General features: G+C 48.0%; 5 protein-coding genes, 1 long non-coding RNA gene, 1 other non-coding gene and 1 pseudogene across 15 annotated transcripts in view; 3 read left to right on the top strand and 5 right to left on the bottom strand.

Annotated features, from left to right (window-relative positions):
- FAM241B (family with sequence similarity 241 member B) overlaps positions 1 to 1,356 on the bottom strand; it is a 3,192-nt gene extending 1,836 nt beyond the window's left edge. Inside the window, exon 1 of one of the 2 annotated variants that reach the window (XM_025284660.2) lies at positions 1,331 to 1,356. The gene's annotated coding sequence lies outside the window, so the exon portion shown is untranslated. The other variant, XM_006055836.3, reaches the window with a different exon arrangement.
- Positions 1,357 to 36,848: 35,492 nt separating this feature from the next.
- On the top strand, positions 36,849 to 38,676 carry NEUROG3 (neurogenin 3). Its single transcript, XM_006055835.3, has 2 exons — positions 36,849 to 37,040; positions 37,190 to 38,676. The coding sequence occupies exon 2, from the start codon at positions 37,191 to 37,193 to the stop codon at positions 37,836 to 37,838; it is 648 nt and encodes a 215-aa protein (XP_006055897.1). The 5' UTR covers positions 36,849 to 37,040; position 37,190; the 3' UTR covers positions 37,839 to 38,676.
- A 25,754-nt stretch (positions 38,677 to 64,430) lies between these two features.
- On the top strand, positions 64,431 to 65,091 carry LOC102390401 (annotated as a pseudogene).
- Positions 65,092 to 87,691: 22,600 nt separating this feature from the next.
- Positions 87,692 to 142,289, bottom strand: TSPAN15 (tetraspanin 15). 7 transcript variants are annotated; one of them, XM_025284655.3, is made up of 9 exons: positions 142,055 to 142,205; positions 130,448 to 130,656; positions 110,479 to 110,664; positions 109,141 to 109,215; positions 99,033 to 99,128; positions 96,489 to 96,605; positions 91,926 to 91,973; positions 88,745 to 88,861; positions 87,692 to 88,521 (listed from the first exon to the last, which is right to left on the bottom strand). In XM_025284655.3, exons 2-9 carry the CDS (start codon positions 130,493 to 130,495, stop codon positions 88,372 to 88,374), a joined length of 837 nt encoding a protein of 278 aa, XP_025140440.1. In that variant the 5' UTR covers positions 130,496 to 130,656; positions 142,055 to 142,205; the 3' UTR covers positions 87,692 to 88,371. The 7 variants fall into 7 exon arrangements, with proteins under 7 accessions (XP_025140440.1, XP_025140441.1, XP_025140439.1 ...); XM_025284656.3 differs by having other exon boundaries at positions 130,448 to 130,645; positions 142,055 to 142,201; XM_025284654.3 differs by lacking the exon at positions 130,448 to 130,656 and having other exon boundaries at positions 142,055 to 142,287.
- A 4,877-nt stretch (positions 142,290 to 147,166) lies between these two features.
- LOC112584687 lies at positions 147,167 to 154,730 on the bottom strand. Its single transcript, XR_003109059.3, has 3 exons — positions 154,381 to 154,730; positions 153,911 to 154,060; positions 147,167 to 147,362 (listed from the first exon to the last, which is right to left on the bottom strand). It is a non-coding gene; the product is annotated as an uncharacterized LOC112584687 (long non-coding RNA).
- A 9,336-nt stretch (positions 154,731 to 164,066) lies between these two features.
- On the top strand, positions 164,067 to 175,664 carry TACR2 (tachykinin receptor 2). Its single transcript, XM_025284648.3, has 5 exons — positions 164,067 to 164,906; positions 166,780 to 166,974; positions 170,830 to 170,983; positions 171,611 to 171,807; positions 174,819 to 175,664. Exons 1-5 carry the CDS (start codon positions 164,515 to 164,517, stop codon positions 175,033 to 175,035), a joined length of 1,155 nt encoding a protein of 384 aa, XP_025140433.1. The 5' UTR covers positions 164,067 to 164,514; the 3' UTR covers positions 175,036 to 175,664.
- A 1,550-nt stretch (positions 175,665 to 177,214) lies between these two features.
- HK1 (hexokinase 1) lies at positions 177,215 to 247,949 on the bottom strand. 2 transcript variants are annotated; one of them, XM_006060317.4, is made up of 18 exons: positions 247,692 to 247,942; positions 229,357 to 229,519; positions 217,155 to 217,303; positions 211,083 to 211,202; positions 209,015 to 209,110; positions 208,324 to 208,423; positions 208,027 to 208,210; positions 201,559 to 201,714; positions 198,620 to 198,853; positions 195,554 to 195,858; positions 194,498 to 194,646; positions 194,084 to 194,203; positions 192,315 to 192,410; positions 190,410 to 190,509; positions 185,303 to 185,486; positions 183,078 to 183,233; positions 179,665 to 179,898; positions 177,215 to 178,100 (listed from the first exon to the last, which is right to left on the bottom strand). In XM_006060317.4, exons 1-18 carry the CDS (start codon positions 247,752 to 247,754, stop codon positions 177,956 to 177,958), a joined length of 2,754 nt encoding a protein of 917 aa, XP_006060379.1. In that variant the 5' UTR covers positions 247,755 to 247,942; the 3' UTR covers positions 177,215 to 177,955. The 2 variants fall into 2 exon arrangements, with proteins under 2 accessions (XP_006060379.1, XP_044798135.1); XM_044942200.2 differs by lacking the exons at positions 177,215 to 178,100; positions 179,665 to 179,898 and adding an exon at positions 181,204 to 182,822 and having other exon boundaries at positions 247,692 to 247,949.
- Positions 205,302 to 205,374, bottom strand: TRNAE-UUC. Its single transcript has one exon. It is a non-coding gene; the product is annotated as a tRNA-Glu (tRNA).
- Positions 247,950 to 288,358: the final 40,409 nt, after the last annotated feature.

Here is a 288,358-nt window from a genome sequence, read left to right as displayed (position 1 = left end):
CCCAGTTGCTGCAGGAAAAAAAAAAAAAAAAGATCCTTGGAAAAGGAAGTTTTATTATTAATTACCACTGCCAGCAACAAAGGAGACGACAACCCTTGCTCATCAAGTCCACCAAGGCTCATCTCACTCACACCTCCTAACAGTCTTCTAGGGCTGCTACAGCTAGAGACCCAGAGGGGCTTACCTCACTCACCTAGGACCACCCATTCATGGGCAGCAGAGAAAGAGCATGAAACCAAGAACTCCGGCCCAAGGTCCCTCTCTGTTACTAAGTGTGGAGTTCAGTGTCTCCATTTCCCTTCTGTTCAACAATGGTCCAGTGTGCTGTTCCTTCGGGGAGATGCTAGGGACTCAGGCCTTCTGCCCGCAGGAGACAGGGCCCACTTCAGAGCTGCTTTCCTGCAAAGGGCTTACCCTCAGCTGCCCCTCACCTCTCAGGTAACACCAGGAGGGCGGGGCCAGCCTTCCCGAAATACAGGACGGGGGGTGCTGCTGCGGATCTGGGAGGGGAAGGGAGAAAAGGAGGGGGGAGGGCCCCAAGGGAGTCCATGGCTGGAGGTGGGGGTCCTTCCACGCTTCTCCCCTAATCTGGGTCAAGGCCATTATTTTTCAGAATATGAGCCACAGTTTTCGTCTAAATTTTCAAAAGCACTCGTGACACACACGCCAAAAGGGGTTAAGAGCCCTTTTCCCTTGCCCAAGGCATGGACAGGCGGATCCCCTTTTCGAAGCCTGCTGGCCCTTGCAAATAACCAAGAGGGTCCAAGGTCCTCCGCAGTCCCTTTGCGCCTTGCCATCCCGCCCCGCTGGGTGGGCTGAGGGTGCGGTGGGCCCTTCCAGCACTAAGGGAGGTGGGGGTGGGGAACGAGGATCGCAGGGCGCGCTGCCGGGGTGGGAGGGGCCGCTGCCCGGGCCGCCGAGCCCGACTCCGAGACCAGGCCCAGGGGAAGGGAGGAGTGCACCCTCGCTCCCCCGCGCCCAGGGTCTCGGACACTCACCTACGGGCGCGGCTCCCGGGCCTCGGTGGCGTCCACTCCCCGCGGCTCCCAGACCGCTTCCTCCCACCTGACCTCACAGGAAGCGCGCGCCGCAGCCGCACTGCCCCGCAGGTGGCGCGGCAGCTCCCTCTGTAGGCCTCTGGGGAAACTGCAGCTGCCGGGACCCAGGCGGCGCAAGAAGAGGGAGGAGGGAGGCACACCCGGCAGAAGTGGAACTGAAAGAGGACCCGGTGCACCTCAGGGCTGGGAGAGAGGGAGTGCGGAGGAAGAAAGAAAGCAAAGAGAAGGGAGAAGAGGAGGAGGAAAAACTAGGATGTGGGGGAGCCTCTGACCTGGGTGGCACAGGCTCAGCCCGCCGTTTTGAGTTGCTGAGCCTTTAAGTAGGACCCACCCCTTTAAGTAGGACCCACCCCTGCCCTCAAGGAAGTCCAACCCCACTTCCAGTGTGGAACTTCTGGAAGTGAAACGCAAAGGAGAAAGTGAAGTGAAAGTCGCTTAGTCGTGTCCGACTCTTTGCGATCCCATGGACTATATGCTCCATGGAATTCTCCAGACCAGAATACGGGAGGGGGTAGCCTTTCCCTTTTCCAGGGGATCTTCCCAACCCAGGGATCGTACCCAGGTCTTCCGTATTACGGGTGGATTCTTTACCAGCTGAGGCACAAAGGAAGCCTAAGAATATTGGAGTGGGTAGCCTAACCCGTCTACAGCAGATCTTCCCAATCCAGGAATCAAACCGGGGTCTCTTGAATTGCAGGCTGATTCTTTACCAACTGAGCTATCAGGGAAGCCCTGACAAAGGAAAAAAGAGAAGATATATCTATCTGAATGCAGAGCTCCAAAGAATAGCAAGGAGAAATAAGAAAGCCTTCCTCAGTGATCAATGCAAAAAAAATAGAGGAAAACAATAGAATAGGAAAGATTAGAGATCTCTTCAAGAAAATTAGAGATACCAAGGGAACATTTCATATAAAGATGGGCACCATAAAGGACCGAAATGGTATGGACCTAACAGAAGCAGAAGATATTAAGAAGAGGTGGCAAGAATACACAGAAGAACTGTACAAAAAAGATCATCATGACCCAGATAACCACGATGGTGTGATCACTCACCTAGAGCCAGACATCCTGGAGTGTGAAGTCAAGTGGGCCTTAGGAAGCATCACTACGGACAAAGCTAGTGGAGGTGATGGAATTCCAGCTGAGCTATTTCAAATCCTAACAGATGGTGCTGTTAAAGTGCTGTACCCAATATGCCAGCAAATTTGGAAAACTCAGCAGTGGTCACAAGACTGGAAAAGGTCAGTTTTCATTCCAATCCCAAAGAAGGGCAATGCCAATGAATGTTTAAACTACCACAAAATTGCACTCATCTCACATGCTAGCAAAGTAATGCTCAAAATTCTTCAATAGTACATGAACCGAGAACTTCCAGATGTTCAAGCTGGATTTAGAAAAGGCAGAGGAATCAGAGATGAAATTGCCAATATCCGATGGAAGCAAAAGAATTCCAGAAAAACGTCTACTTCTGCTTCATTGACTATGCTAAACCCTTTGGCTGTGGATCATAACAAATTGTGGAAAATTCATAAAGAGTGGGAATACCAGATCACCTTACCTGCCTCCTGAGAAATCTGTATGCAGGTCAAGAAGCAACAGTTAGAACTGGACATGGAATAACAGACTGGTTCAAAATTGGGAAAGGAGTACGACAAGGCTGTACATTGTCACTTTGCTTATTTTACTTATATGCAGATGGACTAGATGAAGCACAAGCTGGAATCAAGATTGCTGGGAGAAATATCAATAACCTCAGATATGCAGATGACACCACCCTTATGGTAGAAAGCAAAGAGGAAGTAAAGAGCCTCTTGATGAAGGTGAAAGAGGAGAGTGAAAAGGCTGGCTTAAAACTCAACATTTAAAAAAACTGAGATCATGGCATCTGGTCCCATCAGTTCATGGCAAGTAGATGGGTAAACAGTGACAGACTTTATTTTCTGGGGCTCCAAAATCACTGCAGATGGTGACTATAACCATGAAATTAAAAGATGCTTGCTTCTTGGAAGAAAAACTATGACAAACCTAGACAGAATATTAAAAAGCAGAGACATCACTTTGCTGACAAAGGCTCATCTAGTCAAAGCTATGGTTTTTCCAGTAGTCATGTATGTCCATACATGACTTGGTCATGATCCAACAAGAGTTGGACCATAAAGAAAGCTGAGCACTGAAAAATTAATGCTTTTGAACTCTGGTGTTGGAGAAGACTCTTCAGAGTCACTTGGACAGCAAGAAGGTCAAACCAGTCAATCCTAAAAGAAATCAACCCTGAATATTTATTGGAAAGACTGATGCTGAAGCTGAAGCTCCAATACTGGCCACCTGATGTGAAGAACTGACTCATTAGAAAAGACCCTGATGCTGAGAAAATTGAAGGCAGGAGGAGAAGGGGACGACAGAGGATGAGATAGTTGGATGACATCACGGACTCGATGGACATGAGTTTGAGCAGGCTCCGGAAGTTGGTAATGAACAGGGAAGCCTGCTGTGCTGCAATCCCAGGGGTCACAAAGGGTCGGACATGACTGAGCAACTGAACTGAACGGCCCTGCCCTCAAGGAACTCCAACCCCACTTCCAGCGTGGAACTTCCCAGTGGGGAAGACGAGGCATGAAACGCAGGACAAGTGCAACTAACCGTAATGTGAAGGAAGAAGGCAGGCTTCTAGAGGAGGTGGTCTTTGTACAGGAACCAGAACGGTAGATAGGAGCTTACTTGTCAGGCAAATAGGGAAGGGAACCTGGCAAAAAAGTGAACGACCAACCTCTGCCTCTTTCCCAATGTTTTCAATCCCTGCCCAGCCTAAGCGTCTCCCGGTGGACCTGTTCACCAGTGGGAGGCAGTGAACTCTGCAGTCCACAAGGTGAGTCAGACTCTGGCAAGTTACTGAACTGCTCAGTTGCCTTGTCTGCACAATGGGGCTAATCAGAGCAGTTGCCTTCAGTATTGCTGTGAAGATTAAGAAGGGTTTAATTAAGGTTAGTTAAGAAGATTAAGAATTGAGAGTCTCTGGCACATGGCAAGTGTTGATAACCATTTGTTGTGATTATCAATCAGTAGATGTTTCTGGGAGCAGATGTATATAGTGTTAGTCATTCAGTCTTCTCCGACTCTTTGTGAACCCCATGAACTGTAGCCCTCCAGGTTCCTCTGTCCATGGAGTTCTCCAGGCAAGAATACTGGAGTGGGTTGCCATTTCTGGGAGCAGATATATATAAGGACATAGATGCTCATTGGCCCCTAGGTGGAGTAAGAGAAAGAAGATTGAGACTTAGACCTTGCTTCAAGGGCTCATTGTCTGTCAATATGGTTTAATTATTTGATTATGAAAACTTATCACGGGACTTCCTGGTAGTCCAGTGCTTAAGATTTCACCTTCCAATGCAGGAGGTGAGGGTTCGATCCCTGGGCAGGTAGCTAGGATCCCACATGCCTCATGGCTAAAACACCAAACATAAAACAGAAGCAATATTGTAACAAATTCAATAAAGACTTTAAAAATCTGTAAGAAAAAAGAAAACAATAAAAAATGTTGAGCAGGCCCCCCAATATCTGTATAGTATTTTTGTATTATTTATTTGTTTATAAGTTATACATGTGTGCTATGAGAGCAGATTGGTATTATTGATAAAACGTGGATGCTAGAGCCAACCTGGATTGGAATTTGGCACAGCTGCTTTCTGATGGTGTGATGGGCCAGTTACTCAACCTTTCTGGCCTCAGTTCCTTCGTCTGTAAAATGCATATAGAAGCAGTAGCCATTTCATCAAGCTTTTGTGAAGCACTCAGCGCTTGGTGTAAAGTGCTTGGGTGAGAGCCTGGCCTCAGTAAGTTCTCAGTAGTCACTGTCATCTCTACTGCTCCACTACATTAAGTCAATTGTAAAGCACGTGCATTAGAAGAGAATGATATTTCAAATAAAGACAAACTGAAATCCTAATACTTTCTTCCTACACTTGGTGCAGGTCGATATAGCACATACATGGAAGGGGTGACCCAAGGCAAGGTGCCTGATTGTCAGAGGTGGTCTGTGGATCTCAAAACTGTCTGTACATTGGACTTATCTGGGGTGTTTAAAAACAATCCCGATGCCTGAGTGCCACCCCAGAGATGACAATGCCATTGATATGGGATAGAACCTGGACATGAAGAGGTTTTTTTTGCGGGGGGGGGGTGATGCTGCACTGCATGGCATGTGGGATTTTAGTTCCCTGAACAGGGATCAAGCCTGTGCCCCCTGCAGTGGAAGTGCAGAGTCTTAAGCACTGGGCCACCAGGGAAGTCCTTAAGAGGTTTTAAGAAACAAATTTCAGCTGATTCTAGGGAACAACCAGGGCAGGGACCACTACCTTTCATAAGTAGAGCTCCATAAGTGAGGTGACTGAGGTCACTGAGGTGACTCAGTGGTGAAGAATCTGCCTACCAAAGCAGGAGCCTCGGGAGATGTGGGTTCGATCCTTGGGTCGGGAAAATCCCCTGGAAGAGGAAATGGTAACCCACTCCAATATTCTTGCCTGGACAATCCCATAGATAGTGGAGCCTGGTGGGCTACAGTCCTTGGGGGTCACAAAAGAGTCAGACACGACTGAGTGACCACGCAGACACACTTAACCCAGAAGCCCCAAGAAGGGAGAAACCTCTGTGGGCTGGGGGGAAACAGGAAATAAGAGATGGTTCTAGGAAGGCTTGAGCTGGTACAACAGCTGCCAAGGAGATAGAGTCCAGCTGGAGATAATGGTGAGAGCCCAGAGGAGGAAGTCCCCTCAGCGAGGGGAGCTCTAGAACAGCTTTAGAAGGCAGTCGTGTTTGACTGCACTTGGAAAAGCCCTGTTGTTACCAATGTAAATAGCTTCAGGACTGTGAGTCACTTTTCCTACCTCTCCACTTCCTTCGGGTGTCTCCTGTGCTTGGGAACCTGCAGTGATTCCATATTATCTGCTCCGGTGAGAACCAACTCATTGACAGGCTCCAATAACACTCCAAATCTGGCCCCAGTACACTCTTATCAAACCTCTCCCTCAGCTCCGCCTGCCCAGTCTCTTCACTCTCCCTGATGTACATCACCCCAAGTCATGCTTTGCTTGGGCCTATCTGTCCAAATGCCCTCCCCGCCTAATCTAAATCCCACCCCCATCCCCCAATTTTAATGCCAGCGATACAAACATCAGTTCCAATTGTTCCACGGGATAATACTAATCTCTAAGTGTGCAGAGTCCCTACCCCTTTCAAATACTTTTCCAGAGACCACATCATCTTTTTTGATTATGAAATAGGAAAAGTATATGTTATCATTCCCCTTTTGCTGATTTAAAAAAAAAAAACAACTGAGACTCAGATTCTAGATGACCAACCCAAGGTCAGTGGCAGAGCCAGGGTTCAAATGAACAGATTCTCCCAGCTCTGGACCCACCTACCAACAAACAGCCTCCCCCTGCTCTGTCCCATCTCTGCTTCCCTTTTACTTTGTGCTCCCGCATCGGATGCTGTTAGCACAAGACTGGCCCCAGGTCGTGGCTTACTCCCAGCAGGTGCCCGGTAAAAGTGTGCTCTTGGCTTGTCTGGTCTTTGCAAAGTTACTATTACACACTGAAGTTTGACAAGCACTACTTTAGACCAGAGGCTTTTCAAACTCTTTATACATTTTATATCACAACGTAGTAGCCACACACACACACACATACACACATGCGTGAGAAACAGAAGTTTCAAAAACAGTAGTGTATTGCTGATTCTGTTTGTGACACCAGTTGTCTTACTGTTCACACTGTTTGCTGAACCCAGGGTAGGCAAGGTGCAAGCTAAGAGGTTAGAAGAAGATACCAGGAACCACAGGGACTGCATACATGTTTATTCTCTCCTGGCTGGCATGGCGGCCATAACACAGCCTCTCTCCTGGCTGACGCAGCAGCCATAACATAACCTCATACAACATAAGCATGATGCCGCTCAGCTGTAGCGCTGATGCAGCAGCAGCCAGGGCTTTCATGGTAAGCTCATACAGTCATACCGCACAAAGTAGCCACTGACCAACCAAGTGAGTACCTGGTGAAGTGCACTTGCAGTGCTGTGACTGATCTCAGCTGTTACATAATCATGCAAAGTCATTGTTTACAAAACAGGGGACAAGAGGGCGTGAGAGTGTGGGGCAAGAGAGCCTGACTGGTGCCATCTTGGTAATTTCCCCACAAGCAATATCCTTGCTATATGAGCTGCTGCTCCTCCTGCTGCTGCTAAGTCACTTCAGTCGGGTCTGACTCTGTGCGACCCCATAGACAGCAGCCCACTAGGCTCCTCTGTCCCTGGGATTCTCCAGGCAAGAACACTGGAGTGGGTTGCCATTTCCTTCTCCAATGCGTGAAAGTGAAAAATGAAAGTGAAGTCGCTCAGTCGTGCCCGACTCTTAGCGACCTCATGGACTGCAGCCTATCAGGCTCCTCCGTCCATGGGATTTTCCAGGCAAGAGTACTGGAGTGGGTTGCTGTTGCCTTCTCCGATATGAGCTACACAGCCACATGTTCTATTCTGTAGGAAAGAAAATACTAATCAAGACCTCACTTGATTTCTCTATCCACTAATACAATGGTTCTCAAACCTCCTTGCATATTAGAATCATCAAAGGGAACTTTCATAAACTGTGGGTGCCCAAACCAATTGAATCAGAACCTCTAGGAGGTAAAGCCTAGGCATCTCCATTCTAGGTGACTGAACAGGCACTTAAGGTTGTGGACGCCGGGGTGTTGTTTTTAAAACACTGTGGTAGATGCTCCTTTGTCAGATGGCTACCCCTAAACTTAAAGCCTCTTCAGATACAAAGCAGCAAATTCCACTTTGCTATGGCTCAGCGGATAAAGAATCCACCTGCAATGCACAGGAGATGTGGGTTCAATCCCTGGGTCAAGAAGATCCCCTGGAGAAGGAAATGCAACCTGCTTCAGTATTCTTGCCTGTAAAACCCCATGGACAGAGGAGCCTGGTGGGCTACCGTCCAAAGGGTCACAAAGAGTCGGACACGACTAAGCACGCAGGCACAGCAACAAAGATAAACTTCTTTCATAGCTCAAGCCCCAGATAGAAACATTGGCCAGGGTACATCATCATAATTACAGTCACTTGCCTCCTTTGAATATCCAAATGCCAACAATAAAGACCAACACGGAGTCCCCAGTACAGTACCAGTCCTCAAGGAGACCCTCTGGCTACTTGGTGACAAGTTGATTTCATTGGGCCCCTTCCAGCCTCGAAGTGCTGAAGATTCCTTCTGGCAGGGATGAAAACACACTCCAGGAGTGTGTGTGCCTTTCTGGCCTAAAGGGCCTCAGTTAACACCATACGTCTTGTGTGTGTGTTCAATCATTGGGTCATGTTCAACTCTTTGCAACCCCACAGACTGTAGACCGCTAAGCTCCTCCGTCCATGGAATTTTCCAGGGAATAATACTGGAGCAGGTTGCCTTTTCCTAGTCTAAAGGATCTTCCTGACCCAGGGATCAAACCCATATCTCCTGCGTCTCCTGCATTGGCAGGCAGATTCTTCACCACTGGGCCACCTGGGAAGCCCCATACATCTTACAGAGTGTTTAATCTACAAGTATGGAATCCCATATTACACTGCATTAGACCAAGAGGTTCTATTTTTACAGCAAAACGGGTGCAGATCATGCTCATGACCATGGAACCCACTGGTTATATTACTTATGTCACCAGAAGGAAACTACTGGCCGGACTGAAAATTACAACAGCGCACTGAAGGCGCAGCCAAGCGCCAGCTCAGAGGCGGCTCTCTGCAAAGAGGCGCCATTCTCAGAGGTGCATTCTGTACCTTGAATCAAAGACCTTTACAAGCTGCTGTTTCTCCAGTTAGAAATGCATTAAGAAGCCAAGGAACAGAAGCAGCAGTAACTGATGCCAGAAAACACAGCAAGAGTCCTGTTAAACCGAGAGTGCAACCTGAGTACTTCGGGTTCTTGTGTCTGGAGACTTGCAGGCATGAGTCACTCTCTGGGCAGGAGTAACTGGTCCTGGTCACCAGGGGGAGGTAGGACTGCTCTTACAAAATGGGGACAGAGGACCATGTATGACACCTAGGTGATCCACTTGGATGCCTCTGGGTTCTCCTTTTCCCCAGTGTAATGGTTAAGGGCCCTAGAGAAGGAAATGGCAACCCACTCCAGTATTCTTGCCTGGGAAATCCCATGGACAGAGGATCCTGGCGGGCTACAGTTCATGGATTTGCAAAAAAGTCAAACACGACTGAGCAACTAAACAACAATAATGGCTAAGGACAGGCGCAGCAAGTCTGTCCTGAAAAGAGCATATGGCCAGAAGCCCAGAGCCCTCAGGAACAAGGGTCTGGGTCATAACACCAGGTGAATCACTGAAATTGCCGGAGGTGCTAGCTGAGGGGCAGTGGAGTGGCCATTTGCAGCCACAACAACAGTGGCTAAGGTTTGTCCCACTAGAGTTTCTCAGGAAGGCCCACCAGAACACTGAGAAGGGAGATCTGAGCGGCACAAGGGTCAGACTGTGGGACACAGGAGGATTGCCGGCCAGACCCCCTCCAAGAAGGACTTTGCCCAATTCCTGGGGGAAGCATCAGGGCAGGCTTCAGTCGCTTCATAGATTGCTTCACTACAGAGACACATCACCCAAGGCCAAGTCCTTCCAGAGGCTGCCCACATTCAATGACTGATGGAGGTAGGAGATATCCACGAGCCATTTCAGCTCCATAGTTCCTCTTGAGGTTGACTGAGGCTTTCAGGTAGTTTTGGAGAAACTGATCCATTTTGTCAAAATTGTCACATTTGTTTATAGAGTTCTTTGTGGTGTTTCCTTATTATCTTTTTAGTGTCTGCAGGCTCAGCAGACACTAAAAAACTAATTTTTCCTTCCTGATACTGGTAATTGTGTCATCCCTCTTTTTTCCATTTCATTCTTGCTTGGAGATCTGACAATTTTATTGTTCTAGTCAAATAACAAATTTGAAATTTATTGATTTTCTCTATTGTCCTTGTTTCCAATCTCATTGATTTCTGCTCTTTATTGTTTCCTTCCTTCTGCTTGCTTTGGGTTTGTTTTGCTCTTCTCTTTCTAAGCTCTTGAGGTAGAAGCTTAGATTATTTGTTTTAGATTTTCCCAATTTTCTACAGTAAACATTTACTGCTATCAATCTTCCTGTAAGCACTTTTTAGCTGTGTACCCCAAATTTTGATATGTTGTGTTTTGATCCGTGGATTATTTGAAATAGTGTTATTTAGTCTTTAGGTATTTGGAAATATCCCTGTTATTGCTCTGTTGTTCATTTCATATTTAATTCCACTGTGGTCAGAGAGCATACACTGATGAGTTCAGTTTTTTAGATTTTTTTTGAGGTTTGTCTTGTGGTCCAAAGAAACTCTTTTTTTTTTTTTTTTTCCCCACCACTGTGGTTAGAAGTTGGCAGCAAGGGAAAGCGGAGGGAAGGATGAGAAACAAGTGGGGAGTTGTGTCATTATAAAATATAGTCCCCCCCCAAAACTAGGGTGTCTGGGTGAAACTTGGTCTGCTTCAAGCCAAGAAGAATCAGATCAAAAGTGCTTTGAGCTAAACAGGAAAAGAATTTGCAGAAGAACAGATCCATGTATATGCACAACTGAATTACTTTGCTGTAGATCTGAATCTAACACATTGTTAATAAACTATAATATAAATGAAAAGGTGTTTTGTTTTTTTTTTCAAGTGGCTTGGCAAGGCCAGAACTGTGAGGGATAGAGAAAGAAGGCAGGCCCAGGGGGTGGGGTTGTTGTTGTTGTTGTTGTTTAGTCGCTAAGTCATGTCGAACTCTTTGTGACCCCATGGACTGAAGAACGCCAGGCTTCCCTGTCCTTCTCTGTCTCCATGAGTTGGCTCAAACTCATGTCCATTGAGTTGGTGATGAATGAAAACCATCTCATTCAACCATCTCAACCTCTCTTGCCCGCTTCTCCTCCAGAGGGTGGGCTGGGAATTGCTATTTGGCAATTGGGGTGAAGGGACTGTACTCCCCCTGCTGGGAACCCTCCAGCCCTTCTGGTCTGGCAGGAAGGGGCAGACTGCAACTCCCTGGGGCTGCCAAATGATCTAGGCAGGGGCTGGAGGGGGCTGACAAAGGCTCACCCTCCAGAGAGCTGATGGTGCTGCCCGCGCCCCTGCCCCGCAACCTGTCTGTCAGAGAAGCTATCTTGGTGAATGTTCCACAGGTGATTGAACAGAATGTGTACTCTGCGGCTTCTAGGTGAAACATTCCACAAATCTCAATCATACTACATATGTTGACTGATGGTGTTTTTGAACCCTTGTATATGCTTGCTAATTTCCTGTCTAGCTGCTCTATCAATTATTGAGAGGGGTATTGAAGTTTCTAAATATAATTGTGGATTTGTCTACTTCTCCTCTCAGTTCTCGGTTTTGTCTCATATATTTAGGAGCTCTGTTATTTGGTGCATATGTGTCTAGGTTTGTTGTATCTTATTAGTAGATTGATTGTTTTAACATATATAATGTCCTTGTCTGTCTCTGGTAATTTTTCTTTCCCTGAAGTCTATTTAACCCTGCTTTCTTTTCTTTAATATTTACATGGTACCTCCTTTCCCATAATTTTACTTTCAACTTGCCTATATTTCTATATTTTATTATTGATGGCATGTTTTTTAATCCACTTTGCCAATATGCCTTATATTTGGGGTATTTAGACCATTTACTTTTAATGTAATTATTGATATGTTAGATCTTGAGTCTGTTTTCATTTTCTTTCTGTTCTGTTTTCATATATCTGTTTTTGTTTTCCTGGCTTCCTGTGGGCTACTTAACATTTTTTAGAATTCCATTTTCATTTTTCTATAGTATTTTTAGCATATCTGTTTACATAACTTATTTGGTGGTTACTCTAAGAATTATGGGCATCCCTTGTGACTCAGAGGTAAAGAATCCCCCTGCAATGCAGGAGATGCAGACTTGCAGGAGATGTAGGTTCAAGCCTTGGGTCAGGAAGATACCGTAGAGAAGGAAATGGCAACCCACTCCAGAATTCTTGCCTGGGAAATCCATATAACGTATCACAGTCTTCTAGTGACATCATTTTACTAGTTTGAGTGACGTCTGTAAGAACTTACTTTCTTTTACATCCATTTACCCTCTCAATTATAATGTAATTGTCTTAAATATTTACTGACCATATATATATAGAACCACATCAGACAGTGTTATTTTAGTTTCAAAGGGTCAAACATAATTTAGAAAAATTAAGAGGAGAAGGAAAGCTTGATTTATTTACCCATCTTTTTGCTTACCATGTTATACGCATTTCGTGCTGGGGAGTTAGAGAAACAGTGATCAAGAGTGAAATGAAGGGCTGACATCAAGACCCACAGCAGCACAAGTGTGAGGAGACCTTCAGGTTTCACCTGCATAAAACTGATCAAAGCCCGCATGAAATGGTACTGAAGCAATAGCTTGAGAAAGAAGCTGAATGAAGAGAATTTGCAAAGGTACAGAAAAGATACTTACACACCCAGAAGGAAAATAAAGGAGGGCTGTGCAACCCAGAAGAAAGCTGCTCACTCAGGGTAAGTGATCATTAATACTTCTCCAATTTGACAGACTACCCTGACTCACAACTCCTCAGGCTGCCTGAGTTGGTTCCTGCAGTGCTGCTAAGCCTTTCCAGGTCATGGACTACAGCACTGTAGACCTTCCTTTAAAACAAAATAAACCATGCTAGAAGAAAAAAAAAGACAATACTGGACAAAATAAGCCAGAAACAAAATGAATCTTACTGTATGGTTTCAATTATATAAAGATCAAAAGAAGGTAAAAGTGAATTCTATTGTTTAGGGATGCATACTTGGATGATAAAAGTACCAAAAAAAAAAGGAGGGGGGGGAAGAAATCATTACAAAAACTTATTGGTAGGCTCTAGAGGAGAGGGAGGCATTGCACCTGGCAGGGCAGGATATAAGGAGCTGGCAATGTTCAATTTCTTGACCTGATTGATGGTTTCATGAAGGTTCACTTTATAATAATTGTTAAACTGCAAAGAGAAAAGGAAGGGGCAGAAGTAAGGAAGGAGTCAGTTTATCCAGGTCATGGTCAAATGGATCTATTCTTTCATCAGAGGCAGCTTAAGTATGGATTAAGTGTATGGCCTCTGGTGTCAGTGGACTTAGATTTGAATTCTCTGGTTTTGCTACCTACTTGGTGTGTGACCTTGTGCAATTTGCCTACCTTCTCTGTGCCTCAACTATACCATCTGTAAAAATAAGGATAATAATATTACCTAATGTGAAGATTAATAGCTCTCAAGCATGCAGTAAACTGGGCATGAACTTTGTTAAATAAGCAAAAAGTTGTACATTCATTCAACATCAAAATTCTTCATGGACCTCTGCTGTGTTGGGCCCTTGAATAAGCCTTCACAGGCTCATGATCTTGGTTGGGCCCAAGAACTGGAGCTCTACCTTAGAGTCCCTGAGGCCACCTCCCACTAGAATCCAGATCAGATTGCTGGTCTGGGCCAGGCTGAGCCCGAGAGTTAGCCAGGGAGTCCCAGGTTGGGACAGCCCTTCAGGGACAAGAAGCCAGGCAGGCTCTCACTGGCCTCCAGCTTCCACAGCTGGGCTGGGCATGGGGGCTTCTGGTGCCAGAACCAGCAACCTCTTTTACTCCAGGGCTCAGAAGAGTGTAGAGAGGTCAGACTGTGAGAAAAGACGAGCAGAGTGAGTAGAGGAGCCAGGAGGGTCATGGATGCCTTTCATCCCTTCCACAGACGGAGCAGCAGAAACAGAAGTGTGGGGGTGGGGTGAGCAAAAAAGAACCAAAAGCAGAGAATGAGGCCAGCCCAGCCAAGCGCTTTTTGTGGGGTCTTAATTAAGCCCCATTGTTCCTTTCAGGGTGTAACATATGTTCAGGGCCTGCCTGAGGTTTGGGATTGAAATTTCAATGGTACTGGGCCCTATGGCCTTCTGTGGAGGGAAGCCAGGATAGGATGGGTGGGGGGAATTGAGGGGGACCATCTCCAAGCTCTGCAAGAACTGAGAGTATCTCCCAGAGTCATCTTCCACCATTTCCAGAGCAGGAAATAAAACAACCAGAAGGGGTGGCAGAGCCCCCACCCCAGTGTGGGGAAATGCCCACGGGGTAAGAAAGCTTTGTCACTCGAGTGGGCTGTGACCCTCTGTGGGACTCAGTTTCCCAATATGTGCCATCAGGTGAGGCTGTCTAGGACAGGAAAAGGTCACCAGTATCTGCCACTGCCACAAGCAGGACCTGCCCCCCCATCCTCCCCAACCTCTCATCCCCCAACCCACCCCATCCCAGCAGCCAGACAGCCCAAGGGTGAAGGACTGAGCTCAAGGTCAGACTCCCATCTGACCACTCATTCTGCTGCTCGCCAACTGGGTCACCTTGCGCAAGTGCCTTAAACTCTCTGAATCTCCTTTTTCATCTGTAAAATGGGGATAACTCCCATCTTCTATGTTTGCAATGCGAATTAGTGAGGATGAACCTTGTCAGGCCCTTAACATGTAGTGCCTTGTGCACACTTACTCTTATCTGCAAACCCTCATCACTACATGTGACCTTCCTCTCCTGTAGTCCTGACACAAGCCTGGGAGCACACTCAGAGGAGAGTGATGAAATAATAAAAAAGACAAAGACATTGCCGAAGATGTAGAAGAGGTCTGTGAAGAATTTTTAAGAGACTTTAAGCATGCTAAGCATTTCATCTACATTCTGGCATGTCAAGCCAAGTTAAGAGACCTCAGGAAAACCATGTTGAGTTTGACATCTGTTCCTTGGAGTTTGAAGGATGCAGGAACTGTTGTCCAACTCACATCTGAACAGTCTAAAGAAATAAGTCGTGCTGCAACTGCCCTGGGATAGCTGAGGGGAGGAAAGCAGAAAGTGGATAGGCAAAGCCTCCATGAGTTCCTCCGGGTCATATGTGGAACCTGAAGAAGGAAGCCAGGCTGAGTCACCTTGAGAATGTGAAGGACTAGGTGACTCCCCAGAAAGCAAGGAGCAGAGCAGGGGTCTTATACAGAAATAGCAAATGGAGACAATGCTTGTGCCAAGGGACTGGAGGTGAGAAACTGAGTGAGAGAGACGGTCTCAGGAGCCCTGGAAGCTACTTCTAAAGTGTGATGATCTGCATTTGGAAAGAGCCACAGCCACGGAGCAGTGACAGTTATAGCAGTCAAGCAAGAACTTTCCTGATTCTTCTCACTCTGGGGTAGAAACCAGCAGCTAGGGAGATGGCAGGAGAAGAAAGAGAAGACAGAAGTTGATCCCATCTCCCAAAAGCACACTTGTCCCCCTGCAGGGCTCCCAATATGCTGTAGGTCCAAGATGACGGAGGAGACAAGCCTTAAATAAAGCTGGAGTTTTTATAATACACTGGACTAGACACTGTAAGATTTGGGAAAAGATGCTGTTCATTACCTGTTAGTGACAGGAGAAGCCCTGAGAACAGCCACAGACTTCACCCAAGAGCAATGAAGAATAAGATGGGAAAGCCAGTTTAAAAGGGCTGGGGTGAAACAATATATATAGCCACTTTCTTTTTGAATCCTAACAAGTCGGAAAGTAAAAGTGAAAGTCACTCAGTCGTGTCCGACTCTTTGTGACCCCAAGGATTATACAGTCCATGGAATTCTTCAGGCCAGAATACTGAAGTGGGTAGCTGTTGCCTTCTCCAGGGGATCTTCCCAACCCAAGGATCAAACCCAGGTCTCCTGCATTGCAGGTGGATCTTTACCATCTGAGCCACCTGGGAAGCCCCCTAACAAGTCTAGCTCATTCAAAATCCAGTTGCAGATACACACCTATGGAATGATAATTGCCAAGCAAGGTACAGAACAATGTAGAATGGTGTCTTTTATCTAAGAAAAGAGAAAATAGAAACACAAACATGTAAGTAAATGAAATAAATTTCCTTATATATTTAACAGTGGAAGGATAAACAAAAAACTAATAAAAATGCTTTCCAATAAGAGGAAGGAGACAAGATTGAAAATTAGATTTTGCTGAAAGTAAAACCCAACTGTGTTGGCACCCTGATCTCAGATTTCCAGTCTGCAGAACTCTGAGAAATCAATGCTTGTTCATCAAGCCATCTCATCTCTGGTGTGTTAGTTATAAAAGACAAAACTGACTAAGACAGTTGCGTAACTTAAAATTACTAAATTACCGTTGATGAAGCTCAGTATTTTATTGCAATAATGAGTTTTCACTTTCAGGTTAATATATGATGATGATTTAATGTTCTGTGTCTATGAGCCCTCTTTTATCTTTTAGGCAATTGATCACACTGGGAGAGTTACTGTTTGTCACACATCATAATCACGTTGATGTAACTTAAGGCTTAAGATCACCAAGTATGGGACCTCCCTGGTGGTCCAGTGGTTAAGAATCCACCTTCCAATGCAGAGGACGTGGTTCGATCCCTGATCAGGAAACTAAGACCCCACATGCAGTGGTAACTCAGCCCTCACACCACAACTAGAGAGCCCTCCTGCTGCAACTAGAGAAGCCTGTGTGTCCCACAGAGAGCCTGCACACCACAGTGAGGATCCAGGGCAGCAAAAAAAAAATATTTTTAATAAAAAAAAAATTTAATCACCAGGTTAAAGTTACTACACACATATTCTTTGCTTCTAACTCTTTATACCATGAGTCCATATTCCTGTCCTTCTCCAGAGTCTGACATAAATTGTCTTCAGGACTTTCTTAGAGTCCTGGATTGTGACTTTCAACCGTACCCTGGACATTTTGGCTATTTTGCCTATAAACCATCTTTGAGAGTTCACCTGTTGCTTTACCTGCCCGGCATGTGTTCTCCCATCTTTTGATATCAGCAAGCCAGTTCTTTCTGAAGGAATGGGCCCTTCTTCACTGTTGGTACATTTAATTCAGGTAGAGCTAATCCCACTCCCAGCTCCAAAGGTGATCATATGGACCAGATCTAGCCCAACCATGTATTCTATCCTGCCAGCTATGAGTCCACACTGATATAAACAAATGATTGAATAAATAAACGAATAGCAAGAGAAGACAAATTTCCAATACAGAAGAACTCCAAGTCATATGTAAATATTCACTCCTCCAGAAATGGGAGGTTATTTCTCCCTGTCATAAGTGTGGACTGCACTTAGTGACTTGCTTCCAGAAAACATGGTATGCAAAGAAAAAAAAGTAACTACAATGGAGAAATCTAACAAACACTATCTCACCCAAATAATCATGATTAATACTTTTAATGATAAACCATGCTGCTAATAAGCGTGCACTCTTGCTGTGATGCAATAAAAATGGAGATAGAAGCAGAAAAAGTCAGGGCAATTAGTCAATCTAAAACACAGAGGGAAAACATATTGAAAAAAATTAAACAAAATCTCAGAAACCTGCAAGATAATAACAAGTCACCTAACATGCATATAAGTAAAGTCCCAGAGGAAAAGAGTAAACTTGAGACATAAAAAATCATTTGAGGAAATAGCAACCCAAGATTTCCCAAATCTGATGAACAATATTGAATTTCAGATTGAAGAAGCTCAGCAAACTGCAAGTAGGGTAAATATGAAGAAAAACACATGTAGGCACATCATAGTCAAACAAAGTGAAAACCAAAGATAAAGTGAAAAATCCTAAAAGCAATTAGAGAAGACACATTATGTATAGAAAGTCAATGCTATGAATGTCATGTAACTTTCCACCAGAGAAAAAGACACCAAAAGACAATAAAATGACATCTTAGAATGATGAACCAGAAAGATAAAATGTCAATTGTGGAATTCCCCAGAGGTCCAGTGGTTAGCACTCCATGCTTCCACTTCAAGGGGCACAGTTTCATCCCTGGTTGGTGAACTAAGATCCTGCAAGCCAAGTGTCAAGGAAAAAAGCAGTCAACCAAAAATTCTATAGCCACCAAAAACATCCTTCTAGCTAAGAGTGAAATAAAGACATTATCAGTTCAGTAGCTCAGTTGTGTCCGACTCTTTACAACTCCATGAACCGCAGCACGCCAGGCCTCCCTGTCCATCACCAACTCCTGGAGTCCACCCAAATCCATGTCCATTGAGTTGGTGATGCCATCCAACCATTTCATCCTCTGTCATCCCCTTCTCCTCCTGCCCTCAGTCTTTCCCAGCATCAGGGTCTTTTCCAATGAGTCAGCTCTTCGCATGAGCTTCAACATCAGTTTCAGCTTCAACATCAGTCCTACCAATGAACACCCAGGACTGATCTCCTTTAGGATGGACTGGTTGGATCTCTTTGCAGTCTAAGGGACTCTCAAGAGTCTTCTCCGACACCACAGTTCAAAACATCAATTCTTTGGTGTCAGCTTTCTTTTTAGTCCAACTCTCACATCCATACATGACCATTGGAAAAACCATAGCCTTGACTAGACGGACATTTGTTGGCAAAGTAATGTCTCTGCTTTTCAATATGCTGTCTAGGTTGGTCATAACTTTCCTTCCAAGAGGTAAGTGTCTTTTAATTTCATGGCTACAGTCACCATCTGCAGTGATTTTTGGAGCCCCCCAAAATAAAGTCAGCCACTGTTTCCACTGTTTCCCCATCTATTTCCCATGAAGTGATGGGACCAGATGCCATGATCTTTGTTTTCTGAATGTTGAGCTTTAAGCCAACTTTTTCACTCTTCTTTTTACTTTCATCAAGAGGCTCTTTAGTTCATTTTCCGCCATAAGGGTGGTGTCATCTGCATATCTGGGGTTATTGATATTTCTCCTGGCAATCTTGATTCCAGCTTGTGCTTCCTCCAGCGTTTCTCATGATGTCCTCTGCATATAAGTTAAATAAGCAGAGTGACAATATACAGCCTTGACGTTATCAGATAAATCAAATCAGAGATAATATGTCTCCAGTGACCTGGGCTGTAAGAAATGCTAAAAGGAGTTTCTTCAAACTGAAGGGAAATGATACCTAATGATAACTCAGCTCTATAGGAAGAAGTGAAGAGAAACAAAAATGATAAACAATAAAAAGCTATGCTAGTACTTCCTTGGTGGCACAGTGAATAAGAATCCACCTGCTGATGCAGGGGATATGGCTTTGATTCTTGGTCCAGGAAGGTTCCACATGCTGTGGAGCAACTGAGCCCATGTGCCACAACTACAGACGCTGCTCTCTAGAGCCCATGAGCTGCAGCTACTGAAAGAGAAAAAATAGTCTGTTCTTTGAAGAGAGTAATAAAGTTCATAAATCCCTAGCTAGACTCATCCAGAAGAAAGAGAAAGAACAAAGTACCAATATCAGGAATGAAGTGGGTGGAATCATTAGACATCCTACAGACTTTAAAAGAATAATGAGGAAATATTGTGAATACATTTTAAGAATAAAATATCAATCTTAAACTCTTTTGTAAAATAGAAAAGGAAGGAGAACTTCTGTATCGTTCGGGGTCCAATCAGGAGACAGAAACCACATGGTAATTCAAACGGTAAATTGAAGTTTAATATAAAACGCGGTAACAAGAAGCAGAGGGATAAGGAGAAATTGTCTAGTAAGACTGAATGAGGACCCTAGAGAATACAGGAATAGCGAACATAATGAGTAGCCACTATTCCTTAGGGGCTGAGCTCTGGCTATCATAAAGATCCCCCTCCCTGGGCTGAGATCCAGACTTCATTGAAGAGGCTATGGCATGGCTCATTGGATGGTGGAGGGGTTGCTAAGGTGCCTGAGGTGCCATGCGACTTGATGGGAACCTGCCTTCTGGGATGCAGAAGCATGTCATCCACAGCAAGGCGCTATGCTTTGGAACTTGCTACAGAGTTGCTGGGAGGGGCCTCACCAGTAGCACTCCACCGCCAAGCCACCTGAAGAGGTACCCAGGAAGGCTGCTGGCTGCCATGTGCCGCAGGAACAGGGAGGTGGAGGAGCCACCATGCTGATGCACCTAAGCACTGGGGGCTCAAGCTGCAGGAAGAAGAAAATATGCTTTACTCCTCCGGCGTCACTCTAGCATTCTCTACTGACAACATGCTGACTGAGGAGAAATATCCACATGACCATCTCCTTGATCACAGCGCAGGCAAACAAGAATGGATTTGGAGTTGAAAAGCCATAATTTCATAACTGGCACAGTCTGCCAATTCATTTTTGTGTGGCCAGGAAAGCTCTGATAACAATACTGAAAAAATCTACACAAGAAAATTATAGACCGATGCCCTTCCTGAACATACGGGTTAAAGTCCTTAACAAAACATTAGCAAATCAATTACAGTGTATAAAAAGGATAACACATCATGACCAAATAAATTTTGTCTCAGTATTGCAAGGCTGGTTTCACATTTTTAAAAATCACCACATTAAAGAATAAAAGAAAGTATACAATCATCTTGATGGATGCACAAAAAGCATTTGACAAAGTCCAACAGTCATTCATGATTTAAACTTTAAGTGAACTAGAAATAAAAGAGACCTTCCTCAACCTGATAGAGGCCATTGACAAAAACCTACCAAATAGCATCATGCATAGTGGTGAAAGACTAGAGCCATGGAAGAGAAGTTAAAAAAATTTTAATTGGTATATTTGCCACTGGAGATGCTGCCTTAGATAGATAGGAAAGGTAAGAAACAGTCTAGTTTCTCTTCTTCCCACTCATTAATCTCCCACTAGTGTCTCCAATTGGCTGATCCCAGACAGAAATCAGTTCTGCTGAGAGTCCAGGAAACAGAACCCATAGGAGCCAGGGAATGACAAAGGGGATTACTGGGAAAGAAGGGACAATTTCAGAGATGTTGCCACCTGCTGGGAAATCACCAAATCTCATGGCAGAAGAGGCTGAGCTCGGCCCTGCGCGGCTAGGGCCACCCGCGTTAGTCGTATCCTTCTATCTTGGCTCACCTCCTGCTGCTAATATGGATCTCTTCCTCCTCACACAGCCGCCTGTTGAGTCACTAAGTGTACCCAAGTCTGATACACTTGGCAACCTAGCCCCACCTCACCCCATACCCTCTCCACCCTGCCTGACACTGAGGTCACCCAATCAGTCACTGTACCATGTGAGTCTGTCTGAACTCTGGGTCAGCCAGGCTCATCTGGATTTTCTGGCCAAGTCCTGTAATAACCCCTGTGTTGCCAGTAGAACTTATGATTTGAGCTGTCTTCCCAGCCTGGAGACAAATCATCTCCGGCCTCTCTGCACTCTCACCGCACTCTGTTCACACTCTATTAGGGCCCTGACCATTCCCTCTGATAAAGGACTTTTGCACTGGTAACACTATGGTGACTTGCCTTTGGAGGTACTCCTCCTTCCCATTCTGAATCCATTTGATTCAGATGAACTGGACCCCTCATTTCCCCTCCCCACCCTCATACCCAGAATTCCAGGGATAAAGCAGGGCCCTGGGCTAAGCCAGTCAGCATTTCATTCCTCTTGTTCCAGTCAGAGCTAATGAGACTCATAGTACTAATTTGAGTTGTGAAGGAAGCAGATATATTTGGCAAGACGTATCCTGGGGCACGCTTGTGGCTTAGCTGGTAAAGAATCTGCCTGCAATGCGGGAGACCTGGGTTTGATCCCTGGGTTGGGAAGATACCCTGGAGAAGGGAAAAGCTACCCACTCCAGTATTCTTGCCTGAAGAATTCCATGAACTGTATAGTCCATGGGGTTGCAAAGAGTCAGACACGACTAAGCGACTTTCACTTCACTTCACTTGGAAGGAATGATGCTAAAGCTGAAACTCCAGTACTTTGGCCACCTCATGCGAAGAGTTCACTCATTGGAAAAGACTCTGATGCTGGGAGGGATTGGGGGCAGGAGGAGAAGGGGACGACAGAGGATGAGATGGCTGGATGGCATCACTGATTTGATGGACGTGAGTCTGAGTGAACTCCGGGAGTTGGTGATGGACAGGGAGGCCTGGCGTGCTGCGATTCATGGGGTCGCAAAGAGTCAGACACGACTGAGCGACTGAACTGAACTGAACTCACTTCACTTTTATCCTGGGGCGGTTAAGAATGCTTCTTTATAGGCTTATCCTGACAGTCCCTAAAGCATATCTTTGACTCACCCATTAATCTGACCATTTTCCCTATGACTTGCCCACAAATAGGAGAGGACCTCCAGAGGCCAAGCAGGGCAAGCCTGTGGGGTGTAGGACTATTTCTCCTGACACCCTACTCCCTCTCCAGTAATGCCAGGCCTGGGGAGAGCTTGAGATGGCAGCTAACTGGCAGCTCTCAAATCATCCTTGCCTACAGGGCAGGTCAATTGTGTTTCTATTTCTCAGCTTCTTCTATTTTCTGCTCTGCTGTGCTAGAATCGACTATGCAAGCTGCATACCTGCTTTACCTGCCAGCTTCTTGAAGGTTTGACCACAGGGAACACTAGAGGGAGATGGGGAGACAAAAAAAAGGTGAAAATTCCCTATTTGCTGGAGTTTCCTATCAGCATTGCCCCAGGAATGGCCCTGACAATAGAAACTGATTCTAGGTGATAAATTTCCAGCTTCCTCTGGCAATCTCAGCATCCCTGTGGTGTGATAAACCCCATGTTGCCAGCAGAGCTTATTATTTGAGTTGCCTTCCCAGCCTGGAGACGAATCATCTCTGGCTTCTCTGTGTTACTCTTGTCACACTCTCACTACTCTTCCTTAGCTTATCAGTATCAGCACAAGCCAACACCCTGCCTCAGAGCCCTGGCTTCATGGAACCTCTGCTCTAAACTTGTATATTCTAACCCACAGTCCTAGAGGCAGTACCTGCTTCCTGTAGTTATTACTCTGTGTTCTTGGTGCAACTTTTTTGCTTTTTTCCTTTCAGGTAATTTTTGCTTCCAACATGCACTTGATCAATTTCCTATATTAAATTTCCTCAGTTGAGGTACCTAGTATACAGTTTCTCTAACAGGACCTTGACAGATTCATCTGGTAGAAGAGTAGTCAACAAACTTTTTTGTAAAGGGCCAGTTAGTAAATATTTTAGGTGCTGTGGGCCATAAAATCTCTGTTGTGACTACTGAACTCTGCTGTTGTATAACCTAAAATCAATGAGCATAGCTATGCTTCAACAAAACTTTATTTAGAAAAACAGGGGGCTAACTGCAGTTTGCTAGCCCTTGTGTCAAACCAAGAGTTCAATCAGGAAGCAAATTCTTAAACAATCTACATCATGTAGATGGTTCCGGATGATGGGATTCAGTCTCTAACTTTGGTCAAGTCATAGTCTGCTCTTGAACTTTGGGGTCATTTATAAGATGAGGTGGTTGAGCTATTAAAAGATTATCCTTATGATCCCTTCTAACTCTAGAAGTTCAGTGGTTCTGTTACTATCTCCTAAACACTAAATCTGCAAAGCAATGTCTCTAGTCAGCTTCCCCAGGAAGCAGGCTCTGAGATGGAGATTACCATGCGGGGAGTCTGCATGAGAGTTCCCTTAGAACCAATGCCTGTGGAGGGGAAATAAAGAAAACAAGGTGTGAAAGAGGGTGACATTGGGCTGTGATATGTTCTTAACAAAGGTCTCATTCCAGCCAACAAAGCTCTGAAGCTGGGATGGTCCTTAAGGTTTTCCCAAGTTGGGGTAGGTAATGGGGATGGCTGTCTATACCCTACTCTGACCAGTCATCAGATGCAGGCTGCTGCAAGACAGGAACATGACGTTAGCTACGGCAACTCTGTTAACCTGGGGCAGTCTTTGAAGAGGGCTGACAGACAAAGGCACTCCTAGTATCGAGAAGAGTGAGCTCGTTGCTGAAGAGGGATCTGGATGAAGCTCCAGTGTAGCATTCACTACAGCCCACGCCCTCATGCTGCTCAGATCTCAGATTAATTTCTTTGTATAAATTCTGAGTGCAACTTCTCTAGAATGACATAAAGTTTTTATTTACTAGGGGAAAACTCAGAAAATGAAGGCTATGTATCTGATCTGGGGTTGCTATGTATCTGATTCCAGGCAACAACTGATAGAACTTTGTAACAAAAATGCTGTCAAAACAATAACTGTGATGTATCTGACCCCAGGCTACAGCTGATAGCACATAATCTCCCACCTTTCTATCCATTCTAGATTTCCTTCTGCCATAGACAGCATCTCTGCTGGGCTCAGTGGTTTACCTGATGGCACAACTTGCCCCTCATCCCTGAGAGGTCTGAGCCCTTATTACCATGCCCCACTTGGGCCATGGCTGCTACACTTGTCCATCTACCTCCAAGATTCGTCCAAGTGTATCATCCAGATAGACTCCCTGCCTCCACTTTCAATAACAGTCTACATCATTCTGGGGGTTGAAATAAATTACTTCTGCCAAAATGATGACTCATCTTCCTGCTTCAAGGAACTTGATATGCCAAGGCTGCAAACTAAATTTGTAGTTCCACGCACTCATGTTCTATCTCCTATTGGAGTACTGTCCCTTTGTGTTCATAGGGTCTGCATACTCAACATGATGAGGCCAGAAAGCTAAACTCCCCAAGAGCCATGAGTGTGACAGAAAGTGGGGCTACTCCTGCTTCTCCTTTCTCAACTCCTGGACTCATGTTTCTGCCCTACTGAGTACACAGCACCGTATAGTGTTGATTTAGAATGTAGACTAATGTAGACTATGTCTGCCAGAGAAGACATACAGATGGCCAACCTACACATGAAAAGATGCGCAGCATCACTCAGTTCAGTTCAGTCGCTCAGTCATGTCCAGCTCTTTGTGATCCCATGGACTGCAGCACACCAGTCTTCCCCATCCATCACCAACTCCTGGAGCTTGCTCAAACTCGACATCACTAATAATCAGGGAAATGCAAATCAAAACCACAGAGAGATATCACCCCACTTCTGTCAGAATGGCTATCATCAAAAAGACAACAAACAGCAAATGTTGGTGAGGATATGAAGGAAAGGAAACCCTCATGCCCTGTTGGTACAGATGGTAAATTGGTGCAACCATTATGGAAACCAGTAGAGAGGTTCTTCAAAAAATAAAAAATCAAACTGACACATCATCCAGCAATTTCACTTTTGGGTATTTATCCGAATAAAACAAAACCACTAATTCAATAAAACAAATGCACACCAGTATTGACTGTAGCATTATTTATAATAGCCAAGATATGGAAGCAACCTAAATGTCTGCTAATAGATGAAAGGATCAAGAAGATATAAATACAGATGTAGATATATACACATACATACACAATGAAATATTATTAGGCCATAAAAAATGAAAATTTTCAATTTGTGACAGTGTGGATGGATAGAGGTTATTATGCTAAGTGAAATAAGTCAGACAGAAAGATAAGTATCTCACTTATATGTGGAACCTAAAATAATTAAGGTTCATAGACACAGACAATAAATGAGTGGTTTCCAGAGGCAAGGGGGATATAAAGGGTTGAAATAGGTAGAGCGGATTAAGAGGTTAAAACCTCCAGGTATAAAATAAATAAGCCACAGGAATGTCATATACAACATAAGGAATATGGTCAGTAATACTGTAATAATTTTGTATAGAGACAGATGGTTACTAGACTTACTGTGGTAATCACTTCATAATATATGCAAATGTCAAATCACTGTGTAGTATACCTGAAACTAACATAATGTACATCAACTATATTTCAACAAGCAAACAAAACTGTATACTATGTTCTGGAGGATGGTATTCTACCCTTGATGACTCAGTGGTGCCTTCAGGAGCCCATTCCAATACTCTGTTAAGCCAGCAGCTTCTCAAAGGTGCCACACGTGAAATAACCAGTGGATGCCATGATCCTGTGTCCAATCGCTCACCTTCTTTTCTATGACATAAGCCCCTCGATCCTACACAAAGAAACGCGGGTATCCTAAAACAGGAGATTTATGTTGGAGCTGGAATGCCAGGAAAGACCTCTGGAAAAGTAGAAAGAACCTTTTCTCCTAAGACATGGCTCTGAAAATACTGCATATTTTAATATTTCAGAACATCACCCTTTGCCTTCTCTTAGTCTTTTTCGCTTGTCCTTTGTCTCCAGACTTTCTCTCATGTCCTCATGGCATTTCCCAGGGTGTGAAATATGGACCATCAAAGACTGGCTCAGGACCCAGGAGCTAGCACCCAGTAACCTTCAATAAAGCATTGCCCTTGCTATGAGCTGGGCACTACTCTACATGCTAGACATCTATTATCTCATTTAAAACAGCCTTGGATGTGAGCACTATGATTGCATCCAGTTTTAGATAAAATAATCAAAGTCAGAGAAATTAAGTAACTAGTCCAACATTACAAAGAGATTCAGACCCATCCATAGCACGGATTCAAACCTACCTAGCTTCAGAGTCTACTTCAGAGTCTATTCTTGATCGCTCTCAATATCTCCTCTTCATAGATAAGTGAGCAGTCTACAGAGAGCTGTCTTCAGTTCCACAGAGCTGGAGTTAGAACCTGGAGCCCAGGACTCCTCCCCAGCCTTGGTTCCCGTACCTTTGCCTGCAGTGACCTCATCAAATGCTTATAAGTTAGTCATCTGTGGCCTCAGCCCAACTCTGGCTTTGTATCAATAGCACCTGGAGGACTTGCTAAATGTTCAGACTTCTGGGCTACCAGAGGGCCTGATTTGGTGTAGTAGGCACAGAAAGGTTCTGTAATTCCTAATCTAGGTGCCTGCTGTCTCCCCACTGGACTCTGAGCTCTGGAGACAAGACTGGATTTATTCCTAGTGCTGACCACAGTGTTTGGCCCACTTTAGATTTCAGTGTGTATAGGCTAAATGACTTAAAGACCATCATTTTGTTTCACCAGAACTTTATTCAAGCTCTTTATTCACACAAAGAGATTTTGTGACTTGCCCCAAATTTCTCAGCAACTTTCAGACAGCTAATTTTTAATGTTTGGGGAATTGGGCCAAGTCTCCTTGGTGACCTGATGAAACTCTAAATCTGCCCAGAAGGATGCGTGCATACACAGAACATTGCCTACCAACTTCTGGGTTTCACGATCCTTGGGAGCCCCTAGCCTGGGGGAATGGACACCACATTAAGGATCTCTGCTGCTGCTACTGCTGCTAAGTCACTTCAGTCGTGTCTGACTCTGTGCGACCCCATAGATGGCAGCCCACCAGGCTCCCCCGTCCCTGGGATTCGCCAGGCAAGAACACTGGAGTGGGTTTCCATTTCCTTCTCCAATTCATGAAAGTGAAAAGTGAAAGTGAAGTTGCTCAGTTGTGTCCGACTCTTAGCGACCCCATGGACTACAGCCCACCAGGCTCCTCCGTCCATGGGATCTTACAGGTGAGAGTACTGAAGTGGGTTGCCTACTGCAGCCCAAAGAGGAAAAGTTTGTCCTTTCCAAAAACTAAGTGTGATAAAGACTGTTGTTAATAGATTTCCAACTTACAACTAGGCATACAGTCAAACAGATTTCAGACAACATTTCCCAACCTCCCTTGCAGCTACACAGAGGCTTGGGATTAAGCACTAGCTGATCGAAACTGAAACAGAAGTAATATGCACAACTTCTAGGTTGGGTCTTTAAACGGAACATGTGTCTCCCCTTCTCTGCTTCCATCACCTCCACAGCCTTGGCTCCACCACCTGTATCATAGTTTACAACAGCAGTATGAGTCTGATCAGCCTCTTCCACTCCTTCCATATTCTGTCAACCTTTGGCTGCTGCCCAGATGTCTAGGTCTCACATAATGTTCACCTGTCTGAGCCCCTCAAGCTGGTCTCTATTGGAGACCTACCATTTACAACATCCCTGCTAAATTCTCAACATGACACAGCCCCTGTCTTCAGGGAGCTCATCCTCTATTTCAGGAGACACAGGACAAGGACCTCCATACACCAGGCAAAGAAGGACGGGTCCCAAATGAGAACAACACAGAGCAAGGAGGGCTCTGGGACTTGATCATGGAATAGTGGAAAGTGACTTGGGTTCTGATGTGCCCACACTTGCAGTGTGACCTTGGACAAGACACATTTCCTTTCTGAGCTTCAGTTCCCAATCATGTGCCAACTTAGTGCTGGGGACCACATACTAGTGAAGGTCTTTTTCAGCCTAACCCTCTGGTTCTTGATATTTCTCACAACACCTAGCACATCATGGGTTTGTGCTGTAATTCTTCAGGATGGGTCTGTTATTACTTCCAATTCACTCAGGTTAAGAACTATAGTAATAAATTCCACCCATGATCTTGAAAGGCTCCTGTGGCAAGTGACTCCCCAAGTGTGTTCTACAAAACTGAACATCACAGTGGTGAAGCCATGGGGATGGACAGGGTCTCCTGGGGTCACCCAGTCCATTCCCCTGCCTCTAAGCAGACTGCATAATCATTCTAGCCCAGAGAAAGGGAGGTCTTTACAGAGAGGATTCTACTTCATCTGAAGAGCATTCTCACTTTGTTTATCTACTAGGGAAGACATAGCCTAAACCTAACCTAACCTAGGTCATAAATAACCTAAATCCCTGTTTGTTTTTTCACTTCAAACTACTTTTCCTAAGTCTAACCTCAGTGACTGTGGGGAACAGCTGGCCACTAACCTCCCATAATGGCCTTTCATAACATTTATGGGACAAAGGTAAGTGAAGTCGCTCAGTCGTGTCCGACTCTTTACAACCCCATGGACTGTAGCCTATCAGGCTCCTCCTATCCCCTCCATGGGATTTTCCAGGCAAGAGTGCTGGAGTGGATTGCCATTTCCTTCTCCAGGGGATCTTCCCGACCCAGGAATTGAACCTGGGTCTCCCGCATTGCAGGCAGACGCTTTACTGTCTGAGCCACCAGGGAAGGTTATGCCTAATTGACTGGGGCCATCTTGGTGTCTGGGCAATTGCACTGACAGGAATTTGATTTGAAGTTTCCTGTGTAGACTTGAAGCTCTGCATAGGAGTTTCCCTTCTATACTTACATCTGCAAAGTGTACCCACCTACCAAAGAGGGTCACATGCCAGGGACCACCAAGCCCACTATGGTTTCTGCTGGACAAGAGTGAATGCACAAACCACCAGCTCATTGATCAGCCTGCACCCCCTTCCTTGATAGTTGTTCTGCAAAAGCCTTACTGGGGAGGGGGGGGGAGGTTAAAACCAGCTCATAAGTGGGGTCCACAGTGTAAGAGAGAGCCGGGATGGATGAGATACAGCCTTGGGGTCAGAAGACCTAGATTCTTATTCAGAGTCCACAGTACAAACGGGGTACCCTTGGGTGAGTCACATCAGCTCTCTAAAGCCTCAATTTCTTCCTACAGAGATTGGGACTAAGATCTCTGACCATGTGGCCTCACTGGTATGCTGAGCAATAATAATGGGTAATAAAGTGCCCATCAAATGTAAACCTGTGTCATAACTGTTGATGATACTGCTATACACGTTGCTTAACACAGCAGGCTTCAAAGTGGTTTGCCTGAATAGGGGAGCATGAGGAGAATCACATATTAGAACGTCTAGATATATGTATTTTTATTTCTTGGATGCAAATTTCTTTGAAGGTATGTTTAACAACATACATATTACATTGTATTCATAAAGACTGAGCACACACTATGTGCTAATGTTGATCACTTTACATGAATCCAATCATTTAAGCCCAATGACCTTGGTACTTTCTTATTATGCCCATTTCATAGGTGTGGAAATGAAGGTGGCTCCCGGAGGCCGAGTCAACTCACCAAAGCTACACAGCTACTAGGTGCAGAAATCCAAAATGGAATACAGCATGTCTGGCTCAAATCACATTTTCTTTTCCACTGCTTATACTGTCTAGTACAGAAAGACAGCTATCATTTATAATAAATTATATTGGCATATGCTTTATATTGTACATAATATGTGAAGAATTATAAGTAGCTAACATATTTTGAAGTGTGTGCCTAAAATAATTTTTTGATAGTGCCATGTTATAAAAAAAAACACACACACAATTGGGGCCCATCTGCTTTATGATCTAAACAAGGGGGAATATGAAGCTTATTGCCTTCTCAGCAGGGCTGAGGCTGCAGTCAGGCTAAGTGAGGTGCCTTGGGCACACAAATTAAGAAGGCCTGCCCTCTCAAGATCCTGCAAGCCTGGTCCCACCTCCACAGTGCTGCTGGGGAGGAAGGGAGGCTCCTGGAAGCCACAGGAAGACAAAGACAAGAGAGAAGGGAAAGCTTGCCTTCTTTATTGTTCCCAAGCCCTTCCACTCCTGTGTCCCCAATCCCCTGGCTGAGACCTGCCTACCTCCAAAGGGCTCCATGGGGTGGCAGAATGAAGTCCCTAGAGTCTGAGCAGTGGGCAGGGGCCAGGAGGGTGACTAAATGAAGGATCCCTGCCAGCTGGCTGGAGGGGACATGGGGAAGAGGAGTTCCAGACTCTATGACCTTGAGCTTCAGGAGCAAAACAGGGACAAGAAAAATCCCTTCCTGGCACCCCAACAGGTTGAGTGAGAAAGTAATCTGTTGCCTTCAAGGTTCTATATGAACACAAATGTTATTAAGGACTTTGTGGAAAACTGCACTGTATTACATTCTGTTGCTTCTCCATGGAGTTAATCTAAAATTAATCCTTGACCCTCCCCACCTTCTACCCTATCCCTTTACCAGGCTGCCTTCCCGACCTGACATCTGAAGAAGGGGTGAGTATCTCATCTATGGTGACCTAAAGAAGTGATGTGCCCTCATCCGCACCTCAGCAGTTCTGACACCCTAAGATTCCCACTCCTTAGACAGAATCCCCATAGGGTTGGGGTGGGTGGGTAGGGGAACAGAGAGACCAGCAGGCAGAGGGCTCCCCTGCCAGTGCAAGCCCTGGCTTCTATGAAGGGGACTTCTACCAAAGGAGACTACCCCCTGCCGTGGGCCAGGGAATATCAGAAATGTCAGAACCACATACAGTCCCCCCCCCCAAAAAAAAAGCACAGAAAATAAAGACAATTTGGGAAAGACTGAGGCAGGTGATCACTATCTTTCAAAATGAGCAGAGTTCATCCAAGCTCACAGTGGGGGTGGGTTGTTGCTGTTCAGTCCCTAAGTCATGTCCAGCTCTTTGCGACCCCATGAACTCAGCATGCCAGGCTTCCCTGTCCTTCACTATCTCCCAGAGTTTGCTCAAACTCATGTCTGTTGAGTCCATGAGGGTGGGAGGAGAATGTTTTTCTCCAAAAACAGGCCTGGAGAGGTTAAGGGGCTTAAGAGCCATACACCCCCCCCCACCCAGCTTCCCAGTTCCATCTTGGCATTGGAAGAAATGAAGGTCTGAAAGCCTGGTATCATCAGGTATGCCTGAGTGTCCTGAGACACCCAAAGACTGCCTGTGCCCTGAAAATTGAAAGATGGAAGAACAGAAGAGAGCTCCCACACCCCTTGGTGCCTGTCTTTCCCCACAACTTTTGGGGAAAGACTTATCCACCCAGAAATTCAGATCCAGGAACCAGTGTGGGTGTGGAGGCAGGAGAGATGCACTCTTTCTGGCTTTCCTTCACTCACAGCCCAAGGCCCCCCTGCTATCCAAGACGTCTAAATTTTGCAAAACTTAAAAATTACAAAGTATTTCCTCCACAACTTCTTCCTTTAATAGAGGGAAAACTGCAGTCCGAGTGAAATAATTCGCTCAGGGTGGCACAGGGCTATTGGCAGAGACAAGCCCCCTCCCCCAACCCAGTGCTCCTCTCATCTTGCTCTGAGAGCGCGCCCCCCACGGAGAAGAGGAGCCGGCAGGCAAGGGTGCCCAACCGACTCCTCCAGTCTTAGTGCGCCTCAGGTGGATGTTCACTCCCTGGAATCCGGGGAGGACGGCGGCGTCTGCCCCACTCAGGAGTTTAGAAACCCAGACGTCATGCGAGGGCCAGAGGTCCAGCCCTCAGGGCTTCTCCCAAGGGCAGCCTTTGCGTCTGAGCTCTGCTTCCAACCTTGCACTCTCCTAGTGCCGTGCCTCGCAGTGCGTCACCGCGCCAAAGGGCTAGCGAGAAATTAGAAGTGCCTGGAGGTGGCCTCACGGCCCCCCGGCGGTTCCCGTTTCTTCCTTTCTGGGGAGGGAAAATCACACAGCCCTGTTTGTTTCCCCAGCCGAGGCGGGCGCAGAGCCTGGCATATGGACACGTCGCGCTCCGCATCTGTGTCATCCGTCGCGTTTTCTGTGGATGGCTGCGTGTGTATGTGTGTGTGTGTGTGTGTGTGGCCCAGGCGCTGGAAACAAATGTGCATCTGTTAAAATTGACAATAAAGTCCTACAGCTGAGCTGCCAAGATTGGGACGGGGGTGGGGGCGGAAGGCAAAGAGGGTGGGTGAGAGCTGGAGTCTCAAAAGGCTATGCCAGAGCGCCTGGCCCAGGTATTATGTCGGGACAAGGTAAGGGGAGCAGCTGCTCCTTCTCTCGGGGTGTGTATGGGAGCGAGGGTGCATGCGTCCCTGTGAAGAGTACACACCGATCTGCTCAACATATGTTGCCACAAATCACAGTATCTCTCCCTCCTCCCACCCCCCACTCCCTCCTGACCGAGGGCAAAACAGAGAGGCGCTGAGAAGAGGCGCCGCTTCAACAGGTGTCTTGGTGCGCAATGCACCTTTTCACGCATTCACTGTCTCTGTCGGCGGCGGAGATAATATAGACACTTTGTTTCCAAGCCCTGCTTGCGAGCTACGGATGCCTGGCGGGGGAGGCGGCCCTAGGCAGGGAGGGGGATCTGCACATAAAGACCTCGGATGCTCCTGAGGTCCCAGCCCTCTCTTCTCTTTGTTTGAGGACTCCCTGGGCCGGAGTTCCCTCGTGCGCCCTGGGGGGTGGCATATGGCGCCCTCTCACCTACCCAAGAAAAAGAACTGGCTCGCCATTCAAGAGCGCACGAGGTCCCAGAGCTGGGGAGGGGGAATCTCTGGGGGAATAGCTTCTCTCCCAACGCGAAGGAGTCCTCCTCCTTATCTTTCCCCACCCCACCTCCGCCATCCTCTCAGCTGGTGCAGCAGCCGTTGGGTGGGGAGCAGCGCGCAGAGCTGCACCAGCCTGCGGAAGCGCCCCAGCTCCCGGCAGATGAAATATGGGGCTGGTGAGCCCCTGGAGACCATATGCTTTCAATAAAAGAAGACAAATAGGACCGAGATAGGCCTTGCAGCCAACCTGTTATAAATGGGTGGCAATTGGGCCAATGTACACGGGGGAAGGCCCGGGGGGAGGCCTGCTCCGTGCCAAATCCATGTGTCAGCTTCTGGGACAGGTGCGCCCAGGGGCCAGGGGCCAGGTCTCCCCCCTCTGGGTTTATCACGGCAAAGGTAATATTGTGCTAACTATGAGTAAACAGTCATTGTGAAAACGAGGGAGAGTTTATCAGAGGCAAACTAGTTGGGGGGTGGCTTAACAATAAAGTTGCCAGCCTTGGGAGCAGGTGACGGCTGGCTGCGGGACTCCCGCAGTAGATGTTTTCCAAAGCACTCCACTTTACAATCTCTTGTAATTATTTATTAAACGAAATCTATTTATTATTATTTTAGCAAACACTGGAGACAGGTGGGGCTTTCTTTTCGTCGTCTCCTTTTGTTTGAAGGGCTGTTTGAAGTGGCCAGTCTCGGCCTGGGCAGCCCGCTCGCCAGATTTTTGTCTTCCCCTCTTTCAGCGTCGAGGCGAAGGCGAGAGAAAGAAGCCCCCCTCCTCTGGCAAGTCATTAGCTATTCAGCCTCTTGTGGCCCCCTTCCCTTCCTCTCGTTTCTCAAAGCGCCCCCCAGGCACTGCTAAAATTCCCCCCGCCGACAGGAAGGCGGCAGGGCGGACCGCTGCCTTCCTTCTTTTCCATTCTGCCCGCGGTGTCCAGGCGTCAGGCTGTCGCCTCGTTCCTGGACCGCCTCAGCATGCAGGGGGGCTTAGGTCTCAGAGAGTCGAGGGGCGCGGGGTTCCCAAAGGTCTTAGAGGCGGTGGTCCGCCGGGGGCTTCAGGAACAAGCTCTGCTGCCGGCTGGAAGAGTCCTTGCACAAATAGCGCCAGCGCGCACTGAGGTGTCACAGCCTGCGCCTCCGCCGCCAAAAGGACAGGAATTAACTTTGGAGAGGGGCCTGTGCGTCCGCTCCCGCTGAAAGGGAGGACGTGGATCCTTGATCTCTAATCCCCCAGGACTCCTCGACCTCAGGCCCCGCCCTCTTGACCAGTAGAAGAGCAGCAGAGAGTTCTCCGCACGGAAATCACTGACCTCGGCCGCTGCGCGCAGCTCCTCGCCCTGACTGTTTTGCGCAAAGCGAAAGTGGTGGCAGTCCGCAAGCCGTGGAGAGCCCTGGCCCGGAGTGGTGCTGGGGAAGCTAGATAAGAATTCTCAGCGGGTGCCAGAATTCTCTCCCTGTCAAGAAAGGATCCAAATAACCCCCAAATCTTCCAAGCGGAAAGCTTGCCCCGCGGCCCTCATCACTATCCATGAGCCGCTTGAGGCAAGACTGAGCTAAGGTGAGACCTGCCTTGGGTTATCATCTGAGAGCCTCTGCGGGATGAGAGCCCTAGTAGTGGGCTACTTTCAGGCCTCCAGCGACCCATAGGGGTGTTCTGATCCCTTATGGCCAGAGCACACTCCTCGGAGCCAGGCTGGGTCCCCTAGCCCCAGGGAAGCACACTTTGGGTTTCCTCTCTCAGTTCCTAATTTGCAGGATAGAAATCAAGCAAGGCAGGCATAGAGGGTGAGAAAGTAGAGAGCTAGAACATGACTGGACACTGGCTCCCACTGGCACTGGGAGATGGGGCCACTGTCCTTATCTACTCTGACCATGTCATTCCTTCTATCTTTGACATTTTGGGATGTCTAGTTCTGCCTTGGAAAAGTATCTATTTTCCCCCCAATCAAAGAGAGGCAACAAAGAGGTGCAAGGGAAAATCTAGGATTAGGAGTCTTAGGACCTGCGTTCTATGTATGTGATTCTGCTAGAACTTGCTGTGTGATCTTGAGTAAGTCACTTCCCCTTTCTGGGCCTTGACTTTCCATCTGTAAAATGGGCTTCAGTTTCTCGTTCTTATAATTAGAAGACAAATCTGGAGCAAATTGTGACCCAAGGGAGGAGCAGCAGCAAAATGTGAAACTCGGGAGTCTCCAAAGGGTCCCTTTGTTGGTCTGGAGCCTGGCCCCGAGCTTCAGTTCGCAGGCATCAAGCAAAGGCGCCTCTGCCAACAGCCCCCCACCTGAGATCCTGAGGACAGCACCTTCATCTCCACACAGTCCTGGAGCTCCCTCTCCCTGGCTCCCAATCACATCCACCCTCTCTCTGCCTCAGAAGTAATTCCGCCCTCCAAGCAGAGTGAGCAAGTGAGGAGAGGCTGGCTGTCACTAGGGTAGATATGCAGACTCACCTCATTCCCTCAGTTTCCCTGCAGGATCCTACCTCCTCTACCAGCTTTGGAGGCTCAGCTCAGGGTATCTGGACCTGCTAGAAAGTAATGCCTTCTGGGCCTGCAGAGACTGAATCCAGACACCAGTTTTCCCAGCTTCTTAGGAGCAGTGTGGAGGCCCTGCTGGTGGGGGGGGGGCGGGGGGGCGGGGAGCGGGGTGTAGGATTGGCAGCGGATGGCTGAGGGCTCTGGGCCTGCAATGGGCAGATCATTAAAGGTCAGAGAGAGGCTGGGTTAGCTTGAGGGCGTCCTCCCCCAGGCCATACTTACCTTGAAGCAGAAGACCACAGAGTGTCCAAGGCAGGGGACAAAATGGATGAGTAGGGAAAGAAAGGAGGGATGATGTGTTCAAGCTCACTTTGGAAAGCTTTCCAGATGGCACTAACCAGAGCGGTGAAGAGTCCCTGCCCTGTGCTCACTGCCTGACCTCTGACAAGGGGACAGGACCAGCTAGTGCAGACAGCCCCCGCCCATCTGTGATTGGACAGGAGGACTAAGAGAGAAAGAGTTGATCTGCTTCTGCAAGCACCGGCACTCCGGGGGCATTTAAAAGACACAGGGGCTTGCTGTGAACTCCTGGCCATCTCCTGACCTATTCTCATCTGAGCTCTCCCTTTACATGCCCCATTGGATCCCTAGAGTACTGTCTGAAATTGTTTGTGGCGGAATGCCTCCTAGAGGTCCCACCATAGACATTCGCTGCCTCTGGGGCATGAAGATAATGTCTTAGATTTCTGAATGGTGAGGGGATACGGGGAGAGGTTCTAAGCACCTACATCTAAGGAGTGTGGGCAGTGTCATCTCAAAGCCTGAGGGACGGCACTCAGCATCCCCAGAAGGTGAAGGTCTCTAAGCGTCAGGGAGGTAGGCAGGATCTCTCTCTGTGGTTGCCCCCGCCCCTCCCAAAATGGAGTGTCAGTGAAACACCCCCTCTGAGTATTTGCTAACCTGACCCAAAGTGGAGGAGAGGAGAATGGCACTAGGAATAGTGGACACTCCTTTAAACTGATAGTATTCCTGGCTCCTTGTCCTTGCAGAGTGATTTGGAGCAAGCTGCCTCCTTTCTGAACCTCAGTTTCCCCTTGTATAACTCACGGGACGGACCCACCCTACTGACTTCCCAAAGCCCCCTTCAGGATACCAAGAAAAGGTCTGGACAGATGTCAAGGAAAACCAGAATAGGAGCAAAGCGATTTGAGGCTGCCAGACGCGAGCTAGACAAGACCCTTCTGACTGGGCGAGGCTCTTTGAGGAACCGAGAGTTGCTGGGACAGAGCCCGCGGGGAGAGAGCAAACAGAGCGGCGTTCCCCTCCCCCGACCCCAGCCCTTTGTTCGGAATCCAGCTGTGCCCCTTGAAGGGCGGAGCGGGCTCGCGTGGCGCGGCCCCCTGGCCCGGAAGCTGATTGGACGGCGGCGCGGGCAGCAGCGGGGCAGGCACGCTCCTGTCCCAGGGCGCAGCAGATAAAGCGTGCCCAGGGGCACACGACTTTCGGCTCAGAAAATCCGCAGGGTCTCGCAGCTGCGCCAAGAGAGAGCAAGAGAAGCCCAGGACCCTCCTTTACACGTATCTTCTCTGGGGCCAGAGAAACTTTCGAGCGGCGGAGCCTGCTTCTCGACTGAACTTGCAGACGGAAAAGCCAGTTCAGCTCACCGTTGCTCTCACTGCCCACCACTCTCTACCCCTTTGCGCCCTACAACAAGGTAACACCTGGAGCCACAGAGCCATGGGAGGAGGGGAAAGCGGGTCCTCTGGCCGGCAGGAGGTGGCTTTCTCTCGCATTTTCTCCCACCTGGCCCCAGGATTGGGAGTGACCGACCCACTCTTACCCTTACCTCTTACCCCGCCGCAGGATGGCGCCTCATCCCTCGTGTGCGCCCCCTGTCCAAGTGACCCACGAGACGGAGCAGCGCTTCCCGGGAGCCTCGGACGACGAAGTGACCTGCGTCGCATCCACTCCACCCAGCCCCACTCGCGTGCTGGAGAACTTCACCGAGACGGAAGGGGGCGCCTGCCGAGGGGCCTCGAGGAAGCTCCGGGCGCGGCGCGGGGGGCGCAGTCGCCCCAAGACTGAGTTGGCTCTGAGCAAGCAGCGACGGAGCCGGCGCAAGAAGGCCAACGACCGCGAGCGCAATCGGATGCATAACCTCAACTCTGCGCTGGACGCGCTGCGCGGCGTCTTGCCCACCTTTCCGGACGACGCGAAGCTCACCAAGATCGAGACGCTGCGCTTCGCCCACAATTATATCTGGGCGCTGACGCAGACGCTGCGCATAGCGGACCACAGCCTCTATGGGCTGGAGCCGCTGGCGCCGCCCTGCGAGGAGCTGGCCAGCCCAGACGGCGGTTCCCCGGGAGACTGGGGCTCCCTCTATTCCCCGGTCTCCCAGGCGGGAAGCCTGAGCCCCGCCGCCTCGCTGGAGGACCGACCTGGGCTGCAGGCGCCTGTTTCCCCGGCCTGCCTGCACCCTGGCGCTCTGGCCTTTTCAGACTTTCTATGAAGGGGCCTGTCCGCCCCTGGGCAGTGGGTCCTGGGAGAAAGGGCAGGGGCGGAGGCTGTCGGAGATGCGCGGCGGCGGCTCTCAAACCTACTTGTTCCTCCTGCCTCAGGCTCACTGACCCCTGAGGGCCAGAGTGGCAGGCCGGGTTCAATGCCTTGGTCTTCTGCGCCACACCCTCTGCTGCTGCCCGCGCCAGTGGGCACGGCATGCTCCGCGCATTTTAAGCCCTCTCCCCGTGGCCACCCCAAAATCTCCTGCAAAAAAACATGAGCGTGGTAGCACTACACAGCAGGAGACACCAACTGTCTCCCCGCCCCTACCCTCACTGATGTCTGTCTGCCGGTCTCTTACCACTCCTCCCCCAATACTACTTCATCCAATATTTGGTCTCTCAGAGCTCGCTCTTGTTCCCCAGGTTGTGTTCTTCAAAATTGCCTCTGACCTCCTCTAGTCCCTGTCAAGTCCCGGGGGTTTGGGCCTCTCTACTCTGCCTTAATCCATGAAGGCGATGCTCTGTCTTCTCCTCGTGCACTTTTCCCAGAGCCATTGCCCTCGCAGGGGCAGGAGGCAAGGCGACCAACTGGGGCAGCGCCTCTACCACCACCCTGCAAACTGGAGCGCCCTTGTCTTAAAAAAAAAAAAAAAAAAAATCAGCTTGTAAATGATGTAATGTCTCTTGAAATGAATTGTTGTCTGGTAAATTATATGGCCTCTCCCCTGTTTTATGTTTGTATTTATTGATGAGATTTCACAGTGGGAAAAGTCTTTATTTTGTACATAAGATTATTTAGGGACTGGTGAATGAGATTTTGAACCAATAAAAAACGATTCTCAAGAAGCCTGAGTAAGGTCACTTGATTGTGTGGAGGGGAGGGCCCAGCCCCTGTGACTGGGGTTGGGGGAGCAGGCCCTGTCTAAGGAGAGGGAGGAGATACTTTCTGGGGGTCTAGGGCCCCTGCTGAGGCCTGACCCGAGAAACTATGGTTGCTAGGCTGAAGGCCAGGCAGATTGCAAGTCAGCTATACACACTTGGAAAGGAAGAACTGGAAGACTTAAAAATCATTGGCTCAGCCTCCTCATTTTATTTATGGAGCAGTGACTTGTCTAATTCCAAAAAGTGGTTTAGGAGTAAGATAAGCCTGCAACTAGGGCTACTCACATGGTGCTGGCCCTTTCTGTTATGCCACTAGCTTGGATTTGGAGTAACTGTTGCATTTAGGGAAGGGAGGGAATAATAACCCTGCAACCCTGCAACAGGGTCAGAAACACTGGTAGGCTGAGCATCCTAGGAATTGTCCCTGAGTGCTTAGAGACCAAGAATAATGTCAGAGCTCATTTTACATTTCTGGTGCTGGGGATGAGACCTTGTGACTTGTGATCCCCAGTGGCACGGAGCAGAGAAGGTGGAGGGTCTGGCTGTAGTTTCTGACACCTCCCAACAACCAGTAGCTTTGTTTGAACAATTTCTTATTCTTTTCAGGAACGTATTCAAAGTTTCCAGCCACGTGTTCTCTACTACTTCCAAGGTAGAGTAGGGCGGATGCACAGCGACGCTGAAAGTCCCCAGAGCACTGCTGGAGCAGCTCTATATTAGCTTCCAAGATGTTCCAGGACTCCAGGAAGCAGGTTTAAGTTCCAAGAACCCACAGACGGTAGGCACCCTACCCTATGAATTGAACCGCAGAGGCCTCCTTGGATTGGCCCATGGTGCCCAGGGAAGAAGCAGGCCAACACCAATGGGGTGCACATGTCAGAGGCAGGGACCAGGAGTCATAGAGTAGGTTGCTCTATGTTGTTAGAGCACAGTGTTAGAGCACAAAGGTGGTGGCTTTGCAAGGGTTAATGTCTTTTGCATCTATCTCTTATGCACCGCACCCGTTACCCAATGCTTCAAATTGAACTTTTCCTCTCTCCTCTATTCCTAGGTCCCTAAAGATAGCTTGAAGGAGATATGTCTTAGTTATCAGGGGCTGGATTGGGGGGCGGGAAGGGGGGCACTGCAAACAAATGAACAAAGGTGTAGTTTCATTTCATGGCTTTAATCTGGGAGGAGAAGATTAATGGGTTATTGATGACTTCTGCAGCAGCCAATTTTCCACCTGCGGCACCGCCCAGGGCAGGTGTCAGCAGCTCCAAGTTGCACAGACCAAGGCAGGGTCTGCCGCTTACTGGGCACTAAGAGGGGGCAGTGGGGTTGGGGGAGAGATGGGCAGACATAAAAATCAGGAAGGTCCATCTCTGTCCTCCTGGGACAATAGCAAGTATACAGACAAAATCACTCAAGGGTGAAAAAATGTTGGAGCTAAGTGGAGGTAGGAGTCACAGGAAGGACAGTGGGACTGTTCTCTGTGGCTGGATTAGGAAGCTTGCCAGAGAACACTGTATATTGGGCCAGGACTAAACATTTGGAGAGGAGGTCCTCAAGCAGGAAGATCCTTCTTCCTGTGAAAGGCTGTGGGGAGCAGTGTTCAAATAGGCAGGGGATTCTTTTGGTGCGAACAACTTTCAGAAGCAGAAAATATTAACCCTGTGTTCTGGGTGGAGGCACCCACTGCCCAGCCCCTCTCCTGCTTGTGCGGGTGCTCATTAAGAAGCTATTAGTCACTCACAATCTAGAATGGTGGGATGGGGAAGGAGATGGGAGGGAGATTCAGGAGGGAGGGGACATGGGTGTACCTATGGCTGATTCTTGTTGATGTCTGACAGAAAACCACAAATTCTGTAAAGCAATTATCCTTCAGTTAAATAAATTAAGTGGGAAATAAATAAGAAGCTATTAGTTACCTAATGCACATAGACTGGTCCTCCAACCTACAAAATTTTTAAAAAGTACTGTTTAACCAACTTGGATGGTCACCTTGGGTAGGGGCAGATTTGAACCCCCAGAGCTGTCAGCTGAACTCTCCAAGTCAGGAGGAGGTGGTTTAGGGCTCCTTCCCAAGGATGAGCTCCATCACAGTCAAAGAAATCATCTTGAGGTGGGAGACTTCACCCTTTTTCCAAAGAGCCCCACATCAAGAAGGGTTTAGGAAACATTTCTGGGTGGCACACACAAGCCCAGCATCATTACCACCACACCCTCACCCATCCCCAGGCATTTTGCATTCACCAGCTTTTAAAATCAGTCAGGCTGCTCTGGATCTCAGCTAGAAGCCCCCTACCACTATGCCTCAGCCACAGTGAATGTGGAGCCTCCTGTGGTCTGAGGTCGTTTCCTGCGTCCCAGCTCCCTCAAACCCAGACAGGGTCCCAAGTGTGGGCAGGAAAGATGCTCTGGTTGAAAGAGTCTTCCCCCCACTCCTGCCGTTCTGCCTTTGTCTGAGCCCTGGCTTCCAGAAAAACAGCACATGAATCTTGCAGCCACCCCACCCCACCCCATCCCCACACACAAGCAGGTAGATTTATGGTGCCCTGCCTCCAACCCACCCCATCCCCAAGCCGGCAGTAGCTGGAGGACAAAGCCTCCCAGGGCCATTGGAATGCTAATGTCTGGGAGCCTGGCTGCTGGGCTGGCACAAAGGCAAGTGAGGCCAAGGGAGCACACGACCCCACAGGCAAACTCTGCTCCACCTCTCATCCACGGGCCACTCTGCCCAGCCGTGTGACCTTGAACGGGTCTCTGAGCCTCAGCTGATACACATGAGAAGCTGGAGAGAGTCTCTAACACCCTTTCACTGGGTTTCTGGGAACCTAAAAGAAGGCTGTGCTTGCAAAAGATGGAGTTATAGGCCCCTGCGACCAAAAGCAGTGGGAAAGAGATATGTGGTCCAGTGGAACAGTGAAGAAGGGGGAGGGTTGGCTGAGAATGCGCTGCAGAATAAACACTGAGTATACTATAATTACATTTTACATATATGTTAATTAGTATTCTCTGTTGTGTTTCTTTGCCCGCTCCTCCCCTTTTACATATCTGTGGCCAGCGATCTAGAAGGGGGTGGGGCAGGGTAGGGACACTCACTAACCTTGCCTGCTTGCCCCACCTTTAGAAGGCCAAGAGCACAGGTAGTGGGAGGTTTGGGGACTGGACACTCATCTCAGGGCCCCTCCTACAGTTGGTGAGGTGGGCGAGGCAGGATGGTGACACCCATGGAAATAGAGAGCCAAAATCTTGGAAGTAGGTGACTTGCCCAAAGCCCTGAGTCACTGATGGAGTTATTGGAGCAAACCAAAAGCATGACCTTGGCTCTAGGCTTAGTTTAGAGCCATCTCCTCTGTGCCAACACAACCTATAGTAAGTTGGTGCTCTGGCTTGAACTGGGTCCTCTGTGTCTTGTAAGATCAAGAGCCTCCCTTATGCTTTGACTACCCACTGGAACGCTAGTGAGATTCACGGGCTGCTGTGTATCCCTCTGTTTCTGGGATCCTAGGACCAAAGCGGTCAGAGAGAGAGAGCATCTGCAAGGCTAACTTGGTCAGGTCTGAGGTCCGGAAAAAAAAAAAAAAAAGGCGGCATGCCCCTGACCATGGTGCTGAAATGACTGCTTTGGTTCAGAGCGAGAGGCACTCCTAGGAACATGGCCATTCTTCATAAGGAAAACCACCTATCTACTGCCTCTGCCCCTGTTTCCAGGCCCGAGTCCCTAGGGAATCCCTGTGGACATATAGACCCAGAAAGCTGTTGGCTTCCTTGATGTGGTGGGGAAAGTGTGGACTCTGTTGCTACTAACTCACTGTGTGACCCCAGAAAAGCCCTTTTCTTAGCTAGTCCAAAACATTCTCCTTTATAAATGATGGAGTTAGAGTTGAGCTGCCGGATGAGGAGGTCTAAGAGGTCTGAAGTGGAACAACATTGGAAGTTTAGGATGCAGCAGCCCTAATTGAGAAAACTGGCTTGGAACTTTGCACTTAAATAGTTTTTTAAGACAATCTAGGTTAAGCAATATAAAGAGCCATTGTTTGCCTTTGATTGACAGGTGGAAAGGGGGCATTTTCTACATTTATTCTTTTTAATTTTGTGCTTTCCTTATATAATAGCTTATATTTTGGTTATTTGATGGCCTAGATAATTTCAGAAAAAATGAATTAAATTTTTAGGGTGGGTGAGTTTGGCATAAGATCTGAAGTTTTCAGCTATGAAAACAGGAAAATATATATGTATATATATAACATTTTAACTTGACTGTGGAAGATGGTTGCATGTTTCTAATTTGTAAGTGCTTCTATCTTTGTGATAAGATGCTTTAATGTATTTCTTAAATATATATATATATAATATATATATAAACTGGTCTCATTCTTTGGGTTAAAATGAAGTTTTAGTTATTCCAAGAACAAAGGCACAAGGAAGTCCTCCAAACACACACACTAATGGCAGAGTAGTTAAGAATAATTCAGATCACACAGACACTAGTTCAAAGCCTGGTATTGCCACTAACTGGTGGTTTTCAATTATATCCCTTTGCCTCCCTAAGGCCCATTGTCCTCACCTGCAGATTTGGGACAATAAATAGTAACCATTTAATTGGGTTGATTAAATGTGCTTGCTTTTAGTGCATATTAAGCTGCCATAAATGGTTATAATAATAATTATTATTATTATAATCATCTTCATTTGTCTCAAATTCTTCTCATTCTCCCAAGGGTTTTTTTTTTTTTTTTTTTTTTTTTTGGTGTGGGGAGGGGGGTGAGGGTAGGGAGGTTGCTTTTGTATGAATTTGAGTTTTTTCTGCATTCCTGTGCAGTGCAAGTTGGCATAAAGGCCAAGGGCCACCCACCCCTTCCTTGTGACCCTCCCCAGATGTGATCTACCCTTCCTGTGCTCCAAGATTATATATCCAGACATTACTTGGGCACCCCAAATGAGACATGTCCAAAATAGAATTACTCTCCTCTAACTTCAAACTAATGTTGCCTCTTGTTCCTGATCTCACTAACTAGCATCATCCAGTCATACATACTTGAAATCTAGGGTTGGTTTTGGGCTTCCCTGGTGGCTCAGACAGTAAAGAATCCTCTTGCAATGTGGGAGGCCTGGGTTCGATCCCTAGGTTGGGAAGATCCCCTGGAGGGCATGGCAACCCACTTGAGTATTCTTGCCTGGAGAATCCTCAAGGACACAATATCCTGGCAGGCTACAGTCCATGGGGTCACAAAGAGTCAGACACGACTGAGTGACTAAGCACAGGGTTGGTCTTGACCCTTCTCTCTTTCTACCCACAACCAATTAATCCTTAAATCCTACTGACTTGTCCTTCCCACTATAATATTCCCTGATAGAGTAAGCCAAGGTGCTATGACAGACTCACCAATAATTCATTCTGAGGTGGGCATTCCATGTGGGTGGATAGCTCTGCTCTGTGACATCATTCAGGGACCTACATTCCTCCCATCTTCTTCCTCCCTCAGCTGCTGGGCCCTTGCCATCCATGGTTGAGGCTTATTGCCATGGATTTGAGGCAGTGGGAATAGGAAATAAGTCATGGGGAACCTCACTCACAGTCTTAAAGGTTAGACTCAGAGGTATAATAGCATGTTTCATCTATGCTCATATTCCTCTAGGAATACATGATCATATTCCCTCAAGTTAACTGGACTAGGGGCTATGTGCCAGGAAGAAGTAAAGAAAGGGTGAGTGAGCAGTCTCCAGCAACAGTCTCCAGGACTGTTGTCAGGATTAAGTTGGATTATATATGCTATTATTTCATCATTGTGAATCACTTAAGCTTACGACTACAGTCCTGCTGCAACAGCCTCTTTTTCACAATGCCTTGTTTGCCTTGGCATTTACCCTCCAGGAATACTGACCTGCTTGAAGTCTTCCCCTCACACACAGTCAGAACCCCTCCCACCCTTTTTCCCACCGTGCTGTCTCTGCCCAAACCCTCATTCCCCTCTTCCCAAATTTCCAGTGTGGATATCACCTTTTTCCAGAATCTTTCTCTGAACTATTTCTCCCTCATTGCTCCTGCTCCCATAATATCCTGTGCATATGAACATCCTTGAACTTTCCACGTAGCATTTGTAATTATCTGTTCACTCATTTGTGCCCTCCTGACAAAAGGAAGTATCCTTCATGTCTCCAATGAGTACTTATTCTAACCATATGCCACATGTTTTTAGAATGAATTATTGAGTCAATAGGGCTTCCCTGGTGACTCACACAATAAAGAATCTGCCTGCAATGCAGGAGACCCGGGTTTGATCACTGGGTAGGGAAGAACCCTGGAGAAGAGAATGGCTACCCACTCCAGTATTCTTTTTTTAAAAAAATTATATTTATTTATTGAAAATAAATTTATCAGTTTATTGACTGATGATTGCTTTACAATATTGGTTTGATTTCTGCCATATAACAACATGAGTTAGCCATAGGTGTACAAATGTCCTCTTCCTCTTGAACCTCTCTCCCATCTCCCACCTTTTCCCACCCCTCTAGGTTGTTAAAGAGCCCCAGTTTGAGATCCCTGAGTCATACAGCAAATTTCCGTTGGCTATCTATTTTACATATGGTAGTGTATATGCTTCCATGCAGGAGCCTGGTGGGCTACAATCCATGGGGTCAAAAAGAGTCAGACATGACTGAGCAGTGAATATTTTCACTTTCACTTTCAACGAGTCAGTAAATTGACTGACTGAATGGAAGTTATTTCAATTATTTGTTTAGAAATTTCATTCCTTCTTCTGACTGGCTGCTATATAAAGGTCAATGAATATTTATTGAACAAGTGAATGAATAAATTAATTAGTTATATAGAGACCTGTTACCTCTCCTCCCTCATACCCTCCTCAGCACCAAAATAACCTGTCTTTGGCTGCCTATGGGTTCATTTCAGAAGATGCCACATGTGATTTGGTGAAACTGGGTTATCACAAAAGAATCGTTGATTTGGTGATCACCAGCAAATATTCCAATAGTCAGGTGTGAGTGATCTCTCCTGAGATAGTCCATTAGATCATGGGCCTGACATCTATCTCAATTCCAGCACTTCCTAATTCCATCAGTTGAGAAAGTTACTTAGCTTCTCTAAGCCACCATATATAAAAATGTCTCTATGTATAAAAATGCAGAAAATCACATCTGCCTCACAGAGTTTTATGAGGATTCAGATGAGATGGCAGGTATGTCCATACACTTCATGAGCCTGCCTGCAATTTGAAGCAGACCTCATTATAATACCCATCTTATCTCTATCTTATTCCTAGAGAAGACTAACTAAGAAGGCATGGACCAGGACTGAATTCCCATTAATCAGGGAGAAGTTATATGACTTGCCCATACCTTGTTAGTTATGGAGAGAAACTTACACCCCTGCTATTCTAACATCATCACCAGCTATACTACCTCTGTTGGACTAGTTATCTATTATTGCTGCATAACAAATTACCCAAAACTCTACTACTTAAAACAAGAAACATTTATTATGTGGGTCTTCTGTAGGTAAGAAATCCAGGTATACCTTAGACAGGTGACTCTGGCTCAAAGTGTCCCATGAGGCTGCAGTCAGGGTGTCAGCCAAGAATGTGGTCTTACCTGATGGCTTTGCTGGGGCCAGATCCACATCCAAGCTCACTCATGTGACTGTTAGCAGGACTTAATTCATCAAGAGCCATTGGACTGAGGGCCACAGTTCTTCAGTGACTTTGGACTAAAAGCCTTCCTCAGCTCCTTGCCACATGGCCCTCTCCATAGGTCAGCTCATAACATGGAAACTGGCTTCCTTCACTGCAAACAAACAAGAGGTAGGGGGACACTCAAGACAGAAGGCATGGTCTTTTGTAAGCTAATCTTTTTGTAATCTAATCTCATTCCTTGGAAGAAAATCTATGACAAACCTAGATGGCCTATTACAGAGCTGAGATATCACTTTACTGACAAAGGTCCATATTGTCAAAGCTGTGTTTTTTCCAGTAGTCGTGTACGGATGTGAGAGTTGGACCACAAAGAATGCTGAGCACCTAATAGCTGATGTTTTTGAACCGTGGCGCTGAAGGAGACTCTTGAGAGTCCCTTGGACATCGAGGAGATCAAATCAGTCAATCCTAAAGGAAATCAATCATGAATACTCATTAGAAGGACTGATACTAAAACTGAAGCTCCAATACTTTGGCCACCTGATGAGAAGAACTAACTCATTGGAAAAGACCCTGATTCTGGGAAAGATTGAAGGCAGGAGGAGAAGGGGGCAACAGAGGGTGAGATGGTTGGATGGCATCACCAACTCAGCAGACATGAGTTTGAGCAAGCTCCAGGAGATGGTGAAGGACCGGGAAGCCTGGAGTGCTGCAGTTCATGGGGTCACAAAGATACGGACATGACTTACTGATTGAACAACAAAAACAACAGTCTCACAAGTGACATCTCATCACCTCTGCCACATTCTATCCACTGCTGCTGCTGCTAAGTCGCTTCAGTCGTGTCCAACTCTGTGCGACCCCAGAGACAGCAGCCCAATAGGCTCCCCTGTCTCTGGGATTCTCCAGGCAAGAACACTGGAGTGGGTTGACATTTCCTTCTCCAGTGCATGAAAGTGAAAAGTGAAAGTGAAGTCGCTCAGTTGTGTCCAACTCCTAGCGACCCCATGGACTACAGCCTACCAGGCTCCTCCGTCCATGGGATTTTCCAGGCGAGAGTACTGGAGTGGGGTGCCATTGCCTTCTCCGATTCTATTCACTAGAAATGACTAAATCCAGCCAACAGCTAAGGGGAGGGCACTGCACAAGGGCATGGATATCAGGAGGCAGGGATCACAGGGGTCCCTCTTAGGGGGTGCCCATCACAGAGGCAGTAGCAGAATCTTTGCTGCCTGCCCTCCACACCCCAGAGATAGGCAAACAGATGACAAGTGTGCATGCACACACTCACAGATATACACCTCCCTAGGACCAGATAGATCAGAATTCAGAAGAAAGCCTAGGTGATTTGATTCCAGGGGTTAAAGCAGATGCCTCTGTGTCCCCTAGTGCTGGGCCTGTTTCCAAGAAGGGCCGAGGAGGGGCACCACCAAGTGAGCACTGGAGCAACCCCAGCTGATCTCTGCCATTCATTTATGCTTTCACAGGCCTCCCCACCCCCACTCCCAGAGGCAGAGATTTAGGATGTCTGGAGCCTGGACACCGTACCCACTGAAGGGAAATTTACTGCCTCTAGAGAACCAGGGCCTGACTTGAGGTCTTGAATGCATCTTTTTCCCCTTTGCCTCTGCTTTATTAGGTTAATCATTGCTTGAATTGGTTGCCATGGTTTGGGCAAACCCATGGTGACTCTATAATGAAGCCTGAAAGACTTGGACCCCATTTATCATCCTCAGTGTTTGGGAGGCCCAGAGCCTCATTTGCTTCCCCCAGGGTCTGAGTACCACCCTTCTGCTTGGGGCCCCTATGCTCCTTTTGAACGAGGAATGAACAGGTGGCGACTTGGAAGAGAAGAGGAGACCCGCACAGGTGGAGTGAACAGTGTACTGCCCATTCCCCACCACACACACACACGCACACGCACGCACCCACACACACACATTTTATTTTCCACTCCAGGATTCCTGACACAGACCAAACACAAAGGCATCTCTTCCGTAATTTTTCTTTCTTGAAAGTGAGAGGCAAAGAATGATATTCAGTTAGAAGGGGTCCATGGCTGTCCTTAAATGGGGGGGGGGGGTTTGTCTCAGCAGATCCGGTTTCACACCCCTTAATCCATGGGCATAAATTGAGCATAACTGCAGTCCTGCAATGAGTTGGAAATAGATGGGACAAGGCCAGTGGGAAAATAGAGGCATACAGAAGTTTAGCAACATGTTCAAGGTCATCCAGTGATGGTAAAGGCAAGGTAGAACCCAGGACCAGTGAAATGTATTATGAAGAAATTACAAATAGAAGTGTATAATGAATTCTATGTCTCCATCACCCAAATTCAACAGTCATTGACTCAAAAACAGCTGTATTTCACTCACATAACTATTCACTTCACTCAGCACTACTTCTGTGGCTTATTTTGAAGCAAACCTGAGACATCATACAATTTCAACATAAATCCTTCCCCAGTGTTAGATTTTGTTTGTTTTCTATTCAGTGTAAATGTAATAACAGAGTGTAGCAGCTGAGAGCTGCTCTGAAGGCAGATCCTCTAGGTTCAAATCCCACATCTGCTCTTACCCAGCTGTGTGACCTTCAGCCAGTAACCTAATGTCTCTGAGCCTCAGTTCCCTCAACTATAAAAGGATGCAATGACACCTCAGAGGGTAACTGTCAGGATTAAATGAAATTATGCAAGCGCTCAGCATCTGTGCCAGGTGCAGTGCAGATGGAGGCTTTTATTTTGCTTCCATATTTGCCACCACTGCGCCATCAGCAATGGCTCTAGTCTGGCAGGAAGTCAGCTCTTGGCTTCCAACATCCAGCCTCTTGATGCTGTCTCCTGGCCTAGAGGCAAGAGGCTTGTCACTACCACTCTCTGCCTGGCACCAGACTCTGAGAACACAGACCTCAGCAGTGAGCTTGGTATCAGTGCTGACAGCCTCCAGTCTCTGCCACTCGCAACCCTGTTCGGCTCTGCACCACGGACCCCTGGACCAGCAAGACCAGGCACCATCCCCCTTCTCTTCTTGTAACTTTAGGCTTTCTGACCTCTTGGCAGCTGGTCCCAATTATGAGCAGGTTATCAATACACCTACCTTAAAGTTGCATGTATATGTGTGTGCATGCATGTGCCCATGCCTCTGTGTGTGTGTGCACGTGTGTCTGAGTGTGTGATGTCCCTATGTGCGAACCAGCATGTTCTCATGCTTCTGTGCACTCAGCCTGTGAGAGAGACTCCACTAGGAGATTAAAACCTGACCTCTTACATTTGTGGTGGATGGACAGAGACCAGATTAAAACTGGTCAAATAAAGGCATGAAGTCATGAGCATGGTACTGAGACCTCCTGGAGACGGTAGGGAGAAACTAAGGTTGACCAAACACATTAGATTGAGAACAGAAGAGAGAGGCAGGCGGGGGCTCCATGGAAGCTGCAGGAAGGGAAAGGGACGCAGCCTATCTAGTTTCACTGAATAGAGGAGGCCTGAGTCCTAATAATGGCCTCTCAGGTCAGGAATATCCCCTGGAGTAGGAAATGGCGCTCCACTCCAGTATTCTTGGCTGGAAAATCCCATGGGCAAATGAGCCTGATGGGCTACAGTCCATGGGATTGCAAAGAATCAGACACAGCTGAGCACAATATAGGATATCCTGATAGCTGATCCGAGAAAGGTTATTTCAGGATATCAACCACTCCCCCAGCATCAAAGCTCCAAAGGGTTCTCTTGGGCTGAAAGGGCTCGCTCAAATTTCCCCTTTCCTGGGTGAGTGAGTGAAAGTCACTCAGTCGTGTCCTACTTTCTGCAACCCCATGGACTATACAGTCCATGGAATTCTCCAGGCCACAATACTGGAGTGGGTAGCCTTTCCCTTCTCCAGGGGATCTTCCCAACTCAGGGATTGAACCCAGGTCTCCTGCATTGCAGGCGGATTCTTTACCAGCTGAGCCACAAGAGAAACCCAAGAATACTGAAGTGGGTAGCCTAATCCCTTCTCCAGCGGATCTTCCCGACCCAGGAATCGAACTAGGGTCTCCTGCATTGCAGGCAGATTCTTTACCAACTGAACTATCAGGAAGCCCTATCCCCTTTTCTGGATAGCAATAAATTTTTATTGAGCATTTACTATATCTAAGTACAGTTCTAATGCTTTCTGTTAACTAATCTATGAGATCAGATTTATCATTCCATTTTACAAATGATGAACTTGAGGCTGAGAGCAATTAACATGTTACATATTACCCAGTGAGAGGTGGAGCTGGATTGAACCCAAGCTCTTTTGCCCTGGAGACAGCAGTCCTAACCACCGCTACACTGCACCACTGCAATGCTCTATTTTTCCTCTTTTTAAGTTTTGGTTTTGGACATTTTCAAATATGCACAAAAATAGAACAGAATCCTGTGTCCTCATGCCCTGTCACTCAGCTCCCAGAGCCATCAAGTCACGATCAACTTTGTTCCATCTGTTCACCCTGCTCCCATCCACCCCAACTCTGCATACACACTTCTATTTTTATTTGAGTGAAATCTTTTAAAATACATCCCAGATATCTACCATCCCACTTGTAAGGACTTCCGTGTCCAGGTCTAATAATAGAACATTAAAAAAACACTAAGTCAGTTTTTATACTTAATAAAATTAACAGTTCTGTGATATGATCTAATATGGCCTGGTGGCTCAGTGGTAAAGAATCCTCCTGCCAATGCAAGAGATGTGGGTTCAATCCCTGGGTCAGAAAGATCCCTTGGAGAAGGAAATTGCAATCTACTCCAGTATTCTTACCTAGGAAATCCCATGGACACAGGAGCCTGGCAGGCTACAGTCCATGGGGTATAAAGAGCTGGACACAGCTTAGTGGCTAAACGATGACAACATGATCTAATATGCAGTCATATTCAAATGCTTCCAATCATCTTTTTAGACAAAGAACCTCCATCTTAGAATCTCCTCTCTCCCTGCTGAGCAGGTCAGCTGGGCAGTCAGCTGCAGGCCAGGACCAAGGCCATGACCAAGACTGGGTCAGCCCTGACTCCACACCTTAGTGGGACTGGCTTTGGACAAAACAGTTCCCTCCCTTACCTACCTGTCTCACCCCAAAGTGTGGTGACCAATCATGCTGGTTTGCCTAGGACTTTGCCAGTCTCAGAACTGCAAGTCTTGTCCCCACCAAACCCCAATGGTCGGTTCACCCCACAAGGAGCCTGAAACTCCATGTCCTCCCAGCCCTCCCTCTCCCTCCTAGCTCCAGTGTGGTGTCACCCACCGAGAGCAGGGGGAGCCTGCCACTGAATTTCAAGAGCCCTCGAAATAACTAATTTACCAAAACCTTTGAGGGGGCCCAGGCGTGCCTGGGTCCAGGAAGAAGAAGGCCCAAAGCCCCCAGCAGCCAGCAGAGAATCAGCATCTTTTCACACCCAGGGGGCCAAATTCAGCAGTCTCCTCCCTCTGTCTTTTTCTCCTCTCCAGATCTAATGACAATCCAAAGAGTTCCTGATAGGGTTTTAAAAGATGCTCTTCATTCACCGTCCACCAAGCATGAAAATCTAGCTCGTTTGTCTCCATTCTTCACCCTAAAGGCCTGGCCGGCTTCAGGCCTGCAGCCTCAAACTTGTCACTCACTTTTCACTTTCTTTTGTTGGATTCGCCTTTATTTCATTCTTCTGTCTCCTCTGGGCACCCTCCTCACCCCCTCCTCACTTCATCCCTGTCCTTCCCCTCCGCCCTCCCCCAGCAGTCCCCAGTTCCTCTGTCCACACACAAAAAGCAACAGATCAGTCTGGGAATTTCTTCACAGTCCCCGTGTCCCCTGCCCCCACCCCAGCCTCTTCTCATTGCTTCTAAAGAGTGGGAGGAAAAAGTCAGCAGCAGCTAAAAAAGGACTCAGGTCCAGGAACAGAACTGCCTATTGCTCTGACTGGAAATGGCCTCAGGGAGCCTTGAGACGGGATGTTGGCTTCACAGCTGCGGAAACCGAAGCCCTGAAAGGGGAAGAGACTGGCTCAAGGTCACAGGCAGAGTTAGTGGCAGATCAGGGTCCAGGGCTGTGTGTTCCAGCTTCGCAGCCTAGACTCACCATGCAGAATTAAGGCTACCCCTCCATGTCAAAGGTACTGAGTTTACTTTTCTTTTATGACTCAGCTTTCTGAGGAGGAGAGGGTCATAGCTCAAAGGCAGGCGCCATGTCCAGTTCATCCCAGTGTCCCTTGGATGCTTAGTGCATGGTAGGCATTCAGTGATGATGCTTTTAATGAAACTGACCTAAAGGAATGCAGGAGCCAGGCTGCTCCCTACTCTCTGGACCTCTTTATCAGTCACCTTTTGGGCTGCAGTTTTTTTGCCAGGCCCAGGATGTTCCCTGGACCCAGGGTGCTTCCTGGACCCGGGGAGAGGAGAGAGTACATAAGAAGGAGTTCTGTGTTTAGCAGTCAGACCCCCTTCCAGCCATTTCCCCTTCCAAGAACGATCAACACTGGGGGAAAGGAGAGGGGTATACCCGCCCTTCTCCGGGGGCAGGACGAATAGGTCAGAATCATCAGAGCCTCAGACAGGGAGAGAGGTAGAATGGGTATCACACCAGGGCAGCATGCAGCAGGAGGGAGAAAAGAGGAGGGGGAGGGGACAGAGAAGCAGGCGGGCTGACAGGGGCTCTGGCTCCACCAGCCCTCCGTGTGCTGCGTGCATGCCAGGCCCTGGGCGAGTTGTGGGAAGAGACAGCCACACGGCCTCAGGGGGAGGGCCTGGTCAGGTCACAGGCACACCCCCAGTGCAAGGCTTCTCTTCTCTGACCTGGTCACACCTCTTCCTCAAGGTTCCACCCCAGTGAATGGCACCACCATGAGCGCCCACCTCCCACACTAGAAACCTGCGTGCCCAGCCTCCCCCCGGCCCTGTGGATTTGCCTCAGCAATGTCCATGAAGCCGCCCTGGCTCTCCATCAGCTCTGGACTGCACTGTGCAGCCACACAGAGGCCCCTGCCTGCAGCCCGCCTGTCCCCTCTCCCTCTGGTCCAGCCCACAGGCCGCAGCCTCGTCTTCTCGCTGTAGCTCCTGTCATCCTCCCGGCACAGGAGAGGCCAGCTGCCCACCTCTCTTCTGTAGTGTCAACAGCATGACTTAGGAGTCGGGCTCCCTGGCTTGCATGATAGACCTGCCACCTACAGCGTGGTGACCATAGGCAACCTCTTTAAGCCTTGATGTCATTTGTGAAATAGAAATAATTGTAATTCTTCTCTCATAGGATCTATAGTAGAATACAATATCCAACAAGTCTACACTATATACAATATAATAATATACAAAAGTAGGAGCCTGTATGAGACCATCAGTGAAGGTTAGCTATGGCGACTGTCATGATTACTGTCTTTTGGTATTTTAAAAAATTTATCATGTTCATATATTACATCAATTATTTTTAAAATTGACCCATCCTTTCTTGCTGACGGAATTATCAAATGCCTGAAAATGGTCAAACTTCTTGGCCTTGTTATTCCGCCTACAGGAATCATCAGAAACTGCATAAAAATGTATCACCAAAGTATTTATAATACCATCTTTTAGAATGGCAAAAAGATATAAATGTTCAACCATAGAGAACAAATCATATAATTATATATTAGACATTATGTTTTAAATATTAGATTATTAGATATGTATCTAAAAGTTGAATACAAAAGAAATGTTCATACAGGACAGATTAGATTATTGTATATTCTAATATATATAGGGCTTCCCAGGTGGCACAGTAGAATCCACCTATCAATGCAGTAGATGTAGGAGATGTGGGTTTGATCCCTGGGTCAGGAATATCCCCTGGAGGAGAAAATAGCAACCCCCTCCAGTATTAATGCCTGAAAAATCTCTTGGAAGAGGAGCCTGGTGGGCTACAGTCTATAGGGTCACAAAGAGTCAGACACTGCTGAGCGACTGAGCATGCCCACATACACAATATATATTGGATTGTTATATATATTCAAAGGGGTAACTATACCCCACTGAAAATTATGTTGTAAAATAATGCTTCTTAAAAGGGGAAATATTCATAATATATTGCTAAGTGGGAAAAACTGGAGTTTAAGCAAGATTCCAGGCAAGGCAACTTGCAAATTTCTCTACTACAAAATATCTAGAAACCTTTGGCCCAGGGAGTCAGTTATCCAAGCTGAGAAGGATTATATGCAAAAGAAGAATAAGTGGCATCCAAGGGAGGAGCCTTTCCTCTTGAGTGTGTGAGCTTTGAGTCTTGGACTTGGTGCCGTCAGGGTAATGCCAGAGGGGATGGGGAGCAGGGAGGCCTCATCCAGCGGGGTGGGGCAAAGGCCTCATGGCACCAGCTGGGGGCTCTCAGAGGTACAGGCATTGGGATGAACACAGACTTGACACTGTGGTGAGGTGGTCCAAGCCCTGCTGGGGAGGAGTCCCACGAGGCTACCTGGAGGTGGTAGAGCTTTGAAGGAGGGAAGAACCTCAGGACAAAGAGGCAATGACAGACAGTGAAATGAGCATGGATGTGAGCCCAGTCACCTGGTTCAAATACCAGCTCAGTCACTCTTAACAGCTGGTAGATGTCCTTCCATGTATGTGTGTGTATATATATATATAAATATATTACATGGGGAAAATGATGTTCGACTTTTGTCATACTATGCTCACTTCACTTAATATAGTACAAATATCTTTTGATCTAAGTAAAATATAGATCTACCTTGTTATTTGAATTGTTATGTTAATTGCTTCCATTTTCTCATCTATGAAAAAGCTAGTATCTGACTTGCTATGTTCTCGGGCTTAGAGGAGTTTTAAATGAGAAAACTTGTGGGGCCACAGGTGTGCACTGGGGGAGGTGTCTGTGTGTGGGTCATGGCCATCTGCAGATTGGACTTCATTAGCCGTCCTGTCTAGGGGATGAAAGCTCCAAGGAACAGCAAGGGCGAGGGAAGGTAGGGCAATGGTGGCAGGACAGAACGGCCTTCCTGAGCCCCCATCCATCAGCGCTGACAAACCTGGCCCCCTGTGAGGGCTCCAGGCTCAGCTGCTGAGCAACGGCAGGTATGGAGCAGGAGCCCCTCCCTGGGCCCTTGGCACCCTCCTCTTAGGTCAACAGACTGAGTGGGCTCTGTCGGCCGGGTTGGGACAAGGAAGATTAATGGGGCAGGTGCGGGCTGGGGCGGGACAATCACCTGGCTACAGGGTGCCTCCTGGAGCCCGACCCAGGCCAAGAACCAAACCTGATGTCACTCAGCCTGGCTCAGACTTGATGCAGCATAGCTGGCTCAGCTACGGTGCCCCTGCTGCCTACCCTGTCCCCAGTTCCACCTGGCCTCACCTGGCCTTATTCAGTCTCTAATGGGAGAAGCCTCAGAGAGGCTCCTGGCACCCAACCTGTGACACTCAGCTTTAAAATAAATGTTTCTCCTGTTTCTTCAATCTCCCAAGTAACTCACTGAAGAAAAGTGTGGATTAGTGAAACATTATAAATCACCCATTAATCTCACCACCAAGAGATAACTCTGTTAACATTTGGTAGATATTATACCTGTCTTTATCCACACACAGACACCACACACACACACACACACACATATGTATATGAAGAGAGATCACTCTATACTTCTTTTCTTATGATCTTCTTTTTATACTTAATACATCATTGGCTCAGTGGTAAAGAATCTGCCTATGCAGGAGACAGACGCAGGAGATTCAGGTTTGATCCCTGGGTTGGAAAGATTCCCCAGAGGAGGAAATGGCAACCCACTCCAATATTCTTGATGGGAAATCTCATAGACAGAGGAGCCTGGTGGGCTACAGTCTGTTGGGAGTCACAAAGAGTCGGGCATGACTTAGCAACTGAGCTTGACCACATTATGAACATCTTTTGGTCTTAATGAAATATAGATCTATCTCATCATTTTGGGCTTTCCCTAGCTCAGCTGGTAAAGAATCTGCCTACATTGCAGGAGATCCCGGTTCAATTCCTGGGTTGGGAAGATCCCCTGGAAAAGGGATAGGCTACCCACTACAGTATTCGTGGGCTTCCTTGGTGGCTCAGATGGTAAAGAATCTGCCTGCAATGCTGGAGACCTGGGTTCTATCCCTGGCTTGGGAAGATCCCCTGGAGGAGGGCATGGCAACCCACTTCAGTATTCTTTCCTGGAGGATTCCCATGGACAGAGGAGCCTGGTGGGCTACAGTCCATGGGGTTGAAAAGAGTTGGACCCAACTGAGTGACTAAGCACAGCATACATCTCATCATTTTAATTACTACATATATTCCAAGTATTCAGGCATAGTATCATAATTTTTAAAGTGTTTTTTGATGTAAACCACTTTTAAAACCTTTAGTGAATTTGTTACAATATTTTTTCTGTTTTCTGTTTTGTTTTATTGGCCAAGAGGCATGTAGGATTTTAGCTCCCCGACCAGGGATCAATGTGCACCCCCTACAGCAGAAGCGGAAGTCTTAACCACTGTACCACCAGGGAAGTCCCGAGCATAATAATATATTTAACGTCAGCTTCCTTACTGGACATTTAAGTTCTGTCCAAATTTTGTCCTTTATAAATAACACCAAGATGAACATTTTAATACATACATCTTTTCATTATTTCTTTAGGAAAATGTCCTAGAAGTAGAACTTATAGGTCAAAGCATGTGTATTTTTAAAGGCTTTTGATACATACTGCTAAAGGGTTAGACTTGTGTTTATTGGAGCCTGTGGCCTGTCCATCCCACACTTGGGTGAGGGAGAGAGGTCGGATGGGGGTGCCCTGTGGACAGAGGTTGGAAATAAGGCCGACCTAGCGTGGACTCCACCCTCCAGGGGGCTGTCATCCGGGCTTCCACCCGGGAAAGAAGCTATTGAGTAGGCAGATAAGGGGCCCCATGGGCTTGGGAGGTGAGCCCTGGGAGCAGCATAGAAGTAAGAGTAGAGAGGAGAAAATCTTCAGGGGAGATGAAGTCAGAGAAGGCTTCTCAGAGGGGGTGACATTTCTCCCAGCCTTGAAAGGGGAGAAGGATGTGTTTATTCAGCAGGAGTATTCACCAGGTAGGGGAAAGGAGAAGTACAGCACATTTCTGGGGGAGGTGAGAGATGGAGGCAGCCAGAGCCTGCCCTCAGCTGTAGCCACAATCCCCCACCATGTTATTTGACTCTTCGGGAGGGCAGAGCCTTGCCCCATGGCCAGACCTGTTGTGACAGCCAAGGTCGCCTCCCACACTTAGCTTTGTCACCTTGAGCAACTCACTGAATTACTCTGCCTCTCAGTTTTCCCATCTGCAAATGGGGACGACAGTCATATCACTCTCACACAATAGCTGTGGGGACTGAGTGAGAGGCAGGGGCAGGTCTTTGTAAGTTGTGGCTAGTCTAAGAGATTAATTTTTTAATTAAAAAATTATTGGAGTAGAGTTGATTTACAATGTTGTGTCAGTTTCTGCTGTACAGCAAAGTGAATCAGTGATACATAAACATATATCTACTGTTTCTGAGATTTTTTTCCCCATACAGGTCCCTACAGAGGATTGAGTAGCGTTCCTTGTGCTATACAGTAGGTGCCTATTATCTATTTTATACATAGTAGTGTGTATATGTTAAAGAGATTAATTTTTTAAATAGAGGTTGCTTTCTAGTTTTCTGTCCTGAAAGTTCTGGTTTCTAGGCTATTCAGTCTGCCTATATGACACAGAGGGGGCTTCCCCCATGGCTCAGTGGTAAAGAATCCTCCTGTAATGCAGGAGCTGCAGGAGACACGGGTTCAATCCTTGGATTAAGAAGATCCCCTGGGGAAGGGCATGGCAACCCATGCCAGTATTCTTGCCTGGAGAATCCCATGGACAGAGGAGCCTGGCAGGCAACAGTCCATACGGTCGCAAAGAGTCGGACACAACTGAAGCGAGTTAGCATGCACACACACATATGACACAGAGACTCAACAGATTAACTGAGAACTCCCAGGAGCAGCTCCCTGAGGCTCAAAGAAGGGAAAGAAAACGGACAATAATTGAGAGCCTATTAACTGCCGCTGCTACTGCACGTTCACACTCCTATCATTTATTGTATCTATACAGAATCCCTGAGATGTAGAGTTATTGGATATTATTTGACCCAAGTGACAGGTGAAGAAACTGAGGCTCGGAGTATTCAGTAACTGACTTTGGTGGGCACGGCTGGTGGGCAGCCAGGATTCAACTACAGGTCTGTCTGACCTTCCCAGAGCCCTTATTCCCTCCCTGGGCCAGGATGTCACCAGAGCTGAGATTACTTTTCAGCATCACTTATTAATAGGATAGGAGCCCTTTGGATTATAAGCAGGGTATACAGGACCAGGGAGTGTGGGGTCTGGGGCTGTGGAGATAGAAGGCAGGGACTCCCATAGGCTCTCCACCCCTCCTAACACCACCACTAGTCTCCTCTGCATGGGGCAGCCAGCTGGTGACCCGACCTTGTGTCTCTGACAATGATTTAACCACGCTGGTGGGGGTTGGGAGCAATCTGTAAAGCTGTCAATGGGGGAAGGGCTTTAACTCCAGCCTCTTGGCTCAGCCACTGGTTGGGGGTGGGAGCAAGAGGACCTAAGGAGAGCCCAGGCACCTCTGACCGCACTTGTGTTTCCTGCATGGGTGTCCACTGTAGAACACCAGGACCCACAGAGCCCATAAAGTTCTGTGTCTTCCCCACTCTAAGTTCAGGTTCCAGGAATGTAACATCGGGCAGTTCTGAAATACTCAATCGTCTCTTCTGTCCCATCTGGGCAGAGTCAAACTGGCCACAGAATATCGTAGAAATCACCCTGGTCTGGGAATTCAGAGACCAGGGTTCACATCACAGCTTCCCCACCATCTCTGCAGAGGCCCCAGGATAAATGCTGCCAGGCCGGCAGGCTGCAACGTGATGGAGATGGCCAAGTGGGGACTGCAGCCTCCTGGAGAGGCCATGCACCCCTAAAAGAGCCAACTGCCACTGAAGTCCAGCTTGTGATTATCATGCAACAACAAAGACCTTTTCAAGAAAAACTAGAAATTCAAACTTTTATGTGAAGTCTTCCCAATGTCAGCAACTGCCTAGGAACAAAAAAATCAAATGAAAAAGAGAATGAGAAAAAAAAGAATGGAACACAGAAAAAGTCTACATGTAGCCTAGGCTGGAGTTTGTCATTTAAACGCAGACACCATAAAGACCAGAGGGGCCACTATTAGATACTCTCTGCTCCATGCTCAGTCATGTCTAACTCTCTGTGGCCCCATGTGACCCACCAGGCTCCTCTGTCCATGGAATATACTGGCAAGAATACTGGAGTGGGTTGCCATTTCCTCCTCCAGGGGATCTTCCCAACCCAAGGATCAGACTCCTGTCTCCTGTGATTCCTCCATTGGCAGGCAGGTTCTTTACCACTGAGTCACTTGGGAAGCCCAGATACTGTCTAGCATAACCCTTTTTGTTTCAGATGGGGAAACTCAGGCCAGACTGGGGAGAGAGGCATAACCTGGTTAAGGTCATAGGGTGAGTTAGTGGCCCTGCTAGGCAAGAAATCCAGGTCTTCGGCTCCCAGTCTGTGCTGCCGTCATAACTGGCCTGGCTAGGAGGACCTGGGGAGGTGTTGGAGACTCTGAGCAGGAAGTGAGGGGAATAAAACGGAGATGCTCCCTCCCTGTAGGCTCACTGAGGCCCCTCCAGTCCTCTGTGAGTCCCGGAGTCCAGCACCAGGGGGCTCCTCGTCACCTTTTCCACTGCCGCTCCCTCCCTGTTCCATGCCAACCACACGAGGCAGGTGCGGAACAGATGGAGCACCCTTGATCTGTCAGGGAGCTGACTGATAAACCGCTATCTGTGGTGTATAGCAGAGGAGTATCTCAATAAATACTGATTTCTAAACCAATTAAGGGGCTTCCCTGGTGGTGGTAGTAGTAAAGAATCCACCTGGAATGCAGGGGCCGCAGGAGACTTGGGTTTGATCCCTGGGCTGGGAAGATCCCCTGGAGGGGGGCATGGCAACCCACTCCAGTGTTCTTGCTAGAAGAATCACATGGACAGAGGAGCCTGGGGTTAAGGTCCATAGGATCCTAAAGAGTTGGACATGACTGAAGCAACTTAGCACATACAAACCAATTAAAAAATTAGACAGGAAAAACAGATGGAGACCAAATATCACATTTACTTCACATGAAGCAAATCCTGAAGAACAAGGCTCATGGCTACAGGTAAGTGGGCATCCTCGCAGAAACCTAGAACTAGTCAGACTCACCGACAAAGTCACAGACAAGCGTGCACCGTCACCAGCCTCCCCTACACACTGGGGCACAGCAGAAACATGTGTTCCTGGCAGGCAGTTTGTCCCCAGAGTAAAGGGCTGGGCCACACAAGTCTGACTCACAATCAGGTAACCCACTTGCCATTTCCTGGAGCAGAATGAGGGAAAGAGGGACTTCCCTGGTGATCCAGTAGTTAAAGGTCTGTCTGCCAATGCAGGGGATATGGGTTGGATCCCCAGGGAAGATTCCCCGTGCCTTGGGGCAATTAAGCCCTCGAGCCACAACTATCGAAGCTCACTTGCCTAGAGCCCATGCTCTGCAAAAAGAGAAGTCCATGCACCGCAGCTAAAGAGTAGCCCTCACTCACTGCAACTAGAAAAAGCCTGAGTAGCAATGAAAACCCAGAACCGTCAAAATTAATTAATTAATTAAAAAGAATTAGGGAGAGAGAGAGAAGAGAGGCCAGCTGTATTATGCTGATGGGGCTCCCCACACACAGAAAGAAACATCAAGATTCCATTGTGTCTCTGTTTTGAAAGTGAAGTCACTCAGTCCCATCTGACTCTTTGTGACCCCATGGACTGTAGCCTACCAGGCTCCTCAGTCCATGGAATTTTCCAGGCAAGAGTACTGGAGTGGGTTGCCATTTCCTTGTCCAGGGGATCTTTCCGACCCAGGGATTGAACCCGGGTCTCCCGCATTGCAGGCAGATGCTTTACCGTCTGAGCCACCAGGGAAGCTGGTCTCTGTTTTGGGCTTAGTTCTATTCTTGTTATTCTCCCAGTGTTTGCTCTGCGGTTTGTTTTCACACATCACAGTCTGCCATCAAATTATAGTATATTGTTTCATGTATAAGAACCTTAGAGCAGAACACTTCCATTCTGCACGCCATTGTTGTCATGCATTTTCTACATGTATTATGAACCTCCAAATGTTGCAGTTTTACTTTTACTTTATACAGTCAAGTATCTTTTTTACCAGTCAACTATCTTTTTAAAAAATACTTTCTATTTACTCAAATGTTTATCATTTCTTGCTCTCTTCATTCCTTTGTGTAGATCCAAGTTTCTACCTGGTATCATTTTCCTTCTCCTGAACAATTTCCTATAACCTTTCTTACATAGGTCTACTGACAACAAATTCTATCCCCTTTCATTTGTATGAAAAACAAACAAACAAACAACAATCTTCATTTTGAAAACTGCTTTCCCTGGAAAGAGAATTCTAGAATAGGGCTTTTTCTATTCCTTTCAGCACTTCAAAGATGTTGTTGAATTCTCTTCTGATCTGCCTAGTTTCTAACGAGAAGTCTGTGTTCAGTTCAGTTCAGTTCAGTTCAGTTCATTTCAGTCACTTAATCCTGTCCGACTCTTTGCAACCCCATGAATTGCAGCATGCCAGGCCTCCCTGTCCATCACCAACTCCCAGAGTTCACTCAAACTCACGTCCATTGAGTCGGTGATGCCTGTTACCTTTGTTCCTGGGTACATAATGTCTTTTTAAAATTTCTCTGACTGATTTCAAAATTTTGCCTGTATTGCTGGTTTCAGCAATTTGATTATAATGTTCCTTGGTGTTTATCTTACTTGGGGTTCATTGAGCTTCTTTGGTCTGTGTATTTACAGTTTATCAAATTTGAAAAGATTTTGCCTGTTATTTCTTCAGATGTTTTTGCTGTTTCTACTTCTCTCCTTCTGGAACTACAGTTTCACATGTGTCAGATTATGTGATATTGTCCCATAGGTCACTGAGACTCGATTTTTTCCTCAATGTTTTTCTCTCTTTGCTTCATTTTGAACAGTTTCTTAAGCTATGTCTTCAAGTATATAAATCTTCTCTTCTGCAGTGTCTAAATAATTGTTCATTCTGTCCAGTGAAATTTTCATTTCAAATATTTTTCATTTCTAGGAATTCATTTGGGTACTATTTACCTTTATCCTTTATCCTTATGTTCATGTTTTCCTCTAAATCATTTAAACATAATAAGTACGTTTGCATGATTTTAGTATCCTTAAATACTAACTCCATCATCTCTGTCATTTCTCAATACATTTCCATTGATTTATTTTTCTTCCAGTTATGGGTAAAATTTTTCTGCATCTTTGCATTTCTATTCGTTTTTGATTGAATGCTGCACAATGTAAGTTTGCTTTTGAGTACTGGATTTTGTTGTAATCCCTTAAAGAGGATTGCACTCCACTCTGGCATGCCATTAAAAGACCAGGATGAACTTTTAGAAGCTTGTTTTTAAAGGTAAGACTAGAGTAGCTTTTCTTCTAGAGGTAGTTTAGTCCTACTATGAAATATGACCCTTCTGGCATCTGTCATTAAATATGTAAGATGCCTCATATATTCAACAATGCTGTGAATACTGTGCAGATTTTGGGGCTTTCTCTACAAAGATCCCTCCTCTCCATTCCTCTGCCCTGAAAATCCTGGCCACCTCAACTTCCTGAACTCTAGTCTCTGTCTCATCAATTCACAAGACCATCAGTCTCTGTTTAGTTTCCTTGTCTGTACACCACAGATCAAAATCACCTCCTGGCATAAGCCAGGTGCTTATGGGGCTCATCTCATTCGTTTCCCTTCTTTCAAGGATCATAATCCAGCGATATCTGTTGTCTATTGTCTAAAAACTGTTGTATCATATGTTTTATCCAGTGTTCTAGGTAAGTCTGTCTCTGTTACTCCCTCATGGCTGGAAGAAACCTAGAAATAAATATTAGGAGTGAGGAAATATTCTACCATTAACAGTTACTGTATAAGAATGAGCAAGAATGAGGACCTGGATCATTTTAGGCTCATACCTGGGCTAAGGAATGTTCTATTTGATTATCTAGCTACCAGGCTGTGTGGTACAAGGGAGAGAATCGTAGAGCAGGGATCTCATTCTGCCCCCTCACTATCTGTAGCAGCATTTAAAATCTTTATCTGTCCCACATCCTTTCCCTCCTTCTCCTGGTCACAGTACCCACCTTCCTTTGGAGAATTCCATGTGGTTCTGCTTGGGCTGCAATCATGCAGTTGCCCAGCTCTGCAGGAGACAGTGATGGGGATGTGATCCCTGCCCAGCCACTCAGACCTCTGTATCCCTCTACCTTGGTTACTTATTCAGGGATGAGGACCTGACCCAAGTTGGACCAATCACACCCATCTTTAAGATATTTATATGGATGCTAGGAGTAAAAAGCTTTTTCTAGAGGCATCACTGTCTGAATAGTGGTAAGCCTTCAGTTTTCGTCAGCCACATCCCACTCCTCTCCCCATTCTTAGAGTAAAGAAGATTAGGGAAGAAGGCCTGAGGAGAGGAGCAGAGGGAGTCCTCGAAACGTGAGTGAGGTCTCTGCAGTCCCAGAGGCCGGCTCCACCTCTGCACTTTCTGTCTATATGAACCAGTCAATTCCCTTTTTTACTGGTTTGAGTGGGTTTTCTGTCACTTTCAACAACAATGACAAAATCTGCATATTTACCTTCAATTTCTAGGTATTGGTCCAGGTGTCCTCAAAGTGCACTGCATACACTTCAAGGAGGCATAGGATGATCCATCAGAGAGTGGGAAGGAAGCGTAAGATCTCCTAATTATGAGCAGGCATTTTTCCAGTGCGAAGACCTATATCTGCATGGCAGAATAGCATGTGCAATGGCATGAAGGCTAGATTCCATACTCCATGAAGCCAAGACCAGGATCTGCTTCATCCTTATCTTCCCCCACCGTGAGCTCATGGTCTGACTCATAGCTGACATCAAATAAATGGTTGCTGGTCTTACTACACTAACTATACAGGAGTTCATACAGCATGGTTCTGGGTTCCCCACAACTCAAAGAGCAACTTTCACAATGTCTGGAGCCCTACATGGCATGAGCCTTAAATTCCAAATGAAACAGAACCTTCAGAGGGAAGAGTGATGGCATGTACATCACAATCCTGGAAAGGACCTGGGAGAAGCTTCTGCTGGTGGCTCATGCCATTGTTGCCATGGAAACTGAGGGCTGACTTCAGTGTCACACTCCCCGGGGATACCGGCCACCAGGCTGTACTGAAGTTTGCTGCTGCCACTGGGGCCACTCCGATTGCTGGCTGCTTCACTCCTGGAACCTTCACTATTCAGAACCAGGCAGCTTTCTGGGAGCTGTCTTTCACAGCTGGTTATTGGTTATTGATCCCTAGGCTGACTGCCAGCCTCTCACAGAGGCATCTTATAGTCACCTGCCCACTGTTACCCCATGTAATGAAGACACTCCCCTGTGCCATGAGGACACTGCCATCACGGGCACCAGCAAGGGAGCTCCCCCAGAGGGTCTGACGTGGTGGATACAGGCCCAGGAAGTTCTGCAGATGCCCGGCACCATCTGCATGCCCATGGGAGGCTGTGCACAATCTCTTACTTCCGCAGAGGTCCTGAACAGATGGGAGAGGAAGAGCAGACTGTGTTACAAGGAGGAATTTCAGGGTGAATGGACTGCTCCAGCTCCTGGACTTACTGCTGTGTGTGCTTAGTCACTCAGTCATGTCCAACTCTTTGTGACCCCATGGACTGCAGCCCGCCAGGCTCCTGTGTCCATGGGGTTTCTCCAGGCAAGAATACTAGAGTGGGTTGCCATGCCTTCCTCCGGAGGATCTTCCCAACCCAGGGATTGAACCCAGGCCTCCCACATTGCTGGTGGATTCTTTACTATTTGAGCCACCGGGGTAGCCCATTCTGAAGTCGCAGGTGGGTCTGAAGGCACAGGGCCCTGCCATGCCTATTCAGTTCCCAATGGAAGATAGAGCCCTCAGCCTGTAGCTCAAAATGGGTTTACAGCTCCCACTGCTCAGGCCACTGAATGGATAGGAACAACCACTGAGTGGTCTTAAGCTATACTTTCCCAGCCTCTTAAAGAGAAAATAAAACTAAGATTGATTAAAAATAACAGTTTCTAAAATAAACAAATATTTGTTGGATAAACAAATGAATAGGGAAAAGACGGGAGTGTATAAATATGTGCTTATAGAAGGATTAGGATACACAGGCAAGCAAATTCAGAAGAGTGATAATATGCATCATGGTGAGGCAGGGGCCCAGGAATCCCTTACCTGGGATTTTTCTATGCTAAAGAAAAAGGAGATTTCTATGATAAGGGATTCTCTTTGCTAGAGAAAGACTGAGCAGTGCCACTTGTTCCAAGTCTTCTTCAGTAGTCAGTATGAGATGCTAGAGACCTAGGGAGTGAGGAAAGTGCTGACACAAGAGGAATTTAAGAGGTAGAACTACCTTGGTCACTGAGCAGGATGACAATGGGGTGTGGGAGAGGTTCTGGTCACAAAGGAGGGTGAGAGGTATCAAGAGAGAAGTGAATCAATGAGGACCCAGGAACTTCCACTTTGGGAGCCTGGGACAGAAGATTTCATGGTGAGAAGAAAGTTTGGAGGAAACACGAGTTCAGTTGTGGGTCTCTTGTGTTTTTGAGTTGAGATGTCCAGGTGGATGTATCTTATAGGCTGTAGGATTTATCAGTGATGGAAATAAATTTGGGAGTCCTCAGGAGAGAGATAAGATCAAAACAATAAGACTGGTTATAGATGAGAAGGTTAAGGAATGAACTCCAGGTACAGCCAGAGGATGGGACAAACCCTGCAAAATTACAGTACTACAGTCATCTAGGGAACCTGTATTTTCTAAATATAAACACACACACATCCATACCCACACACACACCCACACACAAAACCCTGGCAGCAGAGACCTAGGCTGGACTCATTGGAAGATACACACAGAATGCTCAGAGTAGGGAAAGATTAGGGAGAGAGTGGAGTCCTGAAAGCAAATAAGTCTGAATATAAAAAGAAAGGGCTTTCAACACAGTCAAATGCCACTGGAGGTGAAAAATAGGGACTAGAAATGGGTATATGGCAAGGAAATACAGAGCGAACTCTTCTATTTTCTAAATGGTGTTCTTAAGTCAGCCACCAGCCTCAACACCTCCTAGAGTATTGAAATGCCTGACACCATACAGAATAACCGATTAGGAAGTGCTTTATCAGTTGTGATTACTGTCTTCCCTCTCTAAGCTTCTTTAACTACTTCAGCCTGTGCAGATCACCCCCTTCTTGAGCCTCCCACTCTGCCTCCCTCCCCAAGTATCTCATTGACTGGAGAATCCTCTGAAGACGTGACTCAGGCTTGCGTTCCCTTGCTAGCCTCCTCTCCTGCAGCATCCTGAAAGCAGGGCTGGCCAAAGGAGCAGGAGGGAGCAGGAAGCCCCCAAAGCCCACAGGGGTCCCTGCCTGGTCAGTGGTGAGTGGTGGGGCTTAATCTTAGCCGGTCCCCTAGTGAGCACTTTCTCAGTTTGCTTTAATTTCTCCAGGGTTTGGGGTGGCTGTGAGAGTGAGGGATGGGAGTTGGTGCTGTCCCACCCTTGGGCCCAAGCTCCCCTGGGACCAAAGCTCCCCTAAAAGCCTCCATTTGACAGAAGAAACAGATGATGTCCCCGGTGTGGAAAGGGCACTGGCAGAGGGGTCTCTATAATCCCAAGTACTGCTCCCTTCCAACCAGAGCTCCCAGGTCCCTGAGCCTCAGAAAGCTAATTTCCAGGCGTCTGGCCTGGAGAGTTCAATTCACTAGGGTAGGGAGAGTGGGGCCAGAAAGGAGCCATAAAGGGGCAAGCTGTGTGGCCTCGAGGCAGGACAGCCTTTCAAGGCTGATTTGCTCTGGCTAGCCTGGAGGAAGCAAATGATAATTTCCTTCCAAAGGGGGTCTGCGGCCCTTCCTGCCAAGTCCAAAGAGGAAAGCAGGAGACTGAACTTTCTTGTTGCCTTGGGACCACCATCATCTTCCCCCTCTCTTAGGCCGCTCACACTTTCAGGGACCCCAGTTGCCACCCCACAAAGCACAGAAAGCAGGTCTGTCCAGTAGTACAGTAGATCTCCACTTTGCCCCTAATCCCCACTAAGCAGTTGGGCAACCAAGGTTAAGGGCAACCAGACTGATGTTGCCATGCCTGCCACTCCAGGGCCAGGGCTGGAAGGGCCTAGAGGAGAGGTGTTCCTTTTCAGTTCTCTTAATCCTCCTGGGTTAGACCTGGGAGAAATCAGTATCTGTTGCAAACACTTGCTAACACCCCACCCCTTTCTACTCCCACCCCACCCACTCCTCGATTATCTCAGCTTCCAGCCCCAAAGCTCTCAGTCACCCCAATACCTAGTTGAGGTTTAAAACATTGGTTATTGAATCATATTTCATTTTAGAATTATCTTCTACTTTTCCTATTTGCATTTAGGATAGACATTTTTCTTTTTAAATCTAAACTTAATACACTCTAAATAAATTTTAAGATAAAAGATTAATAGTTTAGCAGGATGTGGCAATGTGTCCATGAATTCCTGATGATTCAAGTCTGGGAAATCCCGGTCTGAGAGGGGTTCAGAGAAGCTAGGGCTTGCCTTGGGGGAGTTGCACCACCCATGTGTCTCCAAGGAAAGAGGTCTGTCTGCCCAGAGCCTCCAGGGACCTGGAGATTCCCTGGCAGACCCTCTGGCCTAATGGAATGAATTAAAACCCCCAGTTCCACCTGTCCAGCCATCAAGCCTATCTCCCATGCCCCCTAGGACTTTGTTTCTCCTGGCTTGGGTGGGAGCCTATACACACACACACACACACACACACACACACACACACCCTCTCCCTTTCCTTCCCCTCCCTTTTTCTCTAAGCTGTGAGGCCCCTTGGGAGCTCCTTTGTAAGGTAATTGGATTTCTCCCCTTGTTAGTTCGCAATGAAAATGTCATCTATTCTGGGCCACCTCCAGGGAGGGGCACGCTCCCTTTCAGCGAGCTGGCCCAGAGCTGTGAAGCTATTCAGGACTCCCAGCCTCCAGCAGGCAGCTGCGGTTCCCTGACAATGCACTCCTTCGCCTCTGCCCCACCAGTGCGCCCAGCTCGGAAGTGGCCTTGACAGGGCCAGGGCTAGGGGGCTGGATTCTAAGGCTCCAAGATCACCACCACCCATCCCACAAGTAGGCACTGGTGGAATGTGACTTTAAGAGTACTCCCCATATTTTAAGGTGGTGGAGGGAAGTTCTCATAATACAAGTTCTAAGGCTCTAGGGCCCTTATTAAAGCAGACCCTAGGTTGGGAAGACCCCCTGGAGGAGGAAATGGCAACCCACTCCAGTATTCTTGACTGGAGAATCACATAGACAGAGGACCCTGGCAGGCTATGGTCCACGGGGTCACAAAGAGTTGGACATGACTGAGCGACTAAGCAAGCAGGAGAAGCAGACTGAGAGAGACTGCGAAGGGCAGATGCTGCCACACAAGGATGGACACATTGACCTTCCCTAGGAGATCACTGTAAGTGGTAGACTCAATCAACCGGAAGCCATGGTGGAGACTCGGAGCTACCCAACCTCGGCTGGAACCACGGACAAGCACAAACTGCTTATCCTCAGAGTTCTCTAGCTAGAAAGATGAGATGGGGGGGAAATGGATCACAATGTACTCAGACATCTGGCTGAGTACTTCTGGAGGACCATGAGGGCAAAGTGAAAAAAATGCTGGATGCTGTTATTCACTCCCTTCACTGGGAATCTCTCCTTTTTCCTTTTTCTTCTGCTTTCTCAGGCTAGTTGGCCTCAAGCTTCTCACCGTGGCTCATTTCTCTTTCTCTCTCACTTGCACACTCCTCCTGGCGGGTTCATCTATTGCTGAGGCTTTAACTCTCAGGCTGACCATTGCCTCCAGAAGTGGAGCTCCTTTCCTGCCAGCTGCCCGTGGAGCCTCTCTAGTGGCATCATCTGCATCACCATAAAGATGATGATGATTTTCATGACTGAGCGCCTCCTGTGGGCCCCGCTGTCCTGGCCCTCTGCATGGGCACTTGCCCTCCACAGAATCCCCCACTCCTGTGACTGAGGTACTGTCACTTCCCCCGGGGCGGAGACGAGTTACAGGACCTGCCCAAGGTCACCACAGCCGGTAAGTGAGGGAGTCGGGATTCACACCCAGGCAGTCTGTCTGCACAGTCTGTGGCCACAACCACACTCCAGCTTCGAAACAGACCTTCTGCTCCTCTGTTAGCCCTTTGCCTATCAGAAGGGCTACTACTCACCCTCTCAGAAAAGCCGGGGTCATGGGAGTCATCCTCAGCCCCCACCTCCTCTCCTGCCCACATCCAGCCATCACCAACCCTGTCGAGCCCCTCGTCAGACTCTTTCCAGTCCATTCTTGTTACGGACTGAATGTTCGTGATGATAGTGAAGGACAGGGAGGCCTGGTGTGCTATAGTCCATGGGGTTGAAAAGAGTCAGACACGACTTACCGACTGAACGACAGCAACAAGCAAGTCCAGTGATTTTCTTATAGCAGGTTTGGATATAGTTCATTCTGGGTTGATACCCTCAGAAATGCAGTGTGCTCTTTTCTTCACACATAGCTTCTAATCTTTATTTCAAGAAAGTTTTCTTAAGTAATAATGTTAAGTATTCTGTACTCTTGTTTTGGTTTTCTTCTTCAGGGATATGTTGGATCTTCTTTTTCCATTTTGATATCTGTCACTTTTGTTTCTCTTAACACATGTCTATTGTGTTTATTCACTATGCTCCTTCTGTTTTAGTCTTAATTTATGAAGTGATGTTTTTCCTTTTGTTTCTAATTCTCTCCTGGAGGTCTGCCATCACATTTCAGATTTTTCTAATACTAATTTAAGTTAATCTTTCATGTTTTATATCAATTTCTTAATGCATTTTTTTTAACCACTCTGAGATAACAGGCTATAGTTGTATACTTCTTGGTGTAGGCTTGTCTTTCTGCCATGCTTTTGTTGAGGTAGCAACAGTATTCTGATCCTGTTCTCTTTTTTTCTTTCTTATAATATATTCGAGCAAGATTTGACCTCAATATTTTTATTGTTTATTTCTATGTAAACTTAGTTTTCCTGAACCTTATGAAGAAGGCATGGTTCAGAATGTTTTTTATTACTACATAAATCTCTATTCTGTTGTTTTTATATAGTGTTAAAAATACAGTGTGTTGATTACTGAGAGATTTCCCAGTTCTGTCTCCCTTGCCCCATTTTTACTTGGATCAAGTCTTTACTTCATCTATATTGTTCCTGTCCTGAACAATTTTTATTCCACTCCAAGCCTTTAATGATAGTCTTTGCATTCCTGTGTTAGAGTTGTTATTAGGGATCACTATTTATCAATAGCAGGAATTTATCAGTACTATTTTTGGCTGTTATTGATCAAATTGTGTGATCTTTGTCTTTTAAATTATTCTTCACTTAATGATAAATTTCCTAATTTTAAATTTTGTATACTCAGAATTCTTGCATCTATATTCTTAAGTGCAATTGGTCTCTAGTTATTTGGTTCATATTCATCAAGTTTTGTTATTAAGATCATGCTTGCCTATAAAGTGGATTGGAGGAACTTTCAGTCTTATAAAAAAACCTAGAATAATCTGAGTAACAATGGTTCAGTGTTTAAAAATTTAGTTAGAACTCAACATTTCTTCCACCTGGCCTACACTAGACCGAATTTCTCAGACTCTCTTACTGTTAGGGTTCAGTTCAGTTCAGTTCAGTCACTCAGTCGTGTCCGACTCTTTGCGACCCCATGAACCGCAGCACGCCAGGCCTCCCTGTCCATCACCAACTCCTGGAGTTCACTCAAACTCATGTCCATCGAGTCGGTGATGCCATCCAGCCATCTCATCCTCTGTCATCCCCTTCTCCTCCTGCCCTCAATCTTTCCCAGCATCAGGGTCTTTTCAAATGAGTCAGCTCTTCGTATCAGGTGGCCAAAGTATTGGAGTTTCAGCTTCAGCATCATTCCTTCCAATGAACACCAGGACTGATCTCCCTTCAGATGGACTGGTTGGATCTCCTTGCAGTCCAAGGGACTTTCAAGAGTCTTCTCCAATACCACAGTTCAAAAACATCAATTCTTCAGTGCTCAGCTTTCTTCACAGTCCAATTCTCACATCCATACATGACCACTGGAAAAACCATAGCCTTGACTAGACGGACCTTTGTTGGCAAAGTAATGTCTCTGCTTTTTAACATGCTGTCTAGGTTGGTCATAACTTTCCTTCCAAAGAGTAAGTGTCTTTTAATTTCATGGCTGCAATCATCATCTGCAGTGATTTTGTAGCCCAAAAAAAATAAAGTCTGACACTGTTTCCACTGTTTCCCCATCTATTTCCCATGAAGTGATGGGACCAGATGCCATGATCTTTGTTTTCTGAATGTTGAGCTTTAAGCCAACTTTTTCATTCTCCTCTTTCACTTTCATCAAGAGGCTCTTTAGTTCTTCTTCACTTTCTGCCATAAGGGTGGTATCATCTGCATATCTGAGGTTATTGGTATTTCTCCTGACAATCTTGATTCCAGTTTGTGCTTCTTCCAGCCCAGCGTTTCTCATGTTGTACTCTGCATATAAGTTAAATAAGCAGGTGACAATATACAGCCTTGACGTACTCCTTTTCCTATTTGGAACCAGTCTGTTGTTCCATGTCCAGTTCTAACTGTTGCTTCCTGACCTGCATACAGGTTTCTCAAGAGGCAGGTCAGGTGGTCTGGTATTCCCATCTCTTTCAGAATTTTCCACAGTTTTTGTGATCCACACAGTCAAAGACTTTGGCATAGTCAATAAAGCAGAAATAGATGCTTTTCTGGAACTCTCTTGCTTTTTCGATGATCCAGCAGATGTTGGCAGTTTGATCTCTGGTTCCTCTGCCTTTTCTAAAACCAGCTTGAAAATCTGGAAGTTCACGGTTCACATATTGCTGAAGCCTGGCTTGGAGAATTTTGAGCATTACTTTACTAGCTTGTGAGATGAGTGCAATTGTGCGGTAGTTTGAGCATTCTTTGGCATTGCCTTTCCTTGGGATTGGAATGAAAACTGACCTTTTCCAGACCTGTGGCCACTGCTGAGTTTTCCAAATTTGCTGGCATATTGAGGGCAGCACTTTCACAGCATCATCTTCCAGGATTTGAACTAGCTCAACTGGAATTCCATCACCTCCACTAGCTTTGTTCATAGTGATGCTTCCTAAGGCCCACTTGACTTCACACTCCAGGATGTCTGGCTCTAGGTGAGTGATCACACCATCATGATCATCTGGGTCATGAAGATTTTTTTGTACAGTTCTTCTGTGTATTCTTGCCACCTCTTCTTAATATCTTCTGCTTCTGTTAGGTCCATACCACTTCTGTCCTTTATTGAGCCCATCTTTGCATGAAATGTTCCCTTGGTATCTCTAATTTTCTTGAAGAGATCTCTAGTCTTTCCCATTCTATTGTTTTCCTCTATTTCTTTGCATTGATCACTGAGGAAGGCTTTCTTATCTCTTCTTGCTATTCTTTGGAACTCTGCATTCAGATGCTTATATCCTTCCTTTTCTCCTTTCCTTTTCGCTTCCCTTCTCTCCACAGCTATTTGTAAGGCCTCCTCAGACAGCCATTTTGCTTTTTTTGCATTTCTTTTTCTTGGGGATGGTCTTGATCCCTGTCTCCTGTACAATGTCACGAACCTCCATCCATAGTTCATCAGGCACTCTATCAGATCTAGTCCCTTAAATCTATTTCTCACTTCCACTGTATAGTTATAAGGGATTTGATTTAGGTCATACCCAAATGGTCTCATGGTTTTCTCCACTTTCTTCAATTTCAGTCTGAATTTGGCAATAAGGAGTTCATGATCCGAGCCACAGTCAGCTCCCAGTCTTGTTTTTGCTGACTGTATAGAGCTTCGCCATCTTTGGCTGCAAAGAACATAATCAATCTGATTTTAGTGTCAACCATCTGGTGATGTCCATGTGTAGAGTCTTCTCTTGTGTTGTTGGAAGAGGGTGTTTGCTATGACCAGTGCGTTCTCTTGGCAGAACTTTTAGGGTACCAAGAGACTAAATTTGTGCTAATGGAATGGGGCAAAAGCAGACCCCTTCCATTTCTGGGGCAGAAAACCCTCCAATTTTCCATCCTCCTTGCACTGTCTTTTGCAATGATCCCAGTAGCTATCCATTAAAGATGGCAGAGACACAGTATAGAAGAAACAGGGATTCCTGAATTACCATTGGGAAACAGCCAAACAACCAGGAACACCTGGTCTCTATGTGAGTAAAAGACAAACTTCTGCTGTGTTAAGCCCCTAAGATTAAAGGAGGGAAGTTGAGCTAGTAATGCCTTCTTAATACTAAAATCAACATTAAATCATCTAGACCTGATGCACTTGTAAGTCATAGTTTTTTTTAACAGTTTTATTGAGATCTAATTCATTAGCATATGAGTCATCCATTTAAAGTACGTGATTCAGTGGGTTTTAGTATATTTACAGACCTGCAGCCATGATCACAGTCACTTTAAAACATTTTGACACCTCAGAAAGAAACCCTGTACCCTTCAGCTATCACCCCAACTCAAGTACCACTACCCCTAATCCTAGGCAACCCCTTAACTACTTTCTGTCTCTGTAGATCTTCCTATTCTAGGCATTCCAAATTAATCAAACCACATAATTGTATGATCTTCTGGGACTGGCTTCTTTCATCTAACATAATGTTTTAAAAGTTTATCCATGTTGTAGCATGTATCAGAATTTATTACTCAATGGCACCCCACTCCAGTACTCTTGCCTGGAAAATCCCATGGACGGAAGAGCCTGGTAGGCTGCAGTCCATGGGGTCACTAAGAGTCGGACGCTTACCGAGCGACCTCACTTTCACTTTTCAGTTTCATGCATTGGAGAAGGAAGTGGCAACCCACTCCAGTGTTCTTGCCTGGAGAATCCCAGGGACAGGGGAGCCTGGTGGGCTGTTGTCTATGGGGTCACACAGAGTCAGACACGACTGAAGTGACTTAGCAGCAGTAGCAGCAGCATGGCTAAATAGCATTCTATTATATGGATATAATATGTTTTATCTATTCATCTATCAATGGACATTTGGGTTATTTCTACCTGTTGGCTTATGAACAATGCAGCCATAAAAATTTTCATATACAAGTTTTTGTGTTTCATTTCTAGGAGTAGAATTACTGGGTCATATGGTAACTCTGGGTTTCCCAGGTGGCACTAGTGGTAAAGAATCCGCCTGTCAATGCAGGAGATGAAAGAGACATGGGTTCAGTCCCTGGCTGGGAAGATCCCTGGAGAAGGAAATGGCAATCCACTCCAGTATTCTTACCTGGGAAATCCCATGGCCAGAGGAGCCTGGTGGGCTACAGTCCTTGGGGTCACAAAGAGTGGGATACAACTGAAGCGACTCAGCACACAAACACACAGCAGTGAATAAGAGTTCCGATTTCTCCATATCCTCACCAGCATTCGTTTTTAGTATTATCTGACTTTTTGATTCTAGCCATCCTAGCGGGTGTGAAGGTGGCCTCTCATTGCATTTTGATTCGTATTTCCCTGATGACTAATGACATTGAGCATCTTTTCATATGTTTGCTGGCTATTTACGTATCATCCTTGGAGAAATGTCTGTTCAGAATCTGCCGTTTTTAAATTGTGTTATTTGTTTTTTATTACTGAGTTGTACTAAGTCATAGACTTTCTGTAGTTCTTGTTGTTTAGTTGCTAAGTCATGTCTGACTCTGCGACTCCATGGACTGCAGCGCTTCAGGCTCCCCATCCTTCACTACCTCCTGGAGTTTGTTCAGATCCAGGTCCATTGAGTTGGTGATGTTATCTAACCATCTTATCCTCTGCCACCCCCTTCTTCTTTTGTCTTAAATCTTTTCCAGCATCAGAGTCTTTTCCAGTGAGTCAGCTCTTTGCATCAGGTGGCCAAAGTACTGAAACTTCAGTTTCAGCATTAGTCCTTCCAATGAATAACCAGGACTGATTTCCTTTAGGAATGACTGGTTTGATATCCTTGTAGTCCGAGGCACTCACAAGAGTCTTCTCCAGCACCACAATTCGAAAGCATCAATTCTTCAGTGCTAAGCCTTCTTTATGGTCCAACTCTTACAACCATACATGAGTACTGCAAAAACCATACTTTTGGCTATACAGACCTCTGTCAGCAAAGTGATGTCTCTGTTTTTTAATACACTGTCTAGGTTTGTCATAGCTTTCCTTCCAAGGAGAGTCTTTTAATTTCATAGACTTTTAATATGTAGACTTATAATCACACTTTAATCTTGCATATTGTTATGGATCTAGCCAAGTTTTCTTTTCTTTTTGAATGAGTATTGGTAATTTATACTCTTCTGAAAATGCATTCGTTTCTCTTGTTCTTTAAATGTATTGCTATTCAATTCATTTCAGTCACTCAGTCATGTCTGACTCTTTGTGACCCCATGGACTGCAGCACGCCAGGCTTCCCTGTCCATCACCAACTCCCGAAGCTTACTCAGACTCATGTCCATAGAGTCGGTGATGCCATCCAACTATCTCATTCTCTGTCCTGCCTTCAATCTTTCCCAGCATCAGGGTCTTTTCCAATGAGTCAGTTCTTCACATCAGGTGGCCAAAGTATTGGAGTTTCAGCTTCAGCATCAGTCCTTCCAATGAATATTCAGGACTGATTTCCTTTGGGACGAACTGGCTGGATCTCCTTGCAGTCCAAGGGACTCTCAAGAGTCTTCTGCAATACCACAGGCTCAAAAGCATCAATTCTTTGGTGCTCAGCTTTCTTTATGATCCAACTCTCACATCCATACATGACTACTGGAAAAACCATAGCTTTGACTAGATGGATCTTTGTTGGCAAAGTAATGTCTCTGCTTTTTAACATGCTGTCTAGGTTGGTCATAACTTTTCTTCCAAGGAGCAAGTATCTTTTAATTTCATGGCTGCAGTCACCATCTGCAGTGATTTTGGAGCCCTAAAAGATAAAGTCTGTGACTGTTTCCATTGTTTCCCCATCTATTTGCCATGAAGTGATGGGACCAGATGCCATGATCTTCGTTTTCTGAATGTTGAGTTTTAAGCCAACTTTTTCACTCTTCTCTTTCACTTTCATCAAGAGGCTCTTTAGTTCTTCTTCACTTTCTGCCATGAGTGTGTTGTCATCTGCATATCTGAGATTATTGATATTTCTCCCGGCAATCTTAATTCCAGCTTGTGCTTCATCCAGTCCAGCATTTCTCATGATGTACTCCACATATAAGTTAAATAAACAGAGTGACAATATACAGCCTTGACATACTCCTTTCCCAATTTGGAACCAGTCTGTTATTCCATGTCCAGTTCTAACTGTTGCTTCTTGACCTGTATACAGGTTTCTTAGGAGGTAGGAGGTGGTCCAGTATTCCCATCTAAGAATTTTCCACAGTTTGTTGTGATCCACACAGTCAAAGACTTTGGCAGAGTCAATAAAGCAGAAGTAGATATTTTTCTGGAACTCTCTCGCTACAGTTGCATATCATATTCATTTATAATTCTTTTCATCTCTTTTCATATTTGTGGTTGTATCATATCTCTTGTTCTTAATGTTATAGATTTCAATTTCTTCTCATCTAGTCTCCCAATCTTAATCAGGTTTGTCAGAGGTTAACTCTTTTATAAAAGTTAAAATAGATTTTTGTTAATATTTTTATATTTTTTTCTATGTATTTATTTCAACTTTTTACTTTTAAAAAATTCTGTATGCTGTCCTTTCTATTTTATTTCGCTTATTGTTCTCTATCTTAATTCAACAGTAAGTGAACCAAGAACTTCCAGATGTTCAAGCTGGATTTAGAAAAGACAGAGGAACCAGAGATCAAATTGCCAACAATATATATTTTCTCTTGCGAAGAGTCTTAAATGTATCTGGTAAGTCTTATATAATTTGTTCCCCTTGTATTATTAATTTTAAATTTCCAGATTGATTTACCCTTTGTGGGGTTAGTTTTAAAGTATTTATTATTTTTTTAAATTAGTTACACTCTTTTTAAAGTAATCTTCTCACCATTCAGCTATCATTCCAATGAATTAAGGTAAGTGAATATGGCCTAAAGAAACCTCTACTTTTTGAAATTTATTAAGGTTGTTTTTTGATAAAGTGAACAATAAACTTTTGTTAGTGTTTAATATAGTTTTATATAAGACAAAATAATGTGAGATGCATATATACGTACATATAAGATGCATTTACACATATAAGATACATCTATATATGATCTTATAATTATTCAAATCCTCCATTCCTTTGCCTTTTTTTGTTTACTGAATTGTCATATTCGAAAAGCTTTCATTTTAGATCACCCACATGATTGTGAGGGGTTGGTTTTTTTTTTTAGTTCTTTATTTTTTAAGTTTTGTTTGTAATTTTAGATGTCTTTGCTGCTGTGTAATTTGGCAAAAGTTTATGACTATTTTATGTTCTCCATAAGAAAGAATTTTTTCTTCTAGAAATGGGTATCGGACTTGATCTATTGACACAATACAACTAAATCTCCTCATACTAAACCATCAAGTAAAGTCACCCTGATTTTGTTAATTTGTGGATAACCTTTATTTTCTGCTTATATTCTTAGAGATTTTTATTTATGTCTTATACTTAAAACATCCACCAGGCTGTGGATTTCTTTCTTAAATTTTTGCCTAGTACAGAGTAAATTCTGAGTTTACCCATCAGTCTTGTGATTTTTCTTTTGAAAAGTTAAAAAGTACTGAAAAGTGACCCCACGTAGCCTGTACAATCTTGAAAAAGAACAGTGCTGAAGGACTCACATTTCTTGGCTTCAAAGCTTACTACAAAGCTACCATAATCAAAGCAGCGTAGCACTAGCAGAAGAACAGATGTACCAACCAAGCAAATAAAGTAGAGAACCTGGGAAAAGCCCTGTCATATATGGTCAATAGAGTTTCCATAAGGATGCAAGACTATTCAGTAAGGAAAGGACAATCTTTTCAACAGTATACTTTGGGAAAAGTGGATATCCACATGGAAAAGAATATCCTCCACACCAGACACAAAAATGAACTCAAAATAGTTTAAACACCTAAATATAAAACATGACATCGTAAAACTCCTAGAAGAGAACACAGGCAAACCATTCTCAGATATAATTCTTAGCAGTATCTTCTTAGATCAGTCTCCCAAGGCAAAAGAAATAAAAGCAAAAATAAACAAATGGGACCTAATCAAACTTAAAAGCTTTTGCACAGCTTAGTAAGCCAGCAACAAAAAGAAAAGACAACCTATAGAATGGCAGAAAGTATTTGCAAATGATGCAACCAAGAAGGGATCAATATCCAAAATATATGAACAACTTATACAACTCAAGCTCAAAAAAAACACAAACAATCCAATCAAAAATGGGTAGAAGATATAAACAGACATTTCTTCAAAGATATACAAATAGTCAACAAGCACATGAAAAGATGCTCAACGTTGACATTGAAGAAAGTGTTAATCACTCTGTCGTGTCCGACTCTCTGTGACCCCATGGACTGTAGCCCGCCAGGCTGCTCTTTCCATGGAATTCTCCAGGCAAGAATACTGGAGTGGGTTGCCATACCCTTCTCCAGGGGATCTTCTGGACCCAGGGATCGAACCCACGTCTCTTACATTGGCAGGCGGATTCTTTATACTCTGAGCCACCAGGGAAGTCCAGATCAAGTATACTTCAACTAAAAAAAAAAGACATACCAGAAAAATACAGACAGCTACTGAGAATAACATAAATTTTCATCTATGGATATAACAAATGGACAAATACTCACATTTGAACATTTTTCTTTCCAGCTTTAAAGAAAATAAATAAGCTGTACAGAAAAGGTTGAATTCTATTTGGTCCCCACCCCATTTCCTTTGCCTCTTACAGAGTCTCATGATTTTGACCTATCTCCACCCATTCCTCATTTTTATACTTTTACTTATGTAGATAGCCATAAGAAATCTATCATTTTTAAATCAATGCAATGACATTGTATTCTATGTGTCATTATGCAGCTAACTTTTCCATTCAACACTGCATTCTTCAGCTCTAATGCATAGAGCTTGGGTTCCTTCCTTTAAAGCTGTAAAGGAGTCCACTGCAAGGACCCACCACCCACTAGGAATTCACTCCCTTTCGGTGAACACTCGAGTGGTTTCCCACTTTTTACAAACAGCACTTCATGGACATCCTTGTCACCATTCCTAGGGCACCTACATGAGCGTCTAGGGCTCACCCATTCTCGTCCCTGAAACCAGGGTCTGGGAGCCTTCTCTCTTTATCCAGAGAGCTCATAAATATTATCACATTATAAGCACTGGGGAAAGTGAAAGAAGTGCCAGAACTGCACAGCTTTACCTTTATTGTGTCCTTTTCTTTTTTCAATCAAGAGTTTATTTCTTTTAAGATTTATTGCCTGTTTCCCGTAGTGTGTGCATGTGTGTGTGGTGCAAGGAAGTGGGGCAGGCACACAACGCCTGCCCTCGGTAAGGCTTTCGTGGTCCTCATCCCTGTGCGTTTTCACAATGCTCTGTCCTTACCCTTTTCTGCTCCATCCCGGGAATGCCTCTCCACCTGACCCTTTCGACCTCTCATCTGATTTCGTGGTCCTCATCCCTGTGCGTTTTCACAGTGCTCTGTCCTTACCCTTTTCCTGTGCATCCTGGGAATGCCTCTCCACCTGACCCTTTCGACCTCTCACCTGATTTCATGGTCCTCATCCCTGTGTGTTTTCACAATGCTCTGTCCTTACCCTTTCCTGTGCATCCTGGGAATGCCTCTCCACCTGACCCTTTCGACCTCTCATCTAATTTTTGCACCTTCAGGTCCACTATTTATTGCATCCAGTGCAAACTGTAACTCAGCTCCTGTATTTTTTGTTTTCCAGACCTCTTCCCGTGAACTGTCTTATTTAATAGCAGCTGTATTCTCTTGTACCTTATATAGAGCCTGAAGTCCAAATATTCTAATTTTGCCAGTAAAATCCATGGCTGAGGAAGGTTATACTCTTGAGTCACATATTCACTTAACATATTATTGAGCAGAATCTGTGTGGGTCTTATGAGGTGCTAGAGCTACAGTTATAAGATGTAAGCCCCGCCTTCTCGTCCTCCTTTCCTTTTGGCTGTATATTTTTTCATAGGCTCACATTTTTCTCCTGCGGACTGCTCCTCTAATGAAGAGTTCTTTCTATGGGCCTTTTGTTGGATTCATGGATTGTCCCAGCTCCCACCTAGGACCCCCAGACCCAGGCAGAATCTTCCTCACAGATCTACGGTGGAAGATGTGGGCTTATGTGGTACCCAGCCAAGCTCTGGCCAATATTCTCCATGGGCTGTTTCCCCTTCTGGGTGTGAGACCCAGTTCCAGTTCTCCAGGCAACATGGTACAGGAGCCTGTAGGTGGCTCTTCTTAATGGAATTGGTTTCTGAGACCCACCTTGGCTGCCAGCAGGGTCCAAATGATTTTGAAGAAATCTCCAATGCTAAAGGCTCCCCAGCATTACCCATCAGCATGGCCTTGGACAGCTAAGGCCAAATCATAAAAACCCCATCCAGGAGGCCAAGCCCCACCAGCTCTTGGCTAATGGTATCTCAGTCTGGGTCCTTGCTAGAAGTTGCTACAAAATCTGCCTCAAGCACAGGCTTAGTTTCTTAAATTTATGCAGACATATTTCTATTTGCACGAGGGTTTTGACTGAATATTGGAAGGGGGACGGGAAGCCATAGCATGTTCACTTTGATGGATAGAGGAAAGGATACAGGGGCAGGGAGCGGGAGGAGGTGGCAAGCCATGACCAGTGACAGGTGGCATGAAAGGTCATCCTTACCTCTGGCATAGCCACCTCCTGAGCCACCACACCTGAAAACCTTTAGATGCTCCTCCAGGGAGGAGGAGAGAGAAGCCCTGAGAGGGACAAAGATGTGACCAGCCCAACAGCCTGTACAACAATGCAATGCACCAAGCCTGGCCCTCTGGGGTTCACAAGTCGGGGGTGGTGTCCACTGAGTCCGAGGGGCCCTGCCGAGCACATGTGCCCCATGCCGCAGGTCATTTACGATCCCTTGGCCAACACCTGCTCTCTGAGAAGCAACCACGCACCAGACACCTTAATCTAAGCACTGGGCAGACAGCAGTGCATGATGCGGGCAAAACCCCGCCTGTCAGAGACTGGTAACAGAGACTGCTGCTGCTGCCAAGTCGCTTCAGTTGTGTCCGACTCTGTGCAACCCCATGGACTGCAGCCTACCAGGCTTCTCCGTCCATGGGATTCTCCAGGCAAGAACACTGGAGTGGGTTGCCATTTCCTTCTCCAATGCCTGAAAGTGGAAAGTGAAAGTGAAGTCACTCAGTCGTGTCTGACTCTTAGGGACCCCATGGACTGCAGCCTACCAGGCTCCTCCATCCATGGGATTTTCCGGACAACAGTACTGGAGTGGGGTGCCATTGAGACTGGTAACAGCAAAACAAATCAGGTAAACAGATAAAACATGCGCCGGCCACAGTTAAGACTGTGTGCCTGCTCAGGGCCAGGGGCAAGGGCTGGGGGCAGGGTTAGCTGCGGAGCCCTCGCAGAGCAGCAACTTGGCATGCGTGGCCTCCCCTTCACCTGGGCAGGAGCAATTACCATCCTTGCACAGACAGAAACTGCCCTCCAGAGTCCTGCTGCCTCCCGGCCTCTCTCTGGCATATAGGTGCCCGCCAGCCTCCCAGGGCCTTACCTGAGGCCCTTCTGCAGCCGCCTAAAGGCCAAGGCCTCCCTCTGGTGGTCACACCATGCTGGGGGCCCGAGGCTGTGCTGGTGGAGTGGACTTCACCTGGGGTCCCGGTTGAGGTGGACGAGGAGTCAGCACTGGACCAACAGGCGATCCTGAGAGGATGCAGGCAGAGTGCTTCAAATCCTGGTTCTTCCCTCTATTACCACTGACTGACTCAGCCCCAGTTTCCTCACCTGCAAAACGGGACTAAAGAGCCTGCCTCCCTGCTGCAGCGACTAAAAAGGACGAAGCCTAGAGTGTGCTCAGCACGGTGTACACCCCGCCCATAGGCGCACACACACACGTGTCCAAACGACCGTCAGTAATAGAAACCTCTTGTTAGTATCCAGCCTCCGTTTCTCAGTTAACGATTATTTACTGAGAGTCCCTTGGGCAGCAAGGAGATCAAACCAGTCAATCCTAAAGCAAATCAACTCTGAATATTCATTGGAAGATTGATGCTGAAGCTTCAATACTTGGGCCACCTGATGCACAGAGCCAACTCACTGGAAAAGACCCTGATGCTGGGAAAGATTGAGGGCAGGAGGAGAAGGGGAAGGCAGAGGATGAGATGGTTGGATGGCATCACCGACTCAACGGACGTTGAGTTTGAGCAAGCTCCAGGAGACAGTGAAGGACTGGGAAGCCTGGAGTGATGCAGTCCATGGGGTCGCAGAGTCGGAGACGACTGAGCGACTGAACAACAACTATACGCAGATACCAGTATTTTAGACTCGCTCACCTTTTAGCCCGCTCCTTGAGGTAGGGACTGAAGGGCACACTCCAGCAACCGCCACAGCGCCGGCGCGGCTGTCGGGGGTGTAGAGCGAGAGCAGTGGAGTTTGCGTGCTGGGCTCCAATAGGCGGGCCTGCAGCGCCACCTAGTGGCAACATGCGGCCTGCCGGGAGACGTGCTTTCTGCCTTCCTAGGCTCTCAAGATTGCAAATCAGTCTCTCACCAAGGGCTCTGACTGTGGGAAATCAGGACCTGGGCACCAGAGCCATCAACCCCTTATTACTGCGCAGGTCCCAGGCCCCAGGGGGGTGGTAGGCAGGGCAGGGGCATGGAAGGAGCCAGGTTGTGGGGTTCCTGGTGAAGCCACTTGCTATACAATTTACTAGCCTGGCCTCAGTTTTCTCCATCTGCAAAATAGGTAACCATAAAAATAAGTCTTTCCACACACATGGCATCCGGTACCATAACTTCATAGCAAATAGATGGAGAAACAATGGAAACAGTCACAGACTTTATTTTCTTGGGCTCCAAAATCACGGCAGATGGTGACTGCAGCCATGAAATTAAAAGAGGCTTGCTCCTTGGAAGAAAAGCTATGACCAACCGCGACGGCATATTAAAAAAAACAGAGATGCTACTTTGCCAACAAAGGTCCGTCTAGTTGAAGTTATGGTTTTTCCAGTGGTCATGTATGGATGTGAGAGTCAGACTGTAAAGAAAGCTGAGCACCAAAGAACTGATGCTTTTGAACTGTGGTGTTGGAGAAGACTCTTGAGAGTCCCTTGGACTGCAAGGAGATCTAACCGTTCATCCTAAAGGAAATCAGTCCTGAATATTCATTGGAAGGACTGATGCTGAAGCTGAAACTCCAATACTTTGGCCACCTGATGTGAAGAACTGACTCATTGGAAAATACCCTGATGCTGGGAAAGATTGAGGGCAGGAGGAGAAAGGGGACAACAAAGGATGAGATAGTTGGATGGCATCACCGACTCTATGGACATGAGTTTGAGCAAGCTTTGGGAGTTGATGGACAGGGAAGCCTGGCATGTTGCAGTCATGGGGTCACAAAGAGTCGGACACGACTGAGTGAATGAACTGAACTGAACACACAGAATTGAAGTGAGACACTAAGAAAATGGGGAGAGGGAATATGGAAGAGTTGACAGCTGGATCTTTCTGGTGAGATGATAGGCAAAACCATGTGAGTTAAGAACGAACTGGCTAAGTCCAGGGACCTGCTGCTGGCAGCAAGGTTCAGGGATGCGGCCAGAATGGTAGGTACGATTTCCAATGCCAGGCTCACACATGTTTTCAAATCCTGGCAGTACCACTTACTAGATGGGGGACCCTAGACATGTTCCTCAACCCTTCTTATCCCAATCCCCCTTTCCATAGCATGGTTATTATACACTATTATTACAGGTGAAGAGATGAGCACAGAGCTGGTGAATAACAAACATGAAAAAGAGGCAGTTGTTGCTTAACTGACACTCTGCTTGGAGAGAAGTCACCCAAAGAAGGAGTCATCCTCTCAAAAATGGGGGGTTGGGGGAAGGGAGGATAAATTGGGAGGTAAGGCAATGGCACCCCACTCCAGTACTTTTGCCTGGAAAATCCCACGGACGGAGGAGCCTGGTAGGCTGCAGTCCATGGGGTCGCTAGAGTCGGACACGACTGAGCGACTTCACTTTCACTTTTCACTTTCATGCATTGGAGAAGGAAATGGCAACCCACTCCAGTGTTCTTGCCTGGAGAATCCCAGGGACGGGGGAGTCTGGTGGACTGCCGTCTATGGGGTCGCACAGAGTCGGACACGACTGAAGCGACTTAGCAGCAGCAGCAGCAACATACACACACTACTACATATAAAACATTTAATCAACAAGGATCTATTGTATAGCACAGGAAACTCTACCCAATAATTTTTGTAATAACCTGTAAGGGGAAAGAATCTGAAAAGCAATATGTTTATATTATACTATATTATCAGTTATATATGTGTAACTGTGCTGTATACCTGAAACTAACACAATATTGTAAACCAACTATGCTTTTATTTATATATATGTATGTGTATATATATATATAGAGAGAGAGAGACAAAAAAGGAAATGCAAAATAAGACCACAATGATTTACCATCACACACCCATTAGAATGACCAAAATTTAAAAGACTGGCCATACCAAATACTGGCAAGGAGGTAGAGGAACTTGGACTCTACACTGTGGTGGGGATATAAAATCAAGCAATCACTTTGGAAAATATTTTGGCAGTTTCCTATAAACCTACACATACACTTAGCATATGATCTAGCTATTCCCCTCTGAGATATTTACCCAAGGGAAATGAAAGTGTATATGAAGACAGGCACATGAGTGGTTATAGCAGCTTTTATTTGTATTAAGAACAGCCAAAAACTGGAAACAATACCAATGTCTATCTGTAGATGGATGGATAAGCTGTGGCATATCCACACAATGGAATACTACTCAGCAATATAAAGGAATGGACTACTGATTTATGCCATGAAATGGATAAAGCTCCAAATAATTATGCGGAGCAAAAATAAATGCAGACAAAAAGAAAAGTCTATGCTGTATGAATCCATTATATAAAATTTTAGAAAATACAAAATAGTGTATAAAGACAGAAAGTTGATCCGAGGTCGCCTGGAGATGGGACAGGGGGTGGTGAGGAGGAAAGCATCACCAATGGGAAAGAGGAGATTTTTCAGCATGATAGGTTTGTTCATTATCTTGATTGTGGTGATGGTGTCATTAGTGATATATTTGTCGCTTGAAATATGTGTGGTTTATTTTAGGTTGAATATACCTCAATACACTGTTAAAAATAAGTTTGGAGAATACTGTATTTGCAGTTTTTATACAAACCCAATCTTCCTTAATGCATTTTACTGTTTTTTCTTATAAATATATTACAACAAAAAAAGTCCAAAATCAAAACCTACAAATCTCCCCGTTTCACGGATATTGCAGGCTGCATTAAGATTGTCATTTTGTCTGTGTGCCATGGTGAGGGAAAAGGACTCATTCTGAAGGTCATTCTTCCATCCTTGTGTGATGAGAGGTCAGGATGATGTAACTGCTTTGGAAGCACAAAGGGTGCAAATCAGGGGCACCCCAACCACAGGACTAAAAAAGTCCTCTCTGTGGCATCTGTTTGCTTTTTGGAGATATGAGTGGCTGAGGTTTGGAAGAAAAAGAAGAGCTAAGTGTCCACAGCAGCTCAGCCACCTGTGGGCACCAATCTGCGATCCCTGATCCACAGAAGCAACAGTGGGAGCTGGGGGTGTTGGTGAGCAGTGGTGAAAAGAGGGAGGTCAAGGTAAACAGAAGCTTACAAGTACCAGGGCAACATGACTTTGGATAAGCAGACTCTGTGCTTTCCCAGCCTCCTCAATGCCTCTGCCATCTTGCTGTCCCCAAGGCAGCTGCCACCCACTCTGAGCACAGAGAGAAACCTCGGAGAGCAGCCATGAGGCCAACCAGCCACAGAGTCTGACCTGGTCTTGTGTGCACTGGTCACAGTGGGGACCAGGCAGAGACTCCAGCAGCAGCTGCCGTCACCACCCGCTGGAGACAGCTGGAGTAGCAGATATCACTGGTTCCTCACGCTTAGTACCATGTGTCCACACGAGGCAAAGGAGGCAGTGGGACAGAGGGGCTGAGTGCAAGGGAGATTCCACCCGGGCTTACGTCATAGCTTTGACACTTACCAGCGTGTGCCTTGGGCAAGATACTTAACCACAACATGCCTCAGTTTCTCCATCAATAAAATGGAGATAACAGGAATTACCACATACAGCAGTGAGGGTGAAAGGAGTTGATATCTGTATTTAGACAAGTTTCTGAGACAGAGTGTGCTCACTGATGTGCTTGCTAGTATTCTATCCTTTTAAAAAATAGCCCTCTTCTGCCCTTTCCCACGTCAGACAATGCAGGCTTGTACACATGGCCACTATGTAAATGCTGGGTGTGATGGGCAGTTCCCTTAACATTCTTAAACTGATTTCTTCAGGTCTGGGGCTCATGCTGTTTATTTCTATTGCTCTGGCTACCAAGAACCTCAGAGCAAATCTAGAACCCAGGTCTTGGGGCAGGAAGGCTTGGGAGGGCTGATCATGCAGGTCCTGCCGTCTCCAGCAGGGGGCGACGAGCACCCACCACCCTTTGCTAATGGTGAGCAATGTCCAGCCCCACCCCAGGCCCTGGGAACAATGGGCTGTTTACAGCCGGAGAATCATTCTAGTTCTATAGCCCAATGGCCACAGGCGGATTTGTGGGCACTGCTCCCTCCTGGACTCCTCACTTTCCTAGTTCCAATCTGTTCCACTTCCTGGAAGTGGAGACTCATGCCGTGGTAGCTTGGCCTCAGTTTCCCAGTCTGTAAAACAGGTTGTCATCACTGCCTCTTTCCCTGAGGTCCCACAGTGAATTCTTAGCAGGAATGACAGGCAGGATAGGCTCCATGCCCTGCCCACAAACACAGCTGGGAAAAGCCATTTCCTGAAGCAGCAACACCAAAGGATGGGGGAGGTGTTTCCAAGCAGGGAGCAGGCGGCCTCAGTGATCTTCCCTCCTCCCAGCCTCAGTGTCTTGTACTGTCCCAAAACTTGGCTCCAGGATGGCCCCCCTTCAATCTTTGCACCAATGAGGGACTTCCAAGCCCAACCTGAGGTTTTCTTCACCCTCCCTTGACCCAAACAGCACAAATGAAACACCAGAAAAAAAAAAAAAAAAAAAAATCACATCTTTATTGTCTGATTAATGAACTGGCTTGGAGAGGGAAGAATGTAAGGGGGCAGGGAACATCCAGCTTTGATTAGTCGGAAAGTCCTATTAACAGTGTACAAAATGAATGTTACAAAAATCATGTAAAAAAAACAGGTCAGCAAAGCAGCAGCCCTGGGGAGGGCTCAAGGCACCTGGGAGGCTGAGAAACAGGCCCACCCTGGCCTCAGGAGTGAGGCCGAAGGACAGGGGGCCGGGGACTGCACCCCTCCCCTCCTTCAGCACGGGGCACGTGTGTCTCCTCGCTCCCCGATTACAAGTCAGTACAAAACTGCCTTCAAGGGCCCAAACCCCAAGGCCAAGGCACTACCAGAAATGAAGTGGGCCTGAAGCCAGCACTGAGCTCCCCCTTCCCAGCGGCCGGAGCCTGGAGAAGGGGCGCCCGGTTCCCCATGCCCAGCGGGCTAGGCAGACACAGAGTCCCGCAGCTGGGGAGTGGCTCTGCCTCCCGACACGCAGTAGTCCGGGAGCCCTGAGCGAACACAGCCGGGGCTTTGATCAGTGCTGAGTATGGAGAGAGGAGCCACAGGCCTGTCCAGCCCCCCATCTGCCTCCCGACGCGGCCTCAGCAGAGCTGTCCTGTCATGGTCCTTCTGGAGCCGATGCTCAGGCCACGGCCCTAAATGGGGTAACACATGCAGCACCCCGTTCCTGCCGCCTCCACGCCGGCCTTGGTGCCGGGCCCCAGGAGCCCGTCGGTGACAGAGTGCTCCGTGATGATGTCCTCCACCCGGGTGATGTACAGGAATGTTAGCAGCACTCCCAGGAACTGAGGAGAAGGGGCGTGGTGGGTGTCACTCACTATCTGGGCCATTCGCCCTGTCTTTCCAGCCCCCCAGCCCACGCCGTCCGAGCCCAGCGTACCCGAGCCCTCTTCACCCTAGTTTTGTCCCTCCTCTGCACTCTGTAATCACCAAGCCACACATCATCGTGGCCCACAGCCTGCCCACCCCACCCCCGCACCCCTCCCTGGTGGAGGGGGACCAGCCCACCTGGGGGAGCAGGATGCCCAGCAGGACGCCCGCCATGATGGTGTAGTTGTCCGTGAACCAGATGAGCACGGCGTTGGTGCAGCCCCGCACGTAGATGACGTTCTGCACGCTCAGGCGCTGCGGGGAGGAGCCTCGCTGAGCACGTGCCTGGCAGCCCCAGTCCCAACTCTGCCACTCATCCCAGGCCCAGGCGAGTCCCTCAGTCTCTCTGGGTTTCTCATATGCAACCTGAGAAGGTGACTCTAAACCACAGGGTCTCAACAGAAAGTGAAAGTCGCTCAGTCGTGTCTGACTCTTTGCGACCCCCTGGACTGCCAAGCTCCTGTCCATGGGATTCTCCAGGCCACAATACTGGAGTGGGTAGCCGTCCCCTTATCCAAGGGATCTTCCCAACCCAGGGATCGAACCCAGGTCTCCCGCATTGCGGGCGAATTCTTTACCAGCTGAGCTACCGGGGAAGCCTTTCAACAGGCAGTACTGTTCCCTAGAGAGCCTGCTGACATTGTGGTGGAACTCAAGCTTGTCACAGAGATAGGGGTGGGGGCTGAAGGACTACAGAGCTCAGGGCAATCCTTCTGGAGGGACAGCCACCCAGACTACCTGCCTCTTGGATGTCCCCCGGGCATCTGGATGGGTGACAACCCATCCATAATCATCTGAGCCCAAAGCCTAATTCCAGGGACATAAAAACCAGTGTTTTCTGCTTGGCTTTACTATACATTGAATTCTACAGAAATAGAAATAGGTAAACTAAGGGATAATTAACCTCAGATATGCAGATGACACCACCCTTATGGCAGAAAGTGAAGAGGAACTAAAAAGCCTCTTGATGAAAGTGAAAGTGGAGAGTGAAAAAGTTGGCTTAAAGCTCAACATTCAGAAAACGAAGATCATGGCATCCGGTCCCATCACTTCATGGGAAATAGACGGGGAAACAGTGGAAACAGTGTCAGACTTTATTTTTCTGGGCTCCAAAATCACTACAGATGGTGACTGCAGCCATGAAATTAAAAGACACTTACTCCTTGGAAGGAAAGTTATGACCAATCTAGATAGCATATTCAAAAGCAGAGACATTACTTTGCCAACAAAGGTTCGTCTAGTCAAGGCTATGGTTTTTCCTGTGGTCAGGTATGGATGTGAGAGTTGGACTGTGAAGAAGGCTGAGCGCCGAAGAATTGATGCTTTTGAACTGTGGTGTTGGAGAAGACTCTTGAGAGTCCCTTGGACTGCAAGGAGATCCAACCAGTCCATTCTGAAGGAGATCAGCCCTGGGATTTCTTTGGAGGGAATAATGCTAAAGCTGAAACTCCAGTACTTTGGCCACCTCAGGCGAAGAGTTGACTCATTGGAAAAGACTCTGATGCTGGGAGGGATTGGGGGCAGGAGGAGAAGGGGACGACAGAGGATGAGATGGCTGGATGGCATCACTGACTTGATGGACATGAGTCTGAGTGAACTCTGGGAGTTGGTGATGGACAGGGAGGCCTGGCGTGCTGCAATTCATGGGGTCACAAAGAGTCAGACACGACTGAGCGACTGATCTGATCTGATCTGATCTGAAGGGATAATTATATTCGATTTTGTTTGAACTTTATCCAAGAATTGTTCACCATTTTAAAAACCATGTCCATGGCAAAAAATATGCCCATGCTATGCAAGTTGCCCACACAACACCCCTCCTAGGCAACAGATGGCCCTGGCAGTGCAAACAGCTGATCAACTTTGCTGTCTTCTGATGTTTCTATCTAGCACCTAAGCATGTACATGTTGAAATACAGTATATGGTTATAAATCATTTTATGTTATTTCTCCCTTTATCTCAAATCAGGGGCTTCCCTCATAGCTCAGTTGGTAAAGAATCCACCTGCAATGCAGGAGACCCCAGGTCCATTCCTGGGTTGGGAAGATTCACTGGAGAAGGGATAGGCTACCCACTCCAGTATTCTTGGGCTTCCCTTGTGGCTCAGGCAGTAAAGAATCTGCCCGCAATGTGGGAGACCTGGGTTCGATCCCTGGGTTGGGAAGATCCCCTGGAGAAGGAAAGGCTACCCACTTCGGTATTCTGGCCTGGAGAATTTCATGTGCTGTATAATGCATGGGGTCTCAAAGAGTCGGACATGACTGAGCTACTTTCAGTTATCTCAAATCATTATGCCACTTGTTTTAGAATTAGGTGTATAGGTAGGTAGGTTATAATATCTGTGAGTGTCATTTTGGAATAACAAAAAACAATAGGGCATTGTGTATGCTAAGTCACTTCAGTGGTGCCTGACTCTGTGATCCCATGGACTACAGCTTGCCAGGCTCCTCTGTCCATGGGATTCTCCAGGCAAGAATACTGGAGTGGGTTGCCATGCCCTCCTCCAGGGGATCTTCCGGACTCAGGGATCAAATTCGCATCTCTTACATCTCCTGAATTGGCAGGCGAGTTATTTACCATTAGTGCCACCTGGGAAGCCCAAATAGGGCATCACCAAATGTTTATTATAAAAACTAGCCGTTGGGTCCCTGTTTGGAGAACTACTGCTGGTCTGTGGTTCAGCATCTTAGATGTTTGCCAGAGTCACCCACTGGCCCCACCCCAAGAGTGCACGTTTCTAAAAAGCTCCTTGGGGCTGCTAGTCTGGGGATCTCAGTTTGAGAACCACTGCTCAGAGGCCCTCTCAAGTCATCATTATTTTTAGCTCCCTTCTCAGCACAACCCCATCTTCTCTCCAAGTCCAGGAGAAATGCCCAGGAAGCTGACCCAGGAGGTACCAGCCAAAGACTCTCTTCCCCCAGGGACTCCTGGGTCCCAGACTGAGAGAGCCAGTGTCTATCTGCAAACTGGCAGCTCCAAGGGCAGAGGCGGGCTGGTGAATGCAGCTGGGCATGGGGACACACTGGGGGCCCTGACAAGGGCATGGTGGCCTCACACATTAGTTGCTCAGTCAACTCTGGCAGCCAGCTTCTCTCAACCTGGAGGGGGGGGGGGAATTCTTGGCTCCCCAAGTCCTTCTGTGTCTAGATAGGGGCAAAAAACACGGGCAGTCCCTGGCTCCTGTTCACAGCCAGGAATATTGGGAGATCTCAACAGCCAGGAGCCTCACTCCTGGAAGCCCCTCCGATCACCCTGGGGATGGAACAGGAAGAGCAGCCTGGAACAGGGAACAGGGAAAAGAGATTTCAAAGACATTACCTCCTTGTCGATAGTTTTGTAGCCACACATGGTGTTGACAACTTCTGTCTGAAATAGAAATGTGTATTAGCTAACACTTACATGGTGATTACTGCAGAAGACACTTATTCCGCACCCCGCACCCCAACTCCCCCATTTTACAGATGAAAAAACTGAGGCATAGAGAGTTGCACTAGCCAGTATGAATGGAGCTGAGATTCCCATCCCAGCTGCCTGGTTCAAGTCTGCATCTTAACCTTCTGGATCCAAGAAATGCCCAGGGAGAAAAGGTGGGAAGACCAGTTCTGTGGCTCTTGGGTGGGAGAACCACCGCTCCACCAGTGGCAGCCTAGGAGCCCAGAGGAAAGGGCACAGCCCCAGGCTCTGCTGTTGTAGCTGCCAGAGCCTCACTTTGCTGAGATGGTCATGTGCTGAGGTCAGGACTGGGCTGCTCCCAGTCTGTTGGCTCTTGTGAAAGAAAATCCCAGACCACAGCCAGGCCCCTGGCCAGCTGGGGTTTACCTGAGGGCAAGGCCAGGCCTCTGACCACACTGCCCGGCCCCTGCAGACCGCTACCCGCCAGTAGGGCTGCTCAACCTTCTGCCCGGGAAGACAGCTGCCTTCAGGAGCTTCCAGCTGCTGACTAATCTGGGCACGGTGGAAGTTGTGGTTGGCCCTGGGCTCATCAAATCTCTGCCCAGCTAACCTAGGTCACAGGGCTGACAGGGGCACTTGCCATCACAGCCTGAGCCCTTGTGGAGTCTCCTCTGCTGCTTTCTGGAAGGTGAGAGAGAGCTCGATGTCCTACCCGTCCACATCTAAGTGACAGCTGCTGTGGGATCAGGGGCCACAGGTGCCAGCAGTGATGTAGGAGGGCAGAGTGGCCAGTGTGGGCTCTGGCATCACATTGCCCAGTCCAGGCCCTGCTCTGCCACTTAGGAGCTCTGTGACCAACTTTAGGTGTGGCGCTGAGGGACAGGCACATGGAGGCACTCAATAAGGATTTGTTGAATGAATGAATGCATAGGTTCCCTGGACTCGTCAATAAAGCAATCATAATCTCTGAATGTACCCCATGGGGCTGTTTTGAATATAAAGTGAGATATATACATAAAATGATTGTCCAAGGGCAGGGCACACTGGCTGGACTGAGCTTGAACACAATCCCAGACCCTGGAAGTCAAGGAGGGCTGCTACTCTTTCTAAAAGCACGAGTTGAACCTCATGTCATCTGCTGCTGCTGCTAAGTCGCTTCAGTCGTGTCCGAGTCTGTGTGACCCCATGGACGGCAGCCCACCAGGCTCCCCCATCCCTGGGATTCTCCAGGCAAGAACACTGGAGTGGGTTGCCATTTCCTTCTCCAGTGCATGGAAGTGAAAAGTGAAAGTGAAGTCACTCAGTCGTGTCTGACTCTTAGCAACCCCATGGACTGCAGCCCACCAGGCTCCTCGGTCCATGGGATTTTCCAGGCAAGAATACTGGAGTGGGGTGCCATTGCCTTCTCCGCAGATGTCATCTAGATCAGTCTAAATGTCAAGGCTTGATGTGTGGACAAAATAACCTCCTTCAGTCTAGACTGTCCCCCAGGAACCCTCAGACCCCAAAACACCCAGGATCCACCTCACTTCAGTCAGCATCAGTGGCCCCTCCAGGCCATAAATATGACCCCAGTGGAGAAGCTCCAGCCTGGGTAGTAGATGTATGAGGGCATGATGGGAGCAGGTGCTTCCTGCCTAATTTGTTCACTCATTAAATCATTACTGAACAGACAAAGCATCAATTATGTACCATTCTCTGTTCTAAGTGTTGGGAATTCAGAAGAACAAAGTAAGATCCTTGCCTTCATGGAACTGTTATTCTAGGAAGGGAGATAGGCGATGAACATAATAAATAAGAAAACTGTATGATACGTAAGACGGTGACAAGAGTAACTTTACTCATCATTGTGCTGCTTCCAGACCTGGAGGCAGAACCACAGCTCCTGCCCTTGGGGAACGGACATGCTATTGCAGAGGCCTCCCTTACACCTGGAGCCAAAAAACTCTTCGCTAGGCCCCAGAGGTGGAGGGGAACTGATGTAGGTATCTAGGCAAGCATTATTCTGGGCATTTTAAACATTAAAATCAGTAGGCTGAGTAAAGCAGATTGCTCTCCCTAATGTGGGTAGGGCTCATCCAATCAGTCGAAGGCCTAAATACAACAAAAAGGCTACCCTTCCCCCAAGTAAGGAAGAATTCTTCCTGTCTGATTTCAAACCTGAACTGAAACATCAGCTCTTCATGGGCCTTGAGGCTGCCAGCCTCAAAGAGGAACTACATCATCAGCTCTCCTGGTTCTTAGGCCTGTGGACTCACGCTGGAAGTAAACCATTTGCTCTCCTGGGGCTCTTGCTTGCCAACTCACTCTGCAGATCTTGGGACTTGCCTGTCTTCATAATTCTGTGATTCAATTTCTTATAATAAATCTCTTTACACACACACACACACACACCCTATTGATTCTGTTTTCTGCTAAACAAGCCAGCAAGTCCCTTCCTGGATGAAACACTAAACTCACGTAATGCCTGCCGAATGTGGAGGTATGAAGGCCTGCCCATCTCACCCCACTATGGGACAACTCTGCAGGATCACCCCAGGACATTCCCATGGATTCGGCTGAGGCGCCCACTGAGACTGCATCAGTGCTCAACCTCTCCCTCTGCCCAGCTCAGCTGCTATCCCCTCCCTTACAGGTGTCAATCCTGAGCACACCTCCTCCTAAGCTTCCTGCTCACTAACCAGCATCTCAGGGCCCGCTTTCCAGACAGCCTTGGCTGAGACACTGGGATCACTGCACTAGCCCCTAACCGGACTGCCCAGGTCATCTCTGCCACCACAGCAGACAGGGTGGTGCTGGTAAAGCCTAAGGAAGATCTGCTACTCATCCACTAAAGCCCTGTCACTTGACTTCTTGACACTCAAGGGAACCAAAGTCCTGATTGTGACCTGCAGGGTCATGACCCATGACCTCTGACTTCATCTACAACTACCCTCCCCCAAGCTCACTCTGCTCCAGCCACACTGGAGCTGGTCTCTGTGCTGTTTCTTAAATTCACAAGGGCAGGTCCCACCTCAGAGCCTTTGCACTTGCCCTTCTCTCCGCCAGGAATTCCCATCCCCAGAGAGCATGGCTTACTCCCTCACTTCTTTCAGGGTTTTACTGAGAACCAACCTTCTGAGTATCTAAAATGCAATCCTCCATGCCCCTGTTTTATTTTTCTCCTTAGAATTTATCATCTCTTAACATATTATCTCTTTTACTTATTTTGCTTATTAGTTTTCTCCACTAGAAAGAATGTCAGCTCCATGCGGGCAGAGAGTTCTCTGTGTGTTTCCTGTATCCTTAGAACATAGAACTGCGTCTGGCTGGTCCTCAGTAAATACCTGTTGAATGAATGAATGAATGAACGAATGCACGTTGGGCTTTCACATCTCAACTTGGACATTCAGGTGCCACTGCCTTGGATGATGAAGTTCAGAGTCATCCCCGCCCCCTCCACAGGCCTCTCTGAAAACCCTGGGCTCCTCCTCAGCACTCCCCCTCCACAAACAGCTACCCTAAAATGGCAGCTCCAACTTCCAAACAAACCTTCCCTCCTGGCCCAGCCTTTTTAGGGCTCATGCACTTGGCACTGCCTCCCTGAGTCATGGGTGAGGCCCCCACCCCCACCAGCAGCTGCCCAGTTTACAGAATCCAGCAGTGGGCACAGAATGTGGAGACATCAGAAGAGAAATTTTCCATGACTCTTCAAGGCATGAGTAATTGCAAAACTCCCTGCCTCGTTCCAATCCAGAAACCAGGCAGCTTTTGGACACATTAGTCAAACACAGGATTGACCAGACCTCTCATTTATTGGCAGTGACGGCACAGGGCAGCCTCCCAAGTGGCCAAGGAGGCAACAGAGCTGAGAGGATCCCATTGGGGAGAGGCGGAGGCTGGCATTTACATCACCAGGCCGCTTCCAAGCACCTCGTTGCTGATGATTGCCAGGACGTCAAGCCCAGAGTCCACCAGCAACGTTCAAAGTGCAGGCCCTGCCCTGGCCCCCAGCTATGGCTGCCAGCCGGCCACCCTGCTAAGCCCCTCGGCCTGGACTCTCTCCCACTCTTCGCCTGGCGTGCACAGTAGTCCAGGGCACGGCTCTGACAACAGCTGCCCGAATTTCATCCTAGCTCTATCAACCTTGAGCCAAGAACCTCACCTTTTGGTGCCTCAGTTTTCTCATCTGTATAGTGGGTAAAATAACCATACCTACCTCACAGGGTTGTTGAAAGGACTTAACGAGTTAAAACAACTAAAGAACCCAGAGCAGGCCACCACGTGGTAAGTGCTCAATAGATATCAACAGCCGTTGCTAATAAGACAAGTCTTCCCCATCCTCTACCCCCAGATTCACCCCATTCAGTAGCCCTTGAGGCTCAGGAAGCCTCACCTCGGCAAGGACCACCACCTCCTGCCTACCCCTCCTATCCAGCCCCACCGCCCCTGTCCTGAAAGGTGAGAGAAGCGTTTGACCAGCCAGGAGGCCCCCGGAGCAGTGGATACCGTGTTTCTGAAGCAGCAGGTGTAGGGCACCCCACAGGCCAGGGGTCCAGGGGCACTGCAGTCGTGGTACTGGTTTTTGCTCCAATCTCGGTAGTCTTCCCCGCCACAGCACTTAAACTGAAGGAGGAAGCAAGTGGGGAAGAGAGCTGCCGACACCACCAAGGCCCCCAGGCAGACAGCAGGGAGGGGCCCAGCCAGGGGACGACGTGATTTATGATGCGGGTCACACAGGTAGGGGGCATTATGGGGAGCATGTGAGGCATCGTTACAGGTCAGAGCTCAACAAAAGCAGAATACTGGCCCAGGAGGTAGTGAGCACCCCGTCACTGGGGAGGCATGCAAGCCGAGGCTGGGTAGCCTTTGGGTGGGATAGTGGGTGGTGACTAAACACTGGAGAAAAAGCGCTGCCTTGCCAACCGGACTCCATCTTCACATCCGCAGTGCAGATGCTCCACCCCAGGACCTGGCCTTTAAAGTCCCAGAGACTAGGATTCCAGGGGAGCCCCACAATGGGGCCCCTGAACCTCACTCACCCAGCTCTTGCTCCACCCTTAGCAAAGGGGCACACACACACACCCTGGCCGGGGCTCAGGACTGAAGTGATGGCACAGCTGGCGTCCTTTTCCCCTTGGCTGAGCTCTGCCCTGATGTCCCCCTGTACAGATGCCAATGCCTGGGGGAAGCAGTTACTTCACTGGGCCGCTGCTGTGTGCTGGGCATTGCTCTGTGTGCGCGAAAACCAAGGGGGAGGGAAAGCGCCACAGCCCTGAGGGAGATGGAGAGGACCACCATGTGAAAAAGGTGTGAGGCAGTGCTGGGTACCAGGGATACGGCAAACAGGGCAAGGAGGCAGGAGGTCAGGAAAGGCCTGAGGAGATCTCATTTAATCGGAAATATGAACAACAGAAAAAAAACAGTCAAGACAAGCCAAGGCCTCGCACGGAGATGAGTTAGTTGTATTGATATTTCAGCAGCAGGCGTAACTGGAGCAGAGTGAGCAAGAGTAGAGGGGCTGAGGTCAGACCATGAAAGCTGTGTCAGCCAGAATAAGCAGGGAACGGGGATAGTATCCTTAGTGACAGGAAGTTCCTGGAGGGTTTAGCCAGGGGAATGATATGGTCAGAGGTTCTAGCAGAAACAAAGAAGATGCCCTTCCAGAGTCTCCATAGAGCCTTTCAGGCCATCAGTCTATGGGTCCAGGAAGTGCCTCTGTGGGGTTCAATGCAAAGAGTATTTATTTTGCCAACTGACAGGCCAGCATTCAAATCGTCATACCACCACTCCATGCTCTGTGACTCTGGGCAAGTCAATCAGCCTCTCTGGGCCTCAGAGGTCAACTGTAAAGCAGGAAGAGCAATGCCAGCTTTGCACAGCTGAGCTGAGAAGTACAAAGAAAAGCCAAGCATGAAGCACTCAGCATAGGACCTGGCCCCTAGCAGGTGCCCTGTGAGCATGAGTCATCCCACCATTCCACCCTGGGAGAAATGAAATTCGCAAGCCAGCTGAAGGTTGGTTCCAATAAAAACATCTTGCCCCACCCGATGGCCAGAGCTGGCAGGCGCATCCCTGGCAGAGAAGGGCCTCCCAGAGGCTGCACCTGTTATGACTACAGAGAAGGCCTGAGCCAAGGGAGTGGCCACTATGGATGGCCCCGGGTGCAGGGAGATGTTGGTCCCCCACTGAGGGCTATCACGGGGATCAGGTCAGCTGACGCCCCCAAGGTCATGTCCCAAGAAGCGCTGCCTCTACTCATTCTCACCTAGCAGGACAGGCAGACAATGATCACCCCAGCTGACACTGCTTTAGTCTCACCACATGCCTGGCCCTGCTCTAACCACCTCTGAAATAAATCCAGGCAAATCTCACAGTGACACTAAGTAGAAGGGACCATCAGTATCCCGCTGGGGCAGATGTGGAACCTGAGGCTCAGGACTAAATGAGATTGGTGTGTAGAAGCCCCCGAGGGCAGCAGCAGGCACTGCTATTACTGTTTCACCCACAGACTTGGGTGGACCGTGGGAAGGAGGGATGACCATCATCACTTTCAAAGGAGTGCCGTCAGAGAAAAGGAGAAGACTTGCTCTGTTTCCCGTGCAGGGGTAAATGGAACCGGGGAAAAGCTCTCTCCCCACCAGGGCTGTCCTTGATTTGGCAAGGGAGGGATCTCCCCGTCCCTGAATGGTCTCGGCAGAGGGAACTTTGAATTGGGTGGCTTGGAGGTCACTCCTACCACTGAAGAGAGGCACCGAGACTCTGCCACGTGGTTTGTAGCTCCCTCTGACCTTTCTCTTTTTTTTTTTCAGAAGGGGAGGGTTTGTGTAACTGGAAAGGAACAGGCAGGGCAAGTATATGCTGGGCCAGGCACGCCCTGGCATCCCCACCCTTGGCGGCTGTCCATGGCCCACCCTCAGCTCCCAACTTGGCCAGCCACCTGACCCCTCACCCCCACCCGCTTGAGCAGGGTCCCAAGTTGGGGGTGGGTGGTGGGGAGGGCAGAGCAAAGGACGTGGGAGGCAAATCTCTGACCCCAAGCTCCTGACTCACCTCCTTCTGAACAAAATCCATGATGTTTTTGAAGTCCAGATCGTCATAGTAGTTCTCGATTCCTCTGCGAATATTGTCATTCAGAAAGTCGATGGTCTATGTAGACAGAGAAATTATAAAGGAGGAAGAGCACATGACCCCAGGGTCAAACCCAAGATTTCCCAGAAGTCAGGATTGAACCAGAGTCCACCTGCCCAGGCAGCCTCCCCCGACGACCTGCACAGAGCACCTCCGTTCCCACCCACGACCTCCCTGCACCAGCACCCTCTCCATGTCCCCAGTGCCCATCAGAGGCAGGAATGGTGCATCCCATTCCTTTACAGATCAGGCAACCCAGGCCCCAAGAGGGTGAGGCCCTGCCTGGGGGACACTGTTTTGAAGGAGCCAGGCCAGGGCTGGGGCTTGGCTGCCCAGGTGCTCCTTCTACTGTAGCTAAAGACAGGCCTGCACTGGAACCTTCCCTTTGCCCTCCAGCCCCCTCTCTACTCTTCTTTCCTATATAAGCTCTTCTTTTACAGATGAAGAGGCCCAGGGAGGGAGATTGACTCTTCCCAGGTCACCAAGCAGGTGTCGGCTTTGGTTAGGGGCCCAGCCAGGATTGGAAACCAGGTGTCCTGACTTCCCTCGGGCCTCTCTCTGTCGCTGCAGTGCTCTGGCCCAGACTACAGGGCCCACCTCCCTCTCGGACTGGGACAATCCCCACTGGGAAGGGTGCTGGCAGGCCACCCTCTCCCAGTCACGCTGGGCCTTCGGGATCAACAGCCCGGCTGTTGTGTCGAGATCCAGGAGCACAAAAGGCCCCACAGCGGGAAGGGACGGGGCGGGAGTGTGGGCAGCCCAGCTCCACACTCACAGTGACAATCGGGGCTTTCAGAGCAGGGAGGCCAGTGGATCATCAGAGATTGTGCTGGCACAAAGGGCTCATTCTCAGCTCTGGAGCCAGACGATTCCCGGGGGAGGCGCCCTCAGGGTTCTTGGGGACAAGAGGGTCCTGAGTTCCAGGCCCCACCCTAGGACTGCAGGCCCCACCCTACTCCTCCACTCTCAGCTCCCCACTTGTGAATCAGTCATACAAGCCTGTCTTTAAGACACCTTCCAGTGCCAAAGATCAAAGACTAAGGTGCAAGGGGCTGTCACGCCTCATAGTCAAGGACAGTCTTTGCACCCACACCTGCCTCAGGAATATCAATTAACTTCTGGACCTCCAGTGGTTCAGATGGTAAAGGATATGCCTGCAATCCAGGAAATCTGGGTTTGAACCCTGGATCAAGAAGATCCGCTGGAGAAGGGAATGGAAACTCACTCCAGTATTCTTGACTGGAGAATTCCATGGACAGAGGAGCCTGGCCGGCTACAGTCCACAGGCTTCCAAATAGTTGGACCCGACTGAGTGACTGACACTTTTCCTCCCCTACAGGGTGGGAGTGGGGATCCTCTGCCTCAGAAGAATTTGAGACTCAAACAAACTAGAGCAATGAAAGCGCTTAGCACGATGCCAGACACATAGCATTATTATGTATTATTATGATAGATTTTTCTCTTTTTCCAGGAGGTAGTACCACTTCATACCCATCATGTCATCAGTGGAAAATGGCTAATCCCAAAAGAAATCAAGACCCTAAGTCTTGTCCAAGAGCCACTCCTGGATCTGGGACCCCTCCTAAACTCCCTGCAGCCCCAAGAGGTAATGTGACTTGTCTAAGGTCACCCCGTGATCACTGGCAGAGAGATGCTGGAATCAAGAGTCAAAATCGCATCCTGATATACTTTAAGAAGCCAAGAACCCAAGGTTGAGTTCAGGGCCATCTCCCCAAACTATCTCCAGTATCAGGAAGAGAGAAACAAGGATGTGATAGCCACCTCCTTCCTGACATTCACACACTGCTCAAAGCCACGGTGACAAAGCAGACTGGCTCAAGGAAACCAGTCTCCATGGTCAGAAGGAAAACCCTCTGTTGATGATAATCACCGCTCAGGAGCAGACATGGGAGTTGAGGAGGATCATGTCAGCCTCGGGAGGCACCAGGCCAGACCTCTTCCTCTGTAACAGGCCGTCCGCCCTGCCCAGGTATGGCTCTGGATCCTGGGGCAGGGGCTCAGGGGAAGAGCTGTTTGCTGGCCATCCTACCTGGGCAGAGCAGGGACCTGCCTGGTTCTCAGGTCCACCCTTCCCAGAGGTCCCCAGGTCGTGCAGCCTTTCCAGTCTTGGGTGCCTGTTCCCTGGGGTGATGATGAAGGGAAAGGCCAGCCAGCTGGGGCATAGTTGGGGGTGTCTAAGAAACAGGACACCAGGCTGGATCAGTCTGTCACCCAGGGAATGAGCTCACAGGATTACATGGCATGCTGTAAGGGGCTCTTGGCAGGGGGTGATGTCCAAAGTCAGGGATATGTCAAGGGCCACACTCATGGCAGGTGAGGTGGCTTCCCTTCAGTCTCAAGGCACTGCAGGCCGTCCTGGCCCTCCTATCCCAGCCCACTGGCCACCTCACAGTCCCTCTGCTGGGTCACCCCTCAGCCATCCCACGGGGTCACATGCGGTTAGGGGCCAGGGTGGGATGAGGGCAGGAGGCCCAGGGCAGGGAAGAAGATCAAGCAGCAGAGCAGATGCCCAGCAGCTCCACGGGGAAAAGCTCTCCCCTGCTCTCTGGTGAGCAGCCCTGACCTCTCTCCCCAAACCGTCTCAGTCTCTGGGTATTTTCCAAAGGCGCGGACTCCGAAAGAGGCCTTCTTTGTGCAAATCAGGCCTTCCATCTGGTTAGCTGAGCTGGACCCTGCGGGGGAGGGAGGCCCCACTGGAGGCCTCTCTGGACGGACAGGAAGAACAGATGGTCCCAGACTCCACGGGCGGCAGCTGCCCCCGTTCCCACCAGGGAGCTCTGTGGCTTGTGCTGGCTCTTACACATGCGTGCTGCCCTTGGCACCATGTCTGTGCGTGTGTGTGGATGTGTCCACACCAGGGAGACGTGTAGAATGTTTGGGTGGTTCCTGCAGGGGTGGGGGTTGTATGGTTCATTAATTAACTATAATCAACAGTAAAGTGTGCTGCTATGTTCTACAATGTTCTGAGGGACTGGGGGAGCCACTCAGAGGACGTGTCCTGTGGGAGCTCGGCAGGGAAAAGCAAATTCTAGCTTCCTCTGCTGTCTCAGAGGCCAACGCACCCAGGGCCACCCCCACCCGGCTCTAAACCAGGTCATGCAGTGGGGCAGCTCCAGTGAGGACCTGAAAACCACCTTTCATGAATGGCTGGCGTGGCCTCAGAGGCATGTGGCCCGGGCTAAATAAAACAAAGCGTAAGCGGTCATCAAAACCATGGGATTTTCACAGCACATTGTTCAAGCTACCAGACTCGAGCCACAGAGCACTGCCCTTTCTAGGTCTGTCTTTCAATCTAGTTTTAAAGATACCCGAAGCCTCTGCATCACTCCCCTCAGTGGAGGCACTAGGAGAGTTTGTTGATGAACAAGGAGGCTAGATCAGGGGTGGCGGATTTTTTTCTCAAAGCCACGGAAATGTTCTAAAATCAACAGGTCATGTATGAATGAACACTTCAAATGAGTGAACTGAATGGTGTTCATGCTCAGTCACTCAGTCGTGTCCAACTCTTGGCGACACCATGGACTGTAGCTCACCAGGCTCCTCTGTCCGTGGGATTCTCCAGGGAAGAATACTGGAGTGGGTTGTCATTTCCTCCCCCAGGGGATCTTTCTAACCGAGGGATCGAACCCTCATCTCTTGGGTCTCCCGCATTGGCAGGTGCATTCTTTACCACTAGGGCCACCTGGGAAACCTGAATTGTACGGTATGTGAATTACGCATCAATAAAGCCTTTTATAAGCCTGAAGAACAAATAAATAAGGCTTTGGAGGGTGGAGGGGAATGGGTGGCAGCTCCCCAGGATGGGAGTCTGAGGAGCAGAAAAGGAGGAGGGGAAGAGCCAGCAGCTGGAGCCTCCCACCAGGCCTCTGGGGACGGAGCTGCCTAGTTTCCTGCATGCTGCCAGCCGGGCTCCATCGATTCACGTCAGCTTCTGGGGCCCACTCTGGGAAGGCCCAGTAGCCGGCAGCTCAGCCGGAACCCTCGCCAGCTCAGCTCTCACAACGCAGAGGCGGGTGCTCAGGCTCGGACTTCCTTCCTCCCTGAGTGCCTGGGCTAAGCCAGCATCTCTGGGCTCCCCTCAGCATCCCCCAGAAGGTAAAGACTCATCCTTGCTGCCTCCAGACCCCAGCCTCTGCTCCAGCCCTGAGATGGGCCCCATCAGACAACCAAGGGTTGAGAGGAACCCAAGGAGTGAGAAAGAAAGAGGTGTGAACACTGCAAGGTTCTCAGGAATATCTGCCAGTCCCTTCCTCAGACCTGGCTGGACTGTGTGTTAACCCCTCAGTTGTGTCCGACTCTTTGCAACCCCATGAACTCCTCTGTCCATGGGGTTTTCCAGGCAAGAATACTCGAGTGGGTTGCCATTTCCTTTTCCAGGAGATCTTCCCAACTCAGGGATCATACCCAGGTCTTCTTCATGGCAAGCAGATGCTTCACCACGAGCCACCACGAGCAGATGAGCCACCAGGGAAGCCTATCACACCTGGCTGGAAGTCGCAGGATTAATCCCCATGGTGGGGGAGGGTAATGCTTTGGTTTCCCAGGTGTTTGGAGCCCAGCTCTCCCTTCCAAACGGCTGTCCACAGTGGGATGCACCAGCTGCAGGAGTCCATCCACATTAGTGTAGAACTTTCTCTACTTGCTCCAGGGGGGAAGGATACATATGCTCAGGTGCTCAGACAAGCAGGCCATGCTGTCCCCTTTCTCCCTGCTCCAACCTCACGGTCACGCCGAGAGCCAGCTGGTGACAGTGCCAAGATAAACAGGTTGGGTGCTGCCCACTGTTCCTTGGCTGATGTTGGGTGTGACCACGGCACCATCCAATCAAGGCCAGAAAAGAGGTCACTCCTCCACTTGTCCAGGAGGTAGAGGGAAGGAGGCCAGGGACGGGTACAGACATACCAGCCACAGCCCAGTGTCTTCTGGGTGTCCCTGCTCAGCCCTGCCTCGCTGGGAACACATGGGCAGGAGCTACCCACCTCCAACACCCCCAATATTCCTTCAGGGAGGCTCAGAGCAAGCTGGGGTGATGTCAGGTCAAGAACAAGAGACCTGGGGATTTCCGTGGCTATGCAGTGCTTAAGACTCCATGCTTCCCTGATGCGGGTTCAATCCCTAGTCAGGGAAGTAAGATCCAGGCAAGAATACTGGAGTGGGTTGCCATTTCCTCCTCTAGGGGATCTTCCCAACCCAGGGATCGAACCCAAGCCTCCTGCACTGCAGGCAGATTCTTTACCGTCTGAGCCACAGAGAAGCCCAAAGTGAAAGTGTTAGTCGCTCAGTTGTGTCTGACTCTTTGTGACCCCATGGACTGTAGCCTGCCAGGCTCCACCATCCATGGAATTATCCTGCCAAGAATATTGGAGTGGGTAGCCATTCCTTTCTCCAGGATCTTCCTGGGTCTCCTGTATTGCAGGCAGATTCTTTACCAACTGAGCCACCAGGCAAGCCCTGCGTGGCCAAAACATAAATTAATTAAAAAAAATAAAGAGCAGTGAGACCCAGACACCTGTGGAAGTCATCCAGGTTCTCCACCCACTGCTGGGTTCAGGGTGCTGCACTTCTGCTTTTAATGCCCGGATCCTTGGGGCCACCAGCTCTGCACCAAGTTCCCCATCACACAGCCACTCCACCCTATGTAAGCAGAGGAGCTGCTTCAATCCAACTCCTGGGTCATGCCTAGCAGCAGAAACTGTGCCCAGGGTCAGCAACTGATAGAGAGTTTCTGCCTCACACCCGGGAGTTGTTTATCTTTCGCCGCCTGGAGGTGACCATGGTTGTGCCTTCCTGAGAGCCCTGTGTGAAGTCATCAGCCTGATGATTTGTCCTCATCTGTCACCACCAGTGGATTCTTAGAGTTAAGAGGTAGCCTGGGGGGCTGGAGACTGAACTTGTTACATTGTGACTCAGAGAAATCTGTCTTCTCCTCTTGGGGAAGAAGAACTAGAATTGGGAATTCACCCGGAACCCGACCTTGACTGTGCCTCACCTCTTTCCCCACCATCAATGGCCAGGCTCCTCCTTCCCTATCCTCGCCATTGGCCCATTTCTTGTTTTACGAAATCACATGGCATTACTGTTGGCAGGGACATTATTTTTCTTTATATGGTATTTTTCTTCTTGATTATAAAAAATGAAAAAGAAAATTTGGGAGCTAGGGAAAAAAAATATAAAGGAGGAAATAAAAATCACCCTAGTCCCATCTCTCAGGGAAAATATGAGTTAATATGTTAATATTTCTATGTCCTTCCAGATCTTTCCAGGCCTATTTTTTTTTTCATTGTAGAGATCTTACTGCACTTACAGGGCTTTTTTTTTTTTTTTCTTTCTTTCTTTCTCTCTTTTTCTTTCTTTTAGGCCGTGCTGTGCAGTATGTGGGATCTTAGTTCTTCAACCAGGGATTGAACCCATGTCCCCTGCATTGGGAGCACAGAGTCTTAACCATTGGACTGCCAGGGAAGTCCCTACACTTACAGTTTTGTATCTCATTTTTAAGTTTTTGAATTATATATCACTGTCATATGAGAGCACAGCCCATCATAAGCCTCCAAAGAGCTGAGAGCCCTGACGATGAGGGTCCTTCCTGGACTGACATAGTCCCAGGGGGGACACAGCACCCAAGGGGAAGGAACACACTTCAGCCTGTGGTGCCCTCCATGTCTGGGGATAATGTAAGCTCTCAGCCCTGACCTCAAGCCCATGGCATCCTCAGCTGTGAGGACTAAAGGTCCCTGGAGGTTTCACCTTTACTTAGCTCCTCCCTGGAAAGGAGTGGTGTCACGGCCCCTGTTGAGCTACAGGCAAGGAAAATAAGTCATCAATCTTTGTGAAAGCACCCTGTAAACGAGAACCGCTATTCATTTAGGAGATTGTTTAGTAAACCACTGATGCTGCTGACCGTGGCCTGGACTTGGGCTCTAGTTAGTAAAGCACTAACTCATAACTCTGGAAAGTTGTGGGCAGCCAGGAGCCCTGCTGGCTGCACAGAAAGGCATCCCCATGGGCAAATGGAATAAACATCTCTCTCTCCTCAAGGCTGCTGAAAAATGAACCAGTACCCTGGATCTGCCAGCCCAGAGCAGATGGTCTGAAGAGCAGACAAGAGGAAAAGGGAGGAACAAGTAGCAAAACTGAATTGGGAAGACAACCAATGGGTCAGGGCAATCTATAGATTCAGCACAATCCCCCTGTAAAATTCAGATGGCATCTTTCAGAGATACAGAAAAAAAATGCTCAAATTCATATGGAATCACAACAAACCCTACTAGCCAAAGCAATCTTGAATAAGAAGAGTCAAGATGAAGGTATCACATTTCATGATTTCAATATTACAAAGTTATGGTTACCAAAACAGTATGGTTCTGACATATAAATAGACACATAGATCAGTGGAACAGAAAAGGGAGTCTGGAAATAAACCCAACATATATGGTCAACTAATTCCCAACAAAGATGCCAACTCTCTTTAATAAATAGTGTTGAGAAAACTGGAAATCCACATGCTAAAGAATGAAATTGGATCCTTATATCATAGACAAAAACCAACTCAAAATGAGTTAAAGACTTAAATGTGGCAGAAGACCTCAAGTAGTAGAACTAACTCCTAAAGGAAATAAAGGAAAAAACTCCTTGACTTTGGTCTTGGCGATGATTTCTTGGATCTGACATCAAATATATAGGCAATGTTGCCTATAGCAAAAAAAAAAAAAAATAAGTGGGACTATGTTAAACTAAAGCATTTCTGCTAAAAAGTAAACTATGTAAAAAGTAAAAAGGTAAGCTATGAATTGGGAGAAAATAATTGTAAACAATATATCTGAAAAGGGGTTAATACCCAAAATATATATGGAACCCCTACAGTTGCAAAATAGCAAAAAAAAAAAAAAAAAAATACAGTTGACCTTTGAACAATGCAGGGATTGGGATGCCAACCCCCAATACAGTTGAGAATCTGTATACTGCTATCTCTGCCTCTAAACAAAGGAACTGATAAATAACTCACTGAAGGGCAGGAAGCTAAAGCAGTTCAAGTAGAATCAGGACTCAAACCCTAGTCCTTTTGACTCCACATATTGTGATCTCTAACTGAACATAAACTTTTCTCACACTTAGTTGATTTAAAGTTCTGTAAACTGAACATAACATTTCTCACACTTAGTTGATTTAAAGATCTGTAAAATGAAAATACAGGTACTATATTTATTGAAAAATATCTGTGTGTAAGTGGATATACACTGCTCAAATCCATGTTGTTCAGCTGTAATTTGATTAAAAAATGGGTAGAGGACCTGAATAGTTTTTCAAAGAAGACATACAAATGACCAACAGATATATGAAAAAATGCTCAACATCTCTAAACATCAGGGAAACGCAAACTAAGGCCACAGTGAGATATAATCTCACTCCTGTTAGAATGTCTATTATCAAAAAACAGGAGATAAATGTGGGTGAGGCGAAAAGGGCACCTTTGTGCACTGTTGCTGGGAGTGTAAAATTGGTACAATCACTATGGAAAACTGTATGATGCTTTCTCAAAAAATTAAAAATAGAACTACCATATGTGGTACAATCCCACTCGTGGGAAATGAAATTACTATCTCAAAGAGTCATCTGCCATGAAAAGAGCTCTCACGTTCATCACAACATTACTCACAATTGCCAAGATATGGAAACAACCTGTCTGTTTGCCAGATGAATGGATCAAGATGTGAGATAGATACAGATTTTCCATTGTTTGTGTATACAGGATGTATATATATAATGGAATATTATTCAGCCATAAAAAATAAGGAAAACCTGCCACTTAGAACAACATGGGTGAATCTTGAGGGTATTATGCTAAGAGAAATAAGTCAGAGAGAGAGAGACAAACACTTCCTATATGGGGCCACTTATATTTGAAATCTAAAAAAGAGTCAAACTCACAGAACCAGAGAGTAGAAAAGTGGTTGTCATGGGACAGGAGGTGGGGTAAACAGGAAGATGTTGGTCAATGGTATAAATTTTCAGTTACAAGATGAATAAGTTCTGAGGATCTAATGAACAGTATGGTGACTATAGTTAATAATACAGTATTATATATTTGCAATTTGCTTAGAGAATAGATCTTAAAGATTAAGATCTTACCCCCTCCCCCAAAGTTAACTATTCAAGGTGATGGATGTATTATTACCTTGATTATGGCAATCCTTTCACAATGCATGCATATATCAAATCATCACATTGTAGAGTTTAAACATAATTTTATTTGTCAATTATTCCTCAGTAAAGCTGGGGCAGAGGAGGAAAAAAGAAATGAAAAGAAATTGGAAAGCATCCCTGAGCTGCCTCCCTCATGCTATGTACTCTTAGGAGGGCTTCTTAACCTCTCTATGCCTCAGTGACTCCATCAATATGATGGGAATCCCTCCTCCCCTCTCCTGGGACTCATGAAACAGGAAGAAGACCCTTGGATTCCAAGGCTAAGACGTGCCTGTGGTTAAGGCTCACACACAGCGAGTTTCCCTACTGTCCACTCTCCATCAGCAGCAAGTAAAATGTGAATCAGATCACATCGCTTCCCAGAAAAAAACTCTCCACAGGCTCCCACTGCCTTTTAAAAAAATTCCAAGGCCTTACATGATCTGCCCTGGCCAGTCCTTCCAGCTTCACCTTCTACCCACTTCCCATCCCTCACCTTCAGCCAAGCAGCCTCCACACTGTGCACAAACCCACCAAGCTCCCTTCTGCCTCAGAGGTTCCCTCTGCCTGGACCCCTGTTCCCCTGAGCCTCAGCAGGTTGGCTCCTTTTCATCAGCATCCTCCCCACCTCCACCCCAGGCGCTCTGCCATCAGCCTGTTTTGTTCTCTTGTTTTCTGGTCTACCTGTTCAGTGCCTGTCTCCCCAGCCCAATAGACACAGGAGGGATTATCCGGCCCACTCTCCGCTGCACTCCCAGTTTGCAACCCAGAGCGCACATAGAGCGGGTGCCCAGCATACACGGGACTGATAAATGTGCCAGAGGCCCACCTGGTTCCGGAAGATCAAGGCCACCACGCCACCAATGAGCTCAATTATGAGGCAAATCCCAAGGATGTACATGAACTGAAAAACAAAGTTCAGTGAGTCACCGAGAGTGGAAGGGGAAGTGCCATCTGCTCCAAGGTCAAGCACAGTAAGAAAAATCATCTTGTCAGAGCTCTTAAGGGCTCCTGGGCTTTCACCCCTTCCCCCTGTGAGGACACAGGATGTGGACAGACATTCCCGGGAAAGCCCGGCGCTGGAGCCTGTGATCAGGAAGAGTGACTCAGCTGTCCCAGCCAGACTGTTACTGAGGTTTGTCCCAGAAGCCCTCAGTGGGGTCTGGGTGAAAGAACACAATCCCCTCCCCCAACCCCACACCTTGAGCAGCCGCTGGTCCTCCTCTGGCTGACCCAGAGGGGACAGGCCTGTCTTGACAGGCAGGTTAGAGCAGCATTTCCAGCTCTGCCAGCAAAGGCCCTGTAAAGTGACTTCCCAGACCCCAAGGGCAGATGAGGGGATGTCTCAGGCTGAGTATATACACCACTCTTTAGCACAGAAACAAGCATTGTCCAAACTAGTGTCAACAACTTCCAGCCTCAGGGAGCATCACTGAGACCACACTCATAGGGGCTTTTAGGGGCTTCCCGGGTGAGGGGAACAATGAGGTCAAACATACATGTGGGTGCAGAGTAAATAGATCTCCTATCCGGCACCCCCTGTGTTGAGAAGCCATCCCTCACCCCACAGTAAGGGGGCAAGGAGGCTGACCCCACCCCTGACCCCAGGGCAGGCACTTGGCCAAGCAGTCCCATCAAAGTCCTAGGATCTTGGCCAGAGTTACCAGGAAAGACTCCCCAGGACCCTGAGCTACAAGGACTGTTGGCCTAAGGCTGCTGGTGACCATCGCAAATTGAATCTGAGGACAGCACCTGGCATCCATCTGGGAGGCGGCAAGAGAGACAACCCAAGGGCATCAGCTAAACCCCTAGACCTAGGGTGGGCTTGCTGGTTACATGAGCTAATGACTCACCACCAACAACTTTTCTTGGTTTTGCTTGCTCTCATCTGAGAGTACCTTCTCCCACTTCCAACAGTCCAGACTAACATGGGGTTTAAGAACAGTCTTTGAATCAGCCTTTCTAAGCAGAAGTGGAGGAGGCTGAGCCCTCTTGGGCCAAGATGGACAGGCTGACCCATGAAACCCTACAGTCAAGCTGGTTTGAGGCAAGGACTGATTAACTGGGCTGCCCGAGGGCAGCCTCGGGTGGTCTCCCAGCTCTCCCAAGGACTCCAAGGATCACACCCCCTGCCTCACCAGTTGATGGATGCCTGGGGCTGACTCACCGCTTGGAGGAGACACAGGTTGTCGCGGAGGGAAGCCAGGACGCCGATGAAGGACACGATGAACATGACGACCCCCAGGAGGATGAGGATGATGGCTGGGGCCAGAAAGGCGCTTTCCAGGGTTTTGTATTTCTGCCTCTCGACCTCTGCATAGATCCCCACAGACAGGACCAGGCCCCCGATCAGCTGCAGCAAGAAAACAAGGAGTGAGAGAGGAGAAGGACTGCAGTTGCTTGATTCTCCTACAAAGGATTCAAGGGAGGGTTCTGGCACCTGCCGTTGGAGGGGTCACCCCAGGTCACCGGATGTGCGGCCACCTGTTATGAGCTGAACTGTGTTCCCAAAATTCACAAGCTGAAGTCCTAACCCCCAGAACCTCAGATTGGGACTGTACTCGGAAACTGAGGCTTAAAAGAGGTAATGAAGTTAAAATGAGGTCTTACAACTCGGGTTGAATCCGCTATGAATGTTGTCCTTCTAAGAGGAGATTAGGACACGGACACACCGAGAGAAGACCACGTGAAGACGCATAGAGAAGACAGGCATTGGCAAAGCCAGAGAGAGGGGCTCAGAGAAAACCAACTCTGTCCACACCTTCATCTTGGACATCCAGCCTCCAGAACTGAGAGGAAATAAACCTCTGTTGCTTAAGCCGCCCAGTCTGTGGTACTCTATCATGGCAGCCCTAGTAAATTAACACAGACCCTATTTGGAAATGCTGCTTTGGTGGGAAGTACTGGTGAGTCAGGGGAAATTCCACTGGCTAGAGGATCAGAGAACCTGGGCCGCAGTCCCAGCTCTGCCACTTGCTAACCCTGGGCTTTGGACAAGCATTGGACCACACGAGTCTGTGTTCTCATCTGAAAAATGGGTATGAAGACTATCATTTCTGCCCTGTTCACCCAAGGGTTTTTGCAAGGCTTTAGTGAGATAAGGACAGTGGAAACACTACGAGCCTGACAGCATGGGGCCCTGGGGTGTGTATTACACAAGCAGAACACCGAAGGAAATTTCAGACCTGCTCAGGGGGACGGGCATTGCACTCAGCACCATACACGCGGGATTTATCTTCAGAATGATCATCAGGAAAACTGAAAGTTGGAGCAGGAGGGATTTTGAAGAGATTTTTAAGTCAAATTCCTCCTCATCAATTCTCCTAACAGTGGAAATGTGACCACTGTAACTCCCCATCAGGAAAAATGAGGCAAAAAAGTTCTTGGAGGACCCCTTCCTGCTTTCAGCCGGAAAAGTCTCATACTAAATCTTCAGGGAGCCCTATCGGCGGATGTCACCCCAAACTCTCAGACATGTCTGGGACTGCATTGCCCCATCGCCCTGAGATTCACAATAGTGTTCTAACTGGCCCCCTTCAGCCTGTTCTTTCTACCAGAGTGACCAAGCAAGATCTAATCAGGACAAGCTGGTTCCCTGTGCCCTGAGAGTAAAAGCCACAACCCTAATCACAGTCCAGACAGCCTGTCTGAGCTCACTTCTCACTGCCCCCACTTCCTCGCTCTGCTTTACCTGCACCGGGCCCCTCACTGCCGGCCAAACACACGGAGTCTGCCAGCTCAGGGCCTTTGCACAGGCTGTTCCCACTGCCTGGAATGCTCTTTCTCCTGATCTCCAAACGGCACTATGGCTCCCTCCCTCACCTCCTTCTCATCTTTGCTCACTTCTCACCTGCTCAGTGAGGCCTTTGGGGTCCTCTTGTTTAAACACAGAAAATTCTCTCCCTGAAACTCTCAATCCCAATTTCCTGATTTATTTTTCCTTTGCACTGACAAGTATTAAACATTCTACATTTTTTGTTTTCTTTTTTAACTGTTTGTCTTCCCCACAAGAACATAAGCTCCATGCTAGGAGGAATTTTTCAACTGTTTAAGGCATCCCCAGCACCAGAACAGCCCTGACATTCAGGAAGCACAACAGGCATTTATAATCAATGTCTGTTGGACAGATGCAAGCCAGGCTTTCCAATAGATCCCCGCTTGGGTTTGAGTCCAATGCTGTCTACCCAGCATTCTGTCTGTCCAGTGATTCTGGCATTCCAGGCCACACATTCCCAAGAGCAGATACATTGGACCTCTCCACAGAGCAGGAGGCAGTGTGGGAGAGGAGTCAGAAGCCATGGTGCTGTCAGTGAAGGTCTAAGTAAAGGAAATGAGGGATAATACAGACAAGACATAGACAAGATATGCCATGAGCACAGCTACCCTAGAGTCAACATCCGGAACACCAAGGAGGTGGTGGCTCCTCCAGTTACTCCTGGTCTACCTCCACCTTAAAATGGCTATTATACAATGTGCCCTCAGAGTAGATCTCCTCAACGGCCTTCTAAAGAGCACCAAGACCGTTCTGGGTAAAGGGAAGTGCCGGCTTCCCCTAAACTCTGCAAGTGGCAAGGATGCCAAAAGTCAAACAGACCAAGCTTATTTGGAAACATCGGGTAACAGAGGGTTACCGGGAAGCCATCTCCTCCAGTCCAGGGCTCTGCTGTATGTCACTGCTAAGTGCCATTCCCCTTAGTTTGAAAGGATAATCTGGGATTACTGATACCTACTCCCCAGGTCTAAAAGGAATGCCTTCCCAGCACACACAGGCCAAGAGGTGCTAAAGGCATTGACGAACTTGGCCGTGAACTGCTTATTAACAAGTTGGCCATGTCGGGAAAACCATGAGTGAAATGATGTCATCCAAATCACTCAGTTGGGTAAATTTTTAAATTTAAATTTAAAAAGTTAGGACACACACACACACACACAAGGCCCTCTATAGGAAAATGAGGACCACAAGATATAAAATCTACTTTTGATAAAAAAATATTAACCAAAGTTATTTGATCAGTTCATGCTCCAAAACCCAGGACATGGTGAAATCATTGTTCAAGGCCAGCCTAAGCCCTGCGGGTCCTCTGAGAACAAGGGCAAGCAGTTTTAGAGAGCCAAATCCTCCCCTTCCTTATTAGCACACTTACAAGGAATTACTCAACTCTAACCCTGAACCAGACACAGAACCCAGAGATCCTTCAGCCCTAGAGCCAGGGTTGATGGTTAAAGAAGAACCCCACATGATCAGAGCCCCGGCAGGGCATGCAATCAAAATGCAAGGACACAGTGTGCTTCGGGCAACAGAAGTGGTGTTTCATCCTCTATCTTGGTGAAAACTGTAATTTGCATGTTGTCACTGAACCAACAAGATAACACCTTAATATTTTCAGGATTGATCCCACATACTTTCGAGACTTCTGTGTTTCAGGTTTTTTGTTTGTTTGTTTAGATATAAAAGCTCTTCTTGGGCAGGATGGACATCTAACCACCATCCTAGGCTGCCCCCCCCTTCCCATCTGATGCTATGCTTCTGGGTTCAGGTACCCTGCTTTGGAAACCATCCCCAAAACACCAAGCTGTTGTAGGCCTGCATTCTGAGCAGAATTGACCCCAGCCCTCTTTGTAAAGGCAGTCAGTGGCTTCTTCTATTTTTATAAGCTCCCCAGAGCCCCGGGACCCACTCCAGAACAGCCTTCCTGGCAGGAAACAAAACTTTCTTTGGTCTGATCTCCCTCCTGTTACAAAAGATCACATTTTCCTTGCGAGTCAGCCTTGCAACATTTCCAGACCACTAAAGCCATAGAAAGCTACCGCAGCAAATGCAGACCCAAACCTCTGGACTCCTGCACCACTGTGTACTGAGCCATCACAGGCTCATCTCTCCGGTCCAGCCAGGGGTGCTGCCACCTCAGTCCTTCCAGAAGCCACCGGGTAGCCCCTGAGGTGGCGCCACACACAGCACAAGCAGATCTAGGCTCCTTCTTCAAGGGTTCCAGGAGCAGCAGGCATGGGGAGAGGCTGACATACCCTTCCCAGGAACTTCATGATTTCCAAATGATATTTACATCTCCGAGAACATCAGTTTATGTTTCCCTGTGAGTATAAAATTAACTGTCAATGCCAGTGTGCAATCCCACCCCCTTTTCTCTGCTAATTATAGTCTCTCTTTGGGCACCCAGCCACTCAGCTCCAGCACAGGAAGCAAATGGCCCATTTGTCAAGCAGGACAGCTTCAGCTAAACTTGGCTGGGGGTGAGGGGCACATGGCCATGCCCATTTGGGGCCAGAGAAGGAAAGAACATGCTGCTGGCAGTCCATGGGCCAGGCTAAGAGCCCCAGATTTTGCCACAAGCCACGTGGCATCTTCAAAAGGCTGCATGGGAGCCTGTTGCCCACTGTGAACAAGGCCTGAAGTCCCCTCTGAGCCCTGCAGCCTGGGAACCGTCTTCCTCCTCTGCAAGCTGAGGCCCAGCTTTACGCTGCTGCTGGCAAGCACGTGAGGCCTTCCAGCACCTGCACTGCCTCCTCCTTCAGGAAGCATCTGGTTCCGGCTGGCTCACCCCCAGCCGGGGCAGGTCTGCACTCAGAGGGGACACACAAGGCCTATCTTTACCCCCCAAGGCACATGCCAGGCACCTATTGTGTCCCAGACCCTGAGGGTCACAAGGGGTCACAAGACTATACATGGGCTAAGTCTGGAGGAAGACAGGTTGAGAGTCTTGAAATGATCTCTATGGCCTGATGGATGGGATTCAGGGATCTCTGAACTGGGGATGGAGAAAAGAGTCAACCTTTACTATCATTATCCTTCAACTGAAATGTTCCTGGCACACACAAAAAGAGGAAGAACCTCAGATCTAGGGGAAGCATGCTGAATCTCTCCCATGGGGAAGACTCTGGGAATTTGAACAAAACTGAGGGGGCGAAAGGAAATGTCAGAAAATCAGGATGAGCTTCCTGGAGGAGCCAGTGTTTTCTTGAAGCCTCCAATAACTGCTCCACATTGGAGCCACCTAAGGGGCACGCAAAGGCTGCAAGGCTCTATATGGCCCAAACAAAGCAGTTTTCTGAGGTTTGAGCTTAAAAGAATAAACTCCAAGGCCTGAGAGAGATTTTAAATAAGGTGGGGCTACAGGGCCCCTGCATCCAGCCAGGAAGCCCTGGACCTCATACCCACCAGCCCTTTGGTCCCAGACTGATCCTGCCTGGCCCAGGGCCGAGCCCACCCTGCAGGAGTGTGCTCCTGCTCAGCACACTCTACCAGCGTCTCTCCTGCACAGACTGGGGCTGGATGGAGGTGAGATAGGAGATGGGAGTTGGCATTCTGGGCCTTCATTCATTAGTTCAGTGGCTTTGGCCATGTCACTTTGCCTCTCTGAGCCTCACTTTTCACTTGTAAAATAGTAATGCCCGCTGCCATGTACAGAGTGATTACGCGGCACCAGCATCCTGCAAAGTGCCATACCAGCATCTCCCTGACTGTCACACACGCTGGCACGTCTAAGAAACAGCTAATTGCATTTAAAGACCAGACTCAGTGAGGTTAAGTGACACAGAGCTTATAAGAGGTGGAGTCAGGACGCACAGCCAAAACTTGTCTGCCTGCCACTAAATCTACCAGACGGGCCTTTCACTTTGATCTGGGAGAGAATGGGTCCCAAATGTCTCTGCAAAATACAAAGGTGCCGGTAGCAGAGCAGTGCTCCCAACAGAATCTTCTATGATGATGGTAACATCCAGTGTGGTTAGTCACTAGCCATATGGATCTACCAAGCTCTTGAAACATGGCTTGTGTGCCCGGAAAGCTGAATTTTTCATTTTGTTGTTATTGTTTAGTTGCTAAATCATGTCCAGCTCTTTTGTGACCCCACGGACTATAGCCTCCCAGGCTCCTCCGTTCATGAGATTTTTCAGGCAAGAATACTGGAGTGGATTGCCATTTCCTTCTCCAGGAGATCTTCCCAACCCCGGGACTGAACCTGTGTCTCCTGCATTGGCAGGCAGATTCTTTACCACTGAGTCACCAGGGAAGCCCAGATTTTTCATTTTACTTCATTTAAGACAGTTTAGATGTGACAGGGGTAGCTGGTGGTCACTGTGCCGGACAGCACAGCTCCAGAGCAGTTCTCCTTGGATGCTGCCCCTTACCATTCCTGCCTTGCTCCTTTCTGATGTAGAGACCATCCTTATCTAAGAGTCATGTGCCCTAATCACCCTACCACTAGGAAGTTTATATTCACTGACTTGCATCCAAGAGAAAGCAATCTCTTATCTCACTTTCCCCAAGAAAGCTCAGCTCCTGCCACCCCACTTCTCTTGCCACTACGAAAAGCAGGACAGACCAGATCCAGAGCTCCCAACCCAAACTGATCTAGGGCTCATTCTGTCTCCCAGGAGGGTGCCAGACCCACCTCCAGAATGACAGGGCAGTATTCTAAGCTCTGGGGCCCTGGACGTGGTGCCATTGACTGGGCCCCAGCGCTAAATTCAGGCAGTCTGTGCGGGAGGAACAGGGCTCCTCTCAAGCCCAAGGCAAAGCCAGCCCTGGAGGAAGCAGCAGCAGACTACTCCTGCCAGCAGAAGAGCCGGCCCCTGGTCTTTGTCACCGATACTCTGCTGTCAACTCTGCCTTGACCCTGAACTTCTTCTTAAAACACAAAACAAAACAAAAAAAACCTTGACATCCATGCAGAGAACTTGCTTAACTGCAACCCTTGGTCCATGACATTTTCTGACAATCTGCTTTTGTTTAGAATGTAACAGGTACCACTTATTAACTAGTCCTCCTGTCCCCATGGATCTGCTACAACTCTGCTGTCTTACACTGAGGTTCTACACATGCCTAGGTCTCTTTCTGGCTCCCAGTCTCTCCCATCAGTCAGTCTGTCTCTAAACAAACCTCCCTTCCATAGTGACTACAGTTTTATAATATCACTGTGGCATCTGCAAGCCCACGCCCCTCCTTCCTGCCTTCTTCTGAAGCGTCCTGGATATTCTTAGACCTTGACTCTTGTGTATGTATTTTAGAATCATCTTATCAACTTCCTTGAAAAAAATCTCCTGAGGTTTGACTGGAATCACATTGAATCTATAGATTCCTTCGGAGAAAATCGACACCTTTACCAGGTTTTCCTGCCCATAGCATGGTTTATTCCTTCTTTATTTATATCATCTTTATTATGACCTCTCTAACAACAGTGGTCTCCACTGCCCTCAAGCTTTCCCATAGCTGTCTAGACAGATTCGGGGAGAAACTTCCTGAAGTATTTCCCAGGCCTGCCTCTCCAGTTCGGCCCGGGGTGGGAAACATGGCCTTCTCTCTAAGAAGCAAAGTGGACATAACACCCTGCTTTGCTACCCTCTTATCACCAACAGTTACAAACACTCCATCCTGCATGATAAATTAGGAGTCTGGGATTAACATATACACATTTGTGCATGTGTGCACGTGCTGAGTTACTTCAGTCATGTCCAGCTCTTTGCAACTCTATGGATCACAGCCCACCAGGCTCCTCTGTCCATGGGATTCTCCAGGCACTGGAGAATCTGGACACTGGAGTGGGCTGCCATGCCCTCCTCTAGGGGACCTTCCTGACCCAGGAATTGAACCTGTGTCTCTCACGTCTCCTGCATTGGCAGGAGGGTTCTTTACCAGAAGCGTCTGTGGGAAGCCTGCATATACACATTACTATATGAAAAATAATCAACATGGACTCACTATAGCACAGGGAACTCTACTCAATATTCTTAAATAACTTATAATGGAAAAGAATCTGAAAAAGAATGAATATCACTGAATCACTTTGCTGTACACCTGAAACTAACACAACACTGTAAATCAACTATACTCTGATATAAAATAAAAATTAAAAAGATAAAAGACCCACACACATATCTGTTCTCTGTATTGTGAAGTTTTTTTTTGAGGTCTGCCTTGTCACTTTCTCTCTCTAAATGATCTTCCACATTCCTATAATAATAATAAAAAAAAAGACTAATAATAAAAAAGACTAATAATAATAAAAAACAAGCACACAGCACATTCCAGGCTGTGAAAGAGCTATGCTGGGAGGTTTGCAAGCCCCAACTACTCAACCCAGCAGGAGCAGAGTGGAATGTCTAATCACAAACAAATGAAGCACTGGAGGTTAAGATCTGATGGAGGCTGGACTCTGAGAAGCGTTCAGGGGCAGGCAGACGGGGAATGGTATAACAAACAGCTGGGGAAAATATTCTGAAACAAGAGGCCTGGCAGTGTCTTCCTCCTGGGAAATGAGAGCAGGTCCATTGGAGCTGAGCCTGCACAGGAGTTTGACTTCACACTACTGGACGTTCCACCAACACAGGAACCAGCCGCCAGATCTACCGGAGGAATGAATCTGAGAAACGCTATTGCGTTAGATGCCTATAAACCCAAAGAAGAAGCTAATGATCCCGCTCCAGAGTACTCTGAGGCTTCAGGATAAAATGACTTACAGTCCTGAAAACTCACATTAAAAAGAGAATCGAGGTGCTCAGAAAGATAGGTGTCTTATGTTATCAAGACCTGAGGCAGGTAAACCTAATTCATTATGGTGAATAAGAGCAGATTTCCCAGAGGAACCTCCATTTAAAAATAATACTAACAAGATGACTTATCTGGTTAATCTGAAAACAGAAACAGCCAAGGGGCAAAGGAGAGCCAAGAACACATCACCTCTACCCAACATACACTTCTCCCTGGTTTTTCTTTTCCCTGTCCTCTCTGGATCCCCCTCCTCTCTACTGTCCACAGGTCAGCACCAGGAAAGTCAGACCCACCTCCCGGCGCTGTATTACCATGGCACCTGGGTGATAATCTCCCCAGGTCTCAGCCCAGGTACAGTGCCTCCTGCTGGGGTACACTCAGGAGTACATTCTGTGCCAAACCACTGCTGGTCCCCATTCCTTTGTCCTCTGTCCCACATGGCTCAGGCTCCTCGCTCATAGCGGCAGGCCGCTGGCAGGAGTGACTAAGATGGCCCAAGTCTCCCGTTTACTCAGACATTTTAAAAGCAGCCACAGGCTCACAGAAGTGACAAGTGGACTTTGTCCTCAACAATGGCCTCCAGTTCAGGTCCCAGAATCTACACCTGCCCACCAGGAACTGGGCCAGGAATTCCCCATTCTTCCCTGAGACAGCACAGGATTTACCCCTGGGGACCCAAAGGTCCCCCACTTCAAAGGCTTATGACTCCAAAGAGGTCAAAGGGAAAAAGAGGCAGCATCATACATTACAAGGAGCGCTGAGGGTTGGGGGAGGGTGATGAGAGGGGAGGCCTGAACTTTAATCCCAATTCTGTCACTAATTCCCATGTGACCTTGGGCAAGCCCCTTCCCCTCTCTGGGCCTCAATTTCCCTGCTCAAAAAGGGAGGTGTTTGGCCACAAGCCCTAGGATCCCTTCATTGCTCCAGGAAACCCATGCCCAGACAGCCCTCGCAAGAACCCCAGCCATCAGCAGACCATGGTGGTCCAAAGTCTTTTCTGCTACTGAGTCCTTCTCCATGGGTCCGCCCTTGCTTTCCCACCTGGCCAGGAGATGCCACACTTCTGCATGAGTAGGTCCTACAGGGAACAGAGATATCCTTCCCACTCCAGCCTGATCAAGGCGTACGACTCCGGCACTGCCTCCCACAGCAGCCACGGAAAGGAGACCAGCTGTTTTTGGAAATAACAGAAATGAGAGGGGCTAACACCTGTCCTCCAAAGTTCAGCTCAAAGACTCCTCCCCTGGGAAGCCTTCCTGGATCACTCCAGCCATAGAGATCTCTCTCCACTTATGATCACCTATGAAATCACCAATGGGAAGCCCTCATTGTACTGTTATTTCCAGTACTAACTATGCCCATTGAACAAATTATTCCAGCTATTTACTACCTACTGCATACAGGGCATGGTAGCAGGACCCAGCAACACACCTAGCACACCATCTTTGACTTCAACAACCTCACAGTCTGCATATATAATGCAAATGCATTAGTCCCAGAAGTCCACAGGAAGTTTAGCTTAGCTCCCAGACCATGTTATCCCCACAGAAGCCATATGAAAAGTGATTAGAGCTCAAGCCAGTTCACAATGGCCCAATGAACCACAGTGCCCCTGAAACAAGATACCATGCAAAAGTTCCCAGCACCCAGTAGGTGCTCAGTAAATGTTACTTCTGAGTGAAGATGAAGCACTGTTCTCACCCTGACATTTCAAGACTCAAATCAGATGCCAGAAACCATGCCCCCTTTAGAGGCACTTTTGTCCAAGGGTAAATCAGAAGAAAGGGAGCCCCAATTCTGAATTCCAAGGCATCACTCACTGATTCAATACATATTTTAGAAAGTGCCTAGTATGTACCAGGCACTGGACATTAAAAGGTAAGATCTAGTTTCTGCCCTCAAGAAGCTCAGTCTGGTAAGACATAGCTGTATACCAACAAATGCAACAGAAATGGGGAACACTGAGGGAGAGGTAACTGAGTGTGCAGAAGAGCTAGATAGGAGGAGACACTAAATCACGGGCAATACCAGTGAGATCAAGGAAGGTCTCCTGGGAGAGGTGAGTGTGAACTGAGTTCCATTTGATGAATGTAATGGACAAGCAAGAATTTCTGAAATGGATAAGGAATTTTAGATGCCCATGAAGGTGCCACGAGGAAAGCAGGTCAGCATAGTTAGAACCGAGAAGAGGCAGACAGGAGATGGAGGAAGAGCTCAGGAGTCAGACCACCATGGCAAAGTCTCTCAGCCTAAACCAAAAAGTTCATTCATTTCTTTGATCTCTCTTTACTGACAGGTTGTGTAGGCCAGTGATTCTCTAAGTTTTTGGTCTCAGGATTCATTTTTACTCTTAAAAACTTCTGAGGACCCTAGAGTTTCTGTTTTGGGGGATTATATCTATCGATCATTTACTATATAAGAAATTAAAAGACCTATTTTAAATATTTATTAACTAATTTAGAAATAACTGTAATAGATTTACATGTTAACATAAATAGCATATTTTTTGTTAAAAATTTTCCCAAAAAATTGCAAGAGGAAGGGTGGCATGCGCTTTACATTTTTGCAAATGTAAATATCTGGCTGATGAGAAGAGCTGGAAGATTCTTGAAGCTGCTCCTCACTCAATTTGCTGCCACATCACCATCATATGTCCTTGAAATTCCCCTGGGCAATCCTGACAGGATGACAGCAGGAAAGCAAATAGCATCCTAGTATTACCACGAAAATAATTTTGACTTCACAGATCCCCTGAAAAGGCTCCACCCACAAAGGATTCCTGGAGCACACTTTGGGAGCAGCTGTTAAGAACAGGGTGTGGAGGGCTTCCCTGGTGGTCCAGTGGTTAAGACTTCATCTTCCAATGCAGGGGGTGTGAGGGTGTGGGCTTGAGCCCTGGTTGAGGAGCTAAGATCCCATATGCCTCTTGGCCAAAAAAACCAAAACATAAGACAGAAGCAATACTGTAACAAATTTAATTAAGACTTTAAAAATGCTCCACATCAAGAAAAAAAAAAGGAGTGGAGTGCAGGATGGGGACTTGGGCCAGCTAGCAGTTAACCAACCAAACACAAAAGTCTCAGCTATGGGGGAGCTCATGTTCCAGTTGGGGAGAAATAAATAAATAAAAAAGTATATGGTATGTCTTGGTTATGAGGGCTATGAAGACAGAAACAGGAAAGGAGGCCAGGAAGGCTGATGGAGGGGGCTGGCATTTTCAATACCACAGCCAGGGGGAGTGATATTGGAGTGAAGACGTGAAGGGGTAGGGGGCTCTCTACCATCCACACGGATACACAGGTGAACATCCAGGCAGCTACCAAGACCTTGGAATGTGCCCATGTGTTCAGAGAATAGCTGCTTCAGCCCGATCGTGGGGACAGCGGAGGGGAGGAGGTGAGAGGGCAGGGGTGTGGGCTGCAGAGCAGGCGGAACCTTTGAAGCTATTGAGAGGACTCTGACTTTTGCTCTGAGTGGGCGAGAGGCACTCCAAGTTTGCAGAGGAGTGATCTGATCTGACTTTGATTTTTAAATGAGTTACTCTGAAACTGCTGTGCTGAGAACTGGGGGATGGAGATATGGAATCGGAATGGTCAGGAATCTACTGCGGCAACCTAGATGCTAGGTGATGGTGGCCTGGACCAGGACGGGCATGTGCAGGTAGCAAGGAGCAGGCAGACTGGACATATTCTGAAGGAAGATCACTGACATAATTTAAGCAGGGAGTCCCATGCTCAGATTTGCTTTCAAAAGTTATTTGGTAGACAGAATATTCACACAGCCTCAGGTGTCACCCACAGCTTAGGCATTCGTTATCACGGGGAAATGCATGCTTGCAATGGAGAGAGCTGGGGGTCCAGCCTGGCATGGAGAGCAGCTGAGTGGCCGAGCATCACACCTCCTATACCTCCCACACACTCTGTGCAGAACTCATACGGGAAATTTATATTGTTGTTTTTCAGTCACTAAGTCACGTTTGACTCTTTGTGACCCCAGGGATTGCAGCACACCAGGCTTCCCTGTCCTTCACTATCTCCCGAAGTTTCCTCAAACTCATGTCCATTGAGTCAGTGATGCCATCCAACCATCTCATTTTCTGTTCCTCCTTTCCCCTCCTGCCCTTAATCTTTCCCAGCATCAGGGTCTTTTCCAATGAGTCAGCTCTTCACATCAAGTGGCCAAAGTATTGGAGCTTCAGCTTCAGCATCAGTCCTTCCAAAGAGTATTCAGGGTTGATTTCCTTTAGGATTGACTGGTTTGATCTCCTTGCTACCCAGGGGACTCTCAAGAGTCTTCTCCAGCACCACAGTTCGAAATGTATGGCCTGAACCTAATTACCAGATCATAAAGTAAATCCAGAATGCTGATGTTCTACAGAACAAGGGCCTGGAGGCTTCAAAGGAATCAAAAGCAGTGAAGAGAGTCTAGGTTAGGGGAGATGAAAGAGACACATCACAGCCAAAACATGTGGACCTAGATTGGGTAAAATATTCACTACAAAAGACATTTGGTGAACAAGGAGGGAAATCTGGATATGGACGGCATAGATGGTCTATCTAATGGTAATTTGTTTTCAGATGGACAATGGCAGCATGTGGAAAAATGCCCCTTTTGGAAAGCTGCTTGCTGGGGTATGTAAAGCTGTGGTCACAAAAGCTGCAGTCAAAAAAAAAAAAACAACAACAAAAAAACAAGTATTGAGAGAGAAGGGGGAAGAAAGATAGGGAGAGAGAGATTAAAACAAGATGCTAATAATAACATACAGGTATTCTTTGAATTCCTCTTTCAAATTTTCTATGGGTTTCAATTTTTTTTTTCAAAGTTCATTTCCCTGTCACGGCTAATTAGATACTATTGATTTAGTGCTTTCCATCTTACACAGAGGGTTCTCCCACTCCACCCCAACCAGACCCCAAGCAGCCAAGCCACGGAACAAAGAGGCTCCACCCCACACATCCATACACGCTGGTTATCTGCAAACAGAGCATCTATGGGGTGTCCCTGCAGACTGCAGGCAGCCAGACCCGGGTCTCACAGCTCTTCAGAACACCGCCCCACAGCACCTGGCACAGGACCCAGCACGTGCCACTGTTGACTGGGGCGGGGGTGAAGGGATGGGACTCAGGGAGTCCGGTGTCTAGGCTCCAGCCACTGAGCAGTTCTCCTTCCAACAGGAAGAGGCAGGAAGAGGGCTCGTGCAGGCAGAGCTGGCAGATCCACATGGATATCCAGGCCTAGCAAGCCTCTCCCTCTCCACTTTCTTTCTTTTAAAAAAAATATTTATTTATTTGGCTGTACTGGGTCTTAGTTGTGGCACTCAGGATCGTCGATCTTCATTGCGTCGAGCAGGATCTTTAGGTGTGGCATTCAAACTCAATTGCAGCATGTGGGATCGAGTTTCCTGACCAGGGATTGAACCCAGGCTCCCTGCTTTGGGAACTCGGAGTCTTAGCTACCAGATCACCAGGGAGGCCCCTCCTTCTCCACTTTCTGAATTTCCCTAAGCCAGGCCCTAGTAGTTCTTGGTGGATTAGGCAAATGTGGGCAAGTAGCACATGATCATCTTCCCTGGGACTCCAGAATCTATATCATTCAGGGCCTCAGAGATCACCTCTTGTGTTTCAGATGCACTGGGACCTTTTTTGTCAAAATGAGATCCAATGTAATGCTAGATCCTGATTATTTTTTCTAATGCACTGTGAGAAACATCTTAAGGACAACTAGCGAAGTTTTCACATGGACTTGTTTTTTTATTAGGCATGATGATGGTGTTGTGGCCATATCCAAGGACATTTTTTTTAAAGGAGATGCATCCTGGATATCTGGGGTGAACTGTCTGCCACTTATTCTGACATTGCCACATGTGTAAAATCATTGATTCTGGCTAGTGGTCATGCAAGATAGATGGAGAAACAGTGGAAACCGTGTCAGACTTTGTTTTTTTGGGCTCCAAAATCATTGCAGATGGTGACTGCAGCCATGAAATTAAAAGACACTTACTCCTTGGAAGGAAAGTTATGACCAACCTAAATAGCATATTCATAAGCAGAGACATTACTTTGCCAACAAAGGTCCGTCTAGTCAAGGCTATGGTTTTTCCTGTGGTCATGTATGGATGTGAGAGTTGGACTGTGAAGAAAGCTGAGCTTTGAAGAATTGATGCTTTTGAACTGTGGTGTTGGAGAAGACTCTTGAGAGTCCCTTGGACTGCAAGGAGATCCAACCAGTCCATTCTGAAGGAGATCAGCCCTGGGATTTCTTTGGAAGGAATGATGCTAAAGCTGAAACTCCAGTACTTTGGCCACTTCATGCGAAGAGTTGACTCATTGGAAAAGACTCTGATGTTGGGAGGGATTGGCGGCAGGAGGAGAAGGGGATAACAGAGGATGAGATGGCTGGATGGCATCACTGACTCAATGGATATGAGTCTGGGTGAACTCTGGGGGTTGGTGATGGACAGGGAGGCCTGGAGTGCTGCAAGTCATGGGGTTGCAAAGTGTCAGACACGACTGAGCGACTGAACTGACTGAACTGAGTGGGCATATATCGGAGAAGGCAATGGCAACCCACTTCAGTACTCTTGCCTGGAAAGTCCCATGGATGGAGGAGCCTGGTGGGCTGCAGTCCATGGGGTTGGGAAGAGTCGGACACGACCGAGTGACTTCCCTTTCACTTTTCACTTTCCTGCATTGGAGAAGGAAATGGCAACCCACTCCAGTGTTCTTGCCTGGAGAATCCCAGCGACAGGGGAGCCTGGTGGGCTGCCGTCTATGGGGTCACACAGAGTCAGACACGACTGAAGAGACTTAGCAGCAGCAGCAGTTGGGCATATATGGCTTCCGTGTACCTCAGCTGGTAAAGAATCTGCCTGCAATGCAGAAGATCTGCGTTCAATCCCTGGGTCAGGAAGATCCCCTGGAGAAGGAAATGGCAACCTACTCCAGTATTCTTGCCTGGAGAATCTCACGGACAGAGGAGCCTGGCAGGTTGGTCCACGGGACCCCAAAGAGTCAGACACGACTGAGTGACTAAGCATAGCACAGCAAAGCAGGCATATGGGTATTCACTATCATTCTTTCACCTTTTTTATGTTTAAAAAATTTTTTTACAATAAAAATATTGAAGCGGCAAGCAAGGTCCAAGTTCCATTTCTTCTAAGAGAAGATCTGTTCACAGTCTGAGTCTCCCTTTGGCCTGGGAGGTCTCAGTGGCCACAGCCAGGGGCTGGCTCTACGAGGGCTCAGGGCCCGCAGCCTCCTCTGGCCTGGAATTAATGCCCTCACCAGATGTTCCACTAACTGCCAACCAGGACTAAATACTGGCTGTGATGGGAACCTGCCTATTACCCATCCAGCAAGAACACAGGAAAACAGCACCCGGGGCTGTGGGACATGCTCCTCCCTATGCTTGGGGGAAAAGCCTGGAGGAAGGGACAGAGAGGGTCCCTCGTCACCTTCCATTGCATCCTTCTCTGCTTTAAGGAAGTTAGGAACAGAGAAGATGCACATGGGAAACCAACAATACGAGGTCAGCCGGTGCCAGCCATGGGAGGAGGTAAAGGCCATGTGAACTGCGCTCCCTGAGGCTGGGCTGGTGGGACTGGCAAAGAGCATGTGCCAGCTGAGCCCACTTAGGAGCTGTGTGACCTTGGATAGACCACTTTCCTCTTGGAGAGTCAGCTGACTCTGCTGCTAAATAGGAATGATGTGTGTGTATGCACACGCTGTCACGTCTGACTCTTTGTGACCCCATGGACTGTAGCCCCCAGGCTCCTCTGTCCATGGGGATTCTTCAGACAAGAATACCGGAGTGCACTGCCAAGCCCTCCTCCAGGAGATCTTCCCAACCCAGGGATCAAACCCAGGTCTCCCGCATTACAGGTGGATTCTTTACCGTTTGAGCCACCAGGGAAGCCCAGGAATACTGGAATGGGTAGCTTATACAGGGGAACTTCCCCACCCAGGAATTGAACCAGGGTCTCCTGCCTTGCAGGCAGATTCTTTACCAGCTGAGCTACTAGGGAAGCCCTCTTTACCACTAGTGCCGCTCCAAAAGGAATGATAATACCTGTCTAATGGTCACTCAAAGGACTCAGCGAGAAGCGGAAGTTCCTTTGTCAAGTGCTGTAACACATAATGAGAATCCCCATTCTTTCTTTAAGGTTCAGCAGATACAAAGACTAGTAAGTGCCTACACCTGATTGGGAAATGCCACAATTTTTCTTTAAATTGACTGACTTTTCTTACTAAGATAAATACGGTCCTGACCTAACCTAATCTACATCTATGAAATCATAAATCTGAGGTACTAATTATTTTCTTTAATACACATTACACCTAATACACACGTATTAAATTTTAAAATGTCCCTCCAAGAAGCACCTAAAATCACTGTGGACCACCAGCACTAAGGAGATGGTGCTGTTCCAGTCCCCTTCTCTTATTTGGCAGATGGCATCTGAGGCCCAAAGAGAAGCAGTCACTCCCACAAGGTCACACAGCACATTAGCCTTCGGTCAGCAGCTGTGACCCAGGCCTCCAGACTCCCAAAGCCAGTGCTCTCTCCATGGCAAGCTGCCTTTTCTCATTGGGAACAAAGAGTTCTCACACCCTGGCACATCCTCTCCTAAAAGAAAAATTTTTTAAAACCTGTTTCTGAAGGACAGTGATGTTTCTGAAGTCTCCATTTCTCCCTTCCTGTAGCTCCAGAGAGCCTACAGCCTGAAGGGGACTGGCCCAGGTGCCCTGGGCCACTTCAGGGCTGCCCCTGCCCTTTCCACAGAGTGGGGCAGTCAACCCATCTCCCTGAGGAGCCCAGGGTCCCTCCCCAGAAAGTCAGCCCCCACTCCAGTGCCCTTTCTCCTCTAGCAGCACCTTCGGGAGAATCTGACAGCCCCTGTATGCCTGCATGCACGTGTGCAAGCTAAGTTGTTTCAGTTGTGTCTGACTCTGTGCGACCCTATGGACTGTAGCCCACCAGGCTTCTCTGTCCATGGCATTCTCCAGGCAAGAATACTGGAATGGATTGCCATGCCTCCTCCGGAGGATCTTCCCGACCCAGGGATCGAACCCACGTCTCTTACACTGGCAGGCAGGTTCTTTACTACTAGTGCCACTTGGGAAGCCCCCAAGTACCTCCTGTATGTCTAGGAAATGTTAAATGAGTGACTAAAGGATAGAACCAAAGAACAAACAACTCATCCCCAAACAGCCCACCTCCCTTAAAAGTGTTCTCCTCCTAAGGACAAATACCTGGGACAGGAAGGCATCGAGAAGTTTGCCAGAAGAGAGAGAGTAAGGCTTTGCATTTACTTGCAAGTTCCCTAACCTCTCTGAGCCTCTCTTTACCTCACTGTAGAATGGGGCAATAACCCTAAAACTGCTCTTAGGGTTGCTGGAGGATTAAAGGAAAGAATGTCTAGGAATCAATAGTCTAGCACATAGGAAGGGCTCATTCATTGTTAGCTTTTAAAAGACAAGAGTCTTCCCTGGCAATCCAGGGGTTAAGACTCCTCACTTCCACTGCAGGGGACACAGCTTCAATCCCTGGTCAGGGAACTTAAGATCCCACATGCCCAGTTAAAAGGTAAATTAATACTAGAAATGTAATTTGCTGCTAAGTCACTTCAGTCGTGTCCGACTCTGTGTGACCCCATAGACGGCAGCCCACGAGGCTCCCCCGTCCCTGGGATTCTCCAGGCAAGAACACTGGAGTGGGTTGCCATTTCCTTCTCCAATGCATGAAAGTGAAAAGTGAAAGGGAAGTTGCTCAGTCATGTCTGACTCTTTGCAACCCCATGGACTGCAGCCTAACAGGCTCCTCTGTTCATGGGATTTTCCAGGCAAGAGTACTGGAGTGGGTGGCCACTGCCTTCTCCAAGAAATGTAATTTAGTATATGATAAATATAATTAACACTACTGTATGTCATACGTGAAACTTTTTAAAGAGTAAGTCCTAAGCATTCTCATCACGAGGAAACATTTTTCTTTTTTATTTCTTTAATTTTATATCTATTGATATATAAGATGATGGTAACTAAAGTTACTGTGATAATCATTTCATGATTTAATTCAAACCACTATCAAATCATTATGTACACCTTAAACATATACAGTCCTGTTTGTCAATCATATCTCAATAAAGCTGGAATAAAAATTAAAAAGACAAAAGAGGAGGAAGCACAAGGCACAACAAGATTAGACAGAGGGCAGACAAGGGGGGTTTTCTAATTGCAAAGGGAAAGCTTAATTCTAAGTAAGGTGAGCACCAAAGGAGACTGCAGTGGAAAAGGAAGACAAAAACAGGGCCACTCCTGTCTCAGGACTGTGGGACCCTGAACAACTCCTGTCCTCCTCTTCTTTCTGCTCTGATGCTAAGCCTACCTCCTCTCCAGGATGGAAAGAGTCAAGTGGCTGCTTCCGCCCAGAACCCAAGTCTCCACTGCTGACTAAGCCTCCCCAAAAGCCTCCCCATCAGCAGGAGCCTCCTGGGAGCTGCTGGCCGGCTCCACCCCAATCACAGAACGTCTGCCGCTGTCCTGTGCACACTGCTAGGACGCAGTGAGTGCCAGCCTCTCAAGGGACAGGGACACGACTCGATCATCTGTCCCCCCACCCAGCATAGGGTCAGGCAAATAGAGCTCCCTCGTCAAAGGCTGAAGAGAACCAGGTCAGAGGCATGTACAGAGTTCCCGCTGCCTGAGTTCTTTCTAGCTCTGCAGAGAAGGCCAGTCTGTGGCAGGTCACACATCAGGCCTCTGCAGCAGGTGCAGCAGCAGGCCCGTTTACAGGGGAGGACACCAATAATGCCAGCGAGAGAGGAAGTCACTGGGGTGAAATCACTAAGCAGTTCCCATTGTCCCCTCTGAATGGAGGTATTCGAACCAGAGGCACTTTCTGTGTGGTCTGGTCTCAGTTCCCTCTGCTCCGGAAGGAAGATGTTGCTACACCAGATGCTCTCCATGGCCCTTCGAAGTTCGCCCAACTGGAACTCCACCACATCCTAAACGCCCCAAGGGATGGGTGACACTCCTGTTCTGAGAGGTTGTACGGGAACAGCAGGTGTTTCACAGCCCCACTCGGCAAGCAACTTAGATTTAACTATTTTCAGAATCAGAAGCCCTTCCTGAGAGCTAACTTGTACTCCCTTCCCATGCTTTAACCTCTTTCTATCAGGCTTTCCTCGCAGAGGAAAAACCCTTGAGAAATCAGTTGTAGAGCACAGCCTTCGATCTGCGTGGGCAGAGGCTGGAAAGGGGCGGGGCCTGCGTGGAGCCGGGCCGCTTGAGGGGCGGGGCTTCGTGAGGAGCGGGGGCCCAGGGGGGTGGGGCTATGGGCCTTCCACCTGGCCAGCCAGGCTCCTCCCCCCGCCCCACCCCTTCTCCGCATTCAGCACCTGCAGAAGGGAAAGGAATTTTCAAGCCCTTACTCAACTGGACCCCTCCCTAGCCAGACAACCCTGCGAAGCAGAAAGGGCTTGCACTGGTTCTCTGGGCTGCCACAGCAAATTACCACAAAGGGCTTAGAACAACAGAAACGCATTCTCTCAAAATTCTGGAGGCCAGAAGCCCGAAACCAAGGTGCGGCAGGGCCATGCCTCCTCCAGAGGGTCCAGGGGAATATCCTCTCTCACCTCTTCCAGCTTCTGTGGGTGACTCCAGGCATTCCTTGGCCTCTGCATTCACACGGCTTTCCCTTCGGCGTGTCTGTCTTCTCTTCTGCCTCAAAGCTCCCTCTGCCTTTCTCTTACAAGGATGCTTGTCATTTCAGTTTAAGCCACGTTCAGTCAATCCAGGGTGACTTCATCACAAGATTCTGAGCCCAATTATATCTGCAAAGATCCTTTTCCCAAATAAGGCCACATTCACAAGTTCTGCGACATGAACATATCTTTTATGTTGTTGTTGGGGGTAGGGGGGAGGGAACCATTCAACCCACTACAGAGCTCATGGTCAGAGTCAGAAGTCAAGTCCTCATCCTTCCACTAACTGGGCCATTACAGTGACCCCAAGCAGGTTCATCACAGCCATCTGAAACTCTGCTTCCCCTCCTTGCCACACCTCCCCTGTAGGGTCATTACTTTAGGTCACTGATACTCAGCAGATCACAGTCAGCCTTCCAACACAATGCCGACAGATCAGCTGTTCTCAAACTGGAAACATAATTGAAGGGGAGAAATGATCACAGTTCACCCTCTAAGTGCATGAATCCCTGACTCAAGAAACTTCAAGTCTGGTTCTATAGAAACATCTTCAAGTTACAAAGTTAACTACAGAGAAGCATTGCCTTTAAAGTAGATAAAGGGATGTTGTAAAGATAACAAAAGGAAAACAGAATTCTAGAACTATGAATACCCACCCACAACCAGATACATCTAGATCCCCAGAGAAGCCCAGCCTCCACACAGTCACCCACATGCCAAGGCTGGTGGTCTCTACAAACCTCCACCAGCCCCAACTGGGTGCTGCCAACACCCCCCACCCCGACAACTTGTCCATGCCTGCCTAGCATGCTCCCTCCACTTCCAGGACAGCTCCCTCCCAGTGAGCTTCCCCCAAACAGGCACACCGACTTCCCCAGCCCACAGACACTGTCCAGATGGTCAGCGAGGTTGGGAAAATGTTCAGCAAGTCAGTCAGGATTCAGCTAGTGAGAAAGTCAGCTTGGAAACCAGGCCACTCCACCAGAATCCCCTCACAGACACTACCATGAGCTGCAGATTTTACTCCAGCGGCTCCTTAGAATTGTCTGGGGAAGTTTAAAAATTATAGGTGCCTGGGCCCCAACCCAGACCCATGGAATCAGCTGTGAAGATGGATCTTAGACACATGTACTTGTGAAATCCGCGAGATGGAGGCCTCACAGATCCAATGGCCTAAAAGGTCCTGTTTTTTGACCTCAGGAAGTGACCCAGTCTCTAAATTCGTGCCAGCCTCGGAAGCCAGCACCCCACTCCACTCCAGCCAGGTACTTGGTCCCGGTCTGTGATGGGGCAGGCTGGAGGCTGCCCTCTGCCCACCACCAAGCACAATGCGCCCTTCTCTGGGCCCAGTGCCCACCTCTCAGTGGATGCACAGGAACTGACCGCAGCCCCCTGCACTGAACCCAATACAGCCCATCTTCTGGTAGGGATGGCAAACAGCACAGGGAGCCCTGTGATTTGTCCAAGGCCACCCGCCACATCTGGGAGGGGCTTTCCCACAGGAAGGGGAGGGCTCTGAGAATGACCAGGCCAAGGCTGTCCTCCTTCTACCCTCTGGGCAAATATTTACTTCCCTGCAGACTAGGATGCAAATATCTCCATTAGTGAGAAAGTCTCCTTTGGAAAGAATTAAACAAAACACAACAGGTACAATTTTCACAGTGAAACAGCTCTGGTCTCAGGGTTGGAGGCAAACAGTGGGTTGTGTCAGTCATGTCTCCCTCCCTAGGCCTCAGTCCCCTCAGCTGTAAAAGGGGAAGAGTGTCCAGCTTACAGGGTTGTTCTGAGAACCCAGAGAAGTGAAGTGCAAGTTCAGTGATCTAAGTGCAAAGTGTAGGCTCCTCCCACCCTCCAGCCTCTCTGCCAACACCCAGTAAGCTGCCACCTAGCTCCCACCCAGTGATGCCACTTCTCCCAGCATCCACGCTGATGCTTATTACACAAGACACCCTGCTAAGAGCTCTGGAGGCATTGCCCACCCAAGCCTGGTTCTGTTCAAGGTACAAGGGTTACCTCATTTCCACAGACAAGAAACTGAGGCACAGAGTTGCTCGTGACTTGTCCACAGTCACTCAGTCATTCAGACCTGCTCCCCACCCATCAAACAAGAAGCGCACATTCTCCTAACGAGTTGCCTAGAGCTGGGCCTCCAGGCCTAGTTCCCCCAGGGGGTGTTTCTGACCTCAACAACCAGGCCCAAGAAGCATCCAATTCTGCAGTGACCCACCCTCCCCTCCTGAAACTCATCTCCACTCCTTTCAGCCTGGCCTCTGCACCCCTCCAGCCCAGATCCCACCTCCTGGAAGTCTCCCCAGGGCTCCTCTGCCGTCACAGCCAGACAGTAAGGCAGAAAACCACACACCATCTCCAGCTGGCCACTGCTGCCTGATTTCAGTTTCCATCTCCCTCGTGGGCTGACCTCTTCATCTTCTCTTCTAATCTGCTCCTTGGTCTCTCCTCCTCTTGGCCTAGGCAAGAAGGCCCAGCCTGGAGCTGAACAGTGCCCCTGTTGACATCATCTGTCTGACATTCTCTGGCAAGGGCAGACCCTGCCTCTAGGCTCCCAGAAGTGCTTCTCCCATCCCCTCTTCTCCCATCTGGGTGTTCTCAGCACCTTCTAGTTAGGCTAGACTCACATGCTCAGCATATGGTGCAGAGCCTCTACTGGTACACCATTAAAGCCAGGGTAGGAAGGACCCAGCTCCTAGAAGAAGCCACACGTTCTCCCAAGGGGTCAGACTTTTCTACCCAAGGGCAAAGCCACAGCCATCTGCTCTAAGCAGGCAGAGCATCCCCAGCAGAAAGTAACCTCCACTGATAAGACAAGTTCCAGAATTATCACATCTAATGTCCCAGTTCCCTTGAGCTCTGTAAGGCTCCCCAGGTAAGTCTCCATCCCTCCGTGGACCAGGCCTATAGTGAGCTGGGAGCTTCCGCATCTCTCATCTTGCAGGATCCTCCCCACAGTATCCATAGATGAGTCATCTAGCAGGCTCAGGAGTCCGCTCTTTACCCAGAGTCACAGCAGAACCAGCACTTGATCCATGTCTCCAGATGGTACTGCCATGAAGTCCTGACAATGAAACCTCCCCCCTAGGTCACTCAGACCCCAGACTCCTCATATGACCAGACTCCCACCAGTCTCTCCTCCCATAATTTGGTCCTCTCAGGCTTCCTCATATGCTGCAACCATACTTGCCTACCTCAGGGCCTGTGCACTTACTGTCCTCTCCATCTGAGATATTCTCTGCAGGCCTTTGTGTGGCTGGCTCCTTCTCAGTCTTTGCATGCGTGTTCAGTTGCTCAGTCGTGTCCGATTCTTTGCGACCCTATGGACTGTAGCCCGCCAGGCTCCTCCGTTCATGGGATTTTCCAGGTAAGAATACTGGAGTGGGCTGCCATTTTTTCCTGCAGGGGATCTTCCCAACTCATGGATCAAACCCATGTCTTCTGCATCTCCAGCACTGGCAGGCTGATTCTTTACCACTGAACCACCTGGGAAGCCTCTCAGTCTTTGAGCCCCTCATAAAGTCTTTCCTTGACCACTCCATTTAAAGCAGGAAATTTCACCTTTCCCCACTTCCTCCCTAATTTGCTCCTTAACACCTATCACAGCTATGTGTATTTAGTGGTCTGTCTTCCAGACAAGTCTGTCTTGTTCACGGTTGTTTCCTGGTTAACTATCACTGTGCCTGGTATACACAGTAGGCATTAAATAACTATTTTGTTGACTGAATAAGCACACAAATGGTCCCCACCCTGGAGGGAATGGTGTGTCAAGACTGGACTCTCCTGCCTTCCATGAAGATGTCGATTTCAACCCACTCACATCCAGAGGTGCTCTCTGGGAAAGGTCTGTCTTTTCAATCCCCCATGCCCAGGCTTACCCAGAAGACATCTTTCCCCTGTATTTGGAGCCAGCTGCTCCAGAAATTTCATTATCAGTCCCTAGTCTGGTTGACTCTGAGTCCTACCCCAGGTCGGCATTGTGAGCCACCCAGAGAGAAGAGGCACTGGGCAGGGGGAAGGAGAAGGGCAGGCTGTTACTCCTGCTTCTCAAGAACAACCAACCGAAGGTAGCAGTGAGGTCCCAACCCAGTCCTGCAGCATAAACAACCCCTCTCTTACAGGAAAAGGTGGGTTTACCCACAGAAGCACAAAGAAACTTTCTTGGGGCTGAACTTGCTCATCTGGAAAATGAGGGCATTAGAAAATTCTCCAAACTCCTTCAGGGGCTGCCTTCTGGATTCTCTGAATTGTAAAGGTCCTGTGGCCCGGCTAGGGGAGGGGAGGGACCTCCCTGGGCCTGAGGCCTGAGCCCAGCCCCAGGCCATCTCTGGGCCCATGAGGCACGGTGACCACCTTCACTATGAAGGCTGCCTCACTTTCTGCTTAAGTTTCACTATTTTCTCTTTGAAATGCTTGCCTAGAACAAAAAGGAAATAGAACTTCCCAATCAAACACAGTAAAAAAAAAATATATATATATATATATCTACATGTATGTATAAGGAAGGGGCTTCCCAAGTGGTGTTAGTGGTAAAGAACCTGACTGCCAATGCAGGAGATATAAGAGACGGGGGTTCGATCCCTGGGTTGGGAAGATCCCCTGGAGGAGGGCATGGCAACCCACTCCACTATTCTTGCCTGGAGAATCCCATGGACGGAGGAGTCTGGCAGGCTACAGTCCATGGGGTTGCAAAGAGTCAGACACAACTGAAGTCACTTAGCACGCACGCCCAAATGTGTAATGAGATGTCCAAATGAGTATTTACCCCAATAATGGTTCTTTTGGTGATAGAATCGAAAGTGACTTTTATTTTCATCTCTGTGCTTACCTGAATTGCTTGGAATTCTTTTTCAACTATGTGCCACATATTATTTTTGCACAAACAAAGCTCTTTTTAAAACTTAAAAATTCCTGCTGTGCTCAAGAGGGAGGCCAGGTACCTAGCTCCTTCCAGAAATGCTGTTGTCCACTCATACCTGGAACCCTGACAAGTGGAGGGACCATCGGGGGATGGGGAAGGGGGATACCATTGCTGGTAAAGGTCACGGTGACCCCATGAAGAAACTGAAGTCGGGGGCTAAGTCCTGGTCTGGGTCTGTCATTAACTTGCTGTGGGGTTTCCAATCTTTGCTTCTCCTCTCCAGGTCTGTTTCCTTCTCAGTAAAATGAAAAGTTCACACTAGAGGTGGCTTCAAGGGCCCTTCTAATTCTCAGTCTATGGCTCTTGAGCACCAAGAAGAATAGAAAGGAAGGCAGGGAAAGAATGGCTAACTCTTAAGTAGCTGGTGTAGTGTTTATCATGTGGCAGGCATTGCTTTAAGCCCTTCCGATAATTAATCCATTTAAGGGTCTCAGGACTCTCAGGTAGGTTCTGGTATCACCCGTTTTTCAGATAAGATGACTGAGGCAGATGGAAGTTAATGCCTATGTCACTCAACCTGTAAGTGTCAGAGTCCAGATTTGAACCCAGATAGCTTGGTACAGAGTCCACACTCTTAACCATTAAACTTTGGGTAACAAGAACTATGGTAATGAGGCCCATCCTTGAAGGGACAAGAAAGACTTAATATTGCCTCCGGCATTTATAACCTCCACCACCTATCCACATCCACTTCCTTCCCGATTATCGACACCGCTCAGCCCTGACACCCTTACCCAACCGAAAACCCTACCTCATGTAAGGGGATAGGCTTGGTGCTTTTTGGACAGCCAGTGTCTCCATGATCAGTCCAGCCCACTTTGCAAATTCAAAGCATCAGCAAACTTGACCACCGCTGGCTACACACCCAGTTTGGCCTCTGATCCGGGCGCCCATATCTCCAATCTCTGCTTCCAAGGTACAGGTCGGGACTCAGCCATCCCATGCAACAAGCCTTTCCTGAGCACCTACTGTGTACCCGGCCCTGAGACCCGTATCTGGAAGAGGATATGAAAGAGCTACTCCCCTGACCTCCAGGAGCCCACAGTCCAGCGAGGAAAAAGTCATGTAAACGGATCTCTAGGATACCCTGTGGTCGGTGCTATAATTAGAGGCGTGTCCCCAGTGGGCTGAGGGCACATGTGTCAGAATGATTCACCCGTGCAGTGGGAAGAGGAGGCTCCAAGAGGCTGTGGATGAGCTCACTTCTCACTGAACTGGAAACGAGGACACCTGCAGGCTAGTGCCAGCTGTGCCGAGTGACCTCGAGACATGCCCTGTCTGAGCCCCGGGGTCACCCTCTAAAACAATGAAAGGGCCCCCAGGCGTGGCAACAGAGATCTCGTAAGTGGTTCAAGGTCATGGTCATATTGACTCACAGATTAAGAGAAGTTTTCATTGCTCATTTCCCTTCTGATCCTTCCAATCTCGTCAAGGAGCAAATCTCGGCTTCGGTGTCAGTTTGTCTTTACACTTCTCAAAACATCTGCCAACCTGCCTTTGGGACAACCCAGCCAAGCCTCAGGTTCGCAGCCTCCAGCATACACAGTATCTAGCTAGGATTTAATACAGTTATTTTGTTCCCTGCACTGTATTTACTGCCACTGTTACCAGCTATTTTCGATGAGGAATTTTGGTTCCCAGTTGTGTGTGTGTGTGCTCAGTCGTATCTGACTCTTGTGACCCCATGGATTGTAGCCCGTCAGGTTCCTCCTTCCATTGACTTTTCCAGGCAAGAATACTGGGGTGGGTTGCCATGTAGACCGCCAAGGGATCTTCCTGACTCAGGGCTCAAACCCAAGTCTCTTGTTTCTCCCTCATTGGCAGGCGGATTTTTTACCACTGCACCATTTAGGAAGCCTTCCCCGTTGGAAGTGGTGATATAAAGCCTCCTTTTAAAAATAAATTTAAGGTTAGGGAATTCCCTGGCAGTCCAGTGGTTAGAACTCCACGCTTTCACTGCCAAGGGCACGAGTTCAGTCCGTGGTTGGGGTACTAAGATCCTGCAAGTCACACGGGAAATAAATTTAAGTTTAAAAAGTGAATCAGTTTAAAGTAATAGAATATTACACATAAATAATTTATAATACTTATAGCTTCTAGTATGGCTGTTTTAACAACATTAATCAAAAGTTTTAATGCACGTACAAAAACAGGCAAAGCTGTTCTGTGTTATTAGACATCCCAATAGTGATTACTACTGGTGAGGGGTGGTAGCAACTGGCAGTGGACACACGGTGGGTTTCTGGTTCTGCTGACAGTTCTGTTGGTTGACCTGGGGGCTGATTATACAGTGATGTTCGCTTTGTAAAAATTCACTAAGTTGTATACACTTAAGATGAGTGCACTCCCATATGCATATTATGTATTCATATAGCCTTTAACCCAGCAATTCCACTTCTAGAAATCACCCTGCAGACATACACACACATGTGCAAAATGACACATTCAAAGATGCACTATTTGCAGTAATTAAAGATTGGTCCTTAATCTTTAGTCCTGAGTCCCCAAGCTGGAGACTGATGAAATATATTTTGGCATAGCCTACAGTGAATTCTGGGCTTCCCAGACAGCCCAGATTCTTTAGTGGTAAAGAATCTGTCTGCCAATGCAGGAGACAAAAGAGATGTGGGTTTGATCCCTGGGTCGGGAAGATACCCTGGAGGAGGGCATGGCAGCCCACTCCAGTATTCATGCCTGGAGAATCCCATGGACAGAGGAGCCTGGCGGTCTACAGTCCATGGGGTCACAAAGAGTTGGACACAAACTGAAGTGACTTAGCATGCACCCACAGTAAATTCTACACAGCCATCAAATAGAATGAGGCAGCCCCATCAGAGCTCCACAATTCACACAGATTTAAATTTAAGTGAAAAGGTAAGGACAGAACTGTGTATAGTATGCTACTTTGTGTGTGTGTGTTCAGTCATGTCTGACTCTGCAACCCCAAGGACTGTAGCCCGCCAGGCTCCTCTGTCCATGGGATTTCCCAGGTAAGAACACTGGAGCGGGTTGCCATTTCCTTCTCCTCGGGATCTTCCTGCCCCAGGTATTGAACCCATGTCTATCAAGTCTCCTGCATTGGCAGTCAGGTTCTTTACCACTAGTGCCACCTGGAAAGCCCAGAATGCTATTTTATGCAAGGGGAAAAAAAGAGTATATAACATATCCATATGTTTGTGCCTAGGATAGTATCTCAGAAAAGAATCACAAGAAACTCCTAACAGAGACTTCCCTGGCAGTCCAGTGGTTAAGATGCTACGCTTCCAATAAAGGGGGCATGGTCTGATCTCTGGTTGGGGAACTAAGATCCCACATGCCACAGGGCAAGGCCAAAAAAAAAAGGAAGACTAAAGAAACTCACAAAAGTTATGGACAGGGCATACCAGAGAGGGAATGGAGGAAGGCTTATAACTGATGATTACTCTTTCATACATTTAAATTTTGTACAATGTCCTTGCATTTCCTATTTGATAATAAGTTTTAACGCATAAAGTCCTACGGAAGGTGCATAGCTATGGTAAAACTTTTAGGTCCTTAGATACTGAGATGAAAATGTTAGCTCCTTGAGCTTACAAAGCAAGTAACCCTTGGCCCCACTGCTCCTCCCAAGGGATGGCACTGAGCTAATAAGCTTTCCTGTAATGGTTTCCAAATAACAACAAACCCAGTCTAAGACAAATCACTTAAACTGGGCCTCCACCCTGAAGTCAAATTCTGGCACCTGAAGTTGCCCTGGCAGGTGGCTGGGTTCTTGGCATGCATAAGGAGATTATTAAGCACTAATACCTCCAGAGATGGGAAGTTAAAGATTTTTAAAGTCAGTCTCAGGTGGCTGAAAAGGGAGGATTCTGAGTTCTGAGTCCCATCCTGCTCCAGAAGAGACAGAGCAAGGGCCACAGAGTGGTCTTTTCTTAAGACTGCAGGGACAGTGGCAAGCAGGGTCTTGAAAATTCAAGTTTCGTTTTAACTGTGTGACTCTTTTTTATAGCACTTGCTTTGTCCACATGTCACCTTCTCCCCACATGGCTAACCTAAAAACAATCCAGTGAGGTGTGGGGCAGGATATCACTTATCCATTTTGTAGATGGAAAAATGGAGATGCAAAGAAATTAGGAGACAAAGCTATGGTCTTTTCACTAGTCACGTATGGATGTGAGAGTTGGACCATAAAGAAGGCTGAGTGCCAAAGAATTGATGCTTTCGAATTGTGGTATTGGAAAAGACTTGAGAGTCTCTTGGACATCAAGGAGATCAAACCTGTCAATCTTAAGGGAAATCAACCTTGACTATTCTTTGGAAGGACTGATACTGAAGCTGAAGCTCCAATACTTTGGTCACCTGATGCAAACAGCCAACTTATTGGAAGACCTTGATGGTGGGAAAGATTGAAGGCAAAAGGAGAAGAGGGCAGCAGAGGATGAGACAGTTGCATGGCATCACTGATTCAATGGACATGAACTTGAGTGAACTCCAGGAGATGGTGAGGGGCAGGGAGGCCTGGCATGCTGCGGTCCATGGGGTCAAAAAGAGTCGGACACAATTTAGCGACTGACAATGACAACGTTGAGAGAAGCGGTGAAGCCAAAAAAGTAACCCCACCTTCTGGCTCCTGGTCTTCTCCTGTTTCCCCATCTTCCCACCCATCAACTTTAGCCTTCTCCCTGCCAACTCTGACCTACAGGGAAGGAGCTTCTGAGGCCAGACAAAGAAGGAGCAGGCAAAAAAATCCCAGAATCAGAATCAAGGGGCCTATGAGACCATCTAGCCTGGCAGTTTTTAACACTTATTATACACTTACTTGGGGAGGTTAAATAAGTTTAAATAAATATGTATGCCAGGGCCCAGGCATCTAGAGTGTTTTTAAAATTCTGAGTTGATTCTGGTGTAACTTTGAGAGAGAATCACTGAGTGACAGCTCAGATCATCCCCATCCCACTTTCACATAAAACCGTCTGCCCCTGGGACTTCCCTGGTGGTCTAGTGGCTAAGACTCCACACTCCCAATGCAGGGGGCCCAGGTTTGATCCCTGATTGAGGAACTATATCCCACATGCTGCAACTAACAGTTGGCAACTAAAGTTCCTGCGTGCCACAACTAAGACCTGGCACAGCCAAAATACAAAATAATAAATATTAAAAAACGAAACAAAACACTTCTGCCTCCCTGGACCATCCATCAGTGAGTCTGTGCTACATCCTCCAGCCCCCATACATACTGCTCATCACTCTTGCTCATTACATAGAGTCAGAGAACTGAACTGGGAGCTGGGTGAGTCAATTCACAGCTCTGAGGCCCCAAACAGGGAAGTGACTTGCCCAAGATCTCCCATTGAGTCAGTAACAGAACAAATCGAGAATCTGGATCTGGACACCAGGTAAGGTCACATCCATAGAGAGGTCACAAGGAAAACCTGATGGCAGATCTAGCAGTTCCCGCCAGAAGAAAAGACTCAATGAAGGTTGAGAAGGAGACCAGAGTGTGCATTGCATGTGTTTGCAGGGGATGGGTGTCAGGTACCTGGGCAAGTCTGCCCTGTGGCATGTTGGGGGCAGGGGAACTATTCTAGAGTGGCAGGGCTGGCACTGGCCTGTAGAAAGAAGTCCTCATTTCTATGAGGGGGCCCAGCCCAGTCTGAAATCTCCATAGCGAAACCCAGTCTATTGGGTCAGCTTACCAGGAGGGCCAGCTCCCCTGTCCATAATAATAACAATGGCTGAGACTTTCTGAGCTCTTTGCTGGTCCCTGTACTAAGCAATGGACTTGACCTGTTTCAGTTAATCCCCACAACAATTCTGAAAGTTGAGTATCATCTCTGTTTCTATTGGCAGATGAGGAAACCATGGCCTCAGGAGATGAAGTAACTTCCCCACTATCACTCAGCTGGAAAGTGGTAGTGGCAGGATTCGAAGCTGGTTCATGTCCAACCACAACCATCCTGTCCCCCAACAGGAGAGAAGAGAAGGCAAAGTGCAGGGGCTTTTTAAAGTTCTGAGCACCTAAAAGCAGCTGGAGATCTCCTCGGACACTTCTGGTGGAATCCGCCTGACCACACCTCCCACAAAGCTTCCTCCTTCCACCCTAGAGGAAACCGCGGCGCAACGGGGAGGCATCCTCGGGGACGTCGGCAGGTATCTAGTGGGACAGGATAAGGAGTCCAGGTCTCCCAACCCCAGACCACAAAGCCTGACCACTGCTCCACAGAATGATGGGGAGGCGAACTCAGTAACACCCGGCAGGCGGGGCGGGAGCGGCCAACGTGCTAACCACAGCCTACCGCACCAGCGCAGGCTGGTGGACTCTAGAACCAAACTGCTGGTCAGGTGCACACAGGTGAGCCACGCGGAGCTCCTTAGTCGTAGTCCTTACCAACGAGCTCTAAGGACCCCCACTCGGCGGCTGAAATTCAGGCTAAGCTCGAGCAGCCAGAATTTCCTGGTTCCCAAGGAAAGTGGGACGAGAATCCAGTTGTGCGCTTCTGCCCCCTCCCTGGAGCAGACAAATCTGCACCCAGCCCAACCCGCATTCCCCCACCCCCGGAGCATCGTGTGGGTGAACAAGGGAGTGCGTTCTCCCCCTCCCATCCCGGGGCCCGACTGGGGTCACTCACCCAGAACACCGTGGAGTAGATGACGAGCGAGAACTTGAGCCAGAGGTAGGAGAAGCGCGCGCAGTAGCGCACCTGCTCCGAGTCCCCGCGGGGCATCCTGGGGGGCTCCCGGGCTGGGTCCCTCGCTGCCCGCAGCCCCACCTGCGGCTACCGGACCGGCTACCGGACCGGCTCCCGGCCCCGCCACCGGCGCTCGCTCAGGGACTGACACCGGCGAGCCGCAATCACAGCTCCGGCCCGGGACCAGCCAGCCCCAGTGACCAATGGGCGCTCGGGGAGGGGGCGGGCCTGGGGCGGGGCGGAGGCCCTGGACCCAGAGGAGGCCAAGGCAGGGGCGGGGGCGAGGGTTGTGCGAACCAGGTCGCCGGCAAATCTGGAAGCGCCGGTGCTCAGGCGCGTTGGGGGGAGTGGGAGAGAGTGTGCAGAGCGTAGCTACAGAGAGCTAGTGTGCTTCATTCGGGGCACACAGAATGCTCGCTTTCTACTGCGGTCAAGAGGGAAGACCATGGGGAAAGAGCAGGAATTTATGCCTTAAAGCGTTAAAAAATGTGCAATTAAGTGTGCAAGGCACGAATGGAATAAGGAAATGGAGTTGTTCAGTCTAAGCGAGGCGGGAGGTTCGCATCTGGGAAGGCGCCGCAGACCAGGGTGGGGCAGAGGGCCCTCATGGAAGGCCCCACAGTTCCTTTTGTAACAGTGGGAGGCTTTCTCCCAAGCCTCCGATCCTCTCCTTCACTGGGACTAGGTGAGGTAGCAACCCTGCCCCCATGGCCTCCTCCTCCGAGAAGCCCTCACCCACTAGCCCCAACTCAGGGACCTCAGCCCTTGCACACAGCCCAGGTCTGACCCAGCCTCTTTCCGCCCAGCCTTTCCTCTGTCTGGGGTCAAAGTCTGTCTTCCTGGCTGTGAGTCTGTCTCCCACGGCCCCTGCTTGACTCACTGCTGTTTTCCTTTCCCCGCAGGCCTAGCTCAGCTGGGGACTTGGGAACCACGCAATCCATGTTTGTGGCATTCAGGAATTAAATATGTGAGTTCAAGGCAGGACTGGGTGGGGTCCCTGGTGGCGACTTCGGGAATGGCACTCTTGTCCCATTCCCGGGATCTGAATTCCCAAGCCTGCCAGAGACAGATAGAGACAGGCCACCCAGCCCCCAGAGTTCTGCCGGTTTTACTGTAGAAGGAAGCAAATAAGGGCTGGGTTGGGAGGGAAGCAATGCCATGCCCAGGGGTTGAAAGGAAGCCAGTTTCCTGGTACAAGGGAGCAAACCCTGCAAGGTTGGGTAGAGACATGGAACCAGGGACTGCTGAGGGTCACCTTCAAATGAATAACCTGGGACTTCAAAGGCATCCTACCTCAAGATTAGAAGTTGTCATTTCTGTTCTTTGAATGGTTTCACTCACTGGTGTCCGACTCTTTGAGACCCCATGGACTATACAGTCCATGAAATTCTCCAGGCCAGAATACCGGAGTGGGTAGCCTTTCCCTTTTCCAGGGGATCTTCCCAACCCAGGGATCAAACCCAGGTCTCCCACATTGTAAGTGGATTATTTACCAGCTGAGCCACAAGGGAAGTCCAAGAACACTGGAATAGGTAGCCTATCCCTTCTCCAGTGGATCTTCCCAACCCAGGAATGGAACCGGGATCTCCTGTATTGCAGGCAGATTCTTTATCAACTGAGCTATCAGAGAAGCCCTTATTCTGTCCTTCAAGGAGGAAAAAACTAACTCTTACCCCTCTTTATGGGACTAATTTTCCTCACCAGCCCTCACCTTACACCCACTCTTTGAGGTGCTCCATCCCCAGGAGGGCTGATTCAGCTCCATGCCCTTGGAGGGGTTGTTTGTCTCCTTCTCCCTGGGGTTAGCCTTCTAGCCTCCTTCCCTACTGGGATTTTCTTTCAGTTGTCCCTGTCTTAGTCCTGGCCTTCTAGCTAGCTGCACTCGCTCCTCTACAAATCTTCCCTAATAACATGCACACATTTGAGCGGCTCCTCTCAGCTCTCCCTGAGCCCCTGTACAATGACACTGGGGTGACGAGGCTGAGACACCCCTGCAGAGGAAGCCTGGAGCTCTTTGGGGCTAGCACAGCCTTTCCCCAGTTCCTGAGCAAGTTTGTTGTCCCTCCCTATCCCCGACCTGATCACAAGTGCTATGGACTACTCCTCAGTCACCCTGGCAAACACTGAAATCTCAGAAGCAGTGACAACGTATTTTCAGCGTCTCCTTTAAAAAAAAAAATATTTTCATGTATTTGGCTGCACTGGGTGACTGCAGCATGTGGGATCTTTAATCTTCATCATGGCATGCAGGATGTTTAGCTGTGGCATGTGAACTCTTGGTTGCAGCATGTGGGATCTCGTTCCTGACCAGGGATTGAACCTAGGCCCTGTGCATTGAGAGCTTAAAATCGTAGCCACTGGACCACCAGGGAAGTGCCAGTTTTTCTCTCCTTTTGCCAGAAACTCTTGGCTTGCGGGTCAGCAGGTCTGATGCCAAGCCGGGTTTAGTCATGAACTTTGTTAGAATATGTGGCGTAAATCATATTCCCTAATATCTTACAGAAACAAAAGCTGAATGAAATTTTTGGCCAACCCAATATGACATACAGGCGTGAGTGTGACCCCGGCTGCAGTTTAGAACCACGTGGTGAGCTTTCAGTGTTTCCTGATTTCCAAGCCCCACCCCAGTCCATTCAAGTCAGCATCTCCACCAACAGGGACCTGCGTATCAGGTATCAGTATTGTTGTAAAGGTCCCAGGTAATTTCTAAAGAGCAGGCATTGCCAGTCTAGAGGTAGTCATGAGGGTGAGGTGGTCAGTCAGAATTTTATCAGAAAGGTCACATTCCTGAGGACACTCAGCTATCCAGTGGTATGCAGGTCAAAGTTAAATAACTTGCTCTCTGGTAGGGGGTGGCGAGGGGGACTCTGTTGCCTAGTGTAAATACGCCCACTGGGTGTGGCACAGTCACACCCAGTCAGCTCAACACAGCCCCACAGCTTTCCTTATCTCAATACTGATTAGCATAGAGAGTGCCATAATGAATGCATCAGTGAAACTCATGGCTTATTAATTAGCACAACAGGTGTTAGAAATGAGCTATCCTTTGATGAACTTACTGCCAGCTTACCTCACAGATATTTCAGGTTGAGGGTTCCAATATTGCAATAAAGTGAGTGACATAAATTTCTGTTTCTCAGTGCATATAAAAGATAGGTTTATACCATTGTCTATTAAGAGTGCAGTAGCATTTTGTCTAAAAATGCAATGTCTATGCCTAATTTAAAAATACTTTATTGCTAAAGAATGCTAATCATCACCTGAACCTTCATCAAGTTGTAATCTTTTTGCAAGAGTAACATCACAGATCACTGATCACCATAACAAAAATTACCAAATGTGACAGAGACGTGTAGTGAGCAAATGCTGTTGGACTTGACACAGGGCTTCCACCAACCAATTTGTAAAAAAACGCGGTATCTTCCAAATGCAATAAAGTGAAGTGCGACAAAACAAGGTGTGCCTGTCACATTCAAGATGTATGCTGCTGCTGCTGCTGCTGCTAAGTCACTTCAGTCGTGTCCGTCTCTGTGCGACCCCATAGACGGCAGCCCACCAGGCTCCCCTGTCCCCGGGATTCTCCAGGCAAGAACACTGGAGTGGGCTGCCATTTCCTTCTCCAAGATGTATGGGTTGGCTAAAATGACTGAGGGCACTACTCATTCTTTCTTCAGAGTAAAAAAATCTTACTTAAGGGTAATGCACTGGGCTAAACCCTTGAGGCATCCCAAATCCTGAGGGATTCTGGTTGCCTAATGTGACCATCTAGCTAACTGAATCCTGCCTGTAGAATACTGTATTTTTTTTTAAGAGATTGAATCTTTTTTTACATTTTAAATTTTATTTATTTAGGCTGTACTGGGTCTTCATTGTGGCATGCCGGCTGTTTGTCGAAGTACTCAGGCTTCTCTTACGTGTGCTACGAGTGCCTAGTTGCAGCATGTGGGATCTAGTTCCCTGACCAGGGATCGAACCCAGGCCCCCTGCATTGGGAGCATGGAGTCTTAGCCACTGGACCACCAGAGAAGTCCCTGTTGTATCTGTCTTGAGTGGACCCTTCATGCAAGGTGACAGAACACCTAAAAGTACAGGGAACTGGGGCTTCACTGACTTCACATAACAGATTGTATGAACTGGTTTTGTGGCTCCTTGCTAGTAAATGCTTGATGTATGCTTACATGGGTAGCAGGATTTGTTCTGATACCTAATTCATGATAACCTGGCAGGGAGATTGTAGGGGGAAATAACTAACCTCACCTTTAGTGGCTACTGCTGCTGCTAAGTCACTTCAGTTGTGTCTGACTCTGTGCAACCCCATAGACGGCAGCCCACCAGGCTCCCCCGTCCCTGGGATTCTCCAGGCAAGAACACTGGAGTGGGTTGCCATTCCCTTCTCCAGTGCATGAAAGTGAAAAGTGAAAGTGAAGTCTCTCAGTCATGTCCGAATCTTTGCGACCCCATGGACTGCAGCCCACCAGGCTCCTCCATCCATGGGATTTTCCAGGCGAGAGTACTGGAGTGGCTACTACTGCCTATGAAAAAGAAACCTACTGATTATGCACAACCAACCCGGCTTGCATAAGTTGGCATCCATTCCTCTGTTTCCTGCTCTGTGAAACCATCAGTTTGGACTGTTTCTCTTCTAGTTCTAACAATCTTAGCTATAGTCCTCACAGACAAATCAGTCAGCAAATAAACACTGAGCTTCTCCTGTGACTCAAGCCCTGCTCAGGGCTCTGGGGATACAGCTGTAAACAAGATAGACAACAGTGTCTATTCTCTTCTATTGAGGCATTGGAGGGGTGGGGGGTGGGGTGGGGTGGGGATATGCAACATGTATGACCACTAATACAAGACAAAGATAATTTCAGGTACTGACAAGCGCTGAAGATGCAGGAGAAGACCTTCTGAGTGGAAGAAGCAACAGGTACAAAGGCCATGAGAGAAACTGCAGCTTTGAGAGCTTGTGGTCCATGTGGCTTGTGCAAGGACCTCAGAATATAATAGAATGGGGAGAGATCAGAGGCGTGGGGAAAAGCCGGACAACTTTTGTAAACAGTTTAGATTTATTTTTGTAAACAGTTTAGATTTATTTAGTGAGGGCCATGGGTACTGTGTTAAGCACGGACGTGATCCTGAATCTGCTTTAAGCTTTAGAAGGTTGTAGCTGGGACTTTCCTGGCAGTCCGGTGGTTAAAACTCCGAGTTTCCATTGCAGGGGGCACAGGTTTGATCCTTGGTCAGGGAACTAGGATCCCACATGCCACACAACCAAAAAAAAAAACAGAAGACAGTTTCAGCATGGAGGACAGACAGGAGGGGGCCAGGGCTGGGGGTGAGGAAGGCTGGTTAGGAAGCCTTTGCACTGGGTCAGTGTGAAGGGCTGTGGATTAGCGGTGCACACCAGGAATGGTGACAGGTAGCTGCGCTGGGGATGTATCTTGGGGACAAGCCACCAGGGTTTACTGACAGATGGGGTGTGGAATGTGAGGAAGAGAGAAATCAAGATACTCCGAAGTGTTTTTGCTTTGAGCAACCAGGTAAAGTTTGCTCCCATTTACAAACGTGAGGGATGTTATGAAAAATGCTGCTGGGGGGAAAGTGGGTCAAAAATCAATTACTTTGGCCATTTAATTTTTTGAGATACTTTTTCAAAACCCAGGTAGAGTTGTCCAGGGAACTCAGAAGTGAGGTTTAAGTTAGATAATATAAGTTTGAGCGTCATCAGATCAATTTAAATCATTCCTCCAGTTCTTCCCCTAAAGAATTGCATGTTTGAGTCTACTTATTTCTTCTGGAGGAGGGACTTTTGCTGTCCTTCAGGTTTTTCTTGACTCTTTTGGGGGCCATCTCATGGCTCAGAATTTAGGCCACTTTTCCTTCCCATGCCATCTTAGCTCTCAAAGATCTCCATTTATTCCCGACCAGTTATTTATTAAGCATCAGGCCCTGAGCTGCGGGCTTTCACATAACTACCTCTTAATTTCTCACCACCCATGGAATTTGATTTGATGAATCCCACTTTATGGATGAAGGATGAAGGAAACTGAGGTTCAAAGAAGTAAACTGATTTTTCTCCAGTGGGAAGTCCAAATGCTCTGTGAGCCGGCAAATGATATGCTTTCTACGAATGCAGATGTGGCCCAGCTGTGCTAGAGTAAAATGAGCTAACTATGTGGCTTAAAAAGCAGCTAGAAATAATACACCATAGCTCAGATATTGACTTCAATACTGATTAGAGTTGCAACTTTATGTAGCATTATTGTGCATTACTGCAAGATAGTAGTTCTGTGAGATAAGTGTTTTGTCAAAAAGGATCTATCAGATAAGTCTGGGAAATGCTGAAGGACTGTTTCAAAGCCTTTACCATGAGAACAGATATTGTTTCTCTCCAGGAAGAAAGAGGGGGATGCGGCTTTTCTCAACTATATTTGACTGTACACCTCTATCTTCCCCCAGACACCAGCTGTTAACATCTCAAACACTAGTATCTGTGAGTGGTTTGTGGGACTTTTAAAACTGGGACAGTCCCAAGAAACCATAACAGTCCACCTGGGACTGGAGGGGTTTGGGTGCTAAAACTAGGAAGGACCAGTGCAAAAGCAGGACAACTGGTCATCATTTTTTTCCATCCTTTCTATCATCTCACAGATGTTCAGAAGGGTGTAGCCAGTGCAAGAGAGCTTCAGACTGTGCCCCCCAAAGTCAGAGAAAGAGGAAGGGGACACTCAGGGGACAGGACCAGTGTCTTCAGGTTCTGGAGGCTGTCATGAGAGGAAAGGGAATAGTTCATTCTAAGGGATCCCTTGGGATAGGGGCCAAGGAGACACGCTGAGGGTGAGTCAAGCTCCCTGAAGCAGCACAGCTTTGAGAAAAACACTGTGATTCAGGATTAGGGGGTTGGGGTGGGGGCAGGGTTACATGCCAGCCCTACCACACGCCAATCCACTCTGAATGAGGCACTGGGAACCTGAGTTACCCTCTTGGGACACCAGTGCCATCTGTGAAATGGGACCCTTCAAGGTAACCAAATGAAATTATTGAGCGTTGTACTTAGAACAAAGCTGGTCCTAAAGAACTGAGTCAGATCTGCTCACAGCTGGCCCAGTCCACTGGGGACCAGTAGACAGCGGGGTGGGACCAAGCTCACAGACCTTCCCTTCCCTCACAGCCTGGGTGCTGACCCTGTGCCTGGCCTTGACCCTCCCAGGGCATTTATCCTCTGGCTGGTTTTCTCCTTCAAACTTTTTGGAGCCACCTGCCAGCACTGGGAGGCAGGCTGACTCCGTGTTTGTGTGCCTGATTACCAATGAGAAAAGAGGGCGGTTAGGACATCAACCCCATCCCCACCGACCTCAAAGGAAATTAAGCAGTAAATCAAGTCTGACAGTCATGATTCAGGGAGTGGCCAAGCTGGGAGGATCTTCAGATATCATTCGGCCCAGCCCTCTCATAAATGAACAGAGGAACTCAACCTAAAAGAAGCCAGCATCCTGCTCACGGTTGTCTATTTACATCTAATGCCCTTTTCTCTATGTGTTATGTTGCACAATAAAAGAAAAATGTTTTTTGAAAAGAAAACAGTTTTTAAATACTCATATCCCCTATGATTAGTGAAGTCAAGTGTATTTTTACATGTTGATCAGTCATTCGTAGTTTTACAAATTTTCTGATTTTATCTTCTGTATATTTTTTCTTTGGCTGTGCTGTGAAGCATGTGGGACCTCAGTCCCCATACCAGGGATCCAACCCATGCCTCCTGCAATGGGAGCACAGAGTCTTGATCACTGGACCACCAGGGAAGTCCCCTTTTCCCCTTTGTACATTTTAAAATTAGCTAATAGATTCCTTTAAGTAGGCAATGCCAAGGGCTGACAGACTGGGGAAATGCCTTTCCCTAGTGGAGAGGCCCTTCTGGAGAAGACTCCTGGCTGGCCTCTCAGACAGAGGAAAGGTCTCGGAGCCGGCCACCTGCAGGGGTTGACCTCACTGGGGCCCGGCCGGGAATTCTGGGAAAGCAGCCTGGGTACACTGGTGCTGGGCCAGGTCTGTGTGACTCACTGGGAGTGGCGGGCACCCGGGCATCAGGGCTGCAGCAGTGGTTCCACCTGTCATGCGGAAGAGCAGGGCAGCTGCTTCTGGAAGACTGGGTGCTGCTGCGGGAGGGGAGCCTCAGAGTAAGTGGCTGGGCCCCCAGTGCAGTCAGAAGGTACGACGATTGGGCCTTGGGGAACACAGAACTGGGGTCTGGACCTGATCCTGTAGCTATTGAGGAAGGGATGTAAGGCTTTTACTCGCAGAAAACGTTCATGGTCCTGCTGATCTATGTCAGGAAGGTTTACAAGCCACAGCATCCTGCCCTGTGCTGGTTGCTAGGGGACCCCCAGCAAGGGTAGACCAAAGGGGAGACCACCCAGTTTAGAGCTGACAAAGTGCTTTCACCCACATATTAGAGCCCTTACCGCTCCTAGATTTACTTGGCTATCACCCTCCTTCCTCATGGTTGTTGGCACCATGAAGCAAGGACCATCTCATCTGAGGGCCTGGTGGGGTGTTGGGCGCACATAGCTGCTCATTAAACACGGGAGCCACAGATTGGCTGTCCCTGGCCACGCAAGCCGGCTCTGCCTGCAGCTTCATTCAGACTGCAGGTTCCAGCCTCCCTTGGGGCTTCCACCAGAAACCTAGTCCCACAGACATTTGATGTAAAACTTGTCCGGGGAGGAGCCAGTTCGCTTCTCCCAGACTTGCCAACTCCTAAGGCCTACATCCCTGTAGGCCGTTTCAACTTCCTCCTTCCTGTTTGTTGAGCAGTTTGCACCAGCCACTGCTGCTACTGTCTCTTACATTCCCAAGTCCCTCTCTGTCCGGCTCAGAGAAAATAAAAGGCTTTCCATTAGCAAAACGCCATTTTATGTTACAAACATGTGTTAACTGAGGGATTTTTTTCTTTTCCATGGGTCATCAGGATAGCCTTGGGTGCGAAACTAGACAAGGAGGATAATTCTTGCTTTATTTTCGAGGAGTGTGTGCCCAAAGGCACACAGCCCTAGAGGCTCCTCGCAGGCTAGGGCTGGTTTCCGCCTCCTGCTCAGCTGCCTCAATCATCCCCCCAAACACTGGAGCAAAGCGGGCTCCCTCTCTGCCCCCAGCAAATGACCCCAAACCTTCACAAGAACTGCAGAGAAAGCAGGCTAGTCTGACTTCTGGAGGGTCAAGTGGGGGCTGGGGAAAGAACTCCGAGAATTTAGGCTGCTAAATACTAGTTAGTTCAGTATGTCATAGGAAACCTGTGTTTAAAATCAGCTGGGGCGGAGGGAGTCATGGAATTCTTCTAGTAAAGGATCTAATCCTCTTCTACTTTTATTTTCATGTGAAGCCAAAACAACTGCCCCTAGAACATCCTCCAATTCAACACCGCTTATAATTTTTTTTTTTTTTTTTTTGCCACACCTGGTGGCTTGTGGGATCTTAGTTCCCCAACCAGGGACTGAACTCCAAGTGTGGCAGCGAAAGCACCGAGCCCTAACCACTGGACTGCCGGGGAATTCCCCTGCTTAAACCACTTTTTATAACGTGATGCAGAACTGTTAGGGGAAGCACACTGATTGAAACCGCCCACCCTGGCCAGGTACCATAGTAACCATTTGCATGAGTTGTTTTATGACAGGCTCAGATGGTAAAGCGTCTGTCTATAATGCGGGAGACCCGGGTTCGATCCCTGGGTTGGGAAGATCCCTGGAGAAGGAAATGGCAATCTGCTCCAGTACTATTGCCTGGAAAATCCCATGGACAGAGGAGCAGGAGATCCTGATAAGGAATACGGAACTAATAAGCCACCACCAACCGGAAGAGTTCGGGAAAGGTCTAAAGGAGACACTGCGTGTCCGTCCACTTCCCAGAATCCCTCTCGCTAACATCCATCTTGGCTGAGTGATGTGTGCGCCACCAGGAAAGACTCTGAATTAGAATGATTGGCCAAAGACCACCAGGAAACTAATCCCATCATCATTAAACCTGAGACTGCGAGCCACGCGGCAGAGCAGTTCTCCTGGGTTCCCTTACCTTACTGCTCTCCACCTGGGTGCCCTTTCCCAATAAAGGCTCTTGCTTTGTCAGCACATGTGTCTCCTCAGACAATTCATTTCCAAGTGTTAGACAAGAGCCCAGTTTTGGGCCCTGGAAGGGGTCTGTCTTCTTGCAACAGAACTGTATTTTATGTTACAGTCCAGTGTACAAAACACACAACTCAGCAAAAGCTGCAGGAAACAAAGTCACCTTTGCCACAGGATGCATCCCTGTACTTCCTATGGTCTCCCTTTAAACACTAGTCATCACCCACTGTTTGAAATCACTAATTCAAACTGCTGACCAAATGCCTCCAGAGAAGCCCTACCAGGCCTGTTCCAGCAAACAGGTAAGTTACACCTGGATTTATTATAACATTTGTTTATACAGAGACTGCTGCTGCTGCTGCTGCTAAGTCGCTTCAATCGTGTCCGACTCTGTGTGTGTGTCGGCACATAGACGGCAGCCCAGCAGGCTCCCCCGTCCCTGGGATTCTCCAGGCAAGAACACTGGAGTGAGCTGCCATTCCCTTCTCCAGTGCATGAAAGTGAAAAGTGAAAGGGAAGTCGCTCAGTCGTGTCCGACTCTTCGCGACCCCATGAACTGCAGCCTACCAGGCTCCTCCGTCCATGGAATTTTCCAGGCAAGAGACTACCCAGGTATTAAACAAAAGCAAAACCCTTACAAACTTGGCTCAAGTGAATCCTGAGATTGCCTTGATTGAGCACTGAGTGCATATCCCCTCCCCCTGCCTGCCACTCACTCTCTGGGTGACATAACCAGGAAGCCAGGAAAGAGCATCTAAGGCCACAGGGAGCCCCTACATCTCCAAGGACAAGAGAAGGTCTGTGGCCCCACCCTCCGGAGCCATAGCTCAAGGACCAGTGTTGCGAAAAAAGGCACAGCTCCTTTTGGCACCAGGTAGAAAGGAACTCCTGGTTCCCAGAGATGAACCCCCCCCCCAACAGTGGAACCCGAACGCTTCTCAGGGAGGGGGCTGCTTCTGCCTTCCAGCTGTGTGTGGTCCTGGGGGGCCTGCTCCACCCAGCTGACCACCATGGACCAGAGGGGAACTGCACTGGAGGACTGGTGGATCCCAGGTGGCCAGTGAACATCTGAGGATGCCTCGGGTTGACAGCGGTGAAGGAATGACTGTTTGCCAGACCCTTGTTTAGCCAAAGGCCCAGGAGAGCAGAAAGGGCTGTGTCTTCCACCACTTATTGGCTTGGCCCCCCTCTGGACATGTCAACAGCCTGACCCCTAGGGGGACCAAGGGGGAAAAAATATGAGCAAGGAAAGAAAAATCACACTCGCTTAAAAGGACTCAGTAACAAAGGGAGGAAGCCCTAGGTGAACGTGTAAATTAGAACTAGCAAGACAGACAGAAGAGGACTTCAAAGAAAGAAAAAGGGGTCATGGAAAGATGTAGCTGGAGCACACACAAAAAGATTCCTGCAAACTAAAAAGTATGACTTTCAAATATAACAATCCAATAGAGACAGTTCATGCTGCAAATTGAGTCAGTGGTCTGAAAGACAAAGAGAAGTATCTCAGAATTCAGAGGAAAAGCACAAAGAGGTGGATTAGAAGAAAAAGATAAGAGATGTGGAGGCCAGGTCCAGGACAAAATGTGGTAGATGCTGCTGCTGACTAACTCAACCCTGTTCCCAACCTCCTCCCTACTCTGACTTCACTGTGGAGGCTGGACATGTGAAATATACTTATTACCAGCTTCCCTTGCTTGAGACTGTTCTGGTTCATGGGCCATAGACATCCAGAAAGATTCTTTGTCTTTTCTGATGTAATTAGTGTCGCATTTTTTTCTCCTTTCTTCCTACGTTGAATGCAAACATGATGCCTGGAGCTACAGCAGCCATCCTGTAACCATAAGAAAGAGGCCAAGAGAATTGAGGAGATACCAGTCGAAACCCTGATGCTATTGAATAACAGAACCCAAGTCAACAGCTGCCTACCCAGAGCCCTGTGAAAATAAGGAAATAAGCCCTGAGGAAAATAAGCACCTATTATTCAAGTCATTCTTTACTCAATTATTCTGCTACATTCTTACATAATATGAGAAGAAATAGAGAAAATTTCCCTGTGAAGAAAAACTTGTTTTCAAACTGAAAAGGCTCACTGAGTACCATATTTAAAAACCAATACCCTTATACACCTGATATAAATTTGTCAATTTATACCTGAATTCCACAGAAAAAAAGGAGAAAAAGCTACAGTCTTATAGCAGAGACAGCAGCTTCCTTAAAGGAGGAACAAACTTCAAACAAACATTAGAGTTTTCATTTTTAGCTCTTGAATCTGGACACCAGAGAAGCAATGTCAACAGATAATCGACAGGAAAAAACAAATCAGTTTTAAATACAGGGTATTTTCCCCAGTCTCAAGTTCCCTGGGTAAGTATTAGCCACAACTTGGGAATTTCAAATAGAAAACAGATAAAAACTGGCTTGAAGAGTTCAAAGAACAGACATCTTTATATCTATGTGCTCAGTCACTCAGTAGCGTCCCACTCTTTGGGACCCCATGGACTGTAGCCCACCAGGCTCTTCTGTCCATGGACTTTTTCAGGCAAGAATACTAGAGTGGGTTGCCATTTCCTACTCCAGGATGTCTTCCCGACCCAGGGATCAAACCCGTGTGTCTCTTACATCTCCTGCATTGGCAGGTGGATTCTTTACCACTGCACCACTTAGGAAGCCCCCTTTATGTCTATATCCACATTTAAAGAGAAAATCCTTTTCTTCATGCTTCAAACACTGTAAACAGATAAATGGCAAAAATAAAAATCTGGGCAACATCCAAAATCATAAGGTTAATAAAACTTGCTTCTTGTTGTGAGGATTAGTTGCATGCATGTATCCACTCAGTGGGGAAGGAGGTGGTGGTGAGTGGGGGAAGGCGGGGGAAAGACAGACATTTGAAAAAGCAATAACAACACGGTGTGGTAAGTGTCAACATCAGGAAGGAGCAGTTGCTTCGATCTGTGTGTTCAGGAAGGCTTCCAGGAGGCAGCAATGTTAAAGAGAGGCCTGCCAGATTAAGTGGACATTGCCCCAGTGAAAGGACGTGTAAGAGGGTCTCAGAACAAGGGGAGAGTGGTTCCCAAACTTGACTGCAAACTGGAACCACCTAGGGATCTCTAAAAAGTACTGATGCCTGGCTCCCACCCCCATACCCTCCGTGCTGTGCTAAGTCGCTCAGTTGTGTCCGACTCTTTGCAACCCCATGGACTGCAGCCCACCCCGCACCTCCATCCATGGGGATTCTCCAGGCAAGAGTACTGGAGTATTCTGGGTTGCCATGCCCTCCTCCAGGGGATCTTCCCAACCCAGGAATCCAACCCAGGTCTCCCGCATTGCGGGCAGATTCTTTACTGTCTGAACCACCAGGGAAACCCAGGAATACTGGAGTGGGTAGCCCAGCCCTTCTCCAGGGGATCTTCCCGACCCAGGAATTGAACTGGGGTCTCCTGCATTGTAGGCAGATTCTTTACCAGCTGAGCTACCAGGGAGGCACCCATGCCCTCTGCCTCCTGCCTTAACTCATCTGAGCTGTGATGTGGCAGCAAGCATTTTCAAAGCTCCCCAGGTGGTTCTAATGAGCAGCAAAGTTTGGGAACCACGGGCTTACACCAAGCTTGAGGCCAGAGCCTGTGGCTCTCTGTAGATGGAACAAGGAATTGGAGGCAGAGGACAAACAGTGGGAATGGAGAGAAGTGGATGGGTTAAAATTTAGGATGTAGAGTGGACAGGAGTGAGTGATACTGGGGAGGGAGCAAGTGTAGAAGCTGCTGTCTGTGATGTCCAGGCTTCAGGCTTGGGTGACTGGGGGCATGTGGTCCATTTTCTGAGATGCAGAACACAGCAGGAGAAAGTGGGTGAGCACAGGAAGATCTCCTGATTAGAGGTGATGCATGCTTATTACAAAGAGGTTTGGCTTAAAAAATCTTAGCCCTGGCCGTGGTTATCATCATTACCATCTTCCTCATCATGAGTCTGAGAGGCTGCTTGAAGCCCTTGTGCTCACAAGGATTAAAGTAATGATGTCGCCCTCTGGTGTCACTATCTGTGTATTACGAGCACTCAGGCATCAGTGACACATGCAGGAGATGGACCCAGGATCCAGGCCCAGGTAGAACAGGGGCTGGAGGTGAGCGATCAGAGATGATCTCTTTTAGTGCTCAGGCTACAATCTCCCAGGGCGCCCCATGCTTGGCCCAACTTGAATAAGGTCTCCTTTGGATAAGCCGCTGTCCCTGCAAAGTGCTCACCTCATGGAAGGAGCCTTGAGCAGAGGAAAGACTACTGAATGGGGAGTTTGCTGATGGGAGCTGCAGGCACAGCTCTGCCAGTACTGGCTGTCCGACCTGCAGTGAGCACTTTACCTGGGCATCAGTGTCCTTATCATGACGAGGTGCTCCTGGAGGACTAACAGTGTATCTGTGTTGATGACGACAACAGGGGACAAGACTGACCTTCTCTGCCTCCAGGGAAGAGACAAGTGGCAGTTCTCATGTTCTCCAGAAAGGCTGCCACATGCCCGTGAGGAGTAGAGAGCAAGTCTCCAGGCAGGCTTCTGGAAGGAGGTAGCATTCCATCCGGGCCCTAAAGTGTCTGTGGCCAGACACCCCTCCCTTGGGACATTCAGGAGAAACTTGTCATCTTAGAGAAGGCCTGTGGTCGGAGAAGAAAGGTTATGGGCTCTGGAGTCAGACAGACCAGGCTTGACTGATGGTTCCCCCAGCTGCATGACCTTGGGCAAGTTCTTTAACCTTTCTGAGCATATAATCTCATGTATAAAACTGGGATATAATGAAATGACAACAGCAAACTCTTATTTAGCCCTGTGCACCTGGTACCATTCTAAGCACTTTTCATGTATTAACTAATTCAATCCTCACAACAATCCTACGAGATAACTAGCCCCATTTGACAAACAAGGAGGAGGAGGCACAAAGAGGTTATTTCGCTGGTTCAGTCCCCAGGCACATGGGCACGCGGTTGGTGGACAGTTACTGCTGTGACCACACAGATGATAGTCAGCGGATTTTACTGGAACAGGTAAGCTTGTTGGCAGAGCTCAGTCTCCTGGGAAGGTCAGTGTCTAGGAAAGAATTTCAAGAGACAGAAAGTGACATTCTCCAGCAAGCATTAAGCACAGTGCATGATCCTTTTATTTGTGACCACATCATGATACCCTGTAGTCCCTGGGACTTCCTGAATGGAAGGACCGTTTGGCTATGGAAAGGGATGGGCTCTTAGAACTGGCCTCAGTGAGCCCCACAGTACCAAAACCCTGCTGGGTCTTAAAAAAGGAAAACACTTCCTCTCCCATGTAGCTAAGGGTGGTCATGTGACCTTGTTCTGGTCACACGATATAAGGGACATCTGCTGGGAGGGTCCTGAAAAAAGATTTCCCTCCCTAACAAAGGAGAAGTACCTGGAAGGGGAATTCTTTTCCTTCCTGCTCCCTTCCTGGAATAGGATTGCTGTATGTAAGAAACTGCTACTTGGAACTGTTGCAGCCATCTAACAGCCAAGAGGCAAAGGTCAAGAAAAAAAAAATTCCTAAAGAACTTTGAAACCGTTGCACTGTTTAGCATGGAATCACTGACCTCCAGACTTCTGGTTATGTGAGAAAATAAGCCCCCGTTTGTTTAAGTCACTATTGCTTATAGCAAAAAGTTTTCTACTATTACACCCAAGCTGTTTCAATATATTCATTCGTTTGCCCAGTCATTCATTCATTTAACCAACAAATAGCATCTGGCGTACAGTGTGTCAATCATAATGGAGGGAAAGGAGGATATGACTATAATCAAGACAGGATTCCTGGCCTCATGAATTTCTGAGCATGGGTCAGGGTATTAACAAGAAGGAAAGCACAGAAATCTACTGGAGTATAGAACAAAGATAGTCAACCTGTGCAATCATCAAGGAAATGCTTCAAGGATAGTGTATCATGAAGGGTTCAGTGCTGTAACAGAGCCTAACATGCAAGGCCTGAAATAAGAGAGAAGTTTGTTTTGCTTTGTTTTTCTTTTTCATGCAACAACCCTGGGTTTTTCCAGCCATAACACAGGGCTGCCCTCTCTGGATTCAAAATGTCAGCTCCCGTTGTTACCATTTCCCACCCAGTAGGAAAAGGGGAGTGGAAGTGGAAAGCAGTCAACTCCTTCTCTAAACATGAGACCTTCAGAATGGCCATCATCAAAAAGTCTACAGATAACAAATACTGGAGAGAGTATGGAGAAAAGGGAACCCTCCTAAACCGCTGGTGGGAATGTAAATGAGTGCAGTCACTAGGGATGATAGTATAGAGATTCTATTTAGAAAACTAAAAATTGAACTACCATATTATCTAGCAATCCTACTCCTGGGCATATATCCAGACAAAACTATAATTCAAAAAGATACACGAACTCCTATGTTCATAGCAGCACTATTCACAATATCCAAGACATGGAAACAGCCTAAATGTCCATCAACAAATGAATGGATAAAGACGTTGTACAATATACAATAGAATACTACTCAGCCATAAAAAAGAATGAAATGCCATTTGCAGCAATACGGATGGACCTAGAAATGATCATACTAAGTGAAGTAAGGCAGACAGACAAATACCATATGACACCACTTATAAGTAGAACCTAAAATACAACACAGATGAACCTATATATGAAACAGAAATAGAATCAGGGACATAGAGAATAGACCAGTGGTTGCCAAGGCAGAGACGGGTGAGAGAGGGTTGGATTGGGAGTTTGGGATTAGCAGATGCAAACTTGTATATATAGAATGGATAAATGACAGAAGTCTTACTGTACAGCACAGGGAATTAAATTCAATATCCTGTGATAAACCGTAATATAAAAATATGAAAAAGAACGTTCATATATGTATAATGAGTCACTTTGCAGACAGCAGTAATTAGCACAACATTGTAATTCAACTATATCTCAATAAAAAATAAATTAAAAAAAAAAGATGAGGACTTACCTGGTGGTGCTATGGATAGGAATCTGCCTGCTAGTGCAGGGGACACAGGTTCAATCACTGGTCCGGGAAGATTCCACATGCGTGGAGTAACTAAGCCCATGAGTCACAACCACTGAGCCTGTGGGCCACAATTGTTGAAGCTCTGCAACAAGAGAAGCCACGGCAGCGAGAAGCCCACATACCACAACTAGAGTGGCCTCCACTCGCCATAACTAGAGAAAGCCTGTATGCAGCAATGAAGGCCCAGGACACCCAAAAATAAATTAATTAAATTTTTTAAAAAGCGAGCTGTTTGTTTAAAAAAAAAAAAGCAGATGAGACTTTGAAGTTGTCTGTATACACATATAAATCGCTTCTGCCACATCCTGTTGGCCAGACCTTAATCATGTGACCACATCTGGCTTGGAAGGGAGGCTTGGAAATACAGTCCATTAGCTGGGAAGCCAGGTGACAATAGGTAACAACAGGGAAGCTTTCATTGCTAAAAGAAGCAAGGGGAAAGTGGTCCTGAGAAAGGATCGGCAGTAAAGGAATGAGGCTATTTTTCTCAACCCAGAGAGCAATGGGGATTAAGCAGGAAGTGCATGGTCAGCTTTGTGTTTTTAAGAGATCACTGTGGCAGAGGATGGAGTGGAGGGGGACCGATAATACAGGGGGTGGTAAGTTCTCTCTGCTCTTCCAGGATTTGGCTCTCCATCTCGGCTGGAAGCTTCATGAAGGTAGAGACATGACGCTTTCTCCTAACTCCGGGATGATTGCAGGGAGTCTCTCAACTCCCAGTCCAGTTGAGAGACCCCCTGCAGGGCCCAGGACTCAGGCCTTTCAGCAGAAACCCTGACCCTCTGTCCCCTCCCTTTCCTCACTCATTCCCCTCTTCCTCCCCACAGCACAATTGCCAGCACCAGGGCAGACACCAAGTCCCCTCTGTCTGCAACACCCAGGCTGCCTCTGCTATGACCCCAGGCATCGAACTAGCAACCCCCTCCTAGGCAAGCCTCGCCCACTTCCTCCTCGGCCTGCCATAGATGGGCAGATTTTGCAGAAGCCTGATGTTGGGAAATGAACCCGTTTGGTGTTAAGAGCTTCTGAGCTCTGTGTACACCAGCACCACAGCAGATGTAAACACTCACGGCCTCTCTTCTCTGGCTAGATAAACTTCAGGCTTTTAGGGGGAGGCACCGCCCCATCACACTCACAGTGTTTAAAAAAGGTGTCAGCTGCAGCGCGTGCTTTTGGCAGACTGCAACTCTCCCTCTCCCAGCTGAAGTCCCAGATTCTGGGCCACTGATGCTCAGGCCAAGGGGGTGGGGGGCCCAGAGTTCATCTTCTAAAGGGGCCAGCTTGGGACCCTCTGGTTTGTGGACAAGGCGGGGCAAACTGTGAGGAATAAATCCTGAGATGCCGTGGAAACACTCAGCATCCTCCATAAGCTCTGCCTGACCTACACAGACATGTTTTTTTAGTTTAAGCTTTAGATTCTGTGAAAATAAGAATGCCACTCCCATCACCCCTGACTGGGTGATGTTCTAAACTTTATTCATTATTTGTTATTCATGTAGTCATCTGAGATTTATTGAGCACCTACTGTATGCCAATGTGCCAGGTTTTACACTGCCCTGCCCGCTCTAAGTCCCCTAAAATCCCATCACTGCCAATCCCATTAGTTAAAGGTTTTCACATCTATCTATCTATCTGTCAAGTTTCTATCTCTCTATTAGATATGTATCTACCTATTATAGACAGATGCTTCCTGGTGGCTCAGATGGTAAAGAATCTGCCTGCAACGTGGGAGATTCGGGTTCGATCCCTGAGTTGGGAAAATCCCCTGGAGAAGGAATGGGAACTCACGCCAGTATTCTTACCTGGAAAATTCCATGGACAGAGGAGCCTGGGGGGCTACAGTCCACGGGGTCGCAAAGAGTCAGACACAACTGAGCCACTAAGCTGCAGCATTATAGATATATAGATAAATAGATGATATTTGCAATATATACAATTTACCATCCCTCACCCCTGAGTCATGTTAAATTTGATTCATCATTTTCATTCAGTCCGCATTTAGAGGGTTCCTGTGATATGCTCTCTGCTCTCCTGGAGAAAAGACATAAACTAGACACAGCCCAGGCCCTGAGGAGCTCCCCACCTGTGTGACAAGGAGGTGACCAAGAAGTGGCTTCATGAGAGCGGAGGCAGGCAAGCCAGTGCAGACTGTACAGGATGGGGGAAGCCATCAGGAAGCGGCCCCCTTCACAGGCCAGAGGACTCAGGGGCTCCCCCTCTCTTCTCCAAATGAGGAACTAGATCAGGGCTCCTGTGTCTTTGAATTTCATGGACCAGTAAAATATAAAAACACCTAATTGAGGGAACCGTACAGCTCATCAGCATGGTATTCCACTGTGTAAGAAACGTAAAAGGAAAAGAAAAACCAGGGAGGCAACTACCATCTGCCATCACCATTATTTCATGCAAGAAAGGATATTTTAACCCCCAAAGCAAGAAGGGCATAGTTTCGGAATGAAGGCTGATTTTTCAAATGGGATTCATTCACCCAAATAAACGGCTCACTGTGCTGTCCTCGTCCTCGTTCTGCCCAGCCCAGGTGAACTTCGTGGTGACCAGATGACCTGCCGCCGCATGTGACCCACTGAAGCCGTGACCAGGTGGTCCAAGCCCAGCCAGAGACATGGTTGGGCGACTGCCAAAGGCATCTCTGGGACACTGTGGAGGGGCACCTGGGCCACAGCGCTTCCTGGAACCCTTTTCTTTCTCCCATCCCTTACCCCTGCAGCAGCTCCCACTGTCTCCTCCAAACTCCCTGAAATACAATTCCTCTCCCATTCTAGTCTTCAGGACTCCAGCTTGAAAACTACAATAACACAAACCATGAGGGTAACTCTAAGGGGTCCTTCTAGCGCAGAGTGATCCGACCTGGGGCTGTCCAAGGCCACTGTCTCACCATCACTGCTCAGCCACCCTCTTTGCCCTCACCTGCTTCTCTCCCCTCCCTTCCCCAGGGGTTGATCCCATGTGCTCCTTAATAAACATCCTGCACTCTAAAGTCGGAACCAGAGTAGCCTCCCAGGGGTACCCAACCTGCACTGCTGCTCAGCCCATCCAAACAGACTGATGGGCAGCATTCTCCTCCACTTCCTGGAGTCTGGATGTGTGCAGCGGAGCTAAAGGAATTTGGAATGTTTTCCTGTCTTGAGAAAGACCGGCTTTCATGGCCATTGTTTAGTGATGGACTCCGCAGGCCAGCTCTGTGCGCCCCTCTGTCCAGGGTGGCCCCCACCCTCTCCTTCTACGAGGCCACCAGTACATAGTTGGAAAGCTACAAGAGCACATGATTTAAGGGGGAAATAAAACTCTTAGATTTAACAGCTCCGAAACATAATCCTCACGTAAACACTGGAGGTGGTGGGATGCTGGCAGGGAGGAGAAACGGGTACTGTTTGGGGCTTCTCTGATGGGTGACACATGCTTCGGTGTCTTATCCTTGCACTCTGCTTGTACCTGAAACTCCTTCTGACAGCCTGGAGGAGGAGGCAGAACCGCCAACAGAGTAGGTTGCCCCAGCTGACATCCTTATTTCTACACATTCTGCCTCCAAAACCCTGGTCAGCGGCGCATAAGACAAACAAGCCCCGAACTGGAGTGTCTGCGGCTCTCCCGCCAAAAGACATCAGAGGCAGAGGTCGTTCAGCAAAAGGCAGTTGTCCAAACAGAGGCTGGTGGACCAATCCAGACAGGGAACAGGCCCCTCTCTGCCCCATGGCCTGGCCAGGGTGGGAACCATTGTGTCCTAAGCTGACTCTGGGAGGGCAGGAGGCCCAGAGTCCTACAGTATACACACCCACGAGAAGAGTAGGGGTCCCCGGAAGCTGGCTGGAGTCCAAGGAGACAGCATATCCTTAGCACAGCAGGGCTGCCAGTGCTGGTGACTGAGAACCCTCCAAGCGTTAAGGAGGGACATGCCCTGCCCTTCTGAGGCTGCTGGGTCTTGATGGTCTACACCCCCATGGGTGTGCACAGCATGCGTTTACACATGCCAGTCACATACGCATTCAGTCACTCAGACACAGCAGCCTCAGGCAGTGCCCAAGAGTGGAGTCTGCGGGCCGCCCCTCGGGGTTTTCTGGAGCTCACAGGAGAGGCGGTGAGCCCTGTCCTTGTCCTAAGACAGTGGTTCTCAAAGTGAGGTCCCTGGGCCAGCAGCATTAACATCACCCGAGAACGTGTTGGATATGCTTTGTGTTCCATCTTGGTCAGAGAGCCCTGAGCAGGCCCGGGGGCCTCCCACAGGGCTGCGACTCCTTGTCACGCCTTCTATGTGTCAGCTCCTGTGCTAATCAGACTTAACACACACTATCTCATTTAAAACTCACCAATACACTGTGAGATGCATGCTGTATCGTTCCTATTTTTTTCAGATGGGGAAACTGAAGTTCGGAAAGGTTTAGGAGTCCTTGCCTGGAGTCCCCGAGGCTCCCAAGCCCATGCCCCTAGTCACATTCTAGATGTAACTCCGGCCCTGCTGAATGTAAACACCCTACTGAGGACTGTGCCCTCCATGCCAGGCCCCACCCCTGCCACCCCCTCAACTTTCCCTGGGTCTCTCCCTGCCTCAGCAGTCAGTCCTAAATCTTTCCTCAAGAGATGAAGCCTGGCCATCCACGCAGGAGGTGGGACGAAGGGCGGAGGCAAAGCCCCAGCTCGTGAGAAGACAGCACCTCTGCCAAGGCCCTCGTCGCCCCGCACCACACGGCCCCGCCCGGAGAGCAGCAGGACGGCCTCCCCGCCTGCACCCCAGCGCCTGGAGAGACAGCCTGCTGCACAGCTGACCTGCGGGATCCAAACAGCCGCTTTGCGCACGTCTGATCCCTAATGTCTCCTGAACCACGTTAGGAGGGACCTGGGTTCGAGTTTATCACCAACTTACTACATGACCTGGGCTGGTCCCCACTTGGAATCTGTTTTTCCATTTCTGCAGTGAAGACGCAGGCTGATGATTTAGAAGGATGCTTCTTACTCTGAGACCACGTCTTGGATTCTAGATATCCACGTGACGTTGGAGCAGGCTGTCCAGGACATGGGAATCTGAAGTGCCTAGGGCTCTGGACCCGGCTGTCTGCTCAGCCTAATTCATCTCTGTTTGAGACTTGGGAGTGACCCCCAGGCTCCCTGGACGCGCCTGGCTTGGCACCTACTCCTCCTGCTCCCTGCACTCAGAGAGGATTTGTGTGCTCCCACAGGGCACCAGGGCCTGGAGGGAGCCAGGGAGCCTTACCCCTTGTGCCAGACTCAGAGGCGGCCATGGGGGCCTGTGTCGTGATGACCGATATCAACATCTCGTCTGGCCTTGACAGCAACACCACGGGCATCACAGCCTTCTCCATGCCCGGCTGGCAGCTGGCACTGTGGACCGCAGCCTACCTGGCCCTGGTGCTGGTGGCTGTGATGGGCAATGCCACAGTCATCTGGATCATTCTGGCCCATCAGAGGATGCGCACGGTGACCAACTACTTCATCGTCAACCTGGCCCTGGCCGACCTCTGCATGGCTGCCTTCAACGCTGCCTTCAACTTCGTCTATGCCAGCCACAACATCTGGTACTTTGGCCGTGCCTTCTGCTACTTCCAGAACCTCTTCCCCATCACAGCCATGTTCGTCAGTATCTACTCCATGACTGCCATTGCTGCTGACAGGCAAGAAGGGGCAGCGGGGTAGTGGGGCAGTTATGGGGAGCCGGTTCACTGTGTTGGTTTCAGACAGGCTGATAACACACCCATAGTCACACAGCAAGTTAAGTCTAGAACCCAGGGAATTAATTGCCTCCCAACCTGTTCATGATCCTAAACTATGCATCTGGAATAGTTTCACAGAGGACTGTGGAACTGAGACGAGAAAGGATAAGGTTAGACACGAGAAAGAACTTTGCCCTAGATGGGTGTTCAAGGCTATAGGGGAAGAACAACAGTGTTTTAGGGACCTTCTGGAGTGTTCTCCTCTGGAGTTGATTTTTGTTTTGGTTTCTTTATTTTACAAGGAAATTGCTTATATTGTTTCCTATTCCTAGATAGATTATTTGAGGGGAAAATTAAACACTGCATGCAGTTACCACATAATTACGATGGAGCCAGTTACCTCCCAGGTGCTGTATCTCTGGGGCTGCAGACTGAGCCTCTGCAGGGGATGGGGGACAGGAGGGTAGAAGAGGGATCAGTCAGCAGATCTGAAAGTCACCTAAGACTTTCATTCACTCAATAAGTATCTGAGGCACTGTTTCAGGCACTGGGAAATATATAGCAGTGGGAAAAGTGTGGTCTCATGGAACTTCCACCTTAAAGCTCAGGTGGGGGGTGGGTAGTATGGACTGTAGAGGGCAGGGTGGAGCCAGGAGTCCAGACAGGCAGGAGGTGGTTGACTAGGTAACTCAGGGGAGGGAAGACGGTGGCTCAGGTCAGGATGGTAATAATGGAGACGCGTCCATTCATTTCTTCATTCATTCTTAGTCATAGGAAGAAATTCCCCCCCATGCCCACTATGTACAGACACTGTTCTGCACATTCAGGTAAAAACAGATAAAGATGCTTGCCCTGGTGAAAACTTAAATAGAAACACAAGACTAAATAAATTATACATTGTATTTTGAGGTCATGAGGGCTATGGGAAAATATTAGGAAGGGGATAGGGGATTCGATGGAGAAGGCAATGGCACCCCACTCCAGTACTCGTGCCTGGAAAATCCCATGGACAGAGGAGCCTAGTAGGCTGCAGTCCATGGGGTCGCTAGGAGTCGGACACGACTGAGCGACTTCACTTTCACTTTTCCCTTTCATGCATTGGAAAAGGAAATGGCAACCCACTCCAGTGTTCTTGCCTGGAGAATCCCAGGGACGGGGGAGCCTGGTGGGCTGCCGTCTATGGGGTCGCACAGAGTCGGACACGACTGAAGCGACTTAGCAGCAGCAGCAGGGGATTCGAAGCTCTAGGGTTTGTGTTTTGGGGTGGGGCAGGTATTATATCAGATATCATGTCAGGATCAGCGAAAGGGTGGGCTTTGAGCTTTGTCTTATTGTCCTGGCCATGTCTCAAGATTCAGATTAATCCCAGTGAGGAAGGCTCGGGGGGTCATCTAGGACCAAGGTCATTTCTGCATATGTAGAGCACTTCCTTCACTGCTCAGAGAGCTGGTAGGCAGCTGCTTTGGGCTTTGTGCAGAAGAACTTCGGGCTCTGTTAAAGTTTCTGAACAGAAGAGAGGCTGTGCTGCTGAGGAACTCGGCAGGGCGGAGCTGCAGGACAATGCCCCAGATGGACTTCTGGTGTGGCCACACTGCCCTCTTGTGGCCTTCTGAGAGCATGTCCACGCTCAGAAGGAGGCAATGAGGTAGACCAGAGGTTTAGGGCACTAGTGTGCCATGTGTCTACAAGACAGTCACCAGCCCGGCAGCTCTCTGCAGGTCACCAGCAGGGTGTGGGGAATAGGACTGGAGAGTGTGGGCCTGGAGTGGGAAGAGGAGGTGCAGACTGGTCTGAAGGGCGTGCACCCACCGCTCACACCACCCTCTGCTCACAGGTACATGGCCATCGTCCACCCCTTCCAGCCCCGGCTCTCAGCTCCTGGCACCAGGGCGGTCATTGCTGGCATCTGGCTGGTGGCCCTGGCCCTCGCCTTCCCCCAGTGCTTCTACTCCACCATCACCATGGATGAGGGCGCCACCAAGTGCGTGGTGGCCTGGCCTGAAGACAGCGGTGGCAAGATGCTCCTTTTGTAAGGCCTGGGGGTAGGGGAACATGGTGTGTGTGCACATGTCTGTGTGTGCGTGCACGCACGTTCATGGTGTACACATGTGCAGTGTGTAAGTGTGAGTGCATAGGTATCTGAGTGAACTGGGGATAATGTGAGCACAGGATCAACTAAAAGTGACACTTAGCACTCAGTAAATGTCAGGTCTAGTCTAAGCACTTTACATACATGAACTCATTTAATTCTCATAACAGTATGAGTATGTATTATTATTATTTCCATTTCTCAGATGAGGAAACCAAAGCACTAAAAAAACTAAGGGCCTAGGACCACACAGCTATTAGGTGGTAAATCAAGGATTTAAATTCAGGCAATCCTGCTTCAGAGTCCAATCTCGTCAACACTCTTGCTTAAATAAGGGGGGTATCAGGGTACTGAGGCAGAAAGAAAGGGCAGATGATGGAGTCTGGGATGTTTTCAGGAGGAGCCTGGAGATAGCCTTGAAATGTGGCAGGCACCATGGGCTAGGGGATAGGGGCAGAAAGCAGAGCTCAGACGCGGTGCAGCTGCTGTGTGACCCTGGATAAGTCCTTTTCTTTTCTGGGCCTCAGTTTGCCTAGTTCTCACGTGGCTCTGTCTTCCCCAAGAACCTTGGAAATTCAAAATCGAGGATAAAGAATCGGTTGAGGTTCTGGGGGCAGTATTCGGGTTGGAATCCTGCTCTGTCCCCTGCTGGCTCAAGGATCCTTTGAGTCACTTAACCTCTCTGAGCCTTTGGCTCTTTCTCTCTCAAAGGAGATTCGCAAGAGAACCTTGCTCAGGGGTTGTTGTGAGGCACTGCAGCAGAACCTGTGCCCAGTACGTGGTCGTTTAAACGGGAGCAAACGAAAACAAACCCGTCAGACTTAGTCCAAGAAAAGCCTGGCTGCCGCAAGTATAAGGCTGTACACGCTCTGAGCCCAGAGCCGCCAGATCTCCGGCGACAATTCAGGCCCCTCCCCGCCCCGTCTCCCAACGCCGGCCCCTACCTCTCCTCCAGTCCCTAGCACTGGCCAGAAGGCGCCATTCCTCTGAGAAGCCTGTTCCTGGGGACTGCTGTGTTTCGAGGTCAGGCCCTGCCATGGGTTTTTGCCCTCACCCTGTACCCTCACGTTCTCAGGATTCAATGCTTCGTCGGCGATGTCCATGTAGGCACTCGCCCCTCTTCCTGGCTCAGGGAAGGGATGGGAGCGGAACATTTCGAGACTGGCCACTGGGGGGCGATGTTTTTCCACCTTCAGTTCAGTTCAATTCAGTCGCTCGGTCGTGTCCGACTCTGCGACCCCATGAATCGCAGCAGGCCAGGCCTCCCTGTCCATCACCAACTCCCGGAGTTCACTCAAACTCACTTCCCATCGAGTCCGTGATGCCATCCAGCCATCTCATCCTCTGTCGTCCCCTTCTCCTCCTGCCCCCAATCCCTCCCAGCATCAGGGTCTTTTCCAATGAGTCAACTCTTCACACGAGGTGGCCAAAGTATTGGAGTTTCAGTTTTAGCATCAGTCCTTCCATTGAACACGCAGGCTGATTTCCTTTAGGATGGACTGGTTGGACCTCCTTGCAGTCCAAGGGACTCTCAAGAGTCTTCTCCAACACCACAGTTCAAAAGCATCAATTCTTCGGTGCTCAGCTTTCTTCACAGTCCAACTCTCACATCCATACATGACCACTGGAAAAACCATAGCCTTGACTAGACAGACCTTTTTCCACCTTAACATGGAGCTTTTCTCCTGGAGGCACGGAGTGGTGAGAACTCAAGGTACCAACCACCAGTTTTCTGGGGTCAGTGATTTGTGACCCTGATTCAGACGACAGCAGAAAGCAAGAGGGCAGAGGTGGGCTAGGAGGGTGTACTTTGGTGATACTTCGAATTCTGAGAGGATTTGGGCGAAAGCTTGGTTTCTTGTGTGTGAGAATTTATTATTCATTCTTGGGTTAGGGAGCTTCTGAGATTTAGACTGGGGGCTCCATCCTTAGAGGCTCACATTCTGTGTGTATGGATCTGATAAAATGACAGATGCCCTCTCCAAGAAAATGCACATACACTTTCAAAATCAAAATGCAAAAAAAAAAAAAAAAAAAAAGGCAGTCCCAGGTGTGAGAGAAGCCATTCCTGATAATGGCAGGCCCTAGAAGATGGTCCCCAAAGCTCCTTGGCTCTCCCTTCCGTTGGGAACTTAGCCCAGAGTGAATCCCCATCCTGCACCGGCCCAAAAAAGAATGAGGCAACAAAGGGGCATCACTCATACTCGGGAAGCATGGTGGAGATGATCTCCATGTTTTACAAACGGGGAAACTGAGACTGAAGGAGAGGTCTGATTGCCCAAGGTCATGCTTTAAATTAGAGGCTGGACAAGAACCCAGGTCTTCTGACTCCTCAGGGCTCATTCTCAGTGAAAGGGAAATCATTTAGGTGTTAAGTCTGTAGAGCTGTTTCACATGACACAGACTTCCTGTGCCTCTCTGAGCCTCGGTTCCTCGATCTGGACACTGAGACAGATGGCTCAGCTGATCCTCAAGGTCCATCTGTGACCTCACAATCAAAGGTGACAGGGCCTGGCACTCACTGCTCCTCCTCTCCTTACCTGCTCCACAGGAAGATAGATGGGGATCAGGGTGTCTAGGAGGTGCCAGACATTTTGTAATTAGAAAGTTGAATTCTAAACTCAGGTTTTAGGGAAGGCATTTAGGGAAGAACCCATCTGCTCTCCTCCCTCCAGGTGGCAGCACCTCTTGAAAGGGGCCCAGAAAGGCTGGCACGTGTGGAGGAAAGTGGTTTGGGAACACCTCAGTTTTCCTAGAAGGTCACATGACAGGGCCAGGGGTCTCGGGTCCATTCACCAAATGCTCCCACCTGGGTCTTGCTGGAGCGTGACTGCAGCATCACTCAGAAACCAGAAGGGGCAACAGGCATGTCCTTTACCCCAAAGGAAATAAAAGGACCTCAACACAGCCCCGGGTGTCCTCCATGGGGACCGGATGAACACCGTCAGTGGTGTTCCAGGCCACTTGCTCACAGCAGAAAGTGTGTCTCCTGATGTGAGCCGTGTTCCCAACAATGCTCATGGTCGGGAAGAGCTGATCCGATAGCTTGAACCGTGTGGCCCGTCTTCACTGCCCCATTCCCTAGTAGGGATGCTGGTGCAGAATAGGAATGTATCAACTCCAGGAAATCTATTTAGACAGACAGATGCAGATATAGACGATATACATAATCTAATACCTGTGTATATACACACATATAATGCATGATTCTGGAAGAAAATATTCCAAATCGTTAATAGTGGTGGGCGTGGGATATGTAATTTTACTTCCTCTTTTGTGCTTAATGGGGCTTCCCTGATAGCTCAGCTGGTGAAGAATCTGCCTGCAATGCAGGAGACCCCAGTTCAATTCCTGAGTAGGGAAGATCCCCTGGAGAAGGGAAAGGCTACCCACTCCAGTATTCTGGCCTAGAGAAATCCATGGACTGTATAGTCCATGAGGTTGCAAAGAGTCGGACACGACTGAGCCACTTTTACTCGTGCTTAATGTCATTATAAATTTTAAACAAATGTATTGGTTAACTTTTTCATTCCTATTTATTTCCTCGTTTGATAACTTGTCTGCCACTTGGAAGGACTCAGAGCTTACACTGGTGTCCCTTTTGCGGCAGGGGAAGCCCTCACTGGGCACATATGCTAGTCGCTTTGCCTTTAAAAAAGAAAAAAAAAAAATTAAACCAAGGTCTTGGGAGGTGGCCCCGGGGTGGCCTGCCAGGAAAACTCAGGGGCACCGCAAGGTCCTGGGGACTGAGCTCTGGCAGTCGCCAGGTGCCCAGGCCCTTGACTCTCCCTCCAGGTACCACCTCGTAGTGATCGCCCTCATTTACTTCCTGCCTCTTGTGGTGATGTTCGTCGCCTACAGTGTCATCGGACTCACGCTCTGGAGACGCTCTGTCCCGGGGCACCAGGCTCATGGTGCCAACTTGCGCCACCTGCAGGCCAAGAAGAAGGTGAACTCCGGGGGTGGAGGGGGCGGGGTGAGGGCGGGGCCGGAAGTTTGGCCCCGCCTCGGCATCGGCCATTCTGGGCCCACCCCGGAAAGGGCGTCGCGGAGTATAGACTCTGCATGTACCTTGCGTTTGTCCCAAGTCTCTGGCCAGAGCCTTCATTCCTGCTTCCCCAGGCCGGCCGACTTGCCTTTGGTCTTTGGGTTGTGACAGACACAGATTGCAGTGAGTGGGGGTCTTGCGGACCCATAGCTGGCAGGGTCTCTCCTAAGGATGGGGTTAGGAGCGAGAGCTCATCCACTCTCCAGGGAGGGGAGCTGCTTTGCTCAAAGAAGGATCCAAGACGCTTTTTAGAGAAGGTGGCATTGAACTGGGCTTTGAGGAGTGAGGACTAAGAAGGAAAGACAGCAGTGTGAGCCTAGAGACCAGCCTGAGCAAAAGCTGGGTAGAGGGCCCAGTAGTGCCTGGGTAGCAGGTGTTCTGGGGGACTGAGGCTGTGGACACAGAGGGGACCTGATTATTAAGGGCTTCTCAGGCTGGCATGAGGGGTGCCCCACCCTCACCCTCAGGAAGACTGGTGGGTCTTGGGGCATCCGGGCTGAGGAGTGACCGGAGTGTCTCCTGGACCAGTTTGTGAAGACCATGGTGCTGGTGGTGGTGACGTTTGCCATCTGCTGGCTGCCCTACCACCTCTACTTCATCCTGGGCACCTTCCAGGAGGACATCTACTGCCACAAGTTCATCCAGCAGGTCTACCTGGCACTCTTCTGGCTAGCCATGAGCTCCACCATGTACAATCCCATCATCTACTGCTGCCTCAACCACAGGTGAGCCCTCATCCCAGCCCCTCTCCTCAGCCTGGCTCCATCTGGACCCCTCTGCACAGCTTCACCACCCCCATGGGATTGCCATCCTCACAGGGATCCCCCAGCATAATCCTCGCTGTCGTCTGGGCCTCGCTTGAGCCCCACCCCCTCCCCAAAGCTCTGCCCAATGCCCAGCCCACAGCTTTCATGACCACTTGCTCCTGCTCTTTCTTCTGGGGGCTGCACCTGGGACAAGAAGAAGAGAGAAGGGAGGGACAGAGAGATGGAGGGAGGGGCAGAGAGGCAGAAGGACAGCCGAGAGGGAGGAAGGAAGGAGCCAGGTAAAGGAGGGAGGGACTTGGCTACTTCCCTAGTGGTCCAGTGGTTAAGACTTTGCCTGCCAATGCAGGGTGTGTGGGTTTGATCCCTGGTTGGGGAGCTAAGATCACACGTGCCTGTGGGCCAAAAAAACCAAAACATAAAGAAGCAATATTGTAAGAAATTCAATAAAGACAAAAAACCAAGGAGGGAGGTACTGATGTTTTTAAGAGCCTTCTACATTGAGGAGGCACTGAGGACTGTCTGTGGGCGAGGACAGTGCCAGCTGCAGCGAATGAAGCACTCAGCCTGAGGCCTGGGGCCGAGGCTGGAGGGGAAACGGGTTGCTCCCTGGAAGATCACAGGAGGGGCTTTCAGGGGCGCTAGGAAATGACCTTGGCAGAGACTGCCAGGGAGGAAGGAGCCCAATTCTCACTCCCTGCTGCTCTCATACCTCTAGAGAAGTGGAGTCTCACTGAGGGGCTGGCATTTGCTCTGGAGCACGTGCACAAGTGGGAGATGCTGGGCCAGGCAGGAGCCCCAGTGCCCGATTCTTTACCATCTGAGCCACCAGGGCTACCCATGTAATGGGATGGAGGTGTTATCCCCATTTTACAGATAAAGAAACTGAGTCTCAGAAAGGAAGACTCTCCTAAACTCATACAACAAGAATTCCATGTGTTTCCAAGGTCTGTAATCTCATCCCCACATCACACATTTTTCTCTCATGCAGTTGTAGAAGTGAGGACTTAGAGACAGGGACTGTCACATCAGGGAGGGCCCCCAGCCTTCTGTGTCTATGCCCTGGTACCCAATGACACAGTCCGTGGGAGTCAACACCCCGCGGCTCTATGAGTTCCTGAAACAACCTCTGATCGTTCAGTATTTGAAGACACCAGCTCTGCAGTAGGACTGTTCCTCCTAGTGCAATCGTCTTTTCTCCAGAAAATAATCTCCAGTGGCTTTGTGTGCCAGCACTGCTCCAGGCCCTTTGGGATACGCTGCTGAACAAAAACAGTGATCCCTTTCCTCAGGGACCTGACCTTCTTGGGGAGCAGGTGGAGATAGACAATAAGCAAACCTATGAGTGGACTCCGGGAGTTGCTGATGGACAGGGAGGCCTGGCGTGCTGCGATTCGTGGGGTCGCAAAGAGTCGGACACGACTGAGCGACTGAACTGAACTGAATGAGTCAATGAGCCACAGTGTGTATTAGGTGATAAATCCTATAGAAAAAAAGAAGAACTGGGTAAGGGAGGACAGGAAGTAATGGGGGAAGTAATGGGCATAAAGGTTGCAATTTTACAGGATGGTCAGGGTAGGCCTTACGGAGGGGCCTTTTGAGCACATTTGAGGACTGAGTGGGCCCTGGTAGCTGTCTGGATAAGAGTTCCAGGCAAAGGGAACACCCAAGGCAAGGGGGAGAAGCAGGGAGAGGATTAGGCAGTTGCAGTAATCCCACCAGGCAAGAGATGGTGGGTTTAGATGCATGAGAAGTGGTCAGAATCTGGAGATTGCTAAGGTAGAGTCAACAGAATTTGATGGAGAGGAAGTCAAGGATGACTCCAGGTTCTTGGGTGGTCAGTTATCAGGAGCTGAGATGAGGACGACTATCAGGGACATGGTGGGAAGAGGATAGGGAGCTCAGGTTGGGACATGCTGAGTGTAGGTATAAGGGACAGTGGCCATGAAGCTCCCATAATAAAGGCATTTATTGGGCTGTACCGTGGAATCTCTAGAGCTACAGGGGGAGGAACCAACGTCAGGTCCGCGCTTCTGCAACACAGAAGCTTGCATCTCCTGGGAACAGACCACTCAGTTGTCTGCCTCTCTGCACCACACAGGGCCTCATTTATTTCTGCTCCTGACAGGACAGTGTCTACCTTCTGCCAGCTCTGTCTCACTTTTTCCACTCACTCTCCTTCCTCTGATCTCTCATTTACATGGGGACCCTCTGTGCTGCCACGGGGAAAGCTCACTTATTTTTTAAGCAAATGTCCCCAAACTTAGTCGTTCCATGTGCATATTTCCTTTCAAAGCAGTCCCCTTGGAGAGCATCCTTATTCCAGCCAACATTGCCAAAGCCCCAATTTCTTAAGATTCCTCTTTGCATACTCCTTTAGAAGCCAGTTAACAAATCAAACAAGAAAATCTGTTGTGTTATAATTGTACTTGGTTTGTTTTTGTTTGTTTGTAACAAATGGTCTTGTCCAGCTTAATCACCCACTTCAAACTTGGACTTGGCTCCAGATTACTTCTGGCTGTTTCCAAAACTCCAACCCACTAAAGAACGTGTCTCTGAGCTCTTTTTTAAAAATTCTTTATTTTTGGCTGCCCTGGGTCTTTCGCTGCGCACCGGCTTTTCTCTAGGTGCGGTGCGCAGGCATCTCATTTCAGCAGCTTCTCTTGTTGTGGAGCACAGGCTCTAGGGCACTCAGGATTCAGTAGTTGTGGTCATGGGCTTAGCTGCATGAACGTGTGAGGTCTTAGTTCCTGGACCAGGGATCGAATCCTCATCCCCTGCATCAGCAGGAGGATTCTCAACCACTGGACCACCAGGGAAGTCCTCCAGAGACCCTGAGCTCTTATGAGTGAATTTCCGAAGCAACTTTACTCTGGAGGGGAGATCGGCTCCTGGAGGTGGGGCAGCCACAGGGCAGTTCCCATAACTGTTGGCCTCACTCCATTTCTCAAGATGACCCCTCCAACCCTCAGGTTTCGCTCTGGATTCCGGCTTGCTTTCCGTTGCTGTCCGTGGGTCACGCCAACCGAGGAGGACAAGATGGAGCTGACCTACACTCCATCCCTCTCCACGAGGGTCAACAGGTGTCACACTAAAGAGATCTTTTTCATGTTTGGGGATGTGGCCCCCTCTGAGGCTGTCAACGGGCAGGCTGAAAGCCCCCAGGCTGGAATGTCTACTGAACCCTAGAGCCTAGTGCCTGGCTGCAGGGAGAGGCTCTGCACCCTTGAGAAGTAGCCAGTCGAAAGGACCACATCTGAAAGTTTGGCCCGTGCCTCACCCTTCAGTACATCAATGGAAAGACGAGATGGGGCCAGGAACTCTGCAGTGGGTACTGCCTCTCCCAGCTAGCCCCTCAGACAGTGCTTCGGGGGATCCAGTAATTCAAAGACAGGGTGAGCTAACACTTATCTAATCCAGGAGTTGTGAGGTCGAATGCCTTCCTGGGGCATACAACATAGAGTAAATTGAACCCAGTATAAAAGAAAAATTGTAGATATATTGATAAAAGATAACTGACTTCGTGTCGGGGCAATAGGGAATGGTGGGGACTGTGGTGAACTGGAGGGCATAGGAATCCAAGGGGGACAGTAGCTGATCAGCTCTGGGCAAATGCTGCCATGTGACTGATCCTCTACATCTTTTAAGAGAAGCCAGAAATCCAAATTTGTGAAACTTCCAGAATTGTTAAATTTGGCTCACATTTTTATAAATGTTGTGCGAACCAAACAAAACACACCCGTGGGCAGTACTCAACCATGACACTGATTTATTATCAGGATAAAGACACAAGGAAAGAAGCTGCTTAATTTTGCAAAGCCCCTAACCTGTGAGCCAATCCAGGGCTTCTCTGCTTTAGCATCTAAGAAGCCAGATCCACCCCAGGGGAGATGGTGGTTAAGGGTCAAAAGAAGCCTCAGCTGGGTGGTCTCAAGACAATGACCTTCACATTGTCTTCCTCTTTCAGTTGCAAAACTACTTTGCAGGGAGGCTGAGGATGATGGGAGAGATGCCTATAAATCAGCAAGTCCAATACATGTTAAGTGCTTCATAGACAGTGTGTGTGCTCAGTCACTATGTCATGTCCAACTCTTTGTGACCCCACGGACTCTAGCCCACCAGGCTCCTGTCCATGGGATTCTCCAGGCAAGAATACTGGAGTGGGTTGCCATGTCTTCCTCCAGGGGATCTTCCCGACCCAGGGATCAAACCTGTGTCTCCTGCATTGACACGCAGATTCTTTACCACTGAGTCACCTGGGAAGCCCTCCTAAACAGCAGCCGTGACTTCCATTACTGCCATGGCAGCCGTCTGACACGAATGCCTCTGCGCGTCAGCAACACAGCCGTCACCCTTACTTCCGCTCAAGAGGCTGGCAGGCAGAGAACGCCAACCGCCCCATCCCCTAGAGAGCTCCAGGCCCAGCAGGGTCCACACTCACCCTGCTTGCTGACTCACCTTTCCTGCCTCGGGCCCTTCCAGAAGAACCACATAATGCTGTAAATGCACACCTAGAGATTAATGTTACCTGTGTTCTCCACAAAAATCACTGTGCCGTAGGCGCTGGCAGTGCCAATAAAGGGACCCTGGTCTCACAAAACCAAGTGAACATGCAGTCAGTCCTGGGGAAGACCTTGCAGAGGTGTGGCATGGCACTGCAATCACAGGGCACCAGAATGTGGACTGACGTGGGGTCCACTGGCCAGCTTGGGGGGAGGAATCCAAAATGGCAGCCACAGAGTGGAACAGTACCCTCGAGGCTGAGGTGGGGCAGGGATGGAAGGGTTGGACAAGGGCCAGTTTCCCATAGAAGGGGTTAATTTTCAATGGGGCGGGGGTGTGGGGTGGGGGTGGGGAGAGCACCACAACCCTGCTACCCAGGGCTGCTGCAAGGCTTCATCTACTTGGGCAGGGGGTCTCTTCATCTGTTGGCCTGGAGTTGGCGGACAGGATGATGAAGGCAGGACCTGCTCGGGAACAGTGGGAGCAGCGGGGGCCAGTGTTGCCCCGTCCTCTCGGGAAACCCAAACAGCCCCTGAAAGCCAAGCTTCTACTTTGTTCCAACTATGGGTGAGGAAGGCAGGCTACTGGAAGACAGAAGCCTTTACCTTCTGAAAAGGGTCAAGGTGGGGGCGCAGGAATCCCCCCCCAAGGCAGGTCCCTGGGTCTGCAGCAGGGAGCCTGGAGGGCAGGTGCTAGAAGACACGGGGAGAGCATCCTTAGCCAAAAGAAGGCTGAAGGCTGAAGAACACAGCCTTCATTTCAAACTGTCCCCGACCCAGAAGGCCACAAAACCCCCTAGGGTTTGGTTTTTGCCACATCCCCCAATATCCTCCCCACTCCCCAGTCATTAATCATCACTCGGGTCTTTGAATTGGTACAAAGTTTACTAGGTCATACAACATGGCTCACAAAAGCGATGGGTAATTCCAATGAGCGTACTGTTTCTTGATTGGTTCCTTTTACCCGAATGGAGACAAGACACTTGCCCGCAGGACTGCCCACCTCCCCTCCCCAAGACAGACAGAAGGCAAGACTGTCACACTGTGGCTATGACCAGTTCCACGGACACATAATTCAGTGGCATTGCCATGCCCAGCTGGGACACCAGCCAGCAGCAGGTGTGGGGCCGGGAGGAAGTGGCGGCCACTGTACCCATGGGAGGAGAAGTCCCGGCAGTGTCTGCTGGTGATAATACATTGCACATGGGGGATGGGTCCCCAGGGACGGGCAGCGGAGGCCCTTAAGGCCTGTCAGATAGTGTGACTTTTCATCTTGGGCCAATAAATAACTGTTGGACGAATGCATAAATTAGAAACGGACGCCACTAAACTTCACACGTGGGGAACGTACGACCGGGTTGAAATCAAATCATGCAGAGTGGTAGGGCAGGTGAGGAGGGACCTGGAGGGCAGGGAGATTATCAACAGCACACACTCTATTTTGTACCCTACGTTACGCGCCGTTAGTGGGCTTCTGGTTTCCTCCCTGTGGTGGTGCAGGCGGGCTCTGGTGCCGGCGTCTCCCAGCACAGCTCGCTGGGCAAAATAAGGGGTCACTGCTTGAAGAGAGAAGTGCTGGAAGGGCAGCAGGCTGGGGGTCAGGACTCTTAGCTGCTCATTTCTTGCCGGAGCCGAACGCCCACCGCTGTGATGAGGGCGGCTCCCTTGCCGCTGCCGTCTTCAGATAAGAGGAAGGACACATTACACTTTGGTGACAGTTCCTTCACGGTTTGGTGCATGATTCTGGAGAAGCTGAAAAGGACGAAAAATAGAGATGGGTTGGTAGAGGAATAGGAGAGATGCCGGACCCACCTGAAGATGCTGAAGCAGCCAAAGGGAAGGAGGGAAGCGAGGGAAGTGAGAGGGGTGGGGCTTCTCTGAAGCAGCAGAGACTTATTGAGAATGGCTGGGAGGAAAGCAGGTTTACTGCCAACCTAATTACAATTTGCAGCAGGGAGACACGACGGAGAATCCCAAACGAGCTCCTCTGGACAGCTCCTGAGGGCAACAGCATGAGTAACACACCCAGACAGCTCCCGTCCTCAGAGCCTGAGGATCTGAGAGGACCGAAATCCAAGAAGGGGGTGTCGAGACCTGGGTGTGGACCACTGAGGCGCGCCAGGCTGGGTCAGGTGTTCAGCTCAGCAGGCTTCATGGAAATAAACATCACCCATCCTTAGCTTGCAGCCCTCTGAGACCCCAGTCCATCAGCACCTGAAGCTGAGAGGGAGCCTTCCTTTCCACCCCCAAGTGAAGCATAATCTCTAAATGAGAAGCAACTCTGGATTCTTGCATTTTGTGCTGCAAATGAGATAGGGCCAGGCTGAGAATGCTCAGGGCAGCGGGGCTCCTAGAGGTAATACTGCTTGCCCTCTGCTGAGTATCTCCTAGGTGTCCCACACTTGATATACATAATGTCCAGTCTGCCAATGGTTATTATCCCGCAAAGAAGAGGAGACTTGACAGAGATGAAGGAATTGAGCACAGCTTCTAAAGGGTGCTGTCAGGATTAAATCCAAGCCTGTCCACGTTGGGCTCCAAAGACTGGCTCTAAACACAGTGACACGGAGGACAGTGACAAAGGTGAAGAAACAGGTGGGGATGGAGCCAGACAGCCTGTTCCATCCCAAGCCATGGCCGTGAGGTAAGCAGGCACTGTCCACGCTGAGTTGGGTATGCCTGCTTTAAAGTAGGGTGACATTATGGCTGGTTTACTGGGGAATGGTCCCATTGTAATTATTAGTAGCCCTCTCTCGACTGGCCAAAGTACCTCTGTTTCGACAATAATAAGCTTGCTCCATTTGTAAGAGCCCAGCTTTGAGACATGCGGCGGGTTAAAGAGCAGATGGGCCCACCCATTCTCCTCCAGCATGGGATGTGGGACACCGGACCCAAAGGAGGTTGATCCCGCCCGCCTCCGTGCTCCAAAGCCCAGGGCCACGATTGCTCCTGCCTTCCAAGGCTCGTGACAGACTGATGTAGCAGAACAAGACAGTGGGTCCTCTCCCTTTCTTTCACTCCCTCTCCTGGCTTCTAAAAAACAGCTTTCCTGCTCCCCGCCCAGGATACAAGGGGCCCGGGAGGAGCAGCAAGCAGGAAATGTCAGGACCACGGGGTGAACTGGCCAAGTGAAGCCACTTCTCCGCCCTGCGCCCGCTTCCTCGTGCCAAACAAGCCCCGCCCCGACCGCACAGCCTGCAGGCCGGCTGTGTTCCTGGTGAGGAATTTTACTGGAGGGCGGGAAATCACATCCTGGTGCCCCGGAACCAAAAGGGGCCTCGCCCACGCGCCCACCCCCAATGGAAGCCCCACTCACTGCGGATGAAGCTTGTAGAGCGTCCCGTCCACGCCCACAGTCACGTTTAGGCGGTCCAGCCCCCTGTTTTCGCGGATCTTATCCACCACAGCAGCCATGCCTGCGCCACACAGCTGCGCCGCCCTCTTGGACACCACCCCACACACGGTCTTCACGAGGATACTGTCGTCGCACGTGCTGTTCAGGCCCAGCTGCTGGAGGATGGCCCGGACCTGCAGCAGCGCTAATCGGTCACTGTGGGGGACGAAAGTCAGGAGGCCGGATGAAAAGGAACCCGCTGGAGAGCAGCAGGGGCCAGCCCGAAAAAACTGAGCTTATCCACGAAAAGGGTTGTGGGGTTTTCTCTTCCCTTCAAAGTAATATTTTTTTTAAATGACCCTCCAAGTATTACAAGTTAAGTTGTAGAAAAACTGGCAACTCTAGAAAAATTAAAATCGGAAAATTAAAACTCGACAGCCCCAACACTGGGGAAAATACTATTAAGGTTTAAATGTATTTCCTTCCAATCTGTTTTTCTGGAATATCATTAAACTGCATTTGTTCTGTATATAAATAGGCTTGTCATTTATTTATGTTTAAATTTTTATTTTTACTGGAGTATAGTTGATAAATGGGCTTCCCTTGTGGCTCAGCTGGTAAAGAATCCACCCACAATGCAGGAAACCTGGGTTCAATCCCTGGATTGGGAAGATCCCCTGGTGAAGGGAAAGGCTACCCACTCCAGCATTCTGGCCTGGAGAATTCCATGGACTGGACAGCCCATGGGGTCACAAAAGGTCAGACATGATGAGTGACTTTCACTTTCACATAGTTGATTAATAATATTGTGGGCTTGCCCTTTATATATGGTTTTCTTTCTTGCTCTTTTCTTACTCCATATATCTGAAGGAGTTCCTACCTCCTTATCCAAGACCAGGATTGAAAAAGGCTGCCATAGTAGTCCATTCTGGGAATGACCATAATTTATTTAGAGAAATTTAACTTGAAATTTTTTGCTACTATAAAATAACACTCTGATGACATTCCTGTTTATAAGTCTTTGTGTGCAACTCAGATTTTTCCTTTAGGATACATTTCTGCGTCAAAGGGCTTTTGACCCAGAAGGCAAGTGCCTTTCTGAAAGTTGACTCTTGGTCTCCTGGGATATTTGTCTCCTCATGAAATTGAAAGAGTTGACAATGAAACAGTGACGATGACAACAGTGACAAGAGCCCTGAGCCTTTTCTGAGGACTCGCTATGTGACAGGTGTTTACATACATCACGTCATCCCTCTTCCTAACAGCCAACTGAGCCACATCTGACTGTTCCCATTTTAAAGATGTGGCAACTGAGGCTGGAGGAGACTGAGTAACTCACCCAGAGCTCACAGCCAGGGACGTAGAGCAGGTCTCAGGACCAGAACTACCAAAGCTCTCAACCACCATGCCATGCTCTGTATCTTGTCATATAGAATGCAGATGTTTTCTTTCTTTGGTTTGCTGTTTTGTCTTTTAAGCTTAATGACTGATATTGTTTTTAACTTACAGAAACCATGCGGCTAAAATTTGCAATTTTCTCTTTATTATTTCTCCCTATGATATGACACTTGAAAAGACCTTCCCCAGCACTTCACACCCATCAGGATGGCTCTTATTAAAAGAAAAATAAAAACAGAAAATAAATAGTGTTGGCGAGGATATAAAGTTTGAGCCCTTGTATATACTATTGGTGGGATGTAAAATGGTACAGCCTCTGTGGAAGAGTATAGCAGTTCCTCCAAGTAAATAAAATAATTATGTGATCCATCAATTCCACTTCCATACCCAAAAGAATCAAAAGCCAGGATGTGATCATGTATTTGCACACTCATGTTCATAGCAGCATTATGCACAACAGCCAAAAAGTGGAAGCAACCCAAGTGTCCATGGATGGATGAATGGATAAGCAAAATGTGGTGTACACCATACAAGGAATTACTCATATTCAGCCTTAAAAAAGGAAATTCTGACACATGCTACAACATGGACAAAACTTAATGATACTATGCTAAGTGCAGTAAGCCAGATGTGAAAGGACAGAGGCTGTATGATTCCACTTACATGAAGTCACTAGAGAAGTCAAAGTCATAGACACAGAAGGCAGAACAGTGGTTGCCAGGGGCTGGGGGAAGGGGGATATGGAGAGTTAGTATTTAATGGGTACGGAATTTCAGTTTGGGAAGATGAAAAAGTTCTGGAGAGGGATGGTGCAGATGGTCGAACAACAAAGGGAATGTATTTAATGCTGCTGAACTGTCTACTTCCAAAATGGTCACAATGATAAAGTTAACACTGTGTATCTACCACAATAAAAAGGGCTTCCCTTGTGGCTCAGCTGGTAAAGAATCTGCCTGCAATGCAGGAGACCTGGGTTTGATCCCTGGGTTGGGAAGATCCCCTGGAGAAGGGAACAGCTACCCACTCCAGTATTCTGGCCTGGAGAATGCCATGGATGGATGGAAGTCGTAAAGAAGTCCATGGGGTCACAAAGAGTCAGACTCGACCGAGCAACTTTCACTTCACCATGATAAAAAAGTATTAACAAGAAATAGTCACTGATATTTTCTTCTCCTTCTTTTCTGGCTGCTATTTTCCACACTTGGCTCATGGGTGAACTGAGAATGAAGAGAGAAGGAAGTAGGAATCTTGGTATCATGGCCCCTCCCTCCCCTGAGACTGTGAAATGCCACCACTCTGGGTGCTCAAGACCTCCAAGGTCAGGGCCTCGGGGCTGCTGTCTACAGCAGCGAGCACTTTACTGCATGGGTTCTGGTGGGCAATGAGTTTCACTTGCAGGTTACAGACCCAGGCTCGGGGGACAGTGAGGAGCAGGCCCTGGCCCAGTGCCGCTATCATGACCACCCTAAAATGTAGGAGGCTTCTGCACAAGCGCTTTTGCTGAGCACTTTCCTACTCTCCCACAGTTCACTGTGCAAGATGGCGATGGTAGAGATGAAATGTCCACTCCATGTGAGAAAAACAGGAGGAAGACAGAAGCAGCTCGCTGGGACACTGTGGGTGGTGAGCCCTACATCCGCAGCTGCCTTTCAGAGAAGAGGGTGAGGTCAGACCAGTGGCGCTTGGCTCTTTTGGACTCGATGCTCCTTCAGTTCAAATATCCGCGATGCACCTTTCCTGTCCTGAAATGTAACCTACTTACACACAGGACGATTTCAAACAAATCAATATAATGCCCTAACATACAGAATGAATGAGGGAATGATTTACAGTAAAATTATGGAACTTCAACATGCAACTGCTCAGGGTATACTACTCCAGAGAAGACGAAAACCCTCACAAACGGCCAAAATGTTCCCTAGACTGCCTACCATCCCCCCCCCGATCCCGGCCCCCTGGCCAGGTCCACCTGTGACTTGAAGGCCCTGCCCACTCACCTCTCGATCTGAGAGAGATACTTGGTCTGAAAGAGGCCCCGGGTCTTCAGCGGCTCAGAGATCTGCCCCCGGAAGAGGAAGCCCCTCTTGGCGAAGTCGATCAAGATGTTGCGGACAATCTCACCCAGGTACATACCGCTGATCATCTTCTCATACCTGGAACGAGAGGAGGGAGGCTGGGCATCTCCAGGAGGCCTCTGGTCTCGCAGTAACCATGGGCACCTTCCTGTGCCTCACGGGCATCACCACCCCACGTACCCAGCCCTGTGCTCCCTGGCAGAGGCAAAGTGCAAGACCAGGAAGGACTGAGGAATCCCCAACCCTCCCAGGATCAGATGCAGTACCTACCACCGGCGCTGTTTCATCGCTGTTTCATCCTCTTCCTCACCCAACTCCCTGCCTCTGCCTGGTGAAATCCCACTCAAGCTCCTAGCTCTCAGTTCAACCATCACTGCTCCAAGGGGTCTGTCCTCCCCACAGTTCACTTGCCTGTCTCAGCTTCCAGGCACCCTCGCTTCTTCCCAACACACACGGGTCCTCCGCCTCTTGGCATCCCTGCAGTGAAAGCCTCGAGGGGACAGAGCGTGAGCTACCTTGCTCAGGTTTGTGTCCCAGGGCCTAGTACAACACAGGGCTGCGCTCAGTCAAGCGCTCAATACCTAACTGCAGAACTAGCAAGCAGCTTAAAGGGATAAGACAACATGGGGAATGTTTCCACTAGATTTTCAGAAGGTTTTGCCACAACCCAGGGTGCTCGTCAAGCACCCACAAAGTGACAAAGCCACACGGGCTGGAGGACCCAGGCAGCCACCACACCCCTGGGGCCACCTGTTCTTGGGGCTTTTAATTCCTGCCCTCTCCATGCGCAAGGGCCTCAAGAAATGACAAGGGATTTAACTGCTTCCATGCAAAAACCCCTTATCTCAGGGTCCCTAAGCTGGGAAGACTCCCCTGGAACCTGTATACTCCAGAAGATCTGGGGCGCTCCACAGAAAAAAAAAAAACCCCAAGAAATAGCACAATTTTCATCAATTCTCACCTAGTCTTTCTCATTCCACCAAGGAGATATCTCCTTGGTGTGGAACAGTTTGGTGCTGATATGGCTCTAACCCCTTCCAAGCCCTACAGATCTCCCTTTTAACAAAGAGGGTCTTCCTGTAGAGCGCTGGTGGGCACAGTAGGTAGGACTGAAATAATGCTCTTCTTCACTATATCCATTTTATGGTAACACTGGTTTTTCCGCCCTCATTAAACTCAAGAATACATGCTGATTTAAAGAAAAACATGCAACATAGGTGGTATTTGGAAAAGACATAAATCTTGAGGTTAGCTGGAGAATCACTTATGTTTGAGAGGTACTACCCCAGCTCTTTGTTCTGCTCCTGGGGACGTGACTTGACCACCCCATCTTGGCTGTGGCAGAGGATGGCCTGATCCCTGGGAACCTGAGACAAGAGATCATTTGTCTCTTTGCTGGGAAGGGGGACACTGCCATCTTGGGGAGGGTCCCTGAAACCCAAGCTGCAAAGCTCCAAATAGCCACTAGGTGTTGCTAGAGGTCTGCTCTGGGAAGGCTAAAGGGAGGCAGGCCTCAGCCTCACCCCTGACCTGGAGCCCCCCACTCCCATCACCACCCGCCCTGGCAACATCCTAACTTCCCTTGCCCATTAACAACTGCAAGTCAAGGGTGTTCTGCTTCCACTAACAAGGGAGCAGCCTGCTGACCAAGAGGTTTCTATTAGTCTATGGGGAGGAAACATAGAGCAACAGCAAGACCAGAATGTTCCAGAATAAACATGGTCACTGAGAGGACTGGTGTGACCACGGCCACCCTGTACCCAGAGGAGGCACCTGGACAGAACATCAACCTGGGCCATCTTGTACCACGTGCTGCTGCTACCCGTAAGTTCTCTGTTCTCCTTGGGCCAAAAGAAAAGGTCAGGAGTTAACCTGAGGGACCACAGTCTCCAGGCTCTGTGCAAAGCCCCCTCTCACTAGAAACTTCTTTCACTGTAACAGGCAGGGGACTTCCCTGGCAGTCCAGTGGTTAGGTAGGACTCCATGCTTTCACTGCAGGGGGCCCAGGTTCAATCCCTAGTCAGAGAACTAAGATCCCACACACTACATGACTCGGCCAAAAACTAAACAAACCCAGGCAGAAACACAGCCACATACCCTGCACCCCCGCCCGCCACCGTCCTGTCTCCTCTACCAGGTGGAATTACCTTTGCTTCCCAGAGTTTAGAGAAAACTCATCCACCAGTTTGTCATAGATTGTTCTGATATCATCCAGACACCCGTTGTCCCCAAAGGCACCCCACTCCATGTTGATACACATTTGTCCCTGGTTTCCTTCTAGCGTCTCGACGTTTTTCATTTCCTCCATGTAGCAGGCATTGCTCCCAGTCCCTGAAATACATAAAGTGGGGAATGAATGGCCCTGTCACCATGCTTAGTGGGGAGGGGGATTGCAACCAGGCCTGGTGCTCCACCGGGGCACGCTTCTGAGATGAACATTCACTTTCCCAATGTCTTCCAGGAAAATCTCAAACTATAATGGGAAAGTTAGAGTGAAAACTGCCCAGAGCATTTGATTAACTCACTTTATACCAAGGCACCAATACTAAGAGCCTCATATGTTCACCTGTACGAGCAGGGCTGCTGCTGCTGCTGCTAAGTCACTTCAGTCATGTCCTACTCTGTCCGACCCCATAGACGGCACCCCACCAGGCTGCTCCGTCCATGGGATTTTCCAGGCAAGAGTACTGGAGTGGGGTGCCATTGCCTTCTCCACCAAGCAGGGCTATGCTTACTTTAATACAAGATGGTGTTAAAGCAAAGGGATGCATCTTAAAAGTGGTGGAGGTTTATGCAGCATTCAGATTTAAAGGGTATTTCTCCATCTCTCTTCCCCCACCCCCCCAACACACTGGCCACAGATACACCACACACACACACACATATGTGTGTGTGTGTACATATATATATATATATATATATATATATATATATAAATGAGCTTCCCAGTGGGTAAAGAGCCTGCGTGCCAAAGCAGGAGATCAGTCAGGAAGATCCCCTGGAGGAGGGCATGGCAATCCACTCCAATACTCTTGCCCAGAGAATTCCTTGGGCAGAGAACCCTGGCAGGCAACAGTCCATGGGGTCACAAAGAGTAGGACACAACTGAAGCGACTTAGCACACATGCATATATAAAATACTATTACTACACGGAGGTGTTGTCTACTATCCAGCCACATATATCCATATATCTTTTATCAAACCTGGTCATGGACTCCGCCTGAATAAACTCTCCTGTGTGTTCTACAATGAGGCCTGTGGTTAGTTCACCGAAGGACAGTGTCCTGAGCATGTCCAGGGTGCATTTCTAAAGCAATGGTTCCTCACCATTTTGGTATCACAGATGTCTTTGAAATTCTGATGATTCTCCTGAGAAAGGAACTTCCCTGGTGGTCCAGGGGCTAAGATTCTGTGCTGCCAATGCAGGGGGCCAGGGTTCGATTCCTGGCCTGGGAACTGGTAGCACTAGTGGTAAAGAACCCTCCTGCCAGTGGAGGAGACGTAAAAGATGCGGGTTTGATCTCTGGGTCAGGAAGATCTCCTGGAGGAGGAAATGGCAACCCATTCCAGTATTCTTGCCTGGAGACTCCCATGGACAGAGGAGCCTGGCAAAGTGTCGGACACAACCGAATCAACTTAGCACACACACACTCCTGAGAAAAGGGCCATTTCCCCAGGTGTACCCACACACTGTATACACATAGTCTGACAAATGGCTTCCAGGGGGTCAGGAGCCTCTGATTTCCATCCGTGATCTCCCAGGACAGGGCTACTCAGCGTGTGGCCCCTTAAGGACTAGGGTTGGAACCCAAACTGTTTGCTGTTCTCATCCAGGAGGATTTAGGTACAGATGCTGGGAGGAAGTGTTCTAAAACTTTCATAACAGTTTTAATTGCCAGATATCAAACTTATGGTTGTTGGCTTTGTCTCGGTGAATGGATGGGAAATTTAAAAACCAACCAACCAACCAAGGAGTCCCTCACATAGATATTTTTCTATATACCTGAATCCCCTGAGGAGTTGTTAAGATGGATTTCCTGATTCAGGAGGTGAAGGGTGAGTCCCAAGACCTTGCATTTCTAATACGCTCTCAGATGATGCTGGTCCATGGACCACACGTGAGATTCACAAGGCCCTAGAGCACCATGGACCCACCCTGGGTGGGATGCACAGGTAGATGGATTTTCAACATCATTAAGGGACACAAAGACACCCCTACCAACTAGACAAGTGGGCTCAGGTTGTTTTATGACCTTTAAAGAAACTTAAGTAGAATTTGCAGATGCTTCTAACTGTATAACTATAAGCAGATAGGGTAGGGGGTCCCCGGAGAAAGACAAACAGCCATGATTTTCTTGACATTAGTGAAGCCATTTTGGCCTAATGCATTTTGTGATCTAAGTTTGGCCACAATTCTTGCTCTTCAACAAATCTCAGTAATAATGATCTTAAGGGACAAAAGAATAAACTATTATCAGGCAAGAGAAGTAATAATAGCAAAAATAATAAATCAGTTGTAAAGATTCCTAGTTCTGTTTCATGTTAAAGATTAGCCTGAAGAACTTTACTGAGCTGTTTTGCAGACTTTAAACCCCGCTCAGGCACTCAACTGCCAGATCGTCATGTATGGATGTGAGAGTTGGATCATAAAGAAAGCTGAGCGCCAAAGAATTAATGTGTTTGAACTGTGGTGTTGCAGAAGACTTTTGAGAGTCCCTGGGACTGCAGGAAGATCAAACCAGTCAATCCTAAAGGAAATCAGTCCTGAGTATTCATTGGAGGGACTGATGTTGAAGCTGAAGCTCCAGTACTTTGGCCACCTGATGCAAAGAACTGACTCATGCAAAGAACTGATCCTGATGCTGAGAAAGATTGAAGGCAGGAGGAGAAGGGGACAGCAAAGCATGAGATGGCTGGATGGCATCCCTGACTCGATAGACATGAGTCTGAGCAATCTCCGAGAGAGATAATGAAGGACAGGGAAGCCTGGTGTGCTGCAGTCCAAGGGGTCGCAAAGAGTCGGACACGACTAAGCAACTGAACTGACTGAAGGGATGATGATGTTGACCTTTCTGACCCTTGTGACTTAAATCAAATGAAACCTGGACTGTCAACCTTTGCCCCAACTCTATACTGAATTCTCCTCCGACCAAGCCCAAGGTATTTCATGCATATGCAAGTACCCTTAGTACCAGCACTGCTTTGGGAAAGATCCCCAATGTTCTCCTTCTGATCTTTGGTTTGGCTGTGTCTTTTGGCTCAATGCCCACCAAGAAGCCAGCCCAGTTTTGGTTTAACATCACTGGATTACTTTTGCTTTCTCAGTTCTCTTTCACCTAGAGTGTAAAATTGAGAGAAGAGGCCCAGAAATGGAAGGGGTACAAAAAAAAACAAAATATGCAAACCATACTTCTTGCTGGGCGAGTTCTGCGCTGAGATCAATTGATGGCAAAGAGTGACTTTGAAGGCAGCAGAACCCCTCCTACACCACCCCCACACCCCTGCCCCTACATCTGTGGGTCTGACTCAGTCAGGCCGGAAGCAGAGAAAGTGCTGAGTCACTCTAGCTTTGCATTTCACACCTAAGGCCATTCATAAGCGGAAAGGGGAAGGGACCAGGAGAAGAAAGCAAGCTTTGCAAAAGAAAGAAACAAAGCGCCCCAAACACAGGCCTCAACCAACATTCCCCTGGAGCTGCTCCTCAGTCTTTTAAATCTCCACTGAAGCCAAAAGTGGATTAATAAAGGAAAAGGTCTTCCTGGCACCAGGAAGGCAGCCTGCTGGGGCCTTCTCCCAATCGCCCAGGTCTACGCAGCAGGGTGTTAACCCTCTCTGCCCAGGGAGGTCTGCAGGTGTTGACTAAGAAACCAGGCCTTTTCTCAGCATTCCTGAGACTAGGAGCAGGATCAATTAAACAAATGGTTTTCTTGCAACCTAAATCAAGATGCTTCTGGAATTTTGTGCTCTCAAGGCCCAGACCCCTACTTGGATTATAAAGGAAAAGCCTGAAAAGCCAAAAGATAATCCTTCTGCCTATAACCAAGCAGGAACCTATGGGGCCTTCCCTGGACAGACCCTTCTCCCACACTGTCTGCTTTAGCTCCTCTCTGAAGTGCCTAGATAATACGTCCGAAGAACATTCCTGAGTTGTTTTACAGATGCCAAAACCCCCACCAAATGCAAGATACTAGCTTCTTGCTGACCTTGGGCACACAGCCCACAGGCCTGGTGGAACCTAAGGACTGATAATATTAACCCCTGTGACACCACCCTGCTGTCTCACCATCAACCAGTCAGAGAATTGTGCATGAGCTGATCACATTCTGGGACTCCCTCCCTCACCTGGCCTTCTTTGGGACCCCATGAACTGTAGCCCACCAGGGTCCTCTGTCCATGGGATTCTCTAGGCAAGAATCCTGGAGTGGGTTGCCATGCCCTCCTTCAGAGGATCTTCCCAACCCAGGGATCAAACGCCAGTCTCCTGAAATGCAGGTGGGTTCTTTACCGTCTGAGCTACCAGGGAAGCCCTTTAAAACGGCTTTGCTGAAACCAACTGGGGAGTTCAGACTTTTTGAGCACTGACTGTCCTGGATTCCTTGTATGGTGCCTTACAATAAATGCTATACTTTTATCCTATGCTAATAAACTACCTCTTTTTCTATCAAAAAAAAAAAAAAGTGGTTTTTCCTTCACCATATCCCAGTGTCAGTAGATTGGCTTTACTGGGCGAGTGGACCCAGGTTTTGGCTCAGTACCATGCCTCCCTCTTCAGCAGCTGGTGGGCCACTGCTGCTGAAGGCCAAATGGCATCCAGACTGCTCTCTGGCCCTTCTCTACAGTCAGCAAAAGAGCAGGCTCTGCTTCCTTCCCAGCCACAGACCTGGCCCTGCAACACCTGCCCAAGTCCCTCCATACAAGCCCTCTTGAGTTGCCCTGCTGAGCAGGTCAGCTCCAGGCCCTCCCACCCTGTCCACTGGGCCCATTCGAGCTACCAGGAGCCTCACTCCCAGAGAGTTCAGTTTCTGACAATCTGCTCATGGTCAGTGCACAGCCTCATGGGGTGGGTGTTAGGAGGGGAAACCTCTGGGGAGCCCTGCAGCCTCAGTCCACAATGCAACTCTGGCGGTGTAAGGGGACAGTGCTGACAGATGTATGATGTCTCCCATCGAGCGCTGAGATGCTGACTCAGGGCCCCACAAAACAGGAACGCCCAGCCTTTCCTGCCATGGAACAAGACCTTCCAGGACACCCACCTACGATGAGTCCAACCTCGCAGGTGGGCTCCTCATAAGCACAGGTCATCATGGTGCCCACCGTGTCGTTGACCACAGCCACCACGTCCAGGTCAAATTCCTTTGGAAAGAAAGAGACAAGTTTAGCTTTAGGGGAAGGACATGCACTGCCCGGCTTGAGGTCTGCAGGTTCATTCTGCTGCATGCCAGTCAGAAAGCCACTGGTGCGTCATCTGAAACTGTTTCCTTACCAGCCTGTGAAAGGTAACGAGATGCTCCTTCACTAAACATCTGCTATTAAAGGTGCATCTGAAGCCTGAATTCAGAAGAAAGGATGCATTCTACCCATTTCTGAGATGCCACTGAGCACTCCAGAGGCAGCCCAGAGGGCGCTGTGGGACGGAGAAAAGCCGAGGGATCATGGCCACGCAGCTCTCTGTCTCGGCAGGTTAAAAACGATAGCCTTCAGAGGGCGTGATGGAAATACCAAATTCATGTCTCAGAATCTGTCCAGGCAAGCAAGTACACAAAGGCACATACAAGCATATTTTCTCCGTGACTCAGGAGAGCCAGGAGAAACAACTGGAATGCAGATCAGAGGGGGCTATGGAAGGCCCTGCACAGGCAAACCCTGGAATCCTGTGCAGCCAAGAAAGCGAGTGAGGTTGGCCTGCATGTACTAACGTGAAAGACTCCTGGTTTCATATTAAGTGGAAAAAAAAACCAAGCAGCTGTAATATAGTAAATATGGAATGACTCCCATTTTTAAAATGTGTGTACATTTGTATACACATGGAGAGTACATTGGAAGAACACTAAAAGTTTGTGAAATGGGCAAAATGAGTCATCAGATTACTTTTCAATGAAACATTAACTGTCTAGCATATTCTTCTAAGAACAACCGGCTCCTCTTCGTGCCTATTCATTTCAGCCTTCCTAACTGCCTATGTATTTATCTGTTCTTCTGAACCAGAGAGACTTGAATGGATTTTTTTCTTTAACTTCTTACTGATTCCCTTATTAACTAAGGGGCTAATTTTTCACTTTACGTTTTGTCAATGTCCTCCAGCCAAAGCCCACACCCATAGACACGCACCCACAGTGGAGAAAGCTGGGCTTCCTGGCTGGTTGGCTGCAACACAGGCAAACACATCCCATGGGGCGACTCAGAATGTGTTAGAAAGCACAAGTATGGGATTTGAGTCTGTGCTGGTGGTTTTAGGGAGGGTGCCAAGGAGTGGGGTTTGGCTCTGGACTGGGTGCAGTCAGGAGGCAGGGCCATCTCCGAGTGTGAGCCAAGTTCTGCTGTGATGACGGAGTGCTCCTTTCTCACCTGCTTCCATCCCTGTCGCGGGGGGCTGTGATGGCGGCTGTACCCCGCGACTGTGCCAGGCTGTGCCGCGCAGACAGGAGCTGCTTTTCCCTTTTTCAAGCTAGAGGAGAGCCATGATTGTACATTCCTTAAACTATCCCTTAGTAACATGAAACTGTTCTGATATTTTATTGCCATCATTTGGGGGGAATGTTAGTACTCTTGTCGCATATCTCTATATTGACTGAATTCTATACAAGTACAACCTTTTTTTTTTTTTTTTTTTTTGGTCGTACAGAGTGGCTGGTAGGATCTTAGTTCCACAACCAGGTATCAAACCTGTGCCCCCTGCAGTGGAACTGTGGAGTCCTAACCACTGGGTCACCAGAGAATTCCCAACCAAGTACAGTTTTTATAATCTGAAGAAAGGAGCAGTTCAGTGGTTAAGACTGGCAGTTCAGTGGTTCAGACTCCGAGCTTCCAATGCAAGGGCCAAGGGTTCAATTCCTGCTTGGGGAAATAAGATTCCACATGCTATGTGGTACAGCCAAAAGATCAAAACATAACCTGAAAAAAGCAGTAAAGATTTTTAAAAACATCCTTTTAATAGTTACCTCTCTCCTTTTTATCGCCTCCCTCAGTAAGGTTGCTACATCATGCCCCACGCAGTCGGTTGCCTTAAAACCTTTGGTCCAGGTGATTAAGATACCCTGCAACAAGAAGGGCACCGCAGAGTCTTGTGTCATTAATCCTTCCAGGCAGAACACAAAATGCCACTCCCTCCTTCCAGAGTAAACACCTGCTAAGACAGTACAGTGAGATGACGCTGGAACATCTGAGGCACAAACGAGTAGAATATGAAGAGTCCTCCCAGGCCTGCCCCCTCTCACAGTTCTCACAGCAATCTGGTTTATAAGCGCCACTTCACAAATGGAGAATCTAAAGGAGATCAGCCCTGGGTGTTCTTTGGAAGGAATGATGCTAAAGCTGAAACTCCAGTACTTTGGCCACATCATGAGAAGAGTTGACTCATTGGAAAAGACTCTGATGCTGGGAGGGATTGGGGGCAGGAGGAGAAGGGGACGACAAAGGATGAGATGGCTGGATGGCATCACCAACTCAATGGACATGAGTTTGGGTGAACTCCAGGAGATGGTGATGGACAGGGAGGCCTGGCATGCTGCGATTCATGGGGTTGCGAAGAGATGGACACGACTGAGCGACTGAACTGAACTGAAGCATAGTGAGTCAATGGTGCTGCCCATGGTATAACCAACTAGTTCCCCTAAAGGACAGTTTGCCAAAAACAGAAGTGGAGAAATGCAAACTTTCAGTAACTCTGTTACTACCTAAAGTCAACTTTAGGCTTGATTGGAGTTTATATACTTGCTAGCTATGTACTCACTATGATGACGGTACAAGTGAACTGCTTTTAAAAACCACCAGACCTTTAAAAAAATCACCCTTAAAAACTGCCCAAAACAAGTTTACATGGATCCACCTGTTGAGATCTCAAAGCCTTTAAGAGGGAAAAAGCCCCGAGTCAGCACTGTGACTGGATTAACTGGCTTCCAGAGGCAGGTGGCCCAACCCAGCCTCTCAACTGCTGCCAATCATATGCTGCAAACCCTGGCCTAAGACCTATGTCACGTGATGCCAGCACCACGGCTTCCTCCCTGGCCATACCCCTACCGGGAAAAACAGGCACCCGCAACAACAGGATGGGGCCTGCCTGCATGACTCTCAACAGTCAGCTCCTTCCACACGGACTGTCCCCTTGCCCCACCAGGACCCCTACGCGTGGCGCTGGAGCTGCTGGTCTAAGGGTTGGGATGCTTCACTGACTGGGGGCTCCCTGAGGGCAGGAACTGCCTGTCCAGTGTTCTCAGTCCTCAGCAGGTGCTCAAGCCCTGACCTTGAACCCTGTGTCATTCCATTTACTGAATAAACATTTATTAAGCATCTTTTCTGCTAGCACACTGGGCTAGGGCCTGTGGGGAACACAGATCCTTGGCTCAAGAATCGAATGACATTGAAGAAAAGAAAGACACAGAAGAGCACTAAAAACTGGGTAAAAAGTGCTACAACCAGGCAACATGAGAAGAAACAGGGGACACTAAGGAGGGCGAGATTCTTTTTGCCTGGAGGCCCAGAAGGCTTCCCAGAAGAGGCACATGCTTTAAATAATAAAAGAAGAGTAGAGGAGTCTGAAGATGTTTTGGAGGGTGTGGCGTAAGAGCTGGGTCAACCCTCTGTGACAGCTAAATTGTCCAGAATCAAAGGGTGACACAGAGTCTGGAGGAGGCTTCAAGAGCTGACCCACACTGGCCAACAGTCGGTCAGCACTGCCCGACGTCTGGGGCCTGGAAAAAAAGAGACTCACCGCATCTAAGCTCGTCTGCTTGCAGGGAAACGAAAATGTGAAGCCCAGAGGCATTTTAGGGCCCTTGATGCCCATGTAGTCCAGGAAGTCAGAGATGCAGGAAACGATGTGGTCAAACAGCTTTAGAAGAAAAGAAGGGATTACTCATGCACCTCTGGTTTCACACCCTCAGCGCGCACGCGCGCACACACACACACATACGACACAGGCAGAGCAAGGTGCCCTCCCTCGGATCTTCAGAGGGGCCTGAGCATCCGCAGCCCAGGCTGGCTGAATGTACCTGACACTTTCGGGCTGCACGGACCCAACTGCACTGCAACACGTATCACATGGAGGCTCTGGGGCCCAGTAACGCCAGTGGCCACGTGTGTAAGGCACACGTGCCTTGGCGAGGGAAAAGCAACACTATCTTACCTCCTCCCCAGTGCCCTGCATGATTTCAATGGGAATGGCGTAGATCTTATTGTGCATTTCCACCGATCTCTTTTTCCCACTACGGATTTTCACCAGCAGGACGCGGAAATTCGTTCCTCCAAGATCCAGGGCCAAGAAGTCACCGTTCTCTGTTGTAGTCAAGAACATTGAGAAGGTCAAGAAGAGTGAATTTCATCTCCTGGCAGCCAGGAAGTCCAAGACTTCAAACTTTCTCTCCTTATCAAACACAGGAGAGAAACTGTTTAGTCTTTTCTCAGCATACAGCCCAGGCTCAGCGAGGTGGGCACAAACTCATGACCACCACAGTCTCCAAGTCACACCAGAAGACAAAAGGCCCCATGGATGAACCAACAGGACCAGCAAGGTCACAGTACAGCTTGGCTGCTGAGCTCCAATGTGCCTGGATGTAAAACTCCCCAGGCCTCTGCGGGCTTCTCACACTCTCCACCTAGGAAGGAGGCGCTGGGTGTTTATCCTTCCTCTGCCTTACTGTGTTTAGCAAAGGACCTAAAGCAATCTCAGGGCTTCAGAATCCACTCAGCTCTGTTCTTTAAACAATACTTTCTAATTCGGAGTCAGGGCTGTGGTTTTAAAGACAGCGCCTGCCTGGGAGTCCGGACCAGGGGAGGTCAGCTGCCTCGGGTCTCACATGCAGCAAGCAAGTCGGGGGTAAAAATGGAAGAGAGGGACTTCACTGGTGGTCCAGTGGTTAACACTTCACTTTCTAACGCAGGGGATGTGAGTTCGATCCCTGGTTGGGGAGCTAAGATTCCACATCCCTCATGGTCAAAAACACAAAACATAAAACAGAAGCAACATTGCAACAAATTCAGTAAAGACTTTAGAAATGGTCTACATAAAAAAAGAAAAAATCTTTGAGAGGTTTGAGTGAGTTTCTAACTCTTGCCAAAATCATGCCACCCATCCCAGTGTGAATGTGTCCCCTGGAGAAGCCAACCTCCCGGCAGCCCCAGTGACTTGGCCGCTGGTATGAGAAGCAGGAGGCACGTGTGAACCCCCAGCTCAGGTCCTCACCAGTCCCATCAGGAGTGCTCCGGACGAAGGAGGGCAACATCTTGACCACAGCCTTGTCATGCGTCTGCTTGCCCAGCCCCAATTCCATCTCAGCCCGCATCCGCTTTTTGACCTCCAGCAGCATTTCCTTGGTGAGACTGAAGTGGGCCAGGGTCTCCTCTATCTGCCGGTGCTGCTCAGCCAGGCGGTAGGCCACGGCAGTCACCATGGCGGCCCCCTTGCCACTGCCGCTCTCGGAGAGGAGGAAACGCACATCGCAGTCGGGTACCAAGCGCCGCAGAGTCTTGTGGAAACGCCGAGAATACCTGGGGGGTGGGGCGCACAGTAGACAGACTGAGCCAGACTGTAGGCACCCCTAGGATCCCCTTCTTTTTCCACACTTTAATTCCATCTTCTATACTCACTTTCCTTGTTATTCAAGTCTACAACACATCCACTGTAGACAAGTTAGCAAACGCAGACAGGTAAAAAAGGAAAACTGAAATTACCCATAGTCACAGACAAAAAGAGGGGGCTCTCATTATTATACGAATATCGAGGGCCTTCTCTGGTGGTCTAATGGTTATGACTCCAAGTTTCCAGTGCAGGGGGCACAGGTTTGATCCCTGACCAGGGAATTAGGATCCCACATACCATGCAGCCAAAAAAAAATTGTATCGAGTACAGAAAATTCAGGGTTCAAAAATCTGTTGTCTACCATGACAAGGAGATAACACAGTACACTGGTTAAGAAAGAGCCCAGTGTTTAAAAGTCAGACCAGAAGGGACATCCTTGGAGGTCCAGTGGTTAAGACTTTGCCTTCCAACGCAAGGGGTACAGGTTAGATCCCTTGTCAGGGAGCTAAGATTCCACATGCCTCAGGGCTAAAAAACCAAAACGTAAAACAGAAGCAGTGTTCGAACAACTTCAATAAAGACTTTAAAAATGGTCCACATAAAAAAATCTTAAAAAAAAAAAAGTCCCCACTTTCACACCAGGGGACCTGGGCCTATCACTTAATCCTGGAGTCAATGCAGATGGCAGCATCTGGCTGACAATGATGAGGAAGGAACTCAACTGAGTTCATCAAATGCTTCAATGAATAACTGGCGCTAAGCAGGGGCTCAATAAAGACTTGCTCTTGTTTTTCATCTTCACTTGGCCCTCTCCCTCAGTCCCCAAGAGCTGAGATATTTTTTAGTGGTTAGAAGAGGACTTTAGAACACGACTCAGTAAGACACAGAATTTTCTCCAGGTTTGTGGTCTGTTGTAAGTATGGAAGGTGCTTGCCAAAGGAAAATGGGAATCTAGAACCCCAAAATGATAAGAATGGTCAGTTCCAGGGGATGGGATCAAAAATGACTTCCCTCTGGCATTTTTGGAACTATTTGAAGTTTCTATACCAAAAATATGTTACTTTGTATTTGAATCTGTATTTACACAATTGTTTTTTTTAATATGATGCTGTAGATGAAGGGTTCAAGAGATGGCTGGTGGTGATGGCTGCACAACAGTATGAATGAATTAAATTTACTTAAATTTACGGACCTGTACACTCAAAAAATGGTTGAGATGGTAAATTTTATATTATGTACATTTTATCACAACTAGAAAATTATTTTAATGTGATGTAAATGCCTAAGCTTTCTTGTCCAAAAACAAGCCAAGGAATTTTTTTTTAATGGCTATTTGCATTATCAAAAATTTTACAAATACTCTAAGAATACAAAGAAATAAAACTGTGAACCTGGCAGATAACAACAGCTAACTAACTCAAACCCTATCCCCTCAGTAACACTGAATTATCTGTTTAAGTCAATCTTCATTTAACTGTTTCGAGACCTGGTATGAAGGCACAGTATCTGCAAGCCACTTCACAGGCACATTATGTATACAATGGGAGAAATATCTGAGGTCATGTGTTAAAAAAAAAACAAAAAAACTTATAGGCAGTCATTTTAAAAACTCAATACAGGGACTTCCCTGGCAGTCCAGGGGTTAAGACTTAACCTTCCAATGCAGGGGTGTGGGTTCAATCCCTGAATGGGGGGCTAAGATCCTACATGCTTCATGGCCAAAAAAACAGAAGCAACAATGTAATAAATTCAATGAAGACTTTTAAAATGACCCACATCAAAAAAAGCTTTAAAAAATTAATTAAAATAAACAAATAAAACTCAGTACATAAAGACTTAGAATTCACCTTTAGCTTTTTAAAAAAATACAAACCATGTTCTTAGTGGCCAAAGAAGGCTTCTGACACTAAGGAGTCCAACAGACAAGAAGGCAGCGTCTAAGTGAGGACTACTGACAACCTTTCGGTATTTGGTTTAGTCAGGATTATTGGAGAAGGCAATGGCACCCCACTCCAGTACTCTTGCCTGGAGAATCCCCCGGATGGAGGAGCCTGGTAGGCTGCAGTCCATGAGGTCACTAAGAGTCAGACAGGACTGAGCGACTTCACTTTCACTTTTCATTTTCATGCATTGGAGAAGGAAATGGCAACCCACTCCAGTGTTCTTGCCTGGAGAATCCCAGGGACGGGTGAGCCGGACGGGCTGCCGTCTATGGGGTCGCACAGAGTCGGACACGACTGAAGTGACTTAGCAGCAGCAGCAGTACTGACAACCTAATCTCTCATTGGCTTGCAAATGCAAAGCGTCGACAAGCCGCCTGTGTACTGAGTGTTTGGGGAGCTTTAGAAACTCACAGGAGCTTCTAACACAGGGATGTGGGCAGCACATGTATGACCCAAACTACAGTGAGGATGATGGTCCCTGATTAAATGCAGACAAGTAAGAGAACTGAAGATACAGACACATTCCACCCAGTGCTCCCGGCAGCTAGAGACGTCTCTAACAAGACTTCTGAAATGAGGAGAGATGACAGAGCAGTGCAGAAGCAACACCAGTGGGACTCAGGTGAGAGCCAGACATTTCTCCAAGTGGGCAACTCTGACTCTTCTGTCCAAAACTAGATGTTGTCTTATCTGCCAAAAACTTTCACTGGGTGCAAAAGTCTGACCTCTGGAGACGGTCCTTAGCCAGGGCAGGTGCTGAGTGCCAATTAGAGCAAAGGGGACTCACTGTGGGTGCGTCTTGTAAAGGGACCCGTCGACACCAACCGTGGTCCGCAGCCTGGGCGTGCCCTTGTTATCTCGCAGGCGGCTCAAGATGGCACCCAGGGTCGCCGCCACCAGGTTGGCAGAGCGAAATGAGACGATGGTGCACACGTGCTGAACCGCAACACAGTCGTCATCAGACGGCTCCACTCCCAGGCGGGTCAGGATCTCTTTGGCATTGTGGAGGCCTTCCTTATTCCTGTGAAGTCAGAGGCCAAGCCTCGTTAGTTAAGGACTACAGCAGGCAGCGCACTGCTGTGAGCGCTGGGGCTTGAAGGTCCTGGGGAGGTGAGCTGACCATTCATCATGTGTGTGTGGCAAGGGAAAAGTGCCTGAGACGGGGTCTCCTCCGTAAGAAGTCAGAAAGCAGCAGGAGGAAAAACCGTGATGGTTAAGTTACATCAGGCACATGGAGGAGAAGAGGCGCCAGACCACACGGGCCCTGAACAGGTGGAGAAATAGCTGCTTTCATCCCAGGGCTCAGTGCTTCAGAGATGTGAGGGAATCTCCTGGTCTTTGGGTCTGTAGTATGCCCCTGGAGTCTTACACATTCTTCCACGATTTTTTCAGTCAGCGTTTAATTTCCTGCATTTTTGTTATTTAGTCGCTAAGTCATGTCCAGCTCTTTTGCTACCCCATGGACTGTGGCCTGCCAGGCTTCTCTGCCCATGGGATTTCCCAGGCAAGAATACTGGAGTGGGTTGCCATTTCCTTCTCCAGGGGATCTTCCTGGCCCAGGGATCGAACCCACTTCTCCTGCTTGGCAGGTGGATTCTTTACCACTGAGCCACCTGGGAAGTCCATAATTTGCTGCATATATGCGTTGTACAGCTTTTGTTGGATTTAAAGTATATCCTGGAGGATACAGCTTTATTACTATTGTAGACGTTGTCTTAAAAAAAAGTACATATACACACATATTTTAAATGTACCATATTAAAATGTTAACAATGGAAAACCCTGGGTAAGAGAGACATACTATCTTTGTAGTTTTTCTGTAATTCTAAAAATCATCTAAGAGATTTTAAAATATGTACATATTTTAATTACTGTCAATACATAGGAATATAATTAACTTTTGTATCTTATCTCCAGACATCATTACTAACCTCTTCTGTTATTCTAATCACTTGTCTAGATATGTTGGTATCCATACAAATACATTTGCAATTAACGACAGTTATACTTCCTCTTTTTTTATTCTTATGCCTTTAATTTCTTTTCCTTTTTTCTTTTGTAAAAAAATATTGGCGCTAAGGCCCCAGGACAATGCTGACTAGAAACAGGTGATACTAACACAGGGCACTTAACTAGATGCTCTGACAACCCAGAGGCGTGGGAAGGGGTGGGAGAGAGGTTCAAGAGGGAGGGGACATATGCATACTTACGGCTGATTCATGTTGTTGTGTAGCAGAAACCAATACAACATTGTAAAGCAATTATCCTCCAATGAAACAACAAAAAAAGAATCAGGTGATACTATCTTGGTCCTGAATTTAAAGAGAATGCTTCCAATATATCTTCACTGGTAAGATGTTCTTAATAAATGTTTTTTTTTGAGATAGGCTTTATTACAACATAGATGCCTTCTTGAGCTAGTTCAAGTGGGTTTTGTTTCTTGGTAACCAAAGAGCCAACACCGTAAACAGGCCCAGAGGAAGGCAGGCATTTCCTGACTTTGTCAATGATTCTGAGATAAGCCACACATCTCTTGCTCCCTCCCCTCCCAACAGCTGAGCAGGAGACCTGAGAAGGGAGACTGTTGGAAACTCGGGAGTGTGGCTCCCCATTGACTGTAGCGCTGCAGGTCCTGAAGGAGAGGTCCTAGGAAAAGGCCAGGACTCAAAAAGAGTAGGTTCAGATAAACCCCTTTCCATTTACATCAGCATCCTGTCCCTGGAGCCAAGCTATGATGCCACCGGCTCTGAACTTCCAGACCCACACCATGGGCAGTGGGCATGAAAGGGCATCTCTAGCATCAAGCTAACCCTATCTTTAAGCAGGTGGCCTCACATGGCTACGTGGAGTCTCCTGAAGCCGGAATAGAACCTGGTGGCACACGGAACCAGTCACAGGACAGGTGCCCTTCAGACATTCGGCTACATCAAGGCCTGTTATTTGCAGGCCTTGGGTGGACTTGAGACAGAGAAGTCTGGGGTTCTTATGTTGAGGTCAAAAGATAGAAGCCAGGTTGCTGGCTGGACTCTGTCCTTCTATGTCTATCTGTCCTATCTCATCTGTTAACCAGTGCTTCTCAAACTTGTGCCAAGGAACATGTGTGGCTGTGAACAAGTGAAAGAATGGGGGGGTGGGGGGTGGGAGACAGAGAGGGGAGTGGGGTAGGGAGAGTGCAGAGGGTGCTTCAGGTACAAAAGGATTGTGGGAAATGACCAGTTAACCAAAGTGAACTAGGCTTTCTTTTATATATTAATGAGTACTTATACTTCTCTAAATATTTCCCAGTCCTAGTGACCACAAAACCCATTTCTTCGGGGAACACCTAATGATCTTGAGGTCAGTAGGGTTCCCTGGAACACTGTCTGGTGAAAACCCTGATATCCCAAGGTGGGATTAACCCAGGCCTGAGCTCAATCAGTTCCTGTTCACCTCCAGGATCAGCTGTATGTGGGGTTGGGGAGAGTGAAGGAGAAGGGGATGCTTTGGTAATCACACCATTCAAGAAGCATTTGCCCCTAACTCGACGACTTTTTAATGTGCTGCCACCAGGTGCCCGCAGGGAGAGCAGCCCAGGGTGGGTCAGCCAAGTGAGAGGGGAGACCGGCCCAGAAAGCCCTAACACTCCTCAGGAGAAGCCCAGCAAACCAGGACTCAAGCAGGTAACGAGAGACCCGTCGTTCTTCTCTGCCCCGTGCCCCCCGGAAAGCCTTGAGGGGAGGCACCTACTTTTCGATGGCCGACACGTCACTGGTGTTAAACTTCCCTCTGGTGAGCAGCTCTGGGGTGATCCGCCCTTCAAATAAGAGGCCCTCCTTGGCCATCTTAACCAGGATCAGTCGGACCAGCTCGCCCAGGTACATGCCACTGACCATCTTCTCAAACCTGCAGGAGCAAAGCACCAGGCACTCGTCAGTCCCTCCTAGGTACTCACCACTGTGCCATCTCATGAGTGGTGGGAGAGACGTGAAAGGAGAGGAAGACACGGCCTGAATTCTCACAAGCGCACAGTCTCCCTGGCAGGCAAGACCACGCATGTGTGTGAGTAAACAATGAACAGACAGTGGGGGAGCAGGATTATCCAGAGCCCACACCCATTCCCAGGAAAGGAAACAGGAGGAGAGCGCCAAGGACAGGGGCAGTCAGGGAAGGCTGCCTGGAGGTAGAGGGAACATCAGGATTTAGATGGAGGGTAATGAGGAGGGACCCAGACAGGAGTGAGTAGGATATGATCATCTTGTGCAAAACTTTATGCCTTGCTTTTTATTTTTATTGTTTTGGGGCCATGGCACCTGGCTTACAGGATCTTGGCTTACCTGGATCTTAGCTCTTCGAGCAGGGATCGAACCTCTGCCCTAGCAGTGTAAGCACTGAGTCCTAACCACTGGAGTGCTAGGGAATTCCAATCACTGTACTTTCATCTTTATCCCTCTATCAGGAAGCTCTCCAATTCCTGTGGCAAGGTGGTCAGGAAGTGTAGATGTCTTCTCTGAGGGAAGATGACAGGGCTGAAATGCAGCCATTCCCCATGGGACCTCTGTCGCTGGTCACCTTCCTGGCACTGATGTTCTCTTCTCCAGACAAGAGAGACCAAGAAAAAAGGTCTCCAAGAAAGTGCTTTGTGCAACTCACTCCTTCCCCACTGACCTGCCCTTACACTCCAGGAGAGGGCTCCCCAGTAGCTTAAAACCAACCGGCTCCTCCTACCACTCCGGCCACGTTCAGCCACAGGCCAATCACAGTGGATCGGCCCTCCTGCCTCCCCCGGGAGGTGGTGGGCGGTGCGAGTGCTGCGGCTGCAGCAGCCATTTTGAGCCCAACACTGCAGGGGAGAGGCAGCCAGGAACCGGGGCTCGAAGCCATATCTGAGCCAGAGCCAGGTCCTGAGTCCTGGCTGACAAGGGGGCCAGGAGGAAGCCCAGAGCAAGACAGATCAGAGGCAGGTCCACATCCAGGCGGCTGGCCTCTGCTCCGAGGGAGCCCAGCTGGCACACCCAGGGCTGGCTGTGACACAGCAAAACAATCTGCTCCACTCAGAGCCGGGCGCGGGGGCCAGGGATGCTGCTGGGACCTGAGCCCGCGGCCCTTCCTCCCCCCAAATCAAGGAGTGGAGAAACACGAGCTCTCATTGTTCAGACAGGACCAGACAGGACTGCCCTGGCCACGGTTGTGTTGAGGATCCCTGGCAGGAGGGCACCCTGCTGAGTCCTCGCTGCCCCACCCAGCTCCTGTCCCAGGCACCTGTGGGAACAGCTTTAGTGCCACCCAAACTGGAATCTCAGAGCAGACAGGAGCCAGACTGCCTGAACTGAACTCCAGCCCTACCACTTTATTATGTTACTTACCTCTTTGGGCCTCAGTTTCTTTACCTGCATAATGGGGATCACACAGGGCCCACCTATAAGGCTGTTGTATGAAACATAGAAGTGGATATAGGTAAAATGCTCCAGTGCCTCACCAATACTGAGCCATGGCCCTTGCTGTGTCTCCTACCTAATTAAGCACTTTATGTGTATTAACTTATTTCATCCTTATTATAAACCCTATGAGATAGACATTATCATTATCCCCATTCCACAGATGAGAAAACTGAGGCATAGAAAGGTTATATAACTTGCCCACAGTCGTAGGGCTGATGAGTGGCAAATTATTTTCAATCCAGTTAAATCTAGCCTCGGATTCCAAGCTCTAAGCACTGTGCTGTTCTGTCTCTCCCATGGACAGTGTCATTAAAAGTCACCTGTATTACTGTCATGCTGGCAGCCACCAGCCCCAGCCCAGCCTAGTCTCTGCTCGTCTACCTCCAGCTCACTCCTCTAGGCAGCCTGCCCCCGCTACTGGGCAAATTTGACAACAAGAAGGTTCTTCCCCCTTATGGTGGACTACAGTCAGCCTTGTGTACCTCCCTACCATTGCTGCTGCTGCTTCTTTTTTATTTTTGGCCGCGCCAGGTCTCCGTTGCTGTGCCCAGGCTTTCTCTAGTTGCAGGGAACAGGGGCTACTCTCTAGTTGCAGAGCATGGGCTCGAATGCTATCGGGGTTCAGCAGTTGTGGGGCACAGGCTTCGTTGCCCCACAGAATGTGGGATCTTCCCAGACCAGGGATCAAACCACACCTCCTGCATTGGCAGGTGGATTCCTAAACCACTGGACCTCCAGAGAAGTCCCACCCATTGCTTCTTGTTCTGCCTTCTGGAGACACTCAGAATGATCTGCTCCCTTTTCTACATGATGGTCTCTTAGACACATAGACACTGCCATCCCCCTTTTCAGATAAAGGAAGCCTGAGGCCAAGAATCTGTCCTTTCCCAGTCCCTAGAGTCCCTGCTGGAGCAGCAGAACAAGGAAACAGCGCTTATCAGAAGCCTCCAGCGAAAGCCAGCAAGCCGTGATCTGCTGCTCAGCAGTGAGATACCTATGACCACAGGCCAGTGGGTGGCACCATGGTGTTGCAGCCTCGCTGCATGCTGGTGGGCACAGGCAGGGCTGTGGCCCACAGGGCCTGAGGGAGTCTGGGAAAGGTGAGCAGGGGATTGGATGCTGACAAGGAATGCCCTTGGCAGCCAGGGTCTGCTCCAACGGGCAACTCAGGGTCAGAGAAGGAAGGTGAGGTCTGTAAGCACCTAAAGAGGATTAGAACTGCTGAGAGAGTCTATGGAGCAGGCAGAGCAACAGTAAGGAAGGTGTTTGGGGGATGACTTGAAAAGAGGTGCAATTACTCTACCACCATCCAGGCCAAAGATTTCTCCAGGCCAGACCTCCCTGCTGGCACATTCACTGCTGCTGCTGCTGCTCTGGGGGGCGGTGTCTCCTTCACTCTGAAGATGTGAGAGGGAATCACAGGGGAATGGGATTCAGAATTCCTAACAAAAAGCAGAAAATAAAAGAAAACGGAAGAGCAAAAGGCCTAAGAAGACAAGAAGAGGAGAAGGAAAATTAAAAATGAAAGAAGTGGGAGCTACATCTGCAGTAGGACACAGGTGTGGAACCAGGACAGAGGGCAGCAGGGAGGAAGGCAGGCCATGTCCGATCCCTTTTAGAGGGAGAAACCTTCTAACCTGGGAGCTAGGGGAGGGGTCCTGAAGCAGCTGTCAGCAACGGAGGCAGGAGCCACAGAGCCGCTGTGCTGATACCCTTCCTGTCAGCTGTATGTGGTCAGTACTCGGTAAATGTAAACTTCCATCCAAACAAATGAGGGGATGCACAGTGGTCTAGAGCCCACCTGGGCACAGAGCCTTTAGATAGAGCTAGCTAGATACTAGCTAGCTAGCTAGCACACCTGTTTCCAGCCCTGGTTAAAAACTAGAATCACTTGCAGGCTCTTGAAGACAGGCCTCAGCCTAGGCCAAGTAGGATTGGGAGGGAAGGTGGGTAGGGTGGGAAAATACCTAGGCAATAATATGTTTTTTAAAGGTCTCTACGTAATTCTTCTTTATTTTTTCTGGCCATGCCATGCAGCTTCTGGCATCTTAGTTCCCTGACCAGGGATTGAACCTAGACCCTTGGCAGTGAAAGCGCAAAGTCCTAACCACTGGACAACCAGGGAATTCCCCTTTAAAAAAAAAAAATGTTTTAATGTAATTCTAGTGAAAAACATTCCTCTAGGGGATGTCCTGGGGAATTCTTCTAAGGAATTAAGATTCCCCATGCCGTGTAGCACAGCCAAAAAAAAGAAAAACATTCCTTTAGACCATTCATGATAATGTTTGCTCATAAATGATGAAATGCCTCTTAAGACATTCTGGAAGTTCACTATGAAAAACATGTACTTTTCAGCAGGGCAGAAAACCACAAACCTAAGCCAAATTAAACCTCAATTTAAGCCAGCCGCCCTGTCCCAGGGTCCTAGTGCCTTAACTTCCCCATCAGTCAAATGGAGCAAACACCTTTCCCTGGTACAAGGAAAACAGAACGGCTTTGAAGAACTTGACATTGTACAGAAGACACAGGGAAGACCCCCAAAATCAGGCAGATGCCTAGGAGACCAGCTACATTAACTTTGGCAAAAAACCCTCTGACCAATAGCCTATTTCTAGCAATATATGATACAACTCAAGATCTGTCATCTCTTCGGGACTGTTCTTCCCAAGACCTGACCTATGGTTCAGTCAGCAGGGAAGGTGGAGATGGACCTTATCCCACCTGTCTCACTCTTATACATGCACTTATTTCCCACCCATTTCCCAGCCGCACTTCTTATCCACTACTCACCCTCCAACCCCCATCCACCCATCCACCTATCTTTGCGTGTCCATCTTCTATCCATCCCCTATTCCAAATATGTTTATTGAAAGTCAACTGGGAGGCCAGTTCACATTTCAGCCCGAGGATACAGTTCAATTCTTTAGAGAAATTCAGAACTAAATCAAAACGGATGACAGAAAATCCAGGTTTCCAGCCAAGCCACGCAGGATCCCTACTTTAAGGCTAAGGAAATAGCCAAGGCCCTGGGCCTTATCTGCTCAGTTAGCACAGGCAACTGCCCAACCTGCTTTGCTGAGAGGGGTGACTTGAGACTCAGTGATTGACAGTAACTACAGGTACATTGTTTCTTATCTGAAACCCCTTGGGTCACTTATGCTTGGGAATGTGGACATTTGAGGATTTTAGAGATGTAATATGGTACACATGCCCCATAGTACTGAATAGCCCCAGAGGTGCCTGAGGCAGGACTATAATCAACCACAGATCTCCAGTGACATATATAAACACGCAAGTAAATAGCTTCAAGGCAGCCGGGGTCAGGTTTTAGAACTGGGGTTTAGGTCAATGGATTGAGGGGAAAAAACCTTTGGTTATCAGAGCTGGGGCTCTTTATTATCCAGTTGGTGTTTCGGCATGCAGAGCAGAAGTTCAATGCTGGGTCTAAGAACTCAGGATTCTCCCAGTGAGAGATCCCATTTATTCACCATCACCACTCCCAGTGGAGGGAGGCTGGCCATTTATGCAATTCCATTAACTCAGGTGGAAGGCCCAATCAGCCAGACTGGGGGACTGAGATCTTTTGGGTGACAGATTTCAAAATGAACAACTTCCTGACATTGTCTCTCTGGCAAAGGATAAAGGCAATTAAGCTCACAGGGTCAATGAACATCTGCCAGCGTGCTGATACAGCACCCAACTTCAGAATAAGGCTGCTGGGAGGTCAAAGAGGGCAGCAGGCTAGCGTCACAGAGAAAGATGAATATGCACTTCAGGAAACAAGGGGCTCACAGGAAGCAATGCCCACGCCAGCCTGAATAATATCACTCATACTTCTGTGGCCAGAGCTCTCCAAGGCCAAGACCAACTTGCCAGAGAAGTCTGATGCGATGTTCTTTATCAGCTGTGACCCATCTGGCTTATACATGACACGGAAGAAGGTCTCCCCACAGTCTGCATGACTCACACGGCTCCCAACCACTCCCCTGCATGACAGGTATTTGTATATGTGACTTCCCTCCCCAACAGGACCTTAAGTTCTGGAAGGGAAGGTGCCACTCTGTATGCCTGGAGCCAAGCACTGAGCTGGCACATCTCAGGTGCTCAAGAAGTGTGTGCAGAATGAATGGACACTTGCTTGCTCTCCCTGCTCGCCAGACACCCCACATGCTGAATGGCCTCTCCCACCCTCAGCAGCAAACCCTACTGAGGACATCATATGGAAATGTTTTTAAACCTTAGCTTCAGGCTAATGCTTCTGTGCTTTTAATTTTTAAAATGTTTAAAATACAAGAATACAATCACAGTGTAATTAAACAGAAATTTGGGGGTGGAGTTGGGGGGTGGTAAATTGGGAGATTGGGATTGATGCATACACGTTATTACTATATATAAAACAGATAACTAATAAGAACCTACTGTATAGCACAGGGAATTTTACTCAATACACTGACCTATATGGGAATAGAATCTAAAAAAGAGTGGATAAATATATCAATATAAGCGATTTGCTTTGTTGTATAGCAGAAACCAACACAACACGGTAAATCAACTATACTTCAATAAAAATTAATAAGGAGAAAATAATTTAAAATACGCTTTCAATGTTGCAGACACCACAGCTGTGTGTGTCTCAAAAAAAGTGAGATAATATACACTTGATGGGTGATCCTTTTGTGATCACCTGGCTTCCTGCCCCTCTCGTCATCCACCCCAAATCTCCCCTTAAGCGTCCCATACGTCCTCTCTATGACTAGTAAGAAAGGGTGGGACTCACAGCTGCTTCCCGGGGTTGAGCGACCCCCGGTCTATCTCCCGGTCGAACTCGGTGCGGATGTCCTCCAGGGCCCCGTCGTCCCCAAAGGCCCCCCACTCGGTGTTGACGCACATCCTTCCCTCGTCGCCCTCCACCAGGTCGATGTGTCTCAGCTCCTCCATGTAGCAGGCGTTGGTGCCGGTACCTGGACGAGGCAGACAAGATCAGCAGCTGTGACCACACCATGTCACGAGAGAGACGGCAGCGCCAGCTGGAAACACCGGCCTCAGGAAGGGACAAGGACAGGGCGGGCGTTACCAATGATGAGGCCGACTTCACACTGCTGGTCGTCGTAGCCACAGGTCATCATGGTCCCCACCGTGTCGTTCACCACAGCCACAATGTTGGCATCGTAGTCCTGGAGGGAGAGAAGAGGGGGTCACTGCCCACTCACATGTGGAGCAGAGACCACCAGCCTTTGAGATAGCCTGGCTGGAGGGCTCTCATTTCATAGTCTCCGCTGCTGCTTTCATCACTGCGGGCACTCAAATTCACCACATTCAAGCCCAGTGATCACATTATGGAGACAAAAAGGTGCCCTTCATTATTTGGCTTACGATTCTTTTCAGTGTGGAGTTCACTCACAGAGCCACAGCCCTGTGTAAACATCCCAATGCATCCGTGTGCCTTCTGCATTTGCTGCAACCCTGGCATGCTGCACTCGATCACACCAGCTCCCTGCACAGCTGCTCTCCTGTCAAAAGGAGGCCAACCCCTGCCCAAGAGCTTGGCTCTTTGGTAGCACCTCGGACAGCTCTGCTTTGAACCAGCCCCGACCTTCCAGACTGTGAGCTCTCACTGCTCACCTGCCTCGGTCTTCAAGGACCTACACCCACACCACCACCACAGGCCATGCACTACCGTCCCCTGAAAGAACCTTAGTCACACAGCCTTCTCCCCACACTCCCCACCTCTAGGTGGTCAAGACAAGTGGCTAGTGAGAAGTTACCCCACGCTTTTTGATGGCTTTGTCAAGCAGCTTCACCACATCAGTTCCCTCCACGCCGCTCGCTTTAAATCTCTTTGTCCAGGTGATCAGGATGGCCTGCATAGGAGAGCACAGAGGGGTTGGAAGAGGGCTAGGAGGCCTCCGCAACCTCCAGGTCCCTGGGGAGTCTGCTCAAGGACAGTGACTAAGCTGAGGCCCGGGGGGCTGTGGGGGACACATTGCATCGGGTAACAGACCCAGACTCTTATCTCCTGCTTATCCATCCACACAATGGATTTCTCTGGGGGCTGCCACAGGAAAAAAAAACCCTGCAGCTCACACTCAGTCAGTGGCTGGCTAGTGCGGTGGTGTCACACAGCATGCAGATCTAACTGGTGTCAACTGCACAGCCAGACTTCATTTAGAAAGAGAAATGCTGTTATTACCTGACCACCTGTCTGTATTTTCAAACCAGACCTTGGTTTCCATGGCCCCAAGGAACTTTCTTTCGTCAGAGCCAAATTTCGAAGAGAAACAAAATGCTAAGATAATTCTTGGCTACTGTGCTTCTAAGAGCCAAGTCCTAAGCTTAAAGGATAACACTAACTGTGATTCATGCCTCTTCCACAAGTTTGGAATGTAAGTCCCATTTGTAAGCGATGACTCTACGTATACAGTATAATCCATTTCCGTGTGTATATTTCTAGAGAAACACAAAGGACAGATACCCAGTGGTAATTCACTTGAGACTACAGAAGCGTAGCAATTTTACGTTTTGCCTTACACCTTTATAGTATTTCAATAGTTTTACATATTGCCTCTGTATCTTTTTCCTTAAATCAAGGATCCAAGAAAAGATTATTGTTCTACGTGACTATTCCCCAAGTACAGGAAGTCATTATAAATGCGGCTTGTTTGGGAAGAGCTGCTACTTAGGCCCCGTGGTCTCCAGGGTGACACAGGGATGGGGGAATGTCCACACTGCGCTGCCCTGCGCTCCGAGAGCCAGGTAGCCTCCATGCAGGATGCATCAGGAAGGGCGGGCAGCAGCCTGCAGCTGACCCGGCATTCCAAAAGCCCCCAGACACTGTTATCACCCTTTCGACACTCAGGCCCCCCCAAAGCCTTGGAAAACACGGTGCTGTGGAAAGAACATGGACTGGAAATCAAGACATCGATCCTATCCCCACCACTTCTGTCCATTTCCTCGTGGGCAGTCTTCCCAACTCCTCTGAGGGTGACTCTGTTCATCTGTCAAAAAAGGCAGCTGGTCTAGACACTCTTGAAGGTCCCAGGCAGCCTTGAGGAGCGGGCACAGGCCTCCAGATGGGTAATTAGATCCTGGGATCCACTGGCTTCCTAGCAGGCAGCATGCCCGGCTGAGCAAGCCCTCCCCAGAGAAGGGTCAAGGCTGGCAGGTGGCGGCCACACTTTTGGCTCTTTCTCTGCCAGGCACCATCTGCTCTGCTCTGCCCTGTGGGGCTCTTGTGCCCCCGAGGACGTTCCCTATCCACTTCTGCAACGTCTTCTTTCTTGGAAGACAGCACCTCTGCCAGGCAGGCCACACCTGTGTGCAGCTTTCTCCCAGGGCCTAGCCCAACCCACAAGGATGGCACTCGGTCCACGGCCACTGGTGAACCAGCAAACAGCCAGCAGCCGCTTCACTCCCGGCCCATCTCCTGCCTCTTCCGGCGGGAGCAGGGAAGTCTCACCCTGTCTTCTGCCCAGGAGCGTGGCTGTCAAGCCTCAGCTCTCAAAACCCAAGGGAAACTAGTACTGACAACAGTCCTCGTGAAAGGCCACTAACCCTGCTTTGTTTTCTTCCACGTGCTTGAGTTTAAGAAATGGTTTTCTCTACCAAATGGCCACAAATATCATGATTTGTCACGAAAAATACACATATAACTGAAGCAACTGAAAAATAAACATGGTTATCATGACCTTACATTCATTCTACAAATGCTTCTGAAAAAAAAAAAAAAAAAAAAATACAAGACACGCAGACCATCCAGTAAGAGAAAGGAAAAGGGTTCCTTAGCATTTCCCCTCTGGGGTGTCTGGGAAGCCTGATAATCCCAGAACGTCTTACCTCGTCTATTCTGGATTGCCGACAAGGGAAAGAAAACGTGAATCCCACAGGTAATTTCTTGTCCTTGATTTTTTTTTTCTCCATGAAGTCTCCCAGGCACTCAGCGACGTGATCAAAAAGCTGGAGGAAGCACAAGAGAGCAGTTGGGAAGGAGAAAGAGGACTTAGCACTTCAGGAAAATGTGAGGGATTCTCTGCCCAACACGGAAAGGAGCCTGGCTACCCTTGCTGCCCATCCCAAGGCACCTGGCGGCCAGGTGGGGCTTTCCCTGGAGGTTCAGTGTTAAGACTCCCCATGCTTCCACTGCAGGGGATGTGGGTTCGATCCCTTGTTAAGGAACTAAGATCATGTATGATGTGCAGCACAGTCAAAAAAAAAAAAAAGAGAAGCCAAGAAGTGCATGACTGGCAAAGTAGAGTCCCTTGAAAATAGCCTGCCTCGTGGGCCAGCACGGCTTAGGAGGCCTTTTTAAGCCTTCACATGGCCTCTCATGTATCACCTGGGTACTAAGATGTATCATCTGGGTATTTAGGAAATGTGAAAATAAGAGAAAAACAGTTCATCCTCCACTACACACAGGCCATGGACCGCCAGCAGCCATCCAGGCAGAGTGGCCATCTGGCCCCTTCTCTCTAACTCCATCATCTCTCTCTCCCTCACTGTCCGTGCCAGAAGCTCTGTGAGTCAATTGCCTAGCCTCCAGGCCACTTGAGTGATCTCACAATCTTCGAGTTATCCAATTTTTACTTTTAACTCAAGTTCAATATGCATGCAAAAAAAAGTGCACGCATCCTAAGTGAAGGGTCCACTGGATTCTCACAAGGTGCACCCACCTGTGTCAGCACCCAGACACCCTCCCGTGCCGTCACTGCTACTGCCACCCAAACTCATAAGGCCTCGCAGGCCACTCTGACTTCCAACACCCTTTGCATGGTTGTCTACTATGGATAAAAGGAACAGCAGTGTGCACTCCGAGGCGTCTGCCTTCTTTTCCTCTACATTATGTGTGTGGGCCATCCACGTAGTTGTGTGAGAACCAGTGCTGGTTCTCACTGCTGCACAGTATTCTATGGTGTGAACAGACTACGATTTATTTAGCGAACTGCAATTCAAGTTCTACGGCCTGTTGTAGAACTTGCTGGCTCTACAACCTGTTGCCAGGATATGCATATGTATCTTAGAATCCACTAGAAAGAAGTCAGAACACTGTTTCCCTAGCCTCTGTGTGAACACTGTCAATGACAGCAAGCTCATCCCCTCTAAGGCAACTTCTTGGATTTATCCAATACCTCCCTATTTCTCTAAAGTATATCCAGAACTGAATATAATATTTCACATGTGTTCTGATAAAAAAAAAAAAAAAAAAAAAAAAGCTTAGTTGAACTAAGAACCTCCCTTTCTCTTAGCTCTCTACCTCCATTAATAGAACCAAACCATATATATGCTCTTTTGGCAACCATGCCACAGTCTAGGTAACCCCTCTTTTTTTTTCACGTGGCTGTCGTCTAACACTAGGCCTCCAGTGTGCATGGTATTGACACAGCTAATGGAGCTTCTTGAAGCCCAGAGAATGCAGCGTTTGCAGGGCTGAACCACTGTCACAGGAAGCAAGCTCAGCCAAGGCAAGGCCAACTGCCCGAAGGCTCTCGCTGCAGTCCTTCCCCTCCCCACCACCATATTAAACTTATAGTTCTATTCAGGTTTGATTTTAACAAATGTGTCCAGGAGAGAGCCCACGGGAAAGAGTGGAGTCCATGGGGGTAGATCCCCCGCAAATGCCTGAGGAGGGGGCAGGTCACCTCCCCTCTCCTTCTCTTCCCTCCTCATCTAAAGGGATTTGGGGGGAGACCTATACAGGGGAGGGGGCTGGTCCCCAGGCTGTGGGGGTGGTGCCTGGGATAAAGGGCTATGGAGGAACAAGAACCCAGAACAGGGAGGAGTCGGGGAATGGCACAAGGACCATTTGCCAGAATCCACAGCTTTCTGATTCCAGATTGAATTTACAGATAAAACACAACTAGACCAGAAGCAGCACCCACTTCCTCTCCCCGCTAGGGCTCTGGTTCTAGGGGAGAAGAGACAGTTTCACCAAAACCACAGTCTACTCACTCCGGGCCACTCTGTCGGAGCTCTCTGACACATTGAGGGGACAGAGGAAACCAAAATTAAACGTCGGATAAATTGTGTAGGAGGAACCCAGGAAGGACCTAGCCAGAGCAGGGCCAGGCACCACGGCTGCCCCCAGAGGGGGCCAGAAGTCAATATTCCCATCCCCATCTTTCCCCAGGTGTCTCTGACCCAGCTCTGCAGTCTGATCTTCCTGCCAAAGGAAAGGAAAGCTTGTCAGTTCTGACTTGGGAGCCTCTGTCTCTGAGTCACTATTACTGAGGCCATGGTGGCAGCGGCAACTCTGACCAAGGAGACACATGACCACCTTCCCTGGGAGAGCCCAGCTAAGCTTCCTGCGACCTACATTTCTGAGCGACGTAAACCCATTACTAAGCCCGACAGCTCGCCCCACGTCATCTGCCGGAAGAAGCTCCAGGCTCCCCGTGGCCCTCAGGGGAGCCGGCTGGGCGGAAGGCAGGCAGGCTGCGGGCAGGAAGAGGCAGGGAAGTGAGTTACACAGGGCTGGGGCGCTGGAAGCAGCCTCTGGACTGAAGTCAAACACACCCACCCCTTTGCACTCTGCTAAAAAGGAAATGCCATTTGTGGAATGTCCCAACGCAGGGGTGACAAGCCTGCTCAGAATAGACAGGAAGCTTCCCCCAGGCTAACTCCTGTCTGACCAACCAAAAAGGGAAGTTACCCAGCCTCTCTGCACTCAAAATTTTAGTGACTAAAAAACATTTTTTTTTTCTTTCCTGACAACATGCACATTTATTTAATTTAAATAAATTTAAGTTATTTAGTATTCAAAACTCCCCAAGCTAAATAAGTGATGTTTTAAGAAGGATGCAATTATATTTCTGCAATTATTAACGCGTAAAGCTGTTCTGACACTTTCAAGATACTTTGTTTCCGTGTGTGTTATGTGTGTGTGTGTGTTATGTGTGTGTGTGTAGAGCAAGAGAGAAAAAAGGGTAGAACAAATAGCTAATTGGGAAATCTGGATAAAGGACATAAAAAGCTCTCTGTGCTTATCTTAAAGTTTTTCTGAAAGTTTAAAATTATTTAGAGTAAAAGGTTTTAAAATCTGTCAAAAATTCCTGCCTATGTTTGAACATGAGATCACAGTCCCAAGAATTCAGCACAATTCACCAGCTGTGAGTTTGAGCTGCTTCACAGGCAAAATGGGGCCCTTTGTGGACTAGAGTATTCTATGGTCAACAAGAGATATCCGAAAAATGGGCCACCGATATTTATTGCTAACCTCACACCAAACTTCTAGACAAGAGGTTGCCGCTTCATCCCTATTTTTCAACTGCCAACCCTCTCCTCCCTCGATCTCTTGAACCTTCCTCCTTGCCCACACATTTCTATACTCTCAAAAATTTTTAGTAAAAACACTAATTAATTTATTAATTAATTAAAAACAAAGACCCAGTCTAAGAGTGCCCCACATTGCTAAAACTGTCACATCTGGAGCCAGACTGCCCAGGTTCAAATCCCAGCTTTATCGCTTATGTGCTGTGTGACCCAAGGGGCTGATCACTTAACATCTGAACCTCAATCTTCTCATCTGTGAAACAGGAATAATATCTACCCACAGAGTTGTAATGATGATTAAATGAGTTAATCTGTATAAAGGGCTTATATCAGTGACATACATAACAAGTTCTATGCAAGTATTTGCTCTAATAATATAACATTATCATTATCCTCATCAACATCAACATCTTTTCTTTGCAAACTGCTTGAAAGGGGCAGCTGCAGAAACAGCTGGAAACAAAGTAATCTTGGAGCTGGGAAGAAGGGGACAGAGGCTGGGACAGACAAGGTCCTGGGGGCAGCAATTAGAAGAGTCATTAGCTTCGGAACTCTGAAACAATAAATATTCACGATGTGTGAAAAAGCATGATACACAACTGTATGATCTTAATTACATAAAAATGGATGCTTTGTTGTGTAAACAAACAAGACCTAGAAGGACACATCAAACGGTAAACTGCTCACGATTTTGGATGACTGTGTCTTCTGCTTCTTGTGTTTTTTGGTTTCCTAGTATGTACATGCGGAGAAGGCAATGGCACCCCACTCCAGTACTCTTGCCTGGAAAATCCCATGGATGGAGCCTGGTAGGCTGTAGTCCATGGGGTCGCTAAGAGTCAGACACGACTAAGTGACTTCCCTTTCACTTTTCACTTTCATGCATTGGAGAAGGAAATGGCAACCCACTCCAGTGTTCTTGCCTGGAGAATTCCAGGGACGGGGGAGCCTGGTGGGCTGCCGTCTATGGGGTCACACAGAGTCGGACACGACTGAAGCAACTTAGCAGCAGCAGCAGCAGTATGCACATGTTAACTTTTAAGAAATAAATGTTTTTCTAAAAATCTTAAAAAAAAAAAAAAAAAGTCACTGCAGAAGTGATGCAGAAAGCATGCACCTGAAGGAGGGCATCCCCTTAATTTACAAACCCTGCTCCTAAAAAGCCAAGACTCACAGGAATGTCCACAGCATGGGGGGCAAGTCCCAAAGGTGCAGGCAGGAGGCAGAGGTGGCTCCTCCCAAGGGCCATGGGGAAGAGTGACTAATCAGTATTTGTTGGCAAATAGAAGGAGCAAGATGCCAACCGGAAGCTGCTGGCCACCTGCAGAAAGGAGCAATGTGGTGGGCACTGGGCAGGGTGAGGAGACCCACTCGCTGGCAGCCTTCATGCACACACTGAATGAATGAGCCAATCTCTGCAGCCCTGTTATGTGGGGATAGTGGAGAGACCTCTGGGCAGGGGCATCCGATGAGTGATGCACCCGTTTCAATGGCCGATAAAAAGTGGCCTAAGGACAGTGTCCCCATCAATGCTCACAGTCTGAAAAATTCTGAACACAACCCCTGCCCCTCCTCGGCAGCAGGTGAAAGACCAGGATTAGCCGTTTTCTCTGGTAGAAGGAAAAGGTGGAGTTTGCATTAGGTCCCAGCCACGGGAATTTAGGAACAAAGAGGAGTCAAGAGAAGGCGCTGGGCTTCATCCCAAAGTCCAGCCCAGAGCCATTAGGTTTTCTGCAGAACTTAGTCATGAACCTTGCTGTGAACACACCCTCCCTAAAACAAATATTTGGCAAGCTCTGAATAATACATATCCTGACAATAGCCATGACTTAGGAGGCGAGCTCTAAACAGGAGGGGAGGGGTCAGAACATCTGCAGGAGAAGGGAAGGAGCAGAACAGGACCAGAAATGACTGCAAGCCTGTCAAGGGCTGCCTACAACCTGATCACAGGGTCCTCAGTGTGCCTGCGACCTACCACCCACCACAACCAGATGGGGAAGCAGGAGGGTGGACAGGCCCTTCTGAGCACGCGCATGGCCTCGGCCAGCAAAGGAAGGCAGCCCTTCAGCTGGCAGGGGTTACAAGTGTGAGAGGAAGGGATGGTGACTTTCCAGGCAAGGCCCTGCCCTCGCTGCTTTCCATGCCAAGGTCTCATAGGAGACTATTCAGTTGGAAGCCAGGAGCCCTTTAGAATAGTCCTGGGGCTCTGAACTCAGATTCCTGATGTCCCACAAGGTGACAGCCACAACTGATGAGGCCGAGGCCTTGGGGGAACTGGGTGAGGCGGACTATGACTTGGAAGAAGGGCTTTCATCCAAGGGCTCTGCTCTCCCTCTTCTGGGGAACCACCCCAGGATTCTTAGGGAATGAATGCATTTACCCGCTGGGCCTCCTCTTTACACCCCTCACCTGAAAGGCCCAGCAGCTGAAAGGACCAGTAGCCCCCTCCCATCCTCCAGCTCATTCACACGGTGGGGATCTCTTCAGGCAGTCATACCCTTCCACCCGGGAGTCCTCTATGTATGCCTATGATGGACTCGCCCCAGGGCTCGGCGCACCACTGCTCTGGGGCTGGTTCCTGGGGGTACCCTGGAGCTGATGCTTAGGCCACAGGGGCTAGTCAGAAGGGAAGTAGAGACCCACCTGGCTTCCACTGCCATGCATGATGTTCTCCGGGGTGTCGTAAACCTCAGACTCCATATGAACAGCCTGGTTCTGCTCGTGATTCACCTGCACCCGCAGAATTCGAAAGAAAGATCCGCCAAGATCCAGGGCGATGAAATCTCCCTTTTCTGTTAGGGAGACAATAACATCACATCAGATTCAAGTCCCCTGGGAAGGCCGCACGCTTCACCCACTTCTCAACAGGGTCTGGCCCCACTTCACCGTGCTTTCGGCCACAAAATAGGAGTCATGTAGACCCCATCACAGTACAGCCCCACCTGGAAGAGTGGGCAAGAGAAGCCCTCTCCCAGCCGGGCGTCCCTAGGCAGACAGCTTCACACAGTCCCGCTCAGTCCCAACTGCAGGAGAACGAAAGTATGAACTTCATTCAAGTACTAACCATCGTTCTCCAACTCTTTACCCCTTCTCACAAATGGCTATGTTATCCATAAGGTAAAAATAAAAACAGCATTTCAACTCAGAGAAAACCCTACATCTGAGGTCTATTCCATGAGACACCAATTCCAGCTAGTCCGTAGCTCCACTGATTCCCCAGGGGATTTTTTTTAATTGTAGTAAAATATACATAACATAAAATTTTCCACTGCAACCATTTCTCAGTGTACAACCCCTTGACATTAAATATGTTCACAATGTTACACAACTACCACCACCATTCTCAAAAATTTTCATCATCCCAGACAGAACCTTTTAACCATTAAGCAGTAATTCCCCATTTCCCTTGTCCCCAGCCCCAGGCAAACACTATTCTACTTTTTATTTCTATGAATTTGCCTATTCTAGACATTTCACATTGTATCAAGTCTCCAGGGTTGATCCATGTTATAGCCTCTATCAGTAGTTCACTCCTTTTTTCAGGCTGGGTGATATTTCATTGTATGTGTATCCATTCATCAGATACTGGACATGCGTGTTGTTTCTGCCCAGGGGATGTTTTTAACAGAAGTCCCTCCTGGTCAAGAGTAAACCAGTTTACAAGAGCAAACCGGCTTGAAATGGCGTTATTCCTCACGACCAGTGTGAGCAGTGATTGGGGTGGACCTCAGTGGGTTAGAGAAAGACAACAGGCCTGTGTGCCAAGACTGCCATAGAGCACCGGTGGAGGTGGCCGCGATGAGAAACCAAGCCACTAACCCTCCACCCAGCATTCTTTATCCCAGGTCCCCTCCAAAATCAATGAAAATCTGTTAATTTTACTTCTGATGCTACATTATCACTGTCTCACCATCACCTTACTTTCTTGATGATGACTTTTGAAGCACAAGAGTTTATAACTTTGATGAAGTGCGACTTATCTTTTTTCTTCTGTGGCTGATGCTTTTGGTGTCATATCTAAAAATCCATTGCCAAATTCAAGGTCACAAAGATTCGTACCTATGTTTCCTTCTAAGAGTTTTATAGTTTTAGTTCTTACATTGAGGTATTTGATCCATTTTGAGTTAATTTGTGTATATGGTCTGAAGTAGAGGTTCAGCTTCCTTCTTCGGCACATGGATTGTTGCTTCTTAGTTGCTGAGTTGTGTTTTTTGTGATCCAATGAACTATAACCCACCAGGTTCCTCTGTCCATGGATTTCCCAGGCAAGAATACTGGAGTGGGTTGCCATTTCCTTCTCCAGAGGATCTTCCCGACCCAGGGATCGAACCCATGTCTCCTCTGTCTCCTGCGCTGGCAGGCAGATTCTTCACCACTGAGCTACCAGGCAGGCACTGTCAAATAGCAACACCATTTGCTAAACAGACTATTCTTGTCCTCACTGAAAAGTCTTGACGCCCTTGTCAAAAATCAAGTGACCATAAATGTATGGATTTATTTCTGAACTCCCAATTCTTTTTTTCCCCCAGTTTTGAGATGTAATTGACACAGTGAACACTCAATTCTGATTCATTGATCTGTATATCTATCCTAACAGCAGTACCACACTGACCTGACTGCTTCCAAAAATTTGAAACTGGGAAGTGAAAGTCCTCCAACCCTGTTCTTCTTTTGCAACATTGTTTTCATTATTTTGAGCCCCTTGAAGTTTTTATTTTATTTTTTTAAAGTAATGGATTGTTGGGTTTTTTTAAACTTCTTTTTTTATAAACTGACACCCTCTTTGTATTTGATTCCAACAAACTTTAGGCTCTGACACACTGCTCTATTTCTGGAACTCAGAATGGTTGTTTGGCATATAGCGTGAACACAACCAATATTAATACTTGAATTAATGAGGGTAGCAAAGGAATCGAGGAATAAACCAAAGACATTTACAATTGAATTTCTCTTCTTATCCTCTCAAGCTCTTTGAGGGAAAAATCATAATTAGGATTCTTTACATCTGCCCTTGGTACCCAGGGTAGTTCAATAAGTGCTTGGTAGCTGCTTAATCACAAGGGTTGGTGGCCCATTCATTCATTCAAGGAAGTTTGGCTTCTTGTTCATTAAACAGGAAGCAGTTATACCACTGATTGGTTGGTTGTTTTCTTAGTAACAGCTTTACTGAGAAATAATTAAAATATCACATTTGATTTTATTTTTATTATTTGGCCATGCCACATGGCTCAAGGGGGCATGGGCATCAAACCCATGCCCCCTGCAATAAAAGAGTGACGTCCTAACTGCACCACTGGACTACCAAGGAAGTCTCCATCTATCACATTTTAAAGTGTACGGTTTGGTGAGTTTTAGTATATTTACATCACCACCATCTAATTACAGAAATTTTTCATCATCCACAAAAGAAACGTTAGCAGTCACTCCCCATTTCCTCCCAAACTGCCTCATCCACTACCAGCCACTAATCCACTGTCTGTCTCAACAGATTTCCCTATTCTGAACATTTCATTACAATGGACACATAAAATATGTGGTCCCCTGTGGCTGACTTCTTTCATGTACCATAATGCTTTCAAGGTTCACCTGCACTGAAGCATATACCAGTACCTCAATTCCTTTCTGTGACAAGTTATATTCCACAGTATGGATGTACCACATGAGTTGTTGTTTCTTAAAGAGATTGGAATATCAGACCACCTTACCTGCCTCCTGAGAAACCTGTATTTAAGTCAAGAAGCAACAGTTAGAACCAGGCATGGAACAATGGACTGGTTCAAAATTGGGAAAGGAGTATGTCAAGGTTACTTGTCACCCTGCTTATTTAACTTGAATGCAGAGTACATCAAGCAAAATGCCAGGCTGGATGAATCACAAGCTGGAAACAAGACTGCCAGGAGAAATGTCAATAACCTCAGATATGCAGATGATACCACCCTAAATGGCACAAAGCAAAGAAGAACCAAAAAGCCTCTTGATGAAGGTGAAAAAGGAGAGTGAAAAAGTTGGCTTAAAACCCAACATTCAAAAAACTAAGATCACAGCATCCAGCCCCAACACTTCATGGCAAATAGATACAGAAAAAATGGAAACCATGACAGACTTTATTTTCTTGGGTTTCAAAATCACTGCAGATGGTGACTGAACCCATGAAATTAAGAGGCTAGCTCCTTGGAAGAAAAGCTATGACAAACCTAGACAGTATATTTAAAAGCAGAGACATCACTTTGCCAACAAAGGTCTGTATAGTTCAAGCTATGGTTTTTACAGTAGTCATGTACAAGATGTGAGAGCTGGACCATAAAGAAGGCTAAGCACTGAAGAAATGTTGCTTTCGAACTGTGGTGCTGGAGAAGACTCTTTGATCCCTTGGACATCAAGGAGATCAAGCCAGTCAGTCCTAAAGGAAATCAACCCTGAATGTTCAGGAAGGACTGAGGCTGAAGCTGAAGCGCCAACATTTTGGCCACTTGATGTGAAGAGCCAACTCATTGGAAAAAACCCTGATGCTGGGAAAGACTGAGGGCAGGAGGAGAAGGGGGCGACAGAGGACAAGATGGTTGGATGGCATCAGCAACTCAATGACATGAGTTTGAGCAATCTCTGGGAGATGGTGAAGGACAGGGAAGTTTGGCATGCTGCAGTCCATCAGTCGCAGAGTTGGACACAACTTAGCAACTGAGCCAATGGTCCAAAGGAAAGAGACCAAGTGAGAATGCTAGGAAGAAGGTGTCTCAGCTTTGTGAGAAATTCTGACCCTGATGTCACAGGTCATTCAAATTAGTTTTGGGTTTTCCCTGAGTTCCCATCAGAATCCTAATCCCTATAGTGCTTACATGACTACTGGGTAAAAAAATAAATGTGATATGAGAGGGTCCCTTCCCAGGAGAATGAATTACTAGAACATCAGAAACACTTAACTTACTATCATTCATTGAGCCTTTCTGTTCTCCAATTGCTAAGTACTTCTTCTGTCTCATTTTACTTTTAACCCCTCTCCACTCTGTGAAGTAGGTACTATTATGATCCCCATTCTGCAGATGAGCAAGTAAAGTCTAGGAGGGGTTAGGGAACTTGCCCAAGCACACAGCCAGTAACTGCCAGAGCCAGAATTTGAATCCAAAGCCCAAATTCATAGCCATTGGATACAACTACCTCTTGGACAGACCTCAGGAACAAGGATCCCCAGGGACAGCATTAGCGTGAGATGTCAGCATGTCAGGAATGGCTACATCTCTCTATAAACCACTTGTATACAGGGAAACAACACACACAAAAGCAGACACTGCGCTAGGATGAAAATATGGGTGCTTTTCCTTCCTAACATTTTTATTTAATTAATGTATTTACTGTTTTAATTAAAAAAATAAAACCAGTTATTATTTCATGTTTTGCACTGGCTTTCATCATAACTTAAAAAAATAGCTTGAGAAATCTTGATAAATCAGTCAGGTCAAAAGTCTCATCTTCAGTTGAATCAAGGGACTAAGTAAAAGCAGGTTCTTGTGCTCAAGTTCCACGTGACAGTGGGGGATCTCTTGCTTATTGGTGTCATTGTCAACACACAACAGGTAAGAGTTTTTAGCCCTTTGTGCAGGAAGGAATCAGGTTTCAGGCAGCACCTCTGAAGCCCCAGGTCTCAAGTTTTCAAGCAGGATAAGTTTAAATGATTTCATCTGCCTCTAGGTCAAGGAAGAACCTGGCCTTAGGGTGCATGGGGCCAACCCACACTTCTGCAGCTCTGTAAGACCCCTGCCCCGTCCCAGCCTCACACCACAGTCTGTCCACCCCATTTCTCCTTTTCTTTTTTCAACAAACACAGGTTAATAGGGTTTCAGGGAGTTAGGGGCAGAGAAGGAGACCAGAAAAGTTAGCCTTGAGATGATTTGTGAAGGGGCCTTTCCCTGAAGGCATTTTACAAGCGGTCACTGTTAAGCCCAATGCAGCCCTGATCCCTTCCTGAGCAGTGACCCTGATTCCAGGGTGTGTTTGTGCTCGCTAAAAGAAATGGCAGTTGGCATCTCTTCTGTAAATCACATTTGCAGCACAGGAAATATGGGACAAATATTAACTCGCCTCCTCAATCTATGGATAAGGTAGCTCCAACCAAACCTGCTGAATGACTTGCTCATGGTCACGCCTGCAGTAAGGCCAGGGCCCTTCCCTTTCCTTAGTCACTCGTATACTTGCAAATACTGGGATGCTCATTAATACATACATACACATATATATATATATATATACACATATACATATACACACATATATACACATAGAAGTTTTATCTTCCTCATCTGGGTGATGAGTAATTTGAAGGCAAGGGCAATTTAGCATGCTTACTTCCTTCTCCCCAGTACTGAGTCCCACATACAGTAGGCAAATCAGAAAGTGTTTGCAGCTAGTTCAGTTAGAACACCTGGGTTAAATGCATGGTCTGTTCAGCCCTATCCTCTGCCAGGCAACGGACATCAAGGAATGACTTCTGGCAAGGACAGCAAGGTGTCTGGAAAGCTTTGCTTGCTGTCTGGTGTCTCTTTAGATAACCACCCTTCCCATTTTGTCATCTGAATTGGGGTTGGGGTTGAACGCCTGTTCCATATGACCCAAGAGCATCCAGAGTCCCCAACTTTGGCCAACATGATTGGTTCAGGGTGGGCACGTGACCCACATCAGCCAATCACCACCTTCTCCAAGACCACCCCGGGACCTCTAGTTTGGGGATGTGTCAGCTACGGCCGCTGGGGCTATCTCTGCCCCCATAAGGGAGAGGCAGCCTACGAATGAAGCCTTGGTTAAGAGACAGATGAGGCCTTGGTTACAGGAGCCAACTTACAACTACACTTTCCATTATGTGAACCTAGAATTCCCTTTCTTGCTTATACAACTTTGAGTTAGATTTCTTTCAGTTAAAAGCAGATGCTGCTGCGTTCAACATTCTTTACTAGGCAATGGGCGCTCCAAATACCAACTTGCCCTCCATAAAGGATGTATCCTCCCCTTTATCTCAGTTGGTCCCCCCATTCAGAGTCGTGATGTTCAATCACCCAGCTGCAGAGGAACCAGAGCTGTAGTCTGTGGGCTCATCCACATTATGAGGGGTATTGGGGTGGCGGCGAGACAGCCTGCCTTCGCTTCCCCCCTTTTTTTGTCTCCTCCCTCCCATAACATCACAGGGATGCAGGTGAATTCTGAAAAGCTCTGACATTTTCCTCCAGGGCTAGACATCTACATTTAGGTCTGATGGGTAGGGGTCCTTTGGCCACATCAGATGGGAAGGGCTTTCCAAAGTTGGGAAATTCTTCCAAAGAATTCTTCGTCATTGTTTAGTTGCTAAGCTGTGCCTGATTCTTTTGTGACCCCATGGACTGTAGCCCACCAGGCTCCTCTTTCCATGGGATTTCCCAGGCAAGAATACTGGAATGTGTTGCCATTTCCTTCTCCAGGGGATCTTCCTGACCCAGGGATCGAACCCATGTCTCCAGCATTTGCAGGCAGATTCTTTACCACTGAGCCACCAGGGAAGCTCATTAAGAATTCTTAGAAAGTCATTTATTAAGGTATAATGATGACTAGCAGAACAATGACTCTCTGTGACTCTCATGGTGGTTTGCAGTTTCCAAAGCACTTTGATCCTTTTGACAGCTTTGTGAGGCAGGCACAGCAGGACTGCCACACCCATTTTACAGATGAGGAAATGGAGGCTTATAGCAGTTAAGTGACTTCTCCAAGATCACACAGATAATACGCAGCAGAGCCAGAGATTAATCCAGTGGTCTGAAACTCTATTTTTTCCTTCTATTTCAAGTTCAGTCTCCTTGCAGCAGTCGGCTTCCTTCTTACTTCCTCTTCAAATCTTTGGCTTCAACCTTCCTGCCTGCCACTGCCGAGACTTCATCCTACATTTCCCATTTCCACTGAAGCCAAGAAGAACTGCTCTTCTATAGAAGGCTCATTAAACAAAGCATCTGAAGGGCCCCTGGCAACTCTCCACTTTCTAATGACAGCCATTATTACCAGCAAATAATGGAAAACAAACACTGAAACAGATGTCTCTCTTGAGTCCAGACCTGTGCTGGAATACAGGGCAAACAAAACTCAGCATTCATGAAATGCCTCCCGTTGCCTGCTCCATGAATTAATCCTGTACACAAGACACAAAGCCTCCTGTCTGCAATCCTGCTAGCCAATGAGAGTTTACACCTTCATCAGAAACCCAACTGGAATGCTAGGCATTTAGGAGATTTCATCAAATGAGAGAATTTCTGAGATAATCCAACCATCTTCCCACATAAGGACTGAGAAAGGTAAGTAAACAGCCCAAATGCAGTGAGAAAAGGAAACGTTTTCCTTCCTTTGGCTGGAAAGCAGTTTATCTTAAGCCCCACCAATTTAACTGTGAGTGTGCTAAGTCACTCAGTCATGTCTGACTCTGCGACCCTACGGATTGTAGCCCGCCAGACTCCTCTGTCCATGAGGATTCTCCAGGCAAGATTACTGGAGTGGGTTGCCATGCCCTCCCTCCAGGGGATCTTTCTGACCCAGGGATCTTCCATCTCCTGCATTGGAAGGTGTGTTCTTTACCACTAGCGCCACCTGGAAAGTCCAGGAAGAAGCGTGTTAGTCATCCAGTCGTGTCTGACTCTGCGACCCCATGGACTGTAGCCTTCCAGGCTCCTCTATCCGTGGGATTTCCCAGGCAAGAATACTGGAGTGGGTTACCATTCCCTTCTCCAGGGGTTCTTTCTGACCCAGGGATCAAAGCCAGGTCTCCCGTATTGCAGGCAGATTCTTTACCACCTGAGCCACCAGGGGAAGCCCAGGACCACACTGCAAATCAAACATTCTAAACTTATCCTCTGGGTGAAGAGCACACTAAGGAACCACAAAGCAGAAACAAGGAAACCTTCAACTCAATTTACCCTCAAGAAGCTTACAGTCTAATTGATATTTACAATATCCTGAGTGATAAATGACAAGATGAGAAAAAAAGGGGAAGTTTCCCAAGTGAGAACCAAAGTCGGGCAGGCGTTCTGACAGAAGCTGGATCCAGGTGGGCAACTATCCCCAGAAACTGGGCACTTTTGAACAAGGGTTTCTGTTTAGCCAAGTCACCAGCATAAAAAGGCTTCAGTATCTTCCTCCTTTATGTATTATTCATATCTTTCCCATTGCAAAAAGGATATGCAGCAGCTAAAAGCCACTTTAGGGTTTTGCGTCTTTTTTTAACCTAATGTATAGATTACTTGAGAACAATTAAAGAAAAAGCACTGCCCATTAAAATTGTCAAAAGGGGGGAAATTAACAAAAATGGGCTGATGACATTTTCAAAAAAATCAATCGAGTTTCAAAAGCCAACAGTTTCCAGTAATCCAGTCATCAGGGTCGAGGTCAGCAGGAAAGGAAAGGTTTGTTTCTCCCTCTGACTTGGAAGTCACATCACCGCTTGACAGGCAGGGGCACCTCTCCACTGCGTGACTCCAATTTATCCTTTGGTGGTTTGGGATTACCACTAATTTTGTCACTGACTAATTATACAGGTGAAGCAGTAATTAACATCTCGAAAAGAGACTAGCACCGTGGTTTACTATGAAGGAGACCCACATTTTGGCTCCTCCAAGGGACCTCGTGGTTGGAGGCACTTCCATCAAAAAGTGGCAAGGACTGGACTGGTGTCCAGGGCCTTGGCATCAATGTCAGCGTCTATGTGGGGCTGGAGGGACCATTCCAGGAGGAGTGTGGGCCCCTGGACACCTGACTTGAACCCACCCGTGAATATTAGGAACAGTCATAGAGAGAAGAGCTATACAGTATATTATGGTTGCACAGTATCCCCCCCAAAAGGTATTTCTGTAGAAGTCCTAACCTTGGGTACCTGTAAATGTGGCCTTATTTGGAAAAGGGTCTTTTTAGATGATGTAATCGGATGAAGAGGAGGTCATGAGTGTGGGTTCTAATCTGACTGGTATCCTTATTAGAGGAAAATGCCACACGACATCAGAAGCTGAGAGTGGAGAGATGCAGCTACACGCCAAGGAACGTCAGGGACTGACAGCCTCCACCAGAAGCCAGGAAGAGGCAAGGAAAGACTTAATCCAGTGTCTCAGAAGGAGCATGGCCCCAGTGACACCATGACTTTGGACTTCAAGCTTCCAGAACTGTGAGACAATCACTCTCATTTAAAGCCACCCAGTTCATGGTACTTTATTACAACAGCCTTGGAAACTAACACAGAGCAGAAGAAACAGTCCCCAGGGAGGGCAGGGGGAGGCGGAGGTGGGGAAGGGCTAGCCGTGCAGGCCAGGGGACCCAGGGCCTCAGGGTGGGTCCTCGGGGCTCAGGGCTTTGGCGTCTCCCCTTTCTCCTCTCCTGCTCTCAGCACTGCTCTGTGCTCCCAAGGGGCCCTGAACATTCGGGCTCATTCACTTCCCTTCACACTGGACATGAGAGAGGCTCAGAAGGAGGCATGGGGCCCAGGCTGCTGGCTCCAGTTCCACAAACTCTAGGACAGCATTTCCCAACATGGGCGTGATCACCACCTACATCATCACATTTAAGACAGCACTGATTGTGGACACATCGTTATTTTATGTAATGCGAAGAGAGAAAAAAACGCTGCTCACAGTAATTTAAAGAGGCAACTGCTGCACAATGCACTGCTGATTTCAGAGGACTCAACAACGGAGACAAAAATAGGGTCTCAAAATAGATGAAATATAGTAGTAAATATTGGGGGAAAGAGCAAACAGGTTTGGGGAAAAGGCAGGTAGCCGGGTTTAACAGGTTTCTCTCCTGCAGGACTGCTCAGGGCCTTTAGCACCCTGGTATCTGCTTCCAATCTCTTCTTGTGTTTTCGTTTTGATTTGATCATGCCACGTAACACATGGGATCTTCGTTCCGACCAGGGATCAAATCCATGCCCCCTGCGCTGGAAGCACAGGGTTCTAACCTCGGGACTACGAAGTCCCTGCTTTGGATCTCTAAGAGGGATCTTTGGAAATGTTGTTTTTCCCAAATAAGAATGCATTTGGAGCTCTGTTTTCAAATGGCTGGATTACTAGTGTATCTGGATCACACTTTGTGTCCCTCGGCCCTAAAAATGGTGTGTGAAGGTATGAGGTAGGGCACCCCATGCTGAAACACGGGCCATGGAAGGGAAGCTGGCTTGCAGGCAGCATTTAGGAGAAAAGGGAAGAAATGTCTCATGGGACAGGCCAGCCCAGGGCCAGTCACAGGATCAGGGGTCCCCCAAGCATCAGGCATCCTTCTGAGTTATCTAAGCAAAGCCAGAGCGGGGGCCCTGCGGGGGCGCGCCTCTATCTTATCTCCCTTTCCCCCCTCTCTCAGCTGACAGCATGCAGAGCCACATCTCTCCTACAGAATTCAACGAACCTGGTAAAGACACAAATGCTTCTGGGCACGGATGCCATTCGGGGTTGGGAAAAGTAGGAGCAAACTACAAAGCCAGAGACATGAGAAAAAAAACCCAGGGGACACTGTGGTCTGGTCACTCTGATGGCCAGAATCTCTTCGGTAGTCATAAAAGAGCCTAAACTGTTGGTGAGCAAGACCTCAAAGAAAACAAAAAAATAAAAGTGGAGATTTTAGAAAGTCAGGAAACATGAGAAATACAAGTACCAGTGCGTGTGCGTGAAGTAAACCCCACCTGTGGCCACAGGGCACACAAGAGCACCCGCCCTTCCATGGTGTCCCAATCTCGTTTAGGACTTTAAAGGCCGGCTGCTGGCACAAGAGGACCTTCCCACTGCAGCCAGTCGCTCCAACACACAGTGCACCTGCCCATCTTTCATAAACATCAGCTAAAACAGCTGCAGTTTTCCCGATGGCCATTTTGAAGGCTGCATATCAGATGCCTCAAATCACAGCTTTAAATGAGTCTCCAGAGCAGGGAAGAAATAGCAGGAGAGTGTAAGGGCCATACTCTCAGAGTGCATACTCACAACCCCAAGAGAAATCTAACTTTCATAATTTCTCTCCCTCCCTTGCACATGGCAGGTGAACCCCAGCCCAGAGTACAGAACCCAGCTCAAGGCGGGATTCCTGGGCATGTGCTAAGCTGGGGTAGGCACAACACCCACCACTGGGTCAGCCAGACAGAACGACCTCCACTGAGCAGGCCAAGGTCAGGCTATGCCCTCTCAGCTTCCACTCTGCCAAGTGGAGGGACTGAGGCCCTAGGGTGGGGGCAATGACAATCCTCAGGAAGCCCCCAAATGCCCACTGCAGGACATGAGCCACAGGATGCAGACCAAGAGGGTAATTTCCCTTTTCCAATCCTACTCCCCTCGCCATTGCTCTGCTTGAGGGGCTACCCTGACTTAGCATCTATGAAATTTGTTCAAATGGGGACCTGAATCTCCCCTCTGGGTCTGAGATCCACCAGGCCGCTAGGATTGCTGCTTATCTGGGATAGTACAGGGAGGCCCTGGTGCCCTGATGGAGAGAGTCTCCTAACATGAACTCTTGGCTTGTTCTGGAACTTTTCCTGTCCTGGAGACGTAAGAGTAATTCACACAGCATCTGGAAGATCCATGAACACTATGCTCTCTTTGCACAAGTCACTAGACAGTCAGGACGATCATGGGAGGTCAGCCTGGTCCAAACATGGTGTCCCCTATCACAAGACAGAATCTCAACAAACATAAATTGGATGGATGGATGGATAGGTGAATGGATGGATGGGAGAACAGATGGATGGAACGGTGAATGGATGAATAACTGGATGAGTGGGTAAGTAAATGAATAAATGAACAAATGATGAAAGTTGGAAAGATGGTTTCACAGTGCATTCAGCCCTGAGAGCCCAATCTCTGGGTGTGAGACTCACCTGAGCCATCGGGAATAGACCTTACAAACGTTGGCAACATCTTGACTGTGGCTGTCGGATTAAAATCCCGGGAAAGGCCATTCTTCATCTCCTTTTTGAAACGATTCATGATATCTAACAGAGTTTCATCAGAGAGCCGCATGGCATAGAGATACTTGTCAATCTGGAGGAAGGATGAGAAGAAAAGAAAGTGAGGCCAAGGCTGAGGAAGGTCGTTTCAGCTCCAGTCCGGTTGGAGGAGGACAGGGACGGCAGGGTGAGGCACCCATCTGTCTAAGACCATACAGATCCATGGGCTCTGGAGCACCCATGCTGATCCATCATTGAGCTGCCATCAACCATGTTGCTCAGAGCAGGTTTGCAAATGCTCTGAGCCCTGGTTCCTCTCCTGTAAAATGAACGAGACACCTCCAAGGTCCCTACCAACCCTTGAATATTACATGGAAACTGTCCTTTGATCCCCAAGTACATGCCAGAGACACATTAAGCCTCCACGTGACTCCTTCCCTCTGGCTCATCCTCACATGGATGGCAGTGCCTCAGAACAAGGACTCCAAAGCCATCACCTGGGGCTCAAATCCCAGCTCCATCGCTTAACAGCTGTGTGAATTTCAGTTTCCTCAACTGAAAAACTGAGATGATAAATAGAACCTACTTCGCGGAATGTTACAAGATCAAAGGAGACAGAGAAGCCCTTAGAACACAGAAAAGTGCTCAATAAACATCAGCTATTGCTAGGATCGTGAGGCAGTGGTGCTGGTGGGTTTCCTTGGGCATGACTTGTAGGTGAATGGAAATGGCGAGTGAAGGGCTGGAGCCCTTCAGAACATGGTGCTTCAGGCCCAGGGCACAGAGACCTTAACCTCACTACCCCCAAAAGGTCTGGAAGAGCCCAAGTTCCCATGCCTGTGTGCCAGGGCCCATGTGCCCACTCTTCCAGACCAGACCACCCCTGACTCAACCAGGACTGAACCAACCTGCCCCTCTTCCTGGGCTACCCGCTCTCCTCAAGGATCCCAGGCTCCCAACCTCAGGCCTCTTTGTCGTCATTTGTTTTTCTTTCTTCATAGTACCTTCCCAATGACTCTCCCAAAAGGTATTGACTGGGCGCCCACTACATGTTTGGCTCTGGGTTAGACACCTGTCCTCATGGAGTTCACCGGAAGTCTCTCTGTCTCCAGGCTCATTCTTTCTGCCACGTCCTGCTTTAGGAAGTCCTGATAACCATGTGCCTGGATTCCTGACTCCTGACCCATTCACTGCAATGGTTTTCAGTCTTCAATTTCTCTCCCTTTTTAACCTATCTTCTATACCATGACCACATTTTGCCTTTGGGGGGGCGGGGGAGGGAGGGTGGGAGGCAGGGGGCTTGTCCAGAATATTTCGCTTTCTTAAACTGGGACCCTGATCACTTCACTCCCCTGCTCAAAACCTTGCAATGCCTCCCATGTCCAAGGCCCCTACGCCCTGCAGGTGCAGCTCTGGGCTCTCTGAACTCCAACCAGGGCTCTCTGAACTCCAACCAATCCTCTCCTACCATTCCTGGGAGGTGCCTGGGCTCTCCTGTCAAACCACCCTTCCTTCTCTTCCCAGTTACTCAAATATCACCTCCCCTTCAAGGTTCAAATCAAATGTCACCTCCTCCAGCAGATGTCTGAGACCCTCAGGGTACAGATAATGACTCCCTCAGCACTTCTGTCTCCACATGGTCCAGCCTGGCTCACTGTCTGCTACACCTGTCATAGGGACAGTGTCTGCTCCATTCACCTTGACCTCCCAGTGCCTCACAAGCAGCCTCACACATAGCAAGCTCCCAGTCGATGAAGAGACTGATTTATGACTCACTGAGGCTGCTGAAAAGGCCTTTGATGCTGATAGGCTTCTGAGAATGGGATCTCATGCTTACATTTCAGGGTGGCTGGAAACATTCAACTCAAGGACACGGAGTAATTTCTGCATATCTTGCTCTCAGGCAGCCTTCTTGCTCTGGATTCTTGCCTCCTGCTGCTCCCAGCCCTGTCTCCTGTCTCACAGACAAGGCAGGAGTCCTCCAGCGTCCTCTGCGGCCTGTGCCCTGCCCCCACCCTCCAACTCTTCTACCACAACCACCTTTTCCTTTCCCCTTCGTAATAAAGAGAAGGGCAATCTGAAACCGCCGAGAGCTGGAATAGAAATGGCCAGGACACAGCCCCAGGAGACATGCTCTGTTCTATCCCCAAGGCTGGAAGCACCCATCGGCAGCTCTTGCTGCAAGTCATGGCGACCATGTGCTGGTTGGAAGAGGCAGTCGCTCATGCGTGAGCCACAGAAGTGCACGGCGGGGGTGGGGGCAGCTACTGAGCGCAAGAGCGCATCAGGGCACAAGCAAGAGCAAAGGCCAAAGACGAGGGAGGTAGGGCGGTCTGTGTGATGATGGAGCACACGGTGCAAGAATGAAGCTACTGGAAAGGCTGTCAGGAGCGAAGCCGTGCGGGGCCTGATAAGACAGGTGGACAAATTTAGACTCTAAATGTGACTCTATGGAGTATTCCACAGTGAGATGCGTCTCAGAAAGATCACGCTGTGTGCTGGGGAGGGAATGGTTGAGCAGGAGCAGAGAAGAGACAGTCACGGCGCTGCTCTGGCATCTGGACGTGTTTTCCCTACCACACTCCTCACCCTCTTACATTCATCTGTCTACTGACATGCCTGTCTCCTCTGATAACTCATCAGTTTCCCAGGGAAAGGAAACATGTCGAATAGACCTTTGGAACTACCTGGTTGCCTGGAACAAAGGAGGAATTCAACGAATGCTGGGTGCAAGAATACTTTATATCAGGGTTTACAGTATATTAAGTGCTTTCGTATCCAATATGTCATTTTACCTTCAAAATAACCCTGTCAGGGGGACATTCTTAATCCCCATTTTCCACTTGTAGAAACTGAGGCTTCAAGAAGCTAAGTGGAGCCTACAACCACTCCCACCCCTTAGGGAAGGCCAGTCCCGTCTACGGTGCAGGCATCAGGCCCAAGCAAAGCTGCTGAGACTTTCTAGCTGGACAGGGAGAAACTTCTAGAAAGAGCAGGGCTCCACAGCCAGCCTGCCTCAAGGTGCAGCTCAGCACAGAGACAGTGATCCCAGAAGCCCGATGTTTTAGGACAGCCCATCAAAGCCAAATAGAGCCAAGAAGCTCATACAGGAAAGCAGGCTAGGGAGACAGATGCCAGACAACCTGACCCCCAAGTGTTGAAGGAAGAAGGGCTTTCCCTCTCTGGTTCATGTTCATGAATCATCATGTGGTACAACTCCTCTCAGCAGAGATGTGGAAATCGGGGCCAGAAAAAGGGTAGAGCACAGGGCAGAGCTGGAATTGACTCTGAAGCCTCTAGGATCTCAGGTGGTACCTTCCTGGTCCTCAGAAGCTCAGGAGGGGCCTTTGAACAACAGCACAGATCCCGAGGCTGGGCTACAGTACCCCCCACCCTGCCCGGCCAGGCAGGCACCTGGTGCAGGGCTCAGCAGACTCGCATCATAAGGACTGTGGCCCTTTAAGCAGCCCAGGAGGCACTGGAGCCACGTCAAGAGACACTTGCAGGATATTCCGTGGGAAGTGCCCAGAAGAGTGCCCAGAACCTCACCAAACAAGGGGCCTCTTTCCTCTTGTTCATCAGATGGGCCCTGCCTGGCAGCTGGCTGGGCTGCCCTCTGTCCCACCTGGGAAAGAAGCTGGGAATGGGCAGTGAGTGGAGGGAGGTAGAAAGGAAGGGGGTTCTCCTGTCTGTCTGCTCCAGAGCTCTGCAAGAACCCCAGTGCAAGAGCTGTTTTTCTTATAGAAGGTGGGCCCAGAAGCCCAGGAGGGGAAATTGAGGGAAGCAGGGCTGGAGAAGGACAACTTCTGGCTTTGGGAGATTTGGCCAAAGCCATGGTCCTCTCAGTTTTCCATTTCTGTCCCCTCTCCAAACAGCTCCAGATCTTTCCCTCCCCACTCTCTCCCTACCTCTCACATTTCCAGTCCTTCCTCTTCCCTTAGGATACTGCCTCCAAACTCTGCTGCTCTCGCCAAACGCTGGTGTCCAACGCATCCCACATGTGCCTTCAACTCCTAGCCCTACATTTTGGTGACAGGAGGGCACGGCACCTCTTCTGGTGGCTTCAAGCTGCAAGCCATCTATCATAGGATGTCTATCACAGACACAGACAGAGGCTCCCAGGAGTCTGTGATAGGAACTCTTTGGGCTCTGGAGAGCTCACGTTCACACTTGGTGTCTGACATGAGCATGAAGGACTCGGTCAGGCTGGGAAGGAGATGGGGGCAGGGGTGCCAGGGTCCCAGACACCACACGCTGCACCGGATCCTGCAGACTCAGCTCAGAGGCAGGGGGAGATGTCGGAAGAGAACACAGCCTCACCAAACCCCGCAGAGCCACCCAGCCAGCAGAAGTACCCAGTGGCCCCACACTGGTCTAAACTCAAAAGTATCTGTGCCCGACGCCACCTCCTGCTCCCAACAGACACGCATAAAAAAACAATTCAAGACTGGACATGCCCAAGTGAATAGGCCAGTTGTGGCAGTAGGCACTGTAACTACTGGTGATTCGGGCACTCTGACCCCTCATGGGAAGGGGCACAGCCATGGAAAAATTTTCACTGCCTCTCTCAGCAGAGTAACAGATGTGCCTGAAGTCGCTCAGCACAGGCCTGTGAAGTGAACGTCCCAAGTGAGATGTTTTACTCACAGAGGAAACTGGGGAAAAGGCAGTGAAGGGTTAAGAAAGACTCTTGCTTAAGGGCAGAGCAGAGATTTCAACATCAGATGCACTTCTCTTTCTTAAGGGGACTGACTCAGGAAAGAATGGGTCCAAGGTGATGAATATTATTTTAATGAGCGCTCATGTTTGCAGAGGACTCTGCCACTTACACACATGACTTTCACATAAATTTCCCATCTGGATGTCATAGAAAGGAAAGAAACGAGCTCGTGGATGTCAGGTGCCTGGCATGAAGTGGGGGCTCAGTGTGTTAGTTCCCTTTCTCCCAGCACAATATGTCAGTGAAGCAGGCAGGAAAGATATCATTATCTTCATTTTATAGCTGAGGAAATGGAGACCCATGACTCACACACAGTCACGTGGTTTAGAAGTGGCAGCTGGATCTAGACTCCAGGTCTTCCAAACCCTCTTTTGGGGCTCCTCCTTGTAGATTTCTATTCTTACTCACATGTGGGAAGAACCCAGGGCTGTGGATGAAGAGAACCGAGTTCAATACCTGCCATTTATTAGCTGTGTGACTTTGGACAAGTTACTTAATCTCTCTGATTCTTGATTTCCTCTTTCAAATGGGAATAATAATATTTTTGCGTCCCAGGTGGAACGGTGGTAAAGAATCCGCCCGCCAAAGCAGGAGACATAAGAGACACAGCTTCTATCCCTGGGTCTGAAAGATCCCCTGGATTAGGAAATGGCAACCCACTCTGGTATTTTTGCCTGGAAAATTCCATGGACAGAGGAACATGGCAGGCTACAGTCCATGGGATTGCAGAGTCAGACACGACTGAGCATGCACGCGATACTTTCACCTCAGAAAGCTACTGGGAGAATTTTAATAATGTGTCAAAAACTCTTCCCATCCTTCCACTGAAATTACCAAAAGGGAATCCATCTCTCACTCACCTGTCTAGCTCATAATCACATGTCCCTAATTCCTTTTACCTAAATATCTAGAGAAATGCATTGATTACCAGATATTACTAACCCATCCTGTAAAAAAGAAAATGAAAGGCAGGTGGTCATTTGCATGAAATCATAGCAAATGAAAGATGCTCACAAAAGTCCTCTGAAACGTTTGGATTGTTTTATTCTTTTCTTTTAAACTAACAGTAAGTTATATATACTTATTATTAAAGAACACAAACAATGCATAAAAGTACTAATAAAAAGTCTGAGTTCTTCCCTCAATCTTCCCAGAGAAGTCCTTGCTAATACAGCTTTATGTTCTAGGGCAGATTTCCTACTTAAACATCCATGCATACAGAGCTTGGTTTGTTTATATTTTGTTACAAAAATGGAATCATATTATAAACAGTTTCTCCCTTGAAACCTTAACTCCATCTCTGTTTCTTCTGGGCACTTTCTCTAAGACACTAACAGCCAACTTAGATTTTAGGACACTGCCTGGTTCAAAGATAAGGCATGGACTGACCAGTGTAGACACCTGTTGGACTCCAACTTTGCCATTTTGTAGGTACCTCAGTCTTTCCATCTGTAATGTGGCTGTATTCACCTGACTTTGACCTACGAAGGCCTTCTACTTTGCACGGCGATTTCATGTGATAATCCTTAAGCTATCCTGTCCAGAGAAGCAGGGCAGGTGCCATCACATCCAATGCCCTTAGGAAAAATCAGAGTCTACAGAGGTTATTCAATTGGCCACGGTGACCACCTGGTGACTCAGATGGTAAAGAATCCGCCTGTAATGCAGGACACCTGGGTTTGATCCCTGGGTTGGGAAGATCCCCTGGAGAAGGGAATGGCTACCCACTCAGTATTCTTGCCTGGAGAATTCCATGGACAGAGGAGCCTGGAAGGCTACAGTCCATGGGGTCACAAAGAATCGGACACGACTGAGCGATGAACACTTTCGAGGTGATCACTGGTCAGCGAGAAAGCTGGAGTGGACACCAAGTTCCTGGTTCTGTGCTCCTTCCTCAGTACCCTTCTTGCTCAGCCCAGGGCGAACCCAGCCCCAGGGTCAGAGAGCAGGGAGATGTGGGAAAACGGTGGCATCAATGCCACCAGTCCATCCGCTACAGAACCAGTGTACAGGCTCCCTTGCCTCACCAAAAGCACACCCTGCAGCCTGATTATTCTGGAGGCCTCATTCACCCCCCAGCAGCCACCAGCGATCTGAATTGCTCATTTCATTTTCCCTTTCACACCATCCTAGGAAGGATGCTCAAAGGCCATAGCAAACCCAAAGGTCCTGACCTAATGGCACCCTCCACCATGGTGGGTACCGTCCCAAGCCCCGGCTCTGGCAGGTCCAACCCCCTTCCTGCCTGCCCAGCCCCACCTCACCATTGAGGGTGGTGGCCCAGGAAACCTACCTTTCTATCCTACTTTTGGCAGCTAGTCCCTGAACAGGCAGGGCACTGGCCACAAAGACAGACATTTTGGATACCCTGGGTTCCCTACCAGAATCATCCATCCCGGGCACCCTCCTGCCTTCTGCCCCACTGATGGTCCTTCCTGACAGATCCACTTCCATTTGACCGCGTTGGCCCGTCGATGCCGCTCAACATGCCGCTCCTTTCTCCACGCACACCTCCTCTAAAGGGCGAGGTGATCCGCCTGCCCAGAACCAGCTGCCGCTCTTCTCAGCATCCCCTTGGCCCTTGTGCTCAGTGTGGAGGAAGCAACCTGCCTGGGGACAGCGGCAGTGAGTCCTTTCCGGGCACCGCAGTGACATGTGCATGGTGTGTGCCTCCCGCCAGACCGGGAGTGCCAGGGGTGCAGGGGCCACACTTCCAGGCCACTGGTGTCCCCACCCCCTCAGGTGGCTGCTCAGCTGGGCTGAATGGCTGCTCTCCTGGGTGACCAGAAGCCTCCAGTGATGCCTAACCCAGAAGGTCATCTCAGAAGGGTTTGCTAGCTCAGCTAATGCAGGAGAGTCCTCTTCCCTGAACGACACAGCCCTTCTCCAGGACCAGCCCCTTACTTCAGCCTCACAGTGACTTGTGTGGAGCCAACAGCCCCTCTGTAAGGGAGGGACTGCTCCAGGCGCTCTCTGATCCCCCCACCCCTCACGACATCCGCACCCTGGGGTCCAGGGGAACACAAAAGCTCTACAGATAATCAGGAGTCTCCACTATTCAAGGTGGCCAGGGGCTGCTGAATACCTGAGAGAGGAAACATGTTTGGGAAAATAATTTCCATTTTAGAGGCTTCTGAGAGAGAGTTGTGTGCGCAAACATCCCCAAGGCATCAGGGTCCCTTTGGCAGGTTCAAACACTGTACTCAGAGGCTCCCTTTCCCAGGCCCTTTCCAAGGTTCAGATACAGCTCTCGGTCCTTTGTGCTTCTGAACGGTTAGTTCCATTTCAGTGGCATGGACTGAGCATGTATTAAGCACCAAGTACTGTTCATACAACACTTCTGTTTAATCACAATAAATCAGGAGGAAAATGGGATGCCCATCCTTGATGAGGAAACTGAGGTTCTGGGAACCGAGATAACAATAAGCAGCACTGGAGCCCCCGCTGGACACTTCAACCTGCCCTGATCTAAGCAGCACACCTGCAGGGTGGGCATTGTCAGCCCCGTTTTTCATGGGAGGAACCTGGGGTCAAGCAGCCAAGGGAAAGGCATCCAGCCTCTAGGATCTAGGGCGGCTCTGGGTTCAGACCCCAACCCAGTGCTCCCCTGACTCCTCTTGCTAGGAGGACCGCAGGAGGCCAAAGGTCATGCCCAATGTCCTCCTGGTGAGCTTGGCTCCTGCTATGAGGCACTTTCTGCTGGTGAGAGACCAAGCCCTTGCCCAGGATGAGAACACAGCTGTCATACTGAACTAGCTAAAAATAAAGGAGGTACCCAGTCTCTGAAGGTGAACAGAACAGCCCTGGAATGTGGCAGGACAAGAACAACAGGCTTCATTCTGGGCCTCGTGGTCAATGGCTTGGGCTAGAGCCAGGCTCCAGACTCACAGTTTCCAATGTCTCAGGTGCCTCCAGGTAGGGGAAGAGAAAATCTGAAGTATAGAGAGCTTTGCTTCCACCATGAGACATCGAGACCCCGGAGTCATGGTTCCAAAGTACTACATTGGTGGGAGCAGAACAGTCTGGAAAGCAAAGGACCTCAGACCTCCTCCGGCTGCACGGATTCCTCCTATAACCTTGGGCACATCACTTCCATCTGTGTTTTTCCTATCAGTAAAAGAGCATCATTGAAAACTACCCTCTCGTCATCACATACGGTGGGCACCAGAGCTCCATGACACCGTGGATCCTCAGAATACAAGCTTTTCAGAATCCTATGGTGGCCAAGCAGAATGGGACCCAGGATTCCTGCCCAGCTCGGGGGTCTGGCCACCTACCCTCTGTTATCCAGGAAGCTGCACTCCTTCTGCAGGTGCCTACAGGTGTGCTCTGGATGAACAATGCTAACATCTGGCATTTATGTAATTCAGTACACTTTCCAAGGGTTTCCATACCCATTCTCTGATTTAATAAATGGGCAGTGAGACACAAATCACCTCATCTGACAGATAAGGGAACTGAGACCCAAAGAGCTTGATGCCCACCTAACAAAACTGCTTCAGCTACAGGGATCCTTGCGAGATCAAGGATTCCAGCCTCCTGGTTTTACAGATGAGGAAATCGAGGCCCAAGGACCCCAGGAACCTACTGCTTTAAATGCAGAGTGCCTCTGTCCAAACCTCTGAGCCATAAAATTCACTTCTAACAGAGTGCTTCCAGCAGGAATATAATGCAAGGCACATATGTAATTTAAAATTTTCTAGTACCTACATTTTTTGAAAAGGTGACATTAATTCTAATAACATTTTATTTAACCCATTATATCCAAACTATTATTCCCACATGTAATTAATATCTTTTAAATTATCAATGAGCTATTTTATATATCTTCTTTGTCATACAAAGTCTTCAAAACCCTGTATTTTAGTTCAACAGCACATCTCAAACCAGACTTGCCACATTTTAAGTGCTCAATAGCCACACATGTGGAGAAGGCAATGGCAACCCACTCCAGTACTCTTGCCTGGAAAATCCCAGGGGCAGAGGGGCCTGGTGGGCTGCCGTCTATGGGGTCGCACAGAGTCAGACACGACTGAAGCGACTTAGCAGCAGCAGCAGCCACACATGGCTAGAGGCTCTTGTTCTGGACAGCAGGGCTCTAGCACTCCACTCACATCCCCATCACGGGAGCCCTGAGTGACAATTTCTGCTAGGAGGCCGCTGCCATGCACTGCTGTGGAAGCCTAAGGCCCTGGACCAAAGTCATGGATCTGTATGCACAGTGACAGCCACCCACGGGTGTCAGGCAGACCTGTGCCCCATCCCAGCTCTTCTGTTCTCTGGCCAACAAAGATCATGTCAATTCCACTTCCTGAGGCTTCCCTGCCCCACATATAAGAGGTAGGAAGAAATACCTACATTCAAGCTTGCCAGAAGGACTCCACTAAATCAAGCATGTAAAAGTATTTTGAAAATGAACAGAACTTGACAAATGTGAGCCAGTGTCTTTGTTACAATGATGGCCTGGAGTCTCCTACTTGATTCATCGCACCCACCCAGGCAGGGTCCTGGAAGGCACTGGGGGACATCAGAGAAATAGGTCAGATTGAATAACAAGGCTGCAGGCGAACCCCACGCATCAATCAATCAAGGAAAGCAGCTGCTTACAGAAGGGCCAGGCAGACGTTGGGAGAGAAAGCTAGACTGATAATGCATTACATGGAGCACAGGGAGGTCTTGCAAGGTGAGCACTGGCCTCCCCAAAAGTCCTCTTTTAAATGCAAACAGGATGGAGGGAGGGGGACAAATGGAGAAATGGTACAGAGAGAAATTTGAAAACCAGAGAAAATCCCTAACATTCACTGTAAAAGACTTTATTGGGTCAATTTCCTTCCCAGGTGGAAGGAGTTGGTCAACACTGAGCAGCATGGGGGTGGAGGGGTGGGGCGTGGAGGGTGGGGATGGGCAGGCACAAACCAGGGTGCTGGTGCTGAGGAGGGTGGGGAGGAAGGGGAGAAGGGAATCGGGGATTTTGAGGATTCTGTGCCCAGCTCTGCCTTGTCCCCAGCTCTTTCCTCCTTTGAATCTGTTTCCCTCAACAGCAAAACGAGAGTTGGATGTGTTACGGTAGAAAGAACGTGGGTTTCTGAGTTAGGGGACCTGACGGTGTTTCTGTCTCTATCACTCACAAGCCATGTGGTCAGCAAGTCCCTCCACCACTTGGGGCCTCAGTTTCCTCATTTCCTTCCAGAAATGAGGAAAGCAGAAGCAGGATCTCTTCCAGCAATTGCACTTCTACACACATACCCAAGAGAAATGTAAGTATGTCCACACAGGGAAAACTGCTCACAGCAGCATTATCATAACAGCCTCAAAGTGGAAACAACAGAAACACCCTGAACTAACAAATGTGTAAACAAAACGTGGTAGATGCGCACAAATGAGCACTATTCAGCAATAAAAAGAACTGGAGTACACGTACTTAGTACGTATGTATGAATGAACCATGATAAGACGCCAAGCGAAAGAAACCACACAAAGGTCACATCATTATATAATTCTGTTCATATGAAATGTTCAGAAGAAGTAAATTCATTTAAAAAAGAAATAGATTAGTAGATACCAAGGTGTAGGGAGCAATGGGGAGTGACTGCTTAACGGGTATAGAGTTTCTCCTGGGGTTGAGGAAAATGTTCTGCAATGAGATGGTGGTAACAGTTACAGAAGCTCGTGAATGTATTAGGCACCACAGACTTGCACTCTTTACAACGTTAAGTTTTGTAGTATGTGAATTATATCTCAATGTAGAAAAAAGCAGGGGCTCTGCCAGCAGACATGATGGGTCTGCATGCTGACTCTTCTGTTTATACCTGAGCCTCAGAGTTCTCATCCAAAAGCAGTGATCATAAGAGACCCCCCACTAACAGGGGAGCTGGGGGGATGTAATGCCTTCCGTGCAGCAAACAGGACAGGCATCACATGCTGGCTTCAGTTAGTATTGTTACTACTGACGTTTAAATAAGAACCATTTTAGGAAAGACAGGCCCCTAGAAGGCATTCAGTGCAACCTTCCCTCCAAGGTCCCCTCAACGCCTCAGCGCCTGCAAGCCGGTAACTAAGCGTGGAATTGGATGAACATGATCCGACATTTTCTGCCTCTCACAGGGCTCACAAGATCTGCTTCTATTTGCAAAGGGCTGGGCTGCAGACTTCACATTTCAGTTTCCCTGCCGCGGGGGACACAGCCACCCTCTCCTTTTAGGGAAGATAGTCTGACAGAGGCTGCCGGCTTTGAGCGTTCTCTAACAGAGAAATGTTTACGGGGCTGATAAGCCAGCCCTGCCCACCCAGATCTGCCCAGGAAGAGAGAGGATGCGCGGGCAAAAGCACACTTGTGTGTTTCAACTCCCAGGAAAGTTTACAGGATTCACACTAGAGCACAAGGGGTACAGAGAGCTCTCACAAGCTTGTCTCTGTACGCCCCCCCCAATCCCCTCCGCATGCACTGAGCAAACAGCCAAGGAGGCAGGCACTGCTCACAATGAGTTTTCGGCCGCAGTCAGTAATACTCTGGCAGCAAGGGCTCCCTTCGTAAGGCAAACTAGGAAATGGCTATTTTTAAACCAAGCTCAGATGCTGTCATGTGCGTGGAAATGTCTGGGAAGAAACAGTCTGTTTAAAAATTGTCTATTAAAAATGTTAAAGGTTTTACTGCACCAAGGGTTGGCTGTGGAAACACAGGAACCTGTACAAAACTTTTGTTTTTTCTACTTTTTTTAACTTTTTATTTTTATAGGGGGATAGCCAATTAACAATGTTGTGATGGTTTCAGGTGCTCAGCTATACATATACATGTTCTCCCACAAACTCCCCTCCCATCCAGGCTGCCAAAAACATTGAGCAGAGCTCCTTGTGCTATACATAGTAGGTCCTTGTTGCTTAGCCATTTTAAATATAGCAGTGTGTACATGTCCAATCCAAAGTCCCTAGCTATCCCTTCCCCACTTCCTCCCCCTGGCCACCGTAAGTTCAGAACCTGTACAAAACTTCTAACTGGAAGCCTGATCACGAAGGCAATCTAGCAAACGTTAACAATGGGAAGATATATACACACTCTTCCGCCAAGCAATTTCAGCCCTAGAATCACAGCCTAGAGCAACTTCTTAAGTGGACAGAAGATCCCTATGGCACTGCAAGTTAAAAAAATCAGAAATGCAAAAGCACACCAAAAGAACTGATAAATTAGTTTAGTGTGTTCACACAATGTGAGAGCATACCGCAGTTTAAATTGATGAAACAGAGGTACATGGATCAACGTGGAAGAGTCTTAAACATACAGTATTGAGCTTTTAAAGAAAGCCAGTTGCAGAAGGATACAAACAGAATGACACCATTTACAAAAGGTTCAAGCCATATAAAGTAACAGCACACACTGCTTAATAGATACATGCTATGTAATAAAAAAATATTAAACATGCAGGAAATGATAAACACCAAATTCAGGACAGAGGTCACCTCTGGGAGGAGAAATGAATGGGACTGAAGACAGGCATAGAAACGGATTCAGTTGTGTCTGTAACAAAATTGCAATTGTGTCTGTTACTTTTCAAGCTATGCAGTGGATACACAAGTGTTTGTTATATTAGCTTCAATATTTTTTGCGCACCTTGAATATTTCACAATAAAAAATAAACTCTTATGTACTGATTTGGTGGGGGGAGAGAATTAAAATACAGATTCCAAGTTAAATCACTAAAAACAATAGCCCTCTGGATCCCATTCCAGGTTTTCTAAGACCTTGAGAAAGTTACTTATCTCCTCTGGGCCTCCAGCCAGTCCCTGTTTCTAAAAGGGGAATAAAATCCCTGCCTTCTGTCCATACACACGAGGCAGCAGAATGTGCAGGGAAGGAGCAGTGAGGGGGACGGATAACACTTCCTGCCGTGACAACCTCACTGAGGTTTCTGAAAGATCAGATGAAAGCACACACATACCCATGTGGGTGTCAGTACGTCTGCGTGTATTGTTGGATATAGACAGACATATATACCTACACACCCAACTGGTATCTGATAGGACTTCCTAGGTGGTGCTAGTGGTAAAGAACCTGCCAGTCAATGCAGGAGATGTTAAGAGACAGGTTTGATCCCTGGGTTGGGAAGATCTCCTGGAGGAGGGCATGGCAACACACTCTAGTACTTTTGACTGGAGAATCCCAGACAGAGGAGCCTGGAGGCCTATGGTTCACAGCGTCACAGAGTCGGACACAACTGAAGGCGACTTAGCACCCATGCACATGGCACCCGGAAGGTGTTTTAAAAAGAGAACCATTTAAAAAAAGAGAAGGCAAAACTACATTTTGGTAACTATCCATTTGACTCACCCTTACAAAGTTTCTAAGTATAACATTCCCATTTGTACATTTGGAGTCTAGCTTTTCCCCCAGGCCCCCACAGCCCACGTGTTATCTTAGTTCCCTGACCAGGGATCAAACCAGGGCCCTTGGCAGTCAAAGTATGGAGTACTAATCACAGGACTGCCAGGGAATTCCCTAGAGCCTGACTTTAAGCAACTCCTAGGCTAGTGACTTCCCACCAAAGATCTGACCATAGCCCCAAGAGCTCTCATAGCATTCTATGCTTTGCACTTATCATAAGACAGCAGATAATTATTTATACTTCATCAGAAAACAGGGACTATTTTGTCCAGGTTTATAGTCATCACTCCAGCCTAGTATATACTCTGCACAAAATAAAGGACTCAAACATTTTCTGAAGAAATGACTGTACTCCCATGATCGGATTTGATTCTAAATGTCCTCAAATCAATTAAGCAGGTGTCAGCGGTCTAGCCAGGACTACTTCCTGGGCGCAGAGGTGTATGTTGGCCTCTCCAGCATCTCCCCAAGGGCCCCCTCAGGCATGTTCAGAGCTGACTCCAGTGGCTAATTCTACCAGGCAGGAACCCCTGACTGCAGGCACACAGTCCTTCTAGGAGAAAGCTGCCCATGCTTTCTCTAGAAAACAGGAGGAGTGTGGGAGGACTGCACAGCATGGCCAGATGTCAAAGTACCTCATACCCACCAGCACTCCCAGTTTATTCCCTCAAGACAATCCCAAACTGTGAAGCCAAAGGAAGTGTTGGGGATTTTCTGGGTGGAGAACTCCGAGGAACTTCCAAAGGGTAGAGGGGACAGGGGCTGTGTAATGAAGATTCCCCAGGGAGTGAGGCTCTTTCTGAGTATTTGCATAACACCAGATCAAAAGGTGCCTGTGATGGTTTTCTATCATTTCTCTCTCACTCCCCCCACCCCTCCCCCAATCAATAAGGAAACAGGCATTTTTTAAATGCTTGCTTTTGCCACTGGGACACATGGGCCCCAGGGAACTAGAACTCGGTAGCCCTGTAACTGCTAAGCATACTCTCCTCTGTCTTCACAAACCAAGCACTCGAGGACTTTGGACAAATCACAGTTGTTGCTCACCTGCTTATGGGGATTCCATCAGATCATGGGGATCCCTCCCAGGGAAAATCCACTGGCATTTGTTCACCATTATGACAACTCTGGAGGAAAGGAAGTCTAGCCTTTCTTTAGAGGCCAAGTTCTAACCTTGCGGGGCCCATCTTCCTTTCCTGAAGGAATGCAGCTCGATGTAATCCTTCACCTTTCTTCAGGCTCTTAATGGCTAACCCAAGTGGAGGAAGCAGGTGAGAGGAGAGGCATGTTAAAAGCTGCTTGGAGGTCAAAAGACACAGGCTGTAGCTGCAAAATTAACAGGTGGCTAGAATTCTGATGAATGGAATGCACACGAGCATCCTTTTCCTCCCAAAAGCAATAGAAGAGTAAAAGGGATATCTATGTTTTGTACTTTTGTACTTCAGTCTAATGCCAGGGCACCCTTTTCACTGTACCCCATCATCTAACACTATGCATTCACAGTCTGGAAAACAGCGATCCATGCTGGGAAGCCAGATGCTTGGCGCATTTCAACACAGGATGTATTTATGAGGTTGAATTACTGATGTCCCGTAAGCAATGGGGAGAGAAAAGATACCCTTCCATGATCACTTTTGTATCCCAAGCAATCCCATAAACCTTCGCGGGCACCATCCCCATCTTTCCCTTTCCCACCCCGAGGATAGAGGGCAAGAGATGGATGAAGATTAGTGGGGGGTGCCAGAGCTGTCTCCAGTGCTCCAGAGGCCACAGCAGGGCTGGAGGGCTGAATCATCATGGCTTGTCTTCACTGGGTCCTCATCGGGTTGCAAGTAGGGCCCAGTTCCACAGGAAGAACAGGGCTTAGAGTCCTGCAGCTGGAGGACTTACCTTGGATCCCTACGGTAAGTGGTGTCTAATAATCCAGAGTCCCAGGAGAACAGACGCAGTCTCTCAGGATCTGCACAAGTAGGGGCTGGGAAAACTGACTAGGCTATGAGAACAAGTGCCCACTATGTGTTCAGGAGGCCCAGGAAGCTTTCTGAGGATCACACACACAATGGAAGAGCCACACAGCTCATCATGAAGGCCAAGGTGACCCTCTGGCAGGAATCCACATCCTCTCCCCATAGAAAGCAGCCTGAGAACTCCTCCATGAGATGCAAGAATGCCAGCTTGTTTTTAAGACTCTCCTTGACCAATAATATTATTTGGTGGAAGCTTTGGCCTCAAGACCCTCCTCCAGCAAGGTTCTGAGGTCAGAGGAAGGCAGAGAAGGAATTTCAGAAAGCCAGTCTCAGAGGAGGAGGGATTTGAGGATCCAGTGATTCAGAAATCACACAGTTAGATGTGTACAGGAGCCTGGTGGATAGACTGTGAGTCAGGCCACCACGAGGAGTGGAGGGCTCTGGCCACACTAGAAACTGCCCACATGATAAAATGGGTCCCACCAAGGGCAGTCCAAACCTCAACTCAACTTGGCCCCTGGCAGCCACAGATGATGGTGGGTGTGGATGCTGGAGGCTTACAAGGTTATCTGGGTCCCCACCTTGGTGATCAGCTGTCTTGAGCTACAGAGGGCACCACGTGCAGGGAGAGGACAGTGAACCCATCTATGTCTTCAACTCCCCACTGTGAAATGGGAAGAGCATCAGTGATACACAACACCACTGCAGACAACTGTGAAATGCACACGTTGGCATGCACAGCTCCCAGAGCTCAGTGGCCAGGAGGCTCCAGGGTGTTCCTCAGGAGTAGAGTCCCATGGTTTGATAACTCCAGCCACTGCCACTTGTAGCCATGAGGGACTCTGGCTGGTTCCCAGGCCTGTCTCCTCACTACCCAACTCTGGTCCCCACTGAGCACAGGATCCAAGATCCAAGCAGCATCCTCCATCTTTTCTGTCTCAGCACCTCCCCCTCAGCTGACTTCAAGGAGGAGCCTCGGTCAAGTTCCCAGTGGAGGGAGGCAAAAACGCGGGTCACACCCTGGCTTTCCCCCTAACTCCTTGGGTGACCTTGGTGAGGTGATCTCACTACCCTCAGCAGGCCTGTTTCCTCTTGTGCCAGAGGCGGGGGCTGTCCTGGGTGATTAGGAAGAGCACTGAACTTCCGGTGGCTGCAGGTCTGTGGCTCCAGCCTCTCACCTGTAGGTTGCGCCCCCTTGTTGGAACTCCAAAGTCACGTTGACTTTGCTCTCCAGCCCACCTTATCCCAGCAATAATGTCACTCACTTTGGGTGTGGGTCAGGAGCATATGCCAGGCTTGGCAATGATAAAATGGGCGTCTTTCCCTACAGTTTAGGCTGTTTCTTAAATACTTGGTGCCAAAGCTGGTAGAAGGGAGAGATACACCTTTCACACCTGCCAGCTGACAGTTTTTTATGTTTGAAGTCAGGGGAGGGAGATGTGTCCTTGTTCAAGAACACACATGCCACAAGCATACAAGTCAAGGCCTCCATCCGACTCAAAAGAGCAGTCTCTTATTTGAGCTCCCTTGGGCTGGCTGGAAATTACAGTTTAAGAGAGCGGTCACGTAAAGGGATGATTTAAAAAAAAAAAAAAAATTCCATTCAGACGTACCGCTCCAGACCTGAGGCCTATGAGCAAAGTTTCCGGTGGCCTCCGCGCCCCTCCCTGTTTCAGGAAGCCATGCGGGTCGCTCGGTCCTCAGATTAAGGGAGCAGCCGCAATAGCTGGGAGAGCTGGGGTGACAGTTTTCCCGGACCCCTGACGCCCTCCACCAGGAACTCCAAATATGGGATGCCTGGCCTCCAGCCAGCACCCTCGCCTGCCGCGCACTCACCTCCCCAGCATCTCTGTGATCACTCCGCCCACGGCGTTAGGACCGTACCAAACAGGCCCTACGGACCAGCCCACCAGTCCCCACATGGCCACCTCCCCGCATGGCCCGGGGGCCCATTTGACTTCCACAGCCCGTTTCAAGGACACTGCAGCAGGCAGCCCAGTCTCGAGGGTCTTTCCCCAACACATACACAGACGGCCCCAGGAAGAATCGAAGGGCGAAGACTTCCCCACCTCCCGACAATCCAACCAATGCTGGCCTGAGGGAGGCTGGGCGCGGGAGGATGGAGGCGGCTGCGGCGGCGAGCGGATGCCGGAATGCAAGGCTGCGGGCAGAGCGCCGGGCGGCGGCAGCGGCCCCGGCTCACCTTTTTGACTTGGTCATCCTTCAGTTCGGTGAAGTAATAAGCTAGGAGCTGCGCGGCGATCATGCTGGCGGTTGAGGGCTCGGGGCGACAGGCGGGCGGCCGGCGTCTGTCCTCCGCAGCCCGGGCGAACAGTGGTCCTCTGGCGGCTGCTCCGCGGCTCCTCCTCCTCCTCCTCCGGCGGCTCCTCCCCCACCACCCGGAGCGCGGCGCCGGCTCACGCGCTCCCCGTCTGCGCGCTCCCGTCCGCGCGAGGGTGACAGTCGCCAGCCGGCCCACCTCCTCGGCGCCCATTGGCTGCCGCGCGCCTCGGCTTTGCCGGGCGGCGGCGGGCGGGCCAGGACCTGGGGGCCGCGGTGGCCGCTCCTCCCAGCGTCTGAAAGAGGGCGGGCGACGCTGCGAAATCCCCCACGGCCAGGCATCTCCCGGCACGTCCCCCACGTAGGGAGCCGGCGCAGGGGCGGGAGGTTTTGTCGCGCGCGCACCGCCACGCGTGGCGGCGCCCTGCTTGGGCGGGGCGCAGGCAGGGAGGCGGCACCGCCCGGCCCGGCTGGCTGGGGAACTGGGCAGCCTTGGCGGGGCGGGGGGGGCGGGGACGCAGTCCCCTTCCTCGGAAATTAGGGTTAGCCCCTGTTAGTTCCAAGGAACGGGAGACGCCCTAAGGGGACTCGAAGAACTGGGCTTGAAAAGCCAGCGGGGCCTGTGGCGGCGAATGCAAGAGGCTTGGAGGCTTGGGAGGCTTGGCGGTCCTCGCACCGGGGCCCCACGCCTGCCAGCCCTCGCGGGCCCAAGGGGCCGAGCGCGGAGCCCCACCTGGGTCCTCACCGACGGGGCATCACCCCACCCCACCCTGGCCCGCCCGTGCTGCAGCGCCTCCAGGCCTGATCCTCCGGCTGGCGGATTTGTATTGCTAAACCAAGAGCGACGCCCCACAGCGTCCGTCCCTGAGTCACCGGTTCTTTCAGCCGTCTTCCCCAAGGGCGCACGCCGCACGCCGCTGGGCGGGACTTGAGCTGCAGGCGCTAGCCCCAACCCCTGGGCTCCTGAGCACCCAGACTCGGTGGAGTGTGGAGGACAGTTTGGGCGCCCCTCTTAGATGCCGCCTTTTTCACTTCCTGAAGGAAGTTAGCTGGGTTGGGAGGAATCCCCGGAAAACCATTCAGTTCTAAAATAGGAAAGGGAGGTGCGGAATCAGAGGTGTTTATGCTGCTACTAAGACTGATGGCAGCCATAGGATTCTTAGATTAATTGCTTCTGTGTACCAGACACCACCAGGCGCTTTACTGCCTTACGAGAGGACGTGAACTGAACTCAAAATACAAAGAAGTGGTTACTGATTCAGCGGGTAAGCAAATGGGGGCTCACTGAGGCCATGTGTCTTACTATACAACCAGAAAGCTGTAGATCTAGGATGAGACTTTGAGTCAGTGTGTTTTCAGACCCGTGCTCACCCCTGGGTTTTATGTCCTCCCAGTGGTAGGTAGCCTCTCTGCCTAAACAGGCCATGGGACTGGAACCAAGGCAGGAAAGACGGCCAGTGTCCAGCCCCATAACCTCTACCCGAGCCCTGGATCCTGGGAGCCCCTGGCCAGGCCTAAGAAAGGTACAGTGGAGTCAGGAGGGGATGGTTTAGGACCAGAACATTTCTCAGGAACCTCAGGGGCATGATTTTTGCCATCATCAATTGAAGAAGATCTCAGTTGTGGCCCTGGAGCCCAGAGCTGTCAGTCCAGAGCATAGCCCTCACCCCCGCTTGCTTTATGGCTGAGGCATCCAAAGTCACTTCTCTGAGCCTGCTTTCTCATCTTATAACATGGAGATACTAATGGCACCTACCTCCCTTGGTTGCTGTGAAATAGTCAAATAAAACACTTGCTTATAATATGCAAATAATAAATGGTGGGTATTAAAAGATTGACTTGGAAGCTGATGAGGTTTACACTTTGAGACTTCATGCTCACATTTCCCTGAGTCTAGGCCCTGAGAGGACCCATCAACTTTATTTTGTAATTTTGAATTATTTTCCAAAGACGCTCCCCCAAATTGTTTAAGCTACAAGCCTCACAAAACCTGGCTCTGCCTCCTAGATGTGTGCTCAGTTGCTCAGTCCTTTTTGACTCTTTGCAATTCTTTGGACTGTAATCCTCTATACATGGTATTCTCCAGGCAAGAATACTGGAGTAGATTGCCACTTCCTCCTCCAGGGGATCTTCCTGACCCAGGGATCAAACCCACATCTCCTGTGTCTCCTGCATTGCAGGCAGATTCTTTACCTGCTGAGCCATCAGGAAAGCCTCACCCCCTGGATAGTATCCTTATAAGCCAGGAACAGAGAGGTCTCTTGGCAGCCATCAAACATTTACACCACCTGCAATTCCATAAAGCAAAATTGGGAGGATGAGAACAATTTGGTTGTTCTCAAGTGCCATTCAAGTCTTGCTAATGTAATTCTGCCAGACTCACAAGGACCAAGAATTGTGCTTTGTTAATTGCTCTGTCTCACACTCAGCCCAGGGCCTGGTACTCAAAGATGGAATGAGTCCAGGGCAGTGATCAGGAGTACACATACCCTTTTACCCAGGCCCGGCCAGCATCATCACCGAGCCCCCATTACAACTGAGATGTTTATCTGAGCCAGAGCCAGGGGAAAACTAACCCTTCCACTGGCCTGGCTACCCTGAGATGTTCTGTTTGCAGGCAGGGAGACTGCCAGTACTTTCTCTTCGCTGCCTTTGAGAGAGAATCTGCTTCTTAAGAGGACTCACTCCTCCCCATCCCCAGAATGCAGCCAGGTCCCAAGGCCTATCAAGGTTTCCTGAGAAATATCTCTAGGCCTGCCCCACTGCTTTTTCCCAACCCTCAGTCCTCATCAGCCCATGCCAGAAATATTACAAGTCTTCTAGCTGCCCTTCCTGGCTCCTGGCTTCCCGCCATCCAAGTCATTCTGAGGTCTGAGCCACATTCTTCCTGCTAAAAAGCAGCCTAATCACATCATAACCGTGCCCTAAATCCCTTGATGGCCCCCTCCTTCCTGATGGAGCCAATTCAAACATCTCTGCCTTGTGTCTGAGGCCTTATGTAATCTGACTCCACTCTTCCCCACTTATCTTTTCTCCACCCCAAGGAGGCCGCTTCCCCCTGTCCTTGACCCACACCAGGTCCATCCTGTTTGAGTCCCTGCACTATTTCCTTGCTTGCTCAGCCTTCTCCACTCACCTCCACCTGACCAGTGTCCCTCTCACCGGAAACCCAGCTCTCCCACCCTCCCCATAAAGCCTTCCCTGACCATGGCTACTCACTGCAGTTTCCCAGGCCTCAGCACTTCCACAGGGCAAACTCGGACTGTGGTCAGAGTCCATCTAGATCTAGACCAAGGCTCTTCTTTACAGAGTAAGAACGTGAGGAGCAGTAGGTGGACCATCTTGCCCAGCGTCAGGTTGTGGTAGAATTTGGAGCTGGGACTCAAACCCAGTCTTGATGCCCAGCCAGTGTCCTGTTCATCCTTTCCCACCACCTTACTGTAAGCCTGGTCCACAGATAAGTAACACTGAGTCATGACAGTCAGCCTGATATTGCTGGCTGTCTTCTGGGGGAGGGTGGCCTTATCTGCCCCAATCAGACAGCTTCCTGAGGCCGGGGCCCATGCTGCACTGCTGTGTCCCATACTAGGCTCAGAATTTCCCATTTATGCCATGCCATTTATCACCCCTTGTGCTGCTGCTGCTGCTGCTAAGTTGCTTCAGTCGTGTCCGACTCTGTGCGACCCCATAGACAGCAGCCCACCAGGCTTCCCCGTCCCTGGGATTCTCCAGGCAAGAACACTGGAGTGGGTTGCCATTTCCTTCTCCAGTGCATGAAAGTGAAAAGTGAAAGTGAAGTCGCTCAGTCATGTCCGACTCCTAGCGACCCCATGGACTGCAGTCTACCAGGCTCCTCCATCCATGGGATTTTCCATGCAAGAGTACTGGAGTGGGGTGCCATTGCCTTCTCCGATCACCCCTTGTACTTCTTTATTATTCTGCTTCTTTTTTGTTGCTATCACAGATCTCTTGGACCCCAGTGAAGTCCCTTTGCTAATTACTTTACAGACTCCGAGGAAGAGCAGCAAAGATCTGGACCATAAGAAACCTAGTTCCACAGGTCTCCCCTCTAGATGCCCCCTCCTCCTGGATGTCTGCTGGGTTTCTCTGTTCAAGTTGGGGTGGGGGTAGAGGATCAGACTGCTGGACTACCAAGCCATGAAACACACCTGCTGGTAAGAAAGTGAGGGCTGCAGCTAAGTCAGAATGAAACCATTCGCATCAGCCCCATGGGCACTAGGAACTTTACTCCAGAAATTCTCTGCAGAGGAACAAGTCTGTACCCCAGCATCTGGCAGCACACTTGTAACACCAATGCTTGGATTATGTTGACAGTTTACAGAGTAGTTTCTCATTTATTGCCTCATTTCTCCTGATAACAGGCTGGTGAGGTTAGAAGGGCAAATATCATTATCTACCTTTAATCAATGAGGGTTATGGGGTTTATAGAACTTGTTTAAGGTCCCAAAGAGAAAGAGAAAGCAAAGAAAGAAAACCCACACTAGGGCAGCATCTTGGAATACTGACAGTGGGGGGCCTGTCATGCATGCAGAACACATTCTGAAAAGCACCACCGGGAGGGGAGACTGACCCAGTGTTTCTGTTAGTTAGATCTGCGGTGTTCAACCTGGGTGCATAAAAGAATCACCTGGAGGGAATTCCCTGGTGGTGAAAGTGGTTAGGACTCAACACTTTCACTACTGTGGGCCCTGGTTCGATCCCTGGTTGGGGAACGTAAGATCCCTCAAGCCAGGCAGTGCAGCAAAAATTAAAAATAATCACCTGGAGAGCTTTTATAATTTTATAAATGCTAATGTCCCAGCTCTAATCCCGGAGATGATGGCTGATGCTGGGGTGCACGCCAAACAGCCTTTTAAAGGTTCCCTAGGTGAATGCCAGGGACTGTCAGGAATGAGAATGACCAATTTAGACCCTAACTTTCTAAAGGGACATCTGGAGGAAATGTCTGAAATGAATTGACCGGTAATACTTTTAGCAGGCTCCCTCAGACGCTGCTGGCCGTGGTTCTTCCAGGGTCCTAGAGATCATGTCAATCTGGAGAACACTAGGATGAAAGTTCATTGTGACTTTCTCATCAACTTTGCACAGTTCTGCTTCTTGTGTGAGAAGGGTAAGGAGTGGCTGGGGTCGTAAAATCACCTCAGCCTGCCTCCCTTCCTCCTTCATTTGCCTAGAGTGCTGCCTTCCAACAGCCTCAAAACAGAAGTTACAAATTGGCAACTGCCAGGTGGAAACATCGTATTGGACCCACCTCATATTTTATGTGCTTCCCTGGTGGCTCAGTAGTAAAGAGTCCGCCTGCCAATGCAGGCGACACAGGTTCAATCCCTGGGTCAACAAGATTCCCTGGAGAAGGGTATGGCAACCCATTCCGGTATTCTTGCTTGGGAAATCCTATGGACAGAGGAGCCTGGTGGGCTGCAGTCCAAGGGGTGCAAAGAGTCGGACATGACTGAGCACACATGCACAATGTTTTAAATGTATGGGTCAACCCTTGAAAATTAGGAGATGTCACCTTATTTTTTAAAAAAATTTTAGGCTGTACTGCCTGGCTTGCAGGATCTTAATTCTCCCACCGGGGATTGAACCCACATGCCCTATGTTGAAAGCATGGTCTGCCCACTGGACCACCAGGGAAGTCCCAGATGTCACTTTAAAATCCAGATTTCTGGCATCTAAAGTCTAGCCTCACAGAGCCCATGTTATTACTGGCAACAAAACAGCTGGCATTGAGCACTACTGCCCCCTTCAGACAAGGCGAGGTACTGCGCCTTGCCCCAGACCCCACCCAGTCCACCTGCTTCACTGGTACACACAGTTGACTGGCCTCAGTAGGCATTTCAACTTTCAACTGATAACTGGAATTTACAGACCCAAGGCCTCAGGTATCAGAGCGGGACTGAGGTGAAGTAAGAGAGGCCTTGCACCCTGCATGTGTGCATGCATGCTCAGTCGCTCTGTCATCTCCACCTCTTTACTCTTAGCACTTCTTTTGCTTCACTCAAGTCCCAGCCCTCTCAGGTATCATCAAGGTCCCCACATGCCTGCTTTTTGTTCACCTCTGACTTGTTTACCTGGTTCAGAAAGGGCCTGAAACCACCACCACCACCACCACCCCACCTCCAAGACACCTTGTTCCGCTTCTGTCCCCAAAAGGCTTCTATTCTCCTTTAAGGATGACTCCCTCAGGGATGCCGAGGGAAGCCCAATCCAGTCTTGTCAATCCCTGAACACCCCATCCTCCTCCCATTACCTCTGAACCTGACGAGCCTCCTGTGCTTAAAGAATAATGGCCTGGAGGAAGAAGGGTTAACCAGACTGCCAGGCCTGCCTGGCCTCAGGCCTCCTTCTTATCTGAGGCCAGCTCCTTCCCCAAAGGACACCCATATCGTGTTGGAACAGAGCAATCTTAAATCATCCTGCTGGCTACCCTGAGTTTCCTGGGCTATTTCTCCCCAGTGCCTCCACACAAACCACCCTCATGGGTCCAAAAAAAGGTTTCTCAATCCTGCCTCTTGGAATTAGCTCCAAAATATAGAGGGAAATGCTCACATAGGAGAGTCCACGTCAACACCTAGGCGGGGTCCCCAGCCTGTGGGATTGCACAGGCCAGCAAATTAAACACAAACAAAACCTAGGCACTGGCTTTTTGTTTTGCTGAAATATTTTTTTTTTCATTGTAATTTCCATCTCCTCTCACCATAATATCCTAAAGGAAAATATATTTTAGCCCAAAGAAGTAAAAATAAGGGCTGCTTTTTAAATCAAATACTTTGATTTCATAATAATGTTTACTGCTGTTTAGTCATGAAATTGAGGCTTCCCCAGTAGCTCAGATGGTAAAGAATCCACCTGCAATGTGGGAGACCTGGGTTCAAACCCTGGGTCAGGAAGATCTCTGGAGAAGGGAATGGCAACCCACCCCAGTATTATTGCCTGGAAAATCCCATGGGCAGAGGAGCCTGCTGGGCTACAGTTCATGGGGTCACAAAGAGTTGGACACAACTGAACGACTAACACACACACAGTTGCTAAGTCATGTCGGACTCTTTACAACCTGTGGACTGTAGCCCAGCAGGCTCCTCTGTACATGGGATTCTCCCAGGCAAGAATACTGGAATGGGTTGCCATTTCCTTCTCCAGGGGATCTTCCCAACCCAGGAATCAAACCTGTATCTCCTGCTTGGTAGGCAGATTCTTTACCACTAAACCACCTGGGAAGCCCCCTTTATAATAATAGTGTTTAGGTAAGATTTACTACATACCAGGTATTGTTCTAAAATCTTTACATATGTTAACATGCTTGATCCACAGAACAATCCAATGAGGTAAAAACCAATTTTATCCCCATCTTATAGGTGCAAACACCAAGTCACAGGGAGATTAAGTGACTTCTCCAAGGTTACAGGGCTACTGATGGGAGAGCTGGGATCCAAGCCCAGGCAGTCTGACTCAAGACCACCCTGCTGCTCTAAGAAGGCGAAATATTCATTTCACCATATTGTCCTTGTTTCTCTTATTTCACCCAAGCCCAGTGATGGCTCAGTCACAGCTGGGTCCAAGCACTGCGCTGGGGAGCCTGTCTCCCCTAGTGTACTGAGCCAGTTTTGGTTAGATGTATAAAACATAGCACGTGGAGCCTGGCTCTGCAGAGCCATCTTATAAAGGGCATTTTCGGACCAAGTGCTGAGGCCGATCCAGCGAGAGGGGCCTGTAAGGGGGGCAGGAAAGCAGGGGCCCCTCCCAGTGCGGTGGGGGTGGGGCATCTAGTTTGGTCAAAGGAGCTGAGTGTTCCCTGCTCTCTGAGTCTCCTGTGGGTGCATCCCAGCCTGCCCTACCCGAAGAATCACTCTTGTTTGTCAAGAGCTGCAGCCCCCACCTCTCCTGAGCTCCAGATTCATATTTCCAACTGCCTGTAAATATCCAGTCCTAGCTCCCACAGGCACCTGAAACTCAATTTGTCTCCCATCACAGTCATTTCTTCTTAAATTTATTTTCTTCTTGGTTGCCCTCCCTGTCATTTATTCACTCAACAAGTACTTGTGAAGCACTTACGGTGCCCTGCACTTCCTAGTTCACTAGAAATGTGTAGGTGAGCAAGACAGGGTCTCTGCCTACATTCTGTGGGGAGAGACAGTAAGCAAATCACAAATTAAAGGTACCTTATGTCAGGTGGTAGGAGGAAAAATAAAGCAAAGTGTTGGCCACACAACTACCTCTTACAATTTCTATTTCCCCTTGTCCCTGAGTCCCCCAAAACTGAGTTCCCCTGCCAAGTTTATGATTAACCTCTCTTTGCAAAACTTTATTCCCTTTCTTCTCCCATCCCTGTTCCCCCCAGGCTTGAGGAATATCCAAGAAAGGGGGGTCTGAAACTGAGTGGGACCCTGTAGGGTCTTCCCAGCCAGAAATCCCTCCATGCTGCCCACTCCCCATCTGCCTTCTTGTTTGGCCTTCCCTGAGTCCCCAAAAGTATTTCAGTTCAGTTCAGTCGCTTAGTTGTGTCTGACTCTGTGACCCCCATGGACTGCAGCACACCAGTCCTCCCTGTCCATCACCAACTCCTGGAGTTAATAATTAGAACAATGGTCCTGGGCCTCCTGAAGGGACCAAGATAAAATCTGAAGCATGTGTGTATCTTTGAGTAGTTCTGCAGAAAGTAAGACCCCCCACTCAGAGGAGGGTGGTAACTCGCTGACCCCAAGCATGTAGACCCCAGACTGATTGGAACTAAAAGACTGATGAATAGGACTCCTGAAAACATCTCTTAATTCGCCACCAACCAATCAGAAGAATGTCTGCTAACCTATCACACACCCTGCGACCCTTACCCCTAATGCTCCTTTTAAAAAAGCCCTTGCCTGGAAAAACAAACAAACAAACAAAAAAAAACCCTTGCCTGAAAGTCTGTTGTGCATGAGCTGCCCCTTGGTGCCCCACAGTAAACACTGAACAGACGGTACTTAGGGACTTTGTTCTCTACCACCCACCCGGTGTCCGTAGATTGATTTTGCTACACATCAGACGGTAGGACCCAAGTTCCATCAGTAACAAAAAAAAAGTGAGAGCATCTCATGGAAGCTTTCCAGAGCCATTCCTGCCCAGCTTCCCCTCTGCCATCCTGCCTCCTTTCCTCCTGCTGGCTGAACTACAGACAGACTGGCTGGAGATCCAGGAACTGTCTTGGATTAAGATTAAGAAATAACCTTGAGAATGGCAGCCATACAAAACAAAGCAACAAAATAAAATAGAAAGAGCTTGTTTCCCTCTCACCCAGGGACCCCATATCAGCCCTACACTGACAACCTCCAGATTTCCAGAGCTTGAGAGAGAAAAACTAAATTATAATAGAAAACCATAGAGAATCTGACTATCATTTTAGATAGGATGGATAAGGGAAGCCTCTCTGAGTATGTGACATTTGAGCAGAAACCAGAATAAAAGGAGGGAGTATGCCATGCCTGCGCTTTCTCTTCTCTCTTAGGAAAAGAATGTTCCAGACAGAACCAACTCCCTGCCACCCAAGCTGGAAACCTGAACACCATCCTTGAGCTCTTTCCCCTCCCAAATGCCCCACATCTAATCTGTCACCAAAACCCATCAAGTCTACTTATACTTGGGTCTTGAGAACAAACACAACACAAATCAAACCTACGGACTCTCTTGAATCCATCTTCTCCTTCTGATTCATTCTGCTGGAGCAGGACTGGAGTGGGTTGAATGGCACCCCCTCCCCACAAGGCATGGCCTGATCCCCACAACCTGTGAATGTGACCTTATTTGGAAGAAAGGTCTTTGCATGTGTAATTAAATTAAAGATCTCAAGATTATCCTGGATTACTGATGGGCCCTAAATCCCATGACTGTCCTCATTAAGAGGCAGAAGACAAGACATACAGAAGAGAAAGGAAAGTGCAGTGTGAGGGCAGAGGCAGATGCCATGTGAAAACCAGCCAAAGGATGCCGAGAGCCCCCCGCAGTGCAAGAAGTTCCCTAGAGCCCGTGGTAGGAACCTGGCCCTGCTGACACCTTGATTTTGGTCTTCTGGCCCCCCAGAAGTGTGAGACAATGTATTCCTGTTTGTTTAAGCCACCAAGATTGTGGCAATTTGTTCCTGTGGCCCTAGGAAATGAATACATTTCTTTTAGCACAGTATCTACTCTCTCTTAGCTCCAGGCTACAGAGCTTATCTGTTTAGAAATCCCTATAGTAAAAAAGTTTTGATCATGTACCTCAATGTAGTAAAAACATTTTACAACTATTAATGCAGGTGGCTCAGAGGTTAAAGCATCTGCCTGCAATGCCAGTTTGATCCCTGGATCGGGAAGATCCCCTGGAGAAGGAAATGGCAACCCACTCCAGTACTCTTGCCTGGAGAATCCCATGGACGAGGAGCCTGGTGGGCTACAGTCCATGGGGGTGCAAAGAGTCGGACACGACTGAGTGACTTCACTTACTTAGTTTCACTTACTATACTAATAAGTATGTTGTAAAACACACCTAAATGTCTATGCTAGACATGAAAATGGATGAGACAGATGGGAATTTAAATGATACAGCTACTTTAGAACTGTTTGGTTGTTTCTAATAAAGTCTCAAAGGCACCGACCCCATGACCCAGCAATACCTTTCCTGGGTATTTACCCAAGAGAAATTAGGGTCTATGTCCCTACAAAGATTTGTATACAAAAATTCACAACACGTTATCAGTAATAGCCAAAACTAGAAGCCACCCAAATGTCCACGAGCAAGAGAGGGGATAAACAAATTGTAGTATATCCATACATACTTTATACTTCTCAGGTATAAAAAAACAAAAAACAATTTAGGGGTAACAATATTATTGAGATATAATTGACTACCGTATATGCACATTTAAAGTATAAGATTCAATGATTTTTAATAACAGTTGCAGAGTTGTGAGATCCTCACCACAATCAATTTTAGAACATTTTCGTCATCCCCTAAAGAAACCCCATATCCATTACCTGTCCCATCCAAAGTCCACACTCCCCAGCCCTGAGCAACCTCTAATCTGCTTTTTGTCTCTACAGATTTGCCTATTCTGGACATTTCGTATAAATGGACTCATACAATCTTTGGTGACTGGCTTCTTTTATTTACCATATTTTCTCGTCATTCTTAAATTTTTTGGAGTATAGTTGCTTTACAATGTTGTGTTAGTTTCTGCTGTACTGCAAAGTGAATCAGCTCTATCTATACATATATCCCCTCTTGTTTGGATTTCCTTCCCATTTAGGTCCCCACAGAGCATTGAGTAGAATTCTCTGTGCTATACGGTGGGTTCTCGTTAGTTACCTATTTTATACACAGTAGTGTGTATAGTGGAGAAGGCAATGGCACCCCACTCCAGTACTCTTGCCTGGAAAATCCCATGGACGGAGGAGCCTGGTGCGCTGCAGTCCATGGGGTCGCGAAGAGTCGGACATGACTGAGTGACTTCACTTTCACTTTTCACTTTCATGCGTTGGAGAAGGAAATGGCAACCCACTCCAGTGTTCTTGCCTGGAGAATCCCAGGGACGGCAGAGCCTGGTGGGCTGCCGTCTATGGGGTCGCACAGAGTCGGACACGACTGAAGCGACTTAGCAGGAGCAGTGTGTATAGTCCCATTCTCCCGCTTCATCCCAACCCCCTTCCAACCCTGGTATCCGTGTGTCCATTCTCTATGTCTGTGTCTCTATTTCTGTTTTGAAAATAAGTTCTTCTGTACTAGCATATGTTTTTAAGGTTCGTTCATGTTGTAGTACATATCTGAACTTCTGTCTTTTAAATATCTGAATAATATTCTGTTGTGCAGCTGTATCACAGTTTGTTTATCCACTCATCGTTAATACACAGCTGGTTGTCTCCACTTCAGGGATTCTTGTGGTATTGTATTCGTTAGCTAGGTCTGCCATAACAAAATATCACTGACTGGATGTTAAGCTTCAACAACAAAAATTTACCCTCTCACAATTTTAGAAGCTTTCCAAATTTTAGAATTTTCCAAGACCACAGTGTTAGTAGGTTTGGTTTCTTCCGGGGCCTCTCTCCTTGGCTTGCAGACGGCTGCTTCCTGATATGGTCTTCCCTCTCATGCACAGACCCCTGATGTCTCTTTGTGTATCCAGACTTCATCGTCGTAGAAATACCAGTCAGGGTGGATGAGAGTCCACACCGAAGAGCTCATTTTAGCTTACTGAAGACCCTATCTCCAAATATGATTATATTCTGAGGTACTGGGGGCTAAGACTTCGATACATAAATTTTGTGGAGACATAATTCAGTCTTGCCTGGAGAATCCCAGGGACGGGGGAGCCTGGTGGGCTGCCGTCTATGGGGTCGCACAGTCAGACACGACTGAAGCGACTTAGCAGCAGCAGCAGCGGCAATTCAGTCCATAACAGGTATCACATTAAGAAAACACTGCCAAACCAAAGTCACCAAGATTCATACCTATGTTTTCGTCGAAGAGTTTTATAATTTTAGCTATTGCATTTAGGTCTTTTGAATTAAGTTTTTCATATTTCTTACTGGACATGAGTTTGAGCAAGCTCCGGGAGTTGGTGATGGACAGGGAAGCCTGGTGTGCTGCAGTCCGTGGGGTTGCAAAGAGTCAGATACTACTGAACGACTGAACTGAACTGAAATGAACTGAACTGAACTGCTTATGGAATGAGGTAGGGATTCAACCTCATGCTTTTACATGTGGATATCCAATAGTCCCAGCACCATTTGTTGAAGAGACTATTCTTAACCCCCATTGAATTGTTCTGATATCCCTGTCAAAAATCAAACGATTGTAAGGTGTTGGGGTTTATTTCTGGACTTTTAATTCTATTCCATTGATTTATAAGTCCATCCTTACACCAGTACCACACTATCTTTATAAGCTTTGAAAATAGGAAATATGAGTCCTTCAACTTTCTTCTTTTTATGAAAGATGTTTTGGCTAGTCTGAGTCCCTTCCATTTCCATATGAATTTTAGGATTCACTTGTCAATTTCTGCAGAGAAGCCAGCTGGGATTTTGATAGGGATTGTTTTGAATCTATACATCAATTTGAGGAGTATTGCTATCTGAACAGTATTAAGGCTTTCAATATACATGAACATGGCGTGTCTTTCCATTTATTTAGATCTTCTTTAATTTCTTTCAACATGTTTTGTAGTTTTCATAGTATAAGTCTTACACATCTTTTAAGTTTACTCCTAAATGTTTTGTTCTTTTTGGTGCTATTATAAATGAAATTGTTTTCTTAATTTCATTTTGGATTTTCTTTGTAAATGTATAGAAATCCACTGATTTTTGTGTATGGATTTTCTATCCTTGCTGGATGTGTGTATTAATTCTAACAGTTTTGGGGTGTGTGTGTGTGTGTGTGTGTATCTTAGGATCTTCTATGTACAAGATCATGTAGGAATGAATATATGCAGCAATATAAAAACATTAAAGCCAGACACCAAAGAGCACATGTGTATGATTATATTTACATGAGGTTCAAGAACAAGAAACCCAACCTATGGTTGCTAGAGATCTAAACAAGGAAAACTTCAGGACAGGGGATGGGGAAGCAGTGACTGGAAAGCGGCATGAGGAGATTTTGGGGAGTGATGGAAATGTTCTATATTTTGAACTGCATGATGGTTATATAGGTGCATATGAGTGTGAGTAATAGTTGCTCAGTCATGTCCAACTCTTTGTGATGACCCCATGGACTGTAGCCCGCCAGACTCCTGTGTCCATAGGATTTCCCAGGCGAGAATACTGGAGTGAGTTGCCATTCCCTTCTCCAGGGGATCTTCTCTCCCTGGGGATCGAACCCAGGTCTCCTGCATTGCAGGCAGATTCTTTACCAGCTGAGCCACCTGGAAGCCCATATAGGTGCCTGAGTGAGTGACTGAAAGTTGCTCAGTCGTGTCAGACTCTTTGTGACCCCATGGACTACACACTCCATGAAATTCTCCAGGCCAGAATACTGAAGTGGGTAGCCTTTCCCTTCTCCAGGGGATCTTCCCAACCCAGGGATCAAACCGGGGTCTCCTGCATTGCAGGCAGATTCTTCACCAACTGAGCTGTGAGGGAAGCACATACAGGTGCATGAAGTGAAGTGAAGTCGCTCAGTCGTGTCCGACTCTTTGCAACCCCATGGACTGAAGCCTACCAGGCTCCTCCCTCCATGGGATTCTCCAGGCAAGAGTACTGGAGTGGGTTGCCATTTCCTTCTCCAGGGGATCTTCCCGACCCAGGGATTGAACCCAGGTCTCCTGAATTCCAGGCAGATGCTTTAACCTCTGAGCTACCAGGGAAGCCCATACAGGTGCATACGTGTGTTCAAACTTACTGATCTAACACTTAGGATTTATGCATTTGACTGCTAGTCAATTATACTTTAATAAAAATAAAGAGATAAAGATGAAATAAACATTTTAAAAGGCTGTGGCCTAATGTATCACTAGCTAATTATTTCAAGGCCTTCTATGTAAATAGGGACTAGCTCATCATTAGTGATATATGAAGTAGAGACAGAATTCAAATAGCCTTGCTCACTTTAATTTTTTTGACTGATTACTTATTATATTTGATCAGACCTTTTGTTTCTTTTAACCCCAAGGTGTGACTGATGAGTAGCTTGTATTAGAGATAGGAAAGTAATCAGCACTCTTATTTCTCACTGTTCATTAGCTTTAATCCAGTTTCTATATAGAAATCTTTCTCAGCCACTTGCGTGTTTTGTAAGGGTCAGTCTAGTTAAAGCCAGATAATATCACGCATAAAACTTCAACTAGTTTAAGTTTGGAATTATATAAAAATAAAACATTACCCAGAAAACTGAAAAACAAAACACGAAAAAAACAAAAATAAAGAACAAAAAATCTTCAACCAAGCAGTTTGAAGATATAAAGCCTCATAATACGCTTAAAATGGTTCAGGAAACAAAGGTGCCGCTAACAACCACTTCTCATTGTGAGACCCTAGGTGCAAGATGATACTACTAACCATCTGAGAGTCTAACCAAGCAAGGTTACCATCAAGAAATTGGTTACAATGGAACTTGTAACAATGGAACTTGTACTATTTTCTTCCCACTCTGAGTGGATTATCTTGCACATACACCTCTGGGGATCTCTCTAGACGTATCCCCACATCCTCATGTCTGAGTTTCCTGGATGCCCAAGGCTCATGCTCCTTGCCACTGCCAGATAGAATACAATGTAGTCACATGATGCCTCAGCCTAAAGATCTTTTGGACCCAGCCGCTAGAGTTCCTTAACCAGACACCCAGTGCCTGCCCCACCCAACTTCATCAGCCTCCCCTTGTGTCTTCCACACCAGTATCACACCAGACAGCATCTGCAGGCTCCTTTCCATCTGTTCCAGGCTCTACTCTCTCTGCTGAGCATGTATATCTTGCCCTTACAAATTCCTTCCTCAATCAAGACCCTCTGCAAATCTCTATCTTCTATCCAACCTTCCTTCTCTTCCCAAGACATGGCTGAGTCTTCCCTCATCTGGCTCTTAAGTCACATGTCACCCTATGTTGTAACTTTTTTCTGTTGAGCTTCACTTCTCAACCATAAATCCTCAAACACTGGAGACTCTTATTTATTTTGGAAAGGAGAAAAATAAAGCTATACAATCAGTGGAATAAGGGTCAGGGCAGAGGTGGCTATGAATGCCAACCCAGCCTTGAGCCTCACCTAGGACCAGATAGTGGACCCAGATGTAGGAGAAATTGAGAGTTATTCTGCTTTTCTTCCAGCAAATTGGCTCTTAAGGGCTCTAATTTACCAGCTTTGCATGAAGCAATCCACCTCAGATCTACTTGTTGCAATATATTTTTTTTTGGCTACACCAGCATGACTTGCAGCATCTCAGTTCCCCACCAGGGATTGAACCCAGGCCATGACAGTGAAAGCCCAGAATCATAACTACTAGGCCACCAAGGAACTGCCTGTTGCAATTTTAAAGACACTGTAAAGTGCCAGCTCAGGGAATGAGAGGGGGGTGCCCACCTCAAATGGCACAGAACATTCTGTTTTGGGAGCACATGGGTGATGCCAGTAGGGAAGATCTGAGACCTGTCCATCCTCTGGGGTGGAGGAGTGGGCATCAGTTTCCTGACAAGCCTGCTCCAGCACACTGGAAGAGACAAGAGAGGCGAGAGGCGCTTCCGTTCCATCTCCCAGAGTCTCCCATAGTCAGGATGCCACACAGCTCCAAGACTGCAGAGCGCTGTGTTTTGCTCTGATGCTTAGCATTTTGCTTCTAAGAAAGGGCTCAGATGTCATATATTAACGCATATATGTGGAATCTATAAAAATAGTAGAGATGGTCTTATTTGCAAAACGATAATAGAGACACAGACATAGAGAACAAATGTATGGACACCAAGAGGGGAAGGCGGTGGGTGGAATGAATTAGAAGATTGGGATTGACACATATACCCTATTGATACTATGTATAAAATAGATAACAAATGAGAACCTACGGTATAGTTCATGGAGCCCTAATTCAGTGCTTTGTGGTGACCTAAATGGGAAGGAAATCCAAAAGAGAGTGGATATATGTATATGCATGGATGATTAACCCAACACTGTAGAGCGGCTATACTCCAGTAAAACTTAATAATATTCAAAAAAAAAAAAAGGGTTAAGAAGGGAACCTAGGAACAAAGTCCTCTCCAAAAGCCTCTGCCCTGGAGGGTGGTCTGGGCCCTCACCCCAGAATCCACTGCAGGGCTTCTCAGTACAACCATGATCAGAATTTCCAAAGGGAATTGCCCTACACTAGGTCTCTTCTACAGAAAACATTACAGAAGGAAATGGAAATAACATTGAGGTCTCTTACCTTACTTTCAGTAAGTGGGGGCTGGATTGAATTTTCAGTTTCTGTACCCTTAAAGACAGGACAAGATAAGGTGTTATAGAGGCATGCAAGTTGATTCACAGCACATTGGTGCTTATAATTAACCAACAATGCTCAGAAAGTGGAAGTAATTACACGTAACCTTGAAATACCTAAGCATATCCTATAGTGGCAAATGAGCCTCTGGATGAAATGCAGCCGAGCTCAGAAATCTTCGATTCATGAATTGATTCACATCAGCCTTTATTAGGTATTTACAAATGTGCTAGGCCCTGTGCTAGAAGGTGGAGCTTCAAGGATGAAAAACAACAGCGGCTCTGCCCTCAGGGAGCCACAGTCCACGAGAGAAGACAGACATGCTCATCAATAATGAAAGCACAGCTGGCTGAGCTGGCTGCTAGAGAGGTGGGTAGGGAAGCCATGGGAACACAGGAATCTGTCTCTGCTGAACCACTGGCCCCACCGCATCCCCAAGACTGCAGGGTGAGATGCTTCCCGGATGAGTGTGGAGGAACTGTGGGCATTAAGCAGTGACCACTTGCTGAGTTAGCACCCCGCCCTTCCATAACCCTCTAACAATTTCCCCTGCCAAACAGATTTGGAGAGCTGCTGCCAATCAAGTCCTTCATTGGAAGGAATGATGTTGAAGCTAAAACTCCAATACTTTGGCCACCTGATGCAAAGAGCTGACTCATTGGAAAAGACCCTGATGCTGGAAAAGATTGAGGGCAGGAGGAGAAGGGGACGACAGAGGATGAGATGGCTGGATGGCATCACCGACTCGATGGACATGAGTTTGAGTGAACTCCGGGAGTTGGTGATGGACAAGGAGGCCTGGTGTGCTTCGGTCCATGGGGTCGCAGAGTCGGACACGACTGAGTGACTGAACTGAACTGCCAAACAAGAGACAGGCTCATGTGGATTTCTTCATCATGGCAGCGGAGGTGATAAGGAGGATATAAATAGTAAATTGTTTGCAAACAAAACAAAACAAAACAGCCACAACAGTTCGCCTCTCTGTGTCTGTGCTCTAGTGTCGTCTCCTCCCACAGTGGCTCTGGGACTGCCTGTGTGACTTGCTTTGGCCAGTAGCACAGGAGCAACGGGATGCAAGCACTTGAAAAATGGCTTGTGCTGGGCCTGCTCTCTCTTGCTGCTGGTGGGACTCTTGCAAACACCACTCTCAGTGGGTGAGAGGGAATGGAATCCAGAGTGACAGAGCACAAGAGGAAATCCTCCTTTTGGGGAAGGAGACCGAGGTTTCTAGAAGGTTGCATGGCAGCCAGCAGACATGCAGCCAGTCCCTGTGAGAACCAGCAGGAAAATCTACATCCCCCTGAAAGGCAACCCCTATCTTTTCAGCATTTCTTGTCTTGCCTCAAGTAGAGAGTAGGTGCTCAATTAATGTTTGTGGTTATAAATTGAGAAGCCACACCCTCTTCTAAGCAGAATCCAAACCAAAGAAGCCCTTATATAATGGTCCCTGGGATTTCCCTGGTGGTCCAGTGGCTAAGACTCCATGGTCCCCATGCAGGGGGCCTGGGTTCGATCAGGGCAGTTCAGGAAACTAGATCCTCAGGCCATAACTAAAAGATCCCTCATGCTGCAACAAAGATCAAAGATCCTGTGAGCTGCAACGAAGACCTGGTGCAGCCAAATAAAATAAATAAATAAATACTAAAAGAAAGAAAGAAATCACGGTCCTAGGGAAGCTAGGAAAACAAGAAAAGGCATCAAATGACCAGGACAATCCAGGCATGTCTTCCACATGCCCAAGACCCAAACAGTCTAGGTTTTACATTGATACTCCATGAGAGCAAGCTCCCTTGAAAGGGCTCTCATGAAATCTCGCAGATATTTGTAGGCCTAGAAAGAAGAGTGAGCAGTCAGTAAAAAATATTGTCTGGGGCTTGGGATAGCCAGGGAACCAAAGAAAAGGAAACTGAATGAACCATATAATTTTTGGCCCTTTGTTAGATGAAGAGTAGGAATTCAATATTCAAAGCACAACATTCCTAAGCTTGAAACAACTGGAAATAGAACTGTCCTGAGGAAGTTATGGTTTGAGTGGCATGCCTTGCCCTGAGCCTTAAGTTTGATGTGAAGGTAGAAAGAGCGCTGGTTTTGGGTCAGAGAGACCTGAATTTATATCCTATATCTGCCACTGACTAGCTGTGCAAAATTAGGCAAGTAATTTAACCTCTTCAAGCCTCAGTTTCTCCATCTGTAAAATGGGAATAATACCTGCTTTGTTGAGCCTTTGTGAAAATTAAAGGAATGTCAACTGAAGTGGCTGGCATGGGGTACTGCTCCTGAAATGGCAGCAGCTGCAGAAAAGATCATGGATTTATACAGAAGCACAGGGCAACACCACCAACTTACCCCAACTCACCCCGGGCTACTTGAGAGCTCAAAGCAGCCTCCAAATCAGCAGTTTTCAGCTTGTGTCTGAGACCCCAGAGCCCATGTTCCTCTCTGGGCCCCCAAGCACCATGGAGGACCAGTCCTAGACCCACAGATTGACCTCAAATTCCAAGTGCCAGTGGCCAAGCCTGCTGACTGCCACCTGGCGCCTCTGACACTGGCTGCTTTGTGCCCCCAGTCCAAGGCTGGCCTGGCCTGTTTTAAACACTCAGTGGCATTCTGCCTGGAGCTGGCAAAACCAGGCAGGGGCACAGGAGAGGGGCAGTGGGGACCAGGAGAGGTGGCAACAACACCCCAGATAAACCTTCTAGTTGGGAGGTCCTCCTCCTCCTTTGGGCAGGCAAAACTTGTCTCGTTCTGATTGTGGAGTAAAGGAGATAAGGGAAGGAAAAGAAGTTGAAGACCAGGGACCCACAGAGTCTCTGACTGTAACCAAACAGGTGCCTCAGATTCCACAGAAGAGGCAAAGTCTGAGCTTCCACGTGGGAGTTAGAAATGAGATTAAATCCAATTCTCTCAACACCCTGCGAGGTAGGGAGGATGTGTTTGGGCTATACTTTGCAAAGTCCATCTCATAAATGATGAAAGGCGCATTTTAAACCAGTCTTGCAGGACTGAGGGAAAGAGCCCCCACCTCACCCCACTCCTGTGTGCCCAAGCCCCTCACCTGGAGGCTAAAGCAGCTCACAAGCTCATATTTGAGAATTAATTTGACACCCAGGAGTGCTTTGGGCCACAGGAGTGTTTAAGATGTAAGATGCTGGTGTGAGAGAGTTCTGTCCCCAAGACTTTAGCTCTGCGATTGTCCGACTTGTCTGTTGGGCTTAAAACCCCTCAGTGACTCTATTTCCATAATTTTAAAAAGGAGCAAGTGTGTCCTTGCCCAGAGGGGCCAGCTGCAGCACAAGTTAATTTAAAATGAGCCAGCCCACTCAGAACATTGTCCTGTAAACATCTTCCAGGATGTGTTTCAACATCCAGAGGAGCAGCAAAGCTGTCTGTAAGAGGCAAGAATGGGCTTCAGCTTTTACGTGGCAACATAGAAAACAGCCCTGGAAGTCTTCTCTTAGATAGAAACAGTCACAGTCTTGTTTACATCACACATCTGTGAATTTGCAGACGACTATCTAGGAAGCAGTTAAACAGAGGGGTTACATGAATAATCCTCTGGGCTCACCTTAGTCAGGACATTTCTGGCTCAGGTGAAAATTAAACTGCACAGAGAAAGGCTGGATCTGAGGGGCTCCTGACTTGTTCCATAACAAGTCCTTGCAGGGTTCTTGGTCTGGGGCTTCCATTGTAAAATGGATCCTAATGTAACTCCTGCCAGAGAGAGTGGGCTGAGCAGGAAGAGGCACATGTGACCTTGTGAAGTCAGAGAAAAGCTAGAGGAGCTCTTACCCATCCTCGCTGGCAGGTCTGCCCCATGGTGGGGAGGACACTTGCTGTCTGGAGGTCCTTTCCTCTCTTCCACTCTCAGCAGCAGGGGCGGTGACACCTGGAGAAAAGCAAAGTCCAGAGGATGCAGCGTCAGGGGCTTGTCACCTCGTTCCTGTCCTCACCAGCTGGGATGCTAAAGAGGCAGATACGGAGGACTAGAGGCTGACTGTAGGCCCATGTCTCCAAAAGTAAACTGTCATGAGGTTTCTGGCAGCTTATTATTCCAGAAGAAACTCCCAGGAACTTAGTCTGCAGGTGGTGCCTCATCCCAGCCTCAGCCGCCTCTGCTTAGAAAGAGGTCTGGTCTTGGGTGCTGCTTTGGGGAAGAAACCAAGTAGGAATGGAAATTAGCCAAGACAACTCCAATGTTTCAGAAGCATGATCTTCATCACAGTATCATTCTTCTCCCATGTGTAAAACAGGGTAGGGACTTCCCTGGTGGTCTGGTGGTTAAGACTTCATCTTCCAATGTAAGGGGTGCAGATTCAATCCCTGGCTGGAGAGCTAAGATCCCACATGCCTAGCGGCCAAAAAACCAAAATATAAAACAGGAGCAGTATTGTAACAAATTTAATAAAGACTTTAAAAATAGTCCATATTAAGAAAAAAATCTTAAAAAAATAAACAAACAGGGTAGGGAGTATCTCTGGGCTTCCCTGGTTGCTCAGCTGGTAAAGAATCCACCTGCAATGTGGGAGACCTGGGTTTGGGAAGATCTCCCCGAGAAGGGAGCGGTTACCCATTCCAGTGTTCTGGCCTGGAGAATTCTATGGATTGTACAGTCCATGGGGTCGCAAAGAGTCAGAAACGACTGAGCGACTTTCACAGGGAGTATCTCTGTGTAAAAAAATAATTTTCTAATTACAAAAGCAATGTACACTCATCACAACAAAAGTCAGAAAATACAGACAAGTAGTTTAAAATTTTAGATCAGCTTCATTCCTACAGAAACCAGCTCTATTAACATTGTGGTACCTGCCCCTTCCTTATATTTTTCTCCAGATAACTACATACCAATATGAATACAAAGATGGAATCATGCTATAATATACTTTTAAAATCTACTTTTTTCCATGGAATACGATATTATGAATATCTTCTCATGTCAATTAATCAAGATCTCAGTGGCTTCTCTGGTGACTCAGTGGTAAAGAATCTGCCTGCCAATGCAGGAGATGTGGGTTGGATTCCTGGGTCAGGAAGATTCCCCTGGAGAAGGAAATGGCAACACACTCCAATATTCTTGCCTGGGAAATTCCATAGACAGAGGAGCTTGCTGGACTACAGTCCTTGGGGTCGCAAAAGAGCAGGACATGACTAAGCGACTAAACAACAACAACAATAATCAAGATCTCATCATTTTTTGTTGGTTACACTGAGTAGAGATTTAGAATTTGTATACAGAAAGGCTAATTCAAGAATCCTTATTCAATAGCCTAAAGTCAGAATTCATAGCAATATTATTGTCTCTACATATCATGAACAGCTTACAAACATAATGTGATTTGCCTAACAATTAGGGTGCTGCAGCAAATCCAAAGCCTCCCTACAATTTGGGGCCTTTTCAGTTCTCAGAGGGTAAGCCAAGAGTCCAAGCTTCTAAACACTGGCGTAAGCTGGGCATGCAGCCACTGAATCCCAACAGTTCAGGGTGTGTGAATTCTGCCAGAATTGGTCTTGGCAGGATATCTGGAGCACCCCTGACACCCCAAAGCCTCCCTGGCCCAGCTCAGAGGCATAAACAAAACTTGTGGGGTTGCTTTGTTATTTGTTTACCTAAACAAAATTTCATTTAAAGTTCACACTTAATTCCTTTATCCCGAGAATTTCTGGAAGAGAAAAGACACAAACTTGGCTATCAAATATCCTTCAGAGAATTTAGAAATATCAGTGCTTTGACATTTACTTGCTAACTGCCACCCCAACTCTTCCATCAGAGGATAAGCTCCCAAGATATGGGGACTTTGTGCATTCCCTGGTTCTAGGCACATGGTAGGTGTCGAACATAGTCTACAGGTTGGGCTACTTGGTTTGGAGCCCTATTCAGCCACATAATAGCCTTGACTCTGGAAAAGTTACTTGGCCTATCTGAGTCTCAGTTTCCTCAACTGTAAAATGGGGCGAATAATAATAGAGCCACACAGGAATGAGGTACATACACTTAGAAGCTTGGCATCTAGTGCATATTCGGGATATGTTCGTTAACCATCATTCCTGTTGATTGATAAGCAAATTTACTGAAATTCAAAACAGCTGTGGAAGAAGAAAGCGCTTTTATTGAGAGCCAGAAAAGGCTTATAATTAGGGGGCACAGCCTGTTCAGAGATGGTTTAAAAAAGTGAGTCCACAGGGAACACAAGATAGTTTGTTGGGGTGACTGAAGATGCTATCAGGACTTTTATTTACAACTTTTAAAATCTCAACCTGTAACTTTTTTAGGCTAGTCTTTATAATGTGTACATTATTTTAGTACCTTACTAACTGTATATAATTTTTTAAAAATTGAGGTATAATTCACATACCAAAGGAGTCACATTTCAAAGTACGTGTATACTTTGGTGGTTTTAGTGTATGCATAAGGTTGTGCAAACATCAGCACTATCTAATTCCAGGATATTTTCATCACCCTCAAAGAAACCCTGTAGGGAATTCCCTGGCTGTCCAATAGTTAGGACTCCATGATTTCACTGCTGAGGGCACAGGTTCCATGTCTGGTCAGGGAACTAAGATCCCAAGAGAAGAGTGGCACGGCCAAAAAAAAAGAAAGAAAGAAAGAAACCTTGTACCCATCAGCAGATACTCCCCACTTACTCTCCCCACCCTAGTCCCTGGCAACCACTAAGCTACTTTCTTCTCTGTGGATTTGCCTATTTTGAACATTCCACATATGTGGAATCATATGTGTATAAAATCTCAAAATAATTAAAATACATGCATTTGGGAATGTGCCTGCAAAAGTATCTTACCAATAGAGTGCATGACCAAAAAAGTTTGGAGACATCCGGCTGGGAGTGTAAAGCCAGCTTTTATCCTTGGTTCCTCTTAGTTTGCTCCACAGGTGCTAACAAAAGGTAATAAGCTCTATCAATCTAGTTCTAATGAAATTCCAATCATTGGCACAGTCCAAAGAAAAGTATGACCTATGGGCAACAAACATTTTGCTTTGTAATTTATGATTTAATTCAATTTTTATAAAAAGAATGCTAGATAGAATAACAAAATAGCAATGCAGCCTAGGACCTGGGCTCAATCCTTGCTCTGCTACTTACTGAACTTCTCTCTGTTTCCTTGTCTCTAAGGTGGAGGTCATAATAGGTGACAATGAATGACCCTTCTCTACTTTCTTTTTTGGCAGCACCACACGGCTTGCGGAATCTCGGTTCTCTCATGCTTGCGTGTGTGCATGCTCAGTTGTGTCTGACTCTGCAGCTGCATGAACTGTAGCCTGCCAGGTTCCTCTGTCCATGGAACTGTCCAGACAAGAATACTGTAGGGGGCTTCCATTTCCTCCTCCAGGGGATCTTCCCAACCCAGGGATCAAACCCAGGTGTCCTGCATCTCCTGCATTGGCAGATGGATTATTTACCTGGGAAGACCCTGAGCTCTCTCACCAGGGATTGAATTCGGGCCATGGCAGCGAATGCCTGAAATCCCAACCACTAAACCACCAGGGTACACCGCTATTTGCACTAGAACATGGCCTTAGTTAGTGCTCTAGCTCTGTTCCCCTACTTACCTGGTAAGAGTAGTGTGTCAAATTTATTTCTAAGCAATATCTCCTAGGACAAAGATCATCCCTGATTGGTAGATTGCTCTTGGTTGGACAAACTATAAACACTAGATAGAATGCCATAGCTTTGGGTTTCCCTCAGAGTGGTGATTCTTGTCCTGTCCCCACAGGGACCCTGGAAGATGTCCCCATGGAATTGTTACAAGAAAATTTGTCTCCTGTGGGGAAGGGAGATTTTAAGCTAAAAGGAATCCTGCACCTGCCTGATGAGATTTTGTCTCCTCCTATCTGTGAACTGCTACACAGACTCCTTCAGAAAAGAAGCACTTGGACTTGTCCTGCAGGCAAGCTGTGGTTCCTGTCGTATTGTCTTGCATGCAGAATGGGGCCAAGTGTGGCCTGTAGCAATCTTTGAATCTGGAGGTTTAGTAGAGTCTAGGAACTCTCCTGATGTGCAATGCAGATTAAGTAATGTGGAAAGCCTGGCATACATAAGTACTTAATAAGTGACAACTATTAGTACTAAATAAATATGGCCATTATTATTATTAATACTATATCTACACTTACCAACTCAGAGCAGGCAACAGATTATTCTAACTCAGAGAAGCTTAGGTGTGGGTATCAAGCTGCCAGATATAGCCTCATTATGAAGCATGAGAAAATACCTCTCTGTAATTCTCAAAGGTGAAATTATAAAGATGTCCATTCACCAAGTATTTATTTGTACTAGATGTTAGGAGCACTGTAGTGAAAAAGATTGACACATTACCTGCCCTTGCAGAGTTTATAACAATTAAAGAGCAATGATAGTGTTAGAATAGGAAAAAGGAGTCCAGAATGGCGATGGCTAAAAGACAAAGAAGGGAAAAGCCAGTGAAAATAGAAAAAAGGAAGGTCTGAGGACCGAATTGAAGACCTCAGGTAAAACAAACAGCCCTCCTGGCTAGCCCAATTTGCATAGGGCAGGTCAGGGGAAGGAGAACAAACATAAAAACAAGAGCCAAAATTGGGCTTCTGTTCTCTTCAGATCGTTTGGGTCGGCCCACCCTCATGCCTTGAGGATGTATTTTCCTTTGCTTGCCAAATAAAACTGAGCTGTAACACTGATCCGTCCGTCACTTCAAATTTTTGCTGCGGTAAAACAGAACCGAGGAAATTACAAACTCCTCGGACATCTATGGTGCCGTTTCTTGGATTTAACCTGGCTGAAAGAAGCTCAGCTTGGTCCCTGCAAGGCAGAGGTCAAACACAACAGAAGCCCAAATCAGCAAAAGCTCCTGCAGTGGAAGCTGAATGCAAAGAAACCTCAGCGCAGTGGAAGTGACAAGAAGCCCAGCATGCTGGAAACTGGGACAACAAAAACAAACTCAGCAGAAAACTCATGCAGCTCAGTCCCAGATTCTAGAAGACCTCTGGTTGGGGTAGGAAGTCCTCGCCCCTATGGCTTGAAGGACATATGGCTAACAAAATCTTAATTCCTTTACAAGCTCCTGTTGCTTGTCTCCTTGAACACCCCACAAACAGGCGAGTGCAAGTAGGTGCAATTGAGGAACTCTGGAGAGGCTACTCCCCAGTGTGTTACAAAGGCTCCACCGTCCTCTGTGCTCTTGTAGCTGTTGCCCAAGCAGGTGGGGGTTCTTCTGTCCTTAATCTTCTTTGTGCCAAGGATCAGGCCAATGAAAACTGTGAGCACAGGTCAGGTATTTAGTAGATTTTCCAGCAGGTTATGTAGGGGATTCCTTGGCAGGTTTTTCCCACTGCTTTTTCCTCCCATCCTTCAGGTCCTCTCTCCTGAGACTTGAGCCTGGCCAAAACCTATGGTGCCTGGTTTTAAGACCTAATGAAGCTCAGGGTCTTGATGTCTCATTGCAAAAAAATTCAGTGAGAGACACAGCAATAGGTAAGAAGTGGGTTTGTTTGGATTTATAGAGAAGTACAGTCCACAGGGTGTGGGCTATCAAAGAGGGTGAATGTGGTGGCCATGGAATGTGGTATGGTTAGTTTTTCCAAGCTGGGTGATTTTGTATGCTAATGAGTGGGAGGGCCATCCCAACAATTGGGAAACCACCAACTCCTTGGTCTTTAGACAGTGCCTTGGAACTGTCCTGGCACCTCTGGGTGTGTCATTTAGCTTGCAGATTGAGGATCAAGGTTTAGTTGAATTTGACTTGTCATCTTGAACCCATTTGATTTTAATCAGTTTATGTTATGTCCTTGGGCCATGTCGTTCTTTCAAAATTTGTGCCCTGCCCCCTTCCCTCCTGTTACATGCTCTTTTCCTGAGCCCACAGTGTTGTCTGGGCTCACAATGTTGCTGCTACAATCTTCTGGATGGACAAACAGAAGATAGCTAGCTCTTGCAAGAGAAATACTGTGTAATAGCCAATCTTTCTAGATATTCAGGCCTTCATCTTCCATGTTTCCTATAACATGTGCAACAACAGCATCTCTCAGTGAACCTGCTAGGGTGGGTGACAGGCACACAATACCTGCTAGAAGTCCATCTGTTGGTGGCATCCCTCCAAGGGCAATTGGGCTTCAAGGGATAATGTTTGCCACTTTGGGAGTTAGCCCTGCAGGCTGTTTGGGCCCAGACCCTTACCATCCTTCTCCTAAAGTTACAAACATACCCCCAGATCAAATCTCCACTCCACTTTTACGGAACATCTGGTTTGTTGCCTCTTGTCAATTTGTTCTTAAGCCACTTACTAACTCCTACAACCAGGACCCTCCCCCGCTTGTAGGTAACATTGCTCCATCCTGCTTAGTATTAAAATACTCTTAATGCCTCTAACAGGACCAGATAACTCACTCCTTTGTCACTACTTCTGTTATTACCTAGAGTGGGTCTATGACAATGAAATGTTTACCACTGAAAACACCCTAAACTGCTCTTATGGAAGACTAGGAGAGGAAATCAGTGATTTACGTTCCCTCAGAGCAATAAGAAAATCGCATGGATGGAGGAGCCTGGTAGGCTACAGTCCATGAGGTCACAAAGAGTCGGACACGACTGAGTGACTTCACTTTGACAGAGCAATAAGAGGATAAGGCTTATGGCTGTTTCACCAGGTTCTCAGTCTCAGGGCACAGACTTGGATCGCTTTACAGCATGGTATCTATTCCCTTCCACAGTGGACAAACCAGCATTGAGTTAAGATTCAGTTCAGTTCAGTTCAGTTGCTCAGTCGTGTCCCCTTAATTCTACCCAGCAGTGGTCACACTGGAGACCTTGGGGATGCCCAACTCCAGTCCAGGGTCCCCAGGAAGTCGACCTGCCTCGACCTGCCTAGGGATCTGGTCCTTGGGAGGTTGTCATGCCTCAACCTGCTTGGGGATCCGCCTGTCCAGGGATCCCAGGAGGTCGACATGCCTCGACCTGCCCAGAGACCCAATTCTCAGGAGGCTGACCTGCCTCGACCTGCTCAAGGATTCAATCTCCAGGAGGCTGTCAGGACTCAGCCTACCTGGGGATCTGCACCCTGACCCAGGGATGCCTGGCTCTCAGGTTGCAACAGTACTGGGTAGGATAAGCTTTAGAAAGACTCACCTCTAATGAAGTTCACCCATAAAAATAGAAGGAGGCCTATTAGGTGTTTTTTTTTTCTTTTCCTGCCTGTCATTACTGTCTTTCAGATGGGAAATAACCAATCCACTTCCCAACAGATGCCCTTGAGATGCATCCTTGATAACTGGAAGCTGTTTGATCCTCTAACCCCAAGGAGAAGTCGCTTAAAATTCTTTTGTGCCACTGCATGGCCACAGTATCCTCTGGGGGACAAGGAACACTGGCCTGAGGATGAGAGCTTAAATTACAATACCATCCTGCAGCTAGATTTATTCTGCAAAAGACAAGGGAAATGGACAGAGATCCCCTATGTCCAAATTTTCTTCCAACTAAGAGATATGAAGGAACTCTGTCTTAAGTATGGGGTTGTGGTATGCCCTAAAAGTGAGCCTACTAGGCAAATGGTGTGAGGAACAATCAAGAGAAGGAAGCTCCTCATGAAGGCTCATCTCCCATGGCTCCTGAGTTGCCTGGCACTCCTTCCTTGTATCCAAATGTGCCCCCATATCCAGGACCACCCGCTCCATGAAAGCCAACTCGAGTGTGTCCCTTAGTTGAAACTGGAGGAGAATTCAGACCAACCAGGGTCACAAGCCCTTCTCCCTCTTAGAACTAAGACAGATCAAACAAGACCTGGGAAGCTATACAGATGACCCAGGCAAATATATAGATACATTCCAACACATTACCTTGGCCTTTGACTTGACATGGAAGGGTATCATGGTCATATTTAGTAAAACTTTATCTGACCCTGAGCATGCTAGTTTTCTGTAAGTATGGTTTCAGTGTGTCTGCCCTCTGATGCCCTCTTGCAACACCTACCGTCTTACTTGGGTTTCTCTTACCTTGGGCGTGGGGTATCTCTTCACTGCTGCTCCTTACCTTGGACAAGGGGTATCTCCTCACCACCGCCCTTCCTGACCTTCAACATGGGATAGCTCCTCTAGGTTCTCCTGCGCCCGCACAGCCACGGCTTCTTGGAGGTAGGGTTGGTCCTCCCAGCCGCCGCCCCTGGCCTCGGGCGTGGGGTTGCTCCTCCCGGCCGCCGCCCCTGGCCTCGGGCGTGGAGGCGTGGGGTAGCTCCTCCTGGCCACCACCCCTGGCCTCGGGCGTGGGGGCCTGGGGTAGCTCCTCCCGGCCACCACCCCTGACCTCAGACTCAGGGTAACTCCTCTCGTCACCGCCCCTGAACTCTGACGCGGGGTAGCTCCTCTCGGCCGTTTCTGTGCCGTCGCAGCCTGGCACTCTCGGCCGCTGCCCCTGACCTCGGACGTAGGGTAACTCCTCTTGGCCACCACCCTTTGGGCATGGGGTCCTCCCGGCTTCTGCCCCTCACCTCGGATGTGGGGTAGCTCCTCAGGGCTGCAGCCACCTGCGCTTAGCGCACCAGCAGCAGCCGCCTGCCCAAGGTAAGAGAAACCCAAGTAAGGCGGTAGGTGTTGCAAGAGGGCCTCAGAGGGCAGACACACTGAAACCATACTCACAGGAAACTAGTCAATCTAATCACACTAGGACCACAGCCTTGTCTAACTCAATGAAACTAAGCCATGCCCATGGGGCAACCCAAGATGGGCGGGTCATGGTGGAGAGATCTGACAGAATATGGTTCACTGGAGAAGGGAATGGCTAACCACTTCAGTATTCTTGCCTTGAGAACCCCATGAACAGTATGAAAAGGCAAAATGATAGGATACTGAAAGAGGAACTCCCCAAGTAGTAGGTGACCAATATGCTACTGGAGATCAGTGGAGAAATAACTCCAGAAAGAATGAAGGGCTGGAGCCAAAGCAAAAAGAATACCCAGCTGTGGATGTGACTGGTGATAGAAGCAAGGTCTGATGCTGTAAAGAGCAATATTGCATAGGAACCTAGAATGTCAGGTCCATGAATCAAGAAAAATTGGAAGTGGTCAAACAAGAGATGGCAAGAGTGAATGTAGACATTCTAGGAATCAGCGAACTGAAATGGACTGGAATGGGTGAATTTAACTCAGCTGACCATTATATCTACTACTGCGGGCAGGAATCCCTCAGAAGAAATGGAGTAGCCATCATGGTCAACAAAAGAGTCTGAAATGCAGTATTTGGATGCAATCTCAAAAACGACAGAATGATCTCTGTTCGTTTCCAAGGCAAACCATTCAATATCACAGTAATCTAAGCCTATGCCCCAACCAGTAACGCCGAAGAATCTGAAGTTGAACAGTTCTATGAAGACCTACAAGACCTTTTAGAACTAACACCAAAAAGGATGTGCTTTTCATTATAGGGGACTGGAATGCAAAAGTAGGAAGTCAAAAAACACCTGGAGTAACAGCCAAATTTGGCCTTGGAATACGGAATGAAGCAGGGCAAAGGCTAATAGAGTTTTGCCAAGAAAATGCACTGGTCATAACAAACACCCTCTTCCAACAACACAAGAGAAGATTCTACACATGGACATCACCAGATGGTCAGCACCAAAATCAGATTGATTATATTGTTGGCAGCCAAAGATGGAGAAGCTCTATACAGTCAGCAAAAACAAGACCAGGAGCTGACTGTGGCTCAGATCATGAACTCCTTATTGCCAAATTCAGACTTAAATTGGAGAAAGTAGGGAACACCACTAGACCATTCAGGTATGACCTAAATCAAATCCCTTATGATTATACAGTGGAAGTGAGAAATAGATTTAAGGGCCTAGATCTAATAGATACAGTGCCTGATGAACTATGGACTGAGGTTCGTGACATTGTACAGGAGACAGGGATCAAGATCATCCCCATGGAAAAGAAATGGAAAAAAGCAAAATGGCTGTCCAGGGAGGGCTTATAAATAGCTGTGAAAAGAAGAGAAGCGAAAAGCAAAGGAGAAAAGGAAAGATATAAGCATCTGAATGCAGAGTTCCAAACAATAGCAAGAAGAGATAAGAAAGCAGCGATCAATGCAAAGAAATAGAGGAAAACACCAGAATGGGAAAGACTAGAGATCTCTTCAAGAAAATTAGAGATACTAAGGGAACATTTCATGCAAAGATGGGCTCGAAAAAGGACAGAAATGGTATGGACCTAACAGAAGCAGAAGATATTAAGAAGAGATGGCGAGAATACACAGAAGAACTGTACAAAAAAGATCTTCACGACCCAGATAATCACGATGGTGTGATCACTGACGTAGAGCCAGACATCCTGGAATGGGAAGTCAAGTGGGCCTTAGAAAGCATCACTACGAAGAAAGCTAGTGGAGGTGATGGAATTCCAGTTGAGCTATTTCAAATCCTGAAAGATGATGCTGTGAAAGTGCTGCACTCAATATCCCAGCAAATTTGGAAAACTCAGCAGTGGCCACAGGACTGGAAAATTTTCATTCCAATCCCAAAGAAAGGCAATGCCAAAGAATGCTCAAACTATCGCACAATTGCACTCATGTCACACGCTAGTAAAGTAATGCTCAAAATTCTCCAAGCCAGTCTTCAGCAATATGTGAACCGTGAACTTCCTGATGTTCAAGCTGGTTTTAGAAAGGGCAGAGGAACCAAAGATCAAATTGCCAACATCCACTGGATCATGGAAAAAGCAAGAGAGTTCCAGAAAAACATCGACTTCTGCTTTATTGACTATGCCAAAGCCTTTGACTGTGTGGATCACAATAAACTGTGGAACTTCTGAAAGAGATGGGAATACCAGATCACCTGATCTGCCTCTTGAGAAATTTGTGTGCAGGTCAGGAAGCAACAGTTAGAACTGGACATGGAACAACAGACTGGTTCCAAATAGGAAAAGGAGTATGTCAAGGCTGTATATTGTCACCCTGCTTATTTAACTTATATGCAGAGTACATCATGAGAAACGCTGGGCTGGAAGAAACACAAGCTGGAATCAAGATTGCCAGGAGAAATATCAATAACCTCAGATATGCAGATGACACCACCCTTATGGCAGAGAGTGAAGAGGAACTCAAAAGCCTCTTGATGAAAGTGAAAGAGGAGAGTGAAAAAGTTGGCTTAAAGCTCAACATTCAGAAAACGAAGATCATGGCATCTGGCCCCATCACTTCATGGGAAATAGATGGGGAAATTGTGGAAACAGTGTCAGACTTTTTTGGGGGGCTCCAAAATCACTGCAGATGGTGACTGCAGCCATGAAATTTAAAGATGCTTACTCTTTGGAAGAAAAGTTATGACCAACCTAGATAGCATATTCAAAAGCAGAGACATTACTTTGCCAACAAAGGTTCATCTAGTCAAGGCTATGGTTTTTCCTGTGGTCATGTATGGATGTGAGAGTTGGACTGTGAAGAAGGCTGAGCACCGAAGAATTGATGCTTTTGAATTGTGGTGTTGGAGAAGACTCTTGAGAGTCCCTTGGACTGCAAGGAGATCCAACCAGTCCATTCTGAAGGCGATCAGCCCTGGGATTTCTTTGGAAGGAATGATGCTCAAGCTGAAACTCCAGTACTTTGGCCACCTCATGCGAAGAGTTGACTCATTGGAAAAGACTCTGATGCTGGGAGGGATTGGGGGCAGGAGGAGAAGGGGACGTCAGAGGATAAGATGGCTGGATGGCATCACTGACTCAATGGACGTGAGTCTGGGTGAACTCCGGGAGTTGGTGATGGATAGGGAGGCCTGGCGTGCTGCGATTCACGGGGTCGCAAAGAGTCGGACACGACTGAGTGACTGAACAGAACTGAGCATGCTAGGGTCTTAAAGGAAGCCCAAAGGTATGCTATGGGGCTTCACATGTCAAGAGATAAATACCCAGTGGGGGGAACTGCAGTACCCTTCTCAGATCCTAATTGGAATTATAATGACCCTGAACACATCTGGGTAAGGGATCATTCTCTAATTTGTGTAAAGGCAGGACTAAAAGCAGCCCAGAAGAAAGTAATCAGTTATGCCTGGGGCTCAGCAATAACTCAGGAGCCCAATGAGAACCCCATTGCCTTTCTGGAAAGGCTAAAAGAGACCCTCCAGAAGTTTATCAATCTGGACTTAGACTCTTACGAAGAAAGGTGATTTTAAAGGACAAATTCCTGTCCCAGTGTTCATCAGACATCAGGATAAAGTTACAACAGCTACAGTAGCAGGACTGTGCTGCCTCTTTAGATGAGATCATCCAGACAGCCACCAATACCTTTTATAACAGAGAACAGGAGAGGGAAGTCAAGGCCCAGGAAAGGGAGAAAAGGAAAGAGATAAGCATGCTGGACACCCTCCAGGGAAGCCTTATGGTAAACCCTGAGTCCTTGAAGGACAAAGCACAAGGCAAATGCCTAATCTGTACACAGGCAGGACATTGGGCCTAAGAGTGTCCAAACTGTGACTAGTCTCCTAAAATGTGCTACAAATGCCATCAGTTAGGACATTGGGCGACACTCTGCCCTCAGGACCTAAGAGCCTCAAGGTCAAGTACCAAGCCTTCCCTCACGATGGTTCAAGAGGACTGAAGCGGCCGCTCCAGCCAGCCCGCCTGTCACAGGTAACCATCACGGGGCTGGAGCCAAGGGTGCAACTGGATGTGGCAGGTAGGTCCAAGAATTTCTTGATTGACACAGGGTCTATCTACTCTGTCCTGACCTCCTACTCTGGAGACTTCTCCTCCCAAAGCTGTACCATTTTGGGTGCTACCGGAAAAACAGTTACAAAAAAATTCACCCAAGCACTTCTTCATTGCTGGGATGGACAATTATTTTCCCACCAGTTTCTGGTGGTCCCTGAGTGTCCTATTCCCTTATTGGGAAAAGATCTTTCTCTGCTTCAAAATCTTGCAGCTATTGCAGTCCTGATAGAAGATGCTTTAAAATTCTCTCTTGCAGGCAAACTATTTTTATCAGCCACCAAGTGAAACAACTCCTGGATGGGAGAGGCCATTTATGAATGTCTGATCAAAGAATCCTCAGATATCAAGTAGTTCTGATGAAAAGTCCAGGCCTGACAATATCCCTTTGTAAGGTTCTTAACCCAGCTACCCTCTTGCCTATCCCTGAGGGCTCTCTCCCCTTTCACTCTTGCCTAGAAACCTTGGACCACTGGACAAAATCCCGAGAGGAATTGTCAGAAGATACTCTGATCCTGAGGAAATCTGGTACACTGATGGAAGCAGCTTTGTCTTGGATGGAAAAAGAAGACCAGATATGCAGTAGTCTCCAATTTTGAGACCATAGAGGCTAAAACTTTGCCACCAGGTACTTCAGCCCAATTAGCCCTGACTTGAGCTTTAGACCTGGGAAAAGGCAAAAGAGTAGCCATTTACACTGACTTCAAATATGCCTTACTGGTGCTACATACAAATGCTGCTATTTGGAAAGAAAGAGGCCACTTGACTACCTGAGGGTCCCCAATAAAATATGGTGATCAAATCCTTAGGCTCTTGGAGGCAGTTCATCTGCCCACTGAAGTTCCAGTCTTCCATTGTAAAGGACACCAAAAAGGGAGCATGGAAGTGGCACAAGGGAACCAAACAGCTGATCAGGCAGCTAAGAGAGCAGCATTACAGAACAATGACCTAATAGGGGTTGCCACCTTAGTTCCACAGACTAATTTGCCAGAAACTCCTTCATAGACTGAAGGTGAGACTCTAAAAGCAAAAGCTAAGAGTGAGGGCTTTCAAGAAGATCATATGGGGTGGTTCCAAAAGGAGGGACTTCTTTTTCTGCCTGGGAACCTCCAATGGAGGTTGGTTAACTCCTTACATGTCACCACTCATTTAGGGGAAAAGGTCCTCCAAAGATTACTAGAAAGGTCCTCCAAACAACTATAAGGCAAGTTGTCTCCTCTTGTCCCACTTGCCAATTAAACAACCCCCAAGGAGCTCGAAGACCCCAGCTGGCCCAGTCCGTCCAATGACATGGGACCTACCCAGGAGAGGACTGGCAGATGGACTTCACACAGATGCCAGTTTTTCAAGGTTATAAACCCCTACTAGTCATGATAAATATATTCACAAGATGGATAAGGCTTTCCCACCTGGACTGAGAAGGCTGAGGAGGGGCAAAAAACCTGCTCCATGAAATCATTCCAAGATTTGGTCTGCCCAGTTCATTACAAAGTGACAATGGGACATCATTTACTTCTAAGGTCACCCAAGGGGTCTCTAAAGCATTGGGCATTACTTATTATCTCCATTGTGCCTGGAGGCCTCAGTCTTCAGGAAAAGTAGAGAGAGTCAACAAATTTTTAAAATCAGCAATAAAGAAGATAACCCAGGAGACCTCCTTGGGATGGAAGGAGGCTTACCAATAGCTCTCCTCCACACCCATATTGACCCTAAGGAACAGGTTGGTCTTAGTCCTTATGAGATGCTATATGGGAGACCTTTTGTTTGTGTCAATGACCTCTTCCTAGATGCAGAGGCTCAAACCCTCTGGTCTTTACCATGGCTATTGGGCAATTCCAACAAGATATACACTTGTAGGGTGTCAACCAGGACCCGAAAGATTCTAAAGAGTCACCACTAATTAAAGTCCTAATTAAAGTCTGGAAAGATGGGTCCCCAAAGGCTCAAACTCCAGCTCACATGGAAGGGCCCTTACCCTGTAATACTTTCTACCCCACAGCAGTTAAGTTACCAGGACACAACTCCTGGATTCACTACTCACGAGTCAAACCATGGAAGAAAACAGAAGAGGTCACTCAATATACCTGTGAACTCCTGGTATATTGAGTGACCTCTTCTGTTTTCTTAGGTATCTGAGTTTTCAGATACCTATTCAGGACTACAAATGAGTGCCATTCTAATGAACAACCCCAAAATTAAGCTTCTAGGGATAAGATTTCTCAGGGCAGTTCTAAAGAGCCAACACAGCTTGGCAGGGGTTGTACTCCAAAATAGACAGGAGATGCATCACCAACGCAATGGACATGAGTTTGAGTAGGCTCTGGGAGTTGGTGATGGACAGGGAAGCATGGCATGCTGCAGTCCATGGTGTCACAAAGGGTTTGACATGACTGAGCGACTGAACTGAGATCTCTTGATCCCTGAACAAGGAGGGACTTGAGACATCTTGAATGAGACATGTTGTTTCTGGGTAAATACCTCCAACTAAGTTAAAGAAAGCCTCACAGTCCTCAAGAAAAACCTTCAGATCCTACAGGATCTCAAAGAACGAGTTGGAGAATTCTTGGGGTGACTACAATCTCTCTTTGGGAGATCCTTCTCATGGCGAGGGGGAATTTGGAGTTGGCTAATGCGAGTTCAGAAAAACATCTATTTCTGCTTTATTGACTATGCCAAAGCCCTTGACTGTGTGGATCACAATAAACTGGGAACTTCTGAAAGAGATGGGAATACAAGACCACCTGACCTGCCTCTTGAGAAACCTATATGCAGGTCAGGAAGCAACAGTTAGAACTGGACATGGAACAACAGACTGGTTCCAAATAGGAAAAGGAGTACGTCAAGGCTGTATATTGTCACCCTGCTTATTTAACTTATATGCAGAGTACATCATGAGAAACGCTGGACTGGAAGAAACACAAGCTGGAATCAAGATTGCCAGGAGAAATATCAATAACCTCAGATATGCAGATGACACCACTCTTATGGCAGAAAGTGAAGAGGAACTAAAGAGCCTCTTGAAGAAAGTGAAAGAGGAGAGTGAAAAAGTTGGTTTAAAGCTCAACATTCAGAAAACAAAGATCATGGCATCTGGTCCCACCAGTGGGACTATTCTGCCACTTCATGGCAAATAGATGGGGAAACAGTGTCAGACTTTATTTTTTTGGGCTCCAAAATCACTGCAAATGGTGATTGCAGCCATGAAATTAAAAGACGCTTACTCCTTGGAAGGAAAGTTATGACCAACCTAGATAACGTATTGAAAAGCAGAGACATTACTTTGCCAACAAAGGTCCATCTAGTCAAGGCTATGGTTTTTCCAGTGGTCATGTATGGATGTGATAGTTGGACTGTGAAGAAAGCTGAGTGCTGAAGAATTGATGCTTTTGAACTGTGGTGTTAGAGAAGACTCTTGAGAGTCCCTTGGACTGCAAGGAGATCCAACAAGTCCATCCCAAAGGAGATCAGTCCTGGGTGTTCATTGGAAGGACTGATGCTAAAGCTGAAACTGCAATATTTTGGCCACCTCATGCAAAGAGTTGACTCATTGGAAAAGACCATGATGCTGGGAGGGATTGGGGGCAGGAGGAGAAGGGGATGACAGAGGATGAGATGGCTGGATGGCATCACCGACTCGATGGACATGAGTTTGGGTAAACTCCGGAAGTTGGTCATGGACAGGGAGGCCTGGCATGCTGCAATTCATGGGGTCGCAAAGAGTCAGACACGACTGAGTGACTGAACCGAACTGAACTGAATGCCCCTGCTGCTGCTAAGTTGCTTCAGTCGTGTCCGACTCTGTGCAACCCCAGAGACGGCAGCCCACCAGGCTCTCCCGTCCCTGGGATTCTCCAGGCAAGAACACTGGAGTGGGCTGCCATTTCCTTCTCCAATGCATGAAAGTGAAAAGTGGAAGTGAAGTCGCCCAGTCGTGTCTGACTCCTAGCGACCCCATGGACTGCAGCCTACCAGGATCCTCCATCCATGGGATTTTCCAGGCAAGAGTACTGGAGTGGGGTGAATGCCCCTACTAATCCTTATTATCACCATATTGATGCTGTTTATGATTGCCCCATATATTATCAATTGTTTAACCCATTTGTCTCTGCCCAGGTCAACAAGCTGAAACATGCAGTGCCAGTTCAACAAGGATATAGAAAAGTACACCCCAACCACAGAAAATATCACTCACCCTTAGATGGACACCATTATAAAGATTCTGAGGCTTGAGACTAGCAAGAGGGGGAGGCCCAATGCCCCTCACCATCCCAGCTCTGCAGGAAGTAGCCAGAGAGACCTCGATGTCTCAATTCCCAAAGAATTGGGCCTCCCATCTCTTGAGGGGGGAATGTTAGGTAGGTAGAATAGGAAAAAGGAGTCCAGAATGGTGATAGCCAAAAGACAAAGAAGGGAAAAGCCCCCAAAAATAGAACAAAGAAAGGTCGGAGGACCGACCTCAGGGAAACAAACAGTCCTCCTGGCTAGCCCAATCTTCTCCTCACGTCTTTTGGGTCGGCCCACCCTCACGCTTTGAGGATGTATTTTCCTTTGCATGCCAAGTAAAATTGAGCTGTAACACTGATCCGTCTGTCGATTTAAATTTCTGCTGCGGCGAGACAGAACTGAAGAAATTACAAACTCCCCCAGCAGTAGTGCAGTGTGATGGGGAAGAACGAGGAACTATGCTTTAGGAATCCAAGGAGACTTCTCAGAGTAAGAACACCAACCTCTGGCCCATGGCGCAGAATCCTAGGTTGAATAAAAACTGGAGCCCTGGCACTCCTCTTCTCCCTTTCATCACTGTACGCACGGCAGATTGTTGCAACTGTGGATAGGTTTCTTTGTATCTGTGCCCTTGGGTAGTTCCCATATACAAAGACCCAGGTTTCACCAATGACTTGCCTTGGGCAATTGGCCAATAGCCACTGTGCCACAGGAAAAGACTTGAAAAGTACCTACACATAAAGGGCTTTCTCTTGTTGCTCTTGGCAGCCCGGCCACTGCTGTCATGGGAAGAAGCCCCTGCTGGCCTACTGGCTAGTAAGGAGCTACAGTGGGGCAGAAATAGCCATCCCAGTTGAGTATCTGTGGCTGGCCAGCCCCCGGCCAACCAGGGAGTTGACAGAAAGGCAGGAGTGAGTCTGACCAAGACCAGCCACGTGTGCCTCAAATCTGCAGTACCACTGTGATAATGCGATTTACAATAAGAAATATACATTTGGTCTTTGTGTCTGTTCCTGGCACATAGTTCCTAAAACCCTTGTAATTTCCTAAGTGATAAAAATAATGGGAGACTCTTTTGTTACAGTATTTGGTCTTTTGTCCTCAAATAGCTTCAATTCCAGACACAACTCAAGCGATCAAGGGGAGTGCCTTATTATTCACAAGCCCCTTTCAAGTTTATGTTAATGAGGATGGGGCTAGTTGCCAGGGGGAAACAGCCCTGCGATTTGAGGGTTGGAATTTCAGGCCCCTCTCCACCCCACTGCCACACCACCCATGGGGAAGGGACAGGGGCTAGAAGATGAATTAATATCAGTTAGTTAATCAGTCCTGTCTGTGTATTGAAGACTCCTTGAAAACCTAAAAGGATGGGGTTCAGAGGGCTTCCAGGTTGATGAACACATGGAGGTTCTGTGAGGAAGGTGTACCCGGAGAAGGCATGGAGGCTGGATGTCCCTTCCCACCTACCCTGCCCTATGGATCTTTTCCATTTCGTTGTTCCTGAGTAATACACTTATAAACTTTTTTCTTTTGGCCATGCCACACAGCTTGAGGGATCTTAGTTTCCTGACCAGGGATTGAACCTGCACCCTCAGCAGTGAAAGCACGGAGTCTTAACCACTGGACCACCAGAGTATTCCCAAGTTATATCCTTTTATAATAAACTGGCCATCTAATAAGTAAATTGTTTCCCTGAGTTCTGTGAGCTGCTCTAGCAACTTAAACTTGAAGAAAGGATTGTGGGAAATTCTGATCTACAGAGTCAATTGGTCAGAAGCACAGATTACAACCTGGATTTGTGACTGGCATTGAAGTGAGGGTGGAGAGGTGGCCTTGTGGGATTGAGCCCTTAACCCATGGAGTTGGTAGATGGTGTCAGAATTAAGTTATAGAATGGTCTATAATTCTAGTGTCATGGAATTGTTTGGTTTGGGAGAGAAACCCATCCACCTGGTGACCAGAAGAGTATGGAGTGAGTAGAAGATACACAAATGAAATGGATCTTCCTTTACAACCATTCAGTTCAGCCCAGCCTACATTGCTGTAACACAGAATCTCAAGCTTATTGTTGTAAGCCACAACGTATGTTTGTTGTTTTTTTTTTAATTTCTTGGCCATGCCACATAACATGCAAGATCTTAGTTCCTGGACCAGGGATTGAACCTGTGCCCCCTTCAGTGGAAGCATGGAGTCGTAACCACAGTTCCTCCAGGGAAGTCCCTGGGGGTGTTTTTTTAACATTGCAATAAATAACTGAACCCTCCAGGAGCATCTATAATAGGAAAGTGCTGATCTAGGAGCCAGAGAGCTGCCTCCCTCTAGCCTGGTTCCACCAGCTGCTACCTAAATGGTCTCGGGGAAGATGCTCAACCCCTCCAAGCCTCAGAGTGTCACCTGATCACAACTACTCTCTTGTCTACTTCAGTAGGTCATTGTGAAGATCTCATTCAATTACTTGTATCCCTCAAGGAAGCTATTAGCATGGCCTGAATGGCAGCTGGCCGTAAAGAAACTTTGCCTTCCAATAATTAATAATGCTATAAGAAGAAAGAGTTGCATTTGCACTTCTTATACATTTTTCCCTTTGATCCTGGTAACACCTTTGCAAGGGGGATAATACGACCGACACTCAGTTGTAAGAAGATGCGGACATTCAGAGAGGTGCTGTAACTTGTTCAAGGTCACACAACAGGACACAGGGAAACAAGCACGGGGGATGATCTCACAGACTCCCGAGACCTTGTCCCCCTCCACAAGCTGCCTATCCTAC

This window comes from Bubalus bubalis, chromosome 4 (assembly GCF_019923935.1).
Source record: "Bubalus bubalis isolate 160015118507 breed Murrah chromosome 4, NDDB_SH_1, whole genome shotgun sequence".
Lineage (NCBI taxonomy): Eukaryota > Metazoa > Chordata > Mammalia > Artiodactyla > Bovidae > Bubalus > Bubalus bubalis.
This window is presented reverse-complemented; position numbering and strand designations above follow the sequence as displayed.

Coding starts and splice junctions, on each gene's coding strand:
- NEUROG3 (XM_006055835.3), top strand. CDS start 37,191: ATGGCGCCTCATCCCTCGTGTGCGCCCCCTGTCCAAGTGACCCACGAG.
- TSPAN15 (XM_025284654.3), bottom strand. CDS start 142,150: ATGCCCCGCGGGGACTCGGAGCAGGTGCGCTACTGCGCGCGCTTCTCC. Junction 110,665..142,054: donor TCTACTCCACGGTGTTCTGG/GTGAGTGACCCC, acceptor TTCTTGCTGCAG/CTGATCGGGGGCCTGGTCCT. Junction 109,216..110,478: donor ACCTGTGTCTCCTCCAAGCG/GTGAGTCAGCCC, acceptor TTTGTTTTTCAG/TTCATGTACATCCTTGGGAT.
- TACR2 (XM_025284648.3), top strand. CDS start 164,515: ATGGGGGCCTGTGTCGTGATGACCGATATCAACATCTCGTCTGGCCTT. Junction 166,975..170,829: donor GGTGGCAAGATGCTCCTTTT/GTAAGGCCTGGG, acceptor CTCTCCCTCCAG/GTACCACCTCGTAGTGATCG. Junction 170,984..171,610: donor ACCTGCAGGCCAAGAAGAAG/GTGAACTCCGGG, acceptor CTCCTGGACCAG/TTTGTGAAGACCATGGTGCT.
- HK1 (XM_006060317.4), bottom strand. CDS start 247,754: ATGATCGCCGCGCAGCTCCTAGCTTATTACTTCACCGAACTGAAGGAT. Junction 211,203..217,154: donor TGCATGGCAGTGGAAGCCAG/GTGGGTCTCTAC, acceptor TGCTTCCTCCAG/CTTTTTGATCACGTCGCTGA. Junction 194,647..195,553: donor GAGCACTCCTGATGGGACTG/GTGAGGACCTGA, acceptor TGACTACAACAG/AGAACGGTGACTTCTTGGCC.